Source organism: Mustela nivalis (genome assembly GCF_964662115.1).
Source record: "Mustela nivalis genome assembly, chromosome: 3".
NCBI classification, from domain to species: domain Eukaryota; kingdom Metazoa; phylum Chordata; class Mammalia; order Carnivora; family Mustelidae; genus Mustela; species Mustela nivalis.
Window position 1 is genome coordinate 161,180,330 of NC_139022.1, and position 288,358 is coordinate 161,468,687.

Genomic DNA, 288,358 nt, shown 5'->3' on the forward strand with positions numbered 1-288,358 from the left:
GTACAGCTGGCAAGTCAAGGGAGCAGATATTTAAGTGGTAAATAGTGGAAGGTCACACGCTAGTGACTGCACACACATATGCTGAAAACCAACAGGGTAACGGGGGAGCATAAAGTTCAGTGGAGTTAATACCACAAAGAATCTATATATGAGCATAGCATTCAGCCTAGATTACCAGCACTAAGTATTTTCTGATCCCTGTCTGTAATTGATCTGTCCTCGTAAGTAGTGAAATAAAATATTTGAAAAGTGGTGTTTCCTGGTAGACATTATTTATAGTATACAAGGGTCATCTTACACTTGAGCTGTACACTTTTAACTTCCTCTCTGCCATTGAGTGGTATTTTTCATATACATAAGTGTTTGAATAATAATTGTGCTGTTTTCAATCCATAAGCTTTCAGCCTTTTTAGTTAACCTGTGGAGAACGCTGATTCTATGTTCTTCCCTGTAAACCGATTGAATCCACAAATGAAAAGAGAGAGCAAGGAGCAGGAGGAGGCAGAGAGAGAGAGAGAGAGAGAGAGCTGAGAAAACAGTAAAAAGTTTACTATGATGATTCCTGGTGCAGAGACAGATATAAATTCTGAAGAAAAGGTGTCCAGCATTCAATGTGGTGCCAGCAAGTGGGGTTTTGATAGACACGTCAAGGCCATGAGTTATTTGTTCCTTACATAAAGATTCTCATCTATACCCAAATCTTGTTTTATATTTTATATTTATATTTATATATTTTGTATATAAAATTCAGCATCGGTGGAGTATATTATCAATACTGCCTTGCAAAGTCTTGCAACAAAACGGAATATTTTAAGCTAGAGGACAGCTTACCCTGAAGCAAGACTATTATCATCTTCTGGGATCTATATGTTTATACTCCATCATTGAGAAAAATCCTACAGCAGTTTATGTGAAGTAAATGGAAGGATCATTAAACCATTAGCTCCAGAGGGATGCCAGCCCCCTTCAAGCATAACGTACAGGCCTCCATAACAGAACTCATTCTCTCACTCCATTCATTCTTCCAGTACATCTGCTTCTCATCGCTACTGGATCATTTACTGGATCAGCTGAGGAAGATCTAGGACAAGCCTCGACAGACACTGTCGCTACTGTTACTGCTCTATGTGGAAACAGAGGCGCTCCACTGGCAATCTAAGAGTATCCCAGCTGATATACTCAAAGTAGGCTTTATTTGGGGGTTAAATGCATTATTAACTTAAGCACGTTTGAGTATCAGTTGAGTGGCAAATAATTAGTGAACACATCTGGATTCTCCTGGCTCAGGAATGAGCTTCTTGCTGGACCTTTTGTATTTTTCTCACACTTCTTGAACTTGGATTATGCTTACATTTTTGTCGTTGTTCTATGCCCTTCCATATTTTTCTGAGTTTTCATAATAAAGAAATCTGTGGTGCTATATCAGGGACCAATAGTGTATTAGGAGAAACCACTGGTCTTTGTTACTCTCCTTTCCTACAAATAATAGGCATTCATTTTAAGGGCACCTGGGAGACTCAGTCGGTTAAGTGGCTGACTTCGGCTCAGGTCTTGATCTCAGGGTCCTGGGATTGCACCCCGCATTTGACTCTCCAGGTAGTGGGGAGTCTGCTTCTCTTCCTCTCCCTCAGCCTCTCCCCGCACTCATGTGAATGCATGCTCTCTCTCTCTCTCTCTCTCTCTCACTCAAATAAATAAATAAATAAATAAAATATTTTTTTAAAAAATAGGCATGTATTTTAAGGAGAAGCTTATAAGGCCTCCAACTTTGCAGATTAACAGACTGATATTGTCATGATAGAGTTATTGATGCAAGTATCTATAGCGGGAGGTGTTTCTCTGAGTCTTATAATATTCTTATCTCCTCATCTTATCACAGGCCAGATCATACTGTGTTCATGGATGCATACTCTACTCACACAAAAGATTATTGGTTTCAATTATTTGCCAATTAATATGTTCTAATCATGAACCAAATAGGACTAGAACAAAGGCCCCAGATATGTAGTTAAAGGTTTATTAGAAACAAATTTGTTCATTTCTTCAAATCTGATTCAGCCAACGATCTTGTTCATTCATTCATTCATTTGATTTAAAAAATGCTTCTCACACCTACAAGGTGTTAAGTCTGCCCCATTAAAGAACAAACCCTAGTCTCTTCTCCCAGGGGCTTCTAATGTACTAGGGATGGTTGTGGGGGTAGATTAATAAGGCAAGGTCAAACAAGTCAAAAGGGGATTTTAATAATGTGGCGATTTCAATGATGCTAACTCAATTCATATCTCACAATCCATATTCCACCTAGTTCAAAATTGCCTTTGATATGAGCACACACAGAAATTCTATTTTGACACCTACTCCATTAAATAGCTCAGAAAACTTAAAAGAACCATTTCTTCCTTGACTTTAATGTATGATCAAATCACATACTAGAATCAAGTCAAACTTCTTTCTCTTTAACCGAGCTGGATTTTTTTGTTTTTTTTTTGTTTTGTTTTGTTTTTCTTCCAGAACCTTCACAGTAGTTCAAGTGCCCTGAATCGGGGCATTGGTGCACCAGCAGGGACGGTGCCTGCACATTTGTCCCAACTGTCCACTCTGAACTCTTCTATAGAGAGGGAAGGAACTATAGAGTTGGAAGGACCAACTCTCCAGTCCTGCATTATCCAAGCCAGACATGGATTGTTCCTGAGGAAGGAAGTCACTAATGGTGCATTCACTACCTGCTCCTCTGGAACCACTGATTCAACCATACAAGCTCCTACTTATTTTTCATCCAAAGAGAATCAGAGCAATTGATTTCAGTCTCACAATATTATATAAATTGTAGGAACTCAAGTTTGTCAAAGTCAGAACAGAACAACCACCTCAGTGTTTATGTCTCAAAAAGACGTTTATATCAGAAGCCAGACTCCACATGTATTGGCTCATTTCCTTCTAAGTTCCAGTCATAGAAATCACAAGTGAATTATATGGGTGACGTTGGTAAATCATGTTTTTCTATTCTACATATGCAGCACCATACTGTGATATTACTGATTTAGTTTGAATTTTAAATTAAGATAGTCTCAAAAATTAAAATTAAGTTCACTAAAACAGAGGTTCTGTGAGGGCAGGGGATTTTTTAAAATTATTATTCATTTGCTTTTACGTCCTTAGTACCTAGAAAAATGTCAAGCACATGACAGGTGTTTAATATATGTTGAGTGAAAAAATAATTCTAAGTATTTTTTCTCCTTTTCATTCTCTCTCCATGAGACAGACAACAGATTCTCAAGGAAATTCTTTCTCACGAATTTCCACTTTATTTCATTTCTTCCCATGTACCTCAAAATGAGGAAATTAAGAACACTTTAGGGAACATGAGATAAAATTACTACCAGTATGGGTTTATAAAATCCACAATGCTTAAGGACCCTTTCAGCTGTCAGGAACAAAAACCCAACGTCAAAGATTTCATATGCAACTAAATCATTGTTTCACAAAGCTGACAAAAACCCAATGATATATTCTTCAGACCTGGCTGAATAGATGCTTCTTTTATGTCCTCAGGGATCTGACTCTCTCTCTCTCTTTTTTCCCCCATCTCTCTCTTAGTAATGTTTTTCTTTTCACTGACTTTCTTCTCCAGCAGACTTCTGCATATGGATTCAAGATACCAGTGGCATATCTAGACTTCCATGACATTAGAGCTTGAGTTTCCATAGAAAGAAAAAGTGTGTTTCCTGATACATTGCTCTGATAAATGTCCAAGAAAGAAATAAAATGGCCTTGACAAAAATTTACATGGACAGCCCTGAACCAACCACTGGACTGCTAAGCTGGGGACTCCTGCTGATTTCTGGGCTGGAGGGAAAGTTCCGTAAAAATTAACTCTACCCATGAACTAGATAGACAGAAAAACATTGCCAACCACTCATAGACCACAAGACACTGAAAATTTTCATTCTTGCTTTCCTCTCTGCCACACGTCAGCTCACTTTCTTTCTTATTCCTCATTATCTTTGTTTCAAAAAGATTGCTCTTATTTTTTTCTTTCCTAAATGCATCAAAGTACATTCAGTTATGAAAGATTTTACACATGCTGTTCTGTCTATCTGGAATATTCTTCCTTTTCCCATGCTTTACATCCTGACCACTTCGTATTTGTCTTGCAAAGCTCGATCTGGTGACTACTTTTTCATGGAAGCCATCAGAGGTATTCTAGTTTAGACAAAATCCCTTGATCCATGCTCCTTGTTAGAAAATGTATATGGTTCTTTTCAGAACTTGTCACTATTGTAATTACATATTTTCTGAATATCTGTTGGCATTTGATCCCTTTACCTGCAGGAGGTCAGTGCTCCAGCCCAGTGCCTCCCTCAGTGCTGCTCCAGCTTATGACACACTGGCACATGGTAGGCACGAAACATCCTTATTAATGAGTCAAAGAGAAACAATCTGAGGGTTTTGAAGGGGCGGAGGGTGGGAGGTCGGGGTACCAGGTGGTGGGTATTAGAGAAGGCATGGATTGCATGGAGCACTGGGTGTGGTGCAAAAATAATGAATACTGTTATGCTGAAAATAAATTTAAAAAAAAAGAGAGAGAATGAGTTAAAGAAATGATTGGATTAATTAAATGTGAACTAACTGGCTGTGTAGCGGGAGAATGTTGTTGTTGTTTTGGGTTTTTTCGCTGTTTTCTTTTTATAAAGGGCTAGATAATAAATGTTTTGGCTTTGTAGCACATGCAGTTTCTGTCGAATATTCTTCTTTGTATTTTGCTGGTATGTCTTTCTGTTTGCTTTTTTATAATAATTTTTAAATGTAAAAAACATTCTTATTGCCAAGCCATATTAAACACTGACCAGATTCAGCCCGTTGGTCATGGTTTGCCTACCTCTGCATCAGTATGCTAGTAATTACAATTTGTTTTGTAATTGCATAATTATAGTAAGGTTCTAATTCTATTCCTAATAATAATAATAATAATAATAATAATTACTTTGGTTTTGTTTCTGAGATGAGCACTTAACTTTCTACTCTACATAAATTTTGCTTCTGTTCTCAGCAATACCCAGGCTAGGATCATATTGTTGTTTCTTTTCAAACTTATTTGTTACCAACTTTTTCTTCCTGCAAAATGCCTGTGCATTTCTTCTCATCGCCTGCTATCTGTGCCACACTGTGCCTTTTCCATTCTTCAGCCAAGTGCACCTGCTGTCCTAGCTTCTTGTGGCAGTTTCCAGGTTTTATGCTGTATCATCATCCCTTCTGCTTTCTGCTGTATATGGTATAATATTTCAGTAGAAGGAGAAATGTTTATTTAAAATAAACTGAGTAAAACAGACATTCTGAGATACCGACACCAGGGAAATAGGCGTACCATCTGCCCTCCATAAGGAGCTCTTTGCCTGAGGGACATAACCGTATCACCCAGGTAAGCTCTTGCTAATGTGTAAATTGTACAGCAACCTACAAATCGTGGTTGTCATTCTAGACCTTCTGTTCTTTTTCTGCCCTCAGTTCTATAGTATATTTTCAATCCCTTTTTTCCCCCTACTATATATACTTTGACATCTCTTCCCCTGGAATAAAACAACCACTAGTCTTGTGAATGGGGAACTCAGAACATCTCGCCCATTATTTTCTCGTGCCTTCAGTTTCTCAGTATGAATTGTAAGATTTATTTTTTTTAGAAAAAAGTGGCATTTAAAGTACTGCTGTTACATAATTAGAGGGTAATAAGGTAAAACTCAAAACATACGCATGTATAAGTATTTTAAAAGCTATCTCTTGGGAATACATATTTATAAAAATAAGCGAGCATGCTGTGTCTTGCAAACTTAAAAAAAAAAAGAAAGAATCTGTCATCGACTTACTCAAAAAAGAATCAAACTGTGGCAAAAATAAATTGCTTCCCAAAACTTACTATGGGCAGCTATAAACAACACATAGTTTAATAGCTCTTCATCCAATATGACAAATGTTATACTGAGATAAATTTTACATACAATAAATAAACTGCAGAGAACTTAATTTAATGAGTTTCTGTAAATGCAGACACCCATGTAAGCACCAAAACAATTAAGATGAAACATGTTTCCATCCCTCCAGAAAGTTCCTTGATGCCCTCTTCAAACTAATCCTCATCTACTCATAAGTAAGCCCTATTCTTATTCCAATCTGCACAGAATTAGTTTTGCTTATTCTTGACCTTCATATAAATTGAAGCATAGAGTATGTATTATTTTGTTGCTGACTTTTTTATCATAATGTTTTGAGATTTGTCTGTGTTTTGCATTTTAAAGGTCCACTCCTTCCGTTGCAGAGGATTGTTCCATTGTGTAAATAAAGGGTCATGAATACATCCAAATAGCTCATCCATTACCCAATTGGAGGACTTTTGAGCTATCGGTTTTGATCCATTATGAATAAAGCTGCTATAGATTCTCATGAGCAAGTTTTCTATGGTGGACGTAGGTGTTTACTTTACTTAGCTAAATATCTAGAACTACGTTGGCTGCTTTACAGGCTAGGTATATCTTTAAGTTTTAAGATATTGCCAAACCCTTTTCCAAAGTGGTGGCACTGTTTTACATTCCCATCAGCAATGTCTGTGAGAGTCGATAGCTCCAATCCTTATAAAAATTTGGTGCATACAGTACTTTTAATTTTATCCATGTTATTAGGCAGGAGATAGTTTCATATGTATTTCTTTCTGATGATTCATGATGTTGAGTACTTTTCATATGATTTCCTTTATAATTTTTAAGCTACTTCATTTGTTATTATATTACTATTAATATCATTATCAGCCTATAGGAAGTCGATATATCCTGAATATAAATATCTGTTGCACGAATTTTTTTCTGGCTTATTCATTTACTTAGGTAAGTTTCAAAAAGCGGTGAAAATCTTTTCTAAATAGGCTTTTTATTTTAAAACAATTTTGTATATACACAAAAATTTCAGATAGTACAGGAATCCCCATATATCCACATCCAGTTTCCTTTATTAAGAATATCTTATAATAATATGGTACATTTGTTACTGTTAATGAAGCAATATCAGTGCACTATTAGTAACAGAAGTCCATACTTTCTGAGATAAGTTTACTTTTTGCCCTAGTATCTGTTTTCTGCTGCAGGATCCCATTCAGGATAAATATACATAGTAGCTTTGTCTTCTTAGGCTCCTATGGGCCATGACTGTTTCTTAAGTGTCCTTCACGATCGTAACTGTTTTAGGAAGTGCTGGTCAAGGATTTTGTGGAATGTCTCTCGAGTGGCCTTTGTCTAGCATTTTTCTCACTATGAGACTGAAGTTCTATATATTTGAGAGGAACACGGTGAATATCAAGTGCCATTTCATCACATCATTAGATACATACTATCAACCAAACTTACTATTGTTGGGGTTGACCTCGACCAACTGGCTGAGGAAATATTTGTGAGGTTTCCCCACTGTAAAAGTTACACACCTTCCCTTCTCCTTCTCATTCCTTAATCTGTTATTTGGAAGAGAGATTCACTATACACAACCCAAACTTAAGGGTTAAAAAGCGAAGGGTGCCACCATGAGGGAAATATTTGAATAAATGGTTTGGAATTCTTTGGTACTGGAGATTTGGCTTTTCCCCCATTATTTATCGGTTCAATAATTTAGTTTTATCAGTATGAACTCATGGGCATATATTTAATACTTTGGGTTAAAATACAATGATTTGTGAGTTTTTGTTGCTCAAAATGTTCTAGTTTTGGCAACTGGGGAATTTTGCAGTTGACTGCTGTGTCCCTTTAACATATGCCCTCATTTTCTTCAAGTGTATGTGTGTGTGTGTGTTTATGATTTATTGATTTATCTGTAGTTAATCCTGTTTCTTTTTAAAGCAGTTTTAGAATTAACAGAAAAAATGAACAGAAAACAGAGAGTTCTCATATTTCTCCTTTCCCCCTTACCCCTAATTCTTAATATTTTGCTTTAATGAGGCATAGTGTTTTGATTGATGAGCCAATCTTGATACATTATTACCTATAGTCCATAGTTTACAACAGAGTTTCCTTTATGTGTTGCATATTCTATGGGTTTTGACAATTGTATAATCGTATGTATCCACCATTACAGTTTCATACACAATAGTTTTGCTACCATAAATATCCCTTGTGCTCCAACTGTTTATCCCTACCTGTATCTTAACTAAGCCCCCTGCAGATTTTTTTTCTGCTCTCTGCAGTTTTACTTTTTCTAGAATGTCATTTAGTTGGAATCATACAGTATGCAGCCCTTTCAGACTCTCCTCTTTGTTTTTTGTTTGCTTGTTTAAGATTTATTTATTTATTTGAGAGAGAGTGGGGGGATGGGCAGATCAAGAGAATCTTTCAGACTCCACATTGAGCGCACATCCCAACATGAGGCTTGATCTCATGACCCATGAGATCATGACATGAGCCAAACCAAGAGTCTAATGCTTGATCAAGTGAGCCACCCTGGTGCCCCTGGACTCTTTTCTTTCAGTTAGCCATACACATTTAAGATTTTTCTATGTCTTTTAAAGCTTGATAGCTCGTTTCTTTTTATCACTAAATAACATTCTGTTGAATGACTAAATAACATTCCACAGTTTATCCATTCACTTATTGAAGAACATCTTGGTTGTTTCTAATTTGGGACAATTATGAATAAATGTATTATAAGCTTTTAAATGCAGATTTCTGTGTGGACATACATTCTCAACTCATTTGAGTAAATACCTAGAAGAATGATTCCTGTATCATATGTTAAGCTTATATTTAGCTTTGTAAGGAACTGCAAACTTCTAACGTGGCTGTTAGCATTTTGCTTTCTGACTGGTAATGAATGAGAATCCCTGTTGTTCCGTATTCTTGCCAGCATTTGGTGATAGGAAAGTTTAAGTAGCCAGGCTCTCACAGCCTGTCGAAAGTATACTTATTTGTTCACTTGCAGTGTGCTGTAGAGGGTGTTGGAATTATTAACCGATAACTCAGTGTGAAACAACATTATTAGCTAGAGTGCAGTGCTTGTGTACAGCTGTTTTTGCTTTTAGTCTTACAGAATCCACTCATTCCCAAAATTATTGTTCAGTACTTTTTTCCTGACTCCCTTAAGGGAGGCTGTTTCATTTATTTGTGGTGTAACTAGATGGTTTCATCACAGTTCAGATTCCATTCTAAGATGCCCAGAACTCCTAAATGATGTTTCAAAATTTTTATACAAAAACATTTTACTTTTTGTACTGTAAAATTCTTTGGGTTTTGGAAAACGTGTTAGATCATGTACCCACCATTACATACAGGATAGTTTCATTACTCTAAAAAATTCCCTGTGCTTCACTTATTCAATCCCACTTTCTCTTCAAACTTCTAGAAACCACCACTTTTTACTATCCTTATAATTTTCCTTTTTCACAATGTCATATAATTGGAATCATACAGACTATAATGTAGTCTTTGCTGTCTGGCTTCTTTCACTTATCAATAAGGGTTTAAGATTCATCCAAGTCTTTTTGTAGCTTAACAGCTGATTTTTATTCACTACATATTAGTCTTTTGTATTGATGCATTACAGTTTGTTAGAAGAATGTGTATTCTGCTGTTGTTGGATGGAATATTCTACAAATGTCAGTTAAATCCAGTTGATTGGTGGTGCTACTATGGTCAATTGTATCTTTATTGAGTTTCTGTCTATTTTATCTATCAATTACTGGCAGAAGGCTGTTAAAGTCTGATTATAATAGTGGATTTCTTTTTCTCTCAGTTCTATCAGATTTGACCTTGTGTATTTCTATGTTTTATGTTAGTTGGATAGATGTTTGGGATTGTTATGCCATCTTGGAGAATCACCCCTTTTTCAAAATATAGTATCTCTTGTTTTTCTTAATAATATTTTCTGAAGTCTGCTTCACTTGAAATTAAAATAGCTTTTCCAGGGTTTTTGTGTGTATGTGTGTGTGTGTTTTGTTTCTTTAGAATTAATATGGTACCGCTTTCTCTATCCCATTTCTTTAAGTTGTTTTCGTGTTTGTATGTAAAATGAGTTACATACAGAAAACAACTGATTGGTTCTTATTATTGTTTTATGCCCTTTGACAACCTCCCTTTTAATTGGTCTATTTAGGTAATTCACATTTTCAATAATTGTTGACATAGTTGGACTAATATCTATCATCTTGTAACTATTCATTAGTTTTATATTTTTTTCTTTGCCTTCTGCCCCTTCATTTTCTCCTTTCTCTGGTTTTGAGAATTTTATGCAGTTTCATTGATCTCCCCTCTTTGAATTAAAATAAAGTATTTGCCCTAAAGTTTCGAATATACATTTTTAACTAATTTAAGTCTACCTTCAACTAGCACTATTCCACTTCATATATACTTTTTAACAGCAGATTCTTAATTCCTTCCTCTAATCTCTCGTGTCATTACTGCCATTTATTTCATATATATATGCTGTAATCACCCAATACTTTGTTGTTGTATTCCTTTGAATGAACCTTTATCTTTTATATAAAGTAAGCATAAGAAATATAAAAGATATACTTAATCTTCATTTATTTCTTTCCTGACATTACTCCTCTTCTTATGAAAATTTGAGTCTCTGGCTTATATTCTTTACTTTCCCCCGAAGAACTTCTTTTAACATTTCTTGCATGGCCATGAGTTCTACTACTTTTTGTCTGAGAAAATCTATTTCTCCTTTGCTTTTGAAGGGAAATTCTCCTTGACATAGAATTCTAGGTTGACGCTTTTTTTTTTTTTTTTGCTTTACTTTTGTTTTGTTTGTTTGTTTTTCTAACAATTCAAGTTATTAGGTTTTTTCTATTATTGTTTGCATAGTTTGTATTATTGTTTGCATAGTTTCTGAGGAGAGGCCTTTTGTAATTCTTATTTTTTTTTTAAAGATTTTATTTATTTATTTGACAGAGAGAAATCACAAGTAGACGAAGAGGCAGGCAGAGAGAGAGAGAGGGAAGCAGGCTCTCCGCTGAGCAGAGAGCCCGATGCGGGACTCGATCCCAGGACTCTGAGATCATGACCTGAGCCGAAGGCAGCGGCTTAACCCACTGAGCCACCCAGGCGCCCCTGTAATTCTTATTTTTGTTCTTCTTTACATAAGGTTTTGTTTTTCTCTGGCTTTCAAAACCGTTTTTCAATGCTTTCTTGAATTTTGTTTTCTTGTTTTTGTTTATATTTTCTAATTTACTGCTCTTGATATTCTCTGAACTTCCTAAATCTGTACTTTGATGTCTGTCTTTAATTTTAAAGAGTTCTTGATCATCAATTCTACAAATATTTCTTCTCCTCCACTCTCTTTTATCTCCTTTCAGTGTATCAATTATATGTTACACTTTTTAAAATTGTCCCACATACTCTGGATGCTTTTTTATCCCCCCATTTTTCATCTCTCATTTCAGTTTAGGAAGTTTCTATTGACTTATCTTCAAGCTCCTGGTGCTTTCTTTGGCTATGTCTGGGCTACTGTTGAGTCTATCCAAAACATTCTTCAATCTGTCACAGTGTTTGTAATTTCTAGAATCTTTTTCTGATTCTTTCTTAGTTTCTCTCTCTCTCTCTCTCTGCTTATATTGGAATGTCTTCTCTTATTTCCATTAGAACCCTTAATATATCAATCATAGTTACTATAAATTCCCTGGCTGATAGTCCCAACATCTGTGTCATATCCGAGACTTGTTCCGATACTTGTTCTGTGTCCTCAGATATTTTTTTTTTCTTGCTTTTTTGGCATGCTTTCTGATGTTTGTTGAAAACCAGACATGTTCAAGAGGTTCTAGAACCTTAGGTAAATAGGCTTTTAGGGCAAGAATTTGTGGTATTCGGACTAGGGTTAGGTTGGATTTAATGTTTGCTAAAGATGTAAGTGCCAGAAGCTTCAAACCCTTCTTGTGTCTTTGTTGCCAACTTAACATAGGGCTTCCCTCACAGAATCTGCTTCTAGCCTTCCATTCAGCAGCAGTGCATTCTTATTATGCCAACGTCCTGTTGGTTTGGGGGAAGGGAAGGGAAGCCTTTAAAATCTTATGGCTACATCTCCATCTTTTAGTGGGCCTCTGTCCCTGGGTTTTAACTTTCACAGTGTTTTTATTGTTGTTGTTTTTTGCTTGTTTTGTTTTTTAAAGTGGTATTGTCCCCTCCCCTTATCTGAAAGTAAGACCTTAAGAGGAGATGAAATTGGAGGAAATTCTTCTCACTGGGATAAAGCTTTAGTAAAATATTGTTACCCTGGAGACTAGGCCTTTGTAATGGGGAATGCTTTAGACACTGCCAGAGCCTTGAGGGGAACTTTGAGAACCTGGTGAGTTTTCTGAAGATAAAGTTCACAAATTTATGGAGCACCCCTATCCCCAAGGTCATATCCTCAGAAGGTGTTCACTCTCAAGCTAGTCCACATTCAAACTCCAAAAATTCATCAAAATTATCTTTAAATGTCCTTCAAGTTTATAGATTCTGTGTTTGTATTCCAGGTAAACAAATCTCAGCTTTGAATCTCTGGATTCACCTGTCTGTCCAGATTTCAGAGTGGAGATTTGCTTTGCAACCTCAGGTCTTTGATGGGACTGAAAAAGTAATTAAATTTCAGTTGGTTAATTCAATTATTGATGTAAATACAGATATGATAACCTATAAGCTTTATACATATTGGGACTAAAACTCAAAATCTGAATATTTTAATTTTGAAAAAGTCAAATTTATAAATTTTTCTTCTATTTTTTTCTACATTCCCTTTTTTCCCCCGTTTATCCTAAGAAATCTTTATCTACCCCAAGGTCATGAGTATTCTTTTGTACATTTTCTTCTGGAAGTTTTATAGTTTTAACATTTATGTTTAGGTTTGCCATCCATCTTAAATTAATTGTTGTTAAGGAAATTAAGTGAGGATTTAGGAGTCTTTTTTCCTCCTACATTTATTGAAAAGATATTCATTTGTTGAAAAGACATTCATTGTATAATAAGTTACAGACATGACGTGTACAGCATAGGGAGTATAGTCAATGGTATTGTTAATAGCATTGTATGGTGACAGATGGTAGGTGGTGGGCATGATGTACTGTATAGAGAAATGGAATCACCATGTTGTACACCTAAAACTAATGTAGCATTGTGTATAAGTTATACTCAAATTATTATTATTATTATCATTATTATTTAAGATATTCGGGACACGTGGGTGGCACAGTCGGTTGGGCTTCTGACTTTTGGTTTTGGATCAGGTCTTGATCTCAACGTCATGAGGTTGAACCCTGGACTGGACTCCATGCTATGTATGGAGTCCGCTAAAGATTTGAGATTCTCTCTCCCCTCCCCCTCTGCCCCTCCTCTCTCAAATAAGTAAATAAATCTTAAAAAAGAAAAAGACATTCATTCTGAATTTCTTGCACTCTTATTGAAAATCAATTGTCTATATAAATGTGTGCTATTATCAGTCTCTGTCTTCAGCTTCATTGATCAAGTTTATAAAACTTAGGTCACTACCACACTGTCTCACTACTGAATCTTCATAATGTTTTAATGTTTGTATTAAACAGTCATTTATTTTTAAAAATAATTTAAAAGAAACACAGGTATTACCTTTTGTATTTCCCCATATACTTATTTTTTGTATACTTTTTATTCTATAGATTCAAGTTCCTATCTTGTGCTCTTGTGCAATTTTCCTATTATAATAGAATTTTCTTTAGCATTGCTTGTAGTGGCATGAATTTTCTCAGTATTTGTTTTTTTCTAAATTTTTTTTATTTTGTGCTCTTTTTAAAAGGAGGTCTTCATTGGATATTGAATTCTGAAATGACAATTACTTTTTCTTTTTGTTGTACTAGTTTATTAATGATAAAAAAAAGTCTACTGTCTTTCCTGTCATTGTTTCCTGGATATAATGTACTATTTTTTTTAGCCAATTTCAAGAATTTTTCTAGTGATTTTCAATGGTCTGCTCATGTGGGCCTTTCTTTACCCAATATATGTTTTTTTGCTGAGTTTCTTAGATTTCTAATATACTGTTTTCACTAAATTTACAAGACTGTCAGTAAGTATTTTTTCAAATAAGTTTTGTTTTTCTTTCCCATTCTTTTTCTCTATTCATTCTGTTCTTTTAGTTAGACATGTACTAGCCTGGTTCATAGTTCTCACAACTCACTGAGATTCTATTCCTTTTCATTTTTCATTTTTTGGTATGATATTTTTTTCTTTTTATTTCATATTGGATCTTCATTAAATTTTATATTCCATACTTGTCTCCAATCTGCTATTAAGTCCATGCATTTTCCGGGCACCTGAGTGGCTCAGTGGGTTAAATCCTCTGCCTTTAGCTCAGGTCATGATCCCGGTGTCCTGGGATCGAGCCCCGCATCGGGCTCTCTGCTCAGCGGGGAGCCTGCTTCCCTTCTTTCTCTCTGCCTGCCTCTCTGCCTACTTGTGATCTCTGTCTGTCACATAAATAAATAAAATCTTTAAAAAAAAAAAAAAGTCCATGCATTTTCTTTAAATTTCAGATATAATAGCTTTCATATAGAATTTTTATTTGATTCTTTGGTGTAGTTTCTAGTTCTTTTTTGAAATAGTCTCTTTGTTTATTATGACCATATTTTTTGTGTAAGTCCATGAACTTAAGAATTTATAATATCTGCTAAGGAAATGCCTAGCTGGATCAATTGGTAGACCATGTGACTTTTAATCTCAGGCTTGTAAATTCAAGACACATTGGCTGTGGAGATTACTTAAAAATAAAATTAAAAAAAGAGAGAATGTAAAATATCTGCTTTATATGCTTTTTATTACTCCATAGCAAATGACATAAACTTCGCTGCTAAAATAATATCCATTCATTATCTCACACCTTTTAAGAACATTAATCATGGTACACTCTAGTAGTGTCTGCTACATTCATAGGCTCCCACAAGTCTGAAATCAGAGTGTCAGCTGCTCTGGGCTCTTGTTTTCTGGCTCTGGGAAAGAATCCATTTCCAAGTTCATTCCTGTCTTTGGCAGATAAATTTATTTGTGGTTGTAGGACCAAAATAACCATTGTCTTTCTAGCTCATGGCCTAGGGCTACTTTCAGCTTTTAAAGAACTCTCATTCTAGAAGCCACTTCAGGTTTTGCATTTCATCCCTCCATCTTAAAAACCAGTACTATTGTTTCACAATTTTTGTAATCCAAATCAATAAGAAAGAAGATTATCTGCTTAAATGTTAATCTCATTCAAACATATTCTCCAAGTTATCAAGCAATATTGATCGCCACAAGTAGTAACCTTAATTTTAAGGTTACATGATAGGATCACGGTTGTGATAGCTCATCGTATTATAGTCCCAGGAATTAGGACAGAAAATCTTGGTAAATCATTTTAGGATTCTGCCCATCATGTTTTACGGTGCTTTTCTGTTCATTTTAATACCCATGTTAACTTAACTTGTATTTATATGGGCTGCTTTTTCTCTTGATCTTTCGTCCCGTTTCCTGTTATTTCATGTCTAGTTATTTTTCACTGTAAACTGGATAATGTGTATGATGGTGTGTAGAGAATGAATTTTGTTATGATCCTTGAAAATACGTTTATCTTTTTTTTTTTTTTTCTAGTACAAAATCTAATTACTGGCGGTCAGCTTAAATTTGTGGACGCTTGGTGTCATCCTTTCTTTTTTTCAAGGAAAACTTCTTTAGTCCTGCGATGCAGTCTTAATTTTAAGATTTAGTGATTTTAGGTCTTAATTGATACATCTGAAATGTTTACTATGTACCCGCTAATGTTTTGAGCTCACCCTTCATACATTGTTTCTCCTATGGCTCAGCAGTTTTAGATTTCCAATAGTTATTTTCTGGTGGATTTCTCAAATTCTCCCTTTTCCATATGTTAAGTCAGGATCCATTCAAGAACTTAAAGGGACTTATATGCAAATTGTAGAATTGCCCCTTTGGGAAGCCTTCTTTCTTTGCAGGACTTCTTCCTCAGCTTCCAGCCACTCTGGTAACCAGAACTCTTTCAACACCTTAAAGCAGCAAGACTGCATCTTTCTACTTGAGTTCTACTCAATTTATGCCCCAGAGACTGAGAATGTCACTCAGGTTATAGTATTATCAGAATTTCATTTCAGGAGAAAAACAAACAAACAAAAAACCCCAAAACAACAACAACAACAACAACAAAAAACCCTTCATATATTTCCTTTTTTTTAAGTTGGCATATACTCAAATTTCTATCTGATTTTTTTTCCTTGTGCTTTCCTTTTAATAATTATTCTATTTCCTTTCTTGCAAACAGTTAAGTTTTATTTGTTTATTCATTTAGTTAATTTTATATTTTGTCCTCTCTGAGATTTGTCTGATACCAACTGATACTGAGCTGTGTTGTTATTACTGAACTAGAACCTCCTATTGACATTTTATTTACAATGGTAGCAAATATATAGATTACGGCGATAATAATAGAATGATAATAACTCATTAATTTTGGTTTGCCCATAAAATTGGAAATTCATTTTAAATTTATTTAATTTTGTATGCAAATATATATACACATAAATTTGCACATGTGTTCATATACATATACATATACATGTTTAGTAGAAATGGGATTTTCTTTGCTGTACTTGGAGGATGTATTCAAATCATTATATGCCATTTAATTTGCACTATTCAAAATATGTAGCACTGTGCCTTGTCTAATCATGCATCCTCTTTAAATTGTTTATTTCTTTAAGACCTAATTCAATTTTCATCTGCCAAATAAAGAATTCTTCCACAACCGTTAACACTCACTGATATTTAAAACATGATTTAGCACTACTTTTCATACTGACTTGGCTTTCTCACTTTTTGAGTCATATACATTACTCATGACTCCTCAACTTGAAAGCAAAATTCTTCCAGATAAGTACAAAGTTAAAGGGTCTTTTTAAAAATAGTTCATAGGAAATTGAACTTAAGATCTATTTTCAAATAGATGTAACTTGTAGCTCTGACCTAACACTTGGCTGTGGGACTTTGACACACTTCTTAAATTTTCTGGCCTCATTTCCCTCCTCTGAAGACTGTAATTGAAGGTGTTTTCTGAATTGTAATATGGTCTATGTTATTCTTTTTCTAGAGTCATACATTAATGTTTCAGACACACTTTGTTTTCAATAATCTTTGCTGATTGAATGATAATTCTACTATCTTATTTGACCCAATGTGCTGGGTCAAATAGCTAATTAGATCTGTGTGCTTCTGCTATTGCAACACTTTCAACAAGCAAAATATAACACTTTTTGATAATAGTCCTAAATGATATATCCCTGATATCAACAGTCAAGATTGCATCGCTATTTTAAAACATGCAGAAGATATCAAATTGGATACACCACTGTGGCTGAAAATTTCCAATGTGAAGTGAGTAGGACGGTGAGAAACAGAATTTCTAAAACTTTAAGTTTGATTTGAAATGATACCAGGCTTATCAGTTTTGTGCTTTGCCTCAACTATCTGGGTGAAATGCCTGTCTTTTAGTAAATAGATTTAGCACCGGAAAATTTAGAAATTTTTTCCATGGGGGAAGGAGAAGAAAACCAGGCCTCTTCCCCCTCCCCTGAAAATATTAACTATTATGCAAATCTCACTTTAAGTTGTGAAATCTCTAATAACTGTAATAATTAGGTTGAAATCAGAAAAATTAAAAGAGGTGGTACTCTATTTAGTTTACCATAATAAATAAGCTTATATATGATACATTTTATCCCTAGATGCCAAATCACTCAACATCTGAAAAGTGTGAAATAATCTGCACAAGCATATTGCAGTTAACCTATGATTTAAATGAGAAATCTAAAACACTCAATTGATTTAGTTATGCAGTTATATTATTCTTCTATATTTTAGAAGAATATTTTAAGCTATATTATAGCTCTCTGTTCACTGCAGCCATCTTATTGATCTATTTTTAGGTGTAAACAAATCTGGAAAAATTTGTAAGCCTTATCTTGACAATTATGGAGAGATAAAACAGATTTTTCATAGTCATGTCTGTGCTTATTATAATGGGATAATTAATTATATTTTTTGGATTACTGCATCTTTAATTCTGTGAAATTCTAATCAAACATATTTGCAAGGATCCAGAATAAAACTTCAGGTAGATGGTTTTGATCAATGCAATTTTAATTGCTAAAAAACAGGTAGGGGACAGCTGAAATGGTTAGAACAAGTTATAATTTGAAGTTGTTAAATATAGTAAGTTTATTTTCTTCTTAAAGGAAAAGGTATACTAAAGATGAAAAATTGGCTGGATTTTTTAAATTGTCTCCTTACTTTTTGTTCCCATTCTTTCTTTCCTGTGAGTCAGAAACAGCGTAATGGGTTTTCCTAAGAATATTGATGATGGTGATATACATGATTTTTTATCAGGTAACATACTTGAAGTGTGCTGCACTAGCTCTGGCATAGGTGGGGACCTATGTAAAGAAAGGGCCATATTGCCATTGCCATTATTCACTGGACAATAAATGATTGAAGTTACATTTGGAAAAGAAAGAAAATAAAAAATGTTGATGACATTAATAGATGAAAGCAAATATTATTTTAATTTTATTATATCTATGCTAAGTTTTAATCTTTGGTTTGTATATTTATCATATCACATTTTGCATATGATAAATATAGATTTGCATATTTCCCTTCTACTTCCATTAATTACCTTATTCTGAAGTATAAATTACCTCTTTTAATTCTTAAAACAGTAATTTTTAGTATTTTTTAAATACTAAATTTAAATACTAAATTTAGTATTTTTTACATATTAAATTTTAGTAATTTTTAAAATAAAAAATACAGTTATATATGTGTGTGTGTTTTAAAGGATAATAATAGTTAACTTTCATTTTCCAGACTTTCTGAAATGAGTAGGTCTATTATGTTCCCCATTTCACAGATGAGAAAAATGAGTTGTAGAAGGGATAAATGACTTTCCTAGCATCGCACAGCTGGTTGACCACAAAGCCAATATTTGGACTCTGGAATTTACTTGCAGGATCCATGTTTTTAACCACTTCACCATGCTTCCGACAATTAATGAGCCTTTTATATATAAGAGCTCCAAATATTACAAACAGACAGGAAGCTGAATGCTAAAACGACCATGTTGTGTGGTATTGAAGAAACTATTGTTTTCCTACTCCCTTAGTCTGTCATAGACTTCTCAGCTGCTAAGGTCATCAAAGGAAAATACAGACTGTTAGTTGATTCTTTCTGTGGGCACATGGGTGCCTAAAACTGCTAACCATTAAGATAGATAGATACATGGGTTTGGTTTTGTTTTATTTTTAACCTGGAAGGGCCCTGGTTAAGTGAGAAGATATACACAGCTTACATTTTAAAAAAGGGAAAATGCACCAGCAATACACTTAGTTAAAATATAAGGCAGATATTTGGGGGGGTAGAGGTGGATTAAGAGAGTGATGAGGGCGTAGAGGTGTAACTACAGACGATAAGGGCCGTTCATGAAAGAGAAAAAATAATTTGACAAATATTTCTGTGGACTATAAGTTTAGTTTTGATACATATATTTAAAAGAATAGAGCTATTGATAAATTATTACCTATTTTATAAAGGCACTCTGATCTTGAACTGCGTAAGAAACACACACATACACACATTTGCATACATACACACTGAGAACCAGATATGGCTACCATCCTCACTCAAAAAAACCTGTTTCTGCTTTAAGCTAACACTGGAGAGTATATCTAAATATTTTTCTATATGAAATGCATTCTACATGGCATGGTTGAAAAAATGTTGATTTGAGTGAATGTGTTATTGTGTACACTAGCAATAATTCTCTTACAACACAAGAGAGAATTTCCCATCTAAAATCCCATTTCAACATCTACTTCAAACCAGCTCTGTCTTGGGAACCTTCCTCTAAAGAGACTGAAATGGGAGTCTGCCTACATTGTTTATTCCCCATAGGGAGCAGTTTAGCTCATGCTTAACTTCCTCAGTCCTAGGCTTTAGTTAAAACAGATTGGAAGCCTCTCTGAACTACTTTAAAATGATAATCATCCAAAAAAATTAACTCCCTCCCTGGGGAAAAAAAAACCCTGAATTCCTATTAAAAAATATATTACATTTGGCCATATTGATAGCTAAACATAACCTGAATGCATAAGTAAATACATAAAAATTATTTTTCAAGGAAATACATAAGTATACACTATTTTTTAACCTAAATAATTTAACAATGACTATATAAGGGCCTTTCCCCTGAGAACTCTAAGAAGCAAAGTTTTATTGTCATATATTCATTAATTAAATATTTGATTCTCTTAAATCCGACACAATGCTTGGAGTAATTCTACATATCCTTTATAAGATAAAGCGAGTCTAAAATCCTTTTTAAATACTAATGATTCATTTTCTCTGACTAAAGCTGTTTGATTTACTGATGACTAATATTCATATAATAATTTTTAAAATAAAAAATAGTTATATATGTGTGTATGTTTTCAAGGATAATAATAGTTAACTTTTATTTTCCAGACTTTCTGAAAATGAACACAAAGATATTTTAAAGTAAGCCAAAATATTAGAAAGCTTTTGCTGTATATCATTGAAACAGTTGATTTTAAGGAAGACTAGACCAGATTTGGCAAAGCACATTATGAAAGCAACACTGTTTTGCATTTATAAGGGAGATTACCTGGAGTATTCCCATAAAACTTTTAATGATTTCAAATGTATTTTCAGGCTGCTGTGATTTGTTTAAGTCGTATTTTACTGTGGCAAGAACACTTAGCTTGAGATCAACCCTCTTAATAAATTTTTCTGGGCACGAAATAGTATTGTTAACTATAGGTATAATGTTGTACAGCAGATCTCTAGACCTTATTCATCTTGTGTAAGTGAAATTTGATGCCTGTTGATTAGAAATTTCCCATTTCCCCCTTCCCTAGCCCTGGCAACCACCATTCCACGTGTGGTTCTATCCATTCGACTAGTTAAGGAATCTCGCATAAGTAATCATCTTTCCATGACTGGATTGTTTCACTTACATAATATCCTCCAGCTTCTTCTCTGTTGTCTCATATCGCAGAATTTCCTCCTTTTTTAAGATGGAATAATATCCCATTATATGTACATATTCCATTTTTAAATCCACTCATCCGCCAGTGGACACTTGGAATGTTTCCATACCTTGGTTCTTGTGAATAGTGCTGTAGTGACTATGGGGCTGCTAACACCACTTCGATATCCCGATTTCAGTTCCTTTGGATATACACCCTCATGTGAGATTGTTGGGTCACATAGTAGTGCAACATTTGATTTTTTGAGGAACCTGCATGCTGTTTTCTATAGCAGCAGTTGTATATTTAAAGTACTAACAATACTAAGAGTAATACAGAAGGAGATAAAGGCATTCCCCCCCACCTCCATTTTTTAGATGAGGAAATGGAGGTAGAGAGAATTTAAGTCATCTACACAATACCACACAGCCACTGAATGACAGAGCCATGATGTTATGGCAAGAACTGCAGCACACATTCTCTAATGTAAAGTAATACAATGAAATATTTTGTCTCTCATCCCATGGACAACACAAATTCTAATCACCACTGTTAGTCACTGTCTCTGACCCCAAGACACAAGAGAAAAATAGACAAGAAAAAATAACATTGGGTGCTCTGCCCAATACACCCAGCTCTATAAATACACTGAGATTGATATCTTACCTCCCCCCAAATATATCTCAGTTTAGACATTATCAATGAAGCACCAAAGACACATATAAATGTTTCACTTAGACTAGAAGTTTCTAAATGAAACCATGCCTATTCCTCTGGATAGACACAGTCAGTATCTACATTAAATTGAAATTTGCTTAACTCAGGACTAAAAATTAGTGGAGTTTTTCCAAAACCTACCAAAAATATTATTTAACATTTTAAAAACAAGTTGACTGCATTTTCAAAAAGTTCAAGTAGTTATATTATTTTGTTGATATAGCCACAAATACAAAGGCTGGTATATTTTAAAGCAGCAAAATATAGCTTTATCTTGCATAACATTTTATACATACTGTGCTATTTTATATATTCTCTCAGTCCCCTAAATGTGTCATTGAGTCAGTGAATGATTGTTTGGCAGTTTTACATTTATAATTGACCAATAGTGAAAATGTAAATGAGAGAAAAAATATAAGATGTTGTCAGATGGTGATCAATTTATAGTACAATTCTTCCATGTAATGTTCTAAAATTGAAACGATATTTGGAAGACATTATCTTAGAAGAACTTTTTCCTAAGGGCATACATATGGAGCATTTTCCAAACTGCCTTTGTTAAAATTTTATTGAAAACAAATTATTTAAAAATTTTATTAATATTAACCCTTCAGCACAATTAGTAGAACTTTTTCTTTTTTTTTAAGATTTTATTTATTTGACAGACAGAGCACAAGGTAGGCAGGGAGGTCAGCAGAGGGAGAGGGAGAAGCAGGCTCTCAGCTTAGCAGGAAGACCAACGTGGGGCTCAGTTCCAGGACCCTGGGATCATGACCTGAGCTGAAGGCAGCTGCTTAACGGACTGAGCCACCCAGGTGCCCCAATAAGTAGTACTTCTGTGATGATGATAATATCAAGTACACAAACAGCCAGAAATAACTCAGTGCTTGAATATGATTTGCTGTTAAGAATATGGTAGTGAACAATGGTTTTACATAAGTCTCTTTAATTCTTAAGTCTGTGTGGATTTTATTTTATTTTTTTAAGAGATTTTATTTATTTGTTTGACAGAGAGAGAGAGAGAGACATCACAAGTAGACAGGCAGGCAGAGGGTGGGGGGAAGCAGGCTCCCTGCTGAGCAGAGAGCCCGATGCAGGACTCAATCCCAGGTCCCTGAGATCATGACCTGAGCTGAAGGCAGAGGCTTAACCCACTGAGCCACCCAGGCACCCATCTTAAGTCTGTGTGGATTTTAAAATCTGAACATGGATAAAACAAACAAAAATAAACATTCCCAAGCCTCTCAAGCTTCAGCTAATAATCTCCCACAGGTCTTCATTATAGCTCCTACCTTCATTCAGTACCAGAGATTAGAAACTTTTAGAACCTAGGTTTAGATGAGGTTTCTCAGGAAAGCCATGAAAATGAAAGAACTGGAATTAAAAGCCCTCGGCTGCTTTCCAGTTTATACATGAAAAATAAAACCATTGACCGTCTAAACTCTTCATTTGCTTTTGTTGTTTTTGTGTGTATTTGGTTTTTGAAAAAATAGATATTACCTTAAGTTAAAACTCAATATTATTTTGGTTTCTTTATGGACTTATTATTCTATGCTCTACTGTACTTTTTGCAGATAAGGAGATAAAAATTTCCTTGGGGAATTGAAACATACCCTGCACCAAAAGTAATAATATTTCAAAACTCTATTTCAGAGAAAATTATCATGATGAAAGCTTCTTTGTAGTCTGCATTGACCCATGTGCCTTAACCTTTGTCAAATAAGTTACAGCCCACAGAGCTGCAGTAATTCTACATGGGACATAAAAACTGGGTTTTCAATTGGTGAGGTCACGGTAAATCAAAACAAAACAGTTGAGGTCATCAGTTTGTTTTTCACTGTCCCATTACTTGCATCCATCAGCCATAGGTTGGTACACTAACCTTGGAGAGTGGTCCTGAAAATGTAAATATTTATTTTCTCAGATTTGGGGAGTGGGGTAAGACAGTGTAAATGGCAGTATGCAAATAGAGAATCAGTCTTTCATTTAAAAAAGAAAGGATAAAACTACTAATTCTGCAAAGGGGGTTGATGAGCAGTGTGGCCCACATGACTCTACATAAAGGTCCATTATTTGCATAAATGATTATTGTTGCTGATTTAATCCTCTACTTCAAAAATACAGCTTTACGTTAACAAGTGCCTTAGTCTCCAAAAGACATGTGATTCAGTGTGCTTCTAATTCTGTGACAATAAGCACAAGAATAAATAAATGTTTAAGTATTCATTGTTTGACGGATCCCAATTTTGCTGAAAATCAGCATGTTAACCCTAAGCAAGGATGAGTATTTTTCTGACTCATTTCATTCAACTTTCAAACAATGATTTTGGAAAAGCTTACTTCCAAGGTTCCAACCAGACCCAAGAGTTTATGATTTAGTGAGTTAGTTAACAATCAACATGTCATAAAAGAGGTCAAATAATGTAGTCACAGACTAAAAGTTAGATCATGCGGCAATCAGAGAACACTGTTAAATATCACAATTCATCCTTTCTGAAGTCTTTGCTATAGGACATCACAAAACTTTCATTAACGTGATAGCCAAATACTAAGATATAATGACTGGCTATTTAATTTTTTTTTTAAGATTTATTTATTTGAGAGAGAGAGAGAGAGAGTGCACAAGCCAAGGGAAGGGGCACAGGAAGGTGGAGAAGCAGACCCTCCACTGAGCAGGGAGTCCTAGGGCTCAATCTCAGGACTCTGAGATCATGAGCTACGCCAAAAGCAGAGGGTTAATCATTTGAGCCACCCAGGTTATAAGTTATTTAACTTATAACTAAAATGTCATATAGCAAATGAATGGCATATGTTAAAATTAGTGACTTTATGATTTAATTTGGTGAGAAAAAATAAGACCTATACAGAACAATCATTAATTAAATGTTTGGAAAGCATAACTGAACATTTTTATTTTGACATTACTAAATTTTATGTGCAGGAAAGAAAATAACCTTGTTGATTAATGATGATTTTTAACATGGATTAAGTTGTGGTTTCCCTTGCATGGCTATTGATCACACCTTACATTAATTTTTTTAAAAAACAATGAGGTTAATGGAAGGCATTCTGCATTAGTAATTTCAGATGGTTTCAATAAATTAACAGAATAATAATTTAATACTATTATTTTCAAAATTCTGAATTTTGTAGAATATACATATTTTATTGTGAAACAGAAAGGGCCATTTTATTTAAGCTTTAAATGATTTTTTTTTATATCTAGACATAAATTAGTGAGCATATTTTATTATTATATTATTAATTTAATAACTAGGTCATGACTCAGTTGGTACTAATACTTATTACCAACTACTTACTATTTAATACATTTTTTTTCTATGTGGCTCTCTATGTACTTATAAGAATCCACCCAGATGTGTATGCCTAACATGACAGCATCAAAGGTCAGTATTAACACAGTAAATCTTGTAGGAACACAAATTAACCTGCAGAAAGCTCACATGTCCAGGCAAGAAAGAACTTTTTTTTTTCCATTAATAATTTCTAAACTTGTGGTAATACTTCAGATGTTTGATGATAATCTACAAAGTACATGATCAAAATAATTTTACTACTTGGCATTAAACTTATTTTCTCAGTGGATGTTTTCTTGGGGGTTTATGCTGATCAGTAAAGGCTTAAAATACTACTTTAGGGGTGCCTGGGTGGCTCAGTGGGCTAAGCCTCTGCCTTTGACTCAGGTCATGATCTCAGGGTCCTGGGATCGAGCCCCACATTAGGCTCTCTGCTCAGCAGGGAGCCTGCTTCCTTCTCTCTCTCTCTCTCTGCCTGCCTCTTTGCCTACTTTTGATCTCTCTCTGTCAAATAAATAAATAAAATCTTTAAAAAAAATACTACTTTACTGTAATACAATAAGAAATATACATATTTAAGGTACATCAAACTAAATATTATGTATAATTTTTGAATTTATAGTAAGTGTAAATTTATATACTTCATATGAATTTTGAGTTTATTATTGAGATCTACTTTTCAACAAGATGGCAGTTATTGTAAGTGTTTTAATTAAATACAAATTATCTTTGACTTTATTCTGACTCATTTGCTTTTTTTCTTTCCAAATCATTTATTTCTGATTTAGTATTTATTCATTCTTTAATCTTACTGTTTTTGATTTATTATGCTTTTTTGTTTTTTTTTAATTATGTTCAATTAGCCAGCATATAGTACACCATTAGTTTTTGATGTAGTGTTCAATGATTAATTAGTTGAGTAAAACACCCAGTGCTCATCACCACATGTACCCTCCTCCTTAATACCCATCACCCAGTTATCCTATCCCCCCAACCCCTCCCTTCTGTAACCCAGAGTCCAGAGTCTCTCCTAGTTCTTCTCCCTCTCTGATTTCTTCCCATTCAGTTTTCCCTCCCCTCCCTTATGATCCTCTGTGCTATTCCTTATATCCCACATATGAGTGAAACTGTATGGTAACTGACTTTCTCTGCTTGACTTATTTCACTTAGCACAATCCCCTCCGGTTCCATCCATGTTGATGCAAATGGGGGCTATTCATCCTTTCTGATGGCTGAGTAATATTCCATTGTATACATGAAGCACATCTTCTTTATCCATTCATCTGTTGAAGGGCATCTCAGCTCCTTTCATAGTTTGGCTATCATGGACATTGCTGCTATGAACATTGGGGTGCATGTGCCCCTTATTTTCATTACATCTGTATCATTGAGGTAGATACCCAGCAGTGCAATCACTGGGTTGTAGGGTAGTCCTATTTTTAACATCTTGAGGAACCTCCATACTGGAGAGGCTGCACCAGCTTGCATTCTCACCAATAGTGTAAAAGGGTTCCCCTTTCTCCACATCCTCACCAACATTTGTTTTCTGTCTTCTTAACCTTGGCCAATCTAACTGGTGTAAGGTGGTATCTCACTGTGGTTTTGATTTGTATTTCCTTGATGGCTAGTGATGTTGAACATTTCTACATGTGTCTATTAGCCATGCATAGGTTCATTCACTTTTTAATTTAATTTTAAGAATCCACACCCAGGCCTCCTCATTCCTAATAGTGTATTCTTCTAAAATACAATGCTGTCATTTTTTTAAATTAATGAAAACAATAGTAGCCATTTTTTAATGTTAGAAACCTGAGGCCAAAGGTCCTCATTCCCACTTAACTTCACCTGGGAACCAATTGCCATTGCTTAGAAAATCAAAGAGCAGAATCTTATAATACTGATATCTCAGGGAATTTGCATGTACCTTCAAAATATTCTTATTTGGGTTATCAAATTAGTTTCATCTAAAAAAATCATTAACCAGAATTTACAAGTGAAAAGTGTATAGTCTGCAAGCTGGTTAGGAAGACAGGTTAGAAGATACTGAAGAAAGGAGCTTCTGGGTGAGCAGCACAGAAGTGGGGCATTGAGCATGAAAATGGTCTCAACTATTTTTCTGAAGTTTTTCAGCCAATGAAAACAATAGTAGTAGTCATGTATGATGCTGAAGGCAGGGTGAAAGAGAGACAAATTCAACTTATGGGAGGTGTGGAAATGTAAGAAATGTTGGAAATCAGAAATGGAATCCATTCCTTTTTGTCTTCCAGCTTTTAGAGACAGACGGCATACTTGACTCATCCATCCTCAAGGTCAGTAACTTAGCCGGGTCCTTTCATGTCACCATCCCACTGGTTCTCTTCCTCCGTTATCATATCTCTTTTTGAACTGAAAAATGTTCTCTGCTTTTAAAGACTTATATGATGACGTTGAGTCTGCCAGAATATGGCAGAATAAACTTCATCTCAAGATCCTTAACTGAAATACAGTTGCAAAGCATCTCTTAATATATAAGACAATATTTACACAAGTTTCAGGGATTGGGGTGTGGACATCGTTGGGGGGCATTCTTCTACCTACAGCATGCACCTCCTTACCCTGCTTTATTTTTGCATGTAGAACTTACCACCACCTGTGGTATTTTATGCTTGTTCATTTGCTTACTGTTTTCTCCTCTTAGCTGAATGCAAACTTCTGGAGAACAAAGACTTTGTATATTTTCTTTATCGATATATCCCCAAGGCCTAGAACAGTCCCTGGGACATGGGAGGCATTAAAGAAATATTTGTTAAATGAGGGGGCACCCAGGTGGCTCAGTCCTTAAGCATCTGCCTTCGGCTCAAGTCATGATCCCAGGGTCCTGGGATCGAGCCCTGCATAGGGGTCCCTGCTCTGCAGAAAGCCTGTTCTTCCTCTCCCATTTCCCCTGCTTGTGTTCCCTCTCTCTATATGTGTCTCTCTCTGTCAATAAAATAAATAATATCTTTAAAAAAAATAAATATTTGTTAAGTGAGTAAAAGAAGTCAGGTGTATTTAATAACTAAAATAAATATTCATGACCAGGAATAGTAGACTTAATATTGAAATTAAGAAATATTGCTAAAGGGGCACCTTGGTGGCTCAGTTGTTTAGGAGGTGGACTTAATTTCAGCTCAGGGCATGATTTCAGCATTGCGAGAGTAAGTCCTATCTCAGGCTCTTCTGGGCACGGACCTGCCTAATATTCATTCTCCTTGTCTCCCTCTGCTCCTTCTCTCTCTTTCTAACAAAAAAAGAAATAAAGGAAATATTGCTCAAGAAATCTGTGACTTCATTTAAATATAAGAATTAGACTTTACAGGTTTAATGAAATAATACATGTCATATGTTTTTTTATTATAGCAGTCTGTTTGCAAACTAACACATCTCCAAACCCATCCAAGGAACTGTAGGGTTAAATAGATAAAAATGAACAAATCCTATATTGAAAGTTCATAACCAGTGACACTTGTATTCTTTACAAAATACAAAGCACACAATAGCACATTGGCTGTTAAGCTAGATTTCTTCCCCAAAATTCCAAAGTGTATATGGCAGGGAGGGTTGCTGGAGAAAACAAATGAAGTCCAAACATTTGGTAATGAGAATTGCACATCAATGTCTTCTTTTTTTAAAATTTAATTTAATTTAATTTTCATTTTTCCAGCATTCATTGTTTTCGCACCACACCCAGTGCTCCATGCAATACGTGCCCTCCGTAATACCCACCACCAGGCTCACCCAACCCCCCGCCTCCAACACCCTCAGTTTGTTTCTCAGAGTCCACAGTCTCTCATAGTTCTTCTCCCCCTTCGATTTCTCCCAGTTCACTTCTCCTCTCCATCTCCCAATGGCTTCTGTGTTAGGAGAGAGAGTTAATTATCATAAGGTTTCACTTATTTGTGGAGCATAAGGAATAGAACATCAATGTCTTCTAATGAAAAGTGTTAAAACTCATTGAAATAATGATCATCTGAATTTAATCCCCTTTGGCTATGGTCATAAATCTAGCCTGATTGTTATCATTTTAATTTTTCATTATACTTTATTTTTGAGGGATTGCATATAAATAACATTATATTTTTGTTTGCATTCAAACAAAAATCGACACATTCATTTTTACTGACTTCAAAAATGAGCACATGCCCTGTCACCTGTACAATGGACTGTAAACAAGGAGATAACAAAGGTTCTATTAATTCATGTCTTCAGTGTACTCCCCTTGATAATATCACATAGCTATTTTTGGATGACTGTATATTATGAAAAATTTAAATATCTCCACCAATTACATACAGCTCATACAGCTGTGTCAATACTGCAAATATACTAAAGACACATTTTCTGATCTGTATGTGCTTATCAATTTCACAAATTTTGCAATGGCTTCTATTTGTGTATAATTTCTTCTTTAAGAAGAAATATAAAAATTAACTAAATGATACATTATACTAATCAGAGAGACAAAGAGACACTTGAGAATGTATGTAGATGGGCACCTGGGTGGCTCAGTGGGTTAAAGCCTCTGCCTTCGGCTCAGGTCATGATCCCAGAGTCCTGGGATCAAGCCCCACATCGGGCTCTCTGCTCAGCAGGGAACCTGCTTCCCCCTCTCTCTGCCTACTTCTCTGCCTACCTGTGATCTCTGTCTGTCAAATAAATAAATAAAATCTTAAAAAAAAAGAAGAATGTATTTAGAACTTTACTAGGATAGTGATAGTGAATCAGAGAGTCTAAATATTTTAGCACAGTCCACTCTACCCTCCATCCTGTTTTTTTGGGGGGGAAACAGCCCACTCTTTGTGATGACATCACGTATCCCAAGCCAGGTCCATAAGCCTCCAATGATGAGGCTGAGCTAGGAGGTCTTCCTATCCTGGGGCTTTGATTCAAACTCAGTACTTTCCCACTTCCAAGTGCCTGCATATCTTCTTCAGTTGAGGCCTTCTCTCCTTGATACTGCCTCTCCCAACCCCAGTGCACAATGTAAGAAACTGAAACTTCTAGACTGATTAATATTGGAGTGAGCGAGAACTTATTCAAAAAAATGTCAAATAGGACTGGATGAGTGACAAAAGGAGACATGAATGAGAGTGTAAGGCAGCTCAGGATTAAGACAGAAAAAGGAATTCTTTTTGAGAGAAAGGGAAGCAAACCGTAAGACGCTTCAGCAAACTGAAGGTTGCTGGAGGGAGGTGGGTGGGGGGATGGGCTAGATGGGTGACGGGTATTCAGGAGGGCACTTGTTTTGATGAGCACTGGCTGATATATGTAAGTGATGAATCACTAGCTTTAAAAAAAAAGGAATTATTTTTAATCAACAAGTAATAAGATATAAACTTACTTTGATGATTGTCATATGTCTAGACAAACACATTTGAAAGTTTGGGGCACCTGGGTGGTTCAGATGCTTGGGCATCTGCCTGCACCCCAGGTCATGATCTCAGGGTCCTAGAATTGAGCCCTGCATCAGGCTCTCTGCCCAGCGGGGAGCCTGTTTCCCCCTCTCTCTCTGCCTGCCTGTCTGCCTGGTTGTGATCTCTCTCTCTCTCTCTCTGCGTCAAATAAATAAATAAAATATTTTTTTAAAAATAATAAAATAAAGTAAAAGCTTTAGGGTTATGTTATTTGATATGAGGTAACATTGAAAGTATTGAGAGTATTACAACTTAAGTGTTTCCTACAGTTTGGAAATTTTTTTTTTTTTTTTTTTTGAGAGAGAGAGAGAGAGAACACGCACATGCATGAGCTAGGAGGAGCTAGGCAGACGGAGAGGGATAGAATCTTAAGCAGACTCCCCATCCAGTGAGAAATCCAATGCAGGGCTCCATGAAGGGCTTGATCTAATCACCCTGACATCATGACCTGAGCTGAAATCAAGAATCATTCACTGAATGGACGGAGCTACCCATGCACCTGTTAATGTTTGAATTTCTATGTTTAGCCCTTGTTATATTGTTAAATGATGTTCTCTTGTTTTTCTTAAATATTGATCATTTTCTTTTTACTTTAGGGGAAGACCATTTTACTCTACTAGAATGATGTTAAATATTTTCTTTTTAAAGTTGATAAAAGAATACACTTAAAAAATTTCCATTCCTGGAACAGTATTTATAGAAATCAACTCAGGAATTTGACAAGTGATCCTTCTTATTCTTGATTTACTTTTTTTCTTAAATTTAAAGTTAACATTTTATTTATTTATTTATTCATAGTGAGTGCAAGCGGAGAGTAGAGGGGTAGAGAGAGAAAGTTTATCTTAAGCAGGCTCCATACTCAGTGCAAAGCCCAAAGCAGGGCTTGATCTCACAACCCTGAGATCATGACCTGAACTGAAATCAAGAGTACAGAAGCTTAAGCTACTGAGTCTCCTACACGCTCCAGATCTAATATTTTAAAACAGGCAGTAATTGAACTGGTAATAAATTTTAAAAGTCACCTAAAATTTGTGCTTGATTGTGTATTTTTTACAAAAACTTTATATTTTTTTAATTTTTAAAAAATGATTTTATTTATTTATTTGACAGAGAGAGAAAAAAAGAGAGAGTACACATGCAGGGGGAGCAGCAGAGGGAGAGAGAAACTGGCTTCCCACCAAGCAGGGAGCCTGATGCGGAACTGGACACAAGGACCCTGGGATCATGATCCGAGCTGAAGGCAGACGCTTAACTGACTGAACCACACTGGTGTCACTTTACAAAGACTTTAAATCCATTTGTATTAAATGAGTTAGGATAAGAAATGCAAAATGTTAAGTATTATACCCTACTTATCCTAAGATCTTGTATGTAACTGAATAGTTACTATACCAATCAAATAATGAAATTTGTGAAATGTAAATCTTTATCTAAAAAAAAAAAGACTCTTCTAAGCAAAGTGAATTTATTTTGGCTCTTGGTTTAACCAAAGGCTGAATGAGATGGTGTTTTAAAAAAAAATCTAAATATTAAAAAAAATAAATATTTGATAAACCTTGGTGACTTTTCATCAAAAGTATACTTTGATGCAGGGACCATGGTATAAAACGATTCAATAAATCTTTACATATTAATTAAATAATTAAATAAATTTAAATAATTAAATAATCAAATAACCTTTACATTATTAATTAAATATCATTGTTTACTATATAAATGAATTATTCCAAAACAGATTTTATTCTCCCATAATATATTCTCCCTAAAATATGGTCTGCTACCAAAGAATTAACAAATGGATCAATAGATGTTATTGTTTTCCTTTATCTCGTGCTGAAATGTGGCTGAAAAGTTGGGCAAAGATTAAAGTACTTCCTCAGGGGCTAGACAGATGTGACTTTGGGGCATTGTAGTAGCTGAAGTATGTTTTTGTGCTATTCCAGTGACAGACAGCATAAGCAACATGATGTTCTTAGGGCAATAAAAGAGGTACATATATGCATAACATGTCTGATAAATTAGGAATCTATTGTGGCAGGAGTTATAGATAATCTGCTGTAATGGAACTGCTTGGCCAATTAGGTGTCAGGAGGGCATGATTTAAGTACAACCAGACAAAACAGGAAATGATTTCTTCTCAAAGTCACTGGAATAAAGGACATTCCATCATGCTTCTAATTTCATCTCAAGCCTCACTTCATCTAGGAAATTTCTGTGACCCTCTTACCAGCCCCTCATCCTATTTGCCCCCCTCCCCCCACCCCCAATTAGGTCAAGACTGCAGTAGAATCAAGTGCCTTCCTTCAGAGCACTGACCAAAGTGAATAATAAGGTAATAATTCATAAGATTAACTAATTATTCTTTTCTCCTGCTGAGAGGGAGCTCTATGCAGTTAGCTATTTGAGCTATTGATTACCGTCACACCCCCAGGGCTCACCAAAATTATGCACATTGTAGCAACCCAACCAGTAGCTGGTGAATGAACAACTGAATACATGAATGAATGAAATTTTACCTACTGTTTTCATTGAGGCCTTATGCCAATGCCTTGACACCAGAGATCAAATGTTACAGAGTCAAGCCCAGCTTAACACCAGCCAAGCACACTTTATTGTCCTTGTTTACTAATGACCGATTTATCGATGTGTTTGTCTGTTAAATGTCAACATTGATTACTGTTCAAACATTTGTCTATGACAGGACCTTTTTAGTCCATGGGTGACATCATTCTGCATCAGGGTTGTCAGCGGGTTACAAAGCAGTTCTGCTACGAGATCATGCGCCCTGATGCGAAATGAAACACGGAGCCTCTTGTCCAAAAGTTTTTAAGAAATTCCCAAGTGTACCCCAGTGCATTAATCCAAGAGTAGCCTCTTTTTAAGCACAGAATTGTGTGTGACTATACAGGTTGCATTCCCATAAAGAGAACCCTGTCTATAAGAAAAAAAAAAAAAAAGGTATTTTCTGGTTTTCGTTAGTTTTGGAATCTAATTTTATGAAACTTTCCCCTTCCTGTCTCCTCTTATTGTTTTATTCCCACTTCCTCATCACTTCCAATAATGTCATCACATGATTACACAGGAGTGAGTGTAATCACAAGAGGGGTAAGGAAAGACATTTGTATGCAAAGCAAACTATCGCCAGCACTGGAGATGACAAGAAAGGAGTTCAGAACTCCTCCTCCTTCTGGTCCGTTCTCTTGGCAACTGTGATAGGACTTTGTTTAATCAACAGGCTGCTAGGATGAAGCATCATGGCCAGGAATTTTCATTGCCATTCTTCTCCTAGCATGTTGATTGCTGAAATGAAAACTGAAACTGACATTCATCAGAGTTGTTAACATTGTATTTTGAAATCTTGGGAGTAACTACTTCTACATTCACGGCACACTTGGCAAAATTCCCTTCATTCTTCCCCTTCATTTACTTTCGTGTATCACTTGTCTTCATTTCTGTCTCTCTCATTAGATGGTTAAATCCTTATTTAGCCAGGACCATGGTTATAGCTCTCCCCCACAATTTCATAAATAGCATATGTTTTGCAGTGATTCTGCATATATATACACACATATATATGTGTGTTAAAAATAATAAGTGATTGCATAAACAAATCTCTTATTTGTAAACCATGAGTTTTAAGTCTGGGTTTCTTTCCTTTCTAGATTGCTTTAAAGCTACTGCAGCCCACGGACCCTCAAATTTTACCTCTCAGAATCCCTCAAAGACATTTGAAAACAGAATGCTGACCACTTCCGTAGTTTAGAATTGACCCTCTGACTCAGTAGTTCTGAGAATCCTTATTCAGAAAAAAGTCCCCGGTGATACTAGCATTGGTGTGTAGACTACATTTTGAGAACCACTGTTCCAGACATTAAAGAAAAAAATTATTCAGTGACACTTAGCACAGTAAGGAAGACGCTGTCCAAGGCAGCCATTGTGATTGGTGTAGGGACCACTGCAATGGGGTCTCCTTGTGGGAGAGAGAGATTCAACTCTGAACACAGCACAGGCAAGTGGGAATTTAGAGCCAAGGAGCATGGTGGGGGTCAGTGGATGGAAAATTATTAAGAGGAAACATCAGGCCTAACGTGGGGGCAGGAGCGGATTTCTGGCTAATGTGACTGTAAAGGATTCTTGCTGAAGGCAGAAAACAGGGATTGGATATCATCTGAGAGGTGGTGAAACAGGAAGAACCTCCTGGAAAACTGAGGCGGCTCAGATCTTGTTCACAGTCCATTATACAAAAGGTGGGATTCCCTACGCCGTGTGTCCCTCAGTTATGATGCAGAGACCCCGCACGGGCAATACCTGCCTGAGCCACTGCAGGCTTGTTCAAATGAGATGTGGGAGACAAAGGAAACTGACACAAATATGACAACCGTGCTGCTTCCTATGCCTTTTGTCTCTGACTTAGAAGTCTCACAGTTTTCTGTTGAGTATCCGTGAAGCTGGCAAACTAATTTTATAGCTTATGAGTACGTTAAAATACCACAGAATTATATATATGAATTATAATATATATTTTTATATATTCTATATATATACCACAGAATTATATATATATATAAAATACCACAGAATATGAATATATATATATATATATATATGCTGATGAAACAGAATTAAGTTATTGATAAATAATGAGGGAAAGAAAGGAGGAGGAAGAATGAAATATTTTAAGAAAAAAATAAATAAAACAATAGATATGACTTGTCTAATCTTTCTATAATTTATTTAAAAATACTATCTTTTCTTAAAAAGAGTCAAAGAATTCTTTGAATTTTTTTAATGAGCTTATTAATTAAAATGCAATATGTACCACTCAGACCTAGTCTTTGCATTAACAATACAACTTAAAATATAAAGTTAAAGATCATATTTTGAGGGGTATCTGGGGGGCTCAGTCAGTTAAGCATCTGATGATTTCAGCTTAGGTCATGATTTCAGGGTCATGAGATTGAGCCCGGAGTCTGGTTCTGCACTGGGCATGGAGCCTGCTTAGGATTCTCTCTCTCCCTGTCAGTCTGCCCCTCCCCCATTCACACACTCCCTTTCTCAAAAAACAAAAACAAAAAAAAAAAAGAAAGAAAGAAAAAAGAAAGGTTATACTTTAATTCATTAAATGCAATTGTAGACACATTATATTTATGCTTTATTGTTTGTCACTATTTTTTTGTTTGAAATATTTTTCTTTCATTCACTTTTTTAGGCATAAACTGAAATCACAACAGACAATGGAAAATTCATTCCTGATTACTTTCACTGCACCAATTTTTGAAAATTTTAAATAAGCCACTAACCTTACTCTAGGATGGATACAAGCAATCAGATTGAATAAGAATTTACTTTTCAATCAACATGAGAAGTAGTCAATCTTTTTTTTTTTTTTCCCTGTCTGGCTAAGAAGATGGGATTCAATTTACTTATAAATCTTTCCATACAAAACCAAAATTTTTGCATTAAAAATGGAAGGGAAAAAAATCAAGCAGTGTGATTCAGATTTGATCTAAGAAAATTAGGAGAAAACCAGTCCTGACTTTTACATCCAAAGTACACAGAACATAGACTTATAAAGGGCAAGGGGCAAGAAGACCAAAGTAAATTTAAGATCAAATGTTCTTTCATTTACTCTTGATTGTTTTTCAAAATAATTACATTTATAAAAACATAACTGGCTGTTTGATACTTTGACTTTTCCCTGGCTCAATCCTCCATCTTTCCACTTCCAAGTAACTCGATCTAAGAAATGTTGAAATATGATTAAACAGTAGCAGTAAAAGAAGTTACTTCTGTAACAGTAACTTCTGTTACTGTTAGAAACAGAGGTTTCAGTTAAGAGTTCACTCGCAGATAACAAAAACCACTCTCGGTACTTTAGGTGATAATAATAATAGTAATAATAATAGTTGAATTTTTAATGTAGATGGTAGTTTACAACACGAATAGCAAGAGAAGGGCCAGGTGATTAGCAAATGCACTTCCAGCCCCAGAATCACAGGTCCCTTGCTGTGGTGCAAACAGCCATCAATACTGCCTCAGGTAAGGGTGACTGCAAAACCGGGTTCCCTCCTTGGTGTCCAAATCAATGTCTTCCACCTTCTCTTTCTCCTTATTTGACTCAATTTCTAATTTAAGGATCATGAGGACATCTGAAAAACAGCATATGAATCACTCCCCACCCCCACCCCGACACTCACTGCCAGAGCAATGTAATTTTTAGTATTCCAGACTCTACAGTCCATAAGGCAGACTGGAAGGAAATAAGAAAAGAAAAATGTGTCAAAAAGCTACGCAAAATTGTTTTTCCTCCAATGTATTTATGGAGAAGGAAGCAGTGTAGACATTATTTACATTCATCTCATAGCCATGGAAAGAGAACTAGGTTGGGTTATTTCTCTTATATTGGAAATTGATGTTCTCTCTAATACCATTAGAAGGAACCCAGGAAAGGGTGGCTGAGAAGCTATTGATTTTAACAGGTATGTAGCTCCTTAAGAAACGACACCCTAAAGATGGACAGTTATGGTTTAGCAACAGCATGACAACTTCTAGCATCCAATTCCACACAAAATAGAAGGTTGTCTTATTTAATTGGTTTTAAAAAAATAGAGTATTTTACGCTTGCTGAAGGGAGTCAGCCTTCACAGAGTCCCATTATTATAATGACAGAATGCTCTTCAATTTCTTGAGTGTTTTATGATTATAGTAAGGCATCTTCTGTGCCACTTCTCATTTAGTTTTAGAAGTACAGATATACGGGCACCTGGGTGGCTCAGTTGGTTAAGCGTCTGACTATTGATTTCTGCTCAGGTCATGGTCTCAGTGTTGTGAGATAAAGCTCCGAGTGGCGCTCCGCACTGGGCACAGAGCCTTTTAAAGATTTTCTCTCTCTCTCTTGCTCTGCCCTCCCCATCCCTGGCAAAAATCTTAAAAAAAAAATATATATATATATATATATTAAATATAAGTTTTATATAAAAATAGATATTTTAAGATTTTATATATAAGATTATATATATATGTATATATTTATATATGTGCTGATGAAAGCTATATATTTTATTTTATTTTCTTATAATGGCCATGTGATCTCTCTTTACAATGAAGGACACTCATGAGTCACTGAGTCATTCATCACATTCATACAGACCTTACTGTCTGTTTTTCTGACTGTCCATAAGCTACTATTTCTTAACATTGGTGACTATAAGAGTATATCTAATTCACAGAACTAGTTTACATAGTATTTCTAGAAAAAACACAAAAGAAAGAGAGAAATGAGCAGAATCCCAAGTTAACCCATTTACAGAGTGAAAAAAAAAAGAAGGAATTGAAGAATGATATTTAATAAAACAGAACTCCTTATCAAAGGTTTTAAGTTTTAGGTAATGCTCTGTTCTGTATTTTAATTTTTATTACTAAAGCTTATATTCAATAAGGTAACATATGAATCTCTCTTTTTAAAGGAATGCATTAAAAAATAAAAGGAATGCCATAAGTAAAATGGGATGAGTTTTAATACATTCATAGTTTGAATGCTCTCTCTCTTTTTCATACCTATAACTTCTGAATTTTGGAATAGATAGTTGTGTTGCTTATCACTTACCAAATACATTACCTGGTCCTGAAACAACATGCAATACCAGGCAAAACCACTGTTTCATATTTTAAAGTTTTAAAATATTATTACAATCATTTTTGCAGATACCATTCTCCAATATCATGACAAATTTTAATTGCATTTATTTACTTATTTATTTGAAAGATTGTGTTTATTTATTTGACAGAGAGACACAGTGAGAGAGGGAACACAAGCAGGAGGAGTCGGAGAGGGAGAACCAGGCTTCCCGCCAAGCAGGGGCCCTATGCAGCGCTCTATCCGAGAACCCTGGGATCATGACCTGAGCTGAAAGCAGACACTTAACGATTGAGACACCCAGATGCCCCAACAAATTTTAATTTTAGACAAGAATAACATTTTCTTTTCTTTCTCTAAAAATCCAGAAAATAAACTGCTATAGGATACATTGATATGGTGGTATTGTCGCTATTTGTATTCAATTCTGTTACCTCCTTCTCTGATAATATCAGGGATACTTAGATAATTAGCTGGGCATATGGCTTTCCAGAAAAGATACTACATTTCGAAGTTCCTCCCACAACAAATTTGTGGCCGACTATCTTGTTTGCAGCCAATGAAATCATAGAAGAATCCAATGTAAGAGGGCATCCTTTTCTTCTTCCTTTTATCCTCTTTCTATAAAGCAGATGTGGTGGTCACCTTTCTTGGATCATTTATATGAGTTCAACTCCTAAGATTATTTAAGCATAAAAACAGAAGAAACCCGAGTTTCTGATGACTACCCAGAGCACCACAATGATATCAACTCAGAGATTTATTTAAGAGAAGAACAAACTTCCATCTTGTTAAGAAGTGATTATTTTAGGAATACATCATCACATCATGTATTTTCATGAATAAAATAGCATTTCACATCTGATCTCAGCCTTTGGTTATTTTTTAAACTAGATCCATTTAAATGTAATCCTAACAGCTCCTCACATCATGCAACCATTTATCTTGAAACTGACAACAAATGTACAAAATAGTTAATCTAATAAAAGGCCATCATGTACGTACACACCAGCACCCCCACATTTAATCAAACACTGTATAACATATAAAGAATATGAGATTCTACAATTTCTCCTGAAATCAACTTTAATATGTCCATGGCAATAGTATATCAAACACACATGCATATTAATGTATATTAACAAATACATTACAGGAGAAAAATGGAATACTTATTTGCTTATTTATTTTTTTAGCTGACTCTAAACTTAAGGCACTCTGTTGAAGAAAAAGAAAAAAAAAAAAACCCACGGGTAAGTAATCCAGAGATAAATTTAAGAATCTTAACTCTATTGTCACACATATTACAATTTTCCAGATTCATCTGTGAAATCTGTGAAATCAAAAGTTTGGTAAAAGTCTCTTTCTCCTCTATCATTTTGTTGAGCAGGAATATTTGTTATTTTAAAATATAAAACTAGTTTGGGGACATGGGTCATATAATAACATTTGGTATATTAAAACTTTTTTGAAATATAATTTAATATCTCCCTCCCCTTCTCTGCTGCCCCCAGATTGAGTTTCTTTCTTTCTCATTATGCTGACTGTATAAAGAGGCTACTGATGTTGCAATAATCAAATATGTACTTGGGAGATGGTATGACATCTCAGAAACTGTACTAAACTGGAATTATAAATATATGTAAATATGTATGTTTTATATTTATGTAAATGTAAATTATCAACTCATTGTAGCTTTAATTCTTTCACTAGTTAGCACTGTCATCTTAAGCAAGTCATTTAACATTTCTGAGCAGTAGTATCTATTCTTATTAGAGCCTTGCTAGACAAGATTACCTTCATTCCTCCTCGAGCTTTAAAATTATTTTATAATATATTATTTCATTGTATGTATAAAAAAATGTATTCACTTTAAAGATAAATCTACATGTAGCCAGAAAAATATAAAGGTGTTCATTATTTTCTGGAGCTATACTGACATCCTTTGGTAAGGTTTTGACCGAATACAACTTAATGTAGAGATAGAAGAACAGAGAGATGGACAATTAGATGCTTGATAAATAAAAAGAATCACCCAGATATATTTACATCTACCTCCACACACATTTGGGAGTGAAACTCAAATTTCTGAGGTGGGGGGAAATATATATATATATATATATATATATATATATATATATACACACAGACATATACAGTCTCCTTTATATATATATAAAGGAGACTGTGACAAGTCCAAAGCCTAAATATTTTAATGACATTAATTACACATTTAAGTTATGAATAAAATATTTTATCTGCAGAATATAAAAATGCAATGCATATAAGATTAAGGAGACAAGACTGCCTCACAGACATTCCAAAACGATCAGTAAGGTATGATCTCGTATGGCAATAAGTAATAAAAATAAGGTATCTGGAGAATCAAAAAAGAAAGTTCACTGCAAGCAAAAATAAATAAAAATCATAAACCTCCACCCAAATCACTCTGGAAACGTATCAGATCTGGCTGCAACGTGACTTGGCACTCCGTTAATACTTGTATTTCAGTAGTCTGGTGTAAGGATGGTGCAGGAATATATATGTCAGAAGAAGAAGTGTCTATTAAAGAAGAATTGCAAGAAGCCGTCCAGTTCCTGAGATTGCGTTAGGGACGCAGCCGGATTAGATTGGGCTGATTACCTTAGCCTCGAAACAGAGAGTCTTTCTGCCCTGCGGGGGAGGGGAAGCCTTTCATCCCCAGCCCTCGTCTCAGATGCGCCCTCCCCTTCGCATTCACTTGCAAATAGCTGTGTGCTAGCAAAAGCCAGCACTTCCCCAGTCTCTAACCTTCCCATGGCGAGTACTGCCGCTCTATCAGCAGAACCTTTCTCTCCGAGTGAGGAAGGGCTTTTTTTCCCCTCCTCTCCTTTTTTTTTCCCCTTAATCAGAAGCCCTGAATGAAAGCCAATCAGAGAGAGCTCGCCCCCGTGTTCTTCGGTTCCCTGCCGTCCAGAGTTGAAAGTGATGCTGAGAGAAGGCTTGAGTTAGATTGAAGTAGCATCAGTGATAGAAAATAACAGCCGAAAACAAACAAAAAGGGGACGTAGTGACAATTTCTCCAGGGTGATTTTGGCTGGAACCAACTTCCGTTATCCAGAAGCTGATAAAAAAGGTAGGAAGACTTCATCTATTCCCCCCCACCACCCGCCGCTTCCCCCCCCCCTTTCCCCCACCAACCCCCTTAAGGTCTTTTATTTTTTTTCCAGGGGGTTGGGAAATGTTTGTTTTTAAGTTGTATTTAACAATTATTTCCAAATAATTATCTTTAACACATGAAGCAATCAATAAGCTTAAAACTCTCTATATTAGATTCTAGAAACAACTGCTTTGAATATCTCTAAGAGGTAATGTAAAACTAGATAAATTATATATTATGCTCAACAGTGGGTCCTGATATTAGAGTTTGTGAATTCATTCACTCTGAACAAATGCCAAAAATATATCATGGAGTGTAATTTGTCACGCTTATACTTGTTCGTCTTTATTTTAAAAATCAGTTGAAGAGGTAACCTTGTTGCTGTGAACTCTAGCATCATCTAACATTACTTTGCATTCCATATGAATGGATCCACTCTGCACTTATTTCTGGTCATAGTTCATCGTACATTCAATATAAAGGGAAATGACAGGCAGAAGACAGATTCTTTGAAACTGTCAATGGCCACTAAGCATCTACATAAATAAAATAGATTGGCATTCATCAGAAATAGAAGAGGCATAATTCCTACATTCACATTGTGTATCTGAGTCAGAAGTGAGAGGGGAAAGGGGACGAAGGGGTCTAAATGCATGTAGTCAGCAATTGCAGCATTTATTGTCTCTGCTGCAATAAAATCCATATTTTATGTGGTGTTAAATTAATGCAGCACATTCCAAGTCCAAATGCATGTCCCCAACAAGTAACTACTGATAACACTGTAAGTATGGGCAAAAGCAATAGTCCGAAAGTGTTTTTACGTCGCTATAATAAAAACCTACCACCTCCTTATCATTAAAAAGGGGAGGGGGGTGTACAGGTGCAATCAAAGACAAACATCGTTTTAAAACTGCCCTATCATCTTTTGCTTAAAAAACAAACAAACAAACAAACAAACAAAAAAAACACACCAGAAACCTCTTTCCTATAATAGTGGTTCTTCATTCCAGTAAAAGCTTCTGTTATCCAAAACTGCACATCCATTACTCTCAGCTGCTGGGAAATGCATTATTTCTTCTTCTTTTTTCTTAAAGGATCTATATTAAAAATCATCTGTCCCTCTGATGCTGACAACTGTTATACTTCAATGCATATGTTAGTAGACTTTCTCCCTCTACACCATCCCCCTCTCTATCCTTCTTTAAAATGTAGCTACAAGAGCTTCTCTGTGGTGAATAACACTTGGCAAGAGTGTGCTCATTTTTTTAGGTCTGGTATGGTGAGGATTTTTAATTAGTAGAACTTTCATGAAAACATTATGTCATTGACAAGAGCTCTAGATTCATTTTTTAGTTAAAGTGATGAAGAGAAAAGGAAGAGGTTGTGTCATAGAGAAGTAGGTAAATAAGTTGCATAAATCATCCACCTTGTCCCTGTTCCCTGCGGGGTAGTAAATGAGGCACATATGTATTCAGTGTCTAATGCATAAGGAAATAGTCGTTTATGGGGCGAGGGGAGGACGCACGTATAAGCAGAATGTGTCTGTGTCTTAGGGACCCTTCAAATACAAATTCATTCTGATGATAAAAGCAGAGAGAAATGCTTCTTTCATTGGCTTTCACTTTTTTTTCCCAGCTGTTATTAAAGTATGAGTCAATGTCTGTTTTCAGGAAATCAGATACTTTTTTGGTTTCAAATACTTGCTGCTAACAAATTGACTTTCCTGGTGAATGCATATGCCCTCCCTGACTCCAATCAAAGAATAGAATTCCGTGCACTTATATGTCTTGTGGAGGAGGCGGGGGGAGCCAGGAGAATAGGAAGGAACATATAGTGTGTAAGGCATCCACATACATATGCATGTATGTGAGGTCAGTGGTTAAATTCCCTGGTACCTGAACAGTGCTTTAGGTGATATTCCTAGATGTTTATAAAAACTAGCTATTTGGTGATACCAATACTAGACAGGTATTCAGTTGAATTTTACACTATTAGATTTTTTTTATTACTATATGGAGATTTTTCTTTAAAAAAGAAAAAAACGAATAGAAAATTGATTTTTCTACCTAGGGAGATATAAATTTCTGGCACATTATTAAGAAACTAGTATAATATGAAAGAGGTATTTTTTTTTTTCTTGAAAGAGTATACTTGAAATTGAAAGGTTAATTCCAAAATGTATGAACCCTGTTCAGGCTCTAGGATTCATTTCATGATCTTCACTTAATTTCTCAAAAAAAAAAAAAACAAATAACTGAGGCAGAGTATATATTATCTAGGGGATTTTTGGACATAAGACTTCTTTTCTATGTCTTAACCTACTTTGCAGCAAGTGATAACACTGTGTCCTCCTGGAATATGTCATTTTTATACCAAATCATTCCGCTAGGCTGCAGCACATGAACAGCATTAGCAGCAATGATGCTGATTCAGCAGCAAAGTGAACCATATTTTTGTTAAGTGTTATTATCAGTAAGAGTGTTGCATAGTAAGCAATTAATACAACTCATGGATATAAACCCAACTATCTCCAGTCTATCCCTTGGGTTTTAAAAGCACCAGCCATAATACATTGTTATTTCGACTACGCAAATTGCATTCTAATACTGTTGCCACATTAGAAATGCTCGTAAAATACTGAAATAAAGTAACAAAGTATGGGCACAGAAATATAAGCATTATTTGTATCAACCATAAGTAATTTTATGCAGAGATTTGACCTCCAAACTTCAGGTCTATGTTTGAAAACTCTACTTTTGTTTAACCTAAAATATTATCTGGTTAGGTTTCAGAAAAGCCACTTTACTAACCATATTATATTTAGCAGTCATGTCTGAAATAGGCTGAAGTTAAAAACCAAGTAGCAAGAACAGTGCTCTCATTCTTGTTAGGCTTATACTGAGCAATGGTGATATTGACGAAGCATTGTACTAAGTATATATGGTCCCTCTTATGAATATTTTGCAAAGGAAATCAGAGCCCAAGGAATATCATCATGAACACATATTTGAGAAATGAAAGCAAACATAGGAAAATATATTTTCCCTTTCTTGACACTTTGTTCAGACCAGTGAATTCACTGAGAAAATTGTCTTTTGTCATAATTAAAATAATTTGAAATATGCAGGTAGAAAGAAATGCCCTAAATTTAAACATTTTTAAATCTGCCTTCTTTTTTTCTAGTTGAAGCAATTGGGTTATGTCCACAGAGCACTAATGTAACATTCCCCGTTTTTATCTCTAATAAGTTCAATACTCAAAATTACAGTTTTTTTTTTTTTCACGCCTAGGAACGAGAAAATTTCAATCAACAAGGAGTGCCTGTTTTCTAAGATAACAATATCAGCTCAGGGTCACCTCTCTTCACTTCTTCCTTTCTTGCTAAACAGCAGCCTCACTTCACTTGACATTTTAGTATGAGACTTGGAGCCCTTTCAAATCCAGTTGTGTTGTCTTTCGTAAGGATATCTAAAGTATGAGGCCATTTTTGCCTTTGCCATACCTCCTTTGTCACTGCTCACTTCAACTAACTCAAAAGGCAAACATTGTAAGAAAGCATCGAGCACATTAAAGTTGCAGATTGCTGGGCATGCATTATCCTTAATGTTATATTAACATTGATCAGTTAAATAACCTGAGAGTTTCGTAAAAAATTGTTTCAAAATAACTTTCACTTAACTCTTTACTATCAATGCAACTTCTTGCCAAAAAAAAAAGTAACTTGATCTTTTCAAGAATAAAGATGCTGTGTTTTCACAAATGTCTTTGTATTTTTATCCCATTTTTCTCTTGAACTGCATGTGATGATCTAACCTCTCCAGTACTAAGAGATGTTTGCTAAACATTACCACATTGGTGGTGGGTTTAAAGAAAGGGGAAACTGGAAATTGAAGAAGAGTGAATAAAATAAAATTAGATTTTACCTCATTTTAAGGACTCAGAGCATTTCTTGAAAATAATGACTGCCTTTGGGAGTTGCAGTGCCCTCATAGAAAAATCCCTGGTAGCAGAGGGATGTAGTAGAGAGTTTGTCGGTAACATTATAGAGCACTTTACCAAACCATGTGCTCTCTATATGCTCCCCCTTCTTTTGAAAAGCAGCCTTGATTCTCCATGCTCTCCATGATGCACAAATACATAAGGTTGAGTAACATTTTGGCTTCAGGACAGAATTAAACAATAGGCTACAAGGTATAATACAACATTGCTTCACAACAAGGAATTCAGCATTAAGTGACATGTCTAAGCACTTCAGAGCCCTGCTAGTGCTCAGAAATTTTGCAGTGCACTCTCTCTCTCTTTCTCTCTCTCATACCCCCTCCTTTTTTCCCCTCTCTCTGTCTCCCTCTCCTCCCTCCCCTCCTTTATTTATGGCAATTACCAAGGTCCTTGCATGAGTGTTCCATGTGCTTTTTAAAAATATTACCCTATATGAAATAATATTTCTCTAAATCTTGTGGTTTTTATAGCCAGTATTCTATCAGCAGTCACATTCTACATTTGATTTATTACATTATTCTTTGCATTATAGCATAAAGTGTATGACAGTTCAGTTGGCTGGGTTCATGTCCTTTAAAACTAAAGCAATTCTTTTAGATGTTCTAACACCTAGGCTTTTAAGGAATTGAACTTGGCATCAATGTAGTTTACTGCACTAGCAAGCAAAGTATGGGAAATTCAGCATTTATTAATGGAATGACTTCTCCAAAGTATCAGAATGTAGAGTGCATAGACATGAGTTATTATGTTCCATACATCGGTTTATTGATTGGGAATCTTTGTTGATTTACTGTAACAGAAGATATTGAGATAATTTGACAGTCCTGGTTTTAAAAATAAATTAAACATAAATTGCACTTTCCAGGAAGCAGTCTTTCATTAGACATGTTGATTCTTCTTTGTTGCATGATGCAAATATTGCCAGTTTGTAATGTAAGAATGTAAACTGATACATACTGAGCCAACGTCTATTGTAGATATTGTAAAGAACTATCATTACTCCTTCTTATTTTCGGTAGAAAATTTGGGAGACATAAACTGTAACCATAATCAAGTTAAGCAGAATATGTGGAAAATTAAAATAATCAATAAATTGAATAAAGTAGTTTTTTTAAACTTGGGTTATTCTGGTAATTCTCTGCAATGTTCACAACAGTACTTACAAATACGATACTCAAAGTTGAAATTTGACATGGTTACATGAGTAGATCAAAGATAATCAATATATTTGCCTAGGTTATTAAGAACTTTTTTGCATAATGCTAATATAAATTTTTAAAATGTGACTGTTTCGCCTTTTGTATGTAACTCTACTCCCAATAAAACCAAGTTAAATCAACTCCATTTGAAACCATGGTAACTTCTGGGATTTCTAAAAGTAATGAATGTTTCCATAATTCTTGAATCAGACTTCAAATTTAGATGAAGGACATAATATTTGTGGATAATTTAACTTACGAGAATTGATTTTAAATTATTAATATTTTATTTAGGTAGATTTGAATATATTTATACTATCTGAGGGACTTTACTGATTTTGTATTTACCATATAAATCTAAATGTAGAATATATTTATTATTTTATTTTAAATATTTGCTTTAAATAAACTAGAATATTCAAATTTTACTATCTCTAACTCATTGGTTTAAATCTAAATAATATGATTCACTATACTTTTAATGCCAACACTATAGTATTTATTTGCTTTGCTTTTAAAGAAAAGGGAAGAAGCCATTGGAATAGAGTAATATATGTTGACTTGTTAAATCAAATAAGCAAAAATTAAGTACACAATGACTAAAAATTAGCTTAGTCAAGTATAAAATTTTCTTCTTTTCTTTCTTCTTTTTTTCTTTTTGGATTTCTTCCTAAATCATGGTAAGTTGGAGGTTGTTCTTTCTCTGTCGTCTTGAACAGTATTTTGTCACCAGAGTGACTTTTTGATGTTTAGTCTCTGAAGAGAGAAAACCACCAACATGCACATTTATTCTCTCTACCTCTAGTTTCCTAAGTTTGAGGACAGTGGTCCCCCTTATCCATGGTTTTGCTTCCCACAGCTTCAGTAACCCATAGTCCACCATCATCTGAAAGCAGATGATCCTCTTTCTGACATATCCTCACAAGGTCACTAGTGGCCTCATGACACAGTGCTTACATCATTCACCTCATTTCTTCCCATCACATGGGCATTTTATCACCTCACATTGTCTTGAGAAGAAGGATGAGTACCCATATTTTGAGAGAGAGAGAGAGAGATCACATTCGTGTAACCTTTATAATATTATATTGTTACAATCGTCCTATTTTATTATTTAGTGTTAATCTCTTAATATGCCTATATAAATTGGACTTTATCACAAAAAGTATGTATCAGGAAAAAAAAAACAATTTTATGTATGGTTCGGTACTGCCTGCAGTTTCAGCCATCCACGGGGGGTCTTGGAATGTATTTCTAGCAGATATATGAGGACGGCTGTAAAAGCATTTGCCTATAAATAATAGCCTATGGAAAGTCTTCATTTCTTGGTCAATCCCTTCTCCAAGGCTTCAGCTATTTTTTTGGAGATTTGTTCAACATAGCATCCTAAATACAAGCATGGATCTAGAGGCACTCTTCCCTCTTTCTCCTTGACTTTTTCTTCGCGTGTGTGCATGTGTATAATTGTGTATGTGTGTGTGTGTGTGTGTGTGTGTGTGTGTGTGTGTATTCCTACTGAAGTTAAGAGTGGAGATTTTCTATAGAATGTCTCTATGAAACAAAGGAGGATTTTTTTTCCTTATAGACATAAAACTTTCTGAATGGATGCAAGTAAAAATATGCGAACTCTCCATATTGTCTAAGAATCTCTTCTGTTCTAGCTACTATGACTTTTAAAATTTATGCCCAAATTTTCCACATTTAATACCTAGTTATTTCTACATTTTGAAAATTAATTTGTAAAAATTCACTATCATGGGAATAGACACAAATATTTCTTACATTACTAATAAATAAATAAATAAATAAATGCTGGGGAAATGAATTCGCCCTACAATCTAAGTTACAATGGATCATATCTTAACTAAACTTTTTTTTTTCTTAGAATTGGATTAGTGTTCATCAGAATATGAAATTTGAACAAAGTGGGGGGAAACAGTGTTTTCATTTTTAGGACAAAGCCATGTGATTGTTAGGTGTATAATCTGTACTTGGCATCCAGCACAGGGGAGATTTGAAATTTGAGAAATGACTACATAATCTTGACCTCAGAGCAGAGACATCAATTCACTTCATTTTGTAGGTGGGATCTGTATCAAACTCATTTCTGGGCAGGTTCAAGGTTAAAAAAAAAATGTGTGAATTAGAAGAGCCTTGTCCTTTGTAGAAGCCAACTAAGATGTCCGATATAAACCATTGTCCTCAAAAACTCCTTGTGAGAATTGTCAATTTTTAATTGTGGCAGCAGGTGAAGTACCGTGATTATCTAAAGTTCACAATCATTAATTTAACTCTCTTTGGTTTTAGGCTATCATATTCTTTTGCGTGTTATATTTTTCATTTTCATTTTACTTTATAAGTTTAAATAGTTTCTTGGAATCTAAACAATAACTTGTTCAATTTTCCCTCAGCTTCTAATTGATTTTATTCATTTTGGAGGAAGTTTCTATGAGCCGGACCCTAGTGCCACATCCAGAGATATAAAGATGAATCCAGGGCAAATCTTGTCCTTGAGGAGAGGTGGTTCTAATGTAACATAGTCACGATAAATATACTCACAGTAAATACTAAGAAATATTAGACAGACAGTTATGTTTTAAATATTTCAATTTTCATAGAATAGCAGTGAATTAGGTACCAGAACATCATTTAGGCATTCACCTGTTTCTCCACCTAACACAAAATCTTTAGTTTTGATTTTCTATTATTTAAACCACTGGGGGGAAAAAAAACTCTCAGTATCTGGCTTAATTCATTCATTCTCTCATTCCTCCATTTGGCACATATTCTTTAAGTGCCTACCATAAGCCAGGCACGCTGCAAGCATCCAGAGATACACACAAGGAGAGAGTGAGAGAGAGAAACCCAACTAAAACAAACAAAACCTCTGCTGCAGTGAGGCACGAGATGAATAAACGCATGATTTGTAATTATTGCCCAGTTTTGGTCAGAAAGATGAGTAGACTAGTACTGCATAATTTTGAAATGAATAATATGGGGCTCTAATTCACCTATTTTTTTTTTTAAATTGTATTCGATCCACATGATATCTTTCAAGAAAATGTCAGAATGCATTAGATTAGTTCAAGATCCATTTTTGTGTACCCTCAGATTCATTCAGTGGATTCTGAATTGGTGTTTCAGTTAGGAGCCGCCCTCTTGGCTGGTGATGTATGTTTTACTTCCTTTTGACGGTAGCCAATTGTCATCTTGCATCAAGGACCCAAATTTGAGACCAATATGTGCATCGCAGACAAAAAGTCTAATGAAAAGGTTGTAACTGAAGACCAAGTAGACCCCCAAAATCTATTGCTGAAAATCATTAACAGAAGCTCCCACATCCCCTCAAGTAATTAAAATACTCTCTGCCATGGAAGCCATTGAGTTTGCAACTTGGTCACTCTGAGAAAAAGCTTTCCTGCTACAGTATTCTGTTTTTGCGAGGACACCTGATGAAGGTTGTATATAATAGACTACGCAGTCATAAGGCAATATGCCAGACGCATCGAGATTGCCTTTCTTGGAATGGTAAGACTGGCAAGAGTGCCTTTCCTAGAATTTCTTTGATGGATAAAAGCGTGGAGGATGGCACCAAGCTGTCTGGCTTCAAATCCTGTCACTTACTATGTATTTAATATTTAATATTCCGGATAGATTTCATCTGGAAAATGAGGTGGAGAATTGTACCTACATAATAGTGCATTTGTTATGATTTTTAGAAATTATAAATGTAAAATACAATACACCTGAAAATAGGTGTTCCAGTGCTGCACGTTATTGTTACCTATTATTTTTATTGGTATTATTATTACTATATATAAATTCATGTGATCTATGCTTTTTTTTTTTGAAAAAAATTTTAAAGATTTAATTTGAGAGAGAGGAGGGAGAGAGAGAGAGAGAGCACAAGCGGGGGTGGGAGGAGCAAAAGGAGAGGGAGAAGCAGACTCCCCACTGAGCAGGGAGCCAGCTGCTGGACTACATCTCAGGATCCTAGGATCTTGACTGGATCCAAAGGCAGACTCCTAACCGACTGAAATACCCAAGTGCTCTGGACCTATGCTTTTTAAAATTAATATCGAAGGTGCTTTATTTTGAAATAGCATACAATATGACCTGGGCTACCAATTTTTAAAAATTTTTAAAAATTTTAACTTATACCATATAACAATAATTTTGTGCTTGAATGGAAAGTTCTTGTTGTTTTAGGTGAAATTCTGTCACTAATTCTACTGATAACATCACAAACTCTTTATTTCATTTCATTTTTTTGTTTGTTTGTGAAATGGAAGTTTGAATCACATAATTTCCAAAGACACAGCTTATCTATGGTTAGAATTCGAAAGGGCTCCTACGATCTACTGCGGTAACTGACAAGGGCTCAGTATATAACTGTTATATAACTGTTATGCTCATCCCCTAATGATTAGAAAATGTTAGCTGCATAAAGAAAGAGTGTAACCAGAAAACCTGAATTCCATTCGCAGAATCACATATAGTAATTGCATGAACTAGGGAATTAATGGATATGAATTTTGAAAATGATGTTAAGGACCTAAAAAGGGGACAGATGAGGGAGAAAGCATTAGAAAAATAGAGACTTGGAGTTGTGAGTTCCATAAGCCACATAAACTCACTCAGGTGAAACATGAACCATTTCTGAATACATTGTAGTAATGGTTCTTTTCACAGATTCTCCTTCTTGAGGTCAGAGTAATGAGAATTAGAACAAGAATGATGAACAGAGGTAGTGCATTATAGAAATAATCCCATTAAATTTTGGATACCCATAAATCTCAAGAATAATTCTGCAATCTATATTACAAGCTGAAAGGTCAGTGGACTACCGCTTTCTTAGACTAGGTTCCAGAAACTGTCTGATGAAGACGTAGAATCTGCAGCAAAATGTGGAAATTTTAACAGGTTTTATTTAGATAATTCTTTCTTTTCATCCTTCATATTTAAGGTGGTATGAAGATCAATTTAAAATCACTTTTTTCCCTTCCTGTCTTGGGGCTCTATATGGCAATTTAAAAAGCATCTGAAATGAATTTTATGTTACAGAAACAAACCAAAACATTAAGGTCATAAAAATACGTATTTCTGTTAGTCCATAAATATCTTTCATTCTAAAACTTCATTTTTAAAATCTAGCATTATATCACAGTTTTCATTTTTTAAATTTTATTTATAACCCACGACTAATTAATATGCATATTTTAGAAGTTCACATATTGAATGAATATACTTAGTACTTTATTATCCAACCACATGTGAAGGAGAGGTGAGTCATCATAGAGACTACAAAACTTAGCCAACAGATATAATTCTCTGAACATAATAAAGTTAGTCATTTTTGTCATAGCTATAGATTTATATTTATTATGTATTTATTTATTTAATCAAATTCACTGTCTTCTTATGTCATCTTTATTATCTGCTGTGATTATTTAATAACATTCATCCCCCCCCAATTTTATTATAATATTTGGCTAAGTGATTTAATCTTATGGCTGATTAAGTTGTCTAACTTAAAATATGTTAATATTAGATATTTTAGTTTACTAGATTTTCTCAAATCATGTACTTTTAGAATTAAGCCTTCCAAAGATTAAAAATTAGACAGGATTTCTCTTTATTTTTAAAATTCTTTATGCTAGAGAAAAAGTTCATTAACTTACAGGTATTTTCATTTAGTTGGAAATCAGGTGAGAATCAAATTATGCAAAATTAAAGGTGAAATTAATTATAAAAGCCTAAACAAAAGAGATGTTGTTGAATAATTAATTATGCAGGCTAAATAATCATTTCCCTTCAAAATTCTTCAAATTCTTCAAGGTTTTAAGCCATTTGATGTGTTGTTTTGAATAGCTGCATTTTAAAATACTATCAATTATACTTCAAAAAATTAATTAGAAAGTTGAAATGAGTTTATATTTCCTAAGTATTGTCCCATTTATAGGGTAAATTATTGCTAATATTTCTGGTAAAATTCTATTCACCTTTTAAGAGGCAAAATAATAATCTGCGGTCTTTGGAGCCACCTTGTGGTCATATTATAGCATATTAGGGAATGCTCTGGTTTCAGGTTCTTTTCCAACTAAACAAACACTTGGAAACATTGAAATCAATGTGAACTTAAGGGCTAAGAAATAGCATTAGAAATGGATCTTTTTTGATGAATTAAATTTAATTTTTACATGTAAATGTACATGTAAGGGTTATTATTTTGTAAAATCTAAACAAAATATTTTAAACAACACTTTTGAAGTAAGATACAATTTTTAACTTAAAATATATTTTGCTGTGTATCTTCAAGTCAACCCAAACGACTCCTTAAATGTTCAACTTTCTCAAGCAAAGTGTCTTCTAACATCTTCTGGTCTACGTCACAAAGAAATCAAGGGCTGTGTTATTGCAAAATTTAAATGTAAATATGCAGATGGCATGAAAAGCAAACAAATGATCCTTGCTGAATGTGCTTTTCAGTTGAGCTCATTGAAAGTTTAGGATGACAAATTTGTTTGCATTCATTTTTCCATAAATACTAGAATAATTTTTACTTTGTGTGGCATAACCTAACTCCAAACATCAAACCTTTTTTACTGTTTTTTTTTTCTTTTTCTTTTTCAATTAACCAAATAACACACTTGCATTAGAGCAGGATTCACACACAGTTACCGCATCTCTTATTTACAATGAAATATTTACACTTAAAAACAAAACAATAAAATTCTTTTCCAGAAACTAAAAATAAGCTCTTCTAGATTTCAAAATCTGGAACAGTCATCCCTTATATGGTTTTACTCCTCATTGTTTAATTTATTCTCTACAGGTAAAAATAAAGAAATTTGATTAGAATATATTTTCTTCACTCATTGCCCATAGCAAAAGATGAGAAAAAAGTTTCCTTTGATTTATTTCTATGTCTAGAGCTATATCTATAGTTATCTCTATTTCCCTATTTGTCCGTACCACTGGGCACATTTATGTGACCGTCCTGAAATAACACTGTTCATCAGCATATCTTCGTCATCAACGTCGTCGTCGTCATCGTCGTTGTCACCTGACTCAAACTTCAGTTCCAAGACTGGACACGGGTTAGCTTAATCCCAATTACAACCCACAATGTGATCAGCTCCTGAATTGTCTCTCTTTGGGTACGTGGGATGATTGACTTCAATTAAAAGAATAAAGCTCATTGGGAACTGAAGATAAACTCATAAAATTACAAAAAAATCGTATGACGACCATTGCCACGTTCTGTGTGAAAGCCATAAGGTGTCCACCTTTATAGAGCAAATAGTTTTCTGTCTCAATTTTGAACACACCAGGTAGCCTCTTAATGTAAAACAAGTGGTCAGGGCATGTTATTTCTCATGCACAGCCCGATAGTCTGACTGAAAACAAAGATGACCTCGCTTCCCACTAAGCTATGTTCTCTCTGTCAACAGAAGTGCTTCTATTCTAAGAGGTATTATTATTGATTTGCTTTTATTCTCAAAAGACTGCTAGGCCTTTTTTTCTTTTTTCTGCTGCACACTGTTTTGTTTTTATTTCAAACAAACATATAAAGTATTTATTTCAACTCCAAAAGGGAGAGAGAAAGTTAAATGTTGTGTTTAAGAGTTTAGTTAGAAATGTTTAAAGTTTAGATGAAACCTTTTGATGACATCATTCTCACATTTAGGACTCTTGCTTTGGGCAGTTTTTTTTGCAGAATGAATGGTAGGCAGACTATCGTAAATATGGAGTGAAACTTATTAAAAACACTTGCCCTGGTGAGTAGAAACTCAGAAACAACCCAAAATACTTTGAGTTAAAAATTTCTAGTTCCTCTCAGTTTTAGTTTAAAACATAGCATACCTATTTAGCCTCAAGTGATAAGAGAGATGTCCATCATTAACCATCATTCCTAAGACCATATTTGAACATTTTATCATTTTTACTTAGGGCTAAAAATGCACTGTTTATACATTTTAATTCCCCCCGATATGATTTTTGATTAATCTTTTTAATTCTAACTCTATAAAAATTATAAAATTGATCATTTTTCTGATTCTAACTCAATGCTACAGAAAAGGTTCAAATTACATCTTTCCTCTTCCATTCAACCATATTTTTTTTAGAGTTTTTAGTATGTTTTGTAGAGTTTGCTAGGAACTTAGGTAATTACTGGTTATAATTTGGTCCTTTCCTCAATGAGATGAAACTACAGTAGGAGAAAGCAACACTTAAAGGAAAATACAGGGGCGCCTGGGTGGCTCAGTGGGTTAAGCCTCTGCCTTCGACTCAGGTCATGATCTCAGGGTCCTGGGATTGAGCCCCACATCGGGCTCTCTGCTCAGCGGGGAGCCTGCTTCCTCCTCTCTCTCTGCCTGCCTCTCTGCCTACTTGTGATCTCTTTCTGTCAAATAAATAAATAAAATCTTATTAAAAAAAAGAAAAATACAGGGGTGCTTGGGTGGTGCAGTTGGTTAAGCATCTTACTCTTGGTTCCAGCTCAGGTTGTGATCTCAGGGTCCTGAGACTGAGCCCCCATGTTCGGCTCCACACTCAAGGCAGAGACTGCTTAAGATTCACTCTCTCTCTGTACCCTGCTCCCACCCTGTGCTTTCTCTCTATATAAAATAAGTAAATAAATCTTAGAAAACAAAAAGGTAAATACAGTTGTAATTATTTAGTGTTTTGCTGGTAGGATAAATGAGGTTTTAGGGGAATGTAGATGAGGGAACATGACAATTTAATGATGGAAGAGATGAAGGGGAACTTGAAAGGTGTTATTTCATTATTATGATTTATTATTTAATTGGTTATTAAAGGTGAAACTAATGAAACAAGAGACATGGATATGTGCAAATCCAAACCTCCTAGGTGATTTCTTCTCTCCCTGCTCTCATCATTCCTAAAGTATATTTTTCTTAATTCATTTTTCATATAATTATCCAGTTACTTATTGATTTTTCATTATAAAGAAGGCAATAAATTCAGTACCAAGATGTGATGGAAAATAAGTAATATTCAAATTTCTAACCTCAAATGCTTTCTGATATTTGCCAGGAGATAAACAAAACAGAGATTACAATATGGTCTGATACTTGCCAGAAACAGTACAGTACATGTACAGTACATGGCACAGGGTACCATGAAGTTAAAAAGGAGGGCAGATCCCAATGTTAGAGTCTAAGAAAGCCTTCCTCCGGAGATGAAGATTAAAACCGAACCCATAAAGCTGTGTCACTCATTAGCTTAAAAATTTCCCTGCACATTTCCATTTTGACAGATACTACTACAGAGTGGTAAATTATTCTCACTCCAGAGTTGGGAGTTCTCACTCTATGGTTTCAACTCTGCCACTAAGCAACGTGTGAATCTTGACCAAGGTATTAATCTAGCTAAGGCTCAGCGTCCTTGTCTAGAACATGGGACTATGATGGCTACTTCTTAAACCTACTAAAAGGTTTAAATGTAACTGGACTTCTAAAACACTGGGAGATTTGTTTTGCAATTATAAATTCCTAGTAAATATTATCAATATTATTCCTATTTGCAGGGTGAAGTCCAAACTCTTTAATCTACCTGATCTATTTCTCTCTTCTTTTAAATCATTGTAGGTCCTTCTCTTTCTCCATGCCTCCACCCTGCCCTCATTTAATAATTTGTTTCATTAATACAGTCAAATTCACCAACTCTCAGTTCTAGAATTCTCCTTGTCTTATATATTATTTACTTATTGTTAGTTTCCATCACTCTGGCTTTATTTATATTGCCACTCTGCTCCAAGGTTCTCCTTATTAAAACTCTTACATTTAGGTAGGCTCTAGATGTTACTTTTTTCTCCAGAGGCTCTTTCAGTTCTCCTGCTGGAAAGTCTCCCTAGCTTTTAGAAAAGTCTTAACTCTTTGTTTATACTTCTTTGTTACCATGGGCCATCATATGCCTTGAGGGTTTTTTTTTTTTTTTTTTTTGTATATGACTTCCTTCTTTTTTATATATAACTACTTTTTAAAAACCACGATCATTTTCATTTTTATCCACAACACCAGCACTGAGCTCAGTAACTCCCACATAGCAGCAAATGTGTGATAAGGAAATTCATGCATCAGAAAAGTAGAACTATGTATTATGGATCATAATTTAAAGATCAATATACTACCAGTAACTGAAAGACTAACTCATTGAAGATGCAAAAGGTGTTTTCCTTTCCAGTGGACAATAGTCACTATCTTTGCTTTAATCACAGGCAACTTTCTCTTTTAGAAGCAAGAACTCTAAAGCAGTTTTTTTTTTTTTTCTCAAACTGATTATCTTATTCATTTAATATGCACAACTGACCCCATCCCAGACCTATTGCATCAGAATTTTTGGACTTATGGTATGGCTTTTCATATTTTAAAATTCTTTCTGAATAATTTGAATGTACACACCAGATAAATAATTGTAACTAGAAAATACTGTGGTGCTTTTATGTCTGAGCCCATAAACGGAAGACAAAATTGGTTTTTATTTTTTTTTTTAAGATTTTATTTACTTATTTGACAAATACAGATCACAAGTAGGCAGAGAAGCAGGCAGAGAGAGAGGAGGAAGCAGGCTCCCTGCTGAGCAGAGAGCCTGATATGGGGCTCGAACCCAGAACCCTGCAATCATGACCCGATCTGAAGGCAGAGGCTTTAACCCACTGAGCCATCCAGGCACCCCCAAAATTGGAAAATTGGTTTTTAAAAGGAAAGTTTCATATACATTGAAAATAATAAGTATTTTTTTTCTTGAAACTAACCACATTGAAGGGGATAGTACTCATTTAGAAATATACACACTTTTATTTGATTCATTTTAATTGATTCTTGCTTTATAGCCATTTATAGTTTTAAGCACCTTACAGAGCCTTGTGTTGTGAGATGAATATAATAGAAAAAATAAGAGACATAGTATGTTATTGAGAAACAAAGTATCACAGACAATACTTGGTCGTATATAATTAAGCATTAAATGACCCTAAACTACCAAGTATTAGGAATCATAGTATAATTTCGAACGTTGAAGTAATGGGGGAGATGGGTTTGTAATTTGACCTCTACTTGGAGGATGTATAGGAAATATGCAAAGGGCAGTCACTTCATGATTTTTATCACTATGAGCAAAAACGGGAACGAATATGGAAAATTGGCTGGTTGCTAAGGAGCAAAGCTGGGTTGATGCTGAGAATACTATATGTTTAAAGAAACTTGCAAACAAGTTAAGGGGTTCAGACATGATTAAGAAGTTCACAAAAGATGTACTATTTTAAATCTTTTTAAAAAAAGGTGTTGTTTTATCTTGAATTCATTAGGACAAATGAGGCTAAAAAAATAATCAACTGTTATTCTTGGCATTTTGCATGCCTCATATGATGGTGTTAATATCAATTAAGTGCCTCCAAGTCAACCAGAAAGTGTTCCCTGAGCTAAGCCAACCTGGTAGTGCCAATGGAATTTTGCTTTTAAAGAGTATGTCCAAGTCTGTCGGCCCGTTCTCCACCACCAGCAGTTTTCTTGTATGTGCTCTTGAACACACACACATGCTCTGGGTTACCACATGGTGTCTGCGATTTTCTCCACTTCGTATGTAGTTCTTTGTGGCCTGATTACTGTTTAGCCCCTTCTACCACTGATGGAAGAATAAGTTTTTCCAGTCTGTGTGTGCTGACAGATCTGGTGTTCCAGTGCTATTAAAACTATTCATGGTGACAGTAATGAGTTACCATCTTTGATGTGCTGATAGCTTTTTAAAAATTCTGCTTCATTTGAGACCCATTTGTGTGTGTGTATGTGTTTCTCTTCAGAAAACAACTTATTGGGGTGCCTGGGTGGCTCAGTGGGTTAAAGCCTCTGCCTTTGGCTCGGGTCATGATCTCAGGGTCCTGGGATCTGAGCCCTGCATCCGGGCTTTCTGCTCAGCAGGGAGCCTGCTTCCTCCTTTCTTTCTCTGCCTGCTCTCTGCCTATTTGTGATCTCTGTCTGTCAAATACATAAATAAAATCGTTTTTTAAAAAAAAGAAAGAAAACAAGTTGTTGTTGTTTTTTAAAATTTTATTTATGTATTTGACAGACAGAGATCACAAGTAGGCAGAGAGGCAGGCAGAGAGAGGAGGAAGCAGGCCCCCTAATGAGCAGAGAATCAGATGTGGGGCTGGACCCCAGGACCCTGGGATCATGACCAGAAATGAAGGCAGAGGCTTTAACCCACTGAGCCATGCAGGCGCCCCAAAACAACTTGTTCTTAATCTCATAGCCAGTTCTTGGCAAAACACGAAGTAGAACTTAAGTCTTAAAATTCCCATCCCTGTGTTATTTCTACCATGCTCTAAAAGTAGTTAAGGTTTTCCTCACTCTAAAATGGAAACTCAGACAAAACTGATTTCATGTGCTTATTTATTTTTTATAGTTAACTGAGGTAACACATGTAATATGCTACTGTTATAAGGCATAGTGCACACAGGACATATTCTTTACATAATAATTAAAGCTATCATTGCGCTTTCACTAACTGATTATTTGTAGGAGATGCTAGATCTTTGTTAAATAGTGTTAAAGCAAATGGCTGAATATTGATAATCCTTGTAATAATGATAACTGTCACTCACTGAGACTTTTGTAAGTGCCAGACATTGTTCATAGTGATTTACATCTTGGGTGTTTCTTAATCATCACTAAAGAGATGAAAAATAGTATCTCCATTTTTCAAAGGAGAGAACCAAGGCATAGAGAGGTTAGATGACTTTCACAAATCCCAAAGGTAGTATGTGAGAGAGCCAGAATGAAGACTCTAATAATATGGTCATTCTGTTCTTACCATCTACCTCATGTTCACATGTATGCATAGCTGACGGAGAAAATGTATGACCTATTTTTTCTTACTCATATTTTATTTTTTGTAAAAGTTCTATCTACCCATGACTATTTTTGTTGTTTCCTTTTCAATGAGAGAAAATTGGCCTAAAAATGAGTGGGGTTTAGCATGTAAAAGTATAACAAATGTGCCATATTTTTGGTACTGCTTTATTAGTAAGTACAATTGAGTTATCCAGATTTATGAGCAATGAAGAGAAGGAAAAGTAGGTATGAAAAGTTTTGCTAAAACATCTAACCTAAAAAGTAGCCATAAATTTCTCATGGATGTCATGCCATTCTCTTAACATACTAGTTTTTAATGCCTCCAACTAGAGAAATAACCTATACTGAGGTTTCTGACCATAGAGTATTTTTGAAGTAGAAAGAAAAATAGCCACAATGGTTGCCTCGAGGTATGGGGTAAGGAATTCATGTGTCTACAGTTAGAGAACCATCTTCAATTGTAAATTGTACATTTTTTTTTTTTTTTTTGACTGGAGAGAGAAACAATGAGAGAGGGAACAAAAGAGGGGGAGAGGGACTAGCAGGCCTCCTGCTGAGCAGATGAGGGCTCCATCCCAGGACCGTGGATCATGACCTGACTGAAGGCAGACACTTAACTATTGAGCCACCCAGGCACCCCTGTACATTGTACATTAATTAATACATTGTATATTGTTTTACTAGAAAGTGTTACGAATATGAGTTACTTTTCAAAACAGTATTTAATTAAAAAAAACTTGCCAATCATCATAAAGCTTACTGAGCAAAAGAGACATGAAAGATTCTAAACCTTAAACTCACTTTTATAACATAAATTGACTCACTCCTTATCTCTTAATACAAGGAAAAAAAATCCTGATAAGTGAATGTACATACAGACACTACTTACTGAGCTTTAATAAATTCAACAGTTATCACCAGGAAAACACTCAATAACATTGTTTTTTCCCATGTGGCTCCAACCATAAGAGGAATTTTACATTTCTATAAAGAATAATCATTAGAAACCATGTTGAGATTGTGACATAAACCAGTGTTTCTCAAACCAGATTCAGATTATATGAATTTTGAAAACCATGAGCTTTCATAGGATAGTATGAATATATTTAATAGACTCATATATTGAAGATGAATAACTTTTATAACATATGTTATTCCAGGACCCCACTTCTCCATTGTACTCATTGTTACTTTTATGCTTCTTTTAATTAAGTTTCTGAAAAAAGAACAGAGGTGGAGTATTATAAATCTTACGAGTTTTGCCAAATGATCTGTAAATGCTATTGCATTGGAAATGCTATTTTGTGTAAATTGCTATATGAATAATTGGGAAGTTTTGTCACATAGGGGAACATGAACCAAGAACTTGCTTTGTTCTATATATTCTATCTCTGAACAATTCCCATTTTAATTCTCTGTGCCATATTCATATTCAATCAATTGGATTTGGGGAACCAAAATAATCTGTTCCATAAAATTGGTATTAATTCGAATGCTATTAATTGTATCATTTTTCTTTGCAATTGTTACTTTTTGTGTTATAAGTACAAATGTTTGTCATTTTACAAAAAAAAAAAAAGCTCTCCTGCTTAGTTTTTACACATTCCACTAGTTCCAGTAACAGTATTCTGCAAGTCATTTACATCAGTGTAACAGCAGGAATTATAAGAGAACACAACTCAATGTAAAAGCCCATGACAAATCCAGAATTACCTCTTGATATTTAGTAGTTGCAAATCACAATTACTAAGTGAGAGTGATATATAATGGTGATACTTTTTTTCTACAGCTAAGATTAACATTTTAAAATGTGATGGACTTCATGACTAGAAAAGCTCATAGATTTCTAACACCAAGAAACTCAGATGTTTCAAAAGAGAGCCTTCTGTGAACCAAAATCTAGAGTGCATGTCTGGTAGAAAAAGAGCCTTTGATATATTTTCATGTCTGTGGATTTGTGAATATATGTGTGTATCTATTCCAGACCAGACAGGTCTTGCTGCTACAGGTAAAGTTTTAATCCCAACATTCAAAGAAAGCACAACTTCAGAGAGAGTTCAATAAATCTAATCATGTTGTGATATTGGTGGTTTGGAAATCTTATCTTGACTACAGGAAATTAATTCAGTCAACAGTTAGCTATTGAGTGGTTGTTATATATAAACAGCTGCCCCACGTCAACTCTTGCTACTTAACCCACGTTACCAAGACACCTGGTTCCTTAATTTCAGCGTGAAAATGTTCAAGCTTGATCACTTCAAATATAACTAAAGAGCAAAAAGAGCCCTGTACTTGGACAAAGATAAAAGCAGTTTTAATGGTATATTGGACCTCCCTTAAATAATCTACGATTGATTTATTGTGTGTTTTTTATCTAAACCTTTTATGAACCTATTATATTTTCAGCCCGTGTTACTTCCTTAAGCACTCTATCTAATAAATAAAGTAGTATGGCACTTCCCATTATTTGTCCTAAATTTATCTCTTTTAAACTTCAAAGGATGCCCTTAGACCTTGTATAATTGAAGTTTGTGGATAGCTTGGCTTTCACACTATCAACCTTCTTCATGATTTAATAGATGTCAGAGTATCCAGATTGAAGATTCTAATCTGTAAGGTCTTTCTAGACAAAGCCTCTCCATTTCTTCAGCAATAGTTTAGTTGTCTTTCTGTAAGAATTTTCCAACTTTACTATATTTCTTGGAGGCGATGCAGTCAGCATTGCACAAGAACATTCGGGCAAGTGGGCCATAGAAGTTCATAATAAAAAGAGTGAGCGTTTCAGAATACGAGTTCCTGCCTTGCCCTTTCCACCAATCAAAGGATCTTTAACACACGCATTTGTACCTGTTGGCTTTATCTTGCTTTCCCCCCAAATTGGGCATTTAGAAGAGTTGACTTCTAATTTCCTTTCTGAATATAGAATCTCAAAAATGAAATTACAAAATTATTTTTTTAAAACAGAAAAGAAAACCTACTTTTGAATATGGTTAATGAGGCTGGGAATACAAGCAAAATGATTTAGGCTTCACCTTTGTGTGGTGATTATTATGGAATTAGCCACATAATTTTATATACTGACATAGAAACCTCATACCCCCCATGACCACCATTCCCAGTCTCGTGTCACCTCATTATAGCTTTCTTTAAATGTCTCAGAATGTTTTCCTCCTTCTTGTTTATGTTACCTACCCACAATTTGATTGAATAATTTTCAGTAATATTTGGTAACTTTGTATTGATTGATTTATATATTGATTGAAGCAGTGGGACAAAAATCCATATAAAAAATCTATGACCTTGTGGAATTCGCATTCCAGGGTGGGGATCACATGATACAAATCCAACAAAACTATTTAATAGGGTAATGGTGATAAGTGCTATGGAGGAAACAGTGGCGAGGAGGGGGTGTATTGGTCTTCAGTGGTTCCTTCCTCACCATAGGATGCTGTTTCTTTGAAGGCTGGATTTTTGTCCCTACTATACCTTGGAGCACCTAGTGAGCTCTCTAAAAACCCGTTGCTGTGTGGGTATCTTGATACGTCCTGTTTTTGTTTTTTGGGTTTTTTTTTTCCCCTCCAACCTGCTGTTACACTGTGATCATGAAGAAATGTTATAGAAATGTATTTCATAGGGAAAAAAAAGAGAACTTTCATTTCTCACTAGATAAGGTACAGTTCCAAAAATGCAAAAAATAGTTTTGAGTGATACATTTTTCATTTTCATCACTGATATAGTTGACAGTTATGTGAAGGGGGAAAAAAAAAAGGCACATGCTGTGAGACAAATCCCCAAAAACATATATGCGGTTATTTAAAAGTACAGCTCACCCTGCTGCTGCATTTGGAATTCAGCATTGCCTTCTGCTTGCTTTGTTTTTGATAGCTTTCCTTTTCTGCAAGGTAAGAGATATTCTGACCAGAGGGTTATTTGATTTCGTAAATATTTTTGTTCACATGATGCTTAAATGCTATTGAAAAACTCCTACCGGACCTGCAAATCTCTCGGTTTGGGGTTTTCTTATTCTCTCTTGCTATCTTTGCATTATTTTCCTTTCATGTAGCTTTGCAGTATTTGAAAAGAGAGGTTCTCTGATTGTTTAAATTATTTCTGATTTGAAAGAAATACTCCAGCATAAGAATGCACTTTACAATGACACTCTCTTTTAAAATTTGTTATGCAATTTACATGTTTGGGGCTGTCACTGCACATTTGTTCTGTTATATATTGCTATTACCTTTTATCTTCATTGCATGTCATATTTTATATGCAGTCATCAGACACTTTCATGCTCAAGTGGTCATTAGCTGTGTGCTCTCCAGCTGTTCAAGACTGTTAAATAAAACTAGTCCCCCAATAGGGAGTGTGCCTGACTCGCCGCCCGGCATCTGTGGGAACCGCTGGCATGAAACTGACTGTGAATGAGCATGAGGAGGCTGCCCTGATCCAGTAGATTCATTTTCCCCAACCCTATATCTTCTTCCTGTGTAACACCAAGGGAGGGTGAAATAGTACTCATTTCTGGCAGAGACATACTGTCTTTTTTTTCCTTCTTTTTCACATAGTTGGCATTATAAGTACAGCACTCTTTGAAGCTACCTCCCATTTTTACATGTCCTAGAAAGTGCCAAAACTAAGGTCAAATATGCAAGTTGCAGAGCTTTATTTGGTCTCAGAATCCTCTTTTTGAAGTGAGAGAATTGGATTAGATGATTTCTGTATTTTTCCTTTTTATTTCGAGTTTTACAAAGTGGAATGATTCTAAGGAAAGATTTATTTTAAAAAATATGTGGATGTGAGTAACATATAAATGTGACATTAGAAGGCTCCCTCCCCCAAGCTACCTGTATTTTTCTTTGTAGTTAAAATACATGAAGTAATGGTTGGTGTCTTATAAATACTGAGAGATCCCTTAACTATCACCATAATCACTACCACCACAAATAAATGCCTCCTTTATCCTAGAAATTTTAAGTACGGAAGACCTGAAGAAGAGTAAGACATACTGTGTATCTCAAAGTTTATATTAGCAGATTTCAAATGCGTCATGATTATCGCTTTCAGAACCGACAGGGATTAGGAATGGTGACCCATCTTCTCATTAGAAGCAAGAGGGATTTGGCTAAAACCCGTATCTGATTCTATACATTCTCATTCATCCTAATGCATTCCAAATTTTACAGCCTATCGGAACAACTCTCCTAATATCAGCAGAGATCAGGAATCTTCTATGGTTAGCTGGGAGAATGTCCCCTCTTCCCTCATGCCCCTATCTTCTTCCTCCTTGCGGATTCTCACAGCCCACATATGACACAGACGCCCTTCACGCGTCACTTGTCCTCTTGCTTACAACAATCAAAAGCTGCAAAAGTTTCACCACATTCAATGAAGATGCTTTAGCTGGCCGGTTAGCGCGGTCAGTTAGAGCGTGGTGCTAATAAATGAACATATTTTGTTAAGAGTCAGCTGTTTTGTGTGAATTTATTCATACTGACATTTCCCTGGAGGCTTCATGTTAACTAAGTTGAGTAGCCTTCCGAAGGACCTCCTTGTTTCCATGCTCGTCCCGCCTAAACCTACTCTCAGCGCCGGTACATGAGCTTATGTTACTCCTCTGGGCAAATGCTTCATGTAGTACAAAAGCCAAAGACTTTGCAAGAGCTGGCAGGGCCCCTCTAGGATCTATCTGGTCCCCATTCTCTTTCCAAGCACATGTCCTCTTTCCCAGGGCTGACGACCACCTCTACCATTTTGGCTTCTAGCAGAGCATGTAACATTTTATTACGCCCCTGCTTTGGGTGGAGCTTTTGTATTTTTATGTCCCTTCTGCATGGAAAGATTTTAGGGACATAAATATACACACACATATATAAATATATATATAAATATAAATATAAATATATATTTATATATATATATAAATATATTTATATATATAAATATAAATATATTTGTGTGCATAAATATAAATATATATATACACACACATACATATATAGACACACATAACACCTCTTTTACATATATGGTTTCCACACATATTTTACATATATACATGTACATGTACCTACACATGTGTGTATATGTATGTATATGCCAATTCAGGTTCTCCTTCCTTTCCTTTCCTCCTTTGAGGAAACCTCTTCTGCACCTCTGTCAACATTCTTTATGTCTAATATGAATACTGACTGGTACAGGCACCACTTACAAAGGAGTAAAGACTCGTTTGAGTCTTTACTCAAACATGAGCCCTTCAGAAAGGTTTTCCCTGATATCTCTATTTAAAATAAAAATCCTTCAGGGGCCTGGGTGGCTCAGTGGGTTAAAGCCTATGCTTTTGGCTCAGGTCATGATCCCAGGGTCCTGGGATGAAGCGCCGAATCTGCATCATGCTCTCTGTTCAGCAGGGAACCTGCTTCCTCCTCTCTTTCTCTGCCTGCCTCTCTGCCTACTTGGGATCTCCCTCTGTCAAATAAATAAATAAGATCTTTAAAAAAATAAATAAAATAGAACAGAAATCCTTCAACACTTCCTGAGCCATTTATCCAGTTTCAGAGTTTCCTAACATCCAACATCCAACATACTATATATTTAACTTATCCCATTTGTTTGTTACTGGTATCCTCCCAATGAAATCAACCTTCCTGATGACTGTGAATTTGCTTGTTTTGTTTCTGGTGTATTACTTATTTATTGTGTTTTTTTTTTTTGTTTGAATCCTTCCAATAAAAATGTAAGCTCAGTGCTGGCTGAGAATATTGTTTGATCTGTTCAACTCTGTGTCTTCTCAATTCATATGCATGGCTGAATGTTTAAATAAGTGAATGGATATGGAGATTCTGTAGGGTTTTTAGGTGGTGAGCAATCCTGGAGGTTGCAAGGAGACTAGATCACTTGGTTTTCTTTGTCCCCACTGATGCTCTCACAGTCCTCCGAATGGTGAGCAAGGGCTGAGAGGCAGGGCACTTACAGACTCCAAGGCATGGCTCTCCTGACCTGGCAGTTCTGACTGTCCTCGAGTAGCCAGCTGATGGAAGGGGGTTTTTCCTGAATTAAACTGCATCAGAGCTACCAGTTCCCACTACATGTGGGCAGATATAGCCCAGTTTCAACTTCACAATATCAAGTCAGATGCTAATAGGTAGAAACGTCTCGTAGATTATGCCGACAGCTAGACCTTGACAATAAGATGAACCTAAAAAGAATTTTCCATAAACCTTCAAAAGTTAAAACAAACTGTCCAGAGCTAGTCAGTCAGGTAAATTGATTGCTGCTTTCTGGAATTTGTATATTTTGTCTGCATCTCTTCTGTCAACATTCTTTATGTCTAATATGAATGCTGACTAGTACAGGCACCACTTACAAAACTGTGGCAATGAGAAGGAGAAAAAAAAAAAAAAAACCACCTGCTTTGCCGCATAGCTGTGGTCATATATAACTGGCATATTCAGAGTTGACTGCTTGGAGTAATTCTAAACAATGCATAAAGGTCAGAAAAGTAGAACTTTGACAGGTATATGTCCTGTCCTTACCACCCTCCTAGAAAAATTGTTGGATTTATATGATTTTAAATCAAATGCAGAGTTAATGTGCTGCTTCATTTTTAGAGACCTGCCTTTATTCAAAGGCCAGATTTTGAGAACAAAGAGCGCTCAATCACATTTTATATGTCTTCTATAATTTTTTTTATCTTAATTGATTCATAATGAAGGCTTGTTAATTCTACACAAAATGAAGAACTTCGCTTCTTAGTAAGACTCTTTCTCAGTATATTTGGATGCCTAGTTATTGAGGAAGTTATGTACATCTTAAAAACAATACGGAATCTTCTTTTAATATATATAATTTTGTCAAAGTGTAGCAAGTATAAATTATTAACTGCTTTATTTTGAGTTATCTGTCAAAAGGACAACAGGGAAATATCTATGTTCAGGAATATTAAAAAAACTATTGTTTTGTTTATACTGATCAAAATTGTAAATATCTGTGAGAGATTAGAGCTTTATGTCTGAGGTCAGTACGGGTATAACTGAAAAGGAAAGAATTTAACAGGATTTTTCAGAGAAGTGTCTAGGCCAGTACATGTGACTATACCACATTCATTATACTGCTAACAGTATTCCTTTTTATGAACAAATCTCAGTGTAGCAAAAATTAAAAAAAAAAAAGTCCAATGCTATACTATAATAGCAGAAACAATCCAAAATTAAATTATGTGTTGTTTTTGGATACACAAATTTTGGCAAAAATAGAAAAAAAAGCATCAAAAATACACACATGAATTTTTTTTTTTAAAGATTTTATTTATTTATTTGACAGAGAGAGATCACAAGTAGGCAGAGAGGCAGGCAGAGAGAGAGAGAGGAGGAAGCAGGCTCCCTGCTGAGCAGAGAGCCCGATGCGGGACTTGATCCCAGGACCCTGAGATCATGACCTGAGCCGAAGGCAGCGGCTTAACCACTGAGCCACCCAGGCGCCCCCACACATGAATTTTTATGGCAGTGTTATATTTGTAGAGGGAGAAGAAAGAAGTGCCAGGATGGTGCTTTTTTTAAGAGAGACATTTGAAACATTTGTGATGCTTATTAACATGTCTAAAATCTCATTTTTGGTTATTTGAATTTCTATTGCAATATTTTTATATTTTAAAATATAGGCATTAATATAAACATAGTAAAAAGGATGGATAAAGAATATCAAATTGCATTTGAAGAACTTACTGAAAAGTTTTGAAAGATTTTCAAACATTTTGGCTTGTGTTTAATTTTCTCTTCATGCAGGCTATTGAGAAGAAAAGTTCCCATTTCCCGAGTACTTATGGTTCCATATTCAAATATATTATAAAATTTTATATCAACATGAAACATAATTTTCTTTCTGTATACCAATGCACATCTTATATTTCAATATACAATTTTATCAGTATGTAACCTCTATATTCTGTCTGATACACTTTCTTTTTCTTTTTTTTTTTTTAAAGATTTTATTTATTTATTTGACAGAGAGAGAGAGATCACAAATAGGCAGAGAGGCAGGCAGAGAGAGAGAGAGGAGGAAGCAGACTCCCTGCCGAGCAGAGAGCCCGATGCGAAACTCGATCCCAGGACCCTGAGATCATGACCTGAGCCGAAGGCAGCGGCTTAACCCACTGAGCCACCCAGGTGCCCTGTCTGATACACTTTCTAATAATAACACTTTTTTTTCCTATTGAAAGACATAAAGGGAGAAATATTTATAATTTTTAAAAGCCTTGGAAATTTTTTAATTAGGAAGAATTCCTGTTGCTTAAAAATATCAAGACCCTCAGTGAGTACTTTTTGGGGGGATCAAGGTTAAAATGATTGATAATGGAAAATTGTACCCTTTGTATTTAATGAAATTTATTTGAATTTAACATGCTCAGTCTTTTCTCTCTGGACATGGGAGGAAGGAAGAATATCATTCACTGTGAGTGTATATGAAAACAACTCCAAGATACTGTATGCTATCTCTTCTTGGCCTTTCAGTTAAGATCAAGTGAAGATACTGTATGCTACACTTTTTTGTTTGTTTTTGTTTTCTTTGTGAGATGTGGTGAGGAGTGGTATAGAGGTGGATAAAAAGCTAAATAAACTACAATTAATTTATAAACTACATAGAAATTTTAAAAGCATATGCATATAAAATTATATATATATAAAGATGTATATAATTGGGTACCTAATGTATAACTCAGATCACAGACAGATTTATTACTTTTTTCTTGATTTATTTATTATTTATTTTTTTAATTACCATATAATGTATTATTTATTTGTTTCAGTGGTACAGGGCTGTGATTCATCACTATTGCACAACAGCCAGCACTCACCACAACACATAACCTCCCCAATGTCCATCACCCAGGCACAGCATCTTCCCCCCTCCTCCCTCCAGCAACCCTCAGTTTGTTTCCTAAGATTAAGAGTCTCTTATTGTTTGTCTCCCTCTCTGGTTTTGTCTTTTTTCATTTTTTTCTTCTCTTCCCTTATGATCCTCTGCCTTGTTCTTAAGTTCCACATATCAGTGAGATCATATCATAATTGTCTTTCTCTGATTGACTTAATTCACTCAGCATAATACCCTCTAGTTCCACCCACATTGTTCCAAGTGGCAAGATTTATATTTTTGATGGCTGTGTAATATTCCATTATAGATATATACCACTTCTTTATCCATTCAGCTATCAATGGACATCTGAGCTCTTTCCATCGCTTGGCTGTTGTGGACATTATTGCTATAAACATTGGGGTGCAGGTGCCCCTTCAAATCACTACATTTGTGTCTTTGGGGTAAGAAGATTCATTAAGACATTACTTTATTTCATCACTTTCATTATACCTACAAATCTAGTTAGCCACCTTAAAACTGGTTCTTGGTAATAGAGCTATACAGTTTAAGAATTATAAGGGATCTGCTATAGATTGAGGTTTTTATCCTGTCAGGATTTATGTTGAAACCTAATCCTCAATGTGAGGGTATTTGTAGGTGGGCCTTTCAGTGGTGATTAGATAAGGAAGGCATAGCTTTGAATGAGATTTGTGCCCTTATAAGGGGGACCCAGTGGTCCCCTCTTGCTCCTTCCACCATGTGAGGACACAGCAAAAATATGTGGCCTAGGAACCAGGAAGTGGATTTTCAGCAAACATGGAATCTTCTGGCACCTTGATCTTGGACTTCCCAGCATCCACAACTATGAAAAACAAGTATTTGTGATTTAAGTCACCAAGTCAATGGCATTTTTATACCATAACAGTCCAAAGAGACTAAGAATTTTAGCCATTGGTGTGTCTCCAGCCTCATTTTATACACCATTGTCAAAAATGTTTTGTGATTTTTTCTGTCTCTCTTGTAGTTGTGAAAAGGTAGATTATACCCCCCAATTCAATGTCCAATCAATGTGCATTCTGCAGGAGTTCATTCCTCCCCTCGTCCATTTTGTATAGATCACAAGGTGGTTTATCATTTGTTCATTCAAGAACCTATCTCAGAAAAATAAACTGTTATTATAAGTGTAGTTTTGGATGATATTGGGTTAAAATAACTTGACATGGGCATGATGGAAGGAATTTTTTTTGTTTCATGGAAACTGTACTCTTTGGAATGTTACTGAAGGCTAATTAGTTATAAAGCAAAAGTTCAAACCAGTTAAGGAGACAACTGTGGTTGAACCATACAAATCATGAAAATTTTGTAAAGCTAGTTGCTGAGTGCTTTACTGACAGCTATATTTTACATATTTTCAATTAACATAGTATTTACTTAATTTAAATGTCACTATTAAGATTCATTTGACTATACTACTTTAATGCACAAATATTAACTGGATAAGCATGAAACCCTTTTTCTTTTTGAATTTTATATTTTTATTAAAGTTCTAAATATGTACTAACTATATCTTTTAAACACTGATCTTAATTATATTCTGACATAATGATTTTAAGGAAGTACTGGTTCTATCTAACTGAGAACCATTTATCTGTTTAAAACTTATTTAAACATTAACTGATGCTGACCACTTTATAGAATTATAGAAAAAATTCATATTGTATAATTATTGAAGTAATGCTTGAGTATTATAACAGTTTACTCAAATGTTTATTCATGACCATGAAGTCTTTATTATGATCATTTTCTTTAATTAGACTTCTCTTTCCTTTGTAGAGGTTATTTTATACTGAAATTAAATGATATATTGAGAAGTATCTAGAGGTATTGCATAGTGTCAGTAATAAATTTCCTATGTTCTTAATTATCCTTAATATATATTTAAAAAAATTTTATCCTTGATTTTTAAATTTTCAGTTATTTGCAAATTTCAAGAGCTTCTGTCAAAATTTTAATTTTTATGTGTTATTATTTATTATTTTAGTGTGTTCTGTAGGACTGGTCAGTAATCTACAAAAGAGTCAAAAATAACTCAAAACATGAGTTTATTTTTGATATAGTAAGAGTATATACAATAGTGATGTGAATTTCCTAATCCTTAAATATTTATGCAAGTGTTAACTTACATCTTTAAATTGAAAGGGCAAGAACACAGAAAGGGTAACTCTAAGCACCCATTTACACATTTGAGCAAAACGTAAATTCGTTTCTTGTCTATGAAATTGAATATAAATTACGTGTGAACATCTCAATTTTAGGAAGAAAATGTATGCATGTTATTTAACTTTAAATACCTGACATTGATTACTAGATATATGAATTAAATTAGTGAAGTTATAGGTTTTAAACTATTCACTGGGTAAATTTATGGTTTAGACTTAAGACCCAAATGTTCAAAGTTTCAAATCCATATGTCTTTTTAGAAACTATTTTTAAAACTTTTAAATAACAGGTAAATTCTATGGTACAACATTAATAATTAAGTCCATTGATAAATTTTAAACCCCTTATGAAATGTCTTAGTGGTCTTAATGAATAAAATATTACCTGTAGAAAAACATACTCTTAGAAATCCAAATGGCAAATTCTTGGGAAGTATAAATTGCACTGAAGTGATCATTAAACGTCTTCTTAACTGGAAATTTATTTAGAAATATCTCACACTTCCAAGTGAGTAATGTTGTCATGGTGGTTTTTTTTTCACATTTAATATTAACATTGCCAGAATTATTCTTGCTTAATAAAAAGATTGCTTTCCCATCAAGAAAAAATTAAATACCTGGGCTACAAAATTTCATAATTAACATAATTATAGTACATTGTCTTATATATAGAACTAAACCAACAAATACCATTTTATTTCCAGGTATGCATCTACAGCTAGTCACAGAAAGTTAGGATGATTTTGTTTGCAAATTTTAGTGAACTTCCAGTTAGTGAATATAGTTCCATCTCTAAAATAATTTATTGGTTCAGTTAACTAGAAGGCTAGAAATGGGTCAAACTTATAGTTGACTGATAGAGGGATCTCATGCTGCTCAAAAACCTAGTTTCCTCTGGATCTATTCTCTTTCATTCACAGTTTTGAATTCTTCCCTTGATAAGTCCCCTTATGGTTGTAAAATAGTGGTAATCTAGGTTATATGCTTTCTTCTCCATAACTACCATGCATGAAAGAGAGGAAGTGAGACAGGTCTATCATAATAACTAAAGAGATCCTCTTAGAATTCTGTCCTTGAAGCAGTTAAGAACAAGGAACATAGGATTGTTGGAATTTGTAAAATCAGAAATGGTTAAGTCTTCCCTTTACATACATGAGTTGGCAAGGTGGGAGTGGAGTATAAAAATCTGAATATGAAATTAAATATTTAGGGAAGAGAAAAAAGGAATGAATGCTGGCTAGCTATTGGGGATTTTCTTCCAGTTTCTGAGCATGTCTGTTTCAATAAAATTGCCTAGAAACTGTGTACATTGATATTGGATAAGTCTGAGGCTTTACTAAACTGATCATGAGATAAAATTAGATCAAAAGTCCATTTTAATGCTCATTTGTCCCCATTCTATGTAGTGGATCAGAAAATCTAGTAGGTCCCTGAGTATTTTCATAAGCTTGAAAATTTTATCAAAGTTCTCAAAATGTCTAGCTATTTCTGTCCTCCTAGTTCACAGTTAACCCAAAAAAATCTCATTTGGAAAAGTTAGGGAGGAGATATTTCTGTTGTTATCATGGTTATTATGCAGGTATGTTCAAAGACTCAATAATTCACTGGTCTCTGAGTCTTTGAAGTGAAGCAATTCTGGAATTTGGCTAAAGAGACGAATCTCTGTTGTAGTTGGAGCATCATTTTTTCTGTCTGAGAAATCTAAAGGATTTTCAGGTATATAATTCTTGCAGACCTTGGAGTGCTATACATCGGTTTCAGTCATAGAGACTGTATCAATTAGTGGCTTTTTTGAACCACTATTAACTGCGGAAATTACATCTTGCATCTGATAATCCATTGGCATTATGTGCTGTCAAATACTCTCATATGTACTCTAAAATACCAGACTCGGAGTCTCCTCTTGCGCATAGAAATAGGGAAGATTTTTAACTGCGTAATCTCTTAGCAGCATTCTTAGCCAACAGGGAAAAACCTCAACAATACTTTTTGAAGATGCGGTTTTGCCATCATATACGCATTTCTTAATATTTAGAAATAGTTTAGAAAATAGTTATATCCTTTTTTAAGATAGGTAAGGAGTAAATTGAGTGAATTACATACGATAAAACTGGTCTACCATTCTCATTTTCTTAATTAAATGAATGCCTTTATACAAAAAATAGCAGAGTTTTGGGCATCTCAGAGTCTTCATTAAGTCCATATTTTAATTAGCTAATAAAACAGCAAAGCAAACCCCATTATCATGTGCTGAGGTTGGCACAATAATTCTAAAGTTCATAGGAAGGGCAATGATATTAATAAATGTTGCATCATAAAATTACGTTCTGTAATCCTGGGATTGTTACTTTCAAAATTTAATCCTATCTGTATTTTCTAGATTTTTGCTGATACAAATCCAAATATACTTGCAATGTTTTTGTGCTTAATTGTAACTTCTAGAATCTGAATTTGTAATTGTCTCCCTTGGGCACATTGGTTTCTGATTCTGATTTAGATCAGGAGGTAATTAGAAATGGTGGACGATGGACATAATAAGAATAGTTTTCCCTTGTAAAGTACTCAGATGAAGTCCTTATTGGATTTTTCAGCAAAAGCAAAATAAAGGGCCTTATTGCACTTGGGAGGAAGGGGTGCTTTACTGACAGTGTCAGTATATCAGGGATATTTGGGATTTGGGGGGACACTGAGCTGTTTGGTGCCTACCATATTTCCCTACTCCAATATTCAGAATCTTACTTGTTCTAAATTAATTCACTAGTTTTTATGCTGTGGTAGTAATGGAATTGTGTACGCAATCAACTTAACATTTTATAATTGGCAGGATCAAATTTTCAATTTGATCAAAATCGAAAACACTCAAACCTAAACTCTCTGCCTTAGCTTTACAGTTGTAGATGAAACAAGATTATTCCCATGGTTTCTCTCAATTTGAAACAACCAGTTCTTCCACAATTCACACATTCCTCATGCCTTATATATTGTTCTCTTGGAAAAGCCACCTGAATCCTCAAAGCCTTGTGCTCAGTAAGCATTTTATTTTAGGTTACCATAGGTCATAATTTAATCAGCTATTTTGATACAGCAGACCATGGGATGATAAAAATTCACATTTAATTTCAACTGGATTTTTTTTTTTTTTTTTGAACCGCCAGCTAGACTAGGCCTGATAATAAAGTCAACATTACCTTATTGCCCTGAGATTCTTTTGCCTGTAAATGGTTTTACCAATTTGTGCAAACAAATTCACATGTGGGTTTCCTAATTGCACAGAGGATGAGAAATCTATTTTTTGGAATTCTGTCTTGGGATTCAGGAATTAAAAAGCAGGTCATTCAATCAGTATTGAAAAGGTATTTCAAATAGACTTGTCAGCAAAAATAATGACAAATATATAATATACTGATTCTTATCTTTTTTGGAGACATTATCTATTCATTTTTTTTACTCACTTTTTATTGTGGTTATCATTTTTTTATTAATTTGTCAAAGTACTTTGTGTCTTCGAATTATTAAATCTTTTATCATATATGTTACATATAGTTTTTCCACATATGCATGTTGTCCTTAGAAATGTATAGGTTTGTTATTATTACAGCTTTTACATTAACTGTATTTTTATCTTATTTAATATAGTCAGTTTTTTCTTTAAAGACTTTTTAAAAGCTCCTGTCTACAATGGTGGTGTGATATTTTTATAATTACCTTTCAGTTCATTTTGATTTAGATTCCATCAGGATCCTAAGTTGTGCTTTTTTTTCCCCCTCCAATTCTTGCTCAAAAAGTATCCAAATTATCTTTTTCCCACTGATATGAAATCAATGCATACTTGGAAATACGTAAGTCAAAGCTTCTATTTGTCTGCTATTTCTTTGATGTTCTTGTGTAAACAAAACAAAGTCTTGAAGTCTTCTTGAACTTGAGGCTGCCAGTCATCTGGCCTAACCAAGTTACATGACCAAAGTGAAAGGGGATGGAGTAAGGGTGTGTGTGTCCTTCACTCAATTAGGAGGCTCTTCTCTTCTCTTTAGAGGTGGCATGCCTACCAAGACTCTGAGAATCACTACAAGAAAAACTCCTTGTGGTGAAGGCTCTAAGACTTGGGATCGGTTTCAAATGAGGATCCACAAGCGGCTCATTGATTTGAGTATAGATAAGTATAGGTAAGGAGTATAGATATATAACCCTAACAGAAAGAGCAAATGAAGACTTAAAAGTAGTTATTTCATTATTTCTTGCTATTACCTTCCATTAATTTGTGGATGGATATTTCTCTACTCTTCTGTTTTCCTTGTGAGATATGAAAGATATTAAATGATAGCTTTTCTTTTACATTTCCTCTTTCAGTCATTTGGAATTTATGTTGACATACCTAGGCTATGAAAATCAAATTGCATTTCACATAATCAATATATTCCTGGGTAAATTTGGCTAAATATATGGTTTTTTCCCCATATTTTAAATTAGTGCCAACTGTTTCTTTTTAAATGTGGAGCAGTACTATACCTATCAGCTAAGCCAAGATAACTAAATGATCAAAAATTTGGGGTGCCTGGGTGGCTCAGTGGGTTAAGCCTCTGCCTTCGGCTTGGGTCATGACCCCAGGATCCTGGATTGAGCCCTGCATCGGGCTCTCTGCTTGGCGAGGAGCCTGCTTTCCCCTCTCTCTCTGCCTGCCTCTCTGCCTGCTTGTGATCTCTCTCTCCGTCAATAAACAAATAAAATAAAAAAAAAAAAAACACACAAATATTTTATTGTCATTATTGCCTCTAAACCCAAAATGAAGATTTTCTTTCAAAAAGATATGTTGAATTAATGCATTCTAATGAAAACCAAGGGAAGAATAAAGGTAGACGGTTAGACTTCTAGGTTAAAAACTCTAACAAATATAAACTGTATGCTGTTTCTTACGAAAAGTGACTTTTTGAGATTCTCTGAACCTAAGCATTCTTTCCTCTACCTTCTCCCATGTTCCTCATTTGCCAATTTTTCAGCTAGTCTCTGTGCCAATTATTTCAGAGCTTACTAAGCCGTATCAATCACATACTGTAGTGTATAGGAGCTTTTTGATATTTTCCTGAGTTTTGGTTCAGTGTATTGCGGGGAAAGCCTAAAGTGTTCGCCTGAGAACATGCAGAATGTGTTCGGGAATTTGGTGTGACTGGAATCTAGAGTTTTGGATTATTGGATTAGCTATGCCAGGATGAACCCTTAGGGAAATAACTTACCCCTATGATGACTCATTTTTTGCATTTATACAGTTACTGATTTGGATTAGATGAACTCAGGTCATTTTGAACTTCAGGCTTTTATAAAAATAGTTTTAGAAAGGGGAACACAGAATGATATTCTTTAAAAAAAAAATGACTTACATTCTGTGTTTGCATACAAATTAATTAGCAAACATATGCACAAGCTAAGTCCTCTTTTCAGGACTTAGCTTCTAACTTCAGCCCTCAATCTTCCTTTCCTTTTTAACATACACAGTTTATTTAGGGTTTGCTTTTAGTCCTTAATTAAGTTATTCATTTAAATATAACTATTTCAGTCTTTAATTAAGTTATTCATCTAAATACAAATATTATAGGTGATGTTACCATTGTGTGGTTCTTAACTGGGGACAATTTTGCTTCTATTTCCCCAGGAAACATTTGGCAACATCTGGAGATATTTTATCTGTCACAATTGAACACAATTTTCTGTCACAATTGAGCAAGCTGACGTCATTCCTGGAAGTGGGTGAATAGAGGCCAGGGATGCTGCTAAACGTCTTACCTTGCACAAGATGCTATAGTTTTTTTTTTTTTTTTTAATATAGAGAGTATTAGTTATATTCAGGGTTTCCAAAATAATTGCTATCTTGTAATAGCCCCCAAGTTCAAACTAACTTCATTCACATTTATCAATGACACCATTTATTTATTTTATGCTTTCTTCTTTTTATTGCCTTTTAGCTTTAAGAAATACCTGGCTATAGAACCCATACTCCATGTTCTTCTCTAAAAATGCAAGAAATCTTGAAAACCATAATGCTAATTATAATCCAAATTTGTTTCTTAAAAATTGCTAATTCTCATTAGCTTTGGGAAACACACATAAAAATTCATTCTAATTTTATTACGAATTAAGTAGCGAACACTTAAATAATACTTGGCCTTTGCAGCAGAAAAATGAAATAGTTGATCTACTTTTCTTTTTTTTTCTTTTTTTTAACCAAACCTAGATACATCTTGAAGATTACTACACATTGACCCTTCTCTTCTTTTTAACATGCTGAAAAGCACTATACCCATGCAATGTCATGAAATACATATTTTCTTTCAAAACAGCATAAGAAAATTACTATAGGTAACATTGCATGAGTAGAGTATGGTTCTTATTGAAATGATTTAAAGAAACAGAAGGCAGGCCAGCTTGACAATGTGGAAAAATAAATTACAAAATGCTATAGTCAAAATCATAACCTCTAATTGCCAGCAGATTTGGGTAGTGAACATCTGCCATGGCTAATCACAGTAAGGACCACTTCATGCTCTAAGGCGTAATTTCCAAAAGACATGCCTTGATCACTTTATGGAATCCCATGTATGCATTACTATATGGAATCATCAGGGTAAAAAAAAAGTCGGTTGGATGGATAGCCTTGAAAATGAGAGTCTAAGTTGTACCTGGAAGTCAAGTGAAAGCTGGAGAGGTATGTTTATATCATTGGCGGCTTTATACTCACGAGAAGCAGCACAATCCATGATAGACATAGAAGACTTTAGGGAAGCTCCCTAGATTTAGAAAAGACTTAAGTTTTCATTCTCCGTTTCATTCGTTTGTTGCCAACAGAATATTGTTCTACCATGTACTCGGTATGGCTCTGTGTTTGTGTATTTAAGAAAGAACAACAAATACTAGTTCCCTGGAATCATGTATTATGATGCATTTTAGGTATAGATGACAGAGAGTTAAGTATCAGATAAAAATAGCACTGATATCACTGTGTGATAACAGTCTACAAAAGAAACGAATGAGGTGAACAGGAATATCTTTGAGGCCCAGTTTTAAGTAAGACAGAGATTTCTGAGGAGGTGATATTTGAGTTCAGACTTGAGAGTTGTGAAATGTGTTATATGCAAAATGTGAGCAGAGAGCTTTCCACACAGGAGGAGCAGTGATATAGTGGTGTAAAGATACTGATGCAGAAATGGCCTTGATGTATTGGTGGAAATAAATGGAGGGAGAAGAAAACCAACCAAGAGAAATATATGAAAGATGACATTAGAAAAATAGACAGAGGTAGTTTATAATGCATTCGGAGTAACTCAGGCAACTGGAAACAAGGTGGGGAAGAGGAAATGGGGAGTTGGCATTCAATGGGTACAAAGTTACAGTTACAGGAAATGAGTAAGTTCTAGAGATCTACTGTGCAACATAGAGCCTATAGTTAATAATATTGTGTTATACATTTAAAAATTTAAAAGGATAGATCTCATGCTCAGTGTTTTTACCATATGCAAAAACAAGGGATGCACGGAATCTTTTGGAAGTGATGGACATGTTTATTACCTTGATTGTGGGGATGATGTCACAGGTGCATGCATATATATCCAAACTCATCAAAATGCATACATTAAATATGTGTATTTTTATATGTAAAATACACCTGAATTTAACTTAAAAGGAAAAAAAGCATAGTTAAGAATGTACATAAGTGGATTGGGGTAATGGCCACACTCGCTGGAGACATCAGAACATGTGAATGCCTCCAGGTGCTGAGCTCCTGCAGTTGAAGATGGTATTATGGTTGAAGCCAAAGCCTACACATTTAGTCAGCTACTATTTTAGGCAACAGAAAAACAGTGAGGGTGGGGGGTACATTAAAAAAATAAGCTCTGTTCTCTTGGATGCAGCTGGTAAACAATGAGCAAGCCGGTGGCAAAATGAAGAAAGCCCAGAGAAAGATGGGTCTTGTGCTCTGCCTCACTTTCAATAGTGTCCAGCTTTCATCCTCAAATATCATTTTAGTTGGCAGAGATAATTATTGCAGACATCAGTAGCCTGAGAGTTGTACCTAGATCTCTGCTTCTCTTGTTTGAAAAACACAACAGAACTAGCTTCATCAGATGGTGGCCAGGGCAGTGGGAAGGTTGTGAAAGGCAATGGCAGAGAAGACGTTGTAGGACTGATTCCTCATCCCTTTCGCTGGCTGCCGGAGCGTCATGCTGGGTCCGTTACCAAAAGCTTAATAACCCTCTATTATCTCAAATTTTAAAATACATGTGTCCATCCTAGATTGCAGCAAGATCAGCAAATACAATTTCATGGCTCTTCCTTTTTCTGTTCCCATATTTATATTGTCTAAATTCGATGCCATCCAATCAGAAGGAAGCGTGTCTGTTGTTGAAAGGGGGCAAACCCGAATGAATTTCATGACAGTAGTAGATATTTTTCTATTTCTCTCTGGGCTTAGAAGGGGACTATACTGCCTGTTGTGTTACGCCAGGTCCCGTTGTTTGACCGTGACTTTTATCAGTCCTTTACCTTTTCCCGCCTGGTACATTATCATGGCCGAGATGGTCTGTCCTCAGATCCAGTGCTTGTTCTATCAAGATGAGTCATTATTTTTTTTTAACACTTACAGATCCACTGAGTTTGAATGATAGCCATACACTAACACCAACCATACAATCGAACCAGAAAACCTTATCAGAATGATAAGACTATGTGCCTTAGCTGTCTGATCTGACTTTAGTCATACTCCTTCAGAACACATATTTTACTCTGAAGACCATCTGTTAGATTTGGCTGTTTAGGTATCCCTCCAAATAAATAATTCCTCAGACTTCAGGTTGCATCTGTAATTTTTCTATTCTTAAATGCTTCACTCAACAAACACCTACATACTGAATAGTGAAGTCAAGGTGTTTTCAGTGGTGATGAGAAAACAATAGAAGCCCATTCACAAAGGCCTTTCTGTTAGAAGTCTTTCTACTCTAAAGATAATGAAAAGATTTCCTCTGTACTATATATTGTATCTTTGCAAGAGACGGGTTCTTTAATGACTAGTAAATCATATGCCCCCAAATTAGTTCCTGTAAAGCTTGAGACAATTGCCAGCATGTCCTATATTGCAACATGGTTCCAATTCCTACTTACTGAGAACATCTTCACAAGCTACCTCAAAGACTTCCAAGGACTTCCTTTAATTGTTATAATAAATGAAAGCTATACTTCATTTTTTTCCAGTGAAAAGGATGCTTGCAACCCAAAGAATTGGGCAAAGAATACAGTGGAAACAATGAACAAAATTTTGAAAACTACTATACAGAAAAGTAAGAGGCTATGTAGAAAATAAAGATGATTTAATCTCTCTTTTCTGCTAGCAAGGCTATAAAAGTCAATCATACTGCTGTACAAATGAGTCTTATCAACCATCTAGTTATTTATACCTTTCATTGATATATTTACAGCAGAGAGTACAAATGCATTGTTTTTCCTGATTTTACTTTTACGGTACTTTTGTTCACCACAACTATAGTCAAAATATGAAATAATAACAGTTGAATGCTGATACCTAGGCCACTTTCCACATGTTCCCTACTGCTGATGTGCACCTCAATTTTCCATTTTCAATTTTAAGAAGCAGATACCTCTAGCAAAAGTAGAATGAAAAACATTACATTGCACTCTTTTATTTTTTTTTCCATGTCAAAGTGGTCAAGGATTATTCTAGATGACAATGATATTCCTAAAGTTTGTCTCAGAAACAAGAGATGTGACTTATATCTCTGAAGCGTGTGTCCTCATGCTTTGCAAATAAGGTACTGCACAATACTAATTCAAAAATTCAATCATCCTTTTAAAAAGACTCAAAAACATAATAGTAATATCCTATCAGAGGCTGTTATAAACATGTACATTTTTGATGAGTGGAAAAACCATCATGCATTCCCAAAGTTCAATTAGGGTCATACCAATTTAACTGTACTGATTAAAAGCAATAAACTTGGGGCTTCTGGCTGACTCAGTGGGTTAAGCCTCTGCCTTCGACTCAAGTCATGATCTCAGGGTCCTGGGATCGAGCCCTGCATGGGGCTCTCTACTCGGCGGGGAGCCTGCTTGCCTCTCTCCCCTTCTCTGCCTGCCTCTCTGCCTGCTTGTGATCTCTTTTTCTCTGTCAAATAAATAAATAAAATCTTTAAAAAATAAAAAAATAAAAGCAATAAACTCGAACAAATGAAAAAAATAACTTTTTAAACTATTGTAAGAAATATGTGTATAAATTTTAGGGCTGTATATTTTCTTAGATGACTTCTTTGAATTTCTAAGGACCACTGTAATCATGAGTTAGATTTATAATCCAATATTACAGATCAAAAAGAAAGAAAATTAAAATTTTATACTTTAAGACATGCATAAATTATTATGTTTATCAGTTTTGTTAACACTGTTATTTTGTATCAGTAAGAGAATAAATGTCTTTCAATTCAACTATGTCATTCATTGAAAGATGTTTTCTCCTTTCAAAGGTGCTAAAATGTGAAAAAGCAATGTATCTTTGAGTTGTTAAGGTCATAAGAACTGGTGTATCTATCTACAAAAAACAAATAACAATTTTTGAAAAATTTTCTTTTTGAAGTACCTTATTGTGTTTGGAACCAGATAAAATATGGCATTTATTGTAGTTCAAGTAACTATGTTTTTTTTTTTAATGTTCAGTTAGCCACTGTATGGTACATAATTAGTCTTTGATGCAGTGTTCAATGATTCATTAGTTAAGTGTAACAAGTAACTATTCTTACTTCCAAGAGGCTTTAGGACACGGCGTCCCTTAACTACATCTATTTGTATAATTATAAGCAACTGATACCTGTTTCTGGAATATATGATTTTTTAAATTAATCTTTCTGAATTTTATCATGTTAGTTATATATTAACATGTCACAAATTATCAGAAAATTTAGCTGCTTAAAACAACATACTTTGATTATATCACAGTGACGGTAGGTCATGAATCCAGGCATAATTTGGCTGGGTCCAGTATAGATCTTTCTCACAGGCTGCAGTCAAAGGAGCCATGAGAGGGACTGAATAGGTGGTTGTTGGCAGAACTCAGTTACTCATAAGTTGTCGGACAGAGGGCCTCAGTTCTTTGATGGCTCTTGGCCCTCGGCCAGAGTCAGCTGCTTGTCACATGATCCTCTTCAACATGGCAGCCTGTCATTCGATCATGTAAGCAGAGAAGGCAATAGAGAGTCTGCTAGCAAGATGTAAGTCATAATTTTTCAAATTATTCTCTCTCATGCTTCCTGTATTCTGTTGGTTAGAAGCAAGTCATTAGGTCAGTCCAATGTTAAAGAGGAAGGGATTACACATGATTGTGGACACCAGGAGGGAGAGAGCACTAGGGACCATGTTAGACATATACCTACCAATTAACAAAAACCTATTCTGAAAAATAGGTGATAGGAACTTTTAAACCACATTTCTAGTAATCCCGTTTCATATTCTCTTCTGTAACTATGTTTATTGCTGTTTTACAAGTTAAACAGTCTTATTTATTATATGAACTAGATCATATAATAATAAAGAGGAAAGCAAGAGACTGTTCTAAAATCTTAGTTTAGTCACTTACTAGCTATGCCACATGAGACATGTTGCATAATTCCTCAGACTTTTGAGATGTATCAGTTAAATGGTATTAATAGTTTGTATGATCTAGATGTGGGTATCCTGCCAAGGAAAAATAATATGTTACTTTCCAATAATTTTTTCCAATGATTTATTGAGTGACTGTATATACAAGGATCCATGCTAAGTCCTAGGGATTAAAAAAAATGAAGTAATAAAGTCCTTTTACAAGGTGCATGGGTGGCTTGGTTGGTTGAGTGACCAACTCTTGATTTCTGCTTAGGTCATAATCTTAGGATTGTGAGACTGACTACCAAACCCCCACCCCACAACCCAGGGTCGGGCTCTGCACTTAGTGGGTAGTCTAGAGTTTCCGGCCCTCTCCCAATTCTCTGCCTGTTCTCTTATTCTCTCTTTCAAATAAATACATAAAAAAAAAAAAAAACCTTTCCCAGAACAGTAAATAATTTAAGATGGGAAACAGTATTTAAACTACCTAGAAATATGTTTGGCCTATAAGAGTTACTTAGCCAATGTTGAGCCTTTGGAGGGTTTTTGTTCTTTTTAATTGTATTTTAGTAATTATTAATTATTGATCCTTTGGAGAAGCTAAGGGGGGATTTGTTTTCCTCTCAGGAGCTCAGTAAAAGGGGGAGCAGCCATATTTTGTTCTGTACTCTCACCTGTTCACATTTCTTTACCTCTTTATCATTTCCCATCTTTCTTCTGTACCCCCAAATGCACATAAGTACAGGAACTTAAGATATTCTTGAAGATTTGGACTAAGAAAAATAAAATTAAGGATGAGAATATTGCCAGGAAGTATTTACTGATGTTAGTATGAAGATTTCACCAGAAGTAAATTGAATCAATATATAATCTCTATATTCAGGGATCATAATTCCATTTGGTAGAGCTATTTAGCATTGCCATCCAAAGAAAATGTAATGTTTTAATCATAAGTGTTTTTTTGAAATGGAGGCCAAACATTCATATTTATAATATGAAAGATATTAATATTTAAATATCTATCTCTAAATTTAATCAACTACAATTAGCGTAGTAGAAATAAAAATACAGATGACCCCAGTCAATGAAATTTTTCAATGGCCTATAAAACTACTGTTTATTGAAATTAAGATTAAAGAATTCAATTTATACTTAAGAAGCTATTTAATAAAATGTTATTTTCTATAGTGCAACACATGCATCTTAAATGTTTTTGCCTTATTTTTCTCAATCATATAATTAGAAATCTAATTCACAGTATGTTAAGAAGTAACAGCATTTGTGAGAGTACTTTGCTCAGTGATTGGAATGTAATAATTGGTCATATATAAAATTCAATTTTCCAGAACTGTCTCAAGATAAAATTAGGCCCTACAAAAAAAAAAAAAAATTAACTAGCTAAAAATGTCCAGTGTATATATATCGATATGGAATATTTTTGAGTCCAGGAGCCCCTTAAAATATGCCGATAACTTTTAATAGGTTTCCTTCCAGTGTCTTGGCTCTCCACCACTGTCTTGCATTATAGTGCTTACCAGGTGTTATTACCTGAATTCTGGAAAAGATCAACAGACATATGACAGCTAACAGCATTGTTAGAAATTCTGAGGGTGTCTGATCATGGACACAGAGCCAAATGACCAGGGGAATTAGGAGATGGTTAGCAGTAGTGAGGATGACTCCAGCCAGGCTGAGCAATATGTGTGTAGAAAGAAGTCTAATAGGGAAGAACAGAAAGCAGAACATTGCAGGGAAGCTCTCATAGTCTTCTGGTGGCAATGTCTGGTCTCTTGGATACCTGTTGGTCTCTGTTGCAATGTAGCTAGTCCTTAAAAAGTACACTGTAATCATTTCAGGGATGATTATTTTGGTAGATTCCTCCAGAGTTTGCCCGCCTCTGGTGTAGTATGGTTGGCTTCATATCTTCTGGTAGTTGTAATCTTGTGGCTGAAGTCTGTGGTCCCATTTCGTTGTCTTGTCTTCTCCCCCTTCTAATACTTGTTCTGGCTCATGAATTGATTCTTCAGGATGTGCTTGATTGTATGAGATTGTATGAGACTCTGTCTGTCGGTCTGTTCTCTGATTCACCTACCTAGACATATTCATCTATCTACCTACCCAGTTTAAGCTTCTAGCTCTTCCCCCCACTTCCACCCCACCAAACCTTAAAGATGTTGACTAGAGGCATAGAAAAGGAAGAAATGGTCAGGAGCCGAGAGACTAACCCTCTTTGACCACTTGTCATTCCGTTTGTTATCCTGAGAGCCCTTCAGAATTCCTAGTGGTTTCCTCCTTTCCAGTGGAGTGAGAATTCTAATTTTATCCTTACTTCTCTCCATACTGAGGTTCTTATTAAAGCTTTACAAATTCAACAATTACTGGCTTTCTACAGATACACTAAAGAAAATACAATTTGAAACTCACTGTGAAATAATAACCATTTTATTCTATCTAAATCCTTGGAACCTAACACCCAAAATCTCCAGCCCAAAGAATGGTGTAAAATTAATTGGGGTGGGGACGCCTGGGTGGCTCAGTTGGTTAAGCAGCTGCCTTTGGCTCAGGTCATGATCCGGGCGTCCTGGGATCGAGTCCCACATCCGGCTCCTTGCTCCACGGGGAGCCTGCTTCTCCCTCTGACTCTGCCTGCCACTCTGTCTGCCTGTGCTCGCGCGCTCTCTCTCTCTCTGACTAAATAAATTAAAAAAAATAAAAAATTAATCACGGCAAAGCTTAACCCTTTAAAAAAAAATAAATAAAAAAAATTAATTAATTGGGGTGTAGCAACTATCAACATGTGTCATGAGAAATTTTTTAAATGCACAAATCTTAATAACTTTAAAAATGCTGTTTATTCAGTGAATATTAAGTTTGTTTGGTTGTTTAAGGGAGTTTTGTTGTACCTTTAAATACTCATTATATATCACAGTATCTGGTTCATACTAAGAATTAAATAGTTGTTCATTGAATGGATTGATTAAGCGATGGGATAATAAAAATTTTAATTTTTTTCACAAATATTGAGATAATGCAATTTCCGCTGATATTTTATATTTTGAAATCTTTTGTTAAAATATTCAGGACATAAATAAATCAAACCATTAAAGAGCAACACATATTGTGCTGACAGGTAAAGTAAGAAAACTCAAGAAAGATGGCTCATCTTGCTAATAGAATCTATTACTATTCCATATCTTTTTTCATTACTGCTGATTTAAAATGTGATAATTTAACTTGCAGTCCACTTATTTTGTAAGACTGTCTATGTAATTATTAAAAATATAAAATATTGCATCGCATACACTGTTTAGTGTACTTCTTCCAAATACTAACTACTTCTTGTCAAGGATTTATCAGTGACAAACAAAGAATTCAATTTGTCGGCAGCTGAAATGTCTAGACTGATGTTATCAAATTAAAAGAAAGGGGAAGGCTTGCTTTAAATATAAAGTTACCTTTATAATAATACTGACCAGGTAATTTTTTATCACAAGATAATATCTAATATTTAGGTTAGAGTAGGAGATAAAATATTTAAAGCATTAATAAAACACTTTTATGAAAATCATCACAGAATATTTGCTTTTGCTTCAATATTAACAAAACTTCCATTTGTATGATCTTAGATGAAAAATCCTTCCTAGCATTGTGAATGATACATAATTTAACTCCTTTTGAGAAATCATTAATTTGACTTTTTTGGGTATAATTTTGAAAGGTAGAACTAATAGGCATCCCTAGACAGTAAAGTGTAAAATACAATATATGGAATTCTAACTCATGGCTCTTGAATTTCTCTGCGATTTACAAGAGATTGTTATAAAGTTTAACATGAACATCATAAAAATATGATTCCTTATTTATAATTTATGTTAGAAATTTGTGTGTGAATAAAGTGGGAACATTGGGAGCCTGGTGGTGTATTTCATAACTTTTGTTATCATTTATAATGCAACTCTGTCTAGTTCTTTTCTCTAGCTGGCTCTTCCTAAAGTGTATCCTTCCCTATTTTTTTTCTGTTCCATCAGATACTCGAAAATCTAACTCCCTTTGAGAATAACTTTCCCACGTTTGCGTCTGGCTCCAAGGGGAAATGTAATCTTACTTCAGTCATCTAATTAGCAGTAGGAGTCTCTGTGCTGTAGCCTTGAGATCAACACAAGTGTGATGAGCTAGGGTGCTGACATCAATGAACACTTTATTAAATTACACACTCCCATAAGCAGGCATGGACTCTCAGAGCCCTGATAATGTATGCACCATTGCACTGACTCCCTGTTTTCTGAAACTGTGAGTGGCAGGCCAAACTCAGGTTATAAAGTCTTGATGAGATTACGTAGATTTTAAAAAGATCCTTGGCACACTTTTAGGTAATAGGTTTAGTCTGTTGTTTTGACAACTGGTAAGTAGCTAGAATTAAAGAATAAAAGGAAGTAAGTTGGGGCATAGACCTTAGGGCATCTTTTTCTTTGGACCACCAGTGTCTCAGAGGAGAATAAAGGATGCACTGATTTGAATAAAATTTCAAAATAATAAATCTTTTCTGGATATTGCCTAATTAGATTTGTAAATACCATGTAGTTGTTAATTTTATGGATAATTTACAAAAACACACATTCTTAAATGCTTTTAAAATTATTAAAATATTTGATATTTGATAAAGATAAGTACAACGAAGCTAAATATCCTTTTTGAGAAATGACAGTTATCCTTCTATGTAATAAGCACTCTGACTGTTGCGAGATGAGATTTCATTGTGGTTTTGACTTCCATGTCCCTGATGGTTAGTGATGCTGAGCATCTCTTCATTACCTATTAGCCATCTGTATGAAGGTGTAATTTACATAGAGTAAATTCATCCTTTTTAGTGTAAAATTCCACAAATTTTGACAAATGTATACTCTCTCATGGCCATTCTCGCAGAAAAGATAGAGAACATTTCCATCTCCTCCAGAAAGTTCCTTCATGTCACTCTGTGGTAATGGGGCCCCGGCAGCCACTAATCTTCTGGGGTTTGAGTCCCTATATTTCTTTCTATTCTTTCGAGAATGTCATATAAATGGAGTTATACACTATATATGATTTTTAAGTCCTTTTTTTTAAATGTATTTGAGATTCATTCATGTTGCTGTATCAGTAGTTCATATGTTTCTACTGACAAGGAACATGTCAGTGAACGTTTGTGAGCACCCTTACCCAGCACCCATTTGAGGACATTCAGATCCTTTCCAGGTTAATGAATTGCAAAAAATGTGGGTATGATCATTTACATATACTGTAGTTTCATGTGACCAAATGTCTTTAATTCTCCTGGACAAATACCTAGAATAAGAACGTTACTTCAAATGGTAAGTATATATGTAACATTTTAAGAAACCTTAATTATGATAGAATATTTTGCATTCCCACCTGCAAAGTATTGAAGTTTCATATGCTTTGCATCCTTTCCACACTTGTTAATGTCTTTTTTACATTTTATTTTAGCTATTTAATGTAGTATAATGGTAAACATTGTGGTTTTACTTTTCAGGTTTTTATTAATGGTGAATGATGTTGAGCATCTCTTTATGTAATTATTTGGCATAAGTATTCTTTGTTACTATTGAGATGCCTATTCAAGCCTGTGCCTATTTTCAATTGGGTTGTTTAATTATTGACTTTGGTATTTTTTAATGTACTAAGGATAAATGCTTTACCACATATGTGTTTGTAATTATTTTCCCTAAGTTTATGATTTTATTTTCTGTTTATTATGTCCCTTATAAAAGACATACTATATATATCATATCATTGTATATTAAATATATATATATTTATTATGTGTATATATATGCTTTTGTCTCCTGAAGATTAATTCTTCTTTTAATAATCTATTTTAAAAAGCTTAGATAATTGATTTGACTTATGTTTTTTTTTACTGCAATTGATATTCAATGCTATAATTATCCCTCCAAACACTTCTTTAACTATACCTTACAAATTTTAAAATACATCATTTTTTGAAATTTTATTCAATTTAAAATCAACAACACAAAAAACAACAGGTGTTGGCAAGGATGGGAAAAAAAGGAAATGTCTTGTACTCTTGGGGGGAATGCAAAGTTGTGTAACCACTCTGGAAAACAATATGGGGGTTTTAAAAAAAATTAAAAATAGAACTACCTTATGATCCAGCAATTGCGTTACTAGGTATTTACCCCCAAAATACAAAAATACTAATTCAAAGGGATACGTGTACTCCAATGTTTATAGTACCATTATCTGCAATAACCAAATTATGGAAACAACCCAAGTGTCCATCAACTGATGAATGGATAAAGAATAATGAAATATTATTCAGCCATAAAAAGAATGCAATCTTGCCATTTGCGATGATGTGAGTATACATACTAACATTATTTTTTATTAACTTCAAATATTAATTTTTTCCAGTTGCACAATTTCAATTATGATTTTGTAATCACACTTTGCAGTTGCAAACTTAGGGTATACATTTGCACTACATACCAGACATATCAAATATTTGGGGGAATGGAATTGGAAAGGACCATTATGAGCTTTGTGATCTTAAATGATATTTTGTTTTTTGTGTGTTCTTGTCATTCAGTTTTATCATCCTTTCCCGAGTGCTATGGATTCTTCTTTTTTAGAGCTTTAAAGTATATTCAGCATTAGACATATGAGTCCACTGTTGATGTGTGTGTGTGTGTGGGTGTGTGTGTGTGTGCATGTGCATGCATTCCCGTGTGTATCCTGCTTGGTTTGCTTTAGAATCCATAGACCAAGAGTACAGGTTGGACTGAACAGTCTTTATAACTTAAGCTGAAGAGGGCAGAAACTACTGATACTTCGACTTGGGCACAGTGCTATGTTTCCCATCACACTCTCTGTTCCTTGGATATACCACAGATGTTTTATTTCTTCCCTGGTAGTTGTCCTACTTCTATTTTTAAAATTAAAATCGGGGATATCTGGGTGACTCAGTTGGTTACGAGGCCCACTCTTGATTTTGGGTCAGGGGGTGATCTCAGGGTCCTGGGATCACGCCGCATGTAAGGCTGCATGCTCAGCAGGAAGTCTGCTTGAGGATTCCTTCTCCGCTCTCTCTTTCTCAAATAAATTAATCTAAAAAAATAAAAATTGAAGTCAGCTCTGGTTTTAGAGGTTTTTTTTTTTTTTAAGGTTTTATTTATTTATTTGACAGAGGTCACAAGTAGTTAGAGAGGCAGACAGAGAGAGAGGGAAAGGGAAGCAGGCTCCCTGCTGAGCTAAGAGCCCAATGTGGGACTAGATCCCGGACCCTGAGATCATGACCTGAGCCAAAGGCAGTGGCTTAACCCACTGAGCCATTCAGGTGCCCCTGGTTTTAGAGTTTTAACATCAAATGAAATTGTTATCATTCAAGATAAATTATGGAAGTAATCAATGTACTGTGCTTAAAAAGGTGAATGTTCATGTCGACAAAAGAAATCAGGAGAGATCTTGAATGAATATAGGAGACTTCCATTTTAGAAAATTAGTACTTGAGGTATATGCCTTCTTTGTGACCACTTATTCCATTCCATAGCTGACTCATGAGAAAAAAAAAAAAAAAGGTGAAAATTTAATCTACATTGAACTTCTTTTCTATATCCCCTACTTATCTCCCCACCCCCAGGTATTTATGATTCTTGGTGGTTGTAGAAGGCAGGAAAATAAGTTAAAAACTCCTTAAATACAATGCATATATTGTATATTTCCTTTGATTATCTCAGTCCATTAAAAGCCATTCATGCACAAGAACGCAAACACATACACAAACACACAAAACAATAAAAAATATGCTTTTTTCCAAGATGTAGAATTAATTTGGAGGAATAATCCAAGACATAGAATTCGTTTGGAGGAATAATCCAAAAGTTAGGATGTCGCACCATGTAATAAGAATCCCCATGCAGAAATTCAGAATGTATCATGCACCCAGAAGGGGTTATATGCAGAACATCTACCACCCATCCAAGGGAGCTAGGAAATGCTGAGCAATTTGCAGTTGACTTGAGTCAATGTGATTTTATAGATTGTGTCTTAATGGTCCAGAATTTAGATGTACTACTTTGTTTCTGGCACTGATCTTATCTCACTAAATTCTTATTAAAATGATTCATCTTTCTAGTTCCCACAGTGATTGTGACTGAATATGGGTCAAGTATATAATTTTTTCAGGAATCAGTTTTTTCCTTTAATATCTGAAAGCTTACAAATTTTATTGCCTTCAATAGTGTGGATTTTTGCATTAGTGACTTTTTTGTATTACACTGGATTTAGTCACTAAATGATTCAGTAAAACAGACATTAAACTATAATACTTTCAAATGGTTAAAAATAATGACAGGCAGGTGATGATTCCTCCATTGATGTTTGCACTAAAAAAAAAAAAAAAAAAAAAAAAAAGTCAAATACACATACTTGGAAACCAAAACTTCTAAAAATAGGTGGTCATAAAACTTATCACATGAAAAGCTGAGAGCCCTATTTCCATTGGAATTCCAAAAGACATTGCTGAGAATTGGCTGGTTGACAGTGATGAGGCCAGGATCAGGGAATGTAAGTTAGAGAAAGGGACAGAAACTATGTATATCTATGTATATCTATGTTCTTTAAAGAAAATTCTTAATATTTTTAATATTTTCTGTCTTAATTCTAACTTTCCTTCTTAAAACACAATTCTTTAAAAAGAAAGACTGCTCCTGAAACTTTGTCCTCAAAGCAACTTGAATTACAAATTTGTACTTAAAATTCAGCATGTCAGTAACATGTCTTTTTGTTTGTTTTTATAACTTTGTTTAATTCTTTGAGAGAGAGAGAGCACAAGGCGAGGAACAGAGGGAGAGAGAGAGAGGATCTTCAGCAGACTCCTCTGCCCTGAACACAGAGCCCAAAACGGGGGCTCGATTCCAGGACCCTGAGATCATGAGCTAAGCCGAAAGCAGGAGTTGGCTGTTTAACTAACTGAGCCACCCAGACGCCCCTGTCAATGATGTTTTAAGTCAAAAACAATCTGTGGAATTTATATGTCCAAACACATTCTCATTAACATTTTTTTTAAAGATTTTTATTTATTTATTTGACAGACAGAGATCACAAGTAGGCAGAGAGAGGCAGAGAGAGAGGAAGGGAAGCAGGCTCCCCGCTGAGCAGGACCTTGATCCCAGGACCCTGAGATCATGACCCGAGCCGGAGGCAGAGGCTTTAACCCACTGAGCCATCCAGGCGTCCCTCTCATTAACATTTTTTTTAATTCTTTTTTTTTATGTTATCCTTCTATATAATATTTTATTATTTTTTTAATTAATTTTTTATTTTTTATAAACATATATTTTTATCCTTAGGGGTACAGGTCTGTGAATCACCAGGTTTACACACTTCACAGCACTCACCAAAGCACATACTCCCCAATGTCCATAATCCCACCCCCTTTTCCCAAACCCCCTCCCCCCAGCAACCCTCAGTTTGTTTTGTGAGATTAAGAGTCACTTATGGTTTGTCTCCCTCCCAATCCCATCTTGTTTCATTTATTCTTCTCCTACCCACTTACGGCTCTCATTAACATTTTTAGTAGATACTCTTTATCCAGGAACTTACTGTGTATATGTCCAGATAGTTTCATGATCTGTAGTTCACACACTTGTGCTGTCAGATCTCCCCCTTCAAGTAGGTTCATCTTTTCTGTGCTCAGCAAACTGGAAGCTAGCAAGGATGTCTTCTCACTAACAGTGTTTAAGTGTTAAGTTTTAATCATGATAACATCTATTCATTATTAAATTATGCAAGACATTTCAGAACAGTGCAAGGGAGATCTGGTGACCTGAGTTAGTGGTTATGACACTATTTGAGACTGAGCACATCGTGTAACATTACTCTTGAAACTCTTTCCATATCTGTCAGAGGAAATTATGGGTAAAAAAATTTATTTCTGAAGCTTGATTCAAAATTGTTTGATCATATGTTTGCTGCTACGGTTAGGACCAACTTCCCCAGTAGGCAGAGTATGTAAAGAACTTAGGGTTCCTAGTACTTTTAGGGGAGGGACCCATCAAAATAGGTTTATTTTTTTTTTTAAATCACAGGTAAAAATTGAAATTTTAGGTCAAAGACCATGCTTTAATATGTAATATTAATATGTGTCTTTCTATGAATACCATTATAAAATGTTGGTTCTTATTATTTTATCGAGGAAAAAGCCCACAAAAGTAAACTACATAGGGCCCATGAAAGTCATAATGAAGCAGGAGAGCGGATTTTTGCCTCACAGAGTTGAAGAATGAATCTCACAAAGGAGATGAGAGAATTTTATTAAGCTAGGATACAGAAGAAGCTCTCCAGAGTGAGAGAGGTCTCAACAGAGTTGCCTGCGTGGGCCTCCACAGACGCTCTTTTATTTAGAACTGACCAGGGAGCTTGTGGACTTAACAATCTTGTGACATCTTGGTTTCAGTAAGAACTGGTGATAACATCTTTAATGGTTTACTCCTTTTTTGGGGTCTGGTAATTCTTTATTGGTCACAAGTGACTGTTATAACAAGAGCCCAGCTAAGGCAGCGTGGTCTGGTTTGTTCCCTTATCCCTGGTTTCCTCACACCTTTTTGGCATTTCTGTGAGCCTGATCCCTTAGCCCTCTACCTACCTCTCCCTTCCTAGTCCTGCCTATCTCTTAGTCAATGAGTCTCTTCAGATGTATATCAGTGGGTCATATACTTTGGGGATGATTCCCAACATGTATCTTGGGGTGGGGCTGGGGGTAGAAATAAAGGTTTCCAAAGAAATTTCTGTATGTTAGAGTAGACTTACAGGATCCTGGGGATCAGGCTAAGGTTGCCTTTTGCCTTTAACAAAGGGTCAGTTAAGTCCCTAGGACAGTTCACTCTGCCTATTTCAAGGACTTGTCAATGGGTGATACGTTATAAGGAAATTTTATTTTATTTACAGTCCTTCTACCTTTGTTTTCCACATTAGTATAGATGGATGGGTTATGTTAGGGCTCCAGGAAACTGAGTCTATGGGTCTCTGGAAGTTAGACTATTGATAAGATTGATTTTTTTTTTTTCTTCAGTTAATCACTAAGACATGTGTAAACTGAGGGACACTCCTGTCCTGCAGGACTATAATCTGTGTAAATTATCCGTTTGTTTTCCCTTCCCTTAGCTTTAGCTCAGGCAGGAGTGTCTGAGGACTGTCACACATATCCCACCGGGTGACAGGGGAGATTGCGGGGTGTAGGCTTGTACTTTGTTCTCAGCTTGCCTTCTGCTTCCTCCTTGATAAGACAGACCTGACTGAGAGAAAATTGGGGTTGAACAATCAGATGACTTGGACTCTGCATCTTAACAGGCCTGGACCTAAATTTAGGTTTGAGCTTAGGCTTCTGAAGAATTGTGTCATAAAAGCAAAGGGAAGTGTTCCATTTTGTCCATGAACATCCTCCTTGCCCCGTCCCCAGAGCTTTGCACATTGTTTTTCCTATTTGTGACCCATCACATATTCATGACCCATTATTCCAATTCATGGGACACCAGTCCATCGTACTGGGTTGCCAGAACTCGGTTTAACGACCATGCTAGTTTGCATACATCATGCACACGTGGTGCAATGTCCTCCTCAAGGACATTGTTTCCTATTCCGTATGTGTCATGTAGCACATGATACTCTGAAGAAAGCTTTCTCAGACCATTCATGTTTGGATTTGGTGCTCATCAACACTTAGTTCTTAGACTGTGAGAGTTGTTTCAGCTTTGTTCACATTTGACAGCTTCCATACAGCAAATTGTATGGTGCACAGAAAGTGCTCTATAAACGTTGTTGAGAGAACAGTTCTGAACCTCAGTGACCCCATCTACATACTGAAAATTCTAAGCACACCCCTCTGAGATTGTGAAAAACAAAACAAAACACACTGACACACAACTATTGGTACAACTAGCATATTAGGGTGCTCATTATAATCTGGCTTAATTTGAACTATTAAAGTAAACTACTAAAGTATTAAATTATTAAACTTAATTTGAACTATTAAAGTAAATTATTAACATATTAAATTATTTAATTATTTAAACTATTAAACTATTAAAGTATCTACAAATCTCATGCAATGTTTTAGAGTCTAGAGTCTATACTTAAGCACTGATATCTTAAAGACTTAAAAATATGAATAAAAAATAGAAAATAAAGAAATAAACCGTATACTATCTTTTTAGTTCAGTTGAAAACTATGATGAAAGTACTATTTAACATTGAGCCAGGCATTATGAAAAATAGAAAATAAATTACAATCTAGTCCTTTCTGCCCTCAAGAAGATGAAATTAAACGCAATGCTATTTCAATTTTATATTTCAGCTACAGATGCATAATTTAGGAGTTAATCCTTTTTTATGTAATGGGCCTCCACATAGAGATAAGATAGGCTATCTACAAATGGGCTTTTTAGTATTGTGCAAATATTGAAGCATAATTAGAATTAAAAATTAGTGCTGATAAAATTGTCTGCTTCTTTTATTTAAGCCTGACCGTCTCATAAATGCTTGCCAGTAAAGATCTGTCTTATGATTACTGTGCTTCTCCACATGTAATAACTATATTTATAAATGAAGTAGATATTTTATGACCGATAATGTATCTCCACATTTGTACTTTTGACTAATTTTACAAGTTAATGTCATGTCTTTCTGCACTTTTAGGTTGGACAGCAAGAACACAGTTTTCTGTTGGTTGACCCCAATTTTGTGCCTTTGCTATAAATTCACATAGTAGAACACAGTGAAGTGCAGTGATTGTTTGCATGTTATTTATTAGTACATGCACAGGCTTCACATAAATAACTTCAAAAGGAAGTTATCTTTAAGTGTTTTTTTTTTTCTTCTAGCTATGGAAATTTTTGCTTGATGTCCTACAAAGAATGCATTAAATGAGGAATCATGCCCTCTCTTGGGAAGGAATTCCTAACAAAACTCTCAAGCCCTCTCTCCCCATCTCTTCATTTATTGCTTTTCAGAAGCAGTTCAAATCCTGGATCAAAGAAAATTGGGTACCAGATGGCTTTTCTCCTAACATCTTTAAGTCACCCTGAGAGCATTCTTGCTACCAATTTCCACATAGTGAAATAAATCCTAGTGAGCTACAATAGAATGAGACTTCCAGGAAGCAGCAGGTGTAATGTCACAGCTGTATTAGCACTGCTAACTTGAGCGAAGATCACGTTACCTCTGGGACTGTCACTTGCTACTGAAGTTAAAAAGGCTGCAGAGAGCAAAGCAAGAACTCTTGGGTGCTATTTATTTATTTATTTATTTAGCTTATTAGCAGGGACCTTAGAGAAAATGGCCACACCTATTTATGTGTCTCACTCAACAATGCTCTCTTGACTCCTGCCACATGCTCTATCCGCACACTGCCCTAAATTTATGTGTGTCCTATCTGGTTTTGCTAATTATCATGTTAAAATGTTAACACGTAGTAGAGTGGAGAAGTGTATTGCTGGTTTGTGTGCAGGTCACATTCCTGGGGAATAAAATTAATTTCAAATGGTTTTGCTTGAAGGGGAATTTTAATCTGAGGAGAATAGCAAGGAATCGAGCTTCTTGGAATTCTGTCTGCATTGGTAACAATCCTCACAATGTTTGATAATTTATCTGATACTAGCAAACCTTTGTGTTACGTATTTCATTCAAAAAGAATATATTGATTTCCAATTTGACGAATGTTTTGTGTGAATTCCGTGATGTTACGTTTAAATAGGATGTGAGTATAAAATGCTATAAAGGGCCCTGGATACATTGTTTTTTTTTTTTTTTTTTAGAAAAAGAAACCAAGTTTCCTTCTCATGGAAATGTTTTTGAAAGAATAATAATATTCAGTACAATTCCAAAAATGTTTAATACTTTGTGCAGTCCCTTTATTTTAACTTGTGATTCAAGACATGAGATCCTGTTTTAAACTTACAGTCTAAACAGAGATACATATGCAGACACATACTTAAGATAGAGTGATAAATATTCAACGTAGAATTATGCATTTCCTGTGACATTAGAGCACAGTAGGTAATGTGTAATGAACTCTTGGAAAATATGATCAAGCATATGGATTCATATTACTTGAGTCCTTAGTGTAGTGCTTTGATTCAATTATCTCACATAGTGCTTTATACTAGATGCATAAAATGGTATCAGCTGCATAAAAAGGAAATATTTAGTATGCACTGGCTCATTTAAATTGTATAAACACACCTGAAAAATGTTCCTTTAGTTCTCGATCTTGAAATGTCATTAGGCTGTATTGGTGCTATGAAACTCTAAAAGGATTAAAATTGTTCATCCATAGAGGCTTGGATTTGGTGTTAATAATCTTTAGGATTTTCTATTATGATCATAAATGACAAAATTAAAGAAAAATTTAAAAGCTAGTACATTAAGATCTTAATCAACATAATCAACTGACTGAAGAATGACTAATTCCTTTTATTAGCCAGGGATGGATTATAGCTTAATTGATCATTTGTGATGTGTGGAGACTTAATTAATAATTGAGATGTGTCAAAATGTCTATTATACTATATTCTGTAATTTGCCATTCTCGGCTTACTATTTATAAATAAAATTAGCATATTTTAGAGAAAACAATGGTTTTGATAAATATTTCAGAAAAATAATGAAAACTCTCTGGTTGTAAAAATGAAATAAAATTCAGACAAAGATTTGAAAGTGTACATATAAAGGAAAACAATTTCTAGTATGAGCAGATTAATTACTGTAGTGCGCTGACTTGAATCAGTTTCTTCTGATTAAAAAAGAATCTGGAAAAAAGCTGATTGTTTGGAAATAATAATGATCTTCCTATTGTATTTTCCCATCATTGTAACATGCTACATTAAACAGGAAGAAGTCATGAACATGTTCTGAAGATGATTTAGGTTTAGAGAGGTCTTTGGGTTTTTCTGTTCAAAGTGTGTGGTCCAGCCTCATTGACATTACTGGGGAGCTTGTTAGAAATGCAGAAGCTTGTGCTCCACCCAAACTTACTAAATGAGAACACTGACATCTAACCAGAGCCCTAGGAGATGTGAATTTACATTAAATGTTGCCAAGCACTGATCTAAAGGAATGACAGGAATGCAGAATGTTAAGAGATGGTTCAAAAATTTTTAAACTTCATGTGATATTCATACTAAGTGATTTTTGAGATTAAAATAAGGTACTTTGGTGTTAAAAGATTTCTTGAAAATAAATTTGTTAATTGGAAATGAGTATAGAATTTCATTAATTTTTAACATTTTCATATCAGGAAATAGTTTAACTGTTGTCTCAACCCACTTAATTGCTTCTAATTATAATTCTGTTTACAATTTCAAACAAGTATCACTCCTTTACATTATATTTTCATATTCTAAAATTTAGCTTTTATTTTTCACCATAAGTAATCTAACCTGTTCAGAAAAACTTTTATATTTATTGCTTAATTCAAGAATGTTCAGTTATGCATGTAACAATTCACTAGTGAGGGAAATTCAACAGACTATAAATATCTAGACATGATTTGGAATTATGTATTAGTGAGGGAGTAGTTTATGTATGTAAAAAGTTACATATCAGACTTTACATGAAACAAACAATTGGAAATAATGTAATAATAATATAATATATTTTTAAAAAATCACCTGGTTCCAGACATGACAATGAACTGTAAAGTTCAGATGTTATCTGCCCGGTAGTTAGACATGTTAAAAATTTTTAATTGATTTGGGTCTTGGTGAAGTGGGTTTTGGAAAATTAATTTAGCTAACACCCTGTAGGATATATTACAAAGTAATAAAGATGAAGGTTAAGGAAATTTGTTAGTTTGATAGTATACACTTTCTGCATGAAATAATGATAATTTAAATAGTGTGTTGGCACAGGGCACCTGGGTGGCTCAGTGGGTTAAGCCTCTGCCTTGGGCTCAGGTCATGATCTCCAGGTCCTGGGACTGAAGCCTGTGGGGAGCCTGCTTCCCCCCCGTGAACCCCTCTCTGCCTACTTGAGATTTCTCTCTGTGTCAAATAAATAAATAAAATCTTTAAAAAACTATATAAATAGTGTGCTGGCACATAGTATGGGGTTGGAAGAGCTGACAGTCAGGAAGAAAAAAAAACAAGCAAGAGTGTATATTGGCAGACCATGTTGGAGATATACTTGATTTAATGAAAGTGTCAAAGATGCTCTGTATTTTGAGTCAGGTTAGTGGAAGAGTAATTATTTGTGGCATCTATAATGAAGGAGCAATATTTTGAAAATGCTAATAACTGGGCTTGTAGCTACAAAGAACATACCAAGGAAGAATTAACATTGGACAAATTTGTTTCCTATAATTTCTTATTTTTATTTTAAAGAACATACCAAGGAAGAATTAACATTGGACAAATTTGTTTCCTATAATTTCTTATTTTTATTTTGTGTGTGTTTATAAGTTCTTTTTTTTTTTCTTACAGTATTTTTAGGTTTCTAAGAAATTTAAGATGAAGGTACAGAGATTCCTCAAATACCCACTGCCACCACACATTCATAGTCCCTCCCATTCTCAACATCACTTACCTGTATGGTGGTTGGTGGGGTTTTTGTTTGTTTGTTTTTACCAAAAATGTCCTTGGACATTCAACCGTGTCCAATCTACTAATAAGCCTATCAAAGTCCTTTTTCATTTGCAGTACAGTGTTTTTTATCTCTTCCATTCCATTTTAGTCCTTAGGATTTCTATCTCTGCTTACATTACCCATCTGTTCTTGTATGCGATCTACTTCATGCATCAGAACACCTAACATATTAATAATAGTTGCTTTAAATTCCAGCTCTGCCATGTCTAATTCTGATGCTTGCTATGTCTCTTCAGTTTGTGATTCTTTGCCTTTTTGCATGCTTTATAATTATTTTTGTTAATACGTGGACACATACGGGGAAATGGAACTGCTATAAATAGTCCTATAGTAATGCGACGGTTACGTGCAGGGTCAGGGGAAGCCTACTTATAGCTTGTGGTTAGTACTTTAGCTTAGTGAGCCTGTGAGCCTATGCCTTTGGATTGTGAACTTCACAAACTTTTCTCATTTTTTTCCTTCTGTAGGTGAAACGTGATGACTAGATAGAACTGAGCCATATATTTCCCTTCCCCCAGGTCAATTAGACTTTGATAATACTCTAGTAAATTAGGCTCTGGTTAACTAGTTTCCCCTGAGGGCAGACCTTGTTAGGAAAAGAATGATCTAGGCTTTTCAAAATGTTTTCTGCTTCTCCAGTTGAAAGCATAGGGGATTTTTCTCAGATTTTACTGTAGGAACCTGGTCAAGCTGCTGCAGGTAAATCTCGTCATATTGAGGAGACCTGCCCCCATCCCTAGATGGCCCTGGAGGTTTTCAGTTTCAGAGTTGTGTGCAGTAAGCCTCCAGTAATTTGTGTTACAGTTCAGGTTTCCTGTATGATTACTGGTTCCAAAATGGTTTCTGCTCTTGAGTCTTTGCTGTTAAGTCCTGTTTCCTTTATCCATCTGTCTCCAATCTCAGGAGTATGAGTTTGCCCAGAGGCCTCCTGTGGATCTCATAGATCCAGAAGACATGATTTTTCAGTCTGTTCAGCTTTGTGTTGTTACATTGGAGTGGTAACTTCAGGCTCCTTACTTGTGGAACAAAAGATTATTCTTTTTGATTTCTAAGTAACATTCTTTTGTGGGGAAATACTATAATTTGCTTATCCATTCACCTGTAACATTTGGTTTGTTTCCAGGTTTTTGGCTATTATCCATAAATTTCTATATACCTTCATATACAACATTTTAAAGATCTATTTATTTATTTGAGGGGGGGAGGAGCAGAGGGAGAGAATATTCGAGGGGACTCCTCACTGAGCTTGGAGCCCAACCTGGGGTGGGGGTGGAGGGTTAGATCTCACAACCCATGAGGTCATGACCTGAACCAAAACCAAAAGTTGTGCACTCAACTGACCTGAACCACCCAGGTTTTAGATGAGCACATACTGTCATTCCTCTTTTATAAATATCTGGGAGCAGACCAGATTATACTGTAGGTGTATTTTTATGATTTTAAGCATCTGCCAATCTTATTCCTGTTATAACAACTTAGCACAAACTGAGTGGCTTACCCCAACATTGATGTATCTATTGCATATCTAGAGGTTAAAGTCTAAAATTAAGTTGTCCAAGGGATTATGCTCCATCTGGAGACTCAGGAGAATCTAGAGGTTTCTTTCTTTCTTTTTTTTTTTTTTTTTTAGCTTTTAGGCTTCCTGCATTCTGGCTACTGCCCTCTTGCTCAAGACACTCTGACCTCTTCTTTAATCTTATCTCCTGCTCTTGACCCTGATCCTCCTGCCTTCTCTTACAAGGATCCTTATGATTATAATGATCCCGCCTGAATAATCAGAGGACTCTGCTGAATCTCTATAACCTTGCAGTTACTACCATCTGCAAAGTACCTTTCACCTTACAAAGTAATATATTCACAGGTTCCAGGGATTAGAATGTGACTATCTTTGAGGGGCCATTATTCAACCTACCACTTTGTCTGCCAAGGACATTGTGCTATTTTACATTCCCATCAGTAGTGTAGAATAGTTATACTTTCTCCACATCCTCACTAACACTTGTTAATAGTTAATCATTTTAGTTTGCTTTTCTTAAATAATGAACAATGTTGGATATGTTTTCATGTACTTTTTGTTTTCTATGTTTTTAGGTAAAGTATCAGTTCAGCTTTTTTCCAATTTATTTATTGGGCTCTGTGCTTTTATTCTTGGATTTTGAGCATTCTTTGTGTATTCTAGATATGCCTATAATCAATTATGATTTGCGATCTGTTATTAAATATTTCTGGGTTTTCCCCCTAAAATATATTTTAGACATATTTTAATGATCTTAAATCAATATTAAATAATGCATTTTATCATGTTCAACTTCATCAAGTTGTATATGTTAAACATGTACAACATTTTGCATCTCAATCATACCTCAAGAAAGTGGTTTAAAAATAAAAATAATATAGCAACAAAAACAAAAAAAATTTTTTCACAAAAAATGAGCAATATTTATATACTGAAATCTAGAAAACATTACTGAGATGAACTCATCAATATAGAGATATACAGGGTTTATAGGTCAGAAGAATCATGTTGCTATGATGTCCGTTTTCCCCAAATTCATCTAAAGATTCAATGCAATCCCCATCAAAATCCCCACAGGCTTTTATATAAAAATTTCAAGGTAGTTGTGATTTTTTAAAGATTTTATTTATTTAGTTGCAAGAGAGTGAGCATAAGTGCGGGCATGAGCAGAGGGGAAGGGAGAAGCAGACTTCTGGTGAGCAGAGTGGGGCTTGATCCCAGGACCCCAAGATGATAACCCAAGCCAAAGACAGCAGTTCAACTGTTTAACTGACTGAGCCACCCAGGTGCCCTCAGGTAATTACAAAATTTAAATATAAAAGGCAAAACAGGGCGCCTGGGTGGCTCAGTGGGTTAAGCCTCTGCCTTCGGCTCAGGTCATGATCTCAGGGTCCTGGGATCGAGTCCCGCATCGGGCTCTCTGCTCAGCAGGGAGCCTGTTTCCTCCTCTCTCTCTCTCTGCCTGCCTCTCTGCCTACTTGTGATCTCTCTCTGTCAAATAAATAAAAAAAATCTTTTAAAAAAAATAAATAAAAGGCAAAACAACTAAAATAACAAGTACACACACAAATTTGAAACACTAACATTATCTGATTTCAAGATTTATAAATTACAGTAATCTGTGTGGCTCAGTCAGTTGAGTTTCTGCCTTAGGCTCAGGTCAGGATCCCAGGGCCCCATCAGGCTCCTTGGTCACTGGGGAGCCTGCTTCTCCCTCTCCCTCTGCTGCTTCCCCTGCTTGTGCTCTCTTTCACAGAAAAATAAATAAAATCTTTAAAAAAGCAAATTACAGTAATCAAGATAGTGTGCTATTGATATAAAGTTGGGCAAATAGAGGAATGGAATGAACTAGAGAGCTTAAAAATAGACCCACACATACGTAGACATACTGATTTTTGACTAAAGCACAGAGGCGATTCAGTGGAGAAAGAAGGGACTTTTCAACAAATGGAGTCTCCGGTAACTGGATATTCATAAACCAAATGAAGAACTTCAATTCATATCTCACACCATATACAAAACTTGATTTAAGTTGGATCATAGACTTAAATGTAGCAACTAAAACTATAAAACTTTGAAAAGAGAACATAAGAGATAAATTTTCTTGACTGTAAGTTAGGCAAAAATTTTTAGATATGGGACCCAAAGCCCAATGTACTAAAGAAAAAAAATTCATAAATCAAAATAATCAAAATTTAAAAAACTGTTGCTTTTTAAAATTTTACTTAATCTTGTTGTTTGAAATGGCTTTATCAAGTGATATTTACTTATAATATATTTTAAACATATTTTAATGATATTAAATCATTATTAAATAATCCATTTCATGATAGACCTTTCAGGCATTCAAAGATAGAAAAAGATCCCATTCCTATGTGGAGCTTTAATTATTTACCTACACCTTTTATAGGTAGCCTCTCCACCTACTCCTTCCCCAAAATATTGGTGCTTAAGCTTTTAAAATTATAGATAATGTTGTAATTGCATTAAGAATGTTCACCAGGGGCACGTGGGTGGCTCAGTGGGTTAAGCTGCTGCCTTCGGCTCAGGTTGTGATCTCAGGGTCCTGGGATAGAGTCCCGAATCAGGATTTCTGCTCAGCAGGGAGCCTGCTTCCCTTCCTCTCTTTCTGCCTGCCTCTCTGCCTACTTGTGATCTCTCTCTGTCAAATAAATAAATAAAATCTTAAAAAAAAAAAAAAAGAATGTTCACCAGTATATCGTATAGTTGTTGAGATATTTTTTTTAAACGAATAAAAGAGAGATGAGAATGATTGTTGCTTCAATAAATGTTAAAGCTTTGACAGAAAAGAGCAGCTAGTCTCAATGACACACTTTCTTCTAACTCTTAGGAAAAGTGTATGTTTCTAGAGAATATCATCTATCATGCCCCGTTACATAAAAAGACAGACATTGCTTTGGTAAATGTTCCTCTTACTTAGAGTCCAATCAATTTAAGTTTCTGTAAAGCCAGTGCTTTGTAATGTAAAATCATTTTATGTATCAGATAATTTCTATACTCAAAGTGTAGCATGACATGTCATTGCTTTAATAGTTTACATCTGTTCTGTCGACTATTCCCCATGCTGTCAAGAGCTCCACTGTCATTTAATACACTCAAGGGAAACACTGCTTCACCATTTATCTTATTTGTAAAAGCATGTTTGCATTAACCTTTAAGTCTTCTTAATAAAACAAAACAAAAAAAAGTAAACAGATTGCTTACAGATCTTCGTATATGAGAGCATAAATGTCAGTGCCTATGCTGGAGTCCTCAGAATATGTTGCCATGTTAGAGAAAAGGAATTCAAGCCTTTTGGTCCCCAAACCACTTTTTTATAACAAATATTTTATCATGTGTTTTAACAGAAAACAAACAAAAACAATCTACAGAAAAGATTTTGAAATAAAAATAATACTGTTAGGATTGACAATAATGTAAATGAAGAATAAAATAACTATGATCAAAATATGTGTTTCCATACATAATAAAGAGGTATAGCCATATAGAAAAGGGGATGGTACTTAGATTTTGGAATCAACTTACAGTGTATTCATTCATTCAATTCAAATGTTTATTGATCATCTTTGTGCAAGAGTCTGTTGAAGACACTTTTTGCAGCAGCAAAACAACCCATGCAATTATAGCAGGGAGACAGAATATATCCCCAATCAATAAATAAAGCACTTGTAGTATATTCCTGTATATGGAATATGAGGGGAAGTTTCAAGAAACTCCTGAAGAAGGCAGGAAATAGAAATACAGTAGCAAAATAAAAACAAATAAAATCACATGCCCCTACCTCTACCTCCATATTTTCTCCCTCACCCCTGTCTAAAAAATAAAAAAATAAATATATAAAAATTTAAATATCCTTGCATTGCATAACAGATGCATGTTTTCTATAGTTTTTTAAGTCACTATTTTTTTTCAGTGTTTTAATTTATATAAAGAGCCTATTGAAGACACTCTGAAAAAGTTGGCATGCAAAATTAACTACATCTCTACTTTATATAGGTATTATAATTCCTGAAAACTGTTATGACAGAAGACAAAATAAATAAAAGCATAATACGTCCCTTCCTTAGAATTTGCTCGAAAGAAGTTATTTACCGTTATCTTTTCTTAAATTTAAGATGATACTAGACAAGTAACATCTCCCAAAAACTACTCAGTATTTTATATAAAAGAGGGAAAGTAAATATTTTGGTTGCTGTTAGTTAAGCTTTATCACTTTAAGGTTGAAGTGACAGGTAACATTCAAAATGTTGTCCACTGACTTTTTTATTTGTTTGTTTGTTTGAAGCTTTTGGAAACATGTCCAAAACGTTGATGAGATGTTGGAAACCAGTTGAAACACAGTAAAATTCAACCCAATAAAATAAGACTGCTTTCTCTTCATCCACGTTGGAAATTTTCAAGAAGTGAACTATGACAATATATCAATTTTTGGTACTATTTCTACTCTGGGTATGCCTGCCACATTTCTGTTCTCCAGAGATAATGTTCAGAAGGACTCCTGTGCCCCAGAAAAGAATTTTAGGTGCACGGGTGCCTAGGAGTGATGGCAAAATTCTGCATCGTCAAAAACGTGGTTGGATGTGGAATCAATTTTTCTTACTGGAGGAATATACAGGATCTGATTATCAATATGTGGGCAAGGTAAGTCTGCATTGAAATGGCAAATATTTAAATTCTTTTTTTATTATGCCTTGGGAAAACCTGAGGGTTTTAAGATCATTAGTCTCATGAATTTGATTCTCTAATCCTCAAGTAATTGTTGTTTATAGAATAGAAATTATAATTTGAGAGACTATGGGATACATAAATACAGCATGATAAAGGTAGTGATTCATTTGCTAGAATTAATTCTGTCCATTTCTTTATGGATTAAAGAAGTAGTATAAATTGCACTTTTAGAATTTGTAGTTAGAGATGAATGATAGTGAGAAAACTATATGTCGATGTAGCCATTTAAAATGACTATATTTCACACTGCTCTTGATTTCAGCGAGGAAAAAAAGACATTTAGGAATTGTTTAATATTCTACAGAATGAAAAAGCAAATGTCATTAAAAGTATGACCAAAGGCACCCCAAAATAGCTTTTTTATAAGAAAGCTTATTTCAGATATGAGTGTTATTTATTTTTCTCAAGTGTCACTATGGGCACATTTACATAAAGGAAAAATCAGTAGAAGACAAGCAGGTAGAAGTAGCTTACTTACTGTGATATGTGCACAGAGACAAGTTTTCATCTTATTCAATTATAAAAATTAGTGAGGAAAATTAGTTGTGGTTGGGAGTGGAATGAAAAGTAACAATGGATGCTTCTATATACTACATTGTATTCATTTTCAGTTTTCTTTTTTGGCTCTCTCTGAATGTCCTAGAAGTTAGATAATGTCTTAAGAAAGAATTCATGTTCATAGTCATGGTTACTTTTATGGACCGTATGAAAATATATCAAAGAAAACAGAAAAAGACACTAGCAAAATGAAATCAAATATAGTCACATGTTAACACATCACTTAATAATACTGTAAAAGTATGAACTATTACCATGATGGAGAACTTTGTATTAACCTAAATTTTAATGGCTTTGTTCAAATAATTAAAATTGTGCTTAAAGTTTTTATCCTCTAAGAAAAGCTACTTTTAAACTATTTTTAAAAACCATTTTGAAAATATTTTTCATTGATTTTAAAACACTTGGATATATTTTTTCATGTTCTAATTATTTCAGTCCTTTTTAAATGTCTGGCAATATGACAAAGATGACATTAAAGGTTAAATGCTACGTTAACTAGAAGGAGAAGGAAAAGCACCAGCATTGTGACAATCTTACGAGAAAGACCCTCATAGCCAGACTTATCACAGGTCACATCTGACAGGATGCCTAAAATGAGAGGATTAAGGTACATTTTATGGTTGCTACAATAGGCAACTTTAAGTTTATGAAAGAAATCATGTGAAAATGTAGTAACATAAATCTAGACCAAAGAAGCTATAAATCAAATAGTTTCCTTTGGTTCTTCCTGAACATAGGACTTACTTGGCATATTTGCATGTGTTTTCCATCATCCAGTTCATTTTCATGAGGATTTAGTAAGTGTTGATAAATTACCATTACATTATATACTCTCACATGACAGTCAAGTGACTTATGTCCTTTCATTTCTTCTCTCCCAGAAGAATGTCAACACCTTGAGATCAAAGACCTTTACTTCATACTTCACTTTCTCTCTAGCTCTTTGAGTAGAGCTTAACATTTAGTTGGTTGAATTGATGTGAGTTGCACTGAACTGAATTCCCAGAATCATATGGTACTACTTGGCTCTTTGTTGGGGAAAACTAGTCTAGAATTTAAATCCCTGTGGACAATTAAAGCTGGTAAATAATTGAGATATATGCATCTTGATACACAACCCAAATTTTATTCTTCCTTGCTCTGCTTGATAAAAGCAAGTTAAAAACTTAATTTAGATATAAACATACAGATCTGTATATGTTAAAAAGGCAATATACAATACTTTAATAAACATACATTAAAATGAATATAAAAATTCAAATCCCCTAAATATTCTAACAGTACTTATAATACATTTATTATATATTCATTCTTTCTTTCAGAAATTTCACTGCCAGTTTTTACTACATTTGAAGTAGGAATGTAATACTAATGCTAAGTGATTCAGTGTCTAACTAGGTTAGTTTAGATGTAGTAGTAATGTATGTTCTAATTACTTGACATATGGGAAGATGATAGACACCCCATTGTAGTGGGGAATATTTGGGGAACTCAGAATAAGAAGAAAGAAGAATTATAATGATGGAGTGAAGACAAGACTGAAAGCACATATGTGAAAAGAGAGAACATTTTTTAAAATACTAAACAATCTGGGGCACCTGGGTGGCTCAGTCAGTTAAGCATATGCCTTTGGCTCAGGCTCAGGTAGGTCATGATCCCAGGGTCCTGGGATCAAGCTCCACATCAGGACCCCTGCACAGCAGGGATCCTGCTTCTCCCTTTCCTACTCCCCCTGCTTGAGCACACACTTTTTCTCTCTCTGTCAAATAAATAAGTAATCTTAAAATATATATATATACAATTTGGCAACCAACCAACAGTCAGAGGAACTGAGATGTAACCTCATTTGTACCACTGTTTGTCTCAGAGTGATTAAGAAACCAAGCCAACCAAAAATGAACTCAAAGCATTTCATCGTTCATCTCTCAAAAATTTTCCTCTACATCATTCAGTCAAAAGCACGTTAAACTAAAATATATTTGTTGTAAATATTTTTATTTTTTATTTTCAGTGAGATAATCACAAAATTGTCTTTACCTTCCATAGCAAGGGGCTTAAAACTTGAACTTCAAGTAATCTACATGGTGTACTATATTGCTTTCATTTTGTAACCTTCTATAGTTGTATTGCTGTTTTCCAACTTAATATTTGAGAAACATTGTGATTATAAACTATTTTTATTAATTTAAGCATAACTTATAATCACAGCTTCTTATGGTCTGATTCAGTTGCCCTGGCCAAATAGTTTTGAATTTCTAGTTTCCAAATATTCAAATAAAATAAATAATGACATTAAACTAGATAGTCTTGAATTTACTTTAAGCTGTAACAGATATATAGTTCTAAGAGAAATACTAATTTTATTTACTGCAAAAATTTTGTCTGCATTTTATATAATTATTTTTAAATGGAGAAGAGCATGTTAAAATTAGATTTTTAATCAAAACCAGATACAGAGACAAATCCCCAAACACCAAAAATTTAATAATGTTCTTGGGTAACAATAAACCTGATTCTGAGTCAGCATAGTTAGTAAGGCAATTCACTCCCGGAAGTGAAAACATAATACTTTACAAGTAGTTAGAGTAACTGCCTACGTTTCCTGATTTAATGAAAACCATCAGGTGGTGGCAGGTGAGGAGGGTGTGACTGGCATCTAGTTGGCAGAATCCAAGGTTACTGCTGAAAAATCCTTCAATGCGCAGGACAGACCTCCATAGAATTTTCTAGTTCGAAGCGTAAATAGTGACAAGATGGTGAAATCCTGTCCTAGTTTGCCAGTTGTTTACATTTTCCTAAACAGCTCAATTTTTATTTTAGTTCTTTTTGGGTTCCTGCTTCTGGACCTACTCTCAGTTATAATTTTATTTCTTCCTTCCAGAGTTGCCATGAGTATTTGCTTTGTGAAACTTAGATTTCTTTCAAGGTCTCCTCTCCTTCATGTCCTATCTAATCCTTAGGCCCACATTTGGCTCCAGCCTCTTAATCATCCTTCTCCGTAGACCTGTGGGCTCCACAAACCTACTAGGGATAAAGTATGCATTCATTATTTCAATAAATATGTAGAAGGCATACTTCTCATGTACACCTACTCTGTTACTGAGTACATGATGGCAAAAATAAGATTTCTCTGCTCACCAAGTATCCATCTTTCAGAGAAGAGAAAATAATAAAGCTAACAGCATTTTATGGGGTCTTTTAATCTCTGGTAAAGCAAAGAACCCAAAAGCCAAGAATAGAAAAATAAGTACCAAATATCGCAATGTTCTATGTCTGCAGGACTTGTAAGTAAAGTGGAAATAAAACAGTTTTGGGATTTACATGACATAAATCAATGTTATTAAAAGTCGAGATTGGAGAGTCAAGGTATATACTTCTATTTTTTTTTTATTTATCTGTTTATTTTTTGTACAATGCCTCATAAAAATTGCTCACTGGAAATTTCTAGAAGAGAGATCTTCCAAAAACTGAAAAAATGTGATCCATGAAAGAATAACCCAACTTTAAATAGAATACCAGAAATACCAACTGTGCCCACCATATTGGACCATGTTCCTTTTGCCATATAGTTACAAATAAGTCAAACCTGGTTACAATGGAGATAGAGTAGTTGGGACTAGGACAGAGACAAGAAGCTGCCCCACCATCCCCACTGCAGTCTTTCTGGGGTGAACAGATCTGAATTGAGTATGTGGAAAAACTTAATGCTACCTGGGAGTTCAGAGAATTGCAAACATTTTAATGGATTGAATGTTCTCTTCAGAGAGTTGGATATTCTAATAATTGTAATGATATTGTTCTTGAAACTAAAAATTCCAGGTGACTCTTTTTTAAAATTCATACATGACCAAAAAGACTGTATATTAAAAACCAACAAAAACAACAACAGAAAACTGTTTAACTGTTCAATATATATAGACCTGATTTCAGTGGTGGGATGGGGGCTGGAGAAGTGTTGGTGGAGAGTCCTTTTCTATTGGGACCTTATTAATAGCAGCCATTGAAAGAATGAGGCATAAAACAAATAGTAGTAATTTTAAACAGAAAAAATATCTGGAAGAAAATAAATCAGAATGAGTTGATAGACATTGGCATAGACTCCTTTGAGGACATGGCTATAGATCTTCCTGACGAAGACACATTTGGACTTTTGGATGAATAAAGACATTATTTCTCTGAAACATAAAGAGCACGAAATGAAACAAAAATGCAGTGGAGTTTTTAAGACTTTTTTGCACACTCCCAAAGCAAGAAGCAATAAAAGCATTTTTAAATAGAGGCATGTCCTGCAAAACATTGATAATGTTTTCCAGGCAGACCACCTCTTGGTTTTTAATTCTCAAAATGCATACAATATTTATATCTCTCAATACAATGATATTTCAGCCAGCAGTTATATAGGGAAAATATGCTTACATTGTCAAATGTAAGTATATTAACAAAGCAATATTTAGGAAGGTATTGAGTTGCATTCCAGATACACTTGCATTGAAGATAAAACTTCAAAACCACACATAGATGGTTTAAAGATGACAAAGGCTGTCAAAAAGAATGTATATCCAAGATTTATAAACACACAGAGAAGCCATGTTCATTCATATTAACCTTCAGATGATCAGGTAATACAGGTTTATGTATTTTACATATTAACGTTATAGCTCGTTATTCTTATTTTACAGGTCTTTGGTTACTTTTTAGGAAACTGGTTTTGAGTTTTGGTGCCCTGTATGAGTATTCTGTTGTTATTGTTTTTCCCATTTAAAATAATAGGAAAAAGGATCCTTTTTAGCAGTTTCAAAATATAGCAAAAATAGCAAAATGTCAAGTGTCAAATGTTGAATATAGTTATAAAAGAAAGAACACAATAAATAGAATTAAGTATGAGATACTCATATATAAATAACCATAATCATCCTTTCATTTATAAGGTCCCACTGATAGTAGTGAAAACATATTTTTACTACACTTTCCCATGAAGTTATTTACATGACGTGTTCTCAAATATCAAGGTTACTCATGTATACGTCATGACTTCATTTTATAACCTTCATGAAACAACACACACACACACGCACATACACAAACACACCCACCATCTAACCACATTTACCACACTCTGCTGCCCATACTGTCCTCGAGGGATTTGTGGCAAATCTACCCGCCCCATTCTCCTTTTTTTCCCACTTGAGTTACTAACCCGGAAATGCTGTGAATGTTGTGATCTCTTCTCCCCAACCACAGCCTTCCTTTTGTATATTCCTGTCTCATGCTCACCATTTTATTAATCCGTTCCCACAGAAGCTGCTGCTTCTCTTTCTGTTTCTTCAGCTAGTTACATAGCATCTTTTAAAATCTACCTCCCTATGTGATATCTCTTGAACTTACTCTTATTAGTATATGTTTTAGATAAAAGATAATTCTGGATTTATTTTCTAAATCTTTTTTTTTTTTCTGTGATGTTAGGTCAATGAATTCGTGAAGTCTAGCAATACTTGTAAGTAGATACAAGTAGATATTATTCAAAACAATAACAGGCTGATAATACAGAATGACTCAAAATTTGCCTGTCAAATAAATTTTGAAAAACTTTACCTATTATATAAAAATAGTCAAATTCAAATAAAAATTTAAATTACAATTGACCTGTAATTTTTCAAATATAAACTTTTAAGAAACATCATTATTTTATAATGACAATTATATGAAGATTGAGTCGATTACTTTTAGCAAAAACACGAGAGAAATCTCTATAGATGAAGACATGAATTAAATCTCCATAAATCTGTTCAGCAGAAAGTATCTCAATGTAATTTATAAGTAGCAGGTGCGTGTGTAATGGTCATGAAGCATGGGGAAATTATTATTATAGTATTATGAATTTCTACCAAAGCCCTTTCATTTTCTTTCTTGGAGACAATACATAATTATATATTCAATTAAATTTTGTCCCCATTGTACTGAAGAATAATGTTCTTTTCAGTAAAGAAAATGAAAAAGTGGGATGGTATGTTAATGTTTGATCATCAGTGTCTCATACTCGGGTATACGTTCGCATCTTCAAATTCTCAGTTGCTTCTTATTAAAGCATGAAAAGGAAGGGACACTTTAACAAATTTTCTGAACTGAATTCTTAAATTGTCACATACTATAGTTACATTTTTACATTCATTTTATTAAAGAATGTTATTTAACTTTAATATTTTGTTTTATTATTACTACTAATGCCATTATTATTATTGTGATGTTAATTGGGTAACTGTTCCATGGCTTCTCATAATTGTGACTAAAAGCTAAAATAAAGAACAGTATGAACAGGTAAGTTTCCATGTAGATAGACTAAATTTAGAAAAGGGAGCAGAGGCTCCTGGGTGGCTCAGTTAGTTAAGAATCTGACTCTGCATTTCAGCTCAGGTTGTGAGCTTGAGGTCCCTGGTCAAGCCACGTGTGTGTGGGATTCTGGCTCAGCAAGGGTCTGCCTCACTCCCTCTGCCACCCTCCAACATGTGCACTCTCTCTCTCTGGCTTTGAAATAAATAAGTAAATCTTTAAAAAAAAAAAGAAAGAAAGAAAGAAAGAAAGAAAGAGAAAAGGGAGGAGTAATTTGCTGGGATATGATATAATATATATATACTTTTGGTTCTTTCTTTAGAACCCTAATCTTTAAGAGACAAAGGGTATTTTATGTAAATTTCAGATTCCCTCTTTAGGTAAAATTCTTTAACTTCACATGCTAAACCATACTTTATGTGTCTATAGATTATATAAAACTATTAAATTTAGAATTTTAAATTAAGATGTTAACTCTCAGCCCAGTACTAAAATTATTTTACCAAGTAGGAAATTCTACCAAGTAAGAACATGTACTATTATAGACATTTTTCTCAAGGAACATATCCCATTTTGGCTACTGTTTAGCATAAATTCCATCAGTGAACTTCTGAGTTCAGTGTTGTGTCTTCCAAGTGCCCCCAAAAAGCTCTGAGACCACTGAGTTTTCCAGTTTTCCTTGATACCAATTTTGTCACAAACCTGCATCAAATCTAGCACCAAATTTAGTTTGTACATATGTGTTTGACTATTCTGAGTCTAGCAGAGCAGAAGGATAGAGTTGTGAGTTGTGAATGGCCCAAGCTTCTGCATCCTTGATGGTCAAATTGAAGGGAAACAATAAAGAGATAAAATAAAGATCAAGGACACGACTTTTGATAAGAAATAAAGTAACATAGAGGTAGAGGCAGAGGAGGAGAAGCTGGGTGGTGGGGAAGAGGACTAAGACTAGGATTATTATAAAGGCCAAAGGAGAGAAAAAGCTCCAAGGAACAGGTGACTAATCTTGTTGTGTAAAGCAAACACAACCAAAAGACAAGTGTAGCAACTTAAAAAACAGTATGGACCGAGGAGAGAGTTACTCTCATGATCTGAGATGAATGGCAATCCAATAGACAGCCTTGGCTTAGAAAGAAGAAAGCAACATACTGGTTTCTCATAGGCATATTATCAATGAGACAAAATAAGTGAAGAGTGAGAGATATTTTGAAATGAGGAAGAGCTAGAGATCAGATATTATGATGTGGACAGAAAGAGAGGGTGTGAATATGCACAACAGATGCGCTCATTTCCCTTCTTAAAAGTTAGGATTGAAGGGGCAGTAGGCTAAGCATCTGCCCTCTGTTTGGGTCACGATCTCTGGGCTCTGGAATCAAATTCCACATTGGGATCAGTGCTCAGCAGGGAGTCTGTTCCTCCCACTCACTCTCCCTCTGTGCTCATTCTCTCTCTTTGAATCTTAAAAAAAATTTTAAAAGTTATAATTGAAAATATCTGTGAAGCTGACAGCATCACACATAATCATAATCACCAGCCAAAAAGAGTATTCTCACTTAAATCACCAACAGAAATGAAACAATTTAAAAAACCCACCTTTCTTGCCACTAATATTTAACACACTTCTGGAACCAAAAAAAAAAAAAAAAGGCATAAATGTTATCACATATTGTTTTATGATATAATTTATAATAATCTGAAAAGTCCTGATATATCCTGATAATGATAATTATAAAATTCATTTTATTTATGAATATTTAATATTCTAATAATCTCATCAGATAGTTTTATATTCTCTCTCATTTACAAGTAAGAAAAATATGTCCTTACTGTCTAAATAAGTTGCCTAAGGGCACCAATCAGGAAACTTGTAGAACTGAAGTTCTAACCCAGAAAGTATGACTCCAGACTATATGTTATCCCCTATCACACCTCATTACACCATTCTTGTTGTTATTAATATTATGTGTGTTACCTCACCAAAAACAGTGTATTCTTATTTAAGGAGGACAATGATGAGCATGTTAGCTGAGTTTTCTGAATGATATCAACAGAAAACTACAATTGTGCATGTAACAGGGATATTCCTTTTTCTTTCTTTCTTATTATAAGATTTTATTTATTTATTTGAGAGAGAGAAAGAGAGAGCATAAGCAGGGGGAGGAGCAAAGGGAGAGGGAGAAGCAGACTCCTCACTGAGCAGGGAGCCCAACGTGGACCTGGATCCCAGGACCCTGCGAAACCTACTGAACCACCCAGGTGCCCAGGGATATTTCTACCATATCATAGAGATGTCAAACTTATTTTGTCATGTGTTTATTATCTAATTTATGTATGGAATTGGTAATGCATTCACCTTGTATAAAATTTAAAGGGCAAAATAGAGTATTCTGTTAAAACTAAGACTCCCACCATGATCCTTATACATCTATAGCTCTCATCCTAAGAACCAGTTGCATTTACCAGATTCTTTTTGGCAGTGGGTATATGTTTCAAGAGACATTATAGAATTTTATGTAAACACACATGTATGATGTATATTTTTACATAAATGGTGATGTACTTTATGGAATCCTATATACTGTAGGTTTTTTTAACATAAAAATATGACTTGAGAAGTCTCAGTTTCAGTACATAATGCTTTGTTTCATTTAAAAAAATAAAACTTCAATTGCAGCATAGTATTCTTTCCTGTGTATGTGTCATAATCATCATTTTCCTTTTGACTGGCATTTAGTTATTTAAAAAAATCATTTAGTAATAATATGAACTTATTTTAGACATTGCATGTAAATCTTTGGGAATATGACTTAAAGTGGAGATGTTGAAGCAAAGTCTTGAGAAATTTTAAACATTTGTAGGTATTGCAAAATTGCTCTCCAATAATGTTCCAATTTATCATACCAACCACAATGGTAACTATTTTTCCACAATTATATGAAATATCTGAATTATCATTTTTAAATTTTTTCAGTCTTATAAATGAAAACATTATTCTCTTACTTTAAATAAGGATGAGTATTTCTTCATGGGTTTAAAGCATTTTCCATTTATTTAAGAGTGTTTATATATTTTACCAATTTTTCTACTGACAAGATAGTCAGTTTTTTTTATTTCTAAGTTCTTCTTATTAACTGATCTTTTTAAAAAAATTTCCAGTGTAATCCATACAGAAGATTAAATAAAACACGTATCTACACTTTAATGAATAAATATAAGTCAATGGAAATGGAAAACTTCTAACCTTATAAAACCCTGTCTATGGCTCTATTAACACCATTTCTCCCTTATAAAGGCGTCTATAAGCTTCATTTAGTGTCAATAATGCCTTGCATTTCTTTACAGTTTGAACTTCTATGTAGCCATTCCTAAACCGAATAATAGAGCTTTAAATATTTCTGAAATTAGGTATAATCATTGTTCATATATTCTTTTGTGTCTTTCTTCTTTTGCTCATATAAGTTTATAAATTAACCCATATTGTTAAGGAGAGGATCTCTTTATGTGAATATGTTTGGATTTACTGATATACTATTAATAATGGAACTACGATGTTGTTCCTTCCTCCTAGCTTTGCATATTACTAGCAATGCTTCTTTAAACATCTGAACATGCATCCTGATACATATGTATATTGAATAAGTTTAGAGTATATAATTAGGGGTAAAGTTGCTGATCTATATACTGTATGTCTAGCTTTAGTTTTTCCAGATGGTGCCATCTTAGTTTCCTAAATTTTAACCAATACACACTCTTACTGACAGTATATGAGAGTTTCCATTACTCTAGACATACATACTTGCTATTTAAGAAATCCCCCTGACCTTGGTGCCTGGGTGGCTCAGTAGGTTAAAGCCTCTGCCTTCAGCTCAGGTCATGATCCCAAGGTCCTGGGATCAAGCCCCACAATGGTCTCTCTGCTCTCCAGGGAGCCTGCTTCCCCATCTCTCTCTCTGCCTACTTGTGATCTCTGTCTGTGAAATAAATAAATAAAAATCTTAAAAAAAAATCCTCCCCCCAAATCTAGTGGTTTAACTTGCATTTTCCTAAATAATAGTGAGATTTCATTTCTGTGAAAACGTTTTTCAAGTATTTTACCAATAATTTCTTTAGGTCATCTATTCTTTTCCTAGGGATTGCTTCATCCCCAAATCCATAATGGGTGTGGCACAGGCACCCAATTATTTCACTAGATCACATGACTATGTCACGAAGCTCATATTTTTAGTGGAAAATGCAGGAAAGTTAAAATAAACATAATAAATATATTACTCTGACAATATGTTAAAAGATGAAGAGCTATCAGAAAAGAAGAGATAAAACAAGGGGTGAGGTAGGGGGTGAGACATAGCAAGTGGTGGTGGTCAGGTACTTCCTCACTGAGAAGGTGATGTCTGAGCAAAGGATTCGAAGGAAGTTAAAAAAGGAACTAAGCAGTTATCAGTGGAGATTATATATATATATATGCATATATTTATTTATTTATTTTTGCATAAAGGAGAAATAGTTCTTGCAAACACGCCAGTCAGGAGGTTCTTTGTGAATATTCAATGAGGAGGGCAAGAAAGTGAGTGTGGAACAAAAGAATCTAGAAACAGGTGTTGGAAAGGGAAGACTGAGAGGTAATGAGATGCCCAGATCTTGTAGAGGATGGTAGACAGAACAATGGCCCCCAAAGATATCCACATCTTAATTGTCAAAATTTGTGAATATGTTATTTTAAATAGCAAAACAACGCTATGCAGCTATAATGAGATAAAGGACATTGAAATTGGGAACGTAGGCTGCTTTATTCAGGTGATCCCAGTGTAATCATATGGAAAGAGGCAAGAGGGTCAAAGTCAAATAAAAGGTGTAACAGTGGAATTTGAGGTTAGGGTGATGAGCTTTGAACATGAAGGGAGAGGTGCAAACCAAGGAGTGCAAAAAGCCTCCAGAATCTGGCAACTGTGAGGAAGTACCTGAAGACTCCAGTACAAATGGAGCCCTGCCAACACCTGGATTTTAAAACCTCTCATTTCCAGATCTATAGGAGAATTACTTTGTGTGGTTTTGAGCTACTGAGGTTGTGGGAATCTGTTGCAGCAGCAATAGGTACGTCTGTGTGGACAGGACCTTGTAGGTATTCTGACTTTCATCCTGAATGACATGGGAAGATCTTGTACAATTTTTAGCAGAAGACTGTCATTACATGAATTGCATTTTAAAAATATCATTCTGGCTTCTGGCTTTAAAGTTGATACAAGAGACATTTCTGCAATGTTTGTTATACATGGAGCGTTAGAGACTGTTGTGTATGACTCAAAAAAATTTGGCCCAAGCAACCAGAGAGATGGATTTTCTTTTACTTGAAGTAACAGAGCAGTAGGACTAAGAACTATGTTTATCTTTAGATGCATTGAAACAAATGGAGTTTGGGAAGTTTATATGAGTTCAGGAAAAAGTTTTAAGCTGGAACCTCTTAGGAGTCATCAGCCTATAGGTGATATTTAACAGAATGGGACTGTGATATCAAGAAAGTGAGTGTAATGAGAAAAGAGAACATAGGGCTGTTTTCAGGGGCAAACCCACTTTGAGATGCATGTGAGGTTGAGGAGGATATGCGGGGAGAGATGAAGAACCAACAATGCAATGGAGATGAATATTCCGTCAACTGGAAGGAACACTAAGAGCCTGGGGGTCTTAGAATACAGGTGAAGAAAATGTTTGGAGGAGAGAATATTCTAACTATATTGACAGTTGCTGAAATATCAAGTATGTTGAGAGTTTTGAATACTAACTTTGGAGATTATAGGTGAACTTGTGTTATGGTTTTGATGATATGGTCATTCCGAATTCTTATTGCAAAGGATTAAAAAGGAATGAAGTGAGAGAAATTGAAGTAAGTACACGCCAGCAACTCTAGAGAGTCTTTTAATAGAGGAGCAATGTATGCAGCAGTACCTGGCAGGAAAAGTGTTACTAGGATCAAGAAAAAAAGAAAGGAACTTTTCTTTTGTCTTTCTGCAAGAAACCTCTGATGATTGATTGAATAAATGATATGAAAGGGAGCATCTTTATTTTGTTCATAATTTTTTTAAGAGTTCAACATTTTACTATTAATTGTGAAGTTTTTTTAGGGTTGATTTTCAAAATATTTTTATTATGCCAAAGACTGCTTTATGTTCCAGTATGCTTTGTTTTTAAGTCATACATGAATATGAAATATATATATATATATATTTATATATCTATTGAATTGCTGATATTGGTGAATTGATATAATAGCTTTCCATTATTGTATTCCATTTGCTCTTTTTTTAAAAATTCTACTATTATAAATCATGTATTTTTATCTAAGATATTCTTTGAAATTTCTTTGGATCTATTCCTACCATATTTAGATATCAAAGTTACGATAATCACATAAAATGAGATGGGAAATACTATACTTTTTCCATTAGCTTAAATAATTTATGTGTTATTGAATTATTGTTTTCATGAACGTTAGCCAAAATTCATTAAAAATACTATGATAAGTAGTTTTTTTGTGTGATTTTATAATTTTTTATTTTTTATAAACATATATTTTTATCCCCAGGGGTACAGGTCTGTGAATCACCAGGTTTACACACTTCACAGCACTCACCAAAGCACATACCCTCCCCAATGTCCATAATCCCACCCCTTTCTCCCAAACCCCCTCCCCCCAGCAACCCTCAGTTTGTTTTGTGAGATCAAGAGTTTTATTGTAAAAAAAAAACCCTGGATTCTTATTTCCCTTAAGCCTCATAGGGATGCTCAGATTCTCTTTTCTTCTTAGTTTCTGTAAATTGCACTTTTGCTATTAAATCTTTCTTGGAAGAAATAAAATAATGCAGGAAGGAGTCTCCAAAAGACTTTTAAAAATATATTGTTTTACTTAAAAACTATTTTAGTTTTAGGGAAGAGTTGTAAAAGTGTAGAGAATTTTTATTAACTGCACACTCAGATTCCTCTATTGCTAAGATTTTAAATTACTATAGTATGTCATAAGTAACAAATAATATGTATACATTATTATTAACTATACTCAATACTTCATTAAGATTTCATTATGTCTTTCCTAATGACCATTTTCTTTTTCAGTATCCTAGGAGGAGACCCTATTTTATTTAATTATCATGTGTTAGGCTCCTCTGGACTGTGGAAGCTCTCATGTTTCTTTTGATTTGATGACTTTGACATTTTTGAGGTGTACTAATCAGGTATTTTAGAATGTCTGTAGAATGTCAGTAGAATGTCTAACAATTGAGTTATCCTGTTATTTTCCTCAAGAGTAGACTCTGGTTATGGAGATACTGATGACCACGAATTCGTGTCATTCTCAGCATCATATCACAGCCTGGACAAATGCACAATTTATGAATTATTAATTCCAAAAAAATGTTTACAGAAATTCTATTTACAAAACAACATATGGGAACCTATCCAAACCCCCAATGACTGTATAATGACTAGGTGATTAAGATATCTCAGCACAATATAGGGCTTGAACAAGTCTTAACAAATATACAGACTATAAAAGCACATGGAAATGTGGCTGGGAAACACTATTTCCATTGTGAAAAATAATGATGTAAAATAGAGTGCATAGACTATTTACAATTAAGTGAATATCTGTGTCTGCTCATTCATAACCATTTATTCAGTCATTTAATAAATGTGTACTTCCTTGAGCACCTACATTCTTCTCATCATATACATGATAGAGGGTGAGCATCTTTTATGCTTTGGCAGGTTCTCACACTCTTTCCTGTTTGTTGTTGTAAAATATCTTTAAGAATTTCTTCATTCTGTAAGTGAACTAGAGGCTGGTTGTACAAGTATCACAGAACACATTAGTATTCTTCATCTTCAGTGTGAACTACACTATCATTGTCTTTTATGTTCCTTCTTTACTTTAGATTTATGTATTTTGCATTCTTTTCACTGTTTCTTCTTAGATCTCAGACATTCATTTAGGAATCAGTTGCCCTAATATGTATTAATACAAACAGTGGTGATGGTATCTTCAGCTTTGTTTATCTGGTGATACTTTTCTGGCCTTGTGCTAACAAGTCAGTTTTTGTGGGTATAGATTTTGAGAATGGCAACCACTTCAGGTAACATTTTTTCTGTCTCCTGCATTATTAATGAATTGTTGCTATTGAGAAATCAGCTGACAGTCTGGCTCCCCTTTGAAGATAACTAAATTACTTTTGTCTGAGTGCTTTGAAGTTTTTACTCTCAGAGTTCTCTGGTTTACTTGCATATTTTTAATCTGGCTCAGAATATTGGTGAGGACCAGCCTCATGGTCAGTTGTTTTATCTTCTCATGGTCAGTTGTTTTATCTTCACCTTTTCTATTTATGCATTGACTTTTCCTTTATTCCTAGAACTTCATTTAAGATAAATCTCTCTCCAGTTCCATAGCATGAGCAGCTGTTCATAGCTGTTTGTTTTTTGCATGTTGTATCTATATTTTTGGCCTTGAATGGTGTGCCTGTTACCCAAGGTGGGCCACAAAACTGAAAAGTGAGTTTTGATGCATAAACATATTCTCATAGAAAAAAGAGCTTTGTGATCTGTTGTTCTACTAACTGATCTAGGTTTCTACTTTCCATTAGATTTTGTTGCTACATCTTGTCTTCATTGCTTTTACTGAACTACTGTTTATATTCTCTCCAGCATTTTAAATTGTTTTCATCATGAGTTTTTCCAAGCAATTTCTCTACTTTTACTAGTATATATTGTATTTAGTTATTTGAATATGTATTTATACATCTGATTTATTTGATTACTTTTACAGAGTTAATGCATTTATTTGTTTTATCTAAATCTTCTCCCTGATTTCTTCTTAGAAACAACTTCTTTTGTTCTTTTCCTTTTTTTTCTCTCAAAATCTTTTTATTCCACATTCAAAAATTTAGCAGTTCTTTTTTTTTTTTTTTCAAACAAAAGCATTGTCTTACACAGTTTCCTTATTTTAATGGTTGTGTCGTGATTAACACTACTGCATTACAAACATCTGTCTTAGGTCCCACTCAAATTTTGCCAGTTGTCCCAGTAACATCCTTTAAAACAAAATGATGCAGTTCACAGTTGTACATTGCATTTAGTTGTCATGCTTTTTTGGTTTCCTTCTGGCTTCTGACATAGCTCTCAATCTTTGACCTCATGACTTTGACACCTTTGAAAAATACAGACCAGTTACTTTGTAAAATGTCCTTCGGCTTGGGTTTGTTTGGTATTTTCTCCTGATTGGATTTAGGCTATGCATCTTTGGCAGGAGATCATAGAAGGGATGGACCATCCTATTGGATGGTATAAGATTTCAACGTGTCCCCTTACTGGTGATAACTGTGAAGATTAGATTAAAATGCATCTCCCCTACAAAGTTATTCTTGTTATGTATTCCCTTTCATATTTTAATTTATTTTTTAAGAGCAATTTTAGGTCCAAAGCAAAATTGAGAATACAGATATTTCTCATAGACACATACACAACTGTCCCATTATCAGAATGGTATGTCTGTTACAGTTGATGAACCTGTATCAACACATTATAATAATCCAAATTCATTGTTTACCTTATGGGTTTACTCTTTATATTGTATATTTTATGGGTTTGGACCTTGTGTAATGACATGTATCCACCATTATGGAATCACAGGGACTATGTCACTGCCCTATAAACCCTAGGGCTCCACTAATTTATCTATCCTCATCCCCTAACACTGATAACCAATGATCTTTTCGTGATAGTTTTTACCTTTTCCAAACTGCTACATATTTGGAATAAAACAATATATAGTAATTTCAGATTGGCTTCTTTTATTTTGTAATGTACATTTTTTAAAGTTTCACTATGTCTTTCCATAGCTTTACAGTTCATTTCTTTTTAGCACTGGGTGATATTTAATTGTCTGAGTATACCACTCATCTATGAAAGGCCATCTTGGATGATTCTAAGTTTTGGCAACTATAAGTAAAGCTGCTATAAACATCTGTATTTTGGGTGGACAGAAGTTTTCAACTCCTTTGGATAAATACCAAGGAACATAATTTCTGGACCATCACATTAAGAATCTGTTGTACGGAAACACTAAATTGTCTTCCATAGTGGCTATAACATTTTGCATTCTCGCCAACATTGTGAGAATTCCTGTTGTTTCACATTTCACCAAACTTGGGTGTTGTCAGTGTTCTGGGTTTTGGCCACTTTAATAGATGTATGCTGGTATCTCGTTGTTGTTTTAATTCGCATTTCCCTGATGGCATATGGGGTAGAGAATACTTTCATATGCTTATTTGCCATCTGTATATCTTCTTTGGTGAAGTATCTTTTAAGGTCTGTTGCACATTTTTATTTAGGTTATTTGTTTTCTTATTGTTGGGTTTTCAGAGCTCTTTGTATATTTTGGATATCATTCCTTTATTAGATGTGTCCATCTAATATTTCTAATTCATTTTGTTTGCTTTTCTTTGTCTAGACTTCTCTTTTATTGTTTATAGAAAGTTCTGTCTCTTTTGTTGTTTCCACTGTTACATTCCTTTTATTAATTTTATTTTTCCTATTTTTTTCTTAAATTTTGTTTATTTTACCTTTCTTCTCTGTTATTGGAATATCATCTATCAATTCTCATGTCAATGATTTGGACTTTTTTCATAGAGAAGCACATTTTCCTTCTTTCTTTCTTTCTTTTCTTTTTTTTTAAGATTTTCTTTCTTTCTTATCTTTCTTTATTTATCAATCAGAGAGAGAGAGAGCACAAGCAGGCAGAGTGGCAGGCAGAGGCAGAGAGAGAAGCAGGTTCCCTGCTGAGCAAGGAGCAGGATGCGGGACTCAATCCCAGGACCCTGGGATCACAATCTGAGCAGAAGACAGCAGCTTAACCACTGAGCAACCCAGGCGTCCCGAAAAGCACATTTTCTTGCTACAATTTTTAATAATTCACTCCTCTTATGCATGTTGTGCTTATCATTTTTATGTAGCTTTAAAAAACACTATATTAATTAGTTCCTGTATGATATTTTGTAATTCCATATAAATTATGTTACACTGTAAAAAAATTTCATGCCTCTTTCATCATAATTTTCTGATGACCTTTTTTGGGGGGATATATCTTTTCGTTTTTTTGGGGGGGTATATATTTTGAGGGGTCTTTTTTTTTCTTATTCTAGTATAATTAAATAGATTCTGAGCTGGTCCCTTTTAACTCCTTACTAAATAAAATGCATTTTCTGGTCCAGTTATTGATATAAAATAAATGAATCGGAGGCAAGAGTGCAAGGAATTCTTTGATTATGTGGATATAATGTGAGCTAGACATGAATGTGGTATAAATAAGAGGCTAGATTTTTGAAATCTTCTTTGGAGCCATTCAAGTTGGTTACTCTGGGACTGTTCAAAATATAGATTTGTATTATCTTTCAGTCTCATACTAACATAACTTCCTGCAAATATGACTCTTCTGTTTGATTCATTTTACCCTGCCATGCATGTGTCAAAACAGCTTCTTTACTCTTGCCATCAACCACATAACCATTCCTTTTTTTCTAAATAAGAGGGTGTTGATTTTTTTTCTTGTCATGTAATGTCAAATTCTTTGTCAAATTGAATTCTACCAGTGTTTTTATAGCTCTTCAGCGCCAGTCATTCTCTCTTGGTATTTTTTCTCCTGCCATTTACAATTCACTGCATTTGGCTAGCCTTGGCATATCACTTGGTTTCTTCAAAGATGGGGTGGGTGTTTTTCCATCTAGATCTCCTAAATTCCTTTAGATGTTTTGAGGATGAGGAAAAGGGGAATGTCTTTATGTATTGTTATTTTTTAACTGGAGTTCTAAGGCAAGTTTCAAAAACACCATTCTGGATGTGCAGAGAAAGATCAACTCCATTCCTTTAGCTTTGCCCCTTGGGTCCTTTTACGTTCTAAATTAATTTTAGCTTCCGGCCCAGCCAGATCTCTGGAATTGTACTGACTCTTCCATAGCAGTATAGACAACAAGGATTTTTTTGTTTTTCCTTAAGTCTGGTTTAGTAAAAATATCATGGATTTTTGAACCGGAGGAGTCTATATAAATTTGAGTCTACCCTTTCCCGGATTTATTATTTTGTATTAGCGTCTTTGTTTCTGGGCTAGACATGGCAACAGTGGTGTGGTAGAATCAGTTCATGCCTGCTTGCAAGAGTCCATTATTAATTTTTCAGGATGTTTACATGTCATTGATTCCATGGTGGTAGTTTTGTTATTTTTGTTTTGTTTTGTGTTTTATTTTGCCACAGTGGTAGTTTTAAACTAAGTATAATGTGGTATTTACACAACAGAAATTGGCAGGCACTACAAATCAGGCCTCCTGCCAATGGAGAGCTGGTTGTTAAAAAAGAGTTGCCCATTCACCACTATATAGCAGCATTTTTCTTTTCCCCAGGAAGATGTCCCTGGAACTGAATATAATAATTTGTGGAATACATTAGGTATGTTTTCTAGCATATTGCATGTAGTAGATGTTAATAATCTCTTCCCCTTGGGGTGCCTGGGTGGCTCAGTGGGTTAAAGCCTTTGTCTTCGGCTCAGGTCATGATTCTAGGGTCCTGGGATCAAGCCCCGCATCGAGCCCTGCATTGGGCACTCTGCTCAGCAGGAAGCCTGCTTCCTCCCCTCTCTTTCTCTGCCTGCCTCTCTGTCTGCTTGTGATCTCTGTCAAATAAATAAATAAAAATCTTTATTTAAAAAAAAAAAAATCTCTTCCCCTTTTTGCCTTCCTCCCATCCAAGTACTAACCAGGCCCGACCCTGCTTAGCTTCCGAGATCAGACGAGATCGGGCGCGTTCAGGGTGGTATGGCCGTAGACTTGCCTTCCTGCTATTTTACTCTAACCAGTATCTTTAATTCTCATGGACTCTTTTAATTATTTTACTATTCTTATACTGATCTTGACTCAGAACTGAATGATAATATTTTCCTGGCCTCTGAGTTAAATTAATTTATTTTCCTGTCATATAATTCTGCACTTAGTCCTTTCTCGGAGACATTTTCTTTCTGCTGACCCCTGCAGCTTTTAGCATTAATAAATCTCTTCTTATTTTGTCTGTTTATTCTTTCAGTTTAATTGAAGCTGTTTCTATTATTTCTTACATCTTGTTTTTTTTTTTTTCTAACTTCTTAAAATCTTTCCCTTTGTCTCTGTAATCCTCAAGGTTCCTCATGAATCTCACTATTAAAATTCACTGAAGCATATAAATTATTAACATATTTACCCTACATATAACATCCACAACTGACTACCAAAGATTCTGATTATGGTGAATGCCACATAAAGTGAGAGAGTAAAAACTCTTAAATTGGATTTTAACTGATACAAAATTCTGAATAACACTCAGTATCTAAAAGAAAGAATGAGTTCATGGACAGTATTTCTTTTCTTTCTTCGTATCATGTAACAAATCTTTATTAAAATAGACAGTCGGCCAGCAGGACTTCAAACCAGCAGCTGCTAACACACTTTTCATCTCACGTAACTGTAAGCTTAGTCAGGTCATAAATTTCTTTGGAAAAACCAAAGTGATTTCAAAGCATCCACAAAAGTAAGCTTATAAAATTGGTAAAAAAAAAAAAAAAAAAAAAGGGGGAAAAAAAGTTCCAGAACAAATTAAGTAAAAATTTTGAAGCACAAATGTATTATGTGCAGAATTTTCTAGATTTCTCTAGAAGAGACCAGTTTTAAATCTTGAAGTCTGATGAGATAGAAATTCAGGGAACATTTTACTACCATCAATTATTTGCAGGAGTGGATAACAAGCAAGTAGTGTGTTTGTTTTGTTTTGTTTTCAGGTTTGGATAATTCTATAACCTTTGTTTGTTTGTTCCAAGTTTTTATATAGGCTCTAGTCAATTACATATTATGTAATATTGGTAGCAGGAGTAGAATTTGGTAATTCCTCATTTACATATGACACACAATGCTCATCACAAATGTCAAATAGTATGTATTTCAAGTGTTGCATGATGTAGCCTTCAGAATGTGTATTAGCAAGTGTCTTGGTATAAACACCTATGAAAGAAGGTGCAAGAATTAGAATTGAACAAGAAAAGTTTGTCAGTGATGCAGGCCTTTTATCCTCAGCTCACCTCGTCGGTGTCTGGAGCTTAAATATCCTGTCAGAAGCCTCTTTCACTGAAGGAAAATGACCATATCCTTATACTTTTACCCATTTTCAGTTAAAACAAAATTGAGTAGAAATATTTTATCACTGCTAAGATCATCTGCGGATGTTTCTGCAAATTAATATCTCTAAGAAAATAACAGATCCCCAATGTGATAAAAAATTGGAACATTTTCAGAAAAATATCTCAAGGAAAGCACACACTTGCTCATACAAATACACACATAGATGACAGCTTTTTCCCAATGTAGAATAAAGATCTGGAAAAAAAAAAAACTGTATATATTTGAAATAAATTTAACAGGCCTACCAAAATCTTATAAAAACACAAAATAATTTAAAGTAGGAGAAAGCATAGAGTCATTTTAAATATAAATTTGCACAGATTACTTTAGATATGACCTTAATGACTCCAAGGAGAACCTGTGTTTTTGACAATAGAAATTATTCTGAAAATATTTAGTGAGTCTTCAGGGGCATGGATTTATTGCATTTCTTCTAGTGTATGTATAAAAAGCATTACACGTCACGTATATTGAAATTAGTATGCTAATAAAGTTCCTAAAATTATTTATTTTACTTATTCCCACCAGCAATGGGAAAGTGTTACGGTTTCTCCACATCCTTGCTACAGCTTTATTTTACTTTGTTTTTTAATAGGCATCCTAATGGGATCTCATTGCAGTTTTGTTTTGTATGTCTCTCAAGACAAGTGATAGTGAGCATCTTTTCGTGGGCTTATTGGCCATCCACATATCTTTTTTTGAGAAATTGTCTATCAAGTGCTTTCCTCATTTTTTAATTGGGATGTTTATTTAAAATTCTTTCATTTTAAATGATTTTGTAAAATATGAATTAAGAATACATTTTCTGTACCCAATATTCCTTTATAGAGGTAATATGTTCAATATATTAATGTTTTCCCTTTGATTCCCATTCTATAGTTATTTCTTTTCATAACAAGTCCACATAAAAAAAAAATGTTTGGGGGCGCCTGGGTGGCTCAGTGGGTTAAGCCGCTGCCTTCGGCTCAGGTCATGATCTCAGGGTTCTGGAATCGAGTCCCGCATGGGGCTCTCTGCTCAGCAGGGAGCCTGCTTCCTCCTCTCTCTCTCTGCCTGCCTCTCTGCCTACTTGTGATCTCTCTCTGTCAAATAAATAAATAAAATCTTTAAAAAAAAATGTTTGAAGTTCCTTATGCCTACATCTAAAACTAAAAATAAATAGTTAAAGCAAACAGTTTGTAGATATTAGATCACAGACTTGTGTGGAATACCATGTTCTGCCTCTAATTCTGTTTATAATCACGGGCAAACGTTTACTACCTTGGGTTTCTGGCGTGGCTGTCAATAAAAATCAAGTATTTGGGTGAGAACAAATTTGAGACAGCATTGCATTTTATAATTCTATATTAACATAGCTGATAAAAAGCAAAGAAAAAATATACACACTTACAAAGTTAGAGAAAGTGGATATACTAGTTGTTGGCATAATTAAACTTTCTCAAATCTCTTCAAGAAAAGCATTTTTGAATTTTTGTACTATAATTCACCTATAACAAAACACACTGATCTTAGGTATGGTCTAATGTGTCTTGAAAAATGCATATACCTCGTCATCACATGAAGCCTAAAATATTTCCATCACCCTGGAAAGTTCCTGTGTTCCTTCTCAGTCAACGCCTTGTTATTGCCAACAGGCAACCACTGTTCTCATCTCTTTCAACAGAATTTATTTATAAATGAATTTATAGCAGACACTCTTATATGTGGTTTCTTTTTCTCATAATATTTTTTGAGGATTTTGTGTGCTATTGTATTTATCAGTGGATCATTCCTAGTTATTGGTGGGTGGTGTTTTGTTGGATTAATATGCCACAATTTGTTTATCCAGTTTCCTGTTGATGGCTATTTGGGACCTTTTGTGTACATGTATTTCCTATCTTACTTCCTACTTTCCTTCCTTCCTATAAATGCACAGATGCATAGAAATGAAACTTCTGGGTCATGGGCTATGTACATAGTAAACTTAATGAGAAAATTCTGGTTTTCCAAAGTAGTTATATGTACCATTTGATACTCTTACTTAACATATGAGAGCTCCTGGTTGGTTGTTCATCATCTTGAATAATATTGGTGGTTAGTGTCTTAAAAATGGAGCCATTCCACAGAGTGCATAATAGTTTCACAATGTGGTTTTATTTGCATTTCCCTGATGACTAATGACATTGAGTATCTTTACTATAATTTAATAAAATAGCTAATGGCCATTAGTAGATTTACCTTTATGAAGTATCTTTTTGAGTTTTGCCTAATATTTTATTGGGTTTGCGGGCTTCTGTAATTGAGTCATAGGAGTTTTTTATGTATTTTGGATATAAATTCTTTATCAGATATGTAGTTACTGTGAATGATTCCCCCCCCCACCCAGTTTTTGGTTCGCTCATTCATTTTCTTCATGTTGCATAAAAGGTTTTAATTTTAATAAAGACCATTTTATATATATATATATATATATATATATATATATATATTCTTTTTTTTTCCCTTTTATAGTGCTAACTGAGACTCTAGTCTAACAAATGTTTGTTTACCATAAGAGCATGAGGTTTTTCTTGTCTTATATTTTCTTCTGGAAATTTTAGAGTTTCATATTTTCTGTTTAGACTCATACACATTTTTGTGTATGGTGCAGTGTATGAATAGAGATTCCGCCCTTGTTTTTCCATGTAGAGAATCAGTGGTTCCAGCACAGTTTGTGAAAACATTTTCCTGTTCTCATTGAAATCCTGTCATGCCTTAGTCACAAATCAGTTGACCCTGTCATTATAGTCTAATTATGAATGATTATTTCGTTCCATTGATCTACTTGTCTATTATTATGCTATTATAATGTTATCCTGCTTACTGCAGATTTGAGGTAGGTTTTGAAATCAAGTAAGCACAGCAACCTTGAATTTATTTAAAGCATTTTTTTCTGAATGGAGGGCAGAAGGGGAGGGAGAGAGAGATTCTCAAGCAGGTTCCACACCCAGCACAGAGCCCTACCCAGACGTGGAACTCATGACCTGAGCCAAAACCAAGAGTCAGATGCTTAATGTACTGAGCCACCCACCTGCCCGTATTTCAAGTATTTTTGACAATGCCATGGCACTTGTATTTTAAATATATTTTAACTTCACCAAAAATATATTTAAAATATACTAAGAATTATTTGGATTTTAACTGGAATTATAAATAAAGTTATATAGAATTAACACCTTACATTAATCTGCTTGGAGTGCCATAGCAAAATAAAATAGACTGTTGGCTTACACAACAGAAATTTATTTTCTCACCATTCTGGAGGCTAAAAGTCCCAAATTGAGGTCCAGCAGATTGATTTTCTGTTGAAAGGTCTTCCTGGCTTGCAGGTGATTGTTTTCTCACTATGTTCTTACATGGCCTTTCTTCAGGGTGTGTGCTCATGAAGGTAAAAAGATAGTGAGTTCTCTATGTCTCTTCTTATTTATTTTATTTTATTTATTTATTTGGCGGAGAGAGACACAGTGAGAGAGGGAATGTGAGCAGAGGAAGTAGGAGAGACAGAAGCAGACTTCCTGCTGAGCAGGCAGCCCCATGGGGGGCTCAATCCCAGGGTCCTAGGATCATGACCTGAGCCAAAGGCAGACACGTAATGGCTGAGCCACCCAGGCGCCCCTATGTCTTTTCTTATAAAGGGACTAATCTTGTAGGATCAGAGCCCCACACTTATGACATTTATGACCACAGTTACTGCTCCTTAGATGCCACATTGCCAAGTACAGCCAAACTGGCAATTAGGGCTTCAACATAATGGCAGATACGGGAGATTTATTAAAAAACAGGTTTAATTAAATAAGGATAAATATTAAGGATTATAGTGAATCTATAGATCAAGTTGGGAGGAACTAATGCATTAACATCAAGTTTTCCTGTCCATAAACTTGGATAGATCTTATATATATTGTAGTAAATTTCTACCTAAGTATGTTATTTTGGGAAGGCCAATGTAAATGGTATTGGGTTTTTAGTTAGATATTAAATTTGTTTATTTCTGTTGTACAGGTAATTGATTGACTTTTATATTTTAACCTTATATCCAACAACTTTACTGTATTTGTTTATTGCTTCCAATTTTTTGTTGATTTAGATTTTCTATATGGGTAATCATGTTATCTGTGAATAAAAATGACTTTTTCCTTCCTAATCAGTATACCATGTATTTCCTTTTACATTTCTTGTGTATTGAATTAGCTAGAGATTCCAGTGTGATGTTGAAAAGGAATGTTGAATGGGGATATCCTTTCTAGTAGGATACCTTTGAGTTTCTTATTATAAATAAAGTATGATATTAGCTATAGTTTTTTGTAGATAACCTCCAACAAGGTGAAAAAAAAATCCTCTATTTCTCGTATACTGAGAGTTTTTAACATGAGTGGGTTTTGGATTTGTCAAATTTTTTTTTTTTTTTTTTTAAATTTGAGAGAGAGAGAAAGAATGAGAGAGAGAGAGATCTTGAGAAGGGGGAGGGTCAGAGGGAGAAGAAGACTCCCTGCTGAGCAGGGAGCCCGATGTGGGACTCGATCCCGGGACTCCAGGATCGTGACCTGAGCTGAAGGCAGTCGCCTAACTAACTGAGCCACCCAGGCACCCCTGTCAAATGGTTTTTATGTTGATATGATTATGTGCTTTTTTTTAGCTTGTTGATAAGATTAATTATTTAATTAAATTTTTGTGTGTTGGACCAGTCTTGTGTACCTGGGATATATAAATCCCATTTTGTTGTGATGCATAATTCTTTTTATTCATTGGCTTGAGTCATAATATTTCATTGAGGTATCTTACATTTATATTTTTGAGGTATTGGCCTGCAGTTTTCTTATGATGCCTTTGTCTAGTTTTGGTATTAAGGCAGGCAGAAAAAGAGGGGGAAACAGGATCCCCGCCGAGCAGAGAGCTTGATTCGTGGTTTGATCCCAGAACCCTGAGATCATGACCCAAGCAGAAGGCAGAAGTTTAATCCACTGAGCCACCCAGGTGCCCCTATTTATAGTTTTATATCAAATGTGTTTTGAGACCAAACATTGTATGATTCTATTCTATTAAAGATGTGATTTTTTTTAAAATTCCAGATTGTGGTTTATTTTAATGAATATTCCATGTGAGTCTAAGGAAACTATGTATTCTGCTATTGTTGGGTCAAATGATCTATAGATAATCAGTTTTTTTTTTTTAATAAACATATATTTTTATCCCCAGGGGTACAGGTCTGTGAATCACCAGGTTTACACACTTCACAGCACTCACCAAAGCCCATACCCTCCCCAATGCCCATAATCCCACCCCCTTCTCCCAACCCCCCTCCACCCAGCAACCCTCAGTTTGTTTTGTGAGATTAAGAGTCACTTATGGTTTGTCTCCCTCCCAATTCCATCTTGTTTCATTGATTCTTCTCCTACCCACTTAAGCCCCCATGTTGCATCACCACTTCCTCATATCAGGGAGATCTATATCATATAGATAATCAGTTTTATCCAATGGATTGATTGTGTTGTTGAGTTCACTTTGTCTTTATTGATTTTCTACCTGCTGATCATGTCTATTTCTGATAGAAGAGTATTGAAATCTCTCTGATAGCGGATTCATTCATTTCTCCTTGTAATTCTCTGTTTTTGCCTCCTATAGGTTGATGCTCTCCTGTTAGGCATATACACATTGTGAATTGTTCTGTCCTCTTGAAGAACTGACCCTTTTATCATTATGTAATGCCCTATTTTATCCCTGCTAACTTCTCTTGCTTTGAAGTCTTCTCTGTCTGGAATTAATATAGCTACTCCCTTCTAATACAAACTAAAACTGCTTTCATTTGATTAGTGTTAGCCTAGTATATTTTTCCACACTTTTACTTTTAATCTATATGTGTCTTTATATTTAAAATGAGTCTCTTATAGATAACATATACCTAGGTTTGGTCTTTTGATTTACTCTGATGGTCTCTGTCTTTTAATTGGTGGATTCAGATCATTTATGTTCACAGTGATTATTGATATAGATGCTATAGATACCATATTAATTAGCTTCCTATTTTCTACCATTGTTCTTTGGTCCTATTTTAATCTTCTACTCTTCTTCTGCCTTTTCTGGTTTTAACTGAGCATTTTAAATGATTCTGTTTTCTCTCTTTTTCTTACCATAGTGGTTATACTTTTTTTTGTTTCAATTTTTTTTTCTTAGTGGTTGATGTAAAGTTTGCAATATACATTTACAGCTAATCCAAGTTCACTTTCAAATAACACTCTACCTACTTTCCAAATCATGTGAGAATCTTATAATAACAGCATAATTTCCATTTCTCCCATGCTTCCTTTGTATAATTGCTGTTATTCATTTTACTTCAATATAAGCACATATATACATTTATATGAGATACATGCATAATCATGCACAAATACACTTTTGCTATTATTATTTTGAAAAAAGTTATCAGATCAAATAAGAATAATAAAATCAAAAAAGGTTTTATTTTACCTTCGAGTATTCCTTCTCCAGGGCTGTTGTTTACTTTATATAGACCTAAACCTATACTATTTTCCTTCTTTCTAAAGATACTCTCAACATTTCTTGCAAGGCAGGTCTACTGGCAACAAATTTCCTCAGTTTTAGTTTGAGAAAGTCTTTATGTCTGCTTTACTTTTGAAAAAATAATTTAAGAATACAGAATTCTAGGTAAGAATACAGATCTTTTAAAATTTTCTATCAGCACTTCATTTTTTATTTTATTTTTTTCTATCAGAACTTTAAATGTTTACTTCCACTACTTTCTTGCATAATTCCATTCTTTTCCTTTCCTTCCCTTTCCCTTTCCCTTTCTCTTCCCATCCCTTCCTTTCCCTTTCCTTTCCTTTCCTGTAGCCTCCATGCCCAACATGGAACCCAATGTAGGACTCAAAGCATGACCCCGAGATCAAGACTTGAGTTGAGATCAAGAGTCAGATGCTTAACTGACTGAATCACCCAAGCACCCCTTTCTTCCATAATTTCTGAGGAGAAGCCAACATAAAACATAAAACTTATCTTTATTCTTCCATAGGTCAGATTCTTTCTCCTTTTGGTATTCTAATTAAATACAGGTTACACCTTTTGTAGTTGCCTCCCAGTCCTTGAATATTTTGTTCTGCTCATTAAAATCTTTGCCTTTGCTCTCCAGTTTTTGAGAATTCTGCTTATGTATACTGTGACTCAGAGATTTTCTCCTCAGCCATGTACAGTCTGCTAATCAGCCCATCAAAGGCAGTTTTCATATTTGTGACAATTTTTTATTTTTATTACCTTTAGCATTTCTTTTTGGTTCTTTCTTGGATTTTCCATCTCTCTGCCTACATTGCCCATCTGTTCTTGCATGTTGTCTACTTTCTCCATTAGAGCCCTTAACATATTCATCATAGCTGATCTAAATCTCCATTTTGATAATTCTTACATCTCTAATATGTCTAGTTCTGATGGCTGTTCTCTCTCTTCATATTGTGATTTTGTTCTTATTGTTTGTTTGTTTGTTGCCTTGTTTTTTGTTTGTTTGTTGCCTTTTAATATGCCCTGTATCTTTTATTTTTTTCTTGATAGCTGGACCTGATTTACTCAATAAACAGTGCTTTGTTAATGTAATGGTGAGGTTTGAGAAGAAAGGAAGCATTCTATAAATGATCCTTTACCTCTGATCTGTGAACCTTACAAGTGTTTCTCAGTTTTTTCTCCACTACCCAAATGGGTCAGAATGGCTAGAGGATCCTGGAATTGAGTGATTAAACTCTCCCAAGTGGAAGGTTAGAGTGGCTTGGAGTTGGGTATTTCCCTTTCCTAGGAAAGTTAGGTTCTGTTAATACCCAAGCAAGTTAGGCTATACTTAACTAGTTTCTCTTGAGGGCAGGCTTTATTAAGAAGAATGCAGTTCTTTGGCATATTTCAAAATGGTTCCTTTTCCTCCCTCTCCTGGGAGCCTGAGAGGACTTTTCTCAAATATTTTCTCAAATATTTTCTCAAATATTTTCTCAAATATCTCAAATGAAATAGTTCAAGCTCCTGGAAATAAGTCTCACAATACTATATAGTACCCCCTATAACTGAGTCCCTTGGTGTTTTGAACTCAGAGTGGTCTTCACTGTGAAGACCCTGGCACAGGTTCCTTTGTTGGTTTCAGCTCAGGAATCTCTGGTTTCTTAAGCTGAGTCCCTGTGATTGTCTTTCTGCCTCTAATCTTGTGGATCATATTTTGCCCTGTGTCTTTCCCTCACTTATGGACCCAAGAAGAGCTGTTGATTCTTCAAACTGTTCAGCTTTCTACTTCTAGTTAAGATGGAGGGAACCTGTAAGATTTTCGTAGGCTGAACTATAAACCAGAAGTTCATTTTTTAATTTATATTTAAAATATTTTTTGATTATGAAATAAATGTAAATTTATGCCAAGCACATATTTATGAAGTAAATAGTAAATAGTATGAAATTTATGTTGAAACCTCTGATAGTTCTGCTTTCAAGTTCTGTACATATTCTGTTGCATTTGCATATTTTACTATCTATAAATTTAAATATTAAATGATAAAAATAATACCGGTTACTATTTATTAGAAGTATAGTGTATGCCAGTTATTGTTGGGTCCTTTAAATGCTAAATTTACATAGCACTTTGCAACACAAGGATTGCTATTTCTACTTTGCCAAGCAGAAAGAGAGGCTTATAGAAGCTAAGTATTAAAGCTACTTATTTAGCTAGTAAATTATATAGCTAGAATTCAAATGTAGTACTCTGTTACCAGGAAACTTGGATTATTTAACTATAGTTTATTAGTCAATTATGTGAAACATCACAGAGAAAACATAACTTTATTTTATTTTTTGTAGATAGGGTTTTTATTGAATATGTAAGTTTATAAGCATTAAATAGTCAACCTGAAATTGCTTTACTCTCAAAATACTGACAACTATTTATAGACGAAAAACTCCCGAGTTTCAACTTCAGTGCACATTAGCAGCCAAGATTCCTTGAAAACATGATCTAATCTCCTAGAGAGCAGTGTTCATATTTTTAAAGGAAATAACAACATCTGTTTATGCAAGATGTAATTTTGAAAGTCAAAATTAGATAACGAATATGTAAACTTTTTAAAATCTATCAAGCCCTCTCCAAATGTCCAACATTATTACAATTTAGGGCACACATCAGTTACAAAACACAATAGCTTATTTAACTCAATGGAAGTTTAATTACATAAATGAAAAGAAGTCTCTAAAGGAACTATTCAGAAATGGAAGGGGCAGTATAAGATTACATGCCGGCTGTGTGCTATGTTGGTGGTAGGGCTTCTTTCTTAACATATTTTCCTATTGGCTGGTTTAATATGCCAGAAATATGTAAGCCAAAGGGAATTGTGGAAATTATTGCACACAGATACGCACAGACACACACACATACAGGGAACTGGAAATATTTCTAAAGGAAACATCATTATCTTATTTTAATTTAATCAAAAAGGTAAAAAATTCTTGCTTTTTTTTTTTTTTTTTCAAAGATTTTAGTTTTAAGTAATCTCTACACCCAATGTCAGCTTCAACCTCACACCCCCAGGACTGAGCCAGTCAGGCGTCCTTAAGAAAATGTTGACTTTAGGGGCACCTGGGTGGCTCAGTGGGTTAAGCCTCTGTTTTCAGCTCAGGTCATGATCTCAAGGTCCTGGGATGGAGCCCCTCATCAGGCTCTCTGCTCAGCAGGGAGCCTGCTTCCCCCTCTCTCTCTGTCTGCCTCTCTGCTTACTTGTGATCTCTCTTTCCCTCTCTCAAATAATTTTTTTAAAAAAGAAAGAAAAGAAAATCTTGCCTTTAGCTGAGCAGCTGGAATCATCGTTTGCTAAGGTATAATCATCAAAAAATGTTAAGTTAAAGAAACAAATAAATGTACACAATTTGGAGATATATTAATGAAAACTGATAAGTAATTTAAGGCAATGATACGGAAGTATCAAAATATTTTTTAAAAATCACACTTTAAAGCATGGGAAGTATAATCACACATTTAACCTATTCTCTGGCCTAAAAGAATATTAAAACTGAAATCTGGCCTAGTGAATAAACAGATTTTTTTTTTCCATTTTAATCCGTTAAATAGTTCTAAAAGAAAATTTTCAATCTTTGTTTTCTGAACAGTGATATTAAACTAGGCTATAACATTTCTCTCAGGAAATTTGATCTATATCCTCAAAGTGTCATTTTGCAACTAGTTTTTTTCTTCTTTAAAACCTATCAATTACTGTTATAACTTGTTCCATTGTCAGATGTATCCATTTCTGGTAATATTTTCACCACAGATTTTCTTGTACTAGAACAGACCGTTTTTCTCTTCCTTACCCGTGATATATTTTCAGTAGACCAGAGATTTTGAATTTTCTCTTCCAATAAACACATTTCTCAAAACAGAGTACTGCAGTATAAATCAGTCCAATAGTGAAATGTTTAAAGAAAGTGTTGTTGATTGGATATTGATCGAGGGTCATTTTATGCATATTATAACAATGCATTCATTGGTTATAAAAAGTAATTCATTAAGAATGTTTCTTTTATGTGCCTAGATATACATTTGTATATGCAGATTCATAGCTAAAAAATGTCAGAACCAAATAATAAATTTGAACAGATGTCTCTTCATTACTAAAGTTGGCTGTGGTATGCCACTTGGCTAAAGAGTTTGTAAGATGATTTTCTTGAAGAGTAAAATAACCACAGCTTATTTTCTTTATCTGTTTATTTCTATTAAACAAGGGCAGAATAATTGCTTTGATATTTATTTCCTAACAGTATGTATATTTGTGTGGGCTAATAAAACAAAATAAGGAATCAAGTGAATGTTTTTATGGGAATAACTCTCTAAAGGGACCAGTTAAAACAAATAATTCATACTATGCAATACTCCCCCCTTCCTCCTCCTTCCTCTCCCCACTAAGTCACCCTAAGCAAATGTGTGTTTAAGGGATAGGATACCAAAAAAAAAATAAAATAAAAAAATTAAAAATTTAAAAATCAGGACCCTGAATGACATAGGATTAGGCATATGCAAAAAGACACCAAATCTTAAAACACATTAATGTAAAATATTTCAGTAACTAATATGATATATTACATTTCATATCAGCAGGTCACAGCAGGATAAAAATGAAGTCTTCTTCAATAATAAACTCCAGATTCTAACATAGTGTATATACTTGTAAGAGTATGTTGAACCAAACTCATTTAAATTATAATAATCTGGATGCCCCTTCTTATAAATTTTCTTTGTCGTTTTCTTCTCTGTTCCTTTTTCTTCTTTGTATTTCTATACTGACATCTTCATTTCTTGACTTTGACTATTTTCTTTGTTCAAACTCAAAAGCATACCCTGAGAATGGTCATGTATTTTAATATCTCTTAAAATATATACTTTCTCCTTTTGAGGACTGGATAGTTTTCATCCAGTAGGCCACTGATTGTGTGGACATATAAAATAAAAAAATGTAATATTCTAAATTAGCTCTCCAGACTAATTAGGATTTTTAAAATTTTCATTCTAATAGATTTTATTACTTTACTTATTTTCTTATATTATTTTGTCATAGTTTACTTGCTAAACATAAATAATAGTTTGGGAGAATATTTGAAACTATGAATGTTCCAGAAAATTCAGAATCCCAATCATAGCTTACAATGAATTACTAAAGAATTATAGTTATCTAAATTCTCTATGTAATTTCTATATAACAAAATTTTCTGAGGTGATAAAATATGCTAGCATTCTATTAAACAAGTTCAATTACAGAAAATTTGCCCCAAAACATAGTAACTTTCAACATTACTTAGGGAAAGTCTTACAGATTTATAACATTTAAATGGTCTCTGTTTTAAAATATCCTTATTTTATTATTCTCAATTTAAAGCATATACTTTGCCTTTTCTTTCTATGCTCATGTTGTTTAATATTTCATGAAACTATAATAAGCACAAAAGTGTTCTTGAATTCTAGGGTTGTTAAACATTTTAAGCAAAATATAAAATTTCTGTCATGATTTCTCAAAAGAGTTAAAAACAATAAATTCCATTCTTGCTTGAGAAAACTGCTATGAATCATTAGTTTCATCTTCAATCCATCCCATTCTTCTTATTTTGTTTCATGACTATGCCAGTTTTAAAGTAATCGTCAAATTCAGCACAGTGCTTTTTGGAACATCATCAGTTGCTAAAGAAGCTGAAGTAGTTATTTGTTCTTGTGGACAGAGTTACCTCTTGGTGCCGTCAGGCCATTGCCATCACTTTCGTCGTATTCTTCTTCTTCTTCATCTTCTTCTGCTTCTTCTTCTGTGTCTTCTTCTGCGTCTTCTTTTTCTTCTTCTAACTGACTGGAAATTCATTTCATTTTCTTTTTCCTTGACTAATGACTGAAGAATGCAAGCAGACAACTTAGTTGAAAAATGAAATTAAACTATGAAACATTAATGGTGTGTTTATTTTTATGTGGAGAGGATTCTAATGGAAATTAAGCATGGAATTATATGGAAATATACTGGACCTTTTTTTCCAGCCAGCAATAGGTTCTATTTTACTGCAAACAGAGAGATACTAAAGTAATTACAAAATAAAAAAGAGAGATTTTAATAATCCCACTTTTAGCTGTCTTCAAAGTTGTAGAATACGGTGCTAACAACAAAAATCATCAACACCCCTCTTGCCACATTGCCACCACACACACACACATTAATGTTTTTCAAAGAATTTAGGCAAAGGAAATAAGGTGGTCTAACAAACTTGAAAAGAAGAATACCTTAAGTTATAATTTATAGTTATAATTTATATAGAAGAAGCATGAAAAATCTGTGATTCAAATTTATCAATTTGGTTTTAAGTAATTTCAAATGCATGAAAATATATGCAAAACTCTTTTAGTGAACAACTCTAGAATACAAGTGAATGTTAATAGTCATTGGTGTGTAATAATAAGAATAAAAATTATGCTCAATTAATTTTTGCTGTTATAGGCTGTCATATATACTGTCATACACTGGTCTCTATTATAGACCAGAGGACCGCTTCTTAATAGAGATGTATTAAATATTTTATTAAATATTATTAATATTTTAAATTTACTCTTTATAGTTTTCTAGTCGTGAAATTTAAAAAGTCATCCAAGAAATTACTGTTTAATGGTTAGTTCAATCAAAAATTTTGTTTAATCATTAAAGGTAAAAGAACCGTTAATGGATTTTTCAGTAAGAATGGAGCTTTGACTTAATCATTTTAATTAAGCCTTATAAAGAAGGCCTACTGAGCTCATTAATCCTAGAGAATAGCTACATTTTATAGACCTTATTTATTTTTTAAGTTTTTATTTTAATTCCAATTAGTTAACTTATATTAGTTTCAGGCATATACTGTAGTAATTCAGTGCTTCAGTACATCACCTGTGCTCATCACAAGTGCGCTCCTTAATCCCCATCACCTTTTAACCAATTCCTGACCCACCTCCTCTCTGGTAACCATCAGTTCTCTATCCTTAAGAGTCTGTTTGTTGGTTTGCCTCTCTCTTACACTACTAATTATTTACTCAAAGAATATGAAAACACTAATTCAAAGGGATTCATGTACCCCAGTGTTTATAACAGCAATAAGGGTCAAACTATAGAAATAGTCCAATTGTCCATTCACTTACTTGCAGAGCATAAGGAATAACATGGAGGACACTGGGAGGTGAGAGAAGGGGAGGGGGAGATACACCATGAGAGACTGTGGACTCTGAGAAACAAACTGAGGGTTTGGAGGGAAGGGGAGGGAAGTGGAGGGTTGGGTGAGCCCGGTGGTGGGTATTAAAGAGGGCATGTATTGCATGGAGCACTGGGTGTGATGCATAAATAATGAATGCTGAAACACTGAAAAGAAAAAAAAAAAAGAGTTGTGTATATATACGTGGAGTATTATTCAGCCATAGAAAGGAATGAAACTTTTCCATTTGCAGCAACATGGATGGAACTAGAGAGTATGATGCTAAGTGAAATAAGTCAGAGACAAACAAGTACTATATGATTTCATTCATATGTGGAATTTAAGAAACAAATGAGCAAAGGGAAACCTTTTATAGATTCATAGATTTTAAATATTCTAGAAATCTGGATATTCTATAGCAAAAAAATCAAAATTAGCACAACCTTCCCAACCTATTATATTTTATTATATTATATATTGTATTATATTAATTATTATTTTAATGGATTTATTATATTTTATTTAATAATATAATTTAAACCCCACTTGTTTATAGAGCAATGAGAGGCTACAGTTTCAATATGACCCAATACAATTGCACTATTGTATTTTTGAAGGTAGGCTTTGTTCAACATAGCAACCTGGTGACTATTTGTTACTTCCTTTACCACCTAAAAAAGAAGAAAATGAGAAGATATGTACAGATTAAAAACAGAGGGAATGGATGAGACTTCAGTTGAACAAAAATTGTGAAAACTTTATGGGCAACTAAAAGTGGATTGGGTCCACAGTGATAGCTATACCCTTTACCAGAACAGAAGTAAACGTTTAATGAGAGTAGTAGAAAAGAAAGCTCAGATGAGAGTATTAATTTCAACTTTAATTTGTACTCATTGGCTATTTAGTTTAATTCCTCCTTGACAGTCAGCTGTATTAATTGGCTTTTCCTTCCTACTGCCTCGCCTCCTACCTCTACCAACATAAGCAAAACTGTCAATCAGGTATCTTCCAAGTGGTTACGGCTCTCAAGAGGGTATTACTAATACCCAAAATTTGTGCATGGTATAGGCGGTGGGAGCTTCACTTCCTCTTTCCCATTTGCACAGTTTATTTTGAAGTTCTTAATCCCGATAGACATATTCTGTCCTTGTTGGAAGACAACTTTTCATAAATCTCTTACATTTCTGCACTTCTAGGTATTAACAGCCAATTTGTTTATATTAATTTATACTACAGAATAGTACAAATAGAAAATAACTCACTCCCCAGTAGTATTTCAGAATAGTAGGTAGAAAACTCCCTGTCTCTCTTTCGCTTATTCTGGGGCAATAAAGGTAATGCTAGAAATTTCGTTGGGGATTTCCTGGGCTTGGTGTCTTTCAGCTGTGATACATCACCCCCTAGGAACTGGGGAGCAAGGGAAACCAGAACAAACATGAAGTTTAGTCAGGCTGCTCTGCTTCAGAGTAATGAACTGTCTAAATCTGTTGGCCTCAGTTTACCTTTAGTGGCCACATCTACGGAAGCATGGCAGGCTAACCAACAGCTGCTACCAAGCATTGCTTAGGAACTGCTCTGCTGCTTGAGGACCTTATTCGGACAGGCTGCTCTCCTCATGCTTATTTAACAGTCAGTCTTGTAAGGAAGGAGAAAAGCCATTTAAAGCCTCTAATGAACCTTTTACACAAACGTAGGAGAATAACAAAATGTCACTAACACTTTAGGATTTCCTGTAGCACAAAAAAGGAAGTACCTTTTTAATAAATAGAGCATCACTCTCAGGGTAAACAAGAAATAAGTCAGAGAACAGTTAGGAACTTTAGAATAATTAAACTGTATCTTCTAAGAGAATGGGGAAAATGTAGGACTTTTTTTATAAAAAGAATCATTTGAAACAAGTTTTCTAATAAAGCAAATTTTAAAAGGGGGTCATAGGGATAATACAGTCATGGATAAATTCTAAAGATCTAATAAGCTATTACAAACCTAGAAAAAGATGAACAGGTAAAGGTGAGAGAGAAAAAGAAACACACACACACACAGAATGAGAATAAATGTCAGAAAATGCAGAGATAATCAAATATTAAACAATACATTTTTTCCCCAAAGCTGAGGTCAGACATCAGTGATTAAGTTGAAAAGACTCCATAAAGGATTAAAATGAAGGCACTTAATTTCTAGAACTATTATTATGAGATTTTAAAACTGTGAGGAAAAGAACTTTGGATTAAATATATCCAGAATATCTTTTTAAAATTATTTTTATTATAGGAGCGCCTGGGTGGCTCAGTGGGTTAAAGCCTCTGCTGTCGGCTCAGGTCATGATCCCAGGGTCCTGGGATCTAGCCCCACATCGGGCTCTCTGCTCAGCAGGGAGCCTGCTTCCCCCTCTCTCTCTGCCTGCCTCTCTGCCTACTTGTGATCTCTGCCTGTCAAATAATTAAATAAAATATTTAAAAAAATTATTTTTATTATAATCAAATAAAAAACAGATTCTGTTGATTTCTTCAACAGCCAAAAATGGGTGTTAGATAAAAATGGCACATTTCTAAAATTTTCTGAGGAAAATATTATTTGGGACATAACATCATATATCTAGTTAAACTATCAAGACATTTGAAGAGAGCTGTTGGTATAAGTCATAGTGAAAAAATACAAAAAGCAATTTGAAGGAATTAGAAAATATGTGCAGAAAAACCATAAAAACAACTTCTTCATTTATTTAAGATTTACATATATTTATATACAATGTATATATAATACAATGTTAATATGTATGTGCATACATGTTACACTAAAAAATTTAAAAAAAAAATAAAAGATTACTCTATGGTTAGCCACTGCTGCCTAACACCACAAAATGTAATGACTTGTCACAACAAGAATCTTTTTATTTGCCATGGTTCTTATCTCTGTCTGTTGGTCTGTCTCTTTGTCTGTCTCTGTGCTTCTCTTCCTGTGGTTTCTCCATGAGTAGTAGGGATTCCTTAGAGCCCGATAGCTCCACAACTGGGCTGCTTACACAGTGACTCAGGGCCATAGTCCACGTGTTACATTTAGAAGGCAGTAAATTTTTCATTTTTTATTCCCCACTTTTTATAACACAACCTAGAAAATTATGCAGCACTATCTTAGCTACATTCTGTTCATTACAAGAGATTCAAGAGAAAGGAATTAGACTCTGCTTCTTGATGGGGATTCCAAAGAGGAGTGTGGAGTTATTTTTCTTGATTAGGCAGTGGCAAGGTATGAGAAGGGGAAATAGGCTAGAAATATTGTTGCAACCACCAGTGGAAAGTGTTATGTGCTACATGTATATAATTTTTAGAAGCGAATTCACATAGAAAAAAGTTGTCTTCAGAATGTAAAGATATCTATCAGCTGTAAAAATTTCAATAGATGGCATAGAGAAAAATATTAGGAATATAGCAGTAGAGCAACAAGACCTCAAATTGGAAAAGCCGAACTGAGTCACGATAAAAGTAAAAGAAAAAAGCAATGTGGACAATATTCAAATAAAAGGAGTTCCAGAACAGAGAAAATGGAGTGAGAGGGGATATCAATGAAAAATTTATTAGAGGGGCGCCTGGGTGGCTCAGTGGGTTAAAGCCTCTGCCTTTGGCTCAGGTCATGGTCCCAGGGTCCTGGGATCGAGCCCCACCTTGGGCTCTCTGCTCAGCAGGGAGCTTGCTTCGTCCTCTCTTCTCTGCCTGCCTCTCTGCCTACTTGTGATCTCTCTCTGTCAAATAAATAGATAAAATCTTAAAAAAAAAAAAAAGAAAAATTTATTAGAATGTCCCAGAACAGAGAGAGAGCAGAATGAAAGCACTTGGTAAGAATCCTGTGATTTTTTTTTTAAATAATTTTTTATTTTTTATAAACATTTATTTTTATCCCCAGGGGTACAGGTCTGTGAATCACCAGGTTTACACACTTCACAGCACTCACCAAAGCACATACCCTCCCCAATGTCCATAATCCTGTGATTTTGATAGAAATATATAAATACCAAAGAATAATACCATGCATTTTTAGAAATCTAGACAAACAACAGATTTAAAGTTTCCAGAGAAGAATTAGATCAGATATCAAAAAGACTTCAGTTTTTTTTTTAAGACTCAATTTTTTTTTTAAAATCTGTATGTGAGAGAGAACAAGCTGGGGAGGGGGGCAGGGGCAGAGGGAGAAGCAGACTCTCCCCTGAGCAGGGAGCCTAATGCAGGCTCAATCCCAGGATCCTAAGATCATGACCTGAGCCGAAGGCAGGTGCTTAACCCACTGAGTCACCCAGGCATCCCTAGACTTCAGATTTCTTAATAGCAATATTGCTAATAAGAAGTTGATGGAGTCGTGTATTTCATATACTCAAGAAAAATAATATCCAGCTTTGTCTTCTTTGCCCAATGAGAAAATTCCATGTATAGCCAGTATTTGGATGTCACCTCAAAATCATACAGTAGCAACAACAGAAAAAGAGGGATGCATACAGGAGATTGGAAAGGCAAAGATTTCTGGTGAAGAAAGATCTGAGGATAAGAGCTGTGAAGAGAGTGAATCTCAAACAGTCCCTTGTGGAACCGGGCAGGGACTCTGGGGGAGTGTCTTCAGAAGGATGAAACTGTTTTAGCCTTAGCAGCTTGAGAGGAAATTCACACAGCTGTGGAAGAGTTTGTGGTCAAATCAAAGGAAAACACACACACACAGAGAAAACTAAAGATTGCAGCAAATTCTGTTTGTGAGGAAGAGAGAAAGTATGAGTGGTAACAAAGATAATATGTTGGAAAATAAAATTAATCATCATGCTGGAGGAATAGAAGTGAAATCATCTCAGTGTTTTAAGAGTCGATCTTAATTATATTAAAAAAGAGAGGTTGAATATAATGCATCGAAAAGTGCTAACAAAATACAGAATGATTAACAGTATGACAATAGAAAAAAGAATTGCTAAAGATATAGTGAGATGATGTAATCAGATTATAAGACAGACAAAAAATTATGAAATAGGGTTTAATAGAAAACTTATTATATTGCTTATTATGTTGCTTATAAGTGATTGATGCTGAGCTGCATATATAATGAATTTTCTTCAAATTACTATAATTCAAAATAACAGTTTTGGACACAAGGAGGAACTACATGATTTTAAAAAGTACGTAAAATGATCTCACTTGATAGTCTCAGGAAACCTCAAAAGAAGTCAGGTGGCAAAAATGAGCTAAATGTCAAAACAAAATGTAAAACTATAATGAAGGGTACCAATATGCCATTAATGTATGCAGAAAAAAACAGTATTTGAGAATAGGAAGTGTTCTTATGTTTAAGATTACAATCTCTCCAATGTAACCTATAAATTGCAAGCCCAATCAAATACTTACCAAGGTTTCATTTTTTTTTTAATTTTGTGCTGTTTTTTTAATAGAAAGAAACGTGCTAATGTAAAAGTATATGTGGTGAAGACCAAGAATCCCAAGACAACTTTTTTTTTAAATGTATAATAAAGGATACTTATTTAAGCAGATATCAATCTTAATAAACCTTAGGAAATCGAGTGTGTTTTTAAGTACTTTTTCTATAATGGTGACAATAGACAAACAGAACAACCTACTTGTGGTTATCTAAAAAAAGATTTTTTTCAGAGAATCATCAGCTCTGTTGGTCATTTGTGCTTAGAAAGGTGGAGGCTTTCCCACCTGAGGAGGGTGCTGGAGCTCTTTCCAGTCACTGCTGGAGCTGGGCCCCAAACCAACCAGCCAGCTCCCTCATGATGTTCAGCAACAGGGGCGAGGTCCTAGCTATGTCCAGGGTGCCTGACGGCGTCCAGCTGCGCATGCTCAATGGGGTTATTGCCGGTTGTACTTCTCCAAGAAGGTGAGCAGCAACCTCATGCAGAGCTGCAACTAAAGGGAAGCCAAGGCTTCTAGCTAGAAGGCATTAATCCTCTGTAGCTTGATGTCCAGCAAGCCCTCGGCGGTGCTCTTCTTGTTAGAACAAGGGTAAAAATAAATAAATAAAAAGCAAAACATACACGTCATTATGTAGAATAACTTTAGGTGATAGAATTAAAATCAATGATTTATGATATCTACTGTAAATCCTTATTAGAGAAAAATAGATTTATTACTAATACCACACACGTGCGTGCGCACGCGCATGCACACACACACACACACAGTATTCAGATGATAAAAGTGAGCTAAGTTGTCCAAAATATTAAATATATTTAATATATAATTATTATATAATAATTTTAAAATATTAAAAAATAAAGAGAGAAGAGACCATAGGAGGCCATTATGTGACTTTGGGTTAGAAAAATGTTTCTTGAGTAAGACACAAGAAGAAATTACCATGGAAGGAATGACTGATAAATTTGACTCCTTTAAAATTAAACATTTTCCAGGACAAAAGAAACTATAACCAATGTTAAAAGAAACACTAGAAGAAGACATTTGTGATGACTTAAGAACAAATTACTAATATTCACATATATAAAGAATTTCTTACAAATTGAGAATATGACACACTGTGCAAGAGAAGCAAAGAAAAAAAGGTATGAAAACACAAGAGATAAACTGAATGGTCTATAAAACTTAAAGGAGGAAGTGTGTCTCGTTCAAAGCAACAGCAAGTGCAGAAGCCTGAGGTAGAAATAAACTTAACATGTTCAAGAAACAGGAAGGTTAGTATGAGTTCAAGTGGCTAAAGGGAAAATGGAAAGAAATGAGATCAGCATGACAGGCAAGGGCTCCAATCATTAGGAATAGTGTAAATTAGGGTGAAGTGTTTAGCGTTCTAAATGGAATGGGAAGCCATTGCTGAATTTTGGCCAGAGTAGTTATATGCATCAATTTGCATTTTTCAATAATCACTGGCTAGAGGGTAGAGAGTCGTAACCTCGAAAGGACAGAAATAGAGTTGGGAGATAGTGTGGAAGCATCGTGGCGCAGTAAGGTGATTTTTATTGAGATAGAAGCTGTGAAGGCAGTGAGAAGCAGTCGGAGACAGAGTTTGAAGTCAGAAAGGATTTGCTTATGGAATAAATGAGTAGTTGGGAGGAAAATCAATGACACCTAGATTTTTATTCTGAACAACTGGTTTGGTAATTATGGAGTTTCCTAAAATGAGAAGAGTTGAAGTGTTGGGAGGGGGGAAATAAAACCTTCTGTTGAGGACAAGCACTATTACTCAAACTGTAGACTTAGAAAACATGGAAGAAAAAAGGTTCTTCAGGATGGTGGCATGCGTGAGGATATAAGGAAAGGAGAAAATGACACAGAATTCTTCAGTTGTAGGAACTACAGTTTAATTATTTTTTTTTTCTGTTTAAAGCAAAAACGATCTGACATACCTTTGGCAAAATATTGACATTTATGGAATCCTGGCACTCACATGTTTGGTTTATTATTCTCTGTGCTTTTCTTTATATTGCATTGAGGTGGCATCCATTTTCGTTGGGATTAGAGCCAGATTGGTAGGCCTGGAGTTGATGGTGCATGAATGGATCAGATGGAAGGTGGGAAGACATCAAAATAAATTATGCTTGAAGTAGAATAATCAGGAAAAATGTGCATATCAAAACTTCACAATTCAATGTATTGTCACAAACTGATTTAAATTTAGAATAGTCTAAATTCCATTCCCTCTTCTTTATTTTTATTATTTTATTGTCATGTGCTTTATTTCTACGTCCAAAGACATTACTATTATTACTTTGTAAATTCGGTAATCATTATATTTACCACATAATTACAGTTCTGGTGTTTTCGTTCCCTTCAGAAGTTTTATTTGAGATCATTTTCTTCCATCTCGAAAACTTTGGTTTCGTATTCCTTTTACTGAATGCCCGGTGGGATAAATACCTTCAGTTTTGTTTTTTGTTTTGTTTTATTTTCTTTTTCTTAACCTGAAAACATACTTATTTCACTATCCTTTGCGAAGCCTATTTTTAGACAGTGTAGAATTTAGGTTGCTAGGTATTGCCTATCAATGCTTTAAGATGTCATTCCGTTGTGTTTTGGCTTCCATCATTTCTATTAAGAAAACAGCACTTGGGACTACAGCTTGCTGCTTTGAAGTTAATGCATCCTTTTTTTTTTTTTTCCCCTGAATACTGTCACAGTTTTCTCTATTTTTTAATTTGAAAATGTGACTATAATGGGATTCGTTTGCTTTTACTTTTATTTGTCCCATTAGAGTTTCTCAGATCTTATTGTACCTATTGGTAGATATCTTATCCCAGTTTTAAAAAATTCTTTCCCATTTTCTCTTCAAATATAATTTGTGCTGCATTTCTCTCTTCTCTCTCTTTCTGGGAATCCAGTTTCATGTGTGTTGTAACTTTTGATTTTATTTCACAAGCATCCAATGATCTTATCTGTTTTTTCTCATATATTTTCTCTCTGCATTTCAGTTTCTATATACCTAACTCCAAGTTGGCAACCTCTATTTACCTTTGAAAAGACTAATCTTGTGTTTTACTATACCCAATCTGTCGTAAAAACTCTCTATTGATTTATGAAAGCCAGACCTTCTACTTTCATTTTAGAATGCTCTTTTGATTCTTGTTCATTTACATTTTTCACCTGTTTTTTCCATCTTTCCCTTTCATTTTCAAAGGTACATAATTACCTTTCAATTTGTCTGTTAAGTATGTTAATTATTTGTAGTCTGTATTCTGTTTTTACTCTTGCATAAGGCATATGATCTTGCCTTTCTGCATGTAGAATAACTTCTATTTTTATTACATTTTATATATAAAGAATTGGAAGCCTCTAGAATGGGTTATTTTCACTGGAAAGTCTTCTGTGTTTATTAGATTATTTGGATATCATCTATGATCATTGATTTTACGTATTAACTTGACTAAAACATGATGCTCAGTTGTTTGGTCAAACACTAGTCTAGACGTTTCTAGGAAAGTAATTTTTTTAATGTAATTAACCTTTATAATCAACAAACTCTAATTAAATCAAATTATTTTCCATGATATGGGCAGGCCTCATCCAATCAGCTGGAGGCCTTAAGAGCAAAAACTGAACCTTTTATAAGAAACTTAAAATTGTCACATAGAAACCTTGCCGAGTTTCTACCTGCTGGCGTGACTGAAGATTACATCGACTCTGACCTAAATTTTGAGAAATTCTGTTCTTCCTTACCGATGTTAGATTTTCTGGTTTCATTCGCATGAGCCAATTCCTTATGCTCTCCCTGGATAGAAAAGATAAGATAGAGAGGTTCCAGCATGGCTCAGTCAGTTAAGCAGCTGCCTTCGGCTCAGTCATTGATGACAGGGTCCTGGGATCCAGCCCGGCATTGGGCTCCCTGCTCAGCAGAGAGCCTGCTTCCTCCTTTCCCTCTGCCTGCTGCTCTGCCTACTTGTACTCGCTAAGGTTTGGAGAACCTTACTTAATACATGACCACAGTTCAATCAGGGATTGAGGAAGATCAGGCTAGAATAGCCATTTGGTAGGACTATTTCTACTACAGCTTATTCCTTTTATGAGAGGGTGAACCCTTCAAGTAAGAGTGGCTCCTAACTCCTCCATCACAAAATTCCACAGTTCACCCTTCAAAAAAAAATTGATCATTTGCTTGAAGCTGCTTCAACAATTGACAGAAATCTCTAGGAGAATAAGCTGTATTTTGCCAGTTAAGCTTTGCATGAAAAACAATACGTGTCCTCTTTTCTTTTCTCCCTGTTTGTCAAGGATTCAATCCGCACTTTTAGCCTGTAGAGGCACTGAGAATTACTGTATGCCCCGAAATAAAAAAATTCCTGCATTCCCTCGGGTTCAATTTGACATTCCCTGGGAGAACTTTTCACCTAATCACTGTTGTTTTTCCTTTCAAGTCTTAGAACCTCAAGTCTCTCGGAATGTGGACAATTCTATTTTGGCTCTCAGAGGCTTTCAGCCTGGACCTTTAGCTATCTACAGACACATAATTCAACAAATGTCTTACAGGAAGTCATTTGAGGACCTTCATTTCTCCAATGTTCTTTCTCCTGTTACCACAGGAACTCTAAACTCTTTTCTGTTTTCTTCTTACCCCAGAGGTATCCTCTTGGGACAATCACAGACATTTGCCTCCAAATCCAGCTCAGAGTAGGCAGATTCCCACAGGAAAAAAGCAGCTGCCAGTTCACTTTTCTACTATTCTCTCCTCCCAAATTTTAGTCCATTCAGTTCTTGTTTACACAGCATCTTGGCCTTGGCAATCCATTTTCTTTGTCATTTACCTGGTTGCTCTCTATACACTGTCAGTGGGAATATTGTCCTGTTATTTTTACCTAAATACCTCATCCTACTTTTAAGATAAATTACAGGTGTTTACAGTGACTTACCATACAGTTTCAGAGACATATTTGGTTTTGCATTTCTATCCTGGCTCTTCTCTGAAAAGCTTAAATTTGTCCCCTGGTAATCTGTGTAGAGATCTTTTATCACTGATCCAATCTCATAGTTAACTGGAATTTCTACTAGCTAACAGCTCCAACCTTTTTCAGTATAAAGAATATAATTTTCTTTGTGTGCACTGATAATGTGGAGTTTTCATTATGGACTTCTACTTCCATTTCACTCCATTCAGAATATTTAGCCTTTCCAAGAAACTAATACAAAATGAACTCTTTATTCCTCATGACTGTGGCATTTGGTGCTGATGTTCGTTTTCTTCCACAAGTAAATAATTATGTATTATGTTCTGTGAAATGTTAAGAGTCCAAAGGAATGAAAACTTGGTTTTTATCCTCAAAATAAATATATTTGTAGTATATTTAGTTCCATAAAGACTTTTAAAAGTAATAGTTGAAAATTTCTATAGATGTTATGAAATTTTACACACACACATATATAATACATATATCCACATATATCCATACACACACACACACACATATAACTTATACATACAAATTATAATTGGAGCACAAAGGAAAAAGAGGTTAATTCAGGCTTACAGAGGAATTTTAAATTACTATGAATCAAAGAAGTAGGGAAGGAAACAGTTATAGAAGCATGATACTGTCTGCAAACTAGGTTTCCTCATTCGATGCAATCGAAGTCTTTCTATCAAGGGAGCAATCCCCTCTCCTGAAGAGAACACCCATACTGATTTCTCAGTCCCTTTTTCTGTGTGTGAAAAACGTAGAAAGTTGACGTAGAATAGGAATTTTTAATTTAGTGATCGGTGGCCGTATTTTAGAGGATATTTGCACTGATACTACATATAACATTGTTTTTGTATTTTACACACATACACAGACACACGTATGTAATTTCTTTTATAAGATAGCACTCTTAACCTTTTTAGGACTCTCATTTAAGCCAGTGCTTCAAAAATCCAATGCATGTAAAGACCCAAACCCCTTTTCATTTTTCTTGACCATAGCCCCTAGAGACAGCAGGCGGCTGCCTGGTCCCTCTCCTTTGGGCATCCAATCATGTACTTGTTACTCTGTAGCTTTCAAGATGAAAGTACCTTTACAAGTCTTAGAAACCCAATAGCTTCAAATACTGCCTCTGTAGCAAAGTCTCCAAAATTTCTAAGTCTTATAATATCTCATTTAGAATTCTCATCATTTCCTTCAATTTACATTAGTTCAATCCAGTTCAAGAAATACTTACTTAAATATATTTGATGCATAACTATGCCTAACCCTTTCCTTACTTTACACCTTCTATTTTCAGCCCTTTTTTGGTGAAAAGGAAGCAGGAAGGTTTCTCAGCTGCCCACGAAGTCCACTGAAAAGAAGTGATTGTCCTTTATTAATTCTTCTCTAAATTCTTTTCACCTTATTGATTGAAAATGAAAATCTCTTAGTTTTAATTATTTTACATTTCCTTAACAACTGTTTAGACATGCATTTATATGTATTCCTATATTATAAATCCAAGGTGTTTAAGTAGACTTCTCCAAGTTTTGGGGGAAAACAAGGTGTAAAATGTTTCACATAATTTTCACACCATAAGGGGATACCTTGCATAATTTTGTGATTTTCAAAATTATAAGTAGGAAGATGACAGACTTCTAAAAGAATATGAACCTCTTTGGGGCACTTGGGTGGCTCAGTGGGTTAAAGCCTCTGCCTTAGGTTTAGGTCATGATCTTAGGGTCCTGGGATTGAGCCCCACATCAGGGTCTCTGCTCCGCGGGGAGCCGGCTTCCCTTCCTCTCTCTCTGCCTGCCTCTCTGCCTACTTGTGATCTCTGTCGAATAAATAAATAAAAATATTTAAAAAAAAAGAATATGAATCTCCTCTAAAATATTCTCTAATATTCTCCAATAATTCTCTTTGGAAAGAATAAACTAATGCATCAGAAATAATATGATTACTGTGTATTATACATACCATTTAAAGTCCTGAAGCAGATAATATCCTGTAAAATTATGTCTGTGGAAAACTCAAATAAATCCCTTCAGTATAATCTTGGTATCTTTACAGTACTAGTAAAGCAATGCACCCACGTTGAGATGTTTCAAGATGTGAGTTAGCAGCAGTTCTAACTGATGTCTTCTTGAATTTTAGAACTCTCTCTGCTAAGAAATCTGACCTGTGGCAGGCTCTTGAGTAATTTCTAATGGCTTCAAAGAGTGCCCCAAAACTATAGGATGACGCCAGATTAGACTCACCAGTTAGGGTGGTCCATAAGCAAAAATAACAAAACACAACAACAACAACAACAGACACCCCACACAACTTTCGACAGGCTGTACCCTTGGAAGACCAAATGGGAAAAGGAATCCCTAGTTATTAACTCTAGACCCCAGTGGGGATTTTCCTCTTAGAGGACATTCTCTAGAAAACTCTCTCAAATGTGGAAAATGAACCACTTTTTTTTTTTTTTAACCAGACCCAAAGTTAAGCAGACATCATTATCCATCCATCATTTAATCCTCTGTCTTGCCTCTGGCCCCAGAATAAGATTGTTCAAAAAGTATTTGCCAATCTAAATCATATATTTGGGGTATTTTAAAATTATAATTTTTTTTACAATCCATTTCATTGATAAGCTTTAATTTCTCCTCTCCATTTCGTTTTTGAAGAGAAAATTGTTTTGTTGGGATTCAGAAAAATTGGCTTTATTTTTCTATATCATTAATATTAAAATAATGCCCAGTCTTAATCCGTAAACTTCACATCCTCCAGTTCAAGATTTATCACTCCTCTTCCCTTTTCTTCCCCATTCTCAACAAAATGAGTAACTATGTATTTATTTCTGACCAGACTGTGTTTACTTGCTTTAACATGCTTTCAGCTGCTTTCTGATGCTAGCCCATCTTCACTACTATTTTTTTATTGGATACAAATTTGTAGTATTTGATTCAATGTCTTATTTTCCATTTGATATTATATTACAAGAGCAATTAGAGCAAATTGCTAATGATGATCCTGCTAGAACACCCCAGCATATTTGCCACATTCTGGATTTATTTAAACAAATATAGATTAAATCGGCTGTTTGAAAGAATAATGGTCATAAAATTATCACTGTGCATTAGAGAATCTATTCAACATTTTCTGATATTTTAAAGTTAATGTACACACACAAAAAATTCTTAAACTCACGTCGTGAATGTTATAGACCTTGTGACTTGTTCATCAAAATGTATCCTTCAAAGAACTATTCTAGGGATGCCTGGGTGGCTCAGTAGGTTAAACAGCTGCCAATCCCAGAGTCCTGACACCAAGCGCCCCCCCAACCCCGCCCCAGGCTCTCAACTCAGAGGCAAGCCTGCTTCCTCCTCTCCCTCTGCCCCTCCTCCAGCTTGTGCTCTCTCTTGCTCACTCTCTGTCTCTCAATAAATAAATAAAATCTTAAAAAAAAAAAAAAAAGAACTAGTCTAGGGGTGCCTGGGTGGCTTAGTTGGTTAAATGTCTGCCTTTGGCTCAGGTCATGATCCCAGGGTCCTGGCAACAAGCTCAGCCTTGGGCTTCCTGCTCAGTATGGAGTCTGCTTCTTCCTCTCCTTCTGCCTGACCCCCAAACCCACCCTCCCCGCCCTCTTGCTCTCTCTCTCAAATGAGTAAGTGCAATCTTAAAAAAAGATCTAGTCTGTTATGAATATAATTCTAATATGATTTTATAAACATAATTCAAATATTCTCTTCTGCCTTTTTCCAGTTTTTGGAATGGAACTAAATATTAACAATTACCAACATCCAAAAAGATATCAATATTCTGAATGAGAAAGAATCTCATACAGCAATACAGATTCCTCTGAACAAGTAGTAATTAGTTTTCTTGGCAGTTTTTTACTTTTTTAAAACTTGTTCTTCATTTTCTTCCAGCCAAGGGTGAAAACACAAGGTAAAATCTTTTATCAATTATTCTTTTGGTAATAAATTATTTAAATTTCCTGTACTTTACAGATAGATACTTTGAGTTTTTTAGATAATATTTCTTAATGTGAGGAACTAAAAAATTAAAAAAAAGAACTAATATTGAGAGATAAAGATTCCACCAACATAGAGCTGTCCTGAGGTATAATTTTAATTTAACTTTTGTGTCATAAAACAAACAAACAAAAAAAACAAAGCTGACCGTATCTCGGTTTTTTCATCTTAAAAAAAAAAAAAAAAAGGTGACCTTAAACTAGATAAGCTGTGAGACCCCGATTAGGTCACAAACTTTGTTTTGGACAAATACCTTAAGATGACACTTTACATGAAATGTAAATTTATCAGAAATTTGTCACACTCAAAATTAACAGGCTTTCATTAAGTAATTTGTGGTTCAAGCATTTCTTTAAAATCAATGGGTTATTTAGTTTTAATTATTAAGCAAGCTACTCACTACAAGCAAATGGGTTATATAATTAACCACAACTAAATAGAAAAGTTAAATAATAGGAGAATGACTTTTAAATCTGCAGCACAGGACCAAGTTGTTCTATTTTCATTAATTGTCATGTATCTTGCCATGTCCTTTATCTGCTTGTGAATTTACAAGGAACACAGCAGGTTGTGAATTTTTAATAGGCTTTCCTCAAGAAAGAAAAGGTCAGTATTAACATAAAATTCTTCTTAAAGATTTGTGGCACAAATGTTTCACACTGGAGAACAGGTGTTATTGAGGAACTAAAGCCACAATATTCTGACATTTTTTTCTCTGTTTAAAGAAAACTTAATGTCTCACATAATAAAATAGCACAAGGTCAAATCAATATAAAAGTTATTTCAAATTGGATGCTGTAAAATACTTGGCACATGATCCGTAATCATATTTCTCGGTAACATAAACAACCTGTATTGTTCAATTAAGGATTAATAAATCCAAGTATTGGTACCTAACACCCAAATTTAAAGAGAGAGAGAGAGAAGAGTAATGAGAAAGCAATTATTAGAAGGACTAACTAACCCTGGTCTGATCTTTACTTACTTAGTAAATGAGTCAGAAGTGAAATAAAATTTTATCATGCATATAAGGAATGAGGAGCACAGACATTGTACCAGAGTAAGGGTGGGAAAAAGATACAAAAGAAGAGATAATTAAAATAATAAAGAGCAAGTTAAGAGAAGAGAGAACACTTAAGCTGGAGAATAGAATTCAAGAATTTTATCCAGTGGTCTTGTTCTGTAACTTAAGAAATCAGTATCATGGGGCGCCTGGGTGGCTTGGTGGGGTCATCCTCTGCCTTCAGCTCAGGTCATGATCCCAGGGTCCTGGGATTGAGCCCCCTGTCAGGCTCTCTGCTCAGTGGGGAGCCTGTTTCCTCCTCTCTCTCTGCCTGCCTCTCTGCCTACTTGTGATCTCTTTGTTAAATAAATAAATTTAATTTAATTTAAAAGAAAGAAGAAGAAGAAAAAAAAAAAAGAGAAATCAGTATCATCAGCATACCTGCTATGAGTTAGCTTTTGTCTTGGGATGGTTTCAACCACAGTTTCAACCCCCCAGGTTTCGGGGGTCTAGAAATACATCTCTTTGCCTCATAGTAAATATCTGTTGCAGTTTCTTTATCTGTCCAGTTCCCAAACATGTTTATTTAAATAATATTTTAATAAACACAGGCCAATGGTAAGCCCCCAAATGTGGTCATTTGGGTCCCTTATTCTAGTATTAGTGCTCTGTGAGAAAGGAAGATACATTTGTTTTGTTTTGTTTTGTTTTAAATTTTACGCAAGCTCTAATGGTTTAAGAAAAATGCATTATACGTGTGGCCCCCCCTTTTTTTATTATGTTATGTTAGTCAATATACAGTTTTTGTTTTTGATGTAGTGCTCCATGATTCTTTATTTGCATACAACACCCAACACTCATTTTCAAGACCAAAACTTATAAACGTGTAGGTCTCATTTGTTTCCCTTAATTATAAGGAAGTAGAAATCCTTTCATTTCTTGGCCTAGAACACCTAGCGCTCATCATAACACGTGGCCCTCCTTAACACTCATTTCTGGTTCCCCACAGCCCAGATTTTAACCCTCATCTCTCTGATTTCGTTCCCCCATGTGCAACTTTCTAATCCCATGGAAACTTCCACAATTATAAGACACGAGGTTCTCTTGCTGTGTATAAGTGAAGGTAAAAATCCTGCTGTGATTCATATTTCAAAACTAAACTTTATCATAATTAGATCTCACCTTCTAGCGATTTTTTAATTTGTATGTCTAACTGTTTAGAATAGCAGAACTGGTCTTCATGGTTCCCATCTTTCTCTGTATCCTTCCCCACTCCAGATCTACATTCTGTATCCATCTAGTGCTCTGTATGAGTTGTAAAATGCCAAAATTTCCCAAGTCTAAACCTCTACATATTCTTTATCTGGTAGTTTAAGTGTTATGCACTGTAGGAAAGCCGCACATTCTGCTGTGAGCTAGCTTTAGAGATGTCCTGTGAATTTCTATTACACACAGCACTTGAATTTTCCATAGCAGAGGAATGGAATTGTTGATTTACTTTTAGAAGTACTTGATTCTTATGAGAATAAACACACATTTCTCAATTAAAATTGTTGAATGAATAGACAATAAAAGTCATGACTGTTTACTACAAACCACAGTTATCTGATCAAATGATTGATAATATCAATAATCTTTTCTTGAATTATTTTGATTCCCAGACAGAATAAGAAATATGCAGTGCTTATATTTGCTATTTGGAAAATTGCCACGGTGGCACATTCATGTAATTGGAAAGTTTCCTGGCAACTATGTGTATTTTCAATAACTAAAAAGCATCAATCTTGTGACTTTTTAAACGTGGTTCCCTGGACAACACAGTCATATGTTTCTTCTGAGCACTTTTAAGCTAAAAGCAGAGAGTTCTGCAGTTTCTCAACCCGATCTTGTTGTTTATGAATAGCTAAACATGCAGTAAAAAGCTACTTGTTACCTGACTTCTGTTTTTCTTTAAAGAACATATCCAGTGGGGTGTTTTTTTTTTTTTTTTGCCCCTCATTATATTTGTAATAATGAGTTATTTGTCCAGAAATCAGAAAAATTGAGTTTGATCCAAATTGGATGGCTTCATGCTAAGTATTAAAAACCATTAACTAAAGAGTAGACTGGTTTTATAGACCCAACAATAACTAATAATACAACATCTTAGTCATAGTTGTGTGTTTCTAACATGTATTTATTTTAAACAACTTCATGTTCATGTAAAAATGTTTCCACAGCCAAGTTCACCGCCATAAGCTTCAAAAAAAAAAAAAAGAAATTTTAAATAAAGAAGTAAGATTCTGTATTAAATAGAAAGTAATCAGTTTTAAATTCTATATGCAATTAGATGAAAATGTCTTTTGATGTAAATAATCTAAAGCAAAACACCAAACCTTATTTAGATGAATATCTTATTCTGTATTTTTTTGTATAATTGAAGGATATTGTCTTCAATTTTTAATTTTTAATTATACATCAATGTGCCCATTCTGATTTATGAACATTTTACATGAATTCTTTAAAAAAAGTTTTCATTGATGTCTAACTTAAAATAAATGCCTTACAGAAGTTTAGAAAATCTACACATTGTTTTCATATGTCTTACCTGATCTAAAAAACCCAAAATTTTAAAGACGTAATCTCTTATTGCAAATAATTAAACTATGATCCCAACATAGAAAATGTTTATTGGTTGGGTGGTACAATTAAAGAAAAACTTACAATCTTTGTATGTTACAAAGCCCTGCTCTGTCGCTCCAACAGCTAATCCCCACTGTTCAGGGTAAGAATTCCATGGAGTGCAGGGGATATCCAAGTCTGGAATCTACACATCAATTTCCAGATCATACCCAAGTTACTTGGGACCCATTATTCCCTGCCCAGACATCCCTGAGCTTACTTTTAGGTCCAAGGAGGCTCTCTCCTACACGTCATTCGCCCAAAGGCCAGACATACCCACTGCTATATACATCCTTAATCCTGGGGGCAGGCCTAGTGAACATCTGTTAAAATACAACATAGATAGAATTTGTCCATGAAAACATGGAATCCTGGGTAGCATTTGCACACTGGGCTGAGGTATCCACATGAATGCTTGTAAAACTTTTTGACATGAAGAGTGAATGCTGGAAGATTAGTCTTATGGGCATAGGCAAAGGGCAAGAAATCGACATGCTTTGCATTTCCTTTTTCCTATACAAAACTTGCTTAAGGTTATTAAGAAGTTAGACTTCACAAGGTTAAATAGGAGCCTATATAAAGCACATTTTATTGTAGAATTTATTAATTTGATTTATAATTTTAAAAGATAGACATCTCTTTGTACTCTTTCCCTGAGTCCCAGATTTATCTGTGGGGCCATCTTTTTTGTGGTGTGTGTGTGCCCGTGTGAACCAAAAATTAATACACAGTGTTTTTAACATAGGAGCTATGTCTCTTACAACTTTGCCTGTCTTACAGCTAAGACATCACTAATTCTCCAATGGAAATGCAATAACAAGTTTATTAGAATTTCCTCAAAATATGAAAGTAAAAGAATTTTTCACTCACCGAAAGAGATGAGAGAAGAAATGTTTACACAAGCATGTCAAGACTGATGACATACGTCTTTGTCAGGAGTTAATTGCCTATGAAAATGGTTATTTACCAAGCAAAGCAAAGAAGGGAACTGTGTTTATTTTTATTACTTTTTCCCATTTAGAGTAAAAATCATACTGATATGTGAGATGCTAGTCTCATTGTTTAAGATATATGGATGAGTGTGTTCATACTGATTCAACTCTCATTTCAGGAACTAAGATAACTGACCCCCTTATTCAGTGATGGGACACGAGAGACTTTGAATTCTTTCAGCATTATGTATCTTTAGACATTATCATGGATGTGCTTTTTTTTTTATTTCCCCTAGCTTCATTCAGACCAAGATAAAGGAGATGGATCACTCAAATATATTTTATCTGGAGATGGAGCAGGTACTCTTTTTATTATTGATGAAAAAACAGGTGACATTCATGCCACAAGAAGAATTGATAGGGAAGAAAAGGCCTTTTATACTCTGCGTGCACAAGCTATTAACAGAAGAACTTTGAGACCAGTAGAACCAGAGTCTGAGTTTGTGATCAAAATCCATGATATCAATGACAATGAGCCTACATTCCCAGAAGAAATTTATACAGCTAGTGTTCCAGAAATGTCCGTTGTGGGTAAGTTCATTTATAAACTTTATCATGGTATCCCAAAAGTATAAAAAATGATTATCAGGAAATTCTTAAAATACTATAATCAGTCAATTGAAATTTCCTTTGATTCCCTCCAAAAGTACTTACTTAATTTCCTCATGTAGAAAACGAGTCAGAAAAAAAGATTAATAATCTCTTACATGCTATGGACTTGTAAGTCTCTACAAATAAGTAGATACTTCCCTCAAAAACCCAAGAAAATATCACTGAACTTCAGTAAAAAAACTATGGAAATATATCTTTGTCACAGAGATTTGTATAGCAGCTGTATGAAAATCTGACCTCAAATACAAACATTCAGAACACTATAGTTGTAGAGTCTTTGCATCCATAGCCTAGTTATAATTTATCTAAAGAATTTGTTATCTAGATAATACAAAAGGTGGAATTGATTAGATTATCTGATTCTTTCATATTAAGTATTTTGAAACATCTTTTAATTATAATCGTTATATATAAAACTCTGCTGATATAAATCTGTTATTCAAATAACCCAGTTGAAATTCCACAATCACATACTGATACAGAATTTAAAAAATTAGGTTGTAGAATCTGTAAAACAGAAGGCGTGAAAAACCTGTGAGTATAACATTCAAGATAATGGAATTTTCTTTTTTATTGGAAATAAATGAAAGTTGTATTTGTAAGCAAAAAAAGTTCAGACTGCTTTTTTTTTATTAAATAGAGATTGGCAAAAAGAGTAAATATCAGGAAACAATGATAACATTTTTTTAGAGACGTATATTTAGACTTAGTAGAATAGATTTATTTCTCAAATGTGGGAGAGGTCATATAAACTGATGAAATAATTCTGATACTTTTAACAGTTGCAGCAGCACATTTTCAACTCTGCATTTCTCAAAAGCATTGTTCTGGGATTATTATTTAATATTTACTTCACTAAATCCCAAGGACTTTGGCAATTGCTTTATTGTAAAGCCCTTTTATATTTCTTGAACTTTATTAAATAGCTTTTAATAGTTCATGAAACTTGGGATCATCTTGGATTGTTTCTAAATTTAGAATTTAATCTATTCATAAAATTGTATTCTAGAGCAGATGTTAATTATTTTTATAGTTAATTAGTGGAGAGGAGGAAAGAGGAGCACACCTACTCCCTTGTGATCAGATATGCCCTTTACACTAAACAAATCTATTATGTGAAAATGAATTTAAATATCAAACCTTAGCATTTGTAAAGTAACTGCATTTATTATAATCTGATATATTGTAGCATTATCCATGCATGCATGAAAATATACCTGTTGGCTAACTCTGTAGCTGAATTCACAGTTTTCCTGTAATAACAGTATAAACATGATTTTCATGTCAGTTATACATAAATATTTCTTTAAGAGGTCATTATTAAAGCCAAAATCATTTGAGTCTTCCATGAAAACCAGTGCTTTTGCTCCTCCTTCTGGTACTGTGCAGAACTAAGCTGAGTTTGGATACTTCAGGTACTTCTGTGGTGCAAGTCACAGCTACAGATGCCGATGACCCTTCCTATGGGAACAGCGCCAGAGTCATTTACAGCATCCTTCAAGGGCAGCCATATTTCTCTGTGGAGCCTGAAACAGGTCAGGAACCATGAATCAGTGTTTGTTAATTTAAATCTTTATGATCTTTATAAGTAGAAAAAAACGTGGGAAAATAAGAACAAAACATCAACTGTAATGCTTACTGAAGAGTGATGATGCCACAATTAAAGATTTAAGAATTCGAAGTTGAATGATTGAGGTGATGAAAATATACCTGTTTTTATGTTTCTTAATCTATGGGTTTAGGTCACTATATAGTACCTATGGCCCTCTTCAGGTAATAGAAAACACACACACACACACACACACACACACACAAAGGGTAAAATATTTACATTGAACCACGTTTGCAATAATTTGTGGTCTTAGTCAGCTACTAGCTGAGATTTTAATGATGATAACAAAAGTTCTTTATATTTTCTTCAAGGTATCATCAGGACTGCTTTACCAAACATGAACAGAGAAAACAGGGAGCAATATCAAGTGGTAATCCAGGCCAAAGATATGGGCGGCCAGATGGGAGGTTTATCGGGGACTACCACGGTGAACATCACACTGACAGATGTAAATGACAATCCGCCTCGCTTCCTCCAGAGTAAGCTGCCTTTCATGGTCTTTCCACAGGGCAAAAGCTTTGAACTGAGAAGAGAAAGTAAAAAGCAATTGTCAATCATTTAATTTTAAAAGCATTGAAAATGGGCTACAAATGTGAAGGAAAAGTGTATATGCTGATGAATTCAGCATATGTTACTAAAATATAAAAATTAAACATTTCAGACATATTTCATTTGGAAGCAGGGGATCTGTGATCACAAAACCCGCATCTATGACTGTAATCCAAGAACTATTTCTTCTAGTTAGTAAAAGGAAATAATGTGTTGTTGTTGTTGTTGTTTTTTAACAAAGCCATACTTCTACTATGAATGTGTTTATTTCTGCTTAGAATTTAATAAGAAAGAGTCTAACCTGAGGGTAAAATTTTTCAATAAAATGTCTAATTTGTCATAATATGAAGACTCGGCCAGAAATGGCTATATAAGCGAGAACTTAACAAACTAATCAGACTTGTATTTAATATCAGTGGGTCAGACTTGAAGTTACTATTTCTGTGTTTGGAATGGTAATGATACTAAGACATTTTTTTTTTTTAAATATTGAAACATTTTGTATTCCTGACATATTTAGTTATAAAACACTGAATCTATTCAGTGTTACTGTTTTCTATTTAGATCTATTTTTGTTATAAAATGAACCCTTCAAATTCTCAATGGAGATCAACAATTTTTTTTTTTAAGATTTTATTTATTTGACAGACAGAGATCACAATTAGGCAGAGAGGTAGGCAGAGAGAAAGGAAAGCAGACTGCTGCTGAGCAGAAAGCCTGATGCAGGGCTTGATCCCAGGACCCCGGGATCATGACCTGAGCTGAAGGCAGAGGCATTAACCCACTGAGCCACCCAGGCACCCCTTAGAGATCAACAATATTTAAGAACCATTAGCTTCTGACCATATAATATATGTATTTATTCTCCCTTTTTATACAAATTTGGTAGATATGCAACCAGAGAAGGTGATGTTGGATCTCAGATCCTTGGGAGTAGAGGATCTCTCACTCCCAAGAATCACAATTTCCTACTAACCTGAAAGGTCCTACACTTCAGGGCAGAATTTTATGTTGTTAGAAATGTAGCATAATATAAAGGCTGTAATAGGTTATAAGTCTTTAAGTTTTAACATTTGCTGTGTATTAACTTCTAAATTGATCCTTTAATTTTAGTTTGGTTTTAGCTTAAATACTTTTGTGATATCATACTAAAATGTAGCTTTTTTGTGATATTTATATTTTTATACTAAAGACTACAAAGCAGAAGAAATTAGGGTTATTTTGACTGTTTAAAAGCATTTTACCTCTCTTCTATGCTATTTTTATCTAATTTCAATAATTAATAATTAATAATTAAGTGTAATTAATTAATAATTAATAATAATAATTTCAATTGAATTGTTTAAAATCATGTGTGTAGATAAATTATAAAATTCATATGGAATGTTTTTGAGCACACTAATTTTTTGCTTATTATTTGTGATGATCCTTTTGTTAGATATTAAGTTATATGTCCATTAGGTCTTCTATTTTGGTGGTTGGCCCCAAAACACAGAGAAGAGTATTCATTCATGCTCTTTTCAAATAACCAGATTATAGCTCCAGATTACCTGTAGCGTGGGCAGGGAAAAGAAAACCAATAATAATCCTTAATAGTTCTTTTAGAATAAATCTCAAGACTAGGATTAATCTCAAGACTAATAAATCTCATGCTTAGTTGCATTAAAATTCAAATTTAACATTGTGCGTATATTTCTGACCACCTCTTAGCATGAATTTATTACCAGGAGAATGAACCATAACCAATTAATCTCATTATTCACAATAATCAAAGGTTTTTCTCAAAAAAGTACTTTGTCAATAATAAATGACCATTAAGAGCAGTATTATATTTTAAATGCTCAGGAACATATATACCCATATATCAAAAATGCAGCTTATCTAAAAATGGCTCATCCAATTAAGCAAATTAATAACTCGAATTAAAAGCAAAAATTAAATATTTAAAAAATAATAATGTCCAATGAAAATGAATTATATATTATTTCATATACTATAATACTTTTATTAATTCATTTCAAAATTATTTCCTTTACTTTTGTGAACTCAGAATTTATGATTGATAGATGATAGGAACATTACACAAGCCCTGACATAATTATAATAGTCGTAGCTCTGGTAATAATAATAATAATAATAGTAATATAATGATAATAAAAGGAAGCAGCAACATAACCTATTTTCTGAATAACATTTTTTGGGAGACATTGTACCAAGTTATTTATTGACCTATTGTATTTAATCCCAATAACTCATTCAGCTCGGTGTTATCTCCATTTTGGAAATGAGGAAACCAAGGCTATAGATGTTAAGGCCAAACTATAAGTAATGAAAGAAGTGGGTTGAAATCCATGTCCAACTCCAGATGTCCAGTACGGTACATTCAGAAGGATTTTAGAGTACCTTGTATCTTGTCTCATTATTTTTTAATTATAGACAGAAATATAATTTGTGGATTTTTATTTTCTCAATTATCTTTTCTGCTATGAATATTTGCATCCATACCTTACTATTGGGAACACTCACTCATCACAATTAGAATGTTACCTGGTAGTCTAACATCCAGAGAACTAGTTTTTAATTTCTAATCATTTTATTAAAAAACCAGGACACCCGGGTGACTCAGTGGGTTATGCCTTTGCCTTCAGCTCAGGTCACGATATCAGGGTCCTGGGATCGAGTCCTGCATCGGGCTGTCTGCTCGGCGGAGAGCCTACTTCCTCCTCTCTCTCTCTCTCTCTCTCTCTGCCTGCCTCTCTGCCTACTTGTGATCTCTCTCTGTCAAATAAATAAATGAAATCTTAAAAAAATAAAAAATAAATAAATAAAACAGTGTCTGGAGAGAGTTCCACAGTTTATGAAGACCATATGCAGGATAACATTGAGAACTCAGTACTAACCTATATAGACTCCTTGTTGTTATTATTATTATTATTATTATTATACCCAACATATGGAAAAGGTGAAGGAGATTCAGAGTGGAAATGATAAGGACAACAAACCAGTGCTGCCTAATAGAAATACAATGTAAACCAAAAAAGTGCGTGCCACGTATGTAATTATTATTTTTTATCAGCCATATAAAAAAGTTAAAAGAAGCAGAAGATATGTATTTTAACCATATATTTTCTTTAGCAATATTGTCCTTTCTACATATCAATATGACACCTATTAGGACATTTTAATAACCTTTTATTCCCCGTAAATCTTTGAAATACCCACTGACATCAAGTATTTTCTAGTTGGATCAAGTCTCAGTTCAGACTACCCCCATTTCCTGTCAATAGCTTCACGAGGGTGAGTAGCTTGACTAGTGGCGGCCATATGATAGGACATTGACAGAGCAGACGGTGGGGTCATTCTGCATGAGTTCCAGTGCTGTCCTCTTCACTTAGTAGCTTTCTCGCATTGGTCAGTTCAATTGAACCCTCTGCTTTTCAATGCCATTCAGTAAACCTGGATAGCAGTGCACACTCCATGGAACAGTGTAAGACTAAACCACTTGACATCTATGAAGCACTTGGCTCAGTGGCTGGCACTAGTGTGTTTATGGGTTCAGTAATGTTGATTTGTGCAAGTGCTGCTCTATTACTCTTGTTAGTCAATATTATAAAAGTAGCCTCAGAACTTAAGTTTCCATGTAGATTGGCTGATCCAAATTCAACATTTCCCAGAATGCTCATCTGTGGAAGATAAAAATCTCAGTCAATTGAAACAACAGCTAGAGGTGGAAACTCAGATGTCTTGCTTCATTGTTAACATTATTTTATTGTCTAGCTCTATAAGCAGTCATTTTCAGTCAGGGACAATTTTGCCACCCAGAGAACATTTAGCAATGTCTTGAGACATTTTTGCTTGTCTCAACTAGTGACTACTCCTAACATCCACTGGGTAGAAGATAGGAATGCTACTAAACATCCCCACAATTCACATGAGAAAGAATAACTTGGCCCAAAATGTCAATAGTGCTGTGGTTGGGAAACTTTGATATGTTACATGAGGATCTGTTCAAGTGAAATCATGAATTCATTTACCTAAAAATATTTATTAAAAACATGCTTGTACCAAACCCTATTATAAAAATGAGATATATGAATTCCCCCCCCCCAAAAAAGAAACGAAATTCCTGGTTTTTGTCACTATGACCTTTCATTACAGTAGGGGAGGCAGATCAGATATAAGTAAAAGCAATATGTACATACAAGGTCTTGGTTCAGTCATGGATAAAAAGACGAACCTGTGTCTGCCAAGGGAAGAAAAAGGGAAGGTCTTTTCAAGAGGTAATATTTTATCCAAACATGGCAAGATGAAATAGACCCAGCCATAGAAAGAGATGGGAAAATTCACCAAGTAGAGGTAATGGCATGTGAGAAACGCTAAGATAAGATTTGAGCGATGAATATCAAGAACCAAAGACGTTTTGGCTGAACCTCCAAACAACAGGAGGTTGGTGGGGATTAGATTGAAGAGCTCTATACTCACGGGGACTTTGATAATAGTAGATTTTTACTGGTATTAACAAACTTAGGTCAGGACTGCCTGATGAAGTTATCATTACGGTTTTGTGCTTTTAGAGGTGAATGGACAGTTGATGTTAATATAACATGGGCACCCACCTTTAGTATGATTCCAAAAGAGAGACAATGCGTTAGAAGCTTAGGGAACACCTGAAAACTGAAGTCCCAAAAGCATTTTCTGCTGTTTTGCTCTAGATACTAACCTGTATTTTTCACTCTCAAAAAAATACCTTTGTTGACATTGTTTCATAGTCCTGGATTAGTTCAAGTGACATAATTTATTTTTAAAACAGTAAGTAAAGAAAAAAATCTATTGCTTACCTTCTACTGGTAAGCACTGTGTTTGCACCTAAGCACATCAAGATTAATGTCTTGATTCCTGATTATGACTGGCTTATTGTCTAACGGGAGAGAATATTTCAATAGAAAATCATGAGTGATAAAGGAAGCTTGCAGAGAATGCAATAGGTGAACACAAGAGCAGCACTTATCCAAATAGGGGGGCGAGGGTCTGAGTGCATCATTTACAGTGGAAGGTTTTCTGGAGGGTTTTTTTTAACCTCTCTTTTTTCAAAAGGTTTGTTTATTTTAGGGAGGGAGAGAGAGAGAGCACAGGCAGGGGGAGGAGCAGAGGAAAAGAAAGAACCTCAAGCAAACTCCACATTGACTGTAGAGCCCAATGTGAGGCTCGATCCCAGGACCCCAAGATTATGATCTAAGCCTAAACCAAGAATCAGATGCTTAACTGGCTGAGAGCCCTTGGAGAACTTACCTTTTGATTTAATTATTTTCTTAAAACTACTGAATGCCATAAAGAGAGGGCAAGAAAAATTCACAAAGTTGGAAATCAGCAAATTTCCAATTTATGAAAGTGCATATTCTGCTCGGGGAAAAAAAAAAAAGATAAATGCTTCAACGTGTTTGTGGAGATTTTTTGATGATGAAATAGAAGATGGTTTTCATGTTTGCTTTTCTGTATTTTTCATTTTTATATATTTTGTAACTTAATGCGAAAAATCCCACAGAAAAATAGAATGGGAAGGACAAAAGTGACAGTTGTTTCCAAGAAGTCCAATTAAATGAGCACAGGAAAGCAGTTATTGGAATTTACATAATGGGAATAATCGTGGATAATCTTTCCCAATTGGTTTTAGTTGCAATCATTTGGAAGAAACTGGAGGATACTGAGTTGAGGAATAAAAGAAAAGCAGGAAAAAGGATTGAAGAAATAACGCCTATACTTTAAGAAGCTAAGATGAATAAGAAAAAAAAAATAGAAAAAGAATATATTGTAGTAGTTAGAAAAACATCTTGAATTAAGGGTGGCTTAGTAGGTAATTTCTAAACGCCTCCTTTCCGCCAGCCCCTGAGTGGGAATTAGGCTACAATGGTGAACGAGAGACCTGAGCTCCTGGTTGAAGGTATAGACAATAAAGTGATAAGGACATGAATATAATGTGAGGGCTGGTGGTGTGGCAAGTGCTGTGAGGAACACAGAGCAGTTAAGGGGTTAGAGAATGGCAGGGGTACTCTTTTAGGGGGGATTGTGTTGTGGGGGGCTTGTCTAAGGTGTCCTACATTATTTCAGAAACTGAAAATGCATAAAATTAGGCAATTTAGCTTTTCTAGACCTTAGGTCTGTACAATACTGAGAGTGTCGCAGTTAAGAAATAAGGTCACACATGTAAAACGTCTTCAGTAGTAAAGGCAATATATAATAGGTTCTTGATAAAAGTGGACCTCCTCCCCTTCCCTCTTCCTTCTCCAGGAGTATATCTAATATTTCTGATCTTACTATTTTCCTGTCTCTGCTGCTGTGCTGCTGTTCTTTTGTGGCCAAAGATTCAATAGAAGCACCTTAAGCCTGGAGAGACCTATAACCTCCCTGGCCACAACAAAACAAATGTGCTTGCCTCATAAGAACAAATAAATACTCGCATGAACACGGACTCCAGAGCGCCTTTTTCCCACTGGTCAACCAGTCAAATGTTCAGAGGTCCTTGAGTGTTGCTGTGTCACCGTGCTAACACAGAGAATGTCACACTTCCTCACTTGCTATCTGAGCTCCCGGTATCCTGCTGGAATAGTTGAGTGCCTTTCGTCCCATCTCCTTTCTTCTGCCCCTAAAATGGGAAAAAATAGGCTTCATGGAATAGGTCTATGAAAAGATTAAGTTGCTGAAACTTGATCACCGTTGGGCTTGGCAAAGACGACTGGGACGAGATTTGTGTCCAATGGCTTTTTTGTTTTTTAAAGATTTATTTATGAGATTAAGAGTCACTTATGGTTTGTCTCCCTCCCAATCCCATCTTGTTGCATTGATTCTTCTCGTACCCACTTAAGCCCCCATGTAGCATCACCACTTCCTCATATCAGGGAGATCATATGATAGTTGTCTTTCTCTGCTTGACTTATTTCGCTAAGCATGATACACTCTAGTTCCATCCATGTTGTCGCAAATGGCAAGATTTCATTTCTTTTGATGGCTGCATAGTATTCCATTGTGTATTAAAAAATAAAAAATTAATAAAGATTTATTTATGTATTTGAGAGAGAAAGAGAGAGAGAGGGAGGGCGAACGAGCAGGGAGAGGAGCAGAGGGAGAGGGAGACACAATCTCTAGAGACTCCCCCATGAGGGCAGAACCTGACCCGGGGCAGGGGAGGCAGGATCTCATGACCCTGAGATCATGACCCTATCATGACTGTGGCTGAAACCAAGAGTTGGACACTTAACTGATTGAGCCACCTAGGTGCCCTGTTTTGTTTTCTTTAAGCATCTCTTGGAAAATGTCATGATAACTGAATTTCATCCCCACCAGAGTAAGTGATTAAGGAATATCTGATCTGCCGAGGCCAGGCTGGTCCCACTAACTTTGCCTTAATAGAGCAGAGAATGCTGTCGTATAAGACTCTCAAATCCATTAAAAACAACGAAAGAGACATCAAGAAGATCCAGGCTTAGAGAAAAAGTATTTACAAAAGTAGTTATGCAGATGGCCAGGGTCCTATCCTGCAAGCTGCTACCTAGGTCTTGGCTCTAGTTTTTTAATGAGCGATATTTTATTGGGGTTCAAGAAGAAGGAAGGAAGCTAAATATCTGATATCCAGACAAGAAGCTCCAAACCACAAATGAGCCGGCTCAAGGGCACAGTTCAAGACCACAGCTCTTTACTCACATTTAGATGATTTCCCATCCTATCACAAACGAAAGACAGAGAGAGTAGATTATTTTCTCATCATCTTAACTGTGGGTATGGGCTCCTGAGAAAACCAACTGTCATAGAAACATGCCCCTCTTCTACTCAGTATTGAGTCACAGACATGTTTGCACCAAGCTTAGGTGGACAGGGAGGAGTGAGGGAGCAGTAGTTGTATATTTATGTAATGTCAGCTAAGCTGAGACTTTATGGGGGAGGGATTTATAAAATGCAAGCAAACTGAGTGATAGCTTTATTTGTGTTTATTTATCATTGACTCTCTTAAGATAAGTTTAGGGACATTATGTATGTAGATAATCATCAAATATATGAGAATTTGACATAATATCTATTACATAATTTTCCAGAGCTATCCCAAGTGAATTCATTGCTATCTATGATATTTTTGCCATGAATTGTTAAGAATAGTAACAAAAATCAGTCCTTCATCAGGTTATTAGTTCTGAAAATTAGCACAGATTTTCCCCTTTATAGGACAGTTTCTATGAAGATAAATTATAGGTAATGGGACACTTTGGGTGTGCAAATAAACATAATGAGACTCTAATTTTCTGACTATTTTAATACTATCTCTTTATATTCCCATCAAAATGTATCTAAAGATTATACATAACTATACCCAATTTAGAAGCAATAGTAAACAATTCCAGAATCACTCAGAGTCTACAGGAAGATTTCACATGTATATTTGCGTGTTTTATCTGAATAACCTATATTAGCCACTAACCTTATTTAGCCTATTAAATTACATAAATATGGGTTATCTGGTTTGCCTAAATTTAAATAAAATAAAGCAGCATTGTAAAAATAATAGTAATAGACACAGTATTACAGCATTTACTAAACACTATAAAACATAATACAAATATTAATTCATTAAAATTTCCCATTTTTGTAATTATAATAACAATATAATTGCCCATGCCATTTTATTAGTTTAAAAAAAAAACAAACAGAAACATATCAACTTAAGTTACTTGTTCAAAGTTCTACAACTGGGAAATAAAAGTCAGACTGGGGATCGAGCTTCTTTGGTTCAAAAACCACTACACCAAGAAAGAAGTTGGTACTTCAAAGATTCTCTTTATCTTCCCTGGAGCATTTTGCTTTTCATTAATTCCATGATTTGCTACTTAGATATAGATTATACAGACAACTTTAGATAGGGTATACTAAATTCTTAAAATGTCTATGCATTTTACACAAACAGGGAAATGAAACCCTTATTGATTGGTGTATTTGCAATACTCGGGGACCACACATGACTGACTTTTTGCTGGGATCCTTCTACTCCTTGGACAGATAAATAAACAAGTTTGCATGAGACAAGGTCTTTCAAGGAAACGTCTACATGATATACATAGGGATTTAAGGCCCGTACATTCAGGGAGCTGTGAGACTACCCCATAATCCCTGCCTCGTACAAGAGAGATTTGATTTAATAAGTGCTGATTTTCGCTTTGTAAATAGAGTCAACCTCTCCTCCACTGGGGATTCCAAGGTAATGTAGGCCTCGGGCTGATCTGCATATTTTAAAATTATCAAGTGTATTTCAACTACAGCAATAGTCAGGTATGTCCCAAGGAAGATGCTCTAGCATAGAAGGAATGAAATTGAAAATGCTTCTTTTTCCCTTTTTTATTGTCTAAAAAAAATTGAATATATTCAAAAGCACTGTTCTGTAATTTATATTGGTTAGATATACCTGTGGTTTTTACTGGGACCACCAAAATATTTGTAGGATTCTTCCCCATGGCCCTAATATCTATAGTTTATAAGATTACAAAGAAATTATGTTATAAAAGCATTCCTTGATTTATAAAACACCAAATGAAGCTCTCTAGTGTGAGCAGGAACTATACTAGGAAATATTAATAAATGAATAAAGAGGGACACGAGATACAGGATTCATCCATAAATTGTTTGTATTTTGAAAGGTTGTATAGACACAAATTCTCTCTTTCCCTTCACTCTCACACACACACACACACACACACACACACACACCCTTGTTTGTTACATTGTAGTTTCTCTCACACCCATTGTCTTCTTCACTTCTCTTCTTGCTTTCGCAGTAGATACAGATTATGTGTATATACATATGCATGAGTGTAAGAATATATACACAAGTATGTGTTCATGTATGTCATGTGCACACACATAATTGGAGAACGACGCAGTAAGATTCATGCTATAATTGCCAATTCCAGTCTAAATCATAAAATGATGATTTCTTTAGATGTAAGTGGATCAGGAAAGAGACAATTATTTAGGAGTTTTCCAGATGGAAAAGGGGAGGGCATTTTCATTAGAAAGGACAAGAAGAAAAAAGGTCGTTATCAGGGAAATGAGTACAATTTGGTGTGGCTGGACCCCAGGGTTAGCAGCGGCGATGGCGAGATGAGAAGGCAGGGTTGGCATCAGGAAAAGGGATGGATATGAAAATAAAAATGCCATACATATTATCTGAAGGAATATTTTTGGAGAGCCCCAGGCACAGTTCTTCCTTTTGGCTAATTATTCTGGTAGCAATTAAGCTCACTGCTTGGATCACAGAAGCAAGCGTGGATGAGGGTCTGAACCAATGCCGAGAGAGGAGGGATTAGAGATCTATCTAAGTGGGCAAGCCACAGGACTTAGTAATTAGGTCTATAAAAGGTCTGAGGGAGCGAGGAGAGCAAAGGAAAAAGCTGTTTTCTAGCTTTCTACCAGAAGAATTTGTTTGAAGAGAGAGAGCGATTTCATTTTGAATTGAACATTTTGAATTACGATACCTGTGGAAAGACAGTAGGTTTTAAATCTCTAGGAGTAGTGAGATAATGCGGATCTGAGGTACAGGCGCCTGACATACAAGTGAAAACAGACACGTGTGATCTCAGCTAAGCTCAATGTTTAGAGTGACGGAACTGGGGAAATGCACAATATTCCAGACGAGATCGGGCGTGTCCAGGGTGGTATGGCGATAGACAGTGCACAGTATTCTTGGTGTGCTGAAATATATAAATCCTTCAGAGAAATAATGTGCATGGAAAGTATACAAAAATTCACTTGAAACTCTCCTGTTATTCCATGGAAAGTTGCCTTAGACTAAGCTACTTGGCATTTTGCAAAACGGGATTCAAAGTTCCTTTGGATCCTCCAGAGCGAAGCTGAAAAATACCCCTTAATAGGTACAGATATAAATACTTAGATACGCACTAGCTGTGCAAATATGTTTAGCTGTTACAGAGTTTTATTATGCCTTCTGGGAAACACATTGCAAACAGAGGGAGTATCTGATACAATGTAATCTGTTTATGAATGACTAATTTAAGGTTATCTTAACCTCCCCAAATCCTATATACATTCTCGTTTCTATACATTGCAATTGTGCGCATCTAGAGATGTCAGTTACCTTAGAGACAGTTTCCAAGATATATCAAGATGGATTTCCTACCCTTTGGGGATCAATGGCAGCTTCTCTAAAAGCTTTGTCCTGTGGCTTTCCTCAATGAACAGGAAACTAAGACATCACCCAGCATCTCGTTTTGCTCTAATTTAACTTCAATGCCCAAAGCGAAGTTGGTGATCACGTCTCCAGCACTCACAAATTTAGGTTTCTGTCTTTCCTCTGGTGAGGACCTTCAGTTGCAAAGCCTCATTCCTTTGTCAGTCTCCAGTGTGACTTTCAGCTCTCCTCTCCTTTCTCCTAAATGCCCATTTAGCATTGCATAATTTCCTTAACTACTGTGCAGTTTCCTCCAAGGAGCTTTATCTTGTTTTTAATTTCTTCCTGTTAAGCTCATTAAAAAACATCTTTTAAACATTATACAATGGAATGGTTTATAAACGTGCATAATTGTGTCATTTTTCTTAAAGCAAGTATTGTTTGAGATTATTTTGCAGCATAGAGATGTTACAATAAGATTACACACAAAGCAAATAAAAAAACTTAAAATAATGTTAAATTATTTTGTTGATTCATATATGTGGTGCTTTTTTTTTTAATCACAATGCTGTGAATGTAGAGAGTTCTTATGTAAATGTGAATAGAAACAAGGGCAGGGAACAGAGGAAAAAGATAAATTATATGTCTTTGAACCTTACTGTTTTTTATCAACAAAACAGAACAGCAGCTCTTTGTTGCCAAGCTCAAAACCCTGAGTTTGCCCTTGTCTCCCTCCTAATGTTTCCTGGCACCTCTTCTGTGGTTTCTAAGGATGTCACCTTGTCACAGTTCTTACTTTGCCTGTCTATGTCTTACCTCCAAAGGTTCTCACATCGAGCCATCAATTATTTCTAATTCTAATACACAAATCTGCGGTGTCTTCAATATTCAAGTGCAAAGGTCCTATTGATCAAAATTTTGGTAAAATAAGTGACCTGAAATGTTTAGTCTTGAATCCTAGAAAACCAGTAATACATTGAAATTGTTTGAAATCTTTAATAGTGAAAATTCAGGTGTTGTGTGAGGTTGTCAATAATGGTCTCAAAGAGCACTTACTGTGTATTTTTGCCCAGTCCTTGGGAAGTCTTTGCAATATTACCTTTTAGGTTGTACTTGTAAATGCGACTTCCCCTATGTGATACAGAAATGGCAGCTCCTTCTTGCATTCCTGCCTTTGTGTTTAAGTCGATAACCAAACTAAGAGCATACTCACCAGGAAGAAGCATTTATCTGCTCTAAACATTAAAAGAGAAGCAAATGATTCAATCTGACACCTGGGAATGATTTTAAAACAACTATAAATTGGAATTGATAGGAAAGCGTACCACATAATTAATGCTCCATCAACTGTAAGATAAAAAATAAGGAGCATACAAATAGATGTCTTTAAGGAAAAATGAAACGTGAGATGGTTGACAGGAGCTACTTTGCTTTTGTAACTGTATGCATGACAATCTGTCTCCCTTCCGATGCCCCTCCTGCTGCTCCCCCTACATGGTAAGCACCCTTGCAGGCTCTTTCTAGTGAAAGTAAGTAATTTCAGTTTGTTTGACAAACTAGGATACTTGCGTTCAATATACTACTCTTGGACATAAATTAGGAAATGTGAATGAATAGCTCTTTCATACATTTAAAAAATAGAAATGTAGTCTATTGACTTTAAAATAGACCAATTAAATTTCCCTAAATAGGTTTATGAGCATTAACATAATTCCAGAGAAAGCATTATCAAATTATATATGTTGGGCACTAAATAAATAGTTCTTTTTTTAAATTTCTTTTTCTTTAGTGTTCCAAAATTCATTGTTTATGCACCACACCCAGTGCTCCATGCTATACGAGTCCTCCGTAATATCCACCATCAGGCTCACCCAACCCCCCTCCCCCCTCCCCTGCAAAACCCTCAGTTTGTTCCTCAGAGTCCACAGTCTCTCATGGTTTGTCTCCCCCTCCGATTTCCTCCAACTCACTTCTCCTCTCCATCTCCCAATGTCCTCCATGTTATTCCTTATGCTCCACCAGTTGAATAAATAGTTCTTGAACAAATTAATTACTTCAGTTGCCATATAATTAAAATAATCTTGAATGTGCATATTTTATGTGTGTACACAACATATCTATCTTTATAATATAGCTGTCGAATTACTTAACAGAGAATTAAATCTATACTATTTTGATGAATGGGCTCGATCTTTATCGTGACCTCTTTGGAAAGTATAAGACACCTTGATAAAAAATATATAAACGTATGTGCATGTATGTTACACACACATTCACAACTCACCTTCTATATGTTTGTGTAAGTGCCTGTTTGTGTGTCTTTTCCAACAAATTATTGTGGAAAAGAACTGATATACATATGCATATATGCATATATATGTAATATATAATTGAGGTTTATGATAATAGGAATCAATGGAACATGATTGCTTACCTGTGTAAGTCTCAGAAGGTACTGAAAATTAACACAGATAATGCCTACTCTCCTCAAAAGGAAATAAACTTTGTGGTGGAGATAAATCCTGCACAACAAGAAATAAAGTGAAATGATAAATAATTTTGGATCCTTGACCAGAACTATAATGACAAGTTTAAAACAGACAGATTTTCAGAATCGAAGCATGTGCCTAAAAATACAAGCAATCTCAAAAATGTCCAAGCTAAAAATAAAAAGTGGGAGAACAAATTCCCAGAAACAATACTCAGTAAAATCTATGTGACAGTAAAATTAATGAAACAATAAAACCTTTTGTTCTTTTGTTCTTTCTCTATTTGTTAAAAGAAGATCCATGATATGGAAACCTTTCTCCAGAACCTGATAATCCCTAATATCAGGAACATTTTCTACTGAATTTTTAAAAAAATATTTTGCATCAAAATATTGTTTATAGATAAAAAAGAAAAAAAGGAAAATGAGACACCTTTTCCATTCTTCCTTACCTATAGTGCTAATCATTACAGAAAACAACTTGAAACTTACTTTTTAGTTCATCTAGGCTAAGCTGCAATTATGTACGCAATATTGTATTATTTGATGAAATATTTTTATATATATCATCTTTGACTTCCTTTCACCATTGGTGAAAAGGAAGCTCAGCAACATTTCAATCTATTCTCCCCCAGTTGTAAATAATCAGTGTTTTTTTTTCCCATTTCTCTATCAGTTATTTTAGCAAATTTAAATAATATGTTATTAATTTTTTTTTATTTCCACCATTCTCAGTCTCTCTTTTTTTTTCGGTCCCAACAGCATTTTCACAGAAGCACTAGCTATATATAGATTTTTTAATTGTCTAAAAAATCCCTGCAAATTTCACAATGATCATATCAAAATACTATGCTATTAACTATGTAAAATTTTGGTCTTGTGTGCCAAAATGTTTGATAGAGCATGCACTGGCTCTCAAGTGTCTCAGGCAAAGCCAGATATTTTATTTCCCATATAATAATTTCAACTATTGAATAGTAGAGATCCTCTTGAGCAAAGTTGTATTTTTCCAGATACTACAACTTTGTGTTTTCAATGTGCTGTGAGGACAGCTGCTCAGAATTTGTCGGTGAGCAGCTCTGTCGTATTTAGCTTCCTTTTGCCAGCCTTCAGGGTTGCACACCTAGAGCAGTTCTATTCTCATTCCAACATGGGCGGCTAATCTTTAGAACTCAGACAATCCTGCTATCCCAGACGCCTTACTTCTGTAATTTGGATACAAAGCCGTCCTGTCCTCGAGTATTCCCATATCTCCATTTAGCCTCTTATTTCCCTGGAATACATTCTTCATTAGGTTCTTCGGAAAAGCTCAAAGACAGAGAAAGCTGCTGAGTCTGAAACTATCCTTATCCGGTTATCACACTTGATTAATAGGCTGGCGAGGTACAAAATAATTTCATCATCAAATTTTGATGACATAGCTCAATATTTTTCTAGCATCAGGGGTTACCTTGTAAGGTCCATTGACATTTTAATCCATGTCTTTTTTTATTTTTTTCCCCAACCTCACAGTTACATCTTCGTTTTCAATGGTGTATTTGTCCTTCTATTTATCCTCTTGCTCACAAAGTCCGCTTTGGATGATCATGATCTTCAGTTTAGCTCATCCATTATTTTTTAACTTCAACTATTATATTGTAAATATCTATTTCTTGTATTTGGCTCTATAACAGCAAAGCCCAGCCACTTTTTATAGTTATTATATGGTAAGATTTTTATGACCACTTTTACTTCTTAAGGCACATTGAATGTACTTTAAAATGTCCACATTAATTGTTTTGTTATCTGATTTAACTACAGGATTTTATTTGTTACACTTTCTTGCTTTCGGAATTTTTTATTGTTGTTACTTTTTAGTGCTTTTCTTTTGTTTTCCTGTGATACTCATGTTTCTTTGTATTGTTTTTAATATACACACATACTTACACATATTATTATTACTATATAATATTTATATTACTTTATAATTAATTTATATTAATATAAAGTACTATACAACTTAATATATAATTAATATTTATAAAATATTATATAATTATATGGATAATATATAATTCCCAAATATATTTTTAAATATATGATATAATGACATAAAATGATATATTATTATATAATATGTTATTTTAATAATACGTAATATATACAATATATAATTTATAAATCTGGGATATGTAGTTGAAATTTGTGAAGCTTGTTCAATCCTAAAATGATGTCTGCATTTGTCAAGTGCTAGGAACACTACCAATACTTTTAAGTGCTGTTCGACTTGACTATTTGTGGTGTGTATGGGTTTGCTTGTTTGTTTTAAATTTTCACATAGTGTAGAATAACTACAAGACAATATAAGTAGTACCACTTTAAATCATTCAAGGACTTTAAAAATAGATTGCATGAACATGTATGATGCTCAGATTTAATTTTGTTTGATATATATGTTTATATAGAGAGATTATAAATATACATATAGCATTTATATATCACTGAACATACTGTTTTCTGATTGTTTATGGTTTATGAAAATGATATCACACTGTTCATAATTTTCTGATACATTCCTATTTCCACTTATTATATATCTGAGATTCATCTGTATTTTTCCCATGTAACTGTAGCTCACACTTTTCACTTTTGAATTATGTAGGAATGTGTGTTATGTAAAAAGTTTAAGTTTATTTACCTATTCTCATGCTGTCTGACATCTGGGTTCTCTTCTCTCTCTCTCTCTCTCTCTCTTTTTTTTTTTTTCATTTTACAAATAGTAATTCCATATGGCATTTCTGCAACTATTCTCATATGCACAGCTGGATTTTGTTTATGCTACTATTTAACTTCACATTATGTAATCCCATACTCTTTCTTGTTATGGGTTGAATTGCATCCCCTAAAAATTTTTTCCTTTCTTTAAATATTTATTTATTTATTTTAGAGAGAGAGAGAGAGAGAGACTCGAGTTGGGTAGGGACAGAAGGAGAAGGAGAGAGAGAATCTCAAGCAGATTCCCTACTGAGTGTGGACCCTGATACAGGTCATAGGGCAGGATCTCACAATCCTGGTCATGACCTGAGCTGAAACCAAGAGTCAGACACTGCACCAACTGTGCCACCTAGGTGTCCCTAAAAATTATATTTTTAAGTGTAAAATCTCAGTATATCAGAATGTGTTTTTATATAAAAATAGGGTCTTTAAAGAGGTAATCAACTTAAAAGGAGGTCTTTAGGGTTAGGGCTTTAATCCAATATGACTGGTGTGCCTATAAAAAAAGGCAATTTAGACATAGAAATATTCACACAGGAAAGACAATGTGAACAAACAGGCAGAAAATAGCCATGCAACTGGACTGATGTACTTATAAGTCAATGAACACCAAAGATTGTTCTCAAACACCAGAAACTAGAAGAGGGGAATGGGGACTCTTCCCACAGCCATGATGGAAAGCATGGCCATGCCAGATACCTGGACTTCAGACTTCTAGACTCCAGAACCATAAGACAAATACTTATTGTTTTAAGCCACCTACTTTTTTGTACTTTGCTAAAGCAGCCCTAGCTAATTAATACATTTCCCAAAGTCATTGCACCAAATTTTACACCCATCAGCTCTGCATAATAGTTCCCACTATACCACGTACTTTTAATACTTGGTTTTGTCAGCTTTAATTTTTTCCAGCTTAGTAGGTATAAAAATGGTAGCACATCGTGGCCTTAATTTGCATTTGTTTGATTAAAATCCAGTGTATTTTTATTTTTCTTTCTTGTTTCCTCTATTATAAACTGTTCATTGATCATATCCTTGACTAATTTTTCTGGTGGCTTATCTGTCTTTTCTTTCTTTAGAGATACTATGTTTGTCAATATGAAATTATTCTTTTTTTTTAATATGTTTCACTATCTCTATATTGTCTTTTATTTATAGAGATTGTTAATTAGGGCATAGATTGATTTACAACCTTTTATTTTATGCTTTGTTAATCATTTGTCTTATTTTAGATATATTTCCCTTACTAAAGATTGTTAAATTATTGGCCTACATTTACTTGTAAATTAAAGTTTTAGAAGCAGTTTGTGTGTGTGTGTGTGTGTGTGTGTGCGCGCGTGCGTGTGTGTGTGTGTGTTTTGAGGATTATTGTGGAAACCAAAAAGATCTGGCTCAGAATTTTTACTAAAGCTTTTGCATATGTGAAGGAAATTAAAGAACGACCTTTGCAGGATAAACTGCACATCTCGGAACTAAACACATCTCCATGTCATCACCCTTCTATGTAGGTTAAAGCTGTCTTTAGCAATAAAATAATTTAATTAATATGCAGGTATGACTTAATATTTTATAGTTCAAGAATTATTCTGAAACATGAAGGAAGAAGAGAAGAAACTTATGATGTTAATTTGAAGAAGTAATCTTGTCATAATCAAGGCAAAAATTTCAGCAACCCTCTGACAGGGCTGAATTAATTTTCATTAGGAAATTTCAAAAGCTTATTTGTAAAGACTATTGATAAAATATTCCATTAAAATGTTAAAGAACTATTTGTTTGCTAAGAATATGAATATTCATATAAGTACATATGGAGACATATATCCATATGTATGTTTGTATATCTATATGTATTTGTGTGTGTGTGTATCTCAGGAGACATTTGAGGCATTTAATACGTTGTCCTCTTATGTTAGGGCACCTAACTCCATCATTTTCCTTCCTTTGTATCTTTATGAGCCAAATATTTACAACAATATTTTCATGGAGCTATAACATATCTTTTGTCTTAATGTCTCTCCCTTTTCTGAAAAGCACTTGACAAAGAAAGAGATGGCAAGAGGCAGTGAAGAAGTTCCTCCCAGGTAGCATAATTTCAGTGCTTTTTTCATCCATACACAGAGTCTCCTTGAAGTCATTGCAGACTGCCTGATGACCGTCTCCCTTCGTGTTGACGAAGGCCATGGTGTCAGCTGTCTCCCCTAGTGGTGAAAGTTCTTATGTCTGTAAAAATATAGCTCTTTAGGGTCATTTGAACCCATAGTATGAATGTAAAAGTTTGTGAGAATGGTTTGTGCCTAGACCATGTTTCCATGCAAAACATGAGTCTTACTTTATTGCGGAGACCAGTCGCTGTTGTATAACTAGTCTGTGGATGACTTGGAGGATGATATATGTCCTCCCTACTTCAAGAGGCCATAAAAATAATGATCAATTTTATGGAAACAGCAAATACCCTCAGGCCAAAAGGTGACTTCAGTTTTCTATTTACTTTTGTAGGTTTTTATTTTCTGTCAGTTTGGGGCTTGTACATTTTTAATAACTTCAAATGTATATTTCTATCTCAATTTATGATCCATAGTTACTGTTTTTCAGTTGAACTGAGTTACTTAGTTTGCATTGCCAGAAGCCTGATTTAATGTTTTTTAATCAACTAAATTATTATATTATTGACGATCAAATTTTCAAGATGATGGACAGTAGTAACAAGTTGATTTTTGTTTTTTTCTATGTTCCCATTAAACTGATATCTCAATTTCTGTCTGAGGAAATCCTAATCTTACTTTCCTTTCCATTCCTCCAATTTGGAACAGCAAATCTCCAAGAAAATTTAGCTCATACTATAGAAAACTCTTGTGACCAGCATTTGGGCATGAGGGTTGTGTTTCATGCTGGTGGAATAAAATTCTAGACCTTTTCAGAGACAACAGTTAAAATAAAAATAAAAATACAGCTAGTTTCTAAGTATGAATTTATAAAATCAGTTTTATTTATTTTTTTTAAAGATTTTATTTATTTATTTGACAGAGAGAGATCACAAGTAGGCAGAGAGGCAGGCAGAGAGAGAGAGAGGAGGAAGCAGGCTCCCTGCCGAGCAGAGAGCCAGATGCGGGACTCGATCCCGAGACGCGAGATCATGACCTGAGCCGAAGGCAGCGGCTTAACCCACTGAGCCACCCAGGTGCCCATAAAATCAGTTTTAATATTATAACAATATTAAAATAACAATATGAAATATTTTATTCTATTATAGTACAGGATTTTCCTTTAGGCTGTAAAAGCTTAAGGCTAATATTATAAATCATAACATCTACATTCCTTTTGAAGGATACAGATGTTTTATTTTTAAAACAAAGATCAATTAGCAAATTGCAAGACTATCACTTACTGTTATTTCTATTTTTATATAAAAGGTATAATTAAGTTTCTTATTTCAAATACAAAGAGTTACCTTCCTTTTGGCTTTTTGACGCATTTCACATTATGAATCAAGACTTATTCCATTTATTATATGTCTTTGAATACCACATAATATCCAAAATTATGGTTCTATTTCTATTAAATGGAGCAAGGACTTTGAGATATTGCTGATTTTAGGGCTTGGTCAAAGAAAATATAAGATGAACCTGTAGCGTTTTGTGATGCCAGATATTAAGGGAAGTACTCAAAAGAAAAAAGAAAAGAAAAAGTGATGGGGCACCTGGCTGGCTAAGTTGGTAGAGCATTTGACTCCTGACTTGGAGTTGTGAGTTCTTCCCCATGTTGAGTGTTGAAATTAGTTTTAAAAAAAAGTGATGGAGCCATGTTGAAAAGACATCATAAACAACTGAAAAGATCACCCACGGAAGAAACCTGTAAGAATTTACACAAAGCAATATATAGGATATTATTGGATTAAAATACACAGTATAAAATAAAATGTCCTTGAGTCTACACTGATTAAAATGTATACTAATATTAATAAATAAATGGGGAGAAGGAGGAACTCTTCCTTTCAGGAGAATTCCAAGTAGTAAATGTGAAAAGAATCAACAAAATAGAAAATCATCATTAGAAAATCACAGTATTAATTAATGCAGAGGAGATCACTGATCAGTACTAAAACTGATGGGCAGATTTTTGAGGAGAAACAATATTTGCATAATTTTACAGTATACCTCCCAAGATATGCATTCATTATTTTAAAAATTGCTTATTAATAATGGTGGAAACTGACAGAAATACCTTCTTAACTGACAGACTGACATCATTTGCTCCCTGATATATGATACACTGAGAATAGATCATTTCTGGGTACTGCTGACAAAAATGGAAAACCTCAATCTAATTGAGAAAATATAAGACAGTCCCAGATTGAAAGACATTTTACAGAGTAACTGACCAGTATTCCTTAAAAGCGTCAAGATATAGAAGATATTGAAGACAAGGAAAGACTGAAAAGTTCTCACAGATTGGAGGGAGTAGGAAAACATGCCCACCAAATGCAAAGCAGGATCTCTGAAAGGCTCTATTTATTTATCTATCTGTCTATCTATTTATTTTAAGGGGATTTGGGAGACACAGATGGAGAGGGAAGAACAAATCTCAAGCAGACTCCGTGCTAAGTGCAGAGCCAAATGCAGGGCTTGACCTCATGACTCTGAGATCATGACCTGACCCTAACTCAAGAGTCAGATGCTCAACCGACTGAGCCACCCACGCACTCCTCTGAAAAGGCTTTTACGGAAAAGCCAGTGAAATCCGAATTGGAATTAGTTAATAGTAAAGTGATTAAAACAACATTTCCCAAAAACTAAGCTCACATGTGTTGGTGAAAACTAACTCAAAATATTGGTAAATGTTGGTGGGTCAAAAATTTAAAAAATGAACTTGCTAAATGTTATGAAATTAGGTGTGGTGGATCTTGAATCTTAGTCCACATTATATAACCATGGACTCTTGTCTGGTGCTGGTATCAGGGTTATATTAATCTCAAAATGAGCTCAGAAAGAGTCCTCATTTTTCTTTTCTATAGGAAAATTTACGTAAGAACTGATAATAAGGAATTTTCGGCTTCATGAATGTTCCTTAAAAATATTTGAGCTGATAAGGGTGCCGGGGTGGTTCAGGGGGTTAATCCTCTGCTTTTGGCTCAGGTCATAATCCCAAGGTACTGGGATCCAGTCCTGCATCAGGCTCTCTGCTGAGTGGGCAAAGACTGCTTCTCCCTTTGCCCCACCTCCCGGCTCATGTGTGCATGCTCTCTTTCTCTCTGTCTCTCAAAAATAAATAAATAAAATCTTTTAAAAAATATGTGAGCTGCTAGTATTTAGGAGGAAGGATCATTTAAAATCATATATCATATCTTAAATGATATTTAATCATGTATTAAATTGTATTTAAAACCATACTTTCTTTCCTCTTTGGTAGCATTGGTATATTTTTAATTATCTTTAGGAATTTAGCAGTTTAGCTAACTAGTTAATTTTATTGACATATAAGTGTTCATAATATTCTCCAATCTTTTAAACTACATTTTCTGTAGTTGCATTTCTTTAAAATAATTCTTAATAGTTTTTGCCCTTTCTTCCCTTTCCATGAACCATTTTTGTCATATATATTTATTTTGACAGTTCTTTAAAAAACTAACTTCTGACATTTGTATACTCTTATTTCTGTATTTGTTTTCAACTTGTTTTTAATCTTAATTACTTCCTTCTTTTTCTTTGATGGTTATTATGTCTTTCTTTTCTAGGTTCTTATGTTTAAGGCTTAACTCATTAATTTCAGCTTGTCTCTCTTTGTATAAAAACACATAAAGTTGTAAATTACCTTCTCTAAGTAGAATTATTTTTCCTGCCCCATGGTTTAATTTCTTTTCATTCATTTTTCAATTATTTTTCGGTCTCTATATTTGTTTCTTATTTGAACCATTTGTTACATAGGAATTACTTTTAGTTTTCTTTTAACTTTTCAGGACTATAAGTATTTAGGAGTGCTCTTCTTCATGTTAACCTCTGCTTTAATTGTAGCATGGTCAGAGAGTTGACACTGATTTGTTAAAATTTATTCAAACGTCTAATAATTTAATTCTTGATCAAATGAGATTCAGTGCTTAATGTCCGCTTAAAAAAAAAAAATCTAGGGGCGCCTGGGTGGCTCAGTGAGTTAAAGCCTCTGCCTTCGGCTCAGGTCATGATCCCAGGGCCCTGGGATCGAGCCTGGCATCGGGCTTTCTGCTCAGCAGGGAGCCTGCTTCCCCCTCTCTCTGCCTGTTTCTTTGCCGACTTGTGATCTCTCTCTCTGTCAAATAAATAAATAAATAAATAAATAAATAAATAAAATCTTTTTAAAAAAATCTATATTCTCTAGGTGGTTTGTGGAGATTTAATATATATATCAATCAAATCATTCATATTATTTTTATTTATTTTGTTAAATATTCCATATTCTTGGTCTAGTTAACTAATCATTAATTGAAAACAGTTATGGCTATATTTCACATCTCTCTAGATCTGAGAATAGATAATCAAGATACTGAAGATTTTATCAGAAAACAACTTTGAGGGGCGCCTTAGTGGCCCAGTGGGTTTAAGCCTCTGCCTTCAGCTCAGGTCATGATCCCGGTCCTCGGATCAAGCCCCGCATCGGGCTCTCTGCTCAGTGAGGAGCCTGCTCCCCCCCTCTCTGCCTGCCTTTCCATCTACTATTGATCTCTGTCTGTCGAACAAATAAATAAAATCTTAAAAAAAATAAAAAAGAAAGCAACTTCTATAGACATTAAAAACTAAATAATGAAATTTAAAAAATTATCCCAACATCAATACTAAGTGCTTTCAGTAGAGCAGTGATATTATTTTTGTATTTTAGAGAAGTTATTTCTGCTACAATATAATAAATTAATCGAAGTGCTGCTTCTATAAAATTTAATTTTTTAAAAGAAAATTCTTGCAGTAAATAGGTTGAGTTGATGATGTTCTGCGATAGAGGCATAGTGAAATAGATATTTTCAAAAGAAAGAGTCAGAGGCAACCAGGCAAAGAGTTGAAAATCTTAAAGTCAAAATAAGAAAAGTCAAAATAAGAAAAGCATAGTGTTTCGAGAAACCTAAATCTAAAAAAGACCAGTGTTGTAGAGAATATTAATTAAGAGAGTGGATGACAGGACAGAGAAGCCAATTTATGGAGGACAAGCTTATGTATGTTTTATTTTAAGTATAATGGGACCAATCAAAGAAGTTTGAAGCTCTGAATAAGTACCTGTAAGAGCATTGTTTTCAAAATGATACTATGGCCACAGTGTGTGATGAGAGTATCTGAGATTTGATTGGATTTAGTGGAGTAAAGCTGTGGGTAGGTAATTTAGAAAGCTTCTCATTTATCCAATACACAAATCAGTATATAGTGGCTACTACATTCAAAGAAATAGAAAGAGAAAATAATGGCAGAAAAATACCAAGTCCCTGTTTTGCATTACATCTTCATGGTACATAGAAATAAATAAGTAAATAACATAACAACTAGCTGTTGCAAGTATTAGGAAGAAAATAGGATTTTTTCAGTATGGTTGCTTTTTTCAGTAAGGTTAGTGATGAAAGTTTCTGAGGAGGTCACGGTTGAGCGGTCGTCTGCTGGAAGAGAGTGAGAGCCATCTCAATATGCAGGGACAGGGACTTCTAGAGGAAACCGCAAAGGTAGAGAGCCAGTAAGACACTAGCCAAGGAATGAATCGAGAGTTGCTTTTAGTAACATGGTACCAAAAATAGATGGAGAGGAAAATGTTAAACAAACAAAAAAAGAACAGGCTAAGACTAATTGGGGTGTTGCGGAAGCCACGTCTTACTGATGTCTCCTAGGAAACAACTTCCCAAACTGAGCAGATAGAGGTGCCTGTGTGAGGTTGCTAGGGCTGCCATAACAAGGTGCTCCAGACTGGGTGGCTTGAACAACAGAAGTTTGTTTTCCCACAGATCTGGAAGCTAAAAGTCCAAAGATTGAGGTTCAAGAGCATCAGGGTCGGTTTCTTCTGAGGCCTCTGCTTGGTTTCTAGATGGCCATCTTTTCCCTGTGTCTTCACACGGTCTCAGTCTCTGCTCTGTGCCTGTGTCCGGATCTCCTACTCTTGTAATGACACCAGCCATATTGGATTAGAGCCCACCCTAATGACCCTATTGAATCTTAATTACCTCTTTAAAGACCCTGTCTCCTAATGCAGTCACATTCTGTGGTACTGAATGGGGGTTCTGGCATCAGTATATGAATTTTGAGGAGCGTAACCCCCAAACACTTACTGAACACTCTAACAGTGCCATTTCCTCAGATCTGATAAATTTTATTGTGATTACGAGAGGACAGTGGGGGAAGAATTTCACGTGAGTGAAATAGCTTGTGAAAAACATAGAGATTTAGGAAATTAAGTTTTGACAAGCACACTTTGAAATGTCCAGCATGGCGCAAATCTTTCAGAGAAGTGACTAAAGGAAAATACACTGGGAAAGATACACTCAGGCGAGAGCATGACTAGCTAAGAGGTCTGGGCTTTATTGTGTATATTAAAAAGAATTACTTAGGGTTTATGAGCATGAACGTGCTATAATCAGAAGTGTGCTTCAGGTCGATTAATCTGTCAGTAATATGTAGTTTACGATCAGGTATTAGAACATAAATCTCATTAGCAGTAGAGGTTGTTCCCACTGGAAGTACATCTAGGTACACTAGAGGCTTAGCTAAATTCTCGTTTTGCTGTGGAACAGAGAGGAGTTTGTCAGAATTGAGTGTTTTCACAGTGACACCGTGAAGGGCCTCCTTGTATTTCTCCTACAGACTACCCTTTGTTTCTCCTGTCACAACTGGAAAATAGGATTCCTCTCCATCACAGCTGAATTCATGGAATTTTGTAATGTTCTGTCTTTCAGCTCAAATAACCTAAAGGTAGTTAATAACTAAATACAACAAAGGGGAAACAATGAAATTAAAATATTCACTGTATATCCTGGGATTTATTGTGATTGTAGAAGCAAACATAGGTACCTCCCCGCACTCAAAGCTGATCTCTAGTTATTTGTGCAAACGCAAAAAAAAAAAAAGAAAGAAAGAAAGAAGAAAGACAATGTGCTCATTTTCAAACCAGAATTCTTAACACTCAGAGATTGGTACTCAGTATTTGTAATAGGCACAGACCCAAGCCTCCCAAATTCCACTTTTTCCATTCCTAAACCTTAATTTAATGTTATCCACACTGTGTGTATTCAACTCATTAATTAATCAACATTGATGTAGAGCTCTAGATTTGGAATGTTTTCTCATACACAGTTTACTCTTGAATATTCAATTGAGATATCTCTTCCTCTCTCCCCCTCTCCCTTTTCTATGTGTTTTGCAGACACCATCCACCTCCGAGTTCTCGAATCTTCCCCAGTTGGCACAGCTATTGGGAGCGTAAAAGCAACGGACGCGGACACGGGGAAAAATGCAGAAGTAGAGTACCGAATCATTGATGGCGATGGGACTGATATGTTTGACATCATCACTGAGAAGGACACACAGGAAGGCATCATAACTGTGAAAAAGGTGCCCAGCCTCTGTATAAATAAGCACCTGCCCATTTAGCAAATAAAGATTTCATTATGTGCTTTCCGCTCACACATTATCCATTAGGAGATGTCAGGATCAGTCCTAATGTGATGTATGCCGTGCACAAGTATGAGAAACATAAAGCCAAAGATCTTGGACATTCTGACCAAATACTTTTGTTGGTTGAAGCACGAAACCCGAGTTCTTACAAAGTTTAAAAGGCAAATTAATAGATGCGTGACTCTATTTCTGGGTCACCTGAATAAAAGCCCCCCCCCATAACAACTTATATTCTGAAGCAAAAAGCAGTTAATAGCTAATAATGGCAATATATCATCACAGTTGGAGGCATAAAAAGTAGCATGCCGTCTATGCAGATGTATGAAGCAATAATTAGAGTTGCTAATAAAAAGAGACAGTGTATTCTGGAAGATAATTTAATTGTTCACATTTTCCCTTCTGCTACATAAATTAAACTTTTCTGCTAACATATGCTCAGTGATACAGTTTAAAGGTAACTAGTTTTGTTTTGTCTTGTTTTGTTTTGTTTTTCTGGTAGAGTCAATACCACCATTATAAGAAAAAAATAAAGCCCAGGGAAAGATCCCAAAGAAATGTGCTACAAATTCTATGGCACGAAGTAACTACTGAAAACACTGAATAATGGCGGAACTATCCAGAGATTCTGTTGCAAAAGCCAAGATACACAACCAAAGGGTTTTAAATGGACAGTGACCAACAAAGGACGATGTGGCTTCTTTGTTGGTTTTCATGCCTGGAAAGTAATAGTAATGCAAATAGAATCTACAGTTTATCAGATTTAAAAAAAAAAAAAAGGAAGGTTGAAGGACTGTGAATCAACAATGTCTTTTTTTCTGTTAACAAAACATACCTTTTAGAGGCGTGAGAGGGGAGGCGCTTGATTTTATATTTGTGAAGGTTAAACTACATCAATATTTAAGTTCCAGAATTTTGTTTCATAATGTAACCTAATTACTAAGTTTTTCTCTGTTCTCTTTACTCAAGGTTTTCCTTATCTTCGGTGTTTCCTACAACTGTTGAGAGTTTTTTGGTTTTTTTTTTTAAGATTTAATTTATTTATTTGACAGAGATCACAAGTAGATAGAGAGACTGTCAGAGAGAGGAGGAAGCAGGCTCCCTTCTGAGCAGAGAGCTGATGTGGGGCTCAATTCCAGGACCCTGGGATCATGACTCGAGCCCAAGGCAGAGGCTTTAACCCACTGAGCCACCCAGATGCCCCAACTGTTGAGAGTTTTATATTAGTTTTCAAAATTTTATAGTTTATGTAGTACTATGCCATTAAACTGAATGGAAATATCACAACATAAACATAAAAAGATAACTGAATTTTTTGCTTACAAACATTAAGCAGTAGCCAACACCTAAGTCTACACACATGCACACATAAACACAACACGGTGTCCTAGCTCATTTTTTTATAACTAGTCACCACATTGTAAGATAGGTTTTAATATCCTTTCCGATGGGTCCAAGATTTAAAATCTAATTTTCCTATGTTCTGAAGTATTACACATTCAATCCATAAAAAGTAAAAATTGAACCCTATCCAATATGTAAAGGTTATATTACTATTTTTTATTGCTTTTAATTATTTACACTTAATGAACAACCTGACAGAACTCAACCAGGCTTTAAAAATCACACTGTGACTTGAAAGGAACATATAATCCAATTTCCCTCACTCTAATTTGATGATTTACTTATTTATACAGCCTCTTGACTATGAGAGCCGAAGACTTTACACTCTGAAGGTCGAAGCAGAAAATACCCATGTGGATCCACGTTTTTATTACCTGGGACCATTTAAAGATACAACAATTGTAAAAATCTCTGTAGAAGATGTGGATGAACCTCCTATTTTTAGCAGATCATCCTACCTGTTTGAAGTTCATGAAGATATTGAAGTAGGGACGATCATCGGAACTGTAATGGCAAGGGACCCAGATTCTGCTTCTAGCCCCATTAGGTAACTATGTCTATGTTTCAGATAAAAGGATGGGAATTAAAATAAACCTAGAGATCATGAAATTCTATTTATAGCATTTAATGCAGTGAAATACATGAGTCTCTCCTTAGCTGTACATGAATTTGAGGAGCACAGGTGTTTGAAGTAAATTGTCTCTGAATGTTTTGGGACAAGGCAGGCATAGCTTTGTCATTTGGTCCAGTTTAAATCATGCATTTTAGCCTAAAACCTAGCTTGCATCATCTGTCTGTCTTTTTAAGGTATTTGTTGTTCTGACCCGGGTACAGATAAAGGGCTCTGTGTCAGCTGTGCACTTACAATGTAACCAATTCACTTTATTTGTGCTTTCAGTTAAATGAATGAAACTTAAATGGTAAGTTGAGAGTTGTAACAGTTAAAAGAATATAAAGAATATAATATAATTACAGCACTGTCACAATGCAGTTAAATTACTCATCTATACTCCTACCATCAAAGAAGGGAAGGTTTTGTTCACTTGTTTCTGTTTTGGCTGTATCAAAAAATATTTCTAAAAAAATCAGAGCATTCCAGAAAGATCACAGTAATTTCAGTTTTGTGTGTGTGTGTGTGTGTGTGTGTGTGTGTGTTTTGGTTTTTTCTTTTGTTTTGTTTTTGATTTGCTTTCTTATGGCAGCTTAAAAATGTATGAGATATGAATAAATATACAAATGAGAAAGACTCAAAAGTTTTTATTGACATCTGTTCTATCATTTTAAAGAAATACAGAGATCTATATATAATATTGACCATCAAAATGACTGTTCATTTTAAACTGTTAGTGCATCACGTGCTTTGGATTTCATTCCCGTCCCTGTTCTCAACAGGTTAATTTTGTCTCCTCCTTGTTTCACATGGACCAGTCAAGTTAGAGTTTAAATGATGGTTCACAATTTCCAAGCACACACTTCTCTGATTTCTAAGAATACAGCAGCAGGATGTAGAGAATCTCTAATTTTGTATGCCTCGCGACTCTAACTCAAGTTCAAGTTAAAAGTGCTATCATTTCTGCCACGTCTTGCTTCAAGTGAAGTCATATCTTCTATATATTAAAATTACTATTTGACTTATGTAATTTTATCTAAATATTTTCTTTTTGTTCATTTTTTTGTGTTTTTTTTTCTTTTTTAAATTCTAATGCAGTTAACATGTAGTGTTATATGTTTCAGTTGTACAATATAGTGATTCAGCAGTTCCATACGTTAGTCAGTGCTCATAAAGACAAGTGTATTCTCAGTCTCATCACCTGTTTCACCCAATCCCCAACCAGCTCCCCTCTGGTAATCATCTGTTTGTTCTCTGCAGTTTAGAGTCTGGTTTTTTTTTTTTTTTTTGTCTTTTTGTTTTGTTTTGTTTTTCTTTCTCTCTGTCTCTGTCTCTCTCTCCTTTTCTTTGTCCATTTGTTTTGTCTCTTAAATTCCACATATGAGTGAAATCATATGGTATTTGTCTTTCTCTGACTTACTTTGTCTAACATTATACTCTCTAAGTCTATCCATCCACGTAGAGCATCACAGGTTACATACATGGTAATGATATACAGCTCCCAGCTGCCAGCATGACTTCCCCATAATTGCCTCTTCCCCAGTCCATTTGTCTTCATTGAAATTGCTGTATTGCTTGGATTTTTTTTTCCCTGTGGATCTTTTATAGAACCAATATACATAATTTTACCTATTCAATACTTACCAAACATTTTCCTGGCATAGCTCCTAAGAAACTTTAGCAGGCTGTGTGCTGTGTTCCTGGTTTTAAAGTGGCCTTTTTTTGGTGAAATATACTATTTTTTTAAAAGAGTTCAATTTAAATCCAGTGGTGTTATAAAGTGGCAATACAAAGATACTCTTCACACAATGAAATAGATTTTACATCCTCTTATAGACTGGTGGTTATTATACATCAAATATGTCTGTGGATCTTTGAAACAAAAATAAAATGTTTAATCAGAATGCAAATCTAAGGGAAGAATCCATTTACCTATACTATATGGTAACAGAATTAATGCTTACTAATGACAAAATCTATGCCAAAAATGTTGTCATATAATTGAATTTATGCTGACTTGATGTAGAAAATGCAATTGAATATTTTTAGGTGTTAATAATGGTAAAACCAACTGATATAAAAATAGGGATAAAATAGCTTTAGTAATGCAATGTATTTATGGGATAGATAATATAATACTGGGCATATTATAAATTGTTTAGGTCATATTATGGATGTTAATGCGTTAATCAAAGGAATTTATTTAAATGCTTGTTCTGGAAATGATCTAAAAAGGAAAATAAAAATTAGCACACATAATTTGCCAACAGAGAACTGGAAAATATAATTATATCATGTTTGAAAAAGAACCAGGGTCCCTCTTTATCTTTAATATAATATTGAATAATCCTCTAAATTGTATCTTTAGTTTTCAAACTGAATTATAAGAAATAAGACAAAACACATATAAGATGATTTGACAAAGACAATAATGCTTTATATTGATTTCTATATTGCAACTTCACATCATGTTTCTATAGAAATGAAAAAACTTACTTGCCAAAATACCAAAGAATTCAGTTGTTCTTTCTTTCGTTTAGCAAATATTTGTGGATCACCGTATCAGATATTAACATATTTCTCAAGAAGTTCTCAGTCTGTTAGGGAAGACGACCCAGTATGAGAAATAATGTTCATTGAGTGCTGAATATACTTCAAGAATGTTACTTGTTTTTTTCATGCTTGATTTCCTGTTTGAAATGTAACTCACATTTTGATGTTGAAATGAATTGCTAATACAATGTGGTAAATGGTACACTTCGATACTACATTTAGAGATGAGTGGTAAAAGATACTTTGGGAGGGAAGGAGACAAATAAGCTTCTACTTGAGGTAATCAGGAAACACTCAAAGGAGAAGGTAAATTTATGTTGAGTCTTTCAGAAGTAAAATAATTTTGTCAACTTGAAAGAGAATTTTTGAATTATTCCAGAGATTCGGTGTTTTGGAAGCTTATGTGTGAAGGGTAAGACATGCAGTTTAAATGCAAAACTGAGTTTATATTGTATTAATAGAGAGGGCTAGGGCTTATTAAGGAGATTTGTTAATTACTAGTCTGTTCCAGTTAGAACTGATTTAAAATAAAAGTCTAAATTACGCAGTCCTTCAAAGTAGAATCACATTAGCTGTACTGATGGCTTAAGTTGTTCTTCTAATGCAATTTATTCAAAACCCAGCATAAGGATTGTACATTTCAACTGATTTTTAGAACAGGTTTGGAACATTAAAAGAGAAAAGAGTTTTATGGCACTTAAACATTATTTTGTATTATTATTCAAAACCACAATTTAAAAATAGTATTTCATGAAGTTTTCCTAATGTAAGTGACAGTTGGGGCTTGGGAAAAGATATGCCATTACTGAATGTTACTCCCAGACTTGTGATCTTTGTTTTTACTTTACTTTTATTTATTTATTTTTAATATGGAACGTTAAATGTTATTTGAGGATTATGCTTGCTAACCCAGGGACTATAAAGCATTTGTAAGCCACCAGGATTGTGAAGTGGTGGGAACTGATGAGGGGTATAACTATTTTAAATTGTGCCTGACAGTCTCCCAAATAATGGGATTTTATCCCAACTTTAGCAACCTGATTGATAAACCTGACTTTAGAATGATATCCAACACAATGACTTTAATCAATTTGCAGCATAGTTGGTTTCTTATACATATGCTAAGACTTTATTTTTTTTACTAAGACTTCACTTGGTACAAATGTATGAAAACTCTAACCCCAACTTTTCTGTTTTTAAAACATCTTTAGTTAAAATGTATACATTTTTAAATGATATATATGGTTAATAAACTGAAGCTACATGAGTGTCATACCATGGAGTTACTAAACAGCATCATAGATTGATAACATACTAGTCTGTTGAAACTAATGTTGACTCCAATTTTATAACTATGAAAAAGACTTTGCTTCTGGGAATGCTTTTTTGCATTTGATCCTTACAGTAATTCCTTAACAGAATTTTCAGCTTCTAGGTAAGGTCAGTCGGTAATGTAGCCATCTGTAATGTCAACTACTTTGTGAGAAAAAAAAAATACTTCCCAGTCAGTTGAATATGGCAATAGATAGTGATTTAATAAAGCAAATATTCAGAAGGCCATCATTTTAAATGCTGAACAAAGTGCCAGCTCATGCCTTGGAAAGAGGAGGAAGGTAGAGATTTTGAGCGGTGGGGAGGGTGGGGGAGTTTGGGGAGTAGGAGGGGGTTTATCCTGTGTGTTTGTGTGTGTGTGTGTGTGTGATAAATTGATGATATAGTCTTCATTCTATATCAGTATTATATATACTCCTATGAAATTATTACGTTACTATGTGTGTGTTTACATTATACCATTTTCTCCTACAAATGTTAATATTGTTATGTATTTTGCTTCTCTTTCTACATCCAGATTTTCCTTGGATCGCCATACGGACCTTGACAGGATCTTTAACATACATTCTGGAAATGGATCCCTTTACACATCAAAGCCCCTTGACCGTGAACTATCTCAATGGCACAATCTTACTGTTATAGCTGCTGAAATCAGTAAGATGAACTTTATAATATTTAACATATATTAGGTTTTATTTCATATTAAAAATAATTTCTTCTCAGCGCACCTGGGTGGCTCAGTGGGTAAAAGCCTCTGCCTTCGGCTCGGGTCATGATCCCAGGCTCCTGGGATCGAGCCCCGCATTGGGCTCTCTGCTCGACAGGGATCTGCTTTCTCCTCTCTCTGCCTGCCTCTCTGCCTACTTGTGATCTCTGTCTGTCAAATAAATAAATAAAATCTTTAAAAATAATAATAATAATTTCTTCTCATTATACATATGAATTGTAATTTTAATCTAAGGTTTTAAAATGCTTCAAACTAATACTACATTATATATTAACTAACCTGAATTTAAGTAAAATCTTAATAAAAAAAGAATAAAGCATTGATTTCAAGAAAAAAAAAAGACTTCTCAACATCTATAATTCTTTTTCAATAGTTGCCCTATATACCGAGGGATAGTTGTAGGTAGACCAAATCAACATTTAATATTGTCTAATAAAAATTATCTAAAAATTGGACCTAAAGATATCCTTTTTGGGGGGAAAGTATATGAATTAGATTTATTACATAGACACTATAAATTAAAATGTATGCTAAATGCTAAACGTACCATTTAACAACAAACATGTAGGTAAGTATTATTTCTTCCTCTTTACAGGTGAGGAAACCCAGGTATTGGTAATAATAGCTAACATTAAGCACTCTATGCCAGGTATTATGTTAGGAATTTTATATTAATTTTCTTCTAGTAATATTCTTACTGACCTTTTTTCACAGAGAAGGAACGGAGGATCCAGAGGTTTTGGTACCTTGCCCAAAGTCACCCTGCCAGAAGTAGTAAAACTGAGATTTAAAACTAATCCTTCTCTTTCCAGATCCAATACTGAATTCTATACCTAATTTACAGAATTTTATCCAAGTAATAACAGTCAGATCCAGGATTCAAAATCATATCTGTCTCTAATTGCAAAGGTTCTTTCCCATTCAAGGACTTGCCGCATAATTTGTGGGGGGCATTATAAGACAAAACGTCAGACGTCTTGCTCAAAAATGACTAAGACATTTAACATGGGAATAGCAGAGCCTTAAAATAAGCATGGGGCCCTTCTGAGAGTGAAGCCCTGTGCAGTGACTCAGGCCTGTGCAGCCACTTTGTCCACTCAGGCAAACTTGTTCAGGTCTCTACATCCTGTGCTGTGATTTACTGGAATGAAGCAACTCTTTACTCTAAAAAGAAGCATTAATTACGGACTGAATGATGGTGAAAAACTAAGCCTATAAATTCCAGACCTGAAATACGAAGCTGAATTCACAAACACGTATCAAGGTCAAGTTATTTGAAGCCACCGTTCCAGGATTTGGAAGGCAGAGCAATGGGACCAAATCGCCAAAGTCTCAGAAAAATGGAACGAGGCTGGACTGATCATTAACAATGAATTCAAAGCTTCAGGATAAAATGGTAGATTTAGCTTTCTCCTTAAATCTGGCTCTGAAATACTGATTAATTCCACCATCCAAATGACCCAGTTTTTCCGTAGTCAGATATAAATGGACCCTTTTAAGGGTGACTGAAGAAATTTTTTTTTGTTTTTCTTTTAAGGAAGGCTTTTTTCTTTCTTTCTTTTCTTTCTTTCTTTCTTTCTTTTTTTTTCCCCCCTATTATCTATCTCCATGTCACTGCAGTTAAATGTGTCCAACAGGGTCCAATCTGATCATTCCAGCATCATGGTTGTCTGTGCTCTCTGCTTGATTCAAGATCCTAATTCAAGCCTAATGAGTTAGGAATTGCATTTTCCATTTCAGATACTTTGAGAAATTTAAGTTCTAAAGCTGGTTGAAGTAATTACAATTCTGTAAAAAGCTAAGCCAATTACGTTCTTCTTTTTAAGAACTAAACCTATTTTTTGCCCTTAAGTGAAATCAATTTATGGAGTAACTGCTGGAAATGCGTACCTGCCAAGCCTCAAGCAGTCAGAAGCCTATTATGCTGTTCTGGGCGTTAAATGGATAAGGGAGAAAGGGAAACAGCATATAGGAAATTGTTTTTACTAGATTTTAAGCCCTGGGTTTGTGGTAAGTGTGCACTACACCAAGCCCTAAGCAGGGCAGAATGATGTTTAAATGTACTTCCTACTAGTGCATTTTCAAGCCCTGCCTCTAACAGTTTAGTTCCTATGGCAAGGGCCACCTCAGGTGAATATTTTGTGCATTACACCATGAAATAACTTCTCTTTTCCTTCTTCAAAAATATTTTTTAAATGCCATTTGGAGAATTAAGAATCTAAAATTAAGGTCACAATTGGATCGTTGAAATCCATAATGAGTTCCTCTCACCACATCTGAAAACTTGACTATAATCATTGCAATACGTTCTGAGAACAGTAGAGCAAAGTTTATGACCAAAGAACTCCATTATCTATGCCTAGTTCCTTGAGAGTGGAAATTCTTGCCCTAAGCAGGTAGAAAAGATACATCTTTGCAAAGGCTGGGATTTCTAGCTTTTGTTTTCTTGGATAGGGCAAAGACCCTGAAAAGATCGGAATGCTTTCACATTCTAAGGTCCTTTATTGCTGATACATTCCTGCTAGAGGAGAGTGTGCCTGCAGGACTCTGAAAGAGAATCGGGTGGTAAATACTCCAACTACCGTTCCCTATGATGCTTCATGGAATGCTTTATGTTTTTACTGCGATATCCACCAGTAAAAAGGTTAGGGTGAGCACTGTTGTTTGAACAGGTGATTCTAAGCCTAATGTTTTACAAACACATTTATCCTTGTGGATTTAGCTTTTGATTTGAAGAGACTTTTTGAGTGATTTGTAAAGCTGGAGAATCGTCATTTTGTGTCAGGGAAAGGCCTGACAGTGTAGTTTTCAGATATGACATTGTTCTGCTTCTCCTGACTTCTAGCAAGTGTTACATTGATGTCAAGACAATGGAAAGAAAATATTTTACTTGTGTCACCAACTCTATTAGGTGAAAAACCACATGCTAGAAAATACAGAAGAATCATACCTTCCTACTCACACCCATAGCAACGTCATAGCTCTAGTAGGTTGTGAATTCATTTGTGACAAACACTTTGTAGGTGAACTCTGGCTATTTGCAAATGGTTAAGGACTAGGTGGGCTAGAGAAAGAATGGAATAGAATTTTTCTTCTTTTCTTTTTTTCTCTCCTTCCTCCACTGCTCCCCAAATGTATGAACTGTAGGGAAACTAGTTAACGTATTTTTTTTTTTTTTTTTTTAGTTTATCAAGTATCTATAAATTTTTATTTTTTATAAACATATATTTTTATCCCCAGGGGTACAGGTCTGTGAATCACCAGGTTTACACACTTCACAGCACTCACCAAAGCACATACCCTCCCCAATGTCCATAATCCCACCCTCTTCTCCCAAACCCCCTCCCCCCAGCAACCCTCAGTTTGTTTTGTGAGATTAAGAGTCACTTATGGTTTGTCTCCCTCCCAATCCCATCTTGTTTCATTTATTCTTCTCCTACCCACTTAAGCCTCCATGTTGCATCACCACTTCCTCATATCATGGAGATCATATGATAGTTGTCTTTCTCTGCTTGACTTATTTCGCTAAGCATGATTCGCTCTAGTTCCATCCATGTTGTCGCAAATGGCAATATTTCATTTCTTTTGATGGCTGCATAGTATTCCATTGTGTATATATACCACATCTTCTTGATCCATTCATCTGTTGATGGACATCTAGGTTCTTTCCATAGTTTGGCTATTGTGGACATTGCTGCTATAAACATTCGGAAAACGTATTTTTTTTATTGTGTGAGTGCTTTGTGTGAGCCGACACAACGTAAACTCTCAAGCAATGTAAGATGAAAGAGGTATCAGAGTGATAATAAAGATGATTTTAATAGTTGACATATATTGAGTGTTTACCAAGGAACTAATACCTTGATAACAGTGTTTGATAGTTTTCATGCATTAAGTGACTTAATTTTTCAAATAACCCCATAGATTAGAAGTTCTATTTTAGTTTCTAACTGGGTAAATTGAGGCATTTGAGAGATGGAGTACATTGACCGGAGGCACACAATGAGTGAGTGGTGAATCTGGGATTTCAAGCAATTCCGTTCTACACCAGGGTCTGGAATCTCCAACCACCTGATGTGCTAAGTAGTAAACAATAGGCACTACATTAGCAAATGGGAAATCAGAACCTAAGAATGGAATATACGGGAGTGATAAGACTGGAAAGGAGTGTTAGAGGATGCATTTGTCTTCAAGTTTCTCTTGAAAAAAAGAAGGCAGATAAAGACACTTCACACGGATTTAGAATTCTGTCTGCCTTCCTTCATAACGACTCAACCTTGTAAACGTCCCTGCTGAGTAATCAGTTCTTCCACATTATTTTTAAAAGTGCTGACTTCATTATTTTACTAACAGTGTAATTACATGGAGAGAAAGGAGGAGAAATAAATTATTTTGCATGGTAATAACCTCCCTATCTGTACAAGACAATACTTTCTTATCCTTGTATATGAAAACTCTATAGATTAAAATTAGCAAGTCAGATACATTTCACAAAGGTAAATAGTACGATCCCTAACCCATGTTAGTAGAGGCTGTTTAATAAGATTGCTATTGTCCCTCACTCATTTGTTATTTGTTTTGTTTTGCTTTGCTTTTAGCTACTTACCTCCTTTCTTTTTTTCCGTTGATCTTCAGTTTGACTTTGCTGAAGTCCACACAGAAGCTGAACTGCACCCAAAGACTAAGCTTCGGATATCACAAAAGCTGATAAATATAACCTGAATTTACGATGTCAGGACACTCTCAGATACCAATACTAGTGCCTAGAAAAGTCCTTTTGTGGAGATTATACAATTCTGACTAATACGAGGGTGTTACCCAAGGCTAAGCTAAATAGACATTCATATTTTAAAATTCCATTTACAAATCAAGACAATTTTTAATGCATATTTTTATGTGAACACTTGGATGCTTTTGATTTCAATATTTGTAGCAAAAAAATTATGATTATTATACTGTATGTCACTATTGAGCTAATTTTATTATACAAAATTGAGCCTGGATTATTGAAGTAATACTGGTAACAATTAATGAAATATTTATGTGCTTATATTTTCCTGTGAATTTTCACCAAACTTGTAAAATTAGTAGCTATATATTAAAATTTCCAAAAGGGGAGTTCGGAGTAGCCATTGGACCACATTTTCATGATTAAAGTCATCAGGAGGTTAAGTTGAAATATAACAACTCCCACTTAGGAGCTAATGAGCATGGGCGAGTTAATAGTTTATTTAAAATTATTTCTTCATCCAAAAACTCAGTAAAGCTTAATATAGTACTGCATGACAAATATTTAATAAATACTTGTTCTTATTTTACATATTTGGACTGTAAAGCCACAAATACAAAACAAACTCAGTTACACTGGATTGTGCTTTTTAAAAGATTTTCCAAAATAATACTAGTTCTCTTGAGGCCAATAATAACTGAATTTATGACTACTTAATTAGGCTCTGTAGTAATTTTCTTTATTGTATTTGCTCATTATGTTGGCAGAATGAACACAATGCTTATTTTTATGTGAGCACTTAGTATCCACAAGATACTTATATAAATTAAACCTGGTGCACACATTTGTCTTCCTAAACAAATTTTTCTTTTCCCTTTTCTAGATAATCCCAAAGAGATGACTCGCGTGGCTGTTTTCGTGAGAATTTTGGATGTTAACGACAACGCCCCACAATTTGCTGTGTTCTATGACACTTTTGTTTGTGAAAACGCGAGACCAGGGCAGGTGAGCACCCATACGACTAAAAGCTTCAGAAGATTTTAATGGCTTATTAAATGTTTTCCATTCCCAATCTTAAGAAGAATGAGTAAACAGAGATAGAAATGTTCATATAAGTCCCAGTAATATTAAAAAATAAAAAAAGGCTGATAAAATTTTAGGGTTCCAAATGACCCTATAGCTTTTTTCACATTTCTTTCGTGAAGTTCAAATGAAAGTATATCATTGTTGCCACAAAAGTCAAGATGTAGGAAGAAATAACTTTCACTTTGTAAATTTTCACAAACAAAACCAGGAAAAAAAAAAAAAAACCCTCTACTATTTCTCTAGGTAAATACTGATAACCGCTAGAAGAGGTGGGAGATGGGAGTTAGGAGAACACAGACACATGGGATCAGCAAAACAGTGCATCAATATTCCAATGTATGCAAATGCTTTCAAAGCAGGGCTGCAGGATTCACTCCTTAAATTTATACTTGTACTTCATCATTATAGCAACACTTAGAGTGCTTAATGACTTAGTTTTCCTCCTTTAGAACATTCTTCCTACATCAGCTTTGTTTATAACTCTTTAAGTCTTTTCCTCAGTGGACTCATTTTGTTGTCTGAAAAGCTCCAGTGTATATGGCTGAAGAGAAATGCTCTTAATTGGTTTGAGTGCTATCTTCACAGAAGGAAGCTGCATGTTATAAATAATAATTGGGAATCAAATGTGTTTTATTAAAGAAAGAGGAGCCATCACAAAACTACATTGTGTTTTGACATCATTTGATGCTCCCTATAAACATCAATGTCATTGTTACATTTTTATGCAAATTACGTTGTGGGATAACACGAATTCTTCCTTCTGAAGATTCTAACAGGAATTCAATAGCCTGTCTATTGTTTGAAATGGTGAAATTGCTGCAATTGGATTTATTTTTTTTATTTGAAAATGTTATGGAAATGTTTAATTTGGAATATTTAAATGACAAAGCTACTTCCGACCTACTTCGTAATGAAACAGTGTTTGCCCTGGAAATACCATTCCAAATAGTACTCTGCTTGGAAGGCTCAGCATGATACAAGTTGAAGCCTTTTCTCTAAGAGATAAATTACCCACTTTACAACTGCCGCATGCATTGCTCCCTCTATGGTTATTCCATTTGATTTTCAAGAGATATCTTTTCAGAGCATTTGAGTCATTTAAAATACTGAATTCCAAATGTATTCAAAATATACAAAATAAGGGATTGTGGGCCTTTTTTTTTTCCCTTATGCATCTTTGAAAAATAAAAACTAAATCTGGTTCAGTAACTTTATAATTTGGGGATTTTAGAAACCAGTTGGCATATTGCAGGAAAACAATAAAATCAAAGACAATTTTAATTTAAAAAGTAGCCTATCTGGACAAACTTGATAAGAATAACATGATTAGTAATTTTTGTCTAATCAGCTGAATGTGCTATAGCTTCCCATAGTAGTTATTTTTAATAAGATCAGTTTGTTAAATGTCATTTTGGTCTCCTGGCTGATGAATGGTTGCTTGAACTAAATAAACCATTATGTACTCAGTGATGGAATTCTAGGTTGCAACAGCCAAGCAGGCAAAACCAAGGGGGTTATTTGGAAAAGTCCTTCACCAAACCTTCCTTGAATTTTATGTTAATCTGTCTTCCCTCCTTCTAGGGATGTTGTAGCTTGTTAGAACTCACGGGTGTACTTTAGTTATTTATAGAGTATTTCAACCCACCCAATTCTCCTCTGAATTAAGTACTGTTTTATTAAAGTGGCACTTTGAAGGACAGCATAGGAAATGGTTCCCTCTGTTTGGTGTGTGGACAAAATGAGAAGACAGATAGAGTTCCTTTTCTGTCTATTCTCTGCTCTAAGGGTAGGAGACGTTCCCCTTTGGAAAAGATGCAACTTAAAGCTGATGTAAATTCCCAGTCCCCTCTTGCGCCTGAACCAGGCTACCTCACTCCCTGTCTTATCCACCTCAGAAAGAGCATCTTGGGAAAGGAGAGGCGAGAAGACTAGCTGTTTCATTTTTCTTTCATTTTCACTCACGCATGTCTCACTCCTTCAGTCAATAAGTTTTACTCCTTCAGTCAATATATTTCAATAATTTTTAATCTTTATGAGAAGAAAGAGCATTTCAGTCTCCCAGATTTTGCAGAGTCTCCCCAGGGAGGACTGCTGCTTACACTTACCCACAGATTGTATCGAAGCTCTAGGCCTTTGTCAGACCCCAAATATCCTATTACATATTTCCATGGAACAATGTTGAGTTACTTCCCTAACTGGTACTCTTTCCACTGAAAAAGCTGAAACATTAAAACTTAGGGACCAGTTTTCTTACTTAAATATCTTAAAATCCCGTCATCATCCCACACTCCATTACGGTATGATCACTGAAAAAAGCCTCAAGTTTACTTGAGATTATTTTAGAATAGCCTAGTAAAAATGCAAACCATTTATATAAGAGCTAAGGAGATTAAATATAAATGATTTATCTGTGTCTATTCTTCATGTGCTCAAAGATGAACACTGGACATCACCAGTGCTTTTACTTTCCCCCCATAATTGTGGCAACCTATTATATTGGAAATGAGTTAAAATGAACTTGACTCCAGGAGGAATAAATTGCAAGTGTTTCTATAGAAAGACCAGCTGGTTTTATCTCCTTCATGTTGCCAACTTCTGAATTCTATTTTAGCACATACATACATGTATATACATACACATATATGTACATATGCCTATGTATATGTTATATCCATGTATATATGGTACATATACGGAAACAAATAAACAAATATACGCCAAAACAAAATATATTTGATCCTTGAACAACTCAGGGGCTAGTTCCTTAATAACATTTAAGAAAATATATCAGTGAATTACTAATTTTGAAACCAACAATGCTATCGTCTTTTATTCAAATAACATATTAATTAAGAATTTTTGTGTAAACCATTATAACTTCTTACAGATATATGTACAGATATGGCCATTTTGTTCTCTGAAATGTATTATTTTGGTTTATAAATATAAACTAAAATTGTAATTTTGTGTGTGTGTGTGTGTGTGTGTGTGTGTGTGTTTTGGTATTTTTTTTTAATTTGTTTTTTATTTTCTGAAATTGTAATTTTTAACCACAGTTGAAAATGCATATTTATTATGAGACATTATATTTTTTGTTTTAAAAGACCGTTAGCTCTACTTTTAAATTTCTATCATTTTGTATCTATATATGTGCTAAAATATTAATCTTAATGGTATATATATAAACATAGAAATTTTATAAAGTCTACTACCTTACTTGATGTTGTTTCTTTTATGTCATTTTTTCCCTTCAGCTTATTCTTAAATCACTAAAAATAAAATCTTTTAGACTGCTTGACAACAAGTCAATCATGAATGATTTTGTAACTGAATTGAAACCTCTTAAAGGGTATTAACTAATACTTTTTATACATTTTTCTCTTTAATTCCTTCACATATCTACACATATGTACCATTTTTGGTCTTATATTGGATAGGTAAGCAATTAGCAATAAATCCTTGCTTTCTACTTAATCTTGAATTACCATTAAAACTTCATTAAATAAGTTATGTTATATTTTAAAATCTATTTTAAAATTACTCAAAGTTTCAATGATTTTTTGGGCTGCTTATTCCTAAACATTTATCTTTGTTTGATCTAATTATATTTCTTGTATTATTTTGAAATCAGTGGCTAGAGTTGTAATTAAATAGGGAACAGCTAAAATTTATCACAATTTTATTTTTATAAGATAATTTAAAAGAAAATTTAATTGGATATAGAAAGGTTAAATAATTCTTTATTTTTTACAATTATATAATATTTTAAACTTGAAATCTCTTTTTACAGCAACAAAACATCAGCAACAAATATTTTCATCAAGTATTGACACCCTGTTAAATAAGTCAATGTGGTAAAGCACATTCTTTTCAGTTAAGCATAAATTTCACCATTTATATATGGTATACAAATTTAGCAACTTCTGACGTTCTCTTGCAAAATTAAGATATGCAAAAAATTATATAAAATGTTATTATACATATAAGTTAAGGACAAATTCTATATATATACAAAAAAGTACATAGACATATGGTACATATATATTTATATAATATTAATCATACATGTTCAAAGTGATCTAATTATAGTAAAAGGTGTTACATTTTATGCTTTGTTACCAGATAGCCCCTTATATTGTATCTTATCCTAAAATAAATCCGAGATGATTATAAAATAATCATTTTGCATGTTACACATATATTGAATTAAAAAATGTAATTTTATTGACAATGTAAATAAAGTGAACCATTACTATTAAAGTAGATCATAATCTTAAAGTCTTTCCTTTAAAAAGTTTTGCATGATATTATCTATGAAATCTATACATTCTTTGAATAGTTTTCACTTTTGATAAGGAGAAAAGCCATAATCACAATAGGTTTCTAAATTTTTCCTCCATTAGATAAACTTTTCCAGATCATTGTTTAAATACATATGTAATAACCTACTCATGTCAAATACTATATCTAAGTTAATAAGACTGCAAAGAATATAATATTGCCATTTGTTATTTTGAAGAAATGGATAATATTTGGGAGAAATTGAGAAGGAGGGAGAGAGAAATAGAGACAGAAAAAAGCAGAGAGGTAGGGAGAGAGAGAGAGAGAGAGACTTTTTTAAAGTCAAAGTAATAATTAAAAAGATGGAATAAAAGATTCATGCACAAGGAAGAAAATCAACTGCCTTGAAATTTAGACAAAAGTAAATGTTAAAAAATTACATGTTGTAAAGCAAACTATAACCATAGATGTTTGATAAATACGCATTTTTCTTTTTTCTGCAGCTAATACAGACTATAAGTGCAGTAGACAAGGATGACCCTTTAGGTGGACAGAAATTTTTCTTCAGTTTAGCTGCTGTCAATCCAAACTTCACAGTACAGGATAATGAAGGTAAATTTTAGTACATCATCATTATGATTTCAGATGACATTAGCAAGACCTTTTCTCCAAAGTAACAATCATTTTATGTATTAATGTACTGATCATGTTACAAAATGTTGTTTTCATCAGACATCTAATGAGATATTAATTTCTTTCTTGACCATATTCATTCTCTTAAATTTCAAAACAATAAAGATGTGAAAGAGGGTTCAATATGAATACTAGTCAAAAGTTTGAATCTTGAAAGCATTAGAAAGGCTGGAAATAATCAGACACATGGGGTAGAGAAATGAATGACTCAGTGAGATCCTTGTGCAATTTCAATGAGATTTAGTGGCAACATATTCACAAAGCCAAAAAGGCATGGGATATGAGTGAGAAGAAGTGTCCATATTAGTCTGTGAGGGGTTTCACTACAAAGGCAGTTGCAAAGGTAAGATACACGATTCTTCTGTACAATATATAAATTTTATAATGTCTCTGTGATTAAAATGTACTGTTTGTATTTCTTATATTCCCCAAGAGGACAAAAACATATTTTAGAGGAAAAAATATGAAAATGGTAACTATTTTTAAAAAGCTGAGCAGCTTTATTCTTTGAAAATATACATGGTAATTATTCTAGCCTAAACAAAAGTATATAGTTAGAACCTGTTTCCCCTTAATAAATTTATGTTAAACTAATTATATCAGCTAATCTTTCTTTAAAAAGGCATACTTATCTTGGAAGAGGGTAGATATAGTTATTCTTAAAATACATTTAATAACTACATTGGCATATTTTTAACACCTCCGTAACAGTATATATCCACTAGCAGAACCAGATTGCTCTATCACCTCTTGATGGCTTTCAGAACATCAGAAAGAAGTGTAAGATAATGGATAGTTTTCCATTAACCCAGTTATTGTTTGAGGTATTTGATACAGCACAAACTACACAATTCAGTTGAAAAGAGGGCATCCACTGGTAACATCTGTTTATTAAATCAGTAGTTAATTCAGTAGTTTCTGAAATGTCTCTTTTCCATCTGAACATCTGATATACCTCTGAACATGTAAAATAATTGCGATGTGAAAAATTGTCATAGAGTTGGCAGATAAGATACAAGATGTCCAGTTCCATTTGAATATCAGCAAAACAGCACCCATCATTTTATTTGCTCAATCTGGCATCCTAAATATAGAACTTAGATTAGACATCCCTGGTACTGATTTGACAATATTATATCTCTTTCTAAGTGCATTTCAATTTGCTTTATGTTTCTGTTAAACTGAGTCATGGATCCTAACAAGCCATCCTCAATTTTAAAAAGTAATAGAGACTTGAAATAGTATTACCTTATCACAGCATCTCACAATTAGTAGGTAAGCACCTTAAGACGAATCCTAATTTATTTTTAACAAGTAGGGCCATCTTTCTATATTCAGAAGAGTTCCTGATCTTACATAAATTACTCAAAACAAGAATCAAAGCCCTATGAGTATATATTTGAACATGTCATTATATAGAATACCACTAAAGTCAGATGGAATGAACTCACTATTGCATAACTCACTATTCCAAAGTGCATAAACTCACTGTTTTTTTTTTTTTTTAATTGAGTGCATTTTGAAAGAAATTCCAATGATACAGACATCACCTTATGGCTCTTCTTAAGAAAAAGCCCTTGTATTTGTCTAAATGTTCATATTAGAAAACTTTAATTTTATGTTATCATTTTTAAAAATTAATTCCCTGTTTCTGTGATACCACACTTGGAGCTTTTGATTCTTTAAATTCCTCTTCCCTAGCTTATAGGTCAAAAGCATAACTGTATGATGACCTTCTGAATGTTTAATAAAATGATTTGAATAGGATGATTAATTTAGGGTAAAACTTCACTTTATTCTTCAATGTATTAAAAGTATTGTAGGCAAAAATAAGATTTAGAACCTTTTGAAAAGTTAAAAAAGAATAAGACAAGAAGATTCTAAATATACCGATATGCCAACATCTGTTGTTTCTTCTGTTGTTGATTTTAGTCATTCTGACAGGTGTGAGGTGATGTCTCATTATAGTTTTGATTTGTATTTTCCTGATGATCAGTGATATTGAGCACCTTTTCATGTCTCTGCAGGCCATCTGTATGTTTTCTTTGGGAAAATATCTATTCATATCTTCTGCCCACTTTTTAATTGGTTTAGTTGGGTTTTTTGTTTTTGTTTTGTGGGGTTATTTGTTTCTTGGCTGTTGAGTTTTGTAAATTCTTTATATATTTTAGATAACCCTTTATCAGATATGTCATTTGCAAATATGTTGTCCCATTCTTTAGAAAGCTTTTTAGTTTTGTTGACCGTTTCTTTTCACTGTGCAGAAGCTTTTAATTTTGACAAAGTCCCAATAGTTTATCCTTGGTTTTGTTTTCCTGGTCTCCAGAGAAATATCTAGAAAGAAGTTGTTATGGCCAAGTCAAAGAGGCTACTGTCTGTGTTCTCCTATAGGATTTTTATGATTTCAGGTCTAACTAACATTTAGGTCATTTAGGTCTTTAGTCCATTTGGAATTTATTTTGGTGCTTGACATTAAAAAAAAAAAAAAAAGAAGAAGAAGAAGTGTTCCACTTCCATTCTTTTGCATGTAGTTGTCCAGTTTTTCCAATACCATTTGTTGAAGAGACTGTCTTCTCCTCCTTGGATATTCTTTACTACTTTGTTACACATTAGTTGACTATATAGTTACAGTTTCACTTCTGGGTTTTCTATCCTGTTCTGTTGATCAATATGTCTGTTTTTATACCAGTACTGTTTGGATCACTATAGCTTTGTACTAGAAGCTGAAGTCTGGAACTATTGCATTCAGCTTTGCTTTGCTTTTTCAAGTTTGCTTTAGCTATTTGGGGTTCCATACAAATTTTAGAATTGTTTGTTCTAGTTGTGGAAAATGTTGGTGGTATTTTGGTAGGGATTGTATGAAATGTGCAGACTGTTTGGGGTAGTATAGACATTTTAACAATATCTGTCCTTCCAATCCATGAGCATGGAGTGTCTTTCCACTTCCTTGTGTCATCTTCAGTTTCTTTCATCAGTGTTTTATACTTTTCAGAGTATAGATCTTTTAACCCTTGGTTAGGTTTATTCCTACGTATCTTTTGTTTTTTGAGAATTGATTCCTTAATTTAATTTTCATTATCGATATATAGAAATGTAGATTTCTCTACATTGACTTTGTATCCTGCAACTTCACTAAATTCCATGATCAGTTCTAGTGGTTTTTGGGTGGAGTATTTAGGTTTCTTTATGGGGTATCATGCCATCTGGAAACAGTGCAAACTTTACTTCTTCCTGGCTGATTCTGATGTCTTTTATTTATTTATTTATTTATTTTTTGGTTGTCTGATTGCTGAGGCTTGGACTTCCAGTATTTTATTAATTAGCAGTGATGAGAGGTGACATCCCTGTCTTGTTCTTGACCTTGGAGGAAAAGAGTTCAGTTTTTCCCCATTGAGGATGATATTAGTTGTGAGTTTTTCATGTATGGCCTTCATAATATTGAGATATGGTTCCTCTAAACCTACTTTGTTGAGGGTTATTATCATGAATGAGTGTTGACAATGATGTGGAGAAAGGAGAACCCTCTTGCACTGTTGTTGGGGATGCAAACTGCTGCACCCACCCTGGAAAACAGTATGGAGGTTCTCAGAAAGTTAAAAATGGAAGCACCCTGTGGTATAGTAATTGCACTACTAGTTACTTACCCAAAGAACATAAAAGTACTAATTCAAAGGGATATATGCACCCCAGTGTTTATAGCAGCATTATCTACAATAGCCAAATTATGGGAACAGTCCTAGTATCCATCAACTGATGAATGGATAAAGAGGAAGTGCCATACACACACACACACATATACATATTTACATATATACATATATATATATATATCCATATACATATGTGTATATATATATATATATACACATATATACATACTTAGCCACCAAAAAAGAATGAAATCTTGGCCATTTGATATGACATGGGGGGAGCTTCAGAGTATTATGCTAAGCTAAATAGGTCAGTCAGACAAAGACAAATACCGTATGATTTCACTCAGTTGTGGAATTTAAAAAAACAACACAAAGGTATAAAGGGAAAAAGAGAGAGAGAGGCAAACCAAGAAATAAACTCTTAACTGTTGAGAACAAACTGATGGTTATCAGAGGGGAGGTGGGTGGGTGAACAGGTCCTGTAGGTCATGGGGATTACGGAGTGCACTTATGATGAGTACTAGGTGTTGTGTAGAATAGAAGTGATAAATTACTAACTTCTACACCTGAAATTAATATGACATTGTAGGCTAACTAAAATCTAAATAAAAACTTAAAAAAAGAAAATGGGAAAAACATATGCCCATATGCATATAAATATTTATTTTAGTGTAGATTTGAGAACAGAAGAATTATGCCCTAATACTTTTTGGAAGATAAGTCAAATTTGCAAAATGCCAGGATTAAATTTATTTTTTAAATTTGCTTATGTACGTCTTATATTTTGGTAATCTTCTTTCCTAGCCTTCATAGTTAACTGATATAGTAGAAATGACTTCTTACTAATAGTTTAGGAAATTACTGCTTTATGTTCAACAACTCTACCTGCAAGAAAGTTTCACCTTTTTTTCCCCTGTCATATTTGATTTAGCAACTAGCTGACTCACTCCTTTCCCTACATTAACATTTTGAGCAGGCTTACCAGATTGGCTAAAGAAGACTAAGTGCATTGGACAAACAGAATAGGAAATTATCATCTGTGTACATGTTGATTTTTTAAAAAATATTGATTATAGATGGTTAGGTGAAATCTTTTTTGTTAAAAGCACAACCTCAAAAAACTAAAAAAAGTAAAAGCATAACCTCCATTGAAGGATACTGGATGTTATCAGATAAAGAAAATATCTGTAGCAATATACTAGTTAGTAGGATGCTTGAGTTTTTTAAATCCTTACATCTGCTGTGCATTTATCTAGTAGTCCGCATCTGTCGCCAGATGGGTTATAGATTGTATTTGTTTTAATGAGTAGAAATCAGAAGTTCAGAAACATTAAATAACTTGCTGGGGAACCTGGGTGTCTTGGTTGAACACCCCACTCTTGATTTAGGTTCAGGTCAGGATCTCAGGGTCATGGGATCGAGCCCTGCAGCAGGTCTGTGCTCAGTGTGGAGTCTGCCTGGGATTCTGTCTCTCGCTTTCCTTGCGCCCCTTCCCCTGTTCAGACTCTCTCTTTCTCTCTGTCTGAAATAAACAAATACATAATAAATAAATAAATAAAATACATAAATAAATAATAAACAAAATCTTTAAAAGAAATAAAGAAAAAAGCAAACTTGTTCACCATTGTTCATATATTGTGACTCTTGAAGGATTTCGAGTGTGTGATTGATTTTAAAAGTCCAACTACCCGTAAAATTTATTCGTTCATATTTTTCTTCACGAGTATTGGGTTAATGTGTATATTCTGTGTTTGTATGTATAAACATATATGCATATATAAATAGAAAATACTCACTATGATTTTTTTTCTTGGTATGCTTGTGTTTTCTGAAAACTCTGAAAAACAGTATGCCAGTATCCTTGCTATCCTGATAAAATGTTCACTTATAAAAATTCACCATCTTACCATTATCTGCCAAAAACTTGGAAATCAAATAAATAAACATAGTCTGAGACTCCTCAAATTACCTAATTTATCTTATCGGTATTTTGAAATGTTGCATTGTAGGCATGTTACAGGAAAACCGATCTTCATTTTATATTTGACATAAACATCTCTTTACTTGGCTATCAAGCCACGGGGATCAGCATGAGAGAAATTGACGATCCCAAGCCATCTGTAATCTGTTAAAATTTATTTTAGATAATACTGCCAGAATCTTAACCAGAAAAAATGGATTCAATAGACACGAAATAAGTACGTATCTCTTGCCTGTGGTGATCTCGGACAACGATTACCCGATTCAGAGCAGCACCGGCACGCTGACCATCCGCGTGTGCGCCTGCGACAGCCAAGGCAACATGCAGTCCTGCAGCGCAGAAGCCTTGCTCCTCCCCGCTGGCCTCAGCACCGGCGCCCTCATCGCCATTCTCCTCTGTATCATCATTCTGCTGGGTAAGCGACCTCATAGAAAACGGGATTATTTCCTGGACTGTTTGCGTTAGTGTATTTGTGGATAAGAGATTCTGTGATGAAAATAACTCCTCCCCCATTAACTCCATCATCGAAGAGAAACCTACATGAATGATAGGATGTTGTTTATATTAAAATAGTTTATCTGATCAGATATTTATTGCCTTTCTTTCAGAAATCACGAGATTGAAAATTAGAGCTATCCAAAACATTTTTTCAAGGTTACACAATTTCTGAGTAGCTCAACCAAGGCCAGGTACTTCGCTGTCCCTTAGAGCTAGTTTTTTAGGAAATGAAAAGTTTATTTCCAGCTTTTTACTGGTATGATGGCTGGACGGAGCTTTTCCACTGAAATCATGTTAAAATAGCCCTTTACCTGGTTCACCTTTCCCTGAAACAATAATACTTGATTTTATAACCTGGAGCAAATTGCTTTTTAACTGCTTTGGAATGAAAAATCAGATTAAGTTTATTCTCCAGTTGCATTATCTTAAAACTATTGTGTATATTCCTATGACCCTAATCAAAAAACATTGTATCTGACATTTTAAGAAGCAGTAAAATGAACTTGGGTTTTGGAGCCAATCTTAGTAAGTTTCATTAACCTTATTATTAGAACATTTTTTACTGGGTAAGATCGTTTGGCTGACAATAAACAATCTAAGGTTTAAAATCTTTACATTATGAGTTTATGTGTGTGCATGAATATATGAATTTAAGCAAATTTTTTTGAAAGACTTGAAGAATAAATGTAATTTTTTTTTTCTGTCTTAGAGGTGGCCTATTTATTTTTTAACCACTTTGCAGGTCAAGGATACTTACCAGTTGATTAAAACCTCATTATTATTATTAATTTTTTTTTTTTTTGCATTAAAAATTCCCCTTGTTTGCCCTTTCACAGAAGCTTGAAGGCAGGTAGTCTGACTGTCCTGTGTTAATAAAAAAGAAAAAAGCTAAGAGCCCTCCCCATACTAATGTAATTTTCTTAGTTCAGTCCGCTATAACCATACCATAGACTGGATGGTTTTAACCACAGAAATGTATTTCTCATAATTTTGGAGGCTGGAAAGTTCAAAATCAAGGCACTGGCAGATTCCAGATTTGGTGGGGGCCTACTTCCTGGTTTCGATGTGGCTGTCTATGCTGTATCCCCATAGGACAGACAGCAATCCTCTCTCTTGTTTCTTTTCATAAAACCACTTAATCCAATTCATGACAGCTCCACACTTTGACTTAATTACCCCCTAAGCATCCCACCACTTCCAAATATCATCACTTTGGGGATCTGGGTTTTAACATGAATTTTGAAAGGACACATTCAGTTCATAATAATAATAAACCCCATATCTTTTAAATGTTTCTTCTAAAGAAGCTAAATAAATATAGCTATTTCATCATACATATACCTGTAAAATATTTTCCCTCTCTTTTCTTGTTTAATTGAATTCAGATCTGTTTCCTTGAAAATTATTCTTTTCAGGGATCATGTCCAAAATGTTTGGAAATAGTGAATGAGAGTGGAAAATTAATACAGCCAGAGACAATTTAACATTCTCCTGTCTTTTATGCTATTATCATCATGATTAGTAAAATCATTATGTTGCTATTAGTGATACCTTCTTAGGTATCAGTAGTAAGGAAATGCCATTCTTTTTCTTTTTTAAAAGATATTATTTATTCATTTGACAGACAGAGATCACAAGTAGGCAGAAAGACAGGCAGGGGGTGGGTGGAAGCAGGCTCCCCACTGAGCAGAGAGCCTGATGGGGGGCCTGGATCCCAAGAACCTGAGATCTCAACCTGAGCAGAAGGCAGAGGTTTAACCCACTGAGCCACCCAGGTGTCCAAGAGATGCCCTTTCTGAATGATATACATTGCTATTTGTAGATCTCCTGTTGTTTGAGATATATCTAGCTAAGTTCCTACATGCTTTCTATAGGTAATTCAATGTAGAAATTGAAATTTACTTTTTGCTATCGTGTGACTGGGTAACTTTCTTTTTGGTCTCATGTGTGATATACATTTCTATGTAATACCCCAGAGATGGCTAAACCAGTGGTGTACATCCATCAGCAAAGCTATTTAACCAAAACCAAGACTGCATTTTGTGAAGCATGTTGCCTTTTTAATATTGTACAAGGGTGTGCAAAATAGGAGCATATTTTCATCCTTCTTAATTGTTTTACTTGAAGCCGAATTCAATTTGTGTCTATTTTTTATGTAACACCTTATGTCACCATTCAATGCAAAGTATAAATAATGTCTGTACAATAAGGAACTCACTTCAAACAGTTCTTAGAAAAATAGACACAATATCACACTGCCTTTGAGAACTATCCCAGATGGCTTTAAAAATGCATTAGAAACACGGCTTGCATACCCCACCCACCCTGGCTAAGCCCCCAGCTGCCTCTGCCCTTTCCCCCACCAGCACCGATGGAAGCACAACATGAACCTGAAATCCTCGCCTGTCCCGGAAAACCTCCATCACTTCAATTCCTCCCCAGTCCTTCCGCTGGTTATTTATGCAGTGTTTTAGATGGCCCGCTAATAAATCTCCTTTTCTTTTTTCTTTTCTTTTTTTTTTTTTTTTTTTTCCTTTTCAAGTGATAGTAGTCCTGTTTGCAGCCCTGAAAAGACAGCGAAAAAAGGAGCCTCTGATCTTGTCTAAAGAAGACATCAGAGACAACATCGTGAGCTATAACGACGAGGGCGGCGGCGAGGAGGACACGCAGGCCTTTGATATCGGCACCCTGCGGAACCCCGCGGCGATCGAGGACAAGAAGCTCCGGCGAGACATCATCCCGGAAACTTTGTTTATCCCTCGGAGGACTCCCACGGCGCCGGATAACACGGACGTCCGGGATTTCATTAACGAAAGGCTCAAAGAGCACGACCTCGACCCCACGGCGCCCCCCTACGACTCGCTCGCCACCTACGCCTACGAAGGGAACGATTCCGTGGCCGAGTCGCTGAGCTCCCTGGAGTCGGGCACGACGGACGGAGACCAAAACTACGACTACCTCCGCGAGTGGGGCCCTCGGTTTAACAAGCTGGCGGAGATGTACGGGGGCGGGGACAGTGACAAGGACTCGTAACCGAGGACCTGCGGTGTCTGCTCGGCTCCAGCCAGAAGAGGCAGTAACTTGACAGACGTCGTCTCCACTACACAATATTTGATATTCAGGAGAATTTTCCTGCCACGCAGCACAATTTTTTCCCATTTCCTTTTTTAATTTGTTCATTAATTACATTAATTTTTTTTTTCCCTGTAGGATGTCTCATGGAATATATACGAAATTTTATTTAATCACTTCCAAGAGCCAAAGCTATGGAAATTCAGTGTTGTCCATCTTAGAAATAAAAGATAATTTTTCAGAAACACGAACAGGATAGTTCTCCCTTAAGCAACCTCACGAACAAGCCGCTTCTGTTAGATACACGTCCTGCCCTTGCCAATAAAGCTTTTAAAAAGGTGAAGAAAAACAATTTAAGGTATATCCTGTTCTGTACATTAAATTAAAAAGAAAAAAAAAAGTACATGTGGTGTTAGTAGGTGTGATTTGCAACCTGGTATACAAACATTTGTGCAATTTCATTTCATCAAATTCTATCTGCTAATGTTTTATATTTATATTTTTGTATTTATTTTTAAAAAAAAATAAACAAGTTTTTACAACTACCTTGGCTCCAGCTTCATTTTTTTCCCTAGGAAGAAAAAAGAAATTTTTAAAAAAAATTTATTTATTTGTCAGAGAGAGAGAGAGAGAAAGACAGCATGAACAGGGGGAACAGCAGACAGGGGGAGAAGCAAGTTCCTCAGTGAGCAAGGAACCTGATGTGGGACTCAATCCCAGGACCCTGGGATCATGACTGAAGCCAAAGGCCGATTAACTGACTGAGCCACCCAGCTGTCCCACCCCTAGGAAGAAAACTTTTCTTTATGGACTCACTGTCTTGGTACAAAATGACAATGAATGCAGGTGAGGACACAAAATCATTATAATTACTATGCAGACCTTTAGCCAAATTAACAAAATCTAGGAAGAACTGTTTCTCCACTGAATTTTTGTTATGTTCTGACTTGTGAAATAATTGCCTTAGTAAAAGTAATAGTCATATATAGACCACTTAAAATTTATCCCGTAAGCCAATTTAAAACATGGCCATCTTTATGCTAATTATCCCAAAACATCAGCAATATAGTAATTTCATTTTCTTCTACTCACTTAAGTAATAACTGAAAGAATATAACATTTTCTTATTTTTGTATGACATCTGTGCTACTGAGGGTTATAGGTAATAATAGTTTAGACAGATTTTAGACTGAAATAATCCTTTAATGGAAAATATACTTACCTCCCATGGTGACTTTGAAAATGCCTAGTAATGACAGTAATAATGCTGAATATGCCATTAAGATATAGCAATGTGATTATGTCAAGTTTTCAAAAACGCATTACATATTTATTTGTAATTAAGTCTGTTTTTCTGTCAATGAATGATTCAATAGAGGAGGAAAAAAAAATACTGGTAGTTAATTAACTGGAGTTCCTGAGATTCACAGAGGCCAACTGCCACCAACTGATCTCTTGTTTCTCAAGCTCCAAACATGATTTATTTATAAATGGAGCATTCTGTTGGGCCTGCGCTAGGAAGTCACATTCCCTGCTGAGTGTATCATAAACAATACCAAAGATTTGTACTTTCCAATTAATGAAAATGCTATGATTTTGGAGGGAGAGTACAATATTGACATATCCTTAATGCAGAATTACTTATTTCAGTCTTCTTGAATGACGTGTTTTTGCCCCCCACCTTACGGGGTGAAAGGAACACATTTCTCTGACTACAGACATTTTAGTTTGCATGATAATGTATTTACAAAAGAAAAACAAGGCATGTGGTCTAGTTAAAATTAGTCACATTAGAAGGGCTGTCAAATCAAATCATAGTAAAACTCAACTTGTATGACTTCTTATATTCCAAGAACCCATTCATACAACTAGAAGGCTGACTGTTGAAAGGATGGGGTTTAAAGGGGGGGGGGGAACAAAGTGAAGGGAGAGAAAACCCTCAATACCTAGGATAATCCATTCAAATAAAATCAACAAAAAGTGGAAAAGTTAAAAGACTGTATATCTTATGAACATTTCACATTAATTATGATTCAAAATATAATATTCATTTGATTGAAAATTAGTTTAAAAATTTCTAGTGTTAGCTATTTTTATTAATATTGCATATCAGTAATTGGAATTCTTATTTGAATATTTTTAATTATCCTCATTCAGATAATTTCAAACTGATATTAACTTGCCCTGTCACTTATTTCATCACCCACTTTAAATAAATTTAAAAATTATGATGACAGTCATCTCTAGTATCAAATCAGGTCTCCAAAAATTATCCTGAAGGAGACTGATTAGCAAGTTTCTTTGGCAATAGAGGAACTATATTGTATAGAAATCATTTTTTTCTGAGTTCTGAAGCAGTCCTTAGTTACAGATATCCTATTATTTTTTTATAATGAAGGTCATATGTCAAAGTTCTCAGAGATCCTGAAAATAAAAAGTGCTCCTACAATGACTCTCATTGTTCAAATTCTCTCAGTAATCTCCCTTGTATGATGTTTTCCCAAAGAATGCCCAATACACAGATTATTCTATGTCCAATGTTTTAAATATTGGAAATGTGGAAAATATCTCTCAGTATTGTATAAAGTACAATGTGTCAAGTACAAAGTGTCATTGATTATATCAGAACACTGTGGGTCTTTCATTTATTCATCCATTTATTCCTTCATTCATCAAATATTCTGAGCACCTATTATAAAAATCAAAGGGTGTTCTAGACCCTAGAGATGTAATAAAAAATTGTGGATAAATTTTATCTATGTTAATAATTCTTAGTGAAAAATGAAAAAAATTGTGAAATAGTTATAAAAACACCCAGAATTTATAACGAAATACCTAACTTCTACTGTAATTAATTTTTTTAAACACAGAAGAAAAATTATTGTCATCCTTTTTCATGTTTTAAATATTCAGATAAGTGAAATAAAATGATTTATAACCTTTGGTCATTAGAAATGGTGATTAAGTCAATCAATCCTCATTGGTTTTATTTTCAACAAAATATCAAAGAAAGTTTATGGAAAGATAAATTAATGCTTTTATGCTAAGGTTTCTCTCTATATGTCAAGTAGATACTATCACACAAATGCAAAAGTTCCCGAAATTTATAGGTAGACTTAAGCATATAAATTATGAGTAGTTAGATGTCTAAAATAGTCTAAAATAAAAAATTTAAAATCCCCTAAGATTTACGATTGAGAATTAGGAATATCTCGGTTCGGTGACAAATACATCTACCCAAGTATCTATATGTAATCCCTTCATTATGCCTTCACCAGATATTACCCCGCCCCCTACTGACCATCTGTTGCCAGACACCCGCTAACCAAAAGCTGCAGCTCCCTTGTCCCAGGAACTTGAGCCTGGGGGGCACCCATATGCAGCACTGCAACACCTGGGCAGTCTCCCTGGTAGCCGCAAAGGAGTCTCCTTGACTCAGATCTGCCGGATGTGAAGCCAGTTACTACTGAGTCTGAAATAAAGTGAACTGTTGGTCTCCTTGTGTCCTCTCTCCAGCTGCTGGACTCTCCCACTACTTTGAAGGAGTGCAGTATTGGCTCACCTGGAGTGGTTCAGAGCTTCCACTTGGTCACCGAGTTATCCTGCAGGTTGTAAATAGTGTAAGACAGTAGCATCTAGTTGCAAGGGCTCTCTTTTCCCTTTTACTACAACGTTACGCCCAAGATCAAGACTTTGCGATCATTCTGGACCCAACTTTTTCTTGTAAATCCCACACTCAAGAAGTTGAATTCATTTCATTTTTAAAATATACACAGGATTCCACCACTTCTCACCATTACCATGATTCTGCACTAAACCTCCAAACTCTCAATTAGGAGGAGCAATTAACTTCCTACTTGGTCTCTCACCACTCAGACTCTCCTGTCAGCGCTGAGGTCTACAAAATATTTTCAAAATAAATTTCACATTTGGTTGTTCCCTGGTTCTAAACTCTACTCTTCCCTCATCTTAACTCAGAGTTAAAGGCAAAATTCTTATAATCTCCTTAAAGCCTCTGCAAAGCCCTTCGATCTCTTCTCCCATTTATTGACTGTGCTTCAGTCACTGACTCTTTTCTCTTCCTTCTTGTCTTCAAGAGTTTGCACTGGCGATTTCTCCTCCACAGCTTGTGTCCCTACCTTTTTCAAATTCCTTATCAAATAATAATTAAAAAAATCTTTATTAAATATTATTTTTAAATTGAGGTCTTCCCCTATCCAAACTACTTGCGAGTTGTAGACTGTCCTATTGCTTATATTGCACATGTTTTTTCCCTAATACTACTACGTTTTTTTTTTTTAAGATTTTATTTATTTACTTGACAGAGAGAGATGACAAGCAGGCAGAGAGGCAGGCAGAGAGAGAGGAAGAAGCAGGCTCCCTGCTGAGCAGAGAGCCCGATGCGGGGCTCAATCCCAGGACCCTGAGATCATGACCCGAGCCGAAGGCAGCGGCTTAACCCACTGAGCCACCCAGGCGCCCCCACTACTACGTTTTTAACATGTTCTATGACTTACTTGTTAACTATGATTACTTTCTGTCTCTCTCAAATAGAATGTAAAATTCATGAAAGCATGGATTTTGTGTTTTATTCATTACGATGCTCAATAGACAGAATTATGTCCGTTTAGGTGCTCAATTAACATTTGTTGGAAGGATTAATAAGTATCATACCATTTGGATTTATCACACGTTATACTTAATTTTACATGTATGTATATAGATATAAACATTCTTTGCATCTGATATTTCTTCCTTCTTTAGATAGTGAACTTCTTAAAGTTGTAGGAGGAATCTCAGTGACTTTTTCAATCATTTACTAGAAAACTTTTTGTTTCCAGACTGGTTCTGTACTGGGCCATCATTTTAAAGATACATGTTAATTAGCCAATGATTATTTTGGCTAATTGCTTTAGGAAAGCAGAGACAAATATTCAAGGGCACCCAAATCTGAGAAAGGAAACACATTGTTTCAAATGAAGTTACATTGTAAATGTATTTGGAACATTTGTGAAGTACCAAAAATTATGATAGTGGGCATTGACATAAAATAAAATAAGTGTTAGAAACACAGATGACTACTTTTTCAGGTTTTGTTTTGGTGTCATTGGGGTCTGTGTCACAATTTGGGGGACTTTAATAGTGCTGTGAAAAAGGCAAATAAAGGGCCTGTTGATCAGGGAAGGTTTTGAGGAAGATTATGATGAAAAAGAATGTTGAAGTGGAACAGAAGACTCTATTTTCTTGATCACTTTTAGAAAATTTTACATGTTGGAATTGCCAAAAACATACAGAGTTACTCATATGCAATGAGGTCAGCCTTCAAACTTACTTGAGTGGGGACTCTAGACACAACCTTGAGTCAGGAACCCACAACAAAACCAAGGAAACAAGTCTAGAGAACTGATAAGAATGAGTAAAGATGCTTGGAGGCAAAGTGCCCTGATGGTTAAAAAAAAAAAAAAAAAAGTATGCACATATATACCTTTTTATATAATACTCCAAACCAAAGCCAGCAAAACAATATATGTAATATATAGTTTATATCTATCTATCTAATTATATATACTTTTTAAAAATTTTAGTCTACTGAAACATTTATTATACATACTATAGTTTGCATTCAATCCCCCTGCTAATTTCACTATTTCTTTAAGGCTACAAATATAGTATCTATCTCTATGCTGAATGAGCTATTTCATTTTCAGATATGGAATTCAACTAAGTAAAAGAAGAGGGGGGAAAAAGCACTTTTCACAATTCTAATTAGTAAGAGTAAAACCAAAATAAAAGGCAAATAAAGATAATTTGTTCAACTCTATTTTCTACTATTATTATAAATGGGATTATTTTAAAGTATGCATAAAGTAGCACAATGAGCAGTCTTTATTAAATTAAGGGATTTGTATAAGAAAGGATCAACAATTACTAAGAGCATAATAGAAAACTGGTAGACAGTTTGCAAAAACTCTTTTCCAGCTGTGGAATTATCCTGAATTTGGAACATGACATTTACAACTCCACAGGAAGGATGGCACACAGCAACTTCATTCCCAAATTTATCTGAATAAACCTCCTACACAATGTGAAATATTTAGAAGCATTCCTAAGACTTTTGCCATGATCTTTGCCTCTCTCCTTTCATAGTCAAAAGGATTTTAAATGAGTTTATTAAACCAATGTGTACAATCCATGCCATTGTGTTACAGCTTATAATTATTTCTACTATCCTTATTACTAATATAGCCTAAAATAAGTCTTTCCTAAATAGTTTTGTTAATGTCAATACATCTTTGTAAAGAACAGCCAAGCTTAGTGGTTGATTTTATTTCTGGCATACTTTTCTTTTAGAAAAGCAAGACTTTAGTATTGCAAGTTATTTGTTTGAAATTATTATTTTTTTCCAGCTTTCTTGAAATATAATTGACATATAACATTGTACAAGATTAAGGCGTACAATGTAATGATTTGAGATATATATATATATATATATATACATCTTAGCTGCATAGATTTCATATTTCTATTTCTTCAAAGAAATTTTATTATAGGCAGAATTTGATTCTATGTTTATAATAATTCTGAGCATAGAAAATATTCATTCAAAAGTGTGTAGGTACTTCAGTAGCCAACGCATGGAACATTCTCTTGGCAGATCTATATAATTTAGGTTAAAGCAACTCCTTGATTTTTCAGTTTCATTTGATTAAACACTTATACCTGACAAAATGCAAGTCCTGAACAGTACAGGGGACACCTAAGCAGGTACTACACAAATACTTGTTGAGTGATTGATTAATCTTGGCATTCTAATACTTTGTTTTCTAATTTTGGCACTGTGGAAAATGTCAGGTTCCATGCCTTCCCTACCCTCAACCAAAAAGGCAACATGTTTCATTCATATTTGAAAAAGCATATTCTAGAAATGTCACAGTAACCTTTTCAGATGACAGTCTCTGCCTAGGAATTCTTGACAGCAGCTATGCACAATTATGCCAACCATATATTGAAACGTTCTTACATCATCTTCCCAAAAGTGATAGCTTGAGCAGACAGCATTTAGATAACTGGATGGAAGGAAACCCAAACTCGATGCACTCTTTTATAAACTTTATTTTTGAGACAGGAATGGAAAAAAAGTGAAATTCAATTTTTAGTTTATTTTTTGGCAAAGAGATGAACTTAAGTTATTTAAAGATAATCACATGATGTCTCAGGTTCTCTATCTGTGAAGCTAAAATCTCAGTGCATTACTAATACAGAATATCGAACGCAGTTAATTTTAATCTTTTTTAAAAATTTTGTATCTTGATACATTCATCAGAATAGACTTTATTTTTATTTTTATTTTTTTAAGATTTTATTTCTTATTTATTTGATAGAGAGAGAGAGAGCATGCGCAAGCACCAGATGGGGGAGGGGCAGAGGGAGAAGCAGGCTCCCTGCTGAGCAAGGAGCCTGATGTGATGCAGGGCTCAATCCCAAGACCCTGGGATTACCATTTGAGCAGCAAGCTTAACTGACTAAGCCACCCAGGCACCCCTAGTATACACTTTGAAATTTTGTTGAAAAGTAGGAAAAATAAGGACAAATAGAAAGGCTAGTCTCTGAATCACTTAAAATGCAATGGTGCATTTTTACAATGGTAAATTAAGTACTAACTGGTAAATTAAATACATAAAATGTACTTAAAATGTCAGGGATTAACAGTAATTTTAATGTGTATGCTTGGAAAACTTGTACATAGATTTGTAAGGCTGGTCCCATTTACCGTAATAGTAATGATTACGATGACAAAGATGATGATGATGGTGATGATAGCTAACATATATATGCCAATTAAAATGTCAAGAACTGCTGGAAGTGTCTAACATCTACTAACACATTTAATCATCAATAATGACTCCGTGAGGTAATTACAGTTAGTATCTCCATTTGACATATTAGAAAAATATAAGTGAGAATTACATAAAATTGCCCAAGGTTGTATGTTTTTTACATAGTGGAGCGGGGGACACATGTGACTCAACTTTTGAGGTAGTCCTTTTAAACCCAAGTTTACTATTGGTGAAGATAAAATAATCAATCTTGATATCTTACGTCGTGAGGATAGTAAGGTTTCTTTCAGCAGGGTTATGGAGAATAAACTTTCTAATGACAGGAAAATGTGGTCGTTTTTAACCACACCCATTTGGCCTGAAATTCACTGCTGAATTGTCCGTAAGATCATGCTTTCCAAGCAATTTCGTGGGGCTTTGTCCCCTGTACTCTCTGATAAGAGAGCCGAAATGTACAACACATCTTCGAGTGTGTGGCCAGTGTGTGGAAAAAATCAAGATGGTGAAGGGAGCATTTTTCGGTAAGAGGATGTCCGTTCTAATGTCAAAGACGTTAAGGTTCCCTGTATGTACTGGGAGACTGGTAGTTGGTGTGGGGCATTGGAAAATCTGAGGACCAGATCTGTGTTAAAGCTTGGGATAAAATATCTCTCCATTTGGGGGACATTTATTGTTTAAAACTTAAGGAGCATATCTTGGAGTAGACTGTTATGCCTCTCTGTAAATCCAGCTGTTTGGGGCTGGTAAGCTAGATGGAAATGCCATGAGATGCCCTATTCTACAGCCCACGATGGAACAACTTGGAGAGGAAGTAAGAACTTTAACCTGGATGTGTAGCATCTAGTGGGCCTAAACAGAAGAGCACATATCTGATTAAGAAAGAGTTTACATGATGGGAAGCAGCGTTTCTGGAGGATGCTGTCCCAGGAATCCCAGCGAAGTATAAATGATCGCAGCTGCATACCTACTCGTTCCACTGGAGGGTGCAGTGGTCCAATAAAATCAGTAAGCCTTGTAGCATAAGATCTGTTGCCTAGGGGCCCGTGTCCCTACCTGGGTGCCTTCTAGAATTTTATTTGGGACCAAAAAGGGGGATCATTTCACTACTTTGGCTAGAACCAGCGTGAGGAGGTGATATACCCCTGTATGCCCAGTCAGTGAGTGCTGTTACTCCCACATTACCTGATGCAAAATGGGTCTGCTAATAGAGAATGGCATCTTGGGGTGGGGCCTGGGGGTAAGGATTGTTGTGTATCTGGAGTTGTGACTGATACTCTAGGCAGTGGCTCCTGTGGGGCCTTGAACAGGCATGCAATTTGAATAAGGAGTCTGCAATGTTAACATAATGTGCTTCTGGTGTTTGTTGATCACAGGAGTGATCATAGTCAACATACGTGAGTTGGTTATCTCTTTGAAAATGGAGACACCCAAGAGAGACTTTCCTTGAATCATGACATTATTTTGTCATCATCCAGACCAAACTGTGAGCCCATTGGCTACCACCCAGGAATCAATAAAAATGCCTGCCCTTTGCAGCTTTATTTTTATGGCCTGTTATAGAGCCAAGCCCACTGCCACTGATCTATCAGATGGACCCAGGCAGGAGAGGAGGCCTAGGGATATGCCACTAGCAGGATGAAATGATGCACCCTCCCAGCATGCTGCACTGTGGACAATGGTGGTGCTGCCATTGTTGAAGAATACTGACTCCTCTTCCATGTCAGTCAGTTGGTCCCCAGGAGTCCTCCTGACTGCCAGTGGGGCCCTTTCTGAGGGTAACATAGATGCACCTTAATGTCAGTGGGCAGGAGCCTGAGCATGGGGGATGCTACATTGTCCCATTATCTAGAAAGGCCCTTGATATCCAATTTCTCCCTTTCCTGAAGGTACCTCATCCCCTTTGAACAGTGAGACCTCAGTTGCCAGGCTAAGACTGTCAAGGCAGAATGGGGACTTGTGTGAAGCAGTATGAGCCATGAGGCTGAGAGTGCTCTGCCTCTTAGAGTCCAGGGAGCTCTCATACTTCGCTGCTTGAGTGGCAGGTACCTGGTTGCTTTCTGGGGCAGGCGTTGGATCCCAAACCCCATGGGCAGCCAGATGGAATCACACGGATCTCCATGAGATGTCACCTGTGGCCCCAAGGGCCTAGAGCTGAGTGACTCACTGGACCATCTTCAAGGGAGTTTGTTGAACTTCTCTCCAATGGTAAGACACTGATTTGCATATAAGAGCAGAAGTAGCCTTACGTAGACTGGACAAGTGTGGAACTTGATGCCTCTGAACAGTAAAGGGACCTAATGTGTGCCGTGCCTAGTGCACAGCTTGATTGTGAGCTGATGTCTTACAGGGAAAGGAATCAGAGGCCTGAGCTGAATGAGTCCCTTGAAGTCAGCGGACCTCAGTGGCTGGTCCTTTGATCTTACGCGGGGCAATGGCCTATCCTCTCTGCTGTAACTTTTGTGTTGCTCAGAGATGGAGTGGAATGTCTCAAGATACTGGTTTGACTCATACTCGGCTGATTTCCTCTCCAGGGCGCCCCTGTTTACCTCACTGGGATTGGGGTCCTAGTGTCATGGCAACAGATTCTTGAGGACTAGCCTTTAGGCCTTAAGAAGGTAGAACCAGAGTGTTGGCACATTGCTCTGCTGTGGCACAGAGGAGTGCTCAGTTCTTCCATAGGCATATTCGGTTTAGTAAGAAGCTTTTTAATTCCCAGAAAGCCTTAGGGGGAGCTGGGGCTAGGTGCTTCAGCCATTTGTATTCAGCCATTAGAATCATTTGCAGGTACCTGGGTGGCTCAGTGGGTTAAGCCTCTGCCTTCGGCTCAGGTCATGATCTCAGGGTCCTGGGATCGTGAGTCCTGCATTGGGCTCTCTGCTCAGCAGGAAGCCTGCTTCCCTCTCTCTCTCTTCCTGCCTCTCTGCCTGTTTGTGACCTTTCTCTGTCAAATAAATAAATAAAATCTTTAAAAAAAATTAAAAAAAAAAAAAAAAGAATCATTTGCAGTTAAAAGACATGCCCCTCCACCCCCCACCAAGGTCTGTCCCAATTGTGACTCCATCTATCCAGTTCTGTTGGTGAAGCCAATTATTGTAACTTTGTAAACTAAATAACATTTGTTAAGTAAAGTCTTGAAGTCTTGAAGGGTCCAGTCAAGGTACAACAAGGGAGAGTGAAATAAAGAAGTTTAATTCATGGGTTCTGGAGGAGGTACACAGCCTGCCTTGAGGGGCCATAAAAGGTCAAGACAGGGTATAGGCAGAAGGAGTGGGGCAGGATCCTAGATACCTGCTTTTAGTTGGGTCCACAAAGGAAGTGCTTTGTGGTTCCTGGGCTAAGACCAGGTTGGTCAACTCAGATCAAAGGAATCAGGTCTTGTTGAGCTTCTTGGGGGCCCTATACAGGAGGCACATGAGGGGAAGACCCTGGAGAGAGAAAAAAAAAATGTTTATCACAGGTAGTTCGGAGAGTCATAGCAGGAACTTGCATACACTTGTGGCTCATGGGCGGGGCTGGGGTAGTTCAAGGCCCCTTCAGGCTATAAAAACCGGATGCCAAGGCAGAAATCTTATGGAGTAGACCAGTTACCCTCTCAACCAGGGGCACTACCTGAGTTTTTGTCTTTTCAAAATGTTGCTTCTGAATCTATTTTTGATGGAATATAAAATCCTTGGCGTTTGTTTCCTGAGTTTCTTGAAAGTCTGCTATCTCATTGCCCAGTTTTATTATGTAGCATTTAAAAAAATCTAACGCCATTGCAATTTCACTGATTTCTATGTAGTTCGGTAATTTTAGTGTTTTCACAGATCATTTTTCTTTGTTTTAAGGTCTAAAACTTTAACTAAAAGATATCTTAGGATTGATTTTTTGCAGCCTTGTTTTTCCAAGGTATATGGTAGGCAATATTTCAATATTTCAAATTTCAATAGATATATTTAAAGTTTTAAAAACCATTTCCAGGGATGCCTGGGTGGTTCAGTAGGTTAAAGCTTCTGCCTTTGGCTTAGGTCATGATCCCAGGGTCCTCAGATCCAGCCCTGGGTCAGGCTTTCTGCACAGCAGGGAGCCTGCTTCCCTTCTCTCTCTGCCTGCCTCTCTGCCTACTTGTGATCTCTGTCTGTCAAATACATAAATAAAATCTTTTAAAAAATAATAAAAACCATTTCCACAATATTTTTTAACGTTGTGGTTTTTTGTATTCCTCTTGTTTTGCTTTCTTCGTCAAGAACTTCAAGTACATGGATAGTGGACTTTATTTGCCTGTCCTCTATTTCAATCACTTTTACTTCTGACGCTTCTACTTCTTTATTTCATATTTATTTCTCTTTGTTTCCTTTCATAAGTTTGTTTTATTAGATATCATCCTAATCGATTTTAATTTGCCACCTTTCTATACTATCTTTTATTTTTGACATATATTTTTTCTTTTTCTTGACTTATTGAATCCAATCAAATCTCTTTGCATCTATCCTTCTTTTTGTGTATTTTTCTTAATTTGGATATTTTATTTTGTGGGATTTTTGTTACTTTTTAAAAACTCAGAATGTTTATTTTGGATATTTATGTAGATGTTTGATTTGGATATTAGTATTAGTAAAATTTACTTTTGGGGTTGGGTGTGTGTATGCACGCGCATATGTGTTGGGTGTGTACAGGTTTTCCTATAACCTCAAATAATTTCTCAATCACTACGGTTTTAGGCACTATACAATCTTTAGCCTGCAATTGTCTGTTGTAGTAGATAAGCATTTTGAAAATGATGCATGCTAGGAAGTAGATTCGGAAAAACAAGAAGGAGCACACTGATATACTTTGCTTTACACATTGCTGGTACCTAATTATCCATATGAACTCCAGGACTCTCTCATTCGGTACTTGTCTTAGTGAGCCAACAGTAGGATAAGATATCTCTTATCCTAATATAATTTTTCCTAATATAATATCCTTATATATAAGGATATATAATATCCTTATATAATTTCCTTATCCTAATATAATACTAATATAATTTTTCCAGGTTGTTCTGTCATAATGTGTGTCCTCTTGTCTTCGCCCACACAAAGGTAGTGGCTTCTCCAATGTTGGGTTCCATTCCTCCCATTCCTTCTAGATAGGCTCTTTATATATTCCTACAAAGTTTTCAGCATTTAGTGGTATTAGTAAAGCCAGTTCTATCAATCTCAGTCCCTCTTGTGGGTTGAAGGTAGAGTCTGGGAGCCAAAGTGTGTTTTTCCCTTGGTCAAAAGCTTGGTTTCTGGTTCAAGTCTTTCCTAACAATCTATTGTCTTCTGTCTTGGTTTATATATTTTCTCAATTACTTGAGAAAAGAGGATTTGAAATTATAGGTAAAGAATAAGATTAAAGAAAATATTAGTTAATACTCTTTTTTTGTTATAAAAAAAAGCAGACTTATATTTACTTAATAAGGCTTTAAGTATGTTTATAATTAAGACTGTAATTATTAAGAATATTTTAGGATTGTCTCACAAGAAGGAAAAAAAGCCCCTACTTTATTCTGTTATTATAAATAGTAAAAAACCCCAAACAAACCAAAAACAGACACTGCTTTTTAAGAAATACTATGTTAAGAATACAAACAAAATTTATCTGCTTAAAATGATCTGCATGAATCACCAACATATTAAAAATAAGCTTTACCTTAGTGTGACAATAATGATGATAATATCTAAGTATGTAAACATGCTTTTTAAGATGATATTCAAGTGAACTTTTCAAAATATGGTTGAATAACAAAAGAAGATCGAGCTTTAAAATGTATTTAAATGTATATTCAATTTTCTTCCTTGTTCTTAATCATCTTTTTAAATATTTACTGGTATATCCTGAGAGCCATAACACCTATGTTACAAATATGCACCCACCTGGTATGTGTATAAACAGTCATACAAATATACATATATATGCATATCACTGTCTAATGCTGTTATATGTATAGGTAATAAAACTGTCATATACTACATGTAATTTTATATTCATATAAGTATATAGATTTTATTATATTTTTATATATAATATTTCATTGTAGCTGTTTTTTATTATAGTTCAGTAGTCATAGATTAAATTATTTTGCTTTCAGATGGACTCTTGTTTTTTGTTTTTTGTTTTTTTTTAGTAAGATGTCTTTTAAGTATAGAATTTGGGGTGTTTTGCCAAATCTGTGCAAGATGCAGTCTCCATCCCAATTAACCTTAGAACATTTTCATCACTACTGTATGTTTCTCAGGTCCTATGTCAGTAAATACACACTCTCAAGTCCTCCAGTGCAAAACAAATTTCTGACTTCTCACCATTACTTAGTTCTGCCTGTCTAGAACTTAATATAAATGGAATCGTGCTATATGTACCATGTTGTAACTGGCTTCTTTCACTTACCACAGAGTTTTGAAATTCATCGATGTCTCTGCATATATCAGTTGCTTGTCCATTTTATTACTGGATATGAATTGTTTGAATGCCTCAATTTCTTTATCCATTAGAGGATAAAGACTTTAATGGATATTAGTGTCATTTCCATTTTGGTTACTATGAATGAAAATTTGAGAATATTCTCTTGGGAGTAATTGCTGAGTCATATGTTTAGTGGATTGGGATTGATGCATCATATTATAGGTCTTCTTTACAAGAAATTGCCAAACTATGTTCTGCTAGAACTGTAATAGCTTATACTCCCAGCAGAAATGGGTATGGGATTCAATAGCACTCATTCTCACTAACATGGTGGCATCAGACTTTAAATTTTATCATTAAAGTGAATATGATATGCTTTTTCACTGTGGTTTTAATTTGCATCCCTGATGACTAATATTTGGAGTATCCTCTCATGGGATTCAGAAGACTTTTGCTCATCTTATAAACTGTTACTCTTATAATTGAATTATAGATGTGCACACATGTGCAAACACAGACATAGATAATTCTGGATACAAGTCTGTTGACAGCTTCACATCTATTAAGTGTTTCCTGCTAATTAGTGGATTGCCCTTCCATTTTATCGATATTTTGAGCAGCAAAGTGTATAATTTTGATAAAGTTAATTTATTCTCTTTTTCTTCCATATTTAATTATTTTGGTATTTTTATAAATCTTTACTTACTTAGAGGTTGTAAAGATAACATCCGAAGTTTGCTTCTGAAGCTTATAGTTTGAACTTTTACACTCAGTTCAATTACCCATTTCAACTTAATTTTTATGAATCATTTGAGGTAGGGATGTTGATTTATTTTCCTTGATATGTATTTTCAGTTGTTTCAGAACATCTGTTGAAGAGAAAAACCTTTCGCCAGTTAATTACCTTTGTACTTGCATTAAAATTTAATTGATTATGTCTGTTTATGTCTATTTCTGGACTCTGTTCTATCGATCTATTTGCTACCACTTCATTCTCCTAACTATTTACACTACCTATGGTATTTAAATTAAGCACCATAATTCTTCTCTTTTGGTCCTTTACATTTGTGTGTCCATTTTAGAATCAATTGGTCAATTTCTGTAAGGAAGCCTCTTGAGTTATTTACAGAGATGGATATTGAATTTGTATATTGTTTTTGAGAAGATTATGTATTAGTAGTGTTTAAACCCCTTAAATTTGTGATATAAACTATCTCTCCATTTATTTAGATTTTCTTTAATTTCTCTCTGCTCTATTTTATAGTTTTCATTATAATGGGATTATCATATTTATTGCCAGATAATATATTTTTTAGTTTAAAAATTAAGTAAAATTATTTTTTTAAGATTTTATTTATTTATTTGGCAGGCAGAAATCAGAAGTAGGCAGAGAAAGAAAAAAAAGGAAGTAGGCAGAGAAGCAGGCAGAGAGAGAGAGAGAGGGAAGCAGGCACCCTGCTGAGCAGAGAGCCCGATGTGGGCCTCCTTCCCAGGACCGAGATCATGACCTGAGCCAAAGGCAGAGGCTTAACCCACTGAGTCACCCAGGGGCCCCCCAAATTATGTTAAATTAAAATTAAATTGTTGTGAGTGCTGTTGTTTTTAAACTATAATTTCCAATAGTTTACTGGTATACTAAAATTAACTTTCATATTGATTTGAAGCCTATGATCTTGATAAATTTGCTTATTAATAATCTTAATTTTTCCCCCAGATTAACTAGTATTTTATATAAATGTAATTATGTTTTCTGCCAAATTTTTTAAATTCTGTTTTTATCAGAACTATTTTTTTCTTTCCTTTTTGCACAATATTGAATAGAAGTGAGAGCAGACAACCTTGCTTTGTTCTCAATCAGCTTAAGGAAATTGTAGTCTGTTTACTAAGTATTATGCTAGCTATAGATTTTCCATGAAATATTTTATCATGTTAAAGATGTTTCCTTCATAATTATGTCACTGAAAGTGTTTATTATAACTGGATTTTACATTTCATTAAATGTCTTGTCTACATCTATTAAGATGATCATATTGATTTTATTCTTTATTCTGTTAATATGGTAAATTACACTGACTGATTTTAAATGTTGAACAGATTATTCTAAATCATTTACAGATGTCAACTTATTCAATCCCCCTACCATCTCAGTGAAAAAGGTACTGTTAATTTATCCCAGGTCCCTGAGATAATAATAATTTGCCAAACTAAGATTTGACTCTGTAAATTTAACACTGTAAGTTGAATCTATGCTCTTAACCACTACCATCTTTAGCAATCTTTCCTAATCGGTCAAATACATACTATCCTTTAGTACTCTCACAGAAAATATATACAATTCAAATTTATATTACTTATAAATTTGTGTAAACATTTTGCAACTTTCAAATAATACAAAAGCTTTTTTTCTAAAATCTCCAAGTTGAGTATTTAGTGACCCAAAGTGTCTAATCTCTATTACCTTCTTGAATAAGAAATAACAAATGTTTCTTCTTGGCAGATATCCTTGTTTCTGTCAATGCCACTTGGTTTAATGATAAGACAAACATTAATATTTAAAGACTCACTGCCGATTTGGCGAGCATTTAAACATATGAATACATTTTTAAAACCTAATGATGGTCATTTTTTCAATGTAGAAATTTAAAAATTGTAACAGGTTATCCTCCTGAGGATTTGTATTGAATTTTTTAGATCCTCAGGCTTGTTACCTACTCTATTATGTGAACTCACATTTTTTCTTTGATAATAGTAATGTCAAAAATGCCAGATGAATTTATAAAATAAAAAACTGAAACAAATAATTATATTTGTATTTTCATACTGAGTGAAAAAATGTTTAAGTCTTTTTCCTATATTAATCTTAACCATTAAGGGACATTAACTGCAGTAGTATGTAGTTATTTTAAGGGTTTTTAAAATATAATTAAAGTATATTTATTTCTATAATAAATAATATTTTATTGTATAAAATATTATTTTTGTATAAAATGTTATTTCAAAGTACAATAATATGCATTATTTTATTTGATCTCTAATCATTCCTATAACTGGTAGATTCTGTTGCATACTTATTTCATTAGCAATATTTCACAGGCACTGGCCTTCTGCTGATTTTGAGGTATTCCCTACTGATTCCCTTTCTTAAATAATTTTTATCAGTCATTAAACCTTAAGGATGAGTTACAAATCAACTGATTTCTGGACATCACTAAGTGCTGGTCTCAATTTCCTTAAGAATTCTGTTCACAGGTCATGGTTTCAAAGACAGGATAAACCTGTGACCAGGCAGTCCCTTCCTCCAGTCAAATTCTCCTGCTGAATTCTGCCATCCTGCAGCTGTTCCCAATAGGAAGCACCCTGGACAAGGGCACTGTGCTGTTCCCAATCTGCCAAGTACTACTTCAATGTTGAGGATAGGAAGTCTCTCTTCCTGTGTGGTGCTCAGATAAGAGCCTCTGCCAAAATAGATCAGGGCTCCCACATGGGAAGTCATAAGTGAACTATAATTTCATTCACTGGTATGAAGCCATAGACTAGTGTGGTGGACTCTAAAAAGATACTGGCAATATTCATATATTAATTATATATATTATATGTGTGTGTATGTGTTTGTATGTGTGTGCACATACACACATACACATATACATTCCCCCCAGGAACAAGTGTTCTGTAGTAACTCAGTTCTGATATTTGACATAAGTCATCATCCTATACCAAAACCTTTCTCAGGTGAGTGGACGTTTGCAAGGACACTTGTCCTCTTTTTCTAGATGTGACTTCATTTGGGGTCTACTTAACATATGCTTTAAGAAAATAATATTTTTGGTGGAATAGAGATAAAAATGCCTGGTTTTACCTGGAGATTGTGAAAGTTTCATTAGAAAAGAGAAAGAGAGAGAGAGAGGTGGGCTCCACCTGATTAGTTATGAGAATTCTCCTAGCTAACAAAAGTGGTGAGTCCTGATGAAAATTCATAATGACATCACTATTTTAGAAGGAAGTTTGGTCTTTTTTTTTGTTTTGTTTTAAATAGAACTAAATATACTCTTAGCATCCTGCAATCATGCCCTCGGTATTTATTCAAGCAAGCTGAAACACACGTCCATACAAAAACTTGCACATGGATGTTTATAGAAGCTTTATTCAAAATTGCCAAAACTTGTAAACAACTAGGATGTCTTTCAGTAGATGAATGTGTAAATAAGTATGGTTCAGCTCTAAAAAGAAATGAATCATGAAAAACATAGACAAGTTTTAAATGGATCCTACTAAGTGAAAGAAGCTAATCGAAAAAGACGGCATATTCTAGGATTCCAGCTATATGACATTTTGGAAAAGGCAAAACCATGGAGATGTAAGAAGATCAGTGGATGCCAGGAATTGGGATAAGAGAGGAAAGGTTGGATAGGTGGGGCAGAGAGGACTTTCTACGAGGTGAAACTATTCTGTGAGACACCACAATGGCGAACGCATGTCTTTATGCATTCATCAAAACCCATAGAATGTACAAGACCAACAGTTAACTCAACGTAAGCTAAGGATTTGGGGCACTTAGGATGTGCCAGTGTAACATTATTGATTGCAACAAGTGCCCCACTCTAGTTAGGGGATATTGGCAGGAGGGGAGACTGTCCTATGTAGGAGAGAGGGCAAATGGAAACTTTGTACTTTTCACTATTATGTTGTGAACTTAAAACTGCTCTAAGAAATAAAGTCTATCTTTTTTAAAAAGTGCTAGAGCCATTTCAGCCAGAAAAAATATCTTCCCTGAATTCAATAACATTAAGGGGTAGATCAGCATGTGAGGTATCCGATAGACCAAACTCTAAGCAGTACCATATCATCCCTGGAAATGTAACGAGGTAGAGACCATTTTTCCTAATATTTTGTAGAATATAATACTGTACATACTCGGTCAAATCACATAACATTGGCAAAATGTGACATTTTTGACTTAGAAAAAAACTGTTAATTTTATATGGCTTAATCTGATATTAGAAAGTTCACTCTGAGGCACAAATGAAATTTCTTATGTCGGTGGTGAATAAAATGAGTCAAAAAAGGGTAAGACCAATGGACTATTCATGCTTTTCTGAGAGAGTTTTTGTTGTTGTTGTTGTTGTCTTTTCCTTTCTTTGGTTCCTGAGAAGTATACAGAAGCCAGTGGTGAAAATCCATAGAAAACAAGAGAGGGAGAGTTTTAATAATGGCACCAAGAGTTCACCTGCTCCACATCTAGTGTCTGTAATCAATAGGTATTCAAGAAATTAAGAGACTGTTTTTATGAAGAGATGTTCATTTGTACACTAGTGTGACTAGACTTCTTAGTTGAGATCTATGCACAATCAAGGATATTAGAAAGTGGAGAACTGAAGAAAAGAACTCCAAATTTAATGGATGCCAGGAATCAGTCAGAGAGATATGAGCTGAAAATCATGAAGGATTTTGTGCTCCATTAGGATGCTAGGTCATTCTCCAGAGGCATTGGAGATTCATGGGAAAATGAGATCTGATTTACACTTTAGGAATAATTTTCTCTGCTGTAAAATAAATTAATTAGCTGGGCACATTAAAGAAGGCAATGACCACTGAGCTGAATGCAATAGGCCCGTCAAGAAACAGTAGCTGTGGAACCAAATAGTGGGAGTGAAAAATGGAAGTGAAGGAAATTTTGATATTTAATATAAAGTATTAGAGGAAAAAGAACCCAGTTACAGCTAACAGATTAAAACTCACTGAATAGTTTAAATGGAAGGGATAGGGTTGAAGAGGAAACAAGACTTCAAAGTTTTGTGTAGGTAAAGTGAGGGAATATTGTTGTCATCCCCCGAGGAAAGGAAACAAAGAATCAAAGAAACCCATTTTCAAATAAAAAACTCTTTATTAAAGCAACAAATTGTGTTGGGAAGAGTACAGTGTTCAGGGAATTGAAAGATAAATGTAAGTTTGCAACATGGAACAAAATAATAAAATAAGAAATATGTACACTTTATCTCTCTCACTTAACATTCCATTAAATGAACCCAAAAAAGTATTTCACAAGTAAGAATAAACCTAGGGATGTCTAACAAAACAACAAAAAGTGATGTCACTTTACAGAAATACTGAGGGGAACCCTAACATTTAGAAAGTAGACATGTTCATATCTCAAACTTGAAGAAACCACTTCCCAGCACAAGTACAGCAGATAATTACTGCAAAAGTAGGACCAGCATCAGAGAGAGCCAAACTGACTCCATGCATGTAAGAGGAAACAATGAACTTAGAAACACTGGTTGTCAAGGCGACTAATGGGGGAAAGAGACTTGGAATGGGCAGACCATTTGAGTCCTTCCCATTTTTCTCAGAACTCACAGTAGTGGTACTTGATCATGAACTGGAACAGTGAATCCTGAGAATGAAGAGATAGAGAAATATTCTTAGAAGGTAATTATACTCTGAAAGGAAGGATCCGATCATATCCAAAGGAAATGACCCTGGCATGTACCTCTCAGTAGGAGCAGTACCTTCTGTCCAACTTACGCAACATCTAGGAACAGAACACAGAAACTTAGAACTGGAATAGGATTTCCAAATAATAGTGTTGTTATTATTACTAATAATTATATAATATATTCATAATTATGTTGTTATTATTATTAAATTAAGTAAGAGTCATCCAATATTGGGGAAAAAAGCTTTTAGAGTGAGACTAAAGCAATGAATTAAAACAATAAAATTGAATGATAAACATAGGAAATAGAAGATTTTAGAATAGATATCATTAAAAATCTTCTAAGATAGGTCTTTGGGTATTGCATATATGAAAAAGAATCAACGGAGGCCCCTGAGTGTCCAGCTCTTGATTTCGACTCGGGTCATGATCCCAGCGCCATGCGATGGAGCAACCCCGACCCCCCAACGCCACAAGAGGGCTCTGAGTTCCGTGGGGAGTCTTCTTGGGATTCCCCTTCTCTCTCTCTCTCTCTCCATCCCTTTGCCCATCCCCCTTCATTCCTGCACACTCTCTCTAAAGCAAAAAAATAAATCTTTAAAAGAATAAACAAGAATCAACCAATGAATTTGTAGATTACATTTTTACTTTCAACATAATGTAGATTATCGTATATAGCATATTGAATTTAAAATACAGCTTGAAATAATCATCTTCTTTTAATGTAGAAATCTATAAATTCCCTTAGAATGTGAATGTCCTTACCTTATAGTTTCATTTTTTTTTTAAAGATTTTATTTATTTATTTGGCAGACAGAGATCGCAAGCAGGCAGAGAGGCCGGCAGAGAGAGAGAAGAGGAAGCAGGCTCCCCACTGAGCAGAGAGAAAAGTTTTCCTTCTTTCTTTCTTTCTTCTTTCTATTTTAATTACTAGTAGATTGTCTGACACCTAGTGGGCACTCTAAATGTTTGTTGAATTATTACAAAGAGAAAGTTAAAAAAAATACAACAAAGAAATGAAGGTAATGTCCTTTATGTAAAGCATCTTAAAATGACAAACTATAGGAGAGATAGGAAGAAGGGGCTGGCACCTGAGAAGCTCCCTGGAGGCCCTCTCAGAATGTTCTAGAGGCCAATACAATTCTCCTGAATTTTTGAAACTAAGGGGAGTTTCAGAATAAGACATGCTAATCCAAATATGCACATTCATTTTCAGAGTAGGATAACATTTATAAAAGAAACATATATTTAGGTTGGAGTAAAATAACCTAATTACAACTTGTTATTTATCCACATAATTTAATAGTAAAGGAAATGTAAAGTTTTGATCTGAATAGGATATATTTTGTATTCCACATACTATTGAGTTAGCAATTCTGTTTATTCAGAGGCTTAAAATTAAGAATAGATAGCACTGAACAGCCAATCAGTTAAAGAATAGGAGAATGAAGAAAGAAACATTTCACCTAGAACAGACTAGGTCTAGTGTAACTAGGTCAGCAAAGGTTCTGACATTAGAATATGCTGCATACTAAAAACATCCTTTTATCTAAAAAAGGTGTATTTTCTATGCTTCTTTAATGTTGATGGTTGTAGATATCCTTATTTGTGCATCTCTATTAGTTACAATAGAATTATTTTCTCATGAAAGTGAGTGGACATTTTGTTTTTCTTTCTGGAATTTTATATGCCAATATTACACAAATTTAGTCTTTACAAAAGAAAGTCCCATGTATGTAGCCAACGTGCTGCTCCCAAGTTGCTGCTAATCCATTCATTTTTGGCCTAAAACCATATACAGATGCAAAAATGAATCAGAAAGTGGCTCCAACTGAGAGGGGAGATCTTGTACTCAGCCACTGATGGGTTCACCGGCTATGCAAGCTGCCAAGTACAATTTCACTGGAGACCTACGTGTCCCGGAAGGACTGACCCACTTCCGCAGTGGTCCAATGTTGCAAAGACAGACAAAATTCCAGGGCTTGAAAGTGAATATATAGATCAGAATATAAAGCAGAATATAAATTACAATAAAAGAATATAAGTACATAAATCCACACTTGCTCCTCCTTCCAAATAAATTCACATGTATTATCATTTGAGCAGAATATGTACTTCTAAAGTTGCTCTTATTAACTAAATGTTAGTCATTAGAATTGGAATCAATTATTTGATTATAAAGTTTTAAGTTGTAGTGCAATGTTATGTAACTACATCAAAATATTAGAGAGCCCCCTTATTTTGCTGAGTTAAAAAAATAAAATAAAGAAATACCTGGGTGAGATGCCAAAAAAAAAAAGAAAGAAATACAAAAGACTAATTTTTTTTGCCCCTTTCAATATAAAAGGAAGTAAAGCCTTTTTCTAAAGCTGAATTTATTCAGTGAGCCAATATATACTAATTCCTTCCCCTCTTTAATTATTTACTTTTAGACTTAGTTCAAGTTATACCATAATAAGCAGTGACAGATCAATGGTATTTTTTTTCTAGCACACTTAATCACGTGAACATAGAGGCATAAGAATGATATATAATTTGGGATCAACCCTGAGACAAACTAAATACAGGGAGGTGTGAATGAGTTCAGGGACAGCATTTTAATTTACAGTTATGGTTCCACTTTATAGAACAGCAAACCTATTACTTCATACTTAAGCCAGATATTTAAAAGGATTCATAAATCTGTCATAATATTTTAGAATCCTGACCAACCATACGCGCACTTACATTAATAAAATGAGGAGATTAATCTTTATTCGTTCAGGAGTGGCTTGTTGCCCAGTGTTGGGGACCAAACACTCTGTGAGCTGTGAGTATACAAAGCTGGGTCAGACGTGGGTCCCCATCTGCAGGAGGCTGCTGGCGAGTGTGACGGCATTGGCAAAGCTGTGCCTATGGAGGCAAAGGAAAGATGACTAAGTGTGCCTGGAAACTCACGGAAGACTTCACAACGAAGACACTCGTCTATCCAAAACTTGGAGGAGTGGGGAGCTGGGTGTGGATAAATGTGGAAAGACATTTCACGCAGCAGGGATGATATTTGGAAAGGAAGAAGGCAAGGAACAATTATCATTTATTTTTTTTTAAATCCAAGTTTTTTACTTGGGGAGGTAACAGGTTGATCTTCGCAGGACTCAAACTTCTGTGATTCATAACACACCATTTCTTCATCCCCCACATTCGTTCCTTTTCAGACTCTCTCTACCAGGCCCCTAATCATTAAAAACTAACTACAGGAAACAATTTCATGCTCCCTCTGCTTTTTCATTTCCCTCATGTAGACACAGTTTTCACATGGATCCCCTCTTCTTCATATCTTTTTTTTTTTTTTTTTGGCATTTACTTATTTATTCGTACTTTAAAGATTTTTTAAAAATTTTTAAAATTTATTTTCAGCATAGCAGTATTCTTTGTTTTTGCACCACACCCAGTGCTCCATGCAATCCGTGCCCTCTCCAAAACCCACCACCTGGTTCCCCCAATCTCCTACCCTCCCTGCCCCTTCAAACCCCTCAGATTGTTTTTCAGAGTCCATAGTCTCTCATGGTTCACCTCCCCTTCCAATTTCCCTCAACTCCCTTCTCCTCTCTAACTCCCCTTGTCCTCCATGCTATTTGTTCTGCTCCACAACAGTGTGGAGATTCCTCTTCTCCATATCTACTCTTACTAGGAGATGAGACAGCAGATGGGACACATTCTGAGTATGAACTCAGATGATCAGGGCCTCGGCCATTACCTCTCAAACATCTCACATGCTATCAGTTAAGGGTACTAAACCTTGGTTTCACCAACCCTGTTGTGAAGGTTAATCTTATGTGTCAAATTGGCGAGTTTATGGTGTCTAGTGGTTTGGTCAAACACCAATCTAGATATTGCTGTGAAGTTATATATATATATATATATATATTTTTTTTTTTTTTTTTTAAGATTTTATTTATTCATCAGAGAGAGAGAGAGCACAGGCCGGGGCATGGGCAGAAGCAGAGGGAGAAGCAGGCTACCCACTGAGCAGGGAACCAGGGCTTGATCCCAGGACTGTGGAATCATGACCCAAGCTGAAGGCCAGCTGAGCCACCCAGGCACCCCAGTTATCTAGATTTTTCAGATGTGATTAACATTTATAACCAGTAGAACTGAGTAAAGGAGATTATCCTCCCTAATGTGAAGACCAACCAGTTAAGGCTTTAAGAGCAAAAATTGATGTTTCTGGAAGGAGAAGGAATTCTGCCAAAATGACTGTAACATAGAAATTCTGTCTGCGTTTCCAGCCTGCCACCTAGCTTGCAGATTTCAGTTTCTAGCCCCCACAATCACGGGAGCCAATTCCTTAATATAAATCTATCTCTACCTCTTTGCTTTCTTATCTCTGTCTCTGTCTTCTGTTTGTCTCTTTTATCTGTCTCTCAGTATCTGTGTGTGTGTGTGTGTGTGTGTGTGTGTGTGTGTGTGCATGTAAAATACTGGTTCTGTTTCCCTGTACAAGGCACTAAATGATTTGATACAGTGTTTTTGTTGTTATTATCAATATTGTTATTTTGCTTTATCCAGTAGACTGGGTAGCTGTAATACTCTATAAAGAGACTCCCTAGCCTGCAATATTTTCCTCTACCAATGAGTCCTCTACAGAGCTGCTGGAATGATCTTCCTATGGAATAAAGCCCTAATAATGTGGTAGTAATAAAAATAGGAACCACATTGATAGTTGAAATCTGAGTAGAATTCAGCACTATGTTCGCCACATGAATTTTAGCATTTTATTTAAATCCAAGAAACCTATAAATGCACCCACATAGTTCAAGTATGAAAACCAAGACATAGCTGTCAAGCAATTTGTCCAAGGCGAGGCAGTTGTTACAGTGTAGAAGGAGGATTTGAGCCAAGTTCTGCCTTTTCCATTATCTATAATTCAACCATACTTTAATGTCCCTTTCAAATTGAACATTTAAAAGTTGTTTTCTCGCTAAGACACTCACCCAATGCCCTTCACCATCCTTTTCCCCAAACAATATTTTGCTCACTCTGCTTGAAATATACATGTACTTTAAGATGCCTGTTTTGTTTTGTGTGTGTCTTTTCCCTATATTCTGCCTGGTATACCCAGCAAACTACTCCAGATTCTAGGATTCTGATTAAAAGCAGCCTTTTCCGACAAAGCTTCCCTGACAACCAATCTACCTGCGGACCACATGTGTCTTCCTCTTCCTCTGTGTTACTGGAGTAACACATACACCCCTCTGTTAGAGTATCTCTTATATTCTATTTTGGCTATTTTTGCCTACTCCTTTAGAATATGTAATATATAAAGTCAAAACAAGGACGTGCCCTATTTGTTTTTCTATTTAATTACCTGAGTATCTGACACATAAAATGCGTAGCTGATAAATGAATGCATGACTGAAGTAAGTGTGGGAGCAAATGGTGTAAAATTAAAAAAAAAAGTCTTGGTTTTTTAAAATACCAGCAATGTAGTGATTAAAATAAAATGTTAATTAATTATTTTTTAGTATATAGGCTAGGAATGTTGATAATAAGAAGTTGGCCAGGCAAAGTGAAATAAAATGTGATTTCTTAATTACATCTGAAAGGCTTTATATTTCCCTGAATTCACAGATTTTGAAAAAAAAAAAGAGAAAAATACTAATCACTTAAATTGCTTAGACATTCTAGAACTTTTGAAATCCACAGGATAATTATACAAATTTCTACTTAGCTTTATATCTCTGACCCAAGAGTCAAAAAAGAAGAAAAAGGAAAATTTCTAACTTCAGGCAGAAATGAGCATCCCACTAATTACTATGAGTCAATTATATTATATGAGCATGAAATTCTGATAGTAATGAACTACATTATGTATGCCTAATGATTCCAAAAATGGAAATGGATTTGCACAAATACAAGGGCTCCATAGCAGTTATATAAGAAAGTACAAACACAGGTTGTTATCAAACAGAACATCAGCATGTGAAGTCTGACAGCTTCAGTTATTTCTTCATGTGATACAAATTAAAGAACTCTTACATGGAAAAACCACAAGAATTTTTAAATGTGAATATGCATAATGATTTGAGATTATTCAAGCAAATAAATGTCTAATTTCCTTTTAACTCCAAATGATTAGTCAAAACATAAATGCATGGAACAACTAATAATAAAAGAAAGCTCTGTGAGACGTTGTCAAGGGTATGCTTTTTTCTCCTTTTTTAAGTTTTAATTAAAAAAGAAAAAAATCCCAGGTTCAGTCTCTGACCTTTTCTTTCAGTATTGCTAGGCTTAAGGATATACCATGTCCTTAATATGCCTCAGTTTTCACATCTGTAATATGAAGATGAGAATTATTTTCAGATCTCAGAGAGTTGACATAAATGTCAAGTATATGAATAATTCTTATTAAAGTACTTTGACACTAGTAAAGTATATTTATATTGCTGTTTTTAACATTGTTATTTCTGTTTCTATGATTTTGACCAAAAGAAATGTGATATGATCCCAGAGTATAAAGCAAAGTAGTAGGAGGGAAAAATGAGGGAAAAAGAACATTTCATGTATGTTCCTGGAAAATGTATTTTTAAACTTGGACTTAGAAGTATAATCCATGCTAAAATTTAAGAATGCAATTGTGAAAAGTACACTTGTAGGAAAAAAAAATTTGAAAGGAGAATAAGTCATAAATTTCTTAGATTGGCTGATGTAGTCCAAAGATCACTAAATGACTCTGCAGAAAGTTGAAGCTGAAGTGGTACATTTAAGAGGCATCTGATAAAGGATTAAGACTTAGAGAAGGCTTGCAAGCCATTTGTGCTGGAGAAAATCAATATCTGAATTCAAGCCTTCGTACCAACCTCAGGGACAAGAGAGAGGACTGAGTTTGATGTCCAAGATAATTCTTGAATAAAACTGAAGAATGGAGGCACTGAGAAATATCTTTCTCCGACATTTTACTTCAAGCTCTTAAAGCACTGTCTGGTCCAATGTGTCATTCAAATCTCTTGTTTCTTGATCTTCTGCTTAGATGATCTGTCCATGGCTGTGAATGGATTGTTGAAGTCTCCTACTATTAATGCATTATTATCAATAGGTTTCTTTATTTTGGTTGTTAATTGGTTTATATAATTGACTGCTTCCCTGTTGGGGGTATAGATGTTTACAGTTGTTAGATTTTCTTGTTGGATAGACCCTTTAAGTATGATATAGTGTCCCTCTACATCTCTCACTGCTATCTTTGTTTTAAAATACAGTTTGTCTGATATGAAGGTTGCGATCACAGCTTTTTTTGGGGATGAAGTGCGATGGTAAATTGTTCTCCATTCCCTCATTTTCAATATGGAGGTGACTTTAGATTCAAAATGAGTCTTTTGTAGACAGCATATGGATTGGTCTTGCTTTTATATCCAATCTGAAACCCTGTGTCTTTTGGTGGGAACGTTCAGCCCATTTACATTGAGAGGAACTATTGAAAGATAAGAATTTAGGGCTGTTGCATTGTCTGTAAAGTCCCTGTTTCTATAGATTGTTAATTTCTGATCTATATTAATCTTGGGGTCTTTCTTCATTTCTAGAATCCCTCTTAATATTTCTTGCAGGGCTGGCTTGGCAGTCACATATTCTTTCAATTTCTGCCTATCCTGGAAACTCTTTATCTCTCCTTCCATTCTGAATGACAGCCTTGCTGGATAAAGTATTCTTGGCTGCATGTTCTTCTCATTTAGTACCTTCAATATGCCCTGCCAGACCTTTCTGGCTTTCCAGGTCTCTGTGGTTAGGTCTGATGTTATTCTGATGTTCTGCCTCTGTATCTTAGAAATCTCTTTCCTCTAGCTGTTCTCAGGATGGTTTCCTTGGCTCTAAAATTTGCAAGGTTGATTACTATATGTTAGGGTGTTGATCTATTTTTATTGATTTTGGAAGGGGTCCTCTCTGCCTCAGGCAGGAATGCTTGTTTCCTTCCCTAGATTAGGGAAGTTCTCAGCTATGGTTTGCTCAAATGTACCTTCTATTCCTCACTCTCCACCTCCTCAGGGATCCCAATAATTCTGACATTGGAACATTTTATGGCAGCATTGATCTCTCTATTTTCATTGGCTACTAGCTGCCTATCCCTATTTTCCTCAGCTTCCTTCCTTTCTATCAGCTTAACTTCTGGATTACTGATTTACTCTTCTGCCTCATTTTACCTTGGCTGTTAGAGTATCCAGCTTAGACTGCTTCTCATTCATAGCATTTTTAAGTTTGGCCTGATTAGATCTCATTTATGCCCTTAGAGATTCTATATTGTCACTAATGCTTTTTCAAGCCTAGCTATTGAATTCATGATTGCTATCCTGAATTATACCTCTGACATCTTGCTTATATCCATATGCATTAGTTCTGTGGTAGAGAACATTGCCTCTGGTTCTTCTCTTTGTTGAGAGTTCCTCTTCCTAGTCCTTCTGTCAATGGATGGGTGAGTGAGTAAACAGAGTCCAAAATATTAACCACAGCCCAAGCAAAATGCATCCTAGAAAAAATCCAAAGTGGTGAGAAGCTATCACAGACATGCAACCAAACCTAAGACGATCCAAAACAATAAAAAAAAAGAGGGGATTTTAATCTCTAAAGGTGGACAAAGCAGGGTGATCTGCCTGTTCCTGATTGATTTTTGGTCTCTGTATTAGAAGACACTATGTCCTAAAATTCATATATATATATATATATATATATATATATATATATATATTCAAGATAAAATTGAATAGAGTGAAAACCAGGCTAGTAGGGGCATAAATCTAAAAAATGTAGATGTGAAAAACTAAAAGATAAAAAGCAGCTTAAAAACACAAGTTGGGAAATAAGAATCTATTTGAAATGGGAGCAGAGTTCAAAAAAAAAAAAAAAAAGAATTAGAAAAGAACAAAAAGAAATGTAAAATTTTAGCCTGAGGTATAAACAAGTCAGGAGGGAACACCTGAAGCTCCCTATATTATTTTCCTCTGGCACTGGAGTTTTACAGCCCTGTGGGAAATAAGCTTATCATTAACCTGTTTTTCTAGTATGTCTTCTGGGGGAAGAGCCTGCTTCTCTACTTCTCAGGGGTCTTTGCCTGGGTAGAGTTGCCCCACCCCTTGTCAGGGGGATGGACTTAATGTGAACTAGTTGTTTAGGCTTTTGTTCCCTAGTGGCTTTCAGTGCCTCTTTAAAGAGTCAGGACAAATATGGCCATATGGAAATCTGTGGCCCAGAGCCACAGGGTCCAGTTTCCCTTTCTCCATTAAACTCTCCAGGTCAAACCTCCACCTTTCTGTGTACCAAACTCCACAGACTCACTATGTTCATGCCCACTGCAGCCCCCTACCCTCTGAGAAGTTACAGGGACCCATGAACATCTCTGTGCTTTGTGACTTTGCGATTGCTAGCAGCAGTGGGCTCATGCATGCTCCCTCTTCCGTGGATCCCAGTTCAAGGCTAGGCGTTGCCTGAGTGTCCTTTCATGGGCCACACTGCCCTGAGAGCACCTTGTCGTGGGTGCAAGCTATTTTATATATCCACTAGGAGGTTAAACAACCCAAACCTTCTAGACCTTTTCAGGGTGGTCAGACAAAGGGTGGTCTCCCTACTGGCCTGCCCCATGGTTTATGGTTACCAGAGCTGAGAGTGTCTTCTGGGTTCACTGACCATAACAAGTCTCCCCAGTCTGCTGTTTGGGCAGTCTATCAGTTCAGGCTCTCCTATTCTTTCTGAGTCTCCTGGATTCCTGAGACCACAATAATGCACCCAGAATTCTGCCCTATTCATCCCCTGTGCTCTTCTCAGAAATGGGTGTCTTTTACTAGAGCATATTTCCAGGGGTCCTGATTTTTTGCTCTGGTCTTATATCACTTTCTGGTGGCCAGCTTATCGAGGCTCACTCTTCCCTCTGTTTATCTTCTGATATTTTCCCTGAGGATTCAAGGTTCTGTACCCCCTACCTTGCAAAAAGTAGTTTTTCTGCTTTTAGAGATAAGATACATCTTCTTACATCTCAGTTTGAATTTGTGTGTGTTCAGAATGGCTTGGAAGATATCCAGCTAAATTCAAGCGACCAGATGACAGCTTCGCAATATAAGTTAAAGTCTGGAATTGTGATAACTCTAGTTTTTCTTTTATTTTTCAAGGTTGCTTTGGCTATGTGGCATCTTTCGTGGTTCCATAGGATTGTTTGTTCTAGCTCTAGTGGTATTTTAATAGGGATTGCAGAAAATGTATACATAGTTTTGTCTAGTATCAACATTTTAACAATATTTGTTCTTCCAATCCATGAGTATGGACTGTCTTTCCATTTCTTTGTGTCATCTTTAATTTCTTTTATCAGTGTATTAGAGTTTTCAGAGTACAGGTCCTTCACCCTTTTGGTTAGATTTATTCCAATGTATCTTATTGTTTTTGGTGTGACTGCTATTGGGATTGATTTTTAACTTCTCTTTTTGTTGCTTCATTTTTGATGTATATAAATGCAACAGGTCCCTATGTTTGTATCCTGCAAATTTACTGCATTTGTTTATCAATTCTAGCAGTGTTTTCATTGGGTCTTTTGGCTTTCTTAAAAATTTTATTTATTTATTTGACAGAGAGAGATCACAAGTAGGCAGAGAGGCAGGCAGAGAGAGCAGGTAAGCAGGCTCCCTACTGAGCAGAGAGCTCACTGCAGGGCTCAATCCCAGGACCCTAAGACCAAGATCTGAGCTAAAGGCAGAGGCTTTAACCCACTGAGCCACCCAGGCACCCCGGAGTTTCTTAGATAGAGAATCATGTCATCTACATACAGTGAAAGTTTGACTTCTTCCTTGCTAATTTGGATGCATTTATTTCTTTTTGTTTTCTGATTGTGAGACTAGGACTTCCAGTTGTATGTTAAATAGCAGTGGTGATGGTGGACAACCCTGTCTTGTTCCCAACTATAGAAAAAAATTCTGTTTTTTCCCACTGAGGGTTATATTAGTAGTGGGTTTGTTATATATGCTCTTTAATATGTTGAGGTATGTTCCCTCTAAACCTACTTTGTTGGGGATTTTTATTATGAATAAATATTATACTTTGTCAAGTGCTTTTTCTGTATCTATAAAAATGATCATATGGTTTTTATCCCCTCTTTTACTAATATGGTATATCAAGCTGATTGAATTGCAAATATAGAACTCCCCTTGTAACCCAGGAATAAATTCTATTTGATCTTGGTGAATGATTCTTCTAATGTATTTTGGATTCAGTTTGCTAGTATTTTATTAAGAATTTTTTTTTCATCTATTTTGATCAGGTATACTGTCCTATAGTTCTCTTTTTTTAAGTGAAGTTTTTATTTAGTTTTGGTATAAAGGCAATGCTGGTCTCATAGAATAAATTTGGAAGTTTTCCTTCCTTTTCAATTTTTTGGAATAGTTTGAGAAGAGTATTAAGTCTTTAAATGTTTGATAAAATTTGCCTGTGAAGCCATCTGGCCCTGGACTTTTGTTTGTTGGGAGATTTTTTTTTTTTTTTTAATACTGATTCAATTTCTTTGCTGGTTATTGGTCTTTTCAAGTTCTTGTTTATTACCTCTTTAGTTTTGGTAATTCATATGTTTCTAAGAATTTATCTATTTCCTCCAAGTCATCCAATTTGTTGACACAGAGTTTTATAGAATATTCCATTACAATTGTTTGCATTTCTGTGGTCTGTGTTGTTATTTCTCTCCTTTCACTTGTGAGTTTATTTATTCGAATCCTTTTCTTTTCTTTTCTTTTTTGATACATCTGGCTAGAGGTTTATCAATTAACAAATGGGCAGAAGACATGAATAGACATTTTTCCAAAGAAGACATGCCGGTGGCCAACAGTCAAATGAAAGGATGTTCAACATCACTCATCATCAGGGAACCACAAATCAAAACTATGATGAGATATCACCTCCCATCTGTCAGTACGGCTGAAATCAACAACACAAGAAATAGCAAGTTTTGGCAAGCATGTGGAGAAGTGGAAACTCTCTTGCACTGTTGGTGGGAATGCAAACTGGTGCAGCCACTCTGGAACACAGTATGGAGGTTCCTGAAAAGGTTAAAAATAGAATTACCCTATGATCCAGGAATTACACTGCTAGGAATTTACCCAAAGAATACAAAAATACTAATTCAAAGGGATATATGCATCCCAATGCTGATAGCAGCATTATCTACAATAGCCAAATTATGGAAACAGCCCAAATATCCATCGACTAATGAATAAATGGATAAAGAAGAGGTGGTTCATGTGGCACGCGCACACACACACACACACACACACACACACATATATTAAACTCAGCCATAAAGAAAGTGAAATCTTACCATTTGCAACTACATGGGTAGAGAGTATATATACTAGAGAGTATTGTGCTAAGAGAAATAAGTCAATCAGAGAGGCGAATATCATATTTCACTCATATGTGGAATTTAAGAAACAAAACACAACGAGTATAAGAAAAAAAAAAAAGAGGCAACTATAGAGGACTAACTCATAACATAATTATCAGAGGGAAGGTCGGTGGGGTGAAGGTAAAATAGGTGATGGAGATTAAGTAATGCATTTATGAGGAGCGTCAGGTGATGTATGGAAGTGCTGAGTCACTAAATTGTACACCTGACACTAATATTATGCTGTATATTAACTAATTGGAATTTGAATAAATCTTAAAAAAAGGGGGAGAAATAGCTTGTACTAAATGTAAAAATAAATGAAGTACTGTAAATTACTTATAAGAACATACTATGAAATACAAAGCAAATGTTTTTCTTTTTCTCATTGTATGGTCAATTAAAAAAAAACACAAGTGAGTAGAATATTTTTAATAAAATGTTGCCCGGTGGTGGTGAGAAACTTGAAACTAGAGGAACTTTCATATCAATTAGTCATGAACTGCCTGAGAAGTCTTGCTTGATTGGAACAATGGATTTGTCTCACTTTAGGTCTGTACAGTTAGGTAATAGGAATTACTATTTGAGATATTGTATACTGTGCCAATTCCAATACACCAAGAGCAGAGTGGCTGTAAATTGCAGGAAATCTATTCTCTGGCACCATGGGGAAAAGTTACAATAAGGCTGATGAAGGTTAAACAGACCATATATTTCAGTTGAAGCTACAAATCTATAGTAAGCTTCAGCCAATAAAAACAGGTAATGTCTCCAGTTGAAAAGAAAAAAAAAAATAGAAAAGCCTGTTTAAGGCTATTGTAAAATATAAAATCCTTTTAAAAAGTGATAAAGTCCTAGCATAATAATTTACTTTCTTTGCATTTATTGTATCTGGATCCCTTTTATTTTGTGTAAATTCTTTAATGTTTATGTTGTCTACCTGTAACTCTTTTATTTTTTTTAAGGAAAATAAAAACCCTTTGAAAAATTATTGAACTTAGTGTTTCCTAGGTTTATAACATCTATACCAGTAGTTTGCATGTAGTGGTCACAAAATATCTCAAGGTCATTAAGTGGCAGCTACTGAAAAATAGGATTACTAAATTCAAAAAAAGGTCAACAGTGCAGAAGAAACCTCCCTTGAATATTCTGGTAATGGAAAAGAAGCAAGAGCACTTACCCCAAAAAAAAAAAAAAAAAAAAAAAAAAGGCGCTATAGAAAGAACCTGCTACAGAGAAGATACTGATTATCATTAAGTTTTTCTTTAAGGTTTTATTTATTTATTTGACAGAGATCACAAGTAGGCAGAGAGGCAGGCGGGGGGCGGGGGGGGTGAGGGGCGGAGAAGCAGGCTCCCTGCTGAGCAGAGAACCCAATGTGGGGCTTGATCCCAGGACCCTGAGATCATGACCTGAGCCAAAGGCGAGGCTTTAACCCACTGAGCCACCCAAGTGCCCCAATTATCATTAAGTTTTAATTAATGGACACATATAATGTTAAAGTGGGATTAGACTTCCTATTCTATCTGATTCATATATTTTATTCAGGATGTCATCTCAACTTCTGCTTTCTCTTAGTTGATTCTTAAATATTTTGATTTATTGTTTGCATTTGAAGGTCATCTTCCAAGTTTTTTTTTTACATGTCTTGTGATAGCTTTTGTTGCCACCTCTATTTTCAAGGATGTTTGCATAACAAAATCCTTGAATGATAGAAATCATGTCTTCTTTTGAGGGGAGGGACAGGTATGTTTCCTGACAAGTCTGATAAAAATGATGTCTCCATCTGGGGCAAATTTTAGTCAGGTTTGGTAGCAACCCCTTCATAAGATATGGTTTTCTTAATCTTGGAGTTCCTTACCTATTCCATAAATCCACTGTATGTTCTTTGTACAATTGGCCCACTTCTGGATTACCTCAGTGAGTCTTGGGGGTGGGGAGCAAGAGGAATCCAATGCAAATACAGAATCATGCTGCCTAATTCTGAGTGAATAATACAGGTCTTTATTTTTGACCCAAGGGACTCTGCCTTCTGCCGTTATCTGTGGAGCTGTGTAGATTAACTTCATAGTTCTCTACACTTGTAATGGTATATTCTTTTTGTGAGGAAAAGCAAAAAGAGAGCACATGCAGAGCGTATTAATGGCCTGCAAACCCAATGATAAAAAGCAGAAGTAAGAACCTCTTGAATGTGACAGGAGAAATAAGTTTATTTTAAATATTTCAAAAATTTGTGAGTAAGAAGAGCCCTTATTTTTAAACAAGTAGTTATTTTGGATAAAATAGCTAATCAAAATATCTCCTTTTGTTGGTGGCAATGCTTGTCAATGGCCAAAGATGCATAGACCTCTATTTTTGTGATAAGGGGAGGAATGTTCTCTATTTAGGAGATATACACTTAAAGTAAATTGCGATCATTTTCAGGGGCTGCTGTAGAATCCGCTATTTCACATAACATCTTAAAAGCCAAATTTCCCACTTCTCCCTTTTAAGCAACTGGAAAAAGTTTCCATGTTGACCAAAACTACTATTAAGTATTAATCATTCACATCTCCTCTGTTCCTAGTCACATTCGTCATGAAGGTGAATATCCAGATCCAGATGAAAGTCTTCTGCCCTGAAGAAGCTCATGATGATTTAGTTGGATGTCAGCTTTAATGCCCTCTTTAGGTGTGGCACACAGTAAAAAGTTCCAGCCACATCATATGGTTTCACTCATATGTGGAATGTATGGAATAGCATGGAGGACCACAAGGCAAGGGAGGGAAAACTGAATGAGAAGAAATCAGAGAGGGAGACAAACCATGAGAGACTCTGGACTCTGGGAACCAAACTGAGGGCTACAGAAGGAATGGGGGTGGGAAGATGGGGTAGCCAGGTGATGAGTATTAAGGAGGGCACATGTTGTGATGAGCACTGGGTGCTATAGGCAACTAATGAATCGTTGAATACTACATGAAAACCCAATGATATGCTATATCTTGGCTATACTGAACATATTAAAGAAAATGCAGATGGGATAAAAATAAAATTTCAGCCCCTCCATTTTTTTTAGAGCCTGGTATTGAGTAATCATTCCTATTGGCATGTTTTGGCCATTGAGGAAAGTTCCTCAAGATGATTCTGTATATAATAAATATTAGATAAACTAAAATATTTCATGAATGTTTCTGAGTATTAATTCTGTCTCATTTACCTCCTTTTTTTCTAATTTACTTATTAAAAATAATGGGGACATTGTATATGAAAGGGTCATATGTGTAATGAAAAATATAGAAATTTTCTTGTAAAGTCTAAATTCATAGTAATTTATGAGGAGCAACAGCTTATGTTTTGTTATGTATTGTAGTCAGTAGGACCCAGTGATTTTAATTTTTTATATATCACCTTGTCTTGTCTACTCTATGTACAGCATGATTTATATTGAAAGGATCTAGAACACTATGTATACTTCCTTATGATCATGGTTCCCCTTCTTGACTGTCTCTCATAATTACACAAACAGATGATTGCCCTATAACTCATCTTCTCACATTAATCTGATTTTTCCCCATAATCAAAGTCTTCTATTTACCTAAACACAAATATACAAGGCAGTCGACAACTCGTTTTTGTACAGTGAAGTTAAGTGAAGATTCTGTGACAGAATTTCTAACTCTTTTTAACTTATCTTGAGTATTTAAAGTTGTTTCTCAACCTTAAATATATTTCTTTCCTCTCCAACCAAAATAAGATAAATGTCAGGCTTTGGATTTGATTTAAATTTACACCAACCTCTTTCATCTCAAATGCACACATCTCATCTGCGACTGCTTATCATTGAGATGACTGAAAGCAATTGCTCTAAGTGCCTAACTCAATATATCTATATCCATCTGTATAACTTCAGTGCCACAATCACATATATCACCTTGCTCCATGCTTCTGTGATTCTCTGTAGAGAGTATAAGTCTCATGAGATGTGCATTTGGCACTGGTCTTGAATCACTGTATTAACCTAACCGCAATGCCTTCCCCTTACAAGACTGGATGAAGAAATTATAGTCAAGGGTCAAAATTGAAGACTCAGGAAAAGAATAATGAAATATGGAGTATTTGTTATGGGAATGAAAGCTAATATACACTTTGAAAGAAAAAAATAACTTTTGAGCAGTTTATCCCCTTAACTATTAAGATATTTTTTTCCTTGTCCACTAATCAACTTTCTTGTTCTTCAACCACAACAGGTCTAATATAATTTACACACTTAACTTTTATCTATGAAAATAGAAGATGGAGAGAATGAAAAAAAAAATAATGATCAAAATCCTCTTAGAATAATATCAATTTTAATATGTGAAATTTAATTTTGAATGCCTAAAATAGTTTTTACCTTAACGGTATTATGAATTAACATTGCCATAGTAAACTGGGAGTGTTTCTGTCTAATGTGACCATATCAAATTTAAACTTGTCAAATTTCTCCCTATCCATAAAAATTTCATAATACACTGAGTGGTCTACAGAATAATTATAGATTTTGATTTAAATAGAAATAACCAAAATAGGTTCTTAAAAAAAAATGTTTATCTTTTTTCCTCAGTAAATTTCAGTACTCTATGAAAAGGTTGCCTAATAGCTAGAAAAGACTATACAAACTAATGTCATACTTGCTGTTTTAACAAGAATTAGATTAGCTTAATATCCATTGCAGCAAACTAAATACTAGGTAATTTCAAAGTAGGAGAGTACTTTCATAAGTTTCACTCTTTAAAATTACTTTTATATGACTGAATTGAGTGTAATCATATGTTCCTAAATCTTCCAAGGAAGGTAGCATTTACTGTATTGTTGAACTATTATTTCCAAACATGATCTATCACCAAACTATCATTAAGCCATATTCTGGTACACTTCTTCATTAAATGTAACAATATCTTTTACCCTCAAGTGCAGGCCCAAGACTGCACTTATGCCCAAGTGGTATAATATGGAGGAGGGCAATCCAGTGACTCTATGCGAGTCTAGGAGCAGTTCTGCCTTGTACTCCCCAGGAAGGTTGAGAAACCTCCCTCTAGCACCCCACTCCTTGAGCTCAGGAGAGGCCAACGTATGGGCCGTTAGTCCTAATTTGGAGATTAGTGTGGATCTGCAAGTGCCTGCCAGATACGGTTAGGACAACTTCAATTCACAAGCAGTGAACTTGCTTCTGTACTCCTTTCTTCCAGCCATGCAATGTTTTCATCAGTAACATTCACAGAAGTTATTCTCAAGTCACCTGTTTGGTTAAGACTCTGCTTCTTAATCTTAAATTAATTGACCTGCAACAGCCCTAAAGGAAATGATATTCTGAGCAGAACCATGATTTAAGTAGAACTATACCTTAGGAAGTAGTGCTTGTGATGAACTGAAGAGAATAAAGGAAGACTAGAAGAGTAAAAGAAACTATTGTAGGAGTCCAGGTAAGAAAAGAAGAGGCATCTGAACACATAAATTGATGGGAAAATGCAGAGGAAAGGATTCTTTGAGAGGACACTGACTTCTTTAGGGTTTGCTATGGAGTAAAGAATGTGCCAGAAAGATACACTGCTTTTAAATCAACATGTACATAATAATAATACTTCAAAATTATAAAGCATTCATTGATATAACTAAAAAGAAAATAATCTGATTCATGATAATAGCAGGAGACATTAATTCACTGTAACTTGTAGCTCCAGCAGAAAAAAATAATCAGTAATAACATAGATTTTCACAATACAGATAATAAACTTGAGCTACATGTTAGATGTAAAACAATGCACCCAACATCAACAGAATGTACATTATTTTCATGTAAAAGTGAAATATTTCCCCAAATTGATCATATGATAGATTATTATACATTTGTGTTTGATATTCAATATATTTCAAAGATGTAAAATCACTTAGAAGATGTTCTTTAATCACTGTGGATTTAATAATTACTAGATATTTTCTGTTTGAAAATGAAGTTTTGGACCAAAGAAGGAATCATAAAGAAACTGAAAATAATTTGAACTACCCAATCAGAAAGATATGACAAGGGATGTAGGTAAAGTAGTGTTTAAGTAGAAGCTAATAGTCATAAATGCCTATATTTAAAAAAGAGAAAGACTAAAATCCAATGATTAAATATTCTTTTATAAAAGTAGAAAAAAATAAATCAAACTCAAAGTAGAAAAAAAATTTAAAATAATTACAGTATATACACTACATGTATATATACTGTATACACACATATATACAGTATATATACATGTAGTATATATATATACATATATATATATATATACAGATATATAGTAGAGAAAAGTCAAAATCAAAAATCTATTCTCTGAAAAAATTTAAGAACTTGATAAATCTCACATACTGCTGTCAGCTCAGTCTACTAAAGCTGAGCCTAGTTTTTCAAAAATTCTATTTTTAGTGTAATATTTGTATATGTACTCAACTGTATACATATAGTTAGTATGCATATTCAATTGAAACCCATAGTATTAATTTTCTGGCTATGTCTGTTTTGTCCTTTGAAGTGATATTTGCCTCCAGAATAAAAGCAAGCACAACCTTTAAAAGCATCATAATATGAAGTTCTTATACACTCTCATACTACGGAGCACAGCTTTTTATTAGATAAGCAAAATAAAGACACTTTAGTGCTAAAAACAAATCCAAGTATGAAAGATTATTTGATGTAGGTAAAATATTGGGCAAAAAATGAGAGAAAAGACTTGCAATTTTTTTTTAAAGATTTTATTTATTTATTTGACAGAGAGAGATCACAAGTAGGCAGAGAGGCAGGCAGAGAGAGAGAGGAGGAAACAGGCTCCCTGCTGAGCAGAGAGCCTGATGCAGGACTCGATCCCAGGACCCTGAGATCATGACCTGAGCTGAAGGCAGAGGCTTTAACCCACTGAGCCGCCCAGGCACCCCAGGACCTCTATTTTTAAGTGATTTGGGTTTTGTGAGGGTCTTGATAGTCTATTGGAAATGGGGCCATGACCTGAACATAATTGTGACAACAGAGGAGGATCTGGGACCTAGAGGCTAGTCTAAAGTTTAGTACAACTGAGAGGAATGTCAAGGGCATTTTGTTTACCTCCCAGGACTTGTCTCCCCTTCTCCTGCTCCCTCTCTCATCCCTTGTGGATGTACATCCCATGTTGAATTCTTTTCAGTGGACCTAAATCAATACAGCACAGTACTACATGCATCTCTAAGTAGTTTACTTAAAATAATATCTGCCATGCACAATATAAGAATATCAGAGAGCTTGCTGACACATAAATAACTCTTTTGAATAAAAAAAAAAAAATGCTCCAGACTGACACAGTTAAAGCTCCAAAGATTGAGCTTGTTGGACACAGGGTACCAGATTTCAGTGCCCCCAGAGTCCCGTGATCATGGATCCCGTGGTTAGGACAAAAGTCATTAGCTTTGGCTCTTATGGTTCTGTGCTGCCACTAATTCACATCACTATCTGGTCTTGTCAATTGCAATGCTCTTATCTTCCAACTTGATTCTTCTTATCTTCTGAATAAACACCCCCCCACACACAGCTCTCACATGGGCACAAACATCCTCTTTTAATATCATCACTGTATATACTTCTTTAAAGTTTTATTAGACTTAAAGGTGATTCTAAAGATACAGTACATACAATAATTATATGTACTGTAAAGGATAGATATTATATATACTTTGTTGATTGTATATTACCATGTGAGTAATATAGGTATGAAAAATGATAACTTCTCTCAATATTTATATCATTTTGTAGATTTTATTTTTAAGAACTTCATTTAACCTACCATGATATTAATAATGACTTACATTAACTGCTAAACCTTTAGTTAATCACTGGTATGCTTTCAATTATTTGAATATATTGGGCTTGAATAATTAATTTTTTCAGTTCTCATTTTAATATTTTTCATTACGGAGCCTGCAGAAATTCTCCACCTTCACCCATGACACACATGCACACACACACATGCACTTCACCCATGACACACATGCACACACACACATGCACGCACACACACACAGGAGTAAAGACATTTCTATCATACTTTCTTTTCCCTCTCACTGTTTTATGCAGTGTTAGAGGAAACTTGAAGTTACTCCTTTTATTTGGGACCTATGATAGGCTAGTAAGTAGCCTAGAAATCTCACATGTCATCTCATATACGTCATCTCAGTTATTTTTTCTAATGATATTAACACACATTGTGTGGTTAGCATTGCCATTCATAGTTGTAAAGAGATTTAAATCTTGGGGCGCCTGGGTGGCTCAGTGGGTTAAGCCTCTGCCTTCAGCTCAGGTCATGATCTCAGGGTCCTGGGATGGAGTCCTGCATCGGGCTCTCTGCTCAGCAGGGAGCCTGCTTCCCTCTCTCTCTCGCTCTGCCTGCCTCTCTGCCTACTTGTGATCTCTGTCTGTCAAATAAATAAATAAAATCTTAAAAAAAAAAGAGAGAGATTTAAATCTAAATCTGCGAAGAAAAAAATGTTTAGGTTCTTCAAAGGAAAACTGTAGAGCCAGGAATTAAGGTCAGGTTTATGAGACTACAAAGTACGTGGCTTTCCACTCTACTACCTATCTCCATTTTCATTATACTATTAAAGTCATCAACCAATGAACGCATATAAACTTAGCAGTATATAGTACAGTGACATGTTTATATATTTTATTAGCATTAAAATAAGCTAATGGGTATTGCCATATTACTGAGATATATGTTTCATAGTCTTAATGGTTATTAAAATATTAATAAGAGATGAAAGAGAATTTTTGTAGTGGTGATGGCAATTTTAAGAAGATATATGAGGGAGTTTATAGGCTACAAAAAATAAATATGCTGAAGGAAAACACTAATGCCCATTCCAAGGGTAGCACTGCTTGAATGGTTATGGATTACAGAAGTACCTTCACTTGGAAAGTTTTAATGTCTGCTGAATGTAAAGTTAAAATGATAATAGAGAAGATAGACATAAATGATCTTCCTGTCTTCAGTCTCTCCCTGCTTCAGTCCATCCGCTACAGTTGTCTTCCTAAAATATAACCTTGTTTTTATTAAATCGGTTTTTCAAGTTATACCAGTTTCATTGCCATCAGCATTGATAGGAGAATAAAGGTCATTTCTGTATACTGAGATAATAAGCCATTCATGACCTGGGTTTCACCCAAATTTTTCCTGTTCAACCCTACATTGTTTGTTTCTTGAGCAAATTTTATTTACTTGCCGTGCATAAGCCTTCATTACATATGTCTTCTCTTAAGCTATCAACGATAGCCTAAACTTAAAAAGTCCTTCTATGTGCTTTTAGTCTGTCCAAATTATACGACATGTTAATATCCTATTCTTAGCTTCTCTCTCCAATAAGCATATGTTAGAAATACTTTCTAAGTACTATTTGAAGTAGTATTTTTTTCCAGCACAGGTTTTAATTGTGTATTGCCTAGGTATAGAAACAATTGATATTCTGAAATAAATACATATGAGATTCTTTGGCTATCTATTATGGTTTTCAGATTGTATACAACATGCTAGTGACAAAAACTACAAAGTTAGCTTTGCTTATTTCTTCTAACCTTCAGGTGTATCATTAGGATATACAGACAGACCTCATTTCATTATGCTTTGAGATACTGAGTTGTTCACAAATTGATGTTCTGTGGTAATTCTGTGTGTAGCAAGTCTATGGGCACCATTTCCCCAACAGCATTTGCTCACTTCATGTCTATAGCACATTTTGATAACTCTCACAATATTCCAAACCTTTTCATTATTATCTAATTTGTTATGGTGATCTATGATCAATGATTCCAACTCCCTGAATGCTCAGGTGATGTTAGCATTTTTTAGCAGTAAAGTGTTTTTAAATTAAAGTATGAAACATTTTTTTAGATGTGGCGCCCTTGTACACTTAGACTGCAGTGGAGTGCAAGCATAACTTTCACATCCACTGGGAAGCCAAAAAAACCACATTTGACTCACTTTATTGTCATCTTCACATTACTGCAGCAGTCTGGAACTGAGCCACCTTCTGTCTGAGGTGAGCCTGTGTGTGCACATGCGTGGGAGGAGCCTTGTAAGGAGGCACAGGCTCAGGTGACCACGTGCGGCTTTCTGCTTCCACTGCCAAGATACTCAGCACAGTAGCAAACACTAGTGATGTGAGAGAGTACTTGGAAAGTGGTGTTGAGTATTCTAAAAAGTGAAAAATTTACAAAGGTTCACCATTAATGTAGCTGCTGCAAGGTTTGGTAGATTCTATTATTAAGGTAATTCGTTTCCCTTCTATTTCTAGTCAATAAGGTATTTTCATTTAAATCCTGATTGAATATCTTTAATGACATCTCTACGTATTTTGAAGTGATCTTATTTTTTTCTGGCGGTCTGTTACTGTCATTTGCATCACTAGCTTGTTCAGTGTTAAATTGTTCCTGCATTTCTGCAAATAAATACAGTAAGATCCTGTTTGCTTTTTAACTGCTACTAATTTACGTAAGCCTTTTGTATCAAGATTCATAAGTGAGTATAAATCATTGTTTTTCTTTCCCATTCCTGTTCTGGTCCAGTTTATAAATAGAATAATAACACTCTTGATGCCTAATAAGGCTTTTTAAAGTAATTAAACAAGGAGACCATTAGACTGAAATGGCTCTAATGCCTTGGTTGCCCACGTAAGCAAATGAAACCTAAGCCAAAAGAACACACTCAAATATGAGGAAATGAAACTTGAGAACAACTAGTCAGGGGGATACCTGGGTGGCTCAGTCAGTTAAGCATCTGACTTCAGCTCAGGTCATGATCTCAGGGGCCTGGGATCAAGCTCCATGTGGAGCTCAAGTTAGTGGGGAGCTCCTCAGTTAGTGGAGAGGAGTCTGCTTCTGCCTTCGACCTTCTCCTCACTTGTGCATGCTCTCTCTCAAATAAATAAATATAATCATAAATAAATAAATACAAAAGTAAATAAATAAAAGCAATTAATCACAAAGAGTCAAATAGGTTTTTAGAAATAAAGCAATTGCTGGGATGCCTGGATGGCTCAGTTGGTTAGGCAGCTGCCTTTGGCTCAGGTCATGATCCCGGCGTCCTGGAATCGAGTCCCACATCAGGCTCCTTGCTCGGCGGGGAGCCTGCTTCTCCCTCTGTCTCTGCCTGCCTTTCTGTCTGCCTGTGCTCACTCTCTCCCCCTCTCTCTCTCTGATAAATAAATAAAATCTTAAAAAAAAAAAGAAATAAAGCAATTGCTGAAGCAATAGATAAGCAAATTATATATACATGTATATATACAGCTGTATATATGTACATACAATTTGCTTTACTTCCACATCTTCTCCATAAAAGCCTTTCAACTACCTTCCGTCCGTGGAGTGCTCCTAACCAGTCTTAGTTTGGCTTTATCTCACTGAAGTTGATGTTTGTCCAAATAAATTTTTGTAAATGCAATGTGCCTCAGTTTATCTCTTATCAGACTTTTGCTTTAAGCTTATTTTTTCTATTGATATTATAACAACAACAGTTTTCCTTTACTTAGAATTTTCCTACTATAATATTCATAAAACACATCTACCTTGTATGTAGCAAGTTAGGCTGTTCTGATTATGATTTTCAGTATGTTAGGACTAATTTCTACCATTATAATTTGTGTGTTCCTTTACTTAATCTTTTTATCTTTTTTTTTCCTGATATATTTGGACTTCAGGTGTTTCTTTATTTTCTCACCTCTCCACACACTGGTTTAAAATTTGTATGTTGTTATTCTTTTCCTTAAAAGGCTACTTTTAAAATTTTATCATGTATCCTAGACTTAACAAATCCTATTTATTTATTTGACTTAAAAAGTTTTAAAAATAATATGTACAACCTTAAAATAATCTGTTCTAGGTAGCACAGATTTGTATATGATACAATTGGTGACTAATCGTTTTTCTCAGTAATCCCTAAGATACTATATTAATGTTTTAATTGCTTACTCTACATATTGATATGCCAAGATCTAATTGCTTTAAAAACTCATTTAGTTCCCTGAACTTTTATTGAGATATTCTGATATTCAGATTTATCCTACTTAAAACTGCCTTTTGGGCGCCTGGGTGGCTCAGTGGGTTAAGCCGCTGCCTTCGGCTCAGGTCATGATCTCAGGGTCCTGGGATCGAGTCCCGCATCGGGCTCTCTGCTCAGCAGGGAGCCTGCTTCCTCCTCTCTCTCTCTCTCTGCCTGCCTCTCTGCCTACTTGTGATCTCTCTCTCTGTCAAATAAATAAATAAAATATTTAAAAAAAAACTGCCTTATGAATCTGAGAAATCATTTCTTTCACAAAATTATTCTTTTGCCATCTCTCCATCCCTTCTATGTCCTTCCGTGACAATACCTACTATGCATGATAAATAACCTCCTGATTCATTATATTCCCTTTTCTATTTTTTCTTTCCATCTATCTAAACTATAATGTGTATCTTAATTTTAGGTTTTTCTATTTTTTCAGTCAAGTTGAATTTGCTAGTTAAAATTCAATAAGTTTTTATGATTCACACTTAATAACAGTCTTAGAGATCCCATTTAAATAATTTTAAAATCATCTTGTCTCTTTGTATTTTTATATGTTTGAATTTCCTATATGTTTAATTTCTTTAATTCAGTGTAATATTGTTACCTAAAAGTCTATTAAATATTTCTATAATCTTTAGTTCTTGAGAGTTTATTTTACTATGATCTCACTCATGATATATTTTCTTTTTTCCTTTGGCTTAGATAGTAATACCTTGTCAATATTATATAGCTATAAATTATATCTTTAAAATGTTGTTTTTAAATCATTGTCTATTTTTTTAAAGATTTTAGTTATTTGTTTGAGTGAGAGAGAGAGAGCATAAGAAGGGGAAGGGTCAGAGGGAGAAGCAGACTCCCTGTAGAGCAGGGATCCCAATGTGGGACTTGATTCTGGGACTCCAAGGATCATGACCTGAGCTGAAAGCAGTTGCTTAACCAACTAAGCCACCCAGGTGCCCCAGATCATTTTCTGTCTTTAATGTTGATATAGTTAATTTTTGGATATTGTTTATAAAATCTCTTTCTTAGTTATAAATGCATTTTTCCAATACTTTTTGAGTTTTTCTATTTATGACTAGTTCTCTAATTTCCATTAATTTCTGTATATGCAAATTATAAACCTAAATTTAATTTCCTATATGCAGAAGCCATTATCCAACATAATTTTTGAATAGTTAGTATTTACCTCGCAGATTTGAAATGTCAAATTTATGACATAATAAATTTCCAGATGGGGGAAAAAAAAAGGGATAACCAGCATGAGCTGTTGGCTTTCTTCCAAAAATGGGGATGCTTCTTCAGAAGTGAGAGGAGAGAGAGAAGTATGTGGATCTGGAAAACTGACATAAAAAATTTGTGTGAAAATCTTTTGGAAATAGAAGACATTTAAGAAAAAAATGTCGTCAGGATATAGTGTGTGTCTTGGGGGATTATCAGAAAAGAGTAATAGTCAATGGGAAATCTTTCTATGCACTGCAAAGCTTTGTTTAAATCTTGGACTGTTTTATTGCCAGTGTTTCATTTGTAATCTACTTTGTATTTTGCTATTGCAGTGATAATATCAATAGATTCAGAAAAACATTTTGATAAATTCATTTTACATATGTGATTTAAAAAAACACCCACTCCATAGGAAGGAATAAATGCGAACATTCTAAACTTATGATGTTTATATTACATGCACTTAAAGCAATCATTAAAATCTCTGGAGTAACTAACATGCATTTCTTTTAAAGTTGGATAAAGAATTTATAAAAGCATGTCTGCCATTCAAGTTGAAACTTGCAAATATTTTTAAATAGGAAATAATGCTGTGAGAAAATGTATGATATCTGTTAAGGTGAGAAAAGGGTTTTTTTTTTAATTATTTGCAGATTTTATCAGGCACATTAAAAAGATCTATTATTCTCAGTAAGTTATTTTATGGCTATTGACAAACTGATTCCAAAGCTTATATGGAAAAGGAAAAGATTCAGAATAACCAACATAATATTGAAGGAGAAGAATGAAATAGGAGGACAGAAGCTACTCAACTTCAAGACTTACTATAAAGCTAAAGTAATCAAGACAGTGTTTCGTGGTGAAGGAATAGACAAATAGATCAATGTAAAGGAATACAAAGCCCAGAAATAGACCTCCATAAATACAGTCAACTGATTTTTGCCAATGTAGCAAAGGCGATACAATAGAACAAAGATATTTTCTAGACAAATACTTCTGGAATAACTGAACAACCGCACACAAAGAAATGAATCTAGAACAGAGGTTACATCCTCCACAATTAACTCAAAATGGATCATAGACCTAAATGTAAACACAAAACTATAAAACCCTTGGGAGATAACAACATAGGAGAAAAGCAGTATGACTTGGATATGGTGCCTTTTTAGATACAGTATTGAAGGCATCACTCATGAAAAAAATGACTGATAAGCTGAACTTCATTAAAATTGAAAACTTTTGGGACGCCTGGGTGGCTCAGTGGGTTAAGCCGCTGCCTTCAGTTCAGGTCATGATCTCAGGGTCCTGGGATCGAGTCCCGCATCGGGCTCTCTGCTCAGCAGGGAGCCTGCTTCCCTCTCTCTCTCTGCCTGCCTCCCTGTCTACTTGTGATTTCTCTCTGTCAAATAAATAAATAAAATTTTTAAAAAATTGAAAACTTTTGCTCTGTGAAAGACTATCAAAAATGAGAGGTCAAGTCACAGAGTGGGAGAAACAATTTGTAAAAGACACATGTGATAAAGAACTATTATCCAAAATATACAAAGAACTTTAAAAAACCAACAATATGAAAACAGAGTTTTAATATATAGGCTAAATATCAATAAATATATCAGCAAAGAAGATGTACAGGTGACATATAAGCACATGAAAAGATGTTCCACATTATGTTATCAGGGAAATGCAAATTAAAACAACAATAAGAAATCACTGCATATCTATTAGAATCCTCTAAATACAGAAGACTGGGAATGCCAAATCCAGTGATTAGGAGAAGTAACAGGAACTCCCGTATTTCACTGGTGGGAATGCAAAATGGTATAGCTACTTGGGAAACAGTTTGGTGGTTTCTTGAAAAATTAAACAGACTTGTCAAAGAATTGAGCATTCATGCTTCTTGATATGTACCCAGAGGAAGTGAAAATGTATGTCCATACAAAAAGCTACGCATGGATGTTATAGCAGCTTTATTCATAACTGTCCAAACTTGGAAGCATCCAGTATGTCCCTCAATAGTTGAATGAATAATTAAATTGTAGTATAACCAGACAATGGAATATTATTTAGCACAAATAAGAAATGAGCTATCAACTCATGGAAAGACATGGAGGGGCTTTATGTATATTACTAAATGAAAGAGTTCAATCTGAAAACCCTATATATAGTATGCTTCTGACTATAAGACATTCTAAAAAAGGCAAAACTCTGAATATAATTAAATAATCTATGATTGCCAGAATTGGAGGCATGAGGAATGATTAGGCAGAACACAGAGAACATTTAGGTCAGTGAAAATACTCTGTTTGGTGTTATAATAATGGGTATATGAACTACTACATTTACGTAAGCCTGTAGAATGTACAACACCAACCTTGAACCCTAATGTTCTTAGGGTGATTATGATGTGTCAATGTAGGTTTATCCTTAGTATAAAAAATTTAACATTCTTGTGAGTGATATTGATGATGGGAAGGCTATGCATGTGTGGAGGTAGAAGGTATTGGGAAATCTCTGTACCTTCCTTGTAATTTTGTTGTAAACTAGAAGTTCTCTAAAAAAAATAAAATAAAATAAATCTTATAAAATAGATCAGAATCTGAAAATAAGAATTGATGAGAGTTCATTATAATTGTAAACTATAAGTCAGCTTGTAAATGTTAATTTTATGTAGAATAGCATTTATTATATAAACCAAAATGAAGATTGATATTATTAGAAACCAAAAAAGTAAATTATTTAAATATTAATACATAAAGAAGGCATAAGACAATAAGAAAACATATGTTTCAATATATTTCAATATAAAGAAGATTTGAATAAAAAAATAGGCAAACTAGTTCATGGGTTACACATTTTTTCATCATAAAGTTTTTGATTGCCCACCCTCCCAGTAACAGAAAAATATGTTCAATTATGTATTTTTAACAACTCTACACACTTATATTTTTTAAAAAGTAGAAGTCCATTACAAATTAATTTCTTTTTTTTAAGATTTTATTTATTTGACAGAGAACACAAGTAGGCAAAGAGGCAGGCAGAGAGAGAGAGAGGAGGAAGCAGGCTCCCTGCTGAGCAGAGAGCCCAATGCGGGGCTCAATCCCAGGATCCTGGGATCATGAACTGAGCTGAAGGCAGAGGCCTTAACCCACTGAGCCACCCAGGTGCCCCACAAATTAGTTTCTTAAGAGCAAAGAAGTATGTATAAAATCAAGTTTTTATTTTAATTCCAGTACAGTTAACATACAGTGTTATATTAGTTTCAGGTGTACAACATAATGACTCAATATTCCCATACAATGTCCAGTGCTCATCACACCAAATGCCCTCCTTAATACCCATCACTTATTTCATGCATCCCCCATCAACCTCCCCTTTGGTAACCATCAGTTTGTTCTTTAGTTAAGAGTCTGTTTCTTGGCTTATCTCTCTTTTTCAATCTCTCCTTTTTTCTTTGCTTGTTTTGTTTCTCAAATTCCACATATGAGTGAATGCATATGGTAATTATCATTCTATGACTGACTTATTTTGCTTAGAATTATATTCTTTAGCTCCAGTCATGTTGTTGCAAATGGCAAGATTTCATTCTTTTTCGTGGCTGAGTAATATTCCAATGAATGTATCCACCGCTCCTTCTTTATCCATTCATTTGTCCATGGACACTTGGGTTCCTTCCATAATTTGGCTACTGTAAACACTGCTGCAATAAACATAAGTTGCTTGAATCCTTTTGAATTAGTGTTTTTGAATTCTCTGTGTAAATACCCAGTAGTGCATTTACCAGATCATAGAGTAGTTCTATTTTTAACTTTCGGAGGAAACGCCATACTATTTTCCTCACTGACTGCTCCAGTTTGCATTCCCATAAACTGTTGCAAGAGAGTTCCTTTTTCTCTACATCATTGCGAACACTTGTTTCTTTTGTGTTTGATTTTAGCCATTCTGACAAGTGTGAGATGGTATCTCCTAGTTCTGATTTGCATTTCCTTGATGATAAGTGATGATGAGCATCTTTTTATGTGTCTGTTGACCATATGTCTATCTTCTTTGGAGAAATGTCTGTTCATGCCTTTTGTGTACTTTTTAATTGAATTATTATTAGTAGTGTTTTTTGGTTTTTTTTTTGTTGTTGTTTTGTTTGATTTGGTTTGGTTTGGTTTTGAGTTGTATCAGTTTTTTACAGATTTTGGATACTAACCCTTTCTTAGGTATGTTATTTTAAAATATATTCTCCCATTCAATAGGATGTCTTTTAGTTTTGTTGGTTGTTTCCTTTGTTGAACAGAAGCTTTTTATTTTTATGTAGTCCCAATAGTTTATTCTTGCTTTTATTTCCCTTGCCTTAGGAAAATAAAACATGTCCTCGGCATTTCAACAGGACAAGAGGATCCTAGTAGAGATGGGTAGTTTCTTCTCATCCAAGGCACAAAGTAATTTTAAAATTTTAAAAGTGTAAAAGTCGGGGTACCTGGGTTGCTCGGTGGGTTAAAGCCTCTGCCTTCGGCTCGGGTCACGATCCCAGGGTCCTGGGCTCTTTGCTCGGCAGGGAGCCTGTTTCCTCCCCTCTCTCTCTGTCTGCCTCTCTGCCTACTTGTGGTCTCTGTCTGTCAAATAAAATAAATAAAATCTTTAAAAAAATAATAATAAAATTTTTAAAAAGTGTAAAATTCCATTACTAATTAATTTCTTAAGAGCAAAAAATTAGACATCAACATAGGTATGAAAGTATGCTACAAAGCCATATTTTTTTCAAAAAAATTGTTCTGCTGAAAAGTCAGGAAAATAGAAGACTAATGAAACATAACAGAAAGGACAGAAATATAAGTGCATAGGTAGATATGACAAAGATGGTAACTGCAATACATAGGAAGGGGTAGAATATTTAGTAGTTGGTTTAAAGAAATCTGATACACTACATGCAAAAAAAATAAATGGTCTATAGAGTTGGTATCTATAGTGTATTGGGGTATGAATGAGAATTTGAAACAACATAAGTTTTTATTGCAGGGTATATCAGACAAACACTATGGAATATGGGAACAAAAAACTAAATGTCTATTTAACAATGTAGATGTGTGTGATAACACACATGATGCATGAGAAAGATCAAGAAGTGAAAAATGTATATGGCAAAATATTAATGTAAGCTAAGCAGTACAAATCTAGGATAAAAACCAAGTTATATGCTCAAAGACATATACTCAAGGACATTTAATGTTTTTTGATTTGAACATCTACTGGAGTTAAGGAAATAATAATAAAGTGGGAATTAAGAATAAAATGGAAAAATAAAAGAAATAAATTGTCCACTTTTTGGTTCACTGATAATAATGTGCTATAAACAAGAGCATAACTCTGGCATTTTAAATTAGAATATAAATTAATGAGTAAATGGATTAATATTATTTTGCTTGGGACTCTAGATTTGTTTTCATTTATATTTGGTTTATTTCCACACTAATAGCACAGGCTTGAACTACTTTTATTCATTTTAAATGTTACTGTCCAGAGCTCCTACTCCCTCAGTTTATTCATCATTTTCAAATCTTCTTGTTGGAAAAGGTCATCAAGTAGAAGTTAATGCCCTAGCTTAGGTATGAGCCCTAACAGCTGACCTTTCAATAGATACAGCTGATTGGATTCATAGAAAAAGTGGCCACTGTAGTGCTTAGATGGGATAGAGTATTGCCAAGGATGCCTATATTATTACACTTGAAATAAGTAACTTCGTTAATATAGTAACAGCATTTCTTGTATGTTGCAAACAATGCCCAAAGCTATTGCCAAACAAGTCTGGGTCATCCACTGGAGTTCACAAATGGTGAGGGATTATCAGATTGATGATACTGACCTCTCCCTCCAAGTGAAGTTTCTAAGTATGCTTTGGTTTTTGTGGATATTGGATCTGGGCTAACCCAAGTTTACCCTGTTGCTGCCCAAACCAGGCTGCACCATTAGGGGGTTAGAAAAGCTGTGTATCATGTATAGATACCCTCATTAAAGAGACAGTGATTGGGCAACCCATTTCAAAGGTCATGATATGCTACTCTGGGCAAAAGAATATGGCACTGAATAGATTTCTGATATAATTCACAGGCAGCAGAGTTGGTAGAAAAAAAGAATGGAGTATTTGTGCAGCAGATTAAATTACTAACAATAAAACCACATTGGCTGGTGGACTAAATTAAAGTACTATGCCAGGCTTTAATAAGTTTGAATGATCAATCATATTAATAGTATATGTCAGATTGTAGAAGCCTGCTGAAACACCCGTAAAGTATGAAAGTCTCAGGAAACAGCCATTGCCCCAACTCTCACTGGATCAGTGTGCCCTGCTGCTGAAAACACCAAGTTCCATAACACGTAGAAAAAGCATGATCCTGCAGTGCCTGGGTGGCTCAGTTGGTTAAACATCCAACACTTGATTTTGTCTCAGGTCATAGGATTGAGTGCCACATCAGTCTCCATGCTCAGCATGGAGTCTGCATGAAATTCTCTCTCTCCTGCTCCCTCTGCCCTTCCCCCTGCTTACATTTATCTCTCTCTAAAAATAAATAAATCCTTAAAAAAAAGAAGAAGAAAAAAATAAAAGGTATTATCATAATTTGAAGAGATACATGTACCCCAATTTTTGTAGCAGGATTATCAGCAATAGCCAGATTATGGAAAGAGTCCCAAAGTCCATCAACTGATGAGTTGGTAAAGAAGATGTGCTATATCTATAACAGATTCTTACTCAACCATAAAAAATGAAATCTTGCCACTAATAATAATGTGGAAGTAACTAGAGAGCATTATTCTAAGTAAAATAAACAGTCAGAGAAAAATAAATACCATATGCATTCACTCATATGTGGAATTCAAGAAACAAAACAAATGACCGTGGGGAGAAAAAAGAAAGAAGAAAACCATTACACGAAACTCTTTACTATAGAGACCAAACTGAGGGTTGTTGGAGGAGAGGTAGGTGGGGGGGATGGTTTAAATGAGTGATGAGTATTAAGGAGGACACTTGTGATGAGCACTGGGTGTTGTATGTAAGTGATGAATCATGAAATTCCACACCCAGAACTAATACTACACTGTATGTTAACTAACTGGAATTTAAATAAAAATTTGAAACTACAAAAAAAAAAAAAAAAAAAGAAAAGAAAAGAAAGAAAGAAAGAAAGAAATAGAAAAGGCTTTATCTCCTGGAACTTGCAATTAAAAAAGGCTTTATCTCCTAATACTTGCAATATGATGTCCCACCAGGATGGGTGAATTACTTTCCACCCTGGAAGAGGGGGAAACTACTCAATCTTTACTAGGATCCTGTTATTTTGCTGCAAGCCAGACTGTTGAAATATACTATGCCTCAAACGAAACATGCATTATTGAAAGAAGAGAGAAAATGGGGGACCTGGACTATTACACCTTGCTTCTGGTCCATCTATTTATCCCTGACAGTTCTCCCATTCCTATTCAACATGTATGATATGTACAACCTGGTCAAGTTCCTAAAGCTGCCAATCTCCTCAAGACTAACTGGCATGTTCTGTTTTCCACTGGTTTGATCATTTGGCTGCCACCTTCCCCTCCCCCCACCTCCATTTGTCTAGAGGACATTCTGTCACACAGAGAAGCCCTCATGAAATTCATCCAACAAGCCTTAAATAATAGTCAACAGAGCCTGTCCTTAATGACCACTGGGAAGCTTAATAATTCAGCAGTTCAGATCCTAAGGGTCTTGGCAGAAAAAAATGTTATTTATTTTGGGGATAATTATCTTGATCGGTGTTTTCTTTTGCAGGCACCTATATTGTTGCCATTTTTTTTAAAAAACAGAATCTGTTGGGGTTTCTGAGTTGCTCAGTCAGTTAAGCAGCCGCCTTTGGGTCAAGTCATGATCCCAGGATTCTGCGATCGAGCCCTGCATTGGGCTCCCTGCTCAGCAGAGGCCTGTTTCTCCCTCTCCCACTTCCTGCCGCTCTGCCTACTTATGCTTTCTCTGTCAAAAAGTAAATAAAATCTTTAAAAAAAAATAGAATTTGTTGATAAATTATTTTGTTGTTGCTGTTATATAATTGCTTGATATACTTGATGCATATTTTCTGTCACTCTACACACTTAGCAGTCGTGGGATTATCCTTATTTGATCATATCTAGTATCAACTCAGAGTATCCTATGTATAAATTGAGTTATATACTGTTTTACTTATTTTGAGTTGTCATTTTCCAGATCTCTTGTTAGAGTAGTAAAATACAATATTTCAAAAAATTGTTAACTTTATTATTTGGATAAATGATAAAACTTATTTCTAACAGTCCACCTTGGCTAGATTTCTTAGTGCGGAGACATCTTTGACTACTTTTACAATTATTTTATGGGTTTTTATGACTCATATAGTTTGTGTTTCTGAAAGAAATGTAACAACTAATGTTTTAGGGAATTTCACACCTTATTTTAATATTTACTGGCAGAAGAATACTATTATTAATCTAGTTATATTCTTGTATGCCTTTTTTTTCCTTGTATGCTTGTTTTTTAAAATGTATGCATACACATATTCTTTCTTAATTATGTTTGTCCAAGTTTTATGCATGTTATTTAAAAACTTTACTATTGTTTTCAATACTTTTAAACTTTATACTTTAAAACTTAGTAACTTACTTCTTCTAGCTTTTTAAAATAACTTCCTGAAAAAAATTTAATAATATTTAAAATATTTTGTTGACCTATATTCAGATTTGTATGTTTTCTGGCAAAACAGCTTTTCTGTGTGTTTTTTTTTTTTTTGATATGTTCTCTTTATTGCTTTTACTTTCATTTTATTATTATGAGAAGACATTTATATTATAAAATTAATTTTGATTCTATTTTTGTAGATGCCTGATTTTATTACACTGTCTTCAGGGAGCACTAAGAAAGTGGATTTTGAAATTTGTTGGCCTTTCTTCTGTGACCTAGTGCACTGTCAAATGTTCTGTGTGGTTTGTGTATCTTGGGAAGAAAATCAGGTTTATCAAGTGCAAATTTATTTATATGAATGTTATACTAAGTTTACTCAAACCCTTTGAGTAATTTGTTTATATGAGTATTGTACTAAGTTTACTCAGACTCTTTGCATTTGGCTTATGTTTTGGCTTGTTGGTCACTTAGGCTCAAAAGTCAGCCTTTCTAGGGTGCCTGGGTGGTTCAGTGGGTTAAGCTGCTGCCTTCGGCTCAGGTCATGATCTCAGGGTCCTGGGATTGAGTCCCGCATCAGGCTCTCTGCTCAGCAGGGAGCCTGCTTCCCTCTCTCTCTCTCTCTCTCTGCCTGCCTCTCCGACTACTTGTGATTTCTCTCTGTCAAATAAATAAATAAAATCTTTAAAAATAAAAAAAAAAGTCAGCCTTTCTGGCAACTGCCCTTGGCTCACGTCATGATCCTGGAGTCCCAGGATCAACTCCCACTTAGGGCTCCCGGCTCAGTGGGGAATCTGCTTCTCCCTTTGATCTCTCCCCTCTCATGATCTCTCTCTTTCTCAAATAAATAAATAAAATAAAATAAATCTTTAAAAAAAAATCAGCCTTTTTGAGACACCTGTATTAAAATTTCTCAGATGCATCTCAGCTGCATAATTATTTTAAGATCTTTTAAAAATGGATGGCACATAGGTAATGTTTGACATTTTAAGACTTCATGTTGAAGCTTTCACTTTTTAAGGTGATTTGATTAATTCATAATAATAAATTGATAAATATTCTGTTTGGATTTGTTCTGCAATCTTATTTTTTTATTTAAGTCTTGCTTTTCTTTTCATGTATTCATCTGTTTTTACTTTTTAAAGTTTATATTATTGATATCTTTAAAAATTTTTGATGGATGTTTAGTATTCAGATTTTTTCTTTAGACCATGGTCTGTGTGTACCAACAATATCAATTAAAATTTCTTTGCATTGCTTTTCAATTTGTCCTTTTTTGTATACTAAATTTCCATCTTATTTATACTTATTTGGTACTCCCTCTTATAGTCTATTAACCTGCAACATTTATGTCTGAGTGTCAAACTTTTCTAATTATTACACCTTTAATCATCTTGCTATTTATTTTTTCAGAATTTCCCCGATGTCCAATATTTATTATCTTTATAATATTTATATTTTTTCTAATTGAATTATCACTTTATAGATACTTTAGTTAAGCTTAAATTTATAGACAGGAACAATATCTCTATTTATAAAATTTAAACATTGGGTATTTCAACCCAAGAAAAAAAATACATTTTTTTTAAAGATTTTATTTATTTATTTGACAGAGAGAGATCACAAGTAGGCAGAGAGGCAGGCAGAGAGAGAGAGAGGAGGAAGCAGACTTCCTGCTGAGCAGAGAGTCTGACGCGGGACTCGATCCCAGGACCCTGAGATCATGACCCGAGCCAAAGGCAGCGGCTCAACCCACTGAGCCATCCAGGCGCCCCGAAAAAAATACATTTTTTATTCTTTGAAGTTTATATTGTTTTTGTTTTTTAATTTTCAGTTTATTTTCATTATTTAACATAATCTTGTATATCTCTAGTTTGGCACTTCTTTTATTATTGTTATTACAAATGTCAATTTTTTTCTCCATTACATCCTTATAAAAAATAATCATTGGTATTAAATGCTATTTAGTGTTTATTTTTCAAAATTACTATATTCTTTCAGTTTAGTTGTGTAAGTTATTCCAAAAATTTCCTAAAGTTTGTGTGTAAGCTTGGGTTATAAAATAGATCTAAGGCTGCTGATTTGTCAAATAAGTATATTAGAGATGAAAAAGCAGTAGAAAATATCGAAAAGGGACACCTGAGTGGCGTTGTCAGTTAAGCCTCTGACTGTTGGTTTTGGCTCAGGTCCTGATCTCAGTTGGTTAAGACTGAGTCTCACAAAGGTCTCAATGTTCAGCCTTGAGTCTGCTTGAGCTTCTCTCTTCCTCTTCCTCTGCCCCTGCTGATGTACTCTCTTTCTAAAATAAATAAATAAATTTCAAAAAAGAAAATATTAAAAAGCAACCGGTTTTAATTATGAACAGAAAGATTAAATTTATACAGAGATGGAGGAAGCCAGAACATGAAGGTAGATTGTGTCTCAAAAGAGGTAAAAAACATTTCCATCAAGGTACTTGATCTAGAAGAACAAGAAGGAGTTAATATCTTTTTGGGGAGACTTTGGAGTGTAACATGAGAAGGGGGTAAAAAGGTTGAGTGAAGATCAAGAAGCAGATAGGGGTATCGGTTATTTAAGAGTGTGATTGATTCATCTCTGTGGACAATGTTGTTACCAAGCATGATGGAAAAGTTTGGGGAGAGGAAGATTGTCTCATGAAGTTTCTGTTTGTTTTGCTGTATTATTCTCACTGGTTTCACTGAAATCAAATTTAATCACTTGAAAAAATTGTGTTTCTGCATCTTTCTTTTCATTTACATTATACTTTCTATATTTCTTTGGATTAATTAAAATAAAATCATCATCATCATCATCATTATAATTATAGATTTGATCTTCTTAATAGAAATACTTCTACACTAATATTATCATGAGGCTTGAGTATTCCAATCCCACTTCATTATGTTTTTAAAATTATTTTTAATAAGGAGAAAGATTTATACAGACTTATTTATACAGATTTATTTCATAATGTGTTATTAATATCTAGGAAATGAATATTTTGTAAAGATATAATGAGATAGATTAAGGACTTAATTTTGTTAATGATGCTAATTTTTACATAAGTTCATAATATAAAATTATATATATTTAAATTTATATACATTTGCCTATGTGACCTATGTATTATGTCTTCCTCCTTTATTCCAGTGTTGTCAGCTATATGCAACAACTATATTTTTATATGTGGTGCAATTACATAGATATACATGTTTACATATTCACATATAGAGACTCTTAAATGAACATAAACATACATATGAGTGCATCATTAATACAAAACCCACAATTCTTAATCTGTTTTGGCAATTGAAGTCATTCATCAAGACAAGCGAAATGGCAGGTCAACTATGAAATAGTCTAACATAGTAACATAATTCATAAAATTGATTGCTGGTCAATTAAAAATGTCATCATTTTAAGCCGTTTGTTTCACTAAATTGTCACTAAGTTGTCCATTGTGTTTATTTTAATTTGTTCATTTGAACACTGTTAAATAGATGTTTATTAAAATCCAGGAAAACTGGAAACTGGGATCTAATTATCATTATGACAAAATAAAAGACATTAGTTATATAATTGGCAAAATATCTTTTGCACTGTACTAAAATAAACTCCATGTTACAGATTGTGAACTTGACCATTTGAAAATTATTGAAAAATAACACAAACATCAATAAGCCAAATGCAAAAATGCAAAATCATATCAAGTAAATATTGTATACATGTAATATTTTACATGTGATATTTATTTTACATGTGAAATGCATTTCATATTTTACATGCAAATATTTTAGAGTGATGGTAGCATATTTCATTTCAAATGTTTCTGATTCATGTATAAAAGAATGAAAGTTTTCAAACACCTACAGTATCTAAATATAAAGCATACTTTTGATAATTCACAGGAAACATCTTGCCATATTATTCCTTTAAAGTAATAACACAAAATGAAGATAAAGTATCACTGAGAACTGAATGAGGACACACAACATTTTTTCTCCCCTACACTGCATCTGTGTATCCCACACCATTCTCAAATAAGAGATTCAGAAATTCAAGAGCTGTTCCCTGATTTTGGCTCAGAAACAGGCTGTCAGGATGAAAGAGGATTCAGGTTTTAGCAAAACAGGCACTGTACTTGAAGATTAGCCATTAGCTTCAGATATATGCCAACAGCAGCAGCTGGCCTTTTAAAGTCTCACGTGCTCATTTCATTTCTGTTCATTGATTTATCTAAAAGGAGCGAAGAAGAATAAATGATAAGGAAGGGAATGCACAAGTATCTTTAGGTTGTGTTCACCGAATCGGAGTCAACACATTTAATCGTTTTTGTCATTCAAGAACTGGTAAATTTAAATAGGCCAGTGAACATTTTGGACCACATGTCAGAAATGTCAGACAAGAATCTGCATAGATCATGTATTATGTGTGTGTGTGTACATATGTATGTATGTATATATGCATACATGTGAACATACCTATGTAAGTGCATATCATAAGGAGTTATAATAATTTGGAAAAGTAGAGATAACTGTATTAAATGCAGAATTTACAGTTTCTCTTGAATATATACCAAGACTATCTAGCTTAATTATATGGACAGATACTGATAGATAACTATAACTGGCTGTAGGTGTGATTTTTAATGTGCTCGCCCTCTCTCTCTATACATAATGCCATAAATAAATAAATATATTATATATAATATAATTTTAATATAACATAAAATGTATATATTTATATGTTATATTACATATTTATATAAATAACATAATTTTAATATAATATGTAAATATATATAAAATATATATGCACATATATATTTATTAAAGCACTGAGAAATTAGATGCATCCACTAAGGTTATCTCTCCATACCCCTTATGCCTTATTCATCATAAGATTCTTCACCATTCACTCAGATGGTCAGTTGTAATGGCTTAGAGTAGATAAAGATCCATTTATTTTATGCAAGATGACAGTCAATATATTAAAATAAAAATTATGTGTATTAGAGTACCATCGGGTTGTTACAGATATTATAAACGTTAAAGAGATTAAAAAATTATTTTTTTTTTCAGGAATGGCAAAATGATTAGAAATCTCTAGTTTGAGAAATAGAACTTAAATTCGCATTGTAATGGACTGGGAGGTGAAGCAGGATTTGCTTGGAGACATATCTCCCAAGGATTTAAAACAATGACATAAAAATGGGAGTTTCAAAGGAGTTTTGAATCACCATTAAGTAAGATTATTCTAGCAATGGTAACTAACCAAAGCTAGAGAAGGTTTGGGATGTTGAGTTCCACTAGTATTTAAGAATAGGTCTGGGGACCATCCTGCGGCTTCAGAGGCATCTAAGTAGCTCATAGTGTTTAGAGGACAGCCTATTAAAAATACGGAGCATGTGGGGCGCCTGGGTGGCTCAGTGGATTAAGCCGCTGCCTTCGGCTCAGGTCATGATCTCAGGGTCCTGGGGTCGAATCCCACATCGGGCTCTCTGCTCAGCGGGGAGCCTGCTTCCCTCTTTCTCTCTCTGGCTGCCTCTCTGTCTACTTGTGATTTCTCTCTGTCAAATAAATGAATCTTTAAAAAATAAAAACAAAAATAAAAATAAAAAAAAATAAAAATACGGAGCATGTCATTTCTAAAGATGAGAAGATTTATGAGAGTGAGAGTTCACTGAATCTTTTTGAAATTACCCAAACTCATTTTTTCCCATCTTTCTTTCATATAGTGATGTTTGATATTATACTTCCAAATGATATAGTTTAATTTGCCATAAAAATTACTCCAAATGGTAATGTGTTGTCTCAAGAAGCAGAAGATATGGAAATTCGAGAAGATATCTGCAGTCTTTTTAACAAATCTGTGAGTTGAATAAATTTCGAAATCATTAAAAATAAAGTGAGAAAAATTCCTCCTCTCACAGGATTTATCATTACAAACGGGAACATCTGGCATTTGGAATACAGATATTAAAATAAAATTCATGAAAGTTTACAATATTATTCACAATGTTGGAGCAGATTTTTCAAATTAGTCATTCTTGGTTTGCTTTTCAAACATGTATTTTATATGACCAAAACATTTTATATCACATTAAAAATACACTAATAAGTGAATTATATTGTGTGCTGTTAAAGGAAATTAAAAGTAACTTCATGGTATGAGGAAATGGGGGAAACCAAAATAGTCATCATAGTCAAAGGAGAAAAATATAAACCCCAAAATATGTAACATATTCTAAGGAGAGAAATGCAATATACAAAAGAGCCCCACCTGATAAAACCTTATTTTCTCTTTTCTCAGATAAGCAGCTGTGTGGTTGTCATAGAACTGTGCAGTTTAAAAAACAAAATGCATAATTAGTGGTCATTAAGACACTAAGGTTATTTTCTGCATATGCCAATCTCCTCCATGCCCTATGCAAGGGAATTCTTGACAAATAGCAAAAACAGAAACGTTATATTTTGAGGGCGATGAAAGACTATGTCCAATCAGAATTTAGAGTGGATTTACTTCAGAGTTCTTAATTACAGGTCACTTCCGTGGTGTGACAGATGGTAGGATGGGAAAGTGGCTAATGAGACACAAAGACAGGTGGCAGACTGTGGAGGGAATTTCTTCTAAGATAATGTCAGTCTGAACATTTTGGTGATATGGAGACTCTGGGGGGGGGGGGCGTGAGATCATAGGTGGAGTTAGTACTGATCTTAAGCCATTCAAGAGTGGATAATTACCTTAAGTGGGAAGATCAACTCTGTTACTTATCACCTTGAAAGAACATGCTAAAAGTACTTTGACTTGTATTTTGAAAACAAAAGAATATTCCCCATGGCCTTTTATTTTTTTTAAATGACTTTATTTATTTGATAGAGAGGGACAGCAAGAGAGGGAGGGAACACAAGCAGGGGGAATGGGATAGGGAGAAGCAGGCCTCCTGCCAAGCTGGGAGCCCGATGTGGGACTCGATCCCAGGACCCTGGGATCATGACCTGAGCTGAAGGCAAATGCACAATGACTGAGCCACCCAGGCGCCTTTAGAAAAGTTTACTTAGGAATAGACAACTTAAACGTTATGTCTAGTGAACTAAAAATAAACACATAAATCAAAGTATTTGGAGAAATCAATTTGTATTAGCCAGAAAGTTTGTTTTTTTTTTAAAGATTTTATTTATTTATTTGACAGAGAGAGATCACAAGTAGGCAGAGAGGCAGGCAGAGACAGAGAGGAAGGGAAGCAGGCTCCCTGCTGAGCAGAGAGCCTGATGTGGGACTCCATCCCAGGACCCTGAGATCATGACCTGAGCTGAAGGCAGCAGCTTAACCCACTGAGCCACCCAGGAGCCCTATTAGCCAGAAAGTTTTTAAACACATTCAAAAATACCAACATATTGGTAAAATGTATGTAGAAACACACCTCACACTCTTTTTTCAATCCACTCCTGTGAGTGGGACTCTGCTCAGAGATGAAAGGAGGAGGAAGCAGCCTGGGATGTCTTGCTAACTTTGCTCAGAAAGGCCCAACTCCCCTCTGTGAACTGGCTACAGCTCATTTCAAAGGGCAAGAACTGGGTGAAAAGCTTCCAGGATCAAAAGCAGTGCCAGCTCCAAGAGCAAAAAAAAAAAAAAAAAAAAAAAAACCACAAAATACTCCTATTGGGATTATCCAATAAATATTTATAAATATTTACATGAATCTCCAATTTTTTTATTTGCTACTGATGAGAGAGCAGGAGGCTGGCTGAGGACAGAGCAAAAGCTGGCACCTGGCACCCCCTCTCCACCTGCTCCCCTTCCCTTGGTAATGTGTGTGACATTCCTCAGGCACCCCTGACTGCCTAACAAATAGTTAACTTGCAGAGATCACAATCCTGCAGGACAGTCTCCCTTGGTTTACAAATGTCCTAGAGATCTGCAGACAAAGACGTTACCTTATCAATAGCACAATTTCCAGAGGCAAATAACTCAGTTTCTCAAGCCCTAAATAAAGTTAAATTTCTTCTAAACCCAAATCTCAAGAACAAAGACGCTTGATCGCAGAAATGTGAATGGCTTGCCAAAAGACAACACTGGTCAAGCTGCAAGGCCTCAGGTATCCTGGAACCTTGTAGGCCCTTTTTAGCATATGAAAACTCCATTGAAACCTCCCTTCCCCTCACCTTCCCCCAACCGCAAGATACATAACCTGCCATCCCTCACAACCCAGAGCCCCAGCTCTTCCTGCCCATGGGTCCTGTCTCTGTGCTTTAATAAACCACCATTTTGCACCAGAGATGTCTCAAGAATTCTTTCTTGGTCATCGGCTCCAGACTTCAGCCCACTGAACGTCACCTATGTTCTAGAACTTCATCAGAACTACAGTGCAAGTGATCTTTTAAAATAAAATATAAAATTTTTTTTTTAACATTTGAATTTAAAATAATGCAAATTCCATTGAATGTATCAGACTATGGCTAACTTGAAACAGCATTCTAACATTATTATCTTGGGAAAGCTCAATAAAGTAATAGAGAGGGGCACCTGGGTGGCTTAGTGGGTTAAGCCTCTGCCTTCAGCTCAGGTCATGATCTCAGGGTCCGGGGATTGAGCTCAGCATCTAACTCTTGCTCGGCAGGGAGCCTGCTTCCCCCTCTGTCTCTGCCTGCCTCTCTGCCTACTTGTGATCTCTCTCTCTCTGTCGAATAAATAAATAAAATATTTTAAAATGAAGAAAGTAATAGAGATTCATATATTAATTTTACATGTATCTATTACAGTTTCTATTTTATTAAGATATTATAAAACTAATAAATTAAAAGTAATAATATAAATGAACTTTTGAAAGAGAATTACTAATCACTTCTCAAAATTAAAACTTTAATAATTATATTTCCTTATTAGTTTATTAATCTACTTAGAAAATCTCTATTACAGAAAAATGCTTTATAAGCCATAGAAATAACAAACTAAATATAGTTGTTATTGTAGCCTAGGAGAGACATTCTGATGGTCTGCAAAGGTTAGGATATACTGTTTATTGAAGGGTAATATCTATTCTGATTGGCCTGTGTTTCTTTGATAGCTGTTAAATATTATGAATGTCTCTGCTAAATTTGGATGTTACCATGAAATGGTAGATATATTTTCATTTGTATTTTTAAAAAGATTTTATTTATTTACTTGATAGAGAGAGAGAGAGCACACAAGTAGAGGGGATGGGCAGAGGGAGAGAGAGCAGACTCCCCACTTAGCAGGGAGCCCAACTCTGGGCTGGATCCCAGGACCCCAGGATCATGACCTGAGGCAAAGGCAGACATTTAACCAACTGAGCCACCTTGGTGCCCCTTCATCTGTATTTTATGTTGAATTCCAAGGTGTAGTTTTCCACCTTCTGCTAGTATAAGAAGATAGGTACCAAGACTGTGAATGGCTTTTTTACTGTAATGATCTAAGGGAACAATTCTCTTTACCACATAAGAAGAATGTACACTTAAGCTAAGACAAATTTACTCATAAAGGAGCTCCATGCTTTATGTGATAGAAGCCACTGAGTTGTCCCAGGTCTATAAGAAGGCATGAGTAAAAATACTGTATTTTGAAGTTAAAACAAGAAAGCAGCCCTTTCTTTCTTTTTTATTTTTAAATTTAATTTAACTTTTTTTTTCAGTGTTCCAAAATTCACAGTTTATGCACCACACCCAGGACTCCATGCAGTTGGTGCCCTCCTTAACACCCACTACCAGGCTCACCCAAACCCCAAATCCCTTCCCCTCCAAAACCCCCAGTTTGTTTCTCAGAGTCCACAGTCTCTCATGGTTTGTCTCCCCCTCCAGTTTCCCCCAACTTACCTCTCTCCATCTCCCAATGTCCTCCGTGTTACTCCTTATGCTCCACAATTAAGTGAAATCATATGATAACCAACTCTCTCTGCTTGACTTTTCTCAGCATAATCTCTTCCAGGCCCGTCCATGTTGATAGAAAAGTTGGGTATTCATGCACTTTCTACTAGTTGGAGAGTTTTTTTTCCTCTACCCACGGAAAAGCTCCAGTACAATAAAGATAACCAGGATTTTCTTCAAGAAGTAGTGTATGCATACCTCAAGACTTTGGGAAATATTTGGTTGAGATATTGTAATTGTAAATCATCACTTATGGCAAAATGATTTACAAAATTTTCAGAATGTTCATCCAATTTAACCCATGTAACAAACAATTCAGTAATATCCCTGGGTGGCATAGATGGTTGGTTGATTTCCCACCAAAAATGTTTGTGGGCAAATAAATCAACATTTCTTTGATAAACTGAGTTAGTTTTTGTTGATTTTTAAATAATAAGGAATATCAGGTATTACAGGCTGAATTGAATTCCCTCAAAAAAGTTATGAAGTCTTAATCCAAGTACCTCTCAGAATGTGATTTTATTTTGATATATTTATTTTGCTTGCTTTCCTAAAATACAGAAAGAAAATAATTCAGGTAGAGGTATTATCTGTTTTTTTAGGTAATAGAATAGGTATTATCTGTTTTTTTAGGTAATAGAATAGAGATGGAATTGTAAAGAAGACCTTACGCTATTAATTCTGTTTGCCTCTAATTTTAACATTATAGTTATATGTTTGGAGAGGGAAAACTTGATCATCTTCAAATTATTCTAGTGGTGCTTGGCTGGCTCAGTTAGTAGAGCATGTGGCTCTTGATCTTGGGGTTATAAATTCAAGGATCAAATTGGGTGTGAAGATTATTTAAAAATAAAATATTAAAAAAAATAGAAAATGAAAATCGCCAAACAATTGTTTTAGTATTTTTATGTCCAGAATTCTTGTGGTTAGAAGATACCAAATAATACTAATAGCATTAACCTTTGTTTGGAAATGAAAGGAATTTACCTCTAGATTTGACTCACAAGTCTGATCACAAAATAATTTACCCACGAAGTGCAGAAGTAGTTCCTCATAGTGGAATGGGTTAATTTGGTTAATAAATTTGGGTTATACAGGTATGGAGCGCTGGAAAACTGTGTACATTTAGGGTCCTTTGCAGACATATCAGTTGTTGGGTGTATAGGGTCTGTAGACATGGAAAGATTTCCAATTTAAAGTTAGGCAACTAAAATGATTTCGGGCAAGTTTTGAGGGAAATGTGATTGTTAGAACATATTGATCACTATTTCATTAGTAAGCTTATCCAAAATTTTGAGAAAGAAGCTTGCATATTTTATGAATATTTTCCAAGATCATTTCTCTGACATTCAAGGAGATTGATAGGATTTTTATCTTTTTTGCTTCAGTCAAAACTATATTTAGACTTGATAGGAGAGAAAAGAACCTAAAAGATTGGAGAGGATATATATGTATACAATAATTGAAGCTTTTAATAATTGAAACTCTTAACTATGATATTCCAAGATAGAATTAAATTTTTTTTCACATCTTTAAGTCCAGGAAACCCAATAAAATGAAAAGACATTGATCTTTGTTTTTTTCGAAGTTTCAATTAGATTAATCTGTCACCCTTGATAGAGTGCTTTCACTAAGGTAGATGAAAGCTCTTCCATTGCCTGGCATAGGGTGCCATTTTGTGTTAGTAGTCTAAGACATACTCTTTCATATCTCTCAAACTGCAGTTTTGATCTTTATTCTGCTTCTCATTATATTTAAACTTGGAGCTATTTTCTCACAGGACACCTGGGTTGCTCAGTCAGCTAAGTGTCTGCCTTCAGATCAGGTCACCATCCTGGGGTTCTGGGACTGAGCCCCACATTGGGCTTCCTGCTCCATGGGAAACCTGCTTCTCCCTCTCCCTCTGCCTGCTTCTCTACCCACTCTTGCTCTCTCTCTCTCTCTCTCTCTCTCTGTCTCTCAGCATTTGAAACTAGTAATCTTTTGAACAGTTTAATTCCAGCATTTGATAAAAGCCATAAACTTTGCTTGGGCAGGAATCAATACATATGTCTTAAAACCAATTTTAAGCTACTTCCTGATCCTATTATTTCAGAAGCATCATGTCTCTAGCTCCATCTCTTGGTCTTCAAAACACACTCCAAACTGACCCAGTGGAGGTATGTTTCAAAGTACAAAATGATGTACTTGAATATCATATAACACTTGATGTCCATGGATTTAATCTTGGGCCACAAAGAGAGAAGTTACCGATTATGAAGAGTTTATTCTTTTTATGGCTAATTGACTTAATTATTGACATAAATGCTTTTTGGAGAATCATGATCTTTTATGACCAATTTGAAACAAATATATTTTGTTCTTCTGAACTGACAATACAAAATAATTTCTGCAGCTAATGAAATAAGATCCGTTGTCCTAATTCACACCTAACACAGAGTATGTACAAATGACTGAGTCTTAAGAAGGTGATTTGCTATCATGTCAAAATACATTTGTAGGTCAACTTTGAACAATAACTTGTTCCCTTGGGTTACCGGAATCTTACATTTTTACTCATGAAAGCTCTTGACAAATTGGGAAGCAGAGAAGCACTTTGCTCTTAAACACTTTTCACATCTATTATCTTTCCTTCTATGTGAGACTAGTCAAGTTGTCAGACACAGATATAAACAGACTTTCTTTTATATAATGATTTCTATGGTCCTAAAAATAGCAAGCTTGCCAGTATGTGAGGAGGCAACTACAGTTTTCTTTTAGAATCACGGTGTCAAAGTTACTATTAACTGGACTTCAGTTTCTTTTGAAGACGTCCAACAAGGAGCCCCTGATCTCTGTTTCGGGGAAATAGACACAACATTCTAGATGTGCAATTCATAAATCAGAAAGTAAGCTGCTTCAAAAGGTTCCCAGATATGAATTGATACTGAGATTTGTTCCAGTAGCATGATGCACTTGGGTAATTAGTAAGTAGTGTGGTCATACAATTTGTCATTGAAACCTGCACATTTTGGAGTGAATGGGGACATTATTAATTGTGCAAGAAAACAACCATAACAGAATTGTCTTGGGCAAGACTTCTGTATGGTCATCCAATTTGTGATTTCATGAATGCTGCCAGTAGCAAGAGAGCTCTGATGAGTTCTGTGTTGCAACAGACAGAGCCATAAAGTCTTGAAGAAATACACCTCAGATCAAGAGTTTCAGGCCAAAGTTTTTTTTTCACAATTTGATTTCCACAGGTAGGGTTGTAGGAACTATTCAATACAGATTAATTTGGACAAAGTTGGCTGCTCAGAATATACCTAACCAAATGCTACTCCATAATTTCTTCTTGGCTCTATTTTATTTGATCCAATAACATAAAAAGTGTGTGTGTTTGTGTATTTGTGTGTGCGTACTCACACATGTATATGTCAGTTATTAAATACGTAGATAATAATGCAGAGATTATCTTGTTTTGAAGCTACTTGACTAATAAGAAACTAAAACCTCAGACCTGGCTTGTCTTAATTCTATGATCCACTAATTTAAGTAATAAACCTATAGGATAAACACATTCAAATATTGCTTTATAGATACTTTGTTGTGGTGCCATAATATTTGGGATGTTTTGATAAAAATATTGTTACAAATATGATAGTAAGTAATATAAAAATAAAAATGAATATCAATGTGCTAAATTTGATTTTATCATATTCATTTTTAAGCAAGTAACAATGTGTTATGAGTATTTTTTCCTGATGTTACACATATGTACAAATTCTAGTACATACTAAATGTAAATTAGAGATGAATCTATCTTCTGTCATCTATTACAAAAGCTTTTTTTTTTTAAAGCGTCACCTGAGAAGTTGGTTACAATTCTATGACATTTTATATAGACTACTTCTGAATTATGTGGCCAGGAGGCCACCCTTAGATACAATTGAAATTTAACATTGCTTTTAGTCTAAAGCAACTATAATTTAATAGGCTTGCTGTCTGGAAAAGAACCCACCAAAAACTATCTTTATCTTCTTTTATAGTGTAATAATTGTCATTTCTGTTCAGAACACATTTTAATAAGGTGGAGGGCCAATCTAATAGTTACTGTTTTTATTCAGTAGTTGTATGTGTTAATTATAATATATATGTAATATATTATATATATATGGTATAAATAATATTCTGTATCCTTTAATTTTAAAAACTATATATGGAACATATTTATATTTTATAACTCAACATAGTTACTAGTTTTCTAAGTTGTCTCAGCCTGTAACTGTGTAACAAAACACTTGAGATGAAATTAATTACTATCAGATGCAGATTAATTAACACTCAAAGTAAAATTTATTTACTTTGCAAATTAAATGGTATTTTGAGGTACAAATTTGTATTAAAGTTACTTAACTGAATTTTAAATTTTTTATCTTCATTATTTTAACAGAAAGCTTAGTTATGTATAATGCCTTCACAGCTTAGGTATTTTAAAATTTAATTATGCATTTTCCCTTCTTATAACCTGTATTATGGTCTAATTAAGTTTGTTTAGAAAAGCTATAATCATTTAATAAATGCCAATGATTTTAGTTTATCCTTTGCATAGGTAGGTTAATTAAAGAAATGATTGTTCTTTTCTTTTTGTTTTCTTTTCTACAATGTAAAAAATGCATCCTGATACAAGGTGCAAAATTAGAAAAAGATAGATTACAGGCTGAGATGGATTGTAAATCAACTTCTGTACTGTGAATATTTTATAGCAGACATTTGCAAACTAAAAATCTGACATTTATATAGCAATGCATGCATAATTTTCCTCTTATATGTCATTTCCCTGAGATGAAAGTAATTTTAAAATGCAAGGTCAAAGAAATGATTACCCCTAACAAATAATAATAGAACTTAAGGACAAATACCAGGAAGCAATTTGGCATTTTCCTATTCTATGGAGCATTTAATATCTAATGTACACTTTCAGATAAGAGTAGGAATGGTGAGGTAGGAAATCCTTGCTGTAATATGGAGATAACTTCAGGGTAGATAAATTGTTCCATTGATTTAATGGCTGTTATTGTTCCCTGGCCAAAACACTGTTGGAGCTGTTCTTGTGGGACCAGAGTATCTCCTATATCTGATAAATGGTATGACCAGGACAACCTTAGTCTCAGCAGGAAAGACGCTGAACAAATTGTCAGCATGATTTACATACAAGTTGTCAACAGCATCTGGGTTGCTCTGTGAAAGAATGATGGGTAACAGATGTTCTGGGAAATGCTACCATCTGCCCTTTCTCAAAATACATCCCCTGTGAAACAATGCATTTGAATGGATGCCACGGAGATACCTTTCTTCTGAAGAACTTAACCATCCTCAATATTTCAATGTTACTTGTGGCCGTCACGAAAGCAAATGGTCTTGAGTGTAAATGCGATCAGGGTAACTAAGCAGACAGGTCCTTGAAAAGGTCTTTAAGTTTATTCACATAGTTTGGAAAAATAACGGTTGTTGGCTCTCTAGTGGGTGTACCAGAAAATTTTCAGCAGGAGGTCACAGGAACTCCTGTTGTGCAAATCTATTAAGTGACGTCACAGTAGTGTATTAGTTAGTGGTTTGTTTAAATTCTGCAGTAGTCTCATACTCTTTTAAAGCCATTTGATTTATAATTACAATAATAAAAATATAAAATAAAAACATATCATTCAATAATTTGATGCCCACATTCACTTGTTCTAGAGGTATAAATACTTTGAGCAAAGTATCAGTGTGCCAAAGGGTAAGTTTGAAATGGTTGATAAGTATTAGCAATAGTAACAGGTCAAAACTCTGAAGAATGAAAAATATTTAGCCACTTTCTCTTTGCTTTTTTCCCCCCCAGTATAAATTATTTATTTAAGCTAAGAGTTTCTTCTCTCTATTGAGATGGTGATAAGATTTGTGCCTCCTGGACCCAGAATCTTATATACAGTGAAAAACTCAAAATTTAACCATATATAAAAGATCTACCAGTTTTATATACAAAATTATTAACAAAGTGTTATTCTTAAAAATACAAATGCTACAGGGCGCCTGGGTGGCTCAGTGGGTTAAACCGCTGCCTTCGGCTCAGGTCATGATCTCAGGGTCCTGGGATCGAGTCCCACATCGGGCTCTCTGCTCAGCAGGGAGCCTGCTTCCCTCTCTCTCTCTCTCTGCCTGCCTCTCGGACTACTTGTGATTTCTCTCTGTCAAATAAATAAATAAAATCTTTTAAAAAAATACAAATGCTACAAAAAAAGAATTCATAAAGTTTTCTTCCCTTTGTGGATTTAATTCATATTTCAAATTTTAATGTATAAACTCCTTATGCAAGTAATGATAATACATTTATTAAAAATAAAATAATAGAGGTTAACCTTGACAGGAGTTTAACAACATATATGAGCATAGTGATTTAGACTTTGCTTACTTTATTATGCCTAATTAATATAGAATTCTTAAATGATAATCTTGAGGATTTGTAAGAGCAAAATATCTTTCAAAGGATAACATTTAAATGTATCCAATTTCTACCATAAGTTTGTTAAAGATGACAATTTTATGACAACCAGAATATAAAATTAATGAAAATAATTTAATCTTAATAGATTTTCAGAATAAGAAGAAATACAAATATTTTGGGGTTGAGTATAACTTGTGAGAAGGCTGGGCTAGCCTAAGCATGAAATCATATACCCTCTGATTATACAGGAACTTCATATGGCAGTCAAAGTTTTAAATTAAGGTTTAAGTGAACACACACACACTTCTCTCTCTCTCTCAGAGGAACAATAGCCAGCCCATTTGTGGGAACATATATTTAAACCCCTAAAATCTAGCCCTAGCCCAGATTCCATGTTGGAATTCCAAAAAGAATACTTTATCTTCTTAGCTTTTATATTTTAATCTTATTGTATCTTCTTGTTGCAATCACCTTAGACAAAATCAGAGTAGGATTTACCAAATCCTGGCAGATTAAAAGGAAGGGATGAAGTATGTGGTCCTGTTCTTTTAGCTAAGGCTTTAGGAAAATATAAAGCACCAGAGAATTACTGATTAATTTATGTTGTCATAATTTCCTCCAATTCAGTTCAGCAAACACTAGTTGATGAAGTAATATGTAGTGTTGTGTGTTGAGGAGAACACCATTACAATGACGCAATTGTTCACAGACGATGGGGTAGTGAGACAAAACTCATACAGAAATCCACTGTGGGCGCCTTAAAAATTAATATTAGATGAACTAATGTTTCAATTAACTTTGTTTATAGCTTGTTTTTGTCTTTTTGTGTTTATCAGCAACAGAGTTAAGAACAGCATGACCATTCGTCTATGAAAAAAAAATAAATGTAGCTAACTAGCCCATTTTTTCCTAGCCCTAAAACAAAAATAGACCTATTTATAAAGGTAAAATGTGTCATGAAAACTCTATGTTCATGTCAAAAAGATATATAAAAAAAGAATAGGGACATAAGAGTCATTATACATAGAATAACTTCATAAATAAAGGACCACATTCTATTATAACTTGTATCTTAATCATCCTTAAAGGTTGATCAGCAACAGCTTCTGTGGTGTTAATAGTATTTCAAGTAGTCTTGATTACACAGGACTAACCATAGATATAAATGATTCTTCATAGTACACAATTATAGTCTCTAGCAGGAGTTGAGGATGGATGCTCTTTTATTAGAGGTAACAGGCAAGGTCTAGGAGATTGATTGCAATAATGGCAGATATTCTCCATCCTTCTCCCTTATATCAATGTATTTTGCCATATGGCTTCACTATTTCTCTCACTAACAAGGCTGAATCTGTTTCCCTAGTTCTCAGTTCTGAATTCAGTTATAAAACTCAGGCCAATGGGACATTAGGATATGTGATCCATGGAAAGGCTTGGAAAAAGTGCTTGTGTGCTTCTATTTTCTCTCTTATTTCCTTGGAATGACATAAGGATAGGCCTACATTTGTCTACTTGAAGCAAGACTATTTTAGATCATCTGAAAGCCGGGTAATCCACAGGCGTGTGAGTAATCCGTCCAGATCAGTAGACCAAAGACTTATGAGCCAGCCCAACTGAAATCAATGGAATACTCCAGATGTGTGAGTTAAATAAATGTTTGACAATACATGTCATGAAGGTTTTGAGATTGCTTTCTGCACAGCATGACTGTGGTAGTAAATAACCGAGG

At 34.8% G+C, this 288,358-nt stretch overlaps 1 protein-coding gene across 2 annotated transcripts; it reads left to right on the forward strand.

Annotated features, from left to right (window-relative positions):
• The first annotated feature begins 40,820 nt into the window (after window positions 1-40,820).
• Window positions 40,821-215,821, forward strand: LOC309860869 (cadherin-10). 2 transcript variants are annotated; one of them, XM_082723309.1, is made up of 12 exons: window positions 40,821-41,266; window positions 105,537-105,892; window positions 160,110-160,404; window positions 161,901-162,020; window positions 162,409-162,576; window positions 188,410-188,597; window positions 190,355-190,608; window positions 195,074-195,210; window positions 200,896-201,017; window positions 205,883-205,991; window positions 211,870-212,121; window positions 214,747-215,821. In XM_082723309.1, the coding sequence occupies exons 2-12, from the start codon at window positions 105,662-105,664 to the stop codon at window positions 215,235-215,237; spliced, it is 2,367 nt and encodes a 788-aa protein (XP_082579435.1). In that variant the 5' UTR covers window positions 40,821-41,266; window positions 105,537-105,661; the 3' UTR covers window positions 215,238-215,821. The 2 variants fall into 2 exon arrangements, with proteins under 2 accessions (XP_082579435.1, XP_082579436.1); XM_082723310.1 differs by lacking the exon at window positions 40,821-41,266 and adding an exon at window positions 82,623-82,689.
• The last annotated feature ends 72,537 nt before the right edge of the window (window positions 215,822-288,358 follow it).

Bases quoted from the DNA above. Each gene is read 5' to 3' on its own strand.
- LOC309860869 (XM_082723309.1), top strand. From the start codon at position 105,662: ATGACAATATATCAATTTTTGGTACTATTTCTACTCTGGGTATGCCTG. The intron at 162,021-162,408 runs GTCAGGAACCAT...ATTTTCTTCAAG, and splicing joins CTCTGTGGAGCCTGAAACAG to GTATCATCAGGACTGCTTTA. The intron at 195,211-200,895 runs GTAAGATGAACT...TCCCTTTTCTAG, and splicing joins TGTTATAGCTGCTGAAATCA to ATAATCCCAAAGAGATGACT.